The sequence below is a fragment of the Hemiscyllium ocellatum genome, chromosome 4 (assembly GCF_020745735.1).
Source record: "Hemiscyllium ocellatum isolate sHemOce1 chromosome 4, sHemOce1.pat.X.cur, whole genome shotgun sequence".
NCBI lineage: Eukaryota > Metazoa > Chordata > Chondrichthyes > Orectolobiformes > Hemiscylliidae > Hemiscyllium > Hemiscyllium ocellatum.
Window position 1 is genome coordinate 9,120,505 of NC_083404.1, and position 240,947 is coordinate 9,361,451.

Here is a 240,947-nt window from a genome sequence, read left to right on the forward strand (position 1 = left end):
TTTCAATGCAGATAAAATTTGCTATCTATTCGCAATATTCTTTGTTTTTATGTTTCATCTGCAATTTTTAAAAATTTTTCTTTTATTTTACTCAACCATTTCTAAAGGTTTTCACTGTCGGGTTATCCTGGCTGTACCAACTGTTGCCACCCGAGTGCTAGAGTTTATAACATTAACGTCTTAATGTGAGTCCAGGTCCTCCTGCTCAGAAGTGGGTCATTATACCACCATCTACTGAACTCCCAAAGGGATAAAACTAGTAAGACTTGGCATTTAACTTTCTGCCCACCCTGCAAAGGCACTAGACATGTCAACATTATAAATATCGAAAACGAAAACAGAAAATATTGTGAACACAGGACAAGACTGTCAAACTCTGAATTTCTTTTCAATTGCTAGCAACTTCTGTTTTAGCTTTACAAGGTTTTACAATATGACGTCTTGCAAAATATTTCTCAGGATTTTAAATAATCGCCTTAATTATTGCACACAATTTATTAGTCAGGAATTGTGGTAGGTTTTCAACACGCCAATTGAATAACACTGGTCACAACTTATGGAATCACGATGGAGTTGACAGGCAGCTAGTTTCTGATATGACCTGCTCGCCTTAATGGTAGTTTATGCCCCAGCACCATATTCCCAGTGGAAGCTGCAATAACGGACAGTTTGAACAAACAAAAGATTTTTAACACATCACCTCGAACAGATCAAAATAACATTTAATCAAAAATTATGTGGAAGCTTCTCGAAGCAAAAATGTCTCACGCTGATTCTATTTTAACTTCCCTCCATGTTCACCAATTGTCTCTGTTCCTTATTCCTCCAAAAACCGACGTAAAATTGACTCAGAGCATGAGTGCAAATGATCACTCCGTAAGGTTAAAAAGATACAAGGTATCTGAGACTCTTAATTTTGTTGAGGTATCTGGCCCTTCAGCCTACTGTGGTTGGTTTATCTGGTTGGTGTATGTCACCATTTCAAACTAAAAAAAAAGGCACCGGTTCTGTGGCTTACCTGGAGAAACTTCCCAAAGGGTGTTTTTTTTTTGTCAAAGAACTAAAGTTCAAAACCACCATCAGTATTTGTGTTTGACAACTTAGCGCCCAAGGTGGCTCAAGTTTGAATTCAATCAATATTGAACTGTAATGTCATCTCGTGTGTTCTTGGCTTTGAAATTTCCTGCCTCCTGGAGTGTCCCAGGAAATGTCTGTGCTACCCGCTGGACTGGTCCAGACTCTGTTCGATATTCATTGTCTTCAGCCCTTGTTTGAAAGGTAGGACATGACCGAGTCTGTGCATAGTTGTGCTGGGTCCCTGGGTTACTGATCAGCTCACTGACAGTGCTTATGTGTGAGGCTGTACGTCGCCACCTTTGCAAGTTGTCTTCTTTATGCTTGATTGAGTACCAGGCTACAAAGATGAAAATAAAGCCGACAAACTTGAGACCAGCTGCCAGTCCAAAGTAGACAAATCTAAATGACGTGACGTCATATTCCCAGCAGGAGCCAATCACACCACACTCCTGTTGCCAAAGCATGCAGGTCGTATCGATCACAGCCCCGAAGTAGATTGGAGTCGGAATGTAAGCTGGAAGGCACAGAAGAGGTTATGTTCCAATCAGGAAAGTTGTGTGTTGTGCAATTTATTTAACAACTTAACAACAAGTTATTTAACAAATTATTTAAAACTAATTAATGGCAGAAAAGTTGGACAATACCCAAGTCACAAAGGAGTTTAGAGTCTAACTTGGACTGTTTGGATAAATATAATTAGACAAAAATTATGTATAGGTATCCCCTGTTTTTCGAAAGTTCACTTTACGCCACTTCACTTTTTCACACCTGTTTTCGCGAACCGAAAGAAATCCGAAGAGGATTTTCGCTTTTACGAGATTGGGCGAAAGTTTTCCACATAAGTTAATGCTTCTTCGCTTTATGCCATTTTGGTTTGCGAAAGGTTTCAGAGAAATGCTCTACTTTGGGATAGCAGGGGATACCTGTAACAGGAGCACTGTCCATTGACAAACTGCAAGCGACCTGTGTAGAAACCAACAGGATGCCATTTCACTGAATTTAAAGGGGGCGGAATCACTCTTCACAAAACTCCCAATAACTTACTTTGTGCAATGTAGAACAATTCCTTGCTATGAAATAATTTACTGACATAATTATTATTTATTTATTGTTATTATGAGTGCTGACAGTTCCAAAGTGGCCTTGTGCAATATTGGTGGAATCTTCCGTCGGGAATACAGAAGTGAGTGATGCTGCTGCGGTTTACATGTTATTCCATGTCATGTAGCACAATTAGATGTTCTGATGAGGCAGGTATCTTGGAGTTTATCATAGAACATAGAACATAGAAAAATACAGCACAGTACAGGCCCTTCGGCCCTCGATGTTGCACCGACCAAAGTCTACCTAACCTACACTAGCCCAATAACCTCCATATGCTTATCCAATGCCCGCTTAAATGACCATAAAGAGGAAGAGTTCACCACTGCTACTGGCAGGGCATTCCATGAACTCACAACCCGCTGAGTAAATCCACAGCACTATTTACAAAGCTACAATATCACAAACATATGCACATTGTTTGAGTTCTATGCTTACTCATGTTGTCATGATGCTTGTCTTCCAATACAGTTGTTGAAACTGTGTGATTGCTTGACATCAACATTGTCATTGAGAACATCGAAGATGACAATCTGATCGTTTTATTACCCTTCTCATCTCCCAGCTCATCCTCATCCTGCCATCTGTGGTAAATTACAGCTGGTACATTTCAAACCACCCTCCTTTCTGTTACCCTGGTTTCCTGATTCCTGCCACCCAACACCTAAGCTGTAGCAGCTGCAGCAGGAAGAGACAGAGAAAACAACAACACAGCAGCAATCAGGACACACTGTCCCCCAATCTGACACTGGCTAAAAAGCCACCATTTGTGATATTACCCTTCTCAGTATGAGCTGCTTCTTGGGGTGCCCGAGGAGCTACATTCAATTTGATCTGATTTGACTTATTATTGTCCCATGTACCAAGATACAGCGAAAAGTATTGCTTTGCTTGCTAACCAGGCTGATCAGACCTGTACATCAGGGTAATAGAACAGAATGCAGAATATAGTGTTACAGAGAAGGCGCAGAGAAAGACCAACTCTCATATATGAGAGGTGTTCTTAGTCTTATAACAGTGGGGAAGAAGCTGTTTTTGAATCTGATGGTGCATGTTTTCAAACTTTTGTATCTTCTACCCGACTGAAGAGGGTGGAAGACACTATAACCAGGGAGGAAGTGGTCTTTGATTGTGCTGGCTGCTTTCCCGAGGTGGCAGGAAGTGTGGATGGAGCCAATGGATGGAAGGCTGGTTTGCATGATGGACTGGGCTGTGTTCACAACGCTCCATAATTTCTTGCGACAGAGCAGTTGCCATACCACATTGTGATTGGTCTGGATAGGATGCTTTCTATGGTGCATCTTTGTCAGCATGCTGAACTTCCTTAGCCTCCTGAGGATGTGGAGACACTAGTGTGTTTCTTGACTATATCACCAATGTGAATGGATCAAGACAGATTGTTGGTGATCATCACTCCCAGGAACTAGATGCTCTCGACCATCTCCGCCTCAGCCCCATTGATACAGAGAGGGGTGTGTCCACTTCCTGAAGTCAATGACCAGCTTCTACATTTTGCTGACATTGAGGGAGAGATAGTTGTCTTTAAACTATACCGCTCAGTTGTCTTTCTCCTTTAGACACTGCCCTCTCCACTTGGAGGGCTTGCTGCTTCTGTAGACAGCAACTCTACAGTCTGAATTCCAAGCTGTATCTATCTTCTAAAACTTTAAACATTTTAAAAAAATGCTATACATTTGACTGCGATCCGATCATCTAAATTTTCAAAGCTTTACATTTTGGTGTATGTGTAATTCATGATCGCACTTTAGGATAATTAAGTGCAAACTTCAGTTAAAGAAGCTGGAAGCCATACCTAAAATTGCACTTTTATTATCACAGAATGTGACATTAAAGCCTTTTAACCAGCTGTAGCTTCAGAGAAACAACTGCTGACCACTCCACTCAAAGCGATTCTTCCACAAATAATCACAGATTCCCTACAGTGCAAAGAAAGGCCATTCAGCCCATCAAGTCTGCGCTGAACCTCTGAAGAACATCGCATTCAGACTTACCCTCACCCTATCCCCATAATCCTGCATTTCCCACAGCCAATCCATCTAACTTGCGCAACTTTGGACCATGTGAGGAAACCAGAGCACCCAGAGGAAACCCACAGAGAATGTGCAAACTCCACACAGTCACCTGCAGGTGGAATTCAACTCCAGGTCCCTGGCACTTTAAGGCAATGATGCTAACCACTGAGCCACCATGCCATTGTGAAAAGTAGGAGTAAAACTCTCCATGCTTTTGTGTCAAATGTAGCACTAAGGAAGATGTTGCTTATAGCTGGATGGCTATCATCTCAGCACTAAAACATTGAATTGGGATTTCCTGATCCACCACCTCAAACATTTGCTCCTTCCACAGTCTGGCTTCAATGTGTGTAATCTACACTGCAACAACTCCTCAAGGCTTCCTCGACAGCACCTCCCTGGGACCTTCACCTCCCAGAGAGACAAGGCCAGCAGATGTATAGGACACTGTCTCTGTAAGCTGTCGTCAAAGTCACACAGCACTATTCACACATTTTCACTGGGTCAAAACCTGGACCATCCCAGGTACCAGGTATTGTAGAGTACTTCACTATAAAGACCGTAATGGCTCAAGAAGGTGACCAGCCAGCACCTTTTCTCCATTAATTGAGGGGGATGTAAGTGCCACTGGCTAGGCCTGCATTTATTATCCATCCCTAAGTGTGACTCCAGACTAACAGCAATGTTGCTGACTCCTAACTGCCCTCTGAAATGGCTCAAGAACACCAGTCAGTTCAGGTGAAAAACAGGGATGGGAAATAGATGCCTGGCCCAGCCTGCAAAATCCCTGGCCCATGAAGGAAGTAGTCAGTCAGCCACATTAATACTGGTCTGGAGTTACAGGTAGACCAGACCAAGTAAGGATGACAGATTTTCTCCATGACAGGGCATTAGTTACCCAGATGACTATTTACAACAATCAATGGTTGGGTAAAGATGGGCAGTGACCGAGACTGTCCTGGAGTCAATGCATGAATCAATCCATGTGTAAATTGGAATACAATGTACAATATAAAGGAGCTGTCTATAAGATCTAGATTTAGATTTTATTGTCACATGTACTCAAGTGCAGTGGAAAGTGTATAATGTTGCCATGCATGGTGCTAAGTTCAGGAAATGCTTGCATTTCAGGTCATTAGAACTACACCAGCGTATGGGATCATGTTCAAAAATCAAGGACCCCTTGCAGTTGCCACTAGATTAGTTGCCTCTTTTTTTTTTGTATTCAAGCATCATATTTTTCCACAGAGAGATTTGACCCCTAGAGTGTGAGCTTCTGGATTACTAGGCCAGGGGCATCACTGGTGTACCACCACCACCCTCTCCATATCAACCTGAGCTGGGCCAGAACACAGTCACCAATACTCCGGAATGAAATCAGTAAAACTTCGATTCATAGGGTGCAGTACAAGGTGTTGACAGATGGTGGCATAATTGTGGTACCCAAACACACGGCTAATACGTATCTGTAGTTTCTTCCACTCAGCAGCTTGTCGGATTATAAAAGCCTTGGCCACAATTATGTACCACTCAAAAACACAAACATCATGCCATTTGCTGGATTACGTCTGTTCCATCGAGCCAACACTCTTTTCAATGACTGTGTAACTCAAAAAAGGGCCCACGCATGTGCACACAACCACCACACAGGCTGGAGCTCCTAAAATATAGCTACAACCTGACTGGAGAAAATTCTGGGACTGGTTGCAGCCAAAGAAACACTGAACTTTGTCACCATGAGGGAGGAAGCCTGTTCAAAACCACGATGGTGATGTTCTGGTTGCAAGTGACAGGAACAGAGGTTCCCGACCTGTACGGGACCAAAAAGCTTCCCACAGAAACTTTACAGAAGCAGAAAGTGGCTGTAGTTCCTGTCATAAGCGTAATCCTGAAGACCTGGTTTGGAAGGGAATGTGTAAGGAAAGCGAATGCATCTTCCAATGCCATTAACAGCACCAGGAATTTCATTCAATCACTTTCAATCACCATTATCAATCACAATTCATACCTAAACTTCATAGCTTCACCTCACAATAAGCACTGCTGTAAGTCTCACACCCACACCTGACAGACTGTGCATGCAGTCAGCTCTTCAATGATAACATCACACAACACTTCCTACTATACTTTCCTTTCTCTTGAAAGAGGAGGTGATGAACAGCTGGAGAAAGCAGTATCTAACAGGGAAGGGACAGGTGTGAATGCATATCCTCTACCCAATGGAGCAGATACTGCTTGAAAGCACTGGAACTCTCATCACTGAGCCAGTGGCAGAGCTGAATCCATCATCCTCCTCACATCCCACTGACCCAGCCCCACACGCGTATACACACACACACACATTCATACATTCACACACACGCTTACATATTCACACACACATGCACAATTGCACATGCACACACATGCACACACACACGTGCATACACACAGATGCAGACACATACATGTGTGCACACACACACAGAGCCAGACACACACATGCATGCATGCGCGCACACATATACACATACGTGCACGCACACACACTGGTACATACACACACAATTTGCAAGCTGCAGATGGTGTAAACATGCATTTCATTCTTTCTACAAACCCCTCCCCTTGGCCTTCCTCCTTTGAGTTACCTGAGTTCCAGGGTTAGATGCTGTCGGAAAGATAGAAGAAGAAGGTGCAATAGAGGAAGGGGATGTGTAAGGAAAGCATTACAGCTGTACCTAGAGAGGGGAGTTCTGAGGGATTGCTCAGTGAAGCTACGTGTGGAACTCAGAAATAAGAAGGGGATGATCGATTTAATGGGATTATACAATAGACCCCACAATAAGTCAACAGGAAATTGAGAAGCAAATATGTAAGGACATCGCAGATACTTGTAAGAATAATACAGTTGTAATTGTAGGGGATTTTAACTTTCCAAATATAGTGTGGGACTGTCACAATATCTAGGGCTTGGATGGTAGGGAATATGACAGGAATACAAGAAACTAGTCACTTACCAAGGGTTCGTAACAGAACAAATTGCATTCCCAGAGCAAAAGGTCTCTCTTGATCTTCTACAGACCTAAAACAGGAAAGTATTTAATTTAGTTTGTGTTATTACATCATGAACAATGAAACGTGTGTTGAAGGCACAGAGATCTAATTTTCTAAGCCCTGGTTTGAATCCTCATGTTCCCACAGGATGCCATATTGTGGGGTTAACGTCCAGCCTGCAAAGGCCATTATAAATTACACGCCACATCTTTCTTCACCACTTTTTAAAATTTCATTCCTTTCCTGCAATTTTCAGCCATAAAGAAATGTCAATGGCTTACTCCTAGCTCTCCATGTTCTCTGTTCTACAGCTGAGGAAGGGATGGGGAGGGAATGTTTCCTCCCTCCTTGGGTGGTGCATCATCAATGATTTAATTCTCTCACTGGAAAAACAGAACAAGGAACAGTGTGTTGCTAATGTCGTGGACATGTCAAATGTAAAGGCAGACAGATGTATGGGCAAAATAGAGTTTTGTAAAAATGTCACTTGTCAAAAGCTAGATAACCCCAGGACTGCAATGAGATGCATTACCCTGTATGCATAAACAGGAAAGCACATGACTTTCTCACTGTAAACTTACGCAAATGTGTCCAAACATTGACTCCTGAGGCGTGTATCCTAGTTTCAGATTGTAATGTGGCAAGCAGTACACTGTAAATTAGACATCTAAAAATCACATGCTTGAAATGGGCATCACAACACTAGTACAAGTATTACAGTCACCATAGTCATCCCAGACCATATTGAGTTTGAGAGAGAGAGACAGAGAGAGTGAGTGCATGCTAACTGGAGGTGGTTTAACCTGAAGGTCACCATATCTCAGGCAAGGGGAACGGTTGAGATGGAGAGTCCTTCGTGGTAACGTTGGCTCGTGTAGGAACTGAACTCACACGGTTGGCATTACTCTGCATCGTTCACCAGCTGTCTAGCCAACTGAACTAACTGAACCCCTGGTATTTTACAGCGCTTCGTGGCCCGTGGCTGAGGAGTGGCAGATGGTTGTTAATTCAGATAAATGCGAGGTGTTGCATTTTGGGAAAGCAAATCTTAGCAGGACTTATACACTTAATGGTGAGGTCCTAGGGAGAGTTGCTGAACAAAGAGACCTTGGAGTGCAAGTTCATAGCTCCTTGAAAGTGGAGTCGCAGATAGATAGGATAGTGAAGAAGGTGTTTGGCATGCTTTCCTTTATTGGTCAGAGTATTGAGTACAGGAGTTGGAAGATCATGCTGCAGCTGTACAGGACATTGGTTAGGAATATATAGGACACGTTTGGAATATTATACGCACTTCAAATCTCCTTCCTATTAGAAGAATGTTGTGAAACTTGAAGGGGTTCAGAAAAGATTTACAAGGATGTTGCTAGGGTGGGAGGATTTGAGCTATAGGGAGAGGTTGAATAGGCTGGGGTCTGTTTTCCCTGGAGCGTCGGAGGCTGAGGGGTGACTTTATAGAGGTTTATAAAATCATGAGGGGCATGGATAGGGTAAATAGACAAAGTCTCTTCCCTGGGGTGTGGGATTCCACAACTAGAGGGCATTGGTTAAGGGTCAAAAGGGAAACATATGAAAGAGACCTAAGGAGCAACTTTTTAAGCAGATGGTGGTACGTGTATGGAATGAGCTGCCAGAGGATGTGGTGGAGGCAGGTACAATTGCAACATTTAAAAGGTGTTTGGATGGGTATATGGATAGGAAGGGTTTGGAGGGATATGGGCCAAGTGCTGCCAAATGGGACTGGATTAGGTTGGGATATCTGGTTGGCCAAGTTGGACTGAAGGGTCGATTTCTGTGCTGTACATCTCTATGACTTTAGGTCAAATGAAAGATATTCAAAATAGTATTTTTTAAAATGTCCGTTCTCAGTTTCAGACTCTTTCTGGGAAAACCACTTCTCGATGGCCTGATGGACATCCTTTCACAATTCCTGATTAAGAGCTCATGCTTGAAACGTCGATTCTCCTGCTCCTCGGATACTGCCTGATTGGCTGCGCTTTTCCAGCACCACACGTTGACTCTGGTCTCCAGCATCTGCAGTCCTCACTTTCTCCTGATTGTTTCACAGCAGTTATGCATTCCTGAAGAAGGGCTCATGCCCAAAACGTTGATTCTCCTTTTCCTTGGATGCTGCCTGACCTGCTGCGCTTTTTCAGCAACACATTTTCAGCTCTAATCTCCAGCATCTGCAGTCCTCACTTTCTCCTCACAGCAGTTATGTCCAAACTGAGTCTGTCGTGAGGTCTGGGAAGAGCTACGTTGGTGCGTATGGCATCACATGGAGGTCAGATCGGACAAAGAGGAGAAAATGCCTTCCCAGAAAAGCACAAATGAATCAGTTGGGTTTTTACAGCAGTCTGACTCATCCGTGGTCTCGCTTTTTTAAACTGATAACAGCTGCTTATTTCTATATTTTCTGAACTAAATTCAGAACATCAAATTGCCATTGTGGGATCTGAATTCACATTCTCAAGATTACTCGTTCAGTAACGTAACCAGCATGTGACCAACTGGACGACCAAGCATGTTGAGAATTCTCACTGCCAGCTGATATCGGGAAGTAATAAATGGCTTGCGGGTAATTTCATAATAGAGGTGTTCAGGTGGAATGAAGACAAGCAAGGTTCGTGAATGTCACTGCAGATCCAAAACAACTTCCTTCTCAGCTGTTAGTAATGTCCCATACCAAATCACTTCTGCTTGCAGTCACTATGCTGCATCTGGAAGCTGTGGAAAATTCAGGAACTCGTTATATCTCAGCTACCTCAGTCACTTTTTTTAAGCTTGTGCCTCTGTGCTGTTAATAGTGACAAACTTTTTTGGCTCCTCAACATGAGATTCCCATGGCTTTGTTTGCTTTTGCTACACTTACATGATTAAGAAACCAGAAATTACTGGAAAAGCTCAACAGATCTGGCAGTATCCGTGTAGAGAAATTAGGCTTAATGTTTTGGGTTGAATGACCCTTCCTCAGAACATTGAGGGTCCCGAGGAAGGGTCACTGGACCTGAAACGTTCCCTCTGATTTCTCTCCACATTTCTCTCTGCTGCCAGACCTGCTGAGCTTTTCCAGCAACTTCTGTCTTCATTTCTGATTTGGATTTTATTGCTTATTTAGTTAAATTGTTTCATAATTCAGTTGCAGGTTAAGTGGTAAATAGTTGAGAGTAAAAAAGACAGTCATTTTAAAGGAAAAGTAAATGGGCATATTGAAGTCATTCATGGTTCTAAGGAAGGGTCACTGGATCTGAAACGTTCACTCTGTTTTCTCTCCACAGATGCTGCCAGACCTGCTGAGCTTCTCCAGCGATTTTTGTTCGTGTTTCTGATTTGCAGCATCCGCAATTCTTTCGGTTTTTATTATCCTGAAAGATTGTCCATTCAACGAAGACTGGCTGCAGTTTTTCCATTTTCTTTTGGAATGTTTTGTTGAGTGAGGTTTATCTTGCGTGGTCCACCATGGCTCTGAATGATCTTGTTCACATAATCTGCTGCTTTCACCTCATCAGCAATAACTGGGCTATATTGGCCGCCTTTCTCAAGAGATTCCACAGAGGTACTGACCATTGGTGGGATGTTTCATTCTTCACACAGGTACCTCTGTGCCTCAGCGCCCACTACATCCAGGGTCAGACACTGTGAGCCAGAAACTGCCCCTCACACTGCGCTGTTTGACAGTCATCCCCAAGCGCACTCTCCAGGACAGGGAGCTGGAGGTGCCAGAGACGAAGAGAAGACAGAGTCTCGTTTCCCATGGATCTCCCCAGAAAGGTCACACCTTCAGACCAAACCAGCCATGGCACAAACCAAAGTTAAGGTCCTTGCCGTTGCCCAAGGGGAATCAGAATGCCCAGCCGCGTGAGAAGAAAGGTCAAGGATCTTCTGTGTTTCTCTCCGATACCTCATACTCAGGCCCAAAGACCATAAGATATAGGAGCAGAGGCCATTCTACCCATCCAGTCTGCTCCACCATTCAATCATGACTGATATGTTTCTCAATCCCCTTCTTCTGCCTTCCCCATAACCCTTGATCCCCTTACTAATCAAGAACCCATCTACCTCTGTCTTAAATACATTCGATAACTTGGTCTCCACAGCCTTCTGTGGCAATGAGTTCCACAGATTCAACACCCTCTGACTGAAGAAATTCTTCTTCATCTCAGTTCTAAAGGGTCATCCCTTCACCCTGAGGCTGTGCCCTGAGGTCTTGCGCCTCTCCTACTGGTGGAAACATCTTCTCCATGTCCACTCTATCCAGGCCTCTCAGTATTCTGTAAAAGTTTCAATCAGATCTCCCCCTCATCCTCCTAAACTCCAGTGAGTACAGACCCAAACTCCTCAACTGTTCCTCATATGACAAGCCCTTCATCCCCAGGATCATTCTTGTAAACCTCTTCTAGACTCCCTCCATCATCAGGTAGGCGGAGGTGGGTACTGCAAATGCTGAAGTTTCGAGTCAAGATTAGAGTGGTGCTGGAAAAGCTCAGCAGGTCAGGCAACATCTGAAGAGTGGGAAAATTGACATGTCAGGCAAAAGCCCTTCATCGTTCCTGATGAAGGGCTTTTCCCCAAAACTCAATTTTCCTGTTCCTCGGATGCTGCCTGACCTGCTGTGCTTTTCCAGTACCACTCTAATCCTGACTCCCTCCAATATCAGCATATTGCTCCTTAGATATGAGACCTGAAACTGCTCATACTACTCCAAATGCAATCTGACCAGAGACCACAAGGTTGCCTCTCACTCTACAAACACCTTTCACCAATGTGCATAAACTACAGCTCTGACTAATGTAGGTTCCATGTCCACTCAACAACTCCCACCCATTTCATCTTTTCAAACTTCTAACCCTGCCTGCCCTCTGCACTTTCTCCTCACTCACTGAGGATACATAATCATCTTTGCTGCTCATGCAGCACCACTAACTGTTCCTCCATCCACTTTCATCATCCTCAGTTCTTTCCAATGTCTCACTGCAGGAAACATTGGCCCATCAGGCCCCTCACTCCCCATGAGGAGACAATCCTTCATTTTTCCCAAAAGGAGCATTACTGCTCATGGAGGTAATGGGAGACCTCCACACCCAACTTACCCAGTTAAATCTTATTTGGTTGTTGAAATAATTCCACAGACGCCAAGATCCCATCACAAGGCACCTTTTATTTATACGTGGAGAGTCCTTGAGACTGATCCGGATTCCTCAGAGCCAGCTATCAGAGTGAACAGAACCTCTGACATTCCTGTTTATATCTGTCAGCCAGGGCTCCCTGATAGGAGCAGACCAATAGCCCCAATCAGGGAATCCATACTCTATGAGGTTCACTGGCTGGTCTTGTTTGTAGCTCCTCTTGCGGCGTTTTAGCACAGAGTCAGGGTCCTCCAACACTGCATCTGACACAGGTGGTGTTTAATGCACAGTAGCCCACCTCTTGCACTTGGAGCATATTGGGAGAAATTCACTCTCATCTTCAGGTGGCAAAGGCATCGAGTCTGTGATATCCGCTGTGTCAATCTCAGATTCAGAAGTATTTCCAATGCTTTACAGAGAGGGAGAACCCACAAGTTCCAGACCAGTCAGAAAGGCTGTCAAGGAGCCGGGCACATTTTGTTCCCTCACTGTTTCAGAGTTTGCAGCTTTCATTTGTTCCATGTGTTTGTTCAGGACCATCGCACCTACTCTAACTGTGTGTGTCACCGGACCCAATCTCATGTTGACCATGCCTCTTACCCATGCAGGGCCATTCCCATGATTCCTACACTAAACTTTATCCCATGAAGTAAACTGTCTCTCTTGCTTGGCAGATATTGTCTGTGGCATTGTCAGTCCTGATGCCATTTCACTCTCACCCCCAGTTCCAGGAAGATCAGATTTAACCTGATGTGGAGTCTTCTCCCCATTAGCAACTCTGCTGGAGCCATCCCTGGAGCTGCATGTGGGGTGGTCCTTTTACCAAATAGGAACCGGGATAGTCTGGTATCTAATGAAGCTGTAGGGGGTTTCTTCAAGCCTGCCTTCAAAGTTCAGGCTGCTCTTTCTGCCAGATTAATGGATGATGGATAGTATGGAGCTGTCCTTATATATCGAGTACCTTTCGACTAGGAAATACTGAAAAACCCTGCTGGAAAACAATGGCCTGTTATCTGTGATCAACACTTCCAGGAGCCCGTGTATTGCAAAAGTTGTGTGTAGTTTTTCTAACGTTGACCCTGTGTTTGACGAATGAACTCTGTGTACAATCAGCCACTTTGAGTGGGCATCCACAATGACTAAGAACATGGACCCCATCATGAAAGGACCAACATAGTTGATGTCTAACCAAGTCTAGGGTTTACTTGGCCATTCCCCCGAATGTGGAGGAGCTGCTGGAGGCAGTTTTTATCCTTTTTGGCTGTCTGGGCACAGCCCTATCAATGTGGCTATGTCTGCATCCAATCCTAGCCACCAGACATTACTTCTCACCAACATCTTCATTCTGAAAACCCCTGGATGACCCTGGTGGAGTTCAGCCAGTATCTGGCCTTTCCTTGGGACAATCCTGCTCCTCATAATAATATGCCGTCCTCTACTGTGATCTGGTCTCTCTGGGTCCAGAGTTGGGATGACCCTTCAGTTTCCCCCATCACCACCAGCTGTTTCAGTTTTGCCTGGATCGGATCTTTCTGCATCCAAAGTCTGATATAGTCAGCGGTGACCAGAAGGATGCCTCCCCCAGAGAATATAAAACCAGAATGGATTCATCCAGTGGGAGGTGGCTCAAGGCAATTTGTCACTTGGCCTCTCAGATGGTGTTCCAACTTGTAATTGTACAAAATCAGAATAAGAACCAACAACTGGATTCTACCTGAAGCTGTGGGCAGCACGGCCCTGTCCTCTTTAATTAACCCTAACAGGAGCTTATAGTCTGTTATTATTACAAATTTATGTCCATAAAGGTACTGCTGAAACTTTCTCACAGCAAAGATGACCACCAAACCTTCCTTCTATATCTGGGTGTATCTTCCTTTGATCGCCCTCACTTTATCTTCCAATTGGTGTTGGATTTGTCAACTCTGCAACCCAAGTGGGTCACTTCTCCTGGTCCACTGGAAAAAGGGCACAGGTTGATGTTACCCCAAAAGGTAGTCTTGTATATTGGTACAAACCTCGATGGGTATTCACTGTAGCATACTCTGGGAATCCTCATCTAATCACAATTGCATGTACGCATGGCTCATGTACAACCTCATGAAGGACAGTCCGTCATCTGACCAACACCACGTATAACCCCAATATTACCACCTTGCTCTTATACTGTGAGTCACTACTAACAAAAGCAAGTGTTCCTTATGCCTTCTTAACCATCCTATTCAGGTTCTCTGCCAACTTCAGGGATCCATGAATAATTACCCCAAGACCCCCCCTGCTCCTCTAACCTACCCATTGTCCTGCCATTCATTAAACATTCGTCCACCCTGTTCTTCTTCCAAAGTCCATCACCTCGCACCTAACACGGTCAAATACCATCTATCACTGGTCTGCCCAGCTGACCAACCCATCGATATGCTCCTGTCACCTACAATCATCTTCCTCGCTACTAATCACTCCATCAAGCTTGGTGTCGTCTGTAAATTTTCTTAACATTCCCCTACATTTTCATCGGTATCACTCATGTATATAACAAACCAGCCATTACAAGTGGAATTTAATACCTTTCCTGAGGCAGGTTTGGAGATGGGACAGCATTCAGTTGTGTCAGAGGTTACAGACTAGGGACCCAACCTTCCTGCTTCTCACCCACCTTTTAGTCCTGAGTGGGAAGGCTCATGGATGGACATCTTGCCCTGACGCCAACTAAAGCTCTTTAGTGAGGAATTATTGCCAACATAAGGACCACAATCCATTTCCACTGGTATTCAATCAGCAGCAGGATATCACATTGTCACCTGATACTACCGCTCTCCTGGTGGTACTAATGGCTTCAAGGAACTGACAGTGTCTGACTGACAGGCAACTCTTAAGCTAGGGATCCCAGGATAGATCCACCAATAATCAATTAATATCCTGATTGGCCCTCGATTCAGCCAGCCTTTCCCAATGAAGGTGATGTGAGGGTCTCCCTGATTACCACTGAAGAAGCAATGGCATGTAGATTATAGTCAGCTTACTGTTAGACAAGGACGAGAATTGGGAAATGCCTAAGTCCTGGCCAATCATTGACTTCTTATAAAGAATTAAGAATGAAATGTCAGTGACAGCAATCACCATGGATACATTGAGTGGTACACAATAGTACACTTGCTCTTAAGTTCTTGCTTCACGACAGTATTGTCAGCAGCAGGTACAGGGAGATGTGATCGACCTGGACAGAGAGAGACACACATGGTGTGGTCATTCCATTTCAAAGGCAGCTTGGAAAGTTTACCCCAGGAGGTGCCTAAATGGATGCTGACTGATTCATGTGACAGAAAGGATTAATCAACTTTACATCACTTGATCTACACCAAAACCTTCACCAGGACATCATATGACAATTAATGAAATGTGTTGATGAGTATATTCTGTGATGATGCTGTGGTTATAAGAGGTTATTTTGTCCTTTTTTTTGGAAGAGAGGTTGTAAAGGAGAGGCACTAAGCAGGCTACCAAAACCACAGAGTAAACAACTTGTGAAGCCTTGGGTTTTTTTTTAGAAATTGGAACAAATTAGCGGGTATTTGAGAACACCAGCCAATCCCTCTGCAAGTTCCCCTCCAAGCCAATCCCCACCCCCGACTTGGAAAAGTGACGCCATTCCCACACGGTGACTGGCCCAGAATTCTGGAATTCCCTCTTTCCGGCATTGTGGGACATCCCACAGCAAGGAGACTGGTGCGATTCTAGAAGGCAGCTCACCCTCACCTTCTCGGGGGCAATTAGGAACAGGCTACCCAGCCCAAGTCCCACAGAAAAAGCTCTGAATGACAGACCCATCTTGGTGCGCGACCCTGGATACGCAAACAAGTGTCATCACGTACTGAGGTTCAATCCGTCTCCCTGGGGTTGTGTGGGATGGGACTGGCACCCTCCTTGTTGAGTATTCAGACCGTTCCGTATCACCCGGTCCCTCGTAAAGCAAAGCACCTTTGGTCCAGCAGTCCATCAGGCAGCGGTCAGCACGAGGCGTTACCTCGAGACCCTCCCCCCCTCCCCGTGGAATAGGGAGAGAGGCTGTATCGTGTTGGCATGTCCCTGAGCAGACTGTCCGAACGCCTCACCGCTCTCCAACGAGCATCAGCACTGGTGCTGGCAAACGGCACTGGATTGGGGTCAGGGAGATCTGGGTCGAATGGGACCGAAGGGTCTGTTTCCATGCTGTACGTCTCTATCACTCTCTGACATCGGTGTTGAGGAGGGCACCTCAGTCTAACCTTTCAGAGTAGCTGACCTTATCAAAGGCCGAACTGAGATCCATACAGACTACATCTACCACCCTGCCCTCGCCAACCATCCTGGTCACTTTATCAAAGCACTCGAACAAGTTTGTGAGGCATGATCTCCCATGCACAAAGCATGCTGACTACTCCTAATCAAACTCTGCCTTTCCAAATGCAAGTACGTCTTATCTCTCAGAATCCTCTAAGACAGAGAGTGGTATTGGAGGGTTGTTTTTCAGACTGGCGGTCTGTAACCAGTGGAGTGCCACAAGGAGTGGTGCTGGGTCCTCTACTTTTTGTGATTTACATAAATGATTTGGATGCGAGCATAAGCGGTACAGTTAGTAAGTTTGCAGATGACACCAAAATTGGAGGTGTAGTGGACAGCGAAGAGGGTTACCTCAGATTACAACAGGATCTTGACCAGATGGGTCAATGGGCTGAGAAGTGGCAGATGGAGTTTAATTCAGATAAATGTGAGGTGCTGCATTTTGGGAAAGCAAATCTTAGCAGGACTTATACATTTAATGGTAAGGTCCAAGGGAGTGTTGATGAACAAAGAGACCTTGGAGCGCAGGTTCATAGCTCCTCGAAAGTGAAGTCGCAGGTAGATAGGATAGTGAAGGCGGCATTTAGTATGCTTACCTTTATTGGTCAGAGTATTGAGTACAGGAGTTGGGAGGTCATGTTGCAGCTGTACAGGACATTGGTTAGGCCACTGTAGGAATATTGCATGCAATTCTGGTCTCCTTCCCATCGGAAAGATGTTGTGAAACTTGAAAGGGTTAAGAAAAGATTTACAAGGATGTTGCCAGGGTTGGAGGATCTGAGCTACAGGGAGAGGCTGAACAGGCTGGGGCTATTTTCCCTGGAGCGTCAGAGGCTGAGGGGTGACCTTATAGACGTTTACAAAATTATGAGGGGTATGGATAGGATAAATAGGCAAAGTCTTTTCCCTGGGATCCGGGAGTCCAGAACTAGAGGACATAGGTTTATGGTGAGAGGGGAAAGATGTAAAAGAGACCTAAGGAGCAACATTTTCACACAGAGGGTGGTATGTGTATGGAATGAGCTACCAGAGGAAGTGGTGGAGGCTGGTACAATTGCAACATTTAAGAGGCATTTGGATGGGTATATGAATAGGAAGGGTTTGGAGGAATATGGGCTGGGTATTGGCAGGTGGAACTAGAGTGGGTTGAGATATCTGGTCAGCATGAACGGGTTGGACCGAAGGGTCTGTTTCCGTGCTGTACATCTCTATGACTCTATAATAGAAGCAGCCTGAATGGGTGTGGTCAAGCTTTCACAGATCAAAGATCAGCTTTAATCAGTTGCTGTTGTGGCCTTGAAGAAGTGGAAGCTATTTTTCCCTCTCTCCATTACAGCCTAAAGCTGGGAGTTCTCTTCCTGGGCTGCTGGATGGAATGGGAGACAAAATCTGAATTTGCTGTTTTGCCAAAGGTTGTGTTTATGGGATGTTACAATACTGGAGCAGTTAATTAGTAACAGTTACTGTATCTATTATTCTGTTAAGTTTTCCAATAGAATGAAGTTATTCTAAATTCCTCTTTCTTTGCTAATATTTTAAGACAGTGTTTAATTAAACTGTGTTTTGCTTAATGTCGAGTAGTTTGACTGATTGGATTATATCTGGGACATGGCACTTTACATTTGCCTTGAAAAGGTTAGGGTCTAGGCTATCTTCTTAAAATATTTTGAGGGAGTCTCATCTGGTCCACAACAATTCTGATACAATCTTTTGCATTCGCACACCTAGTTGACTTCAGTCTAATGGTTACAGGATCTTACCTGAGTGTTACTATGATTACTGATGGTTGTGCACAAGCTGTGATGAGCGTGACGATGAAAAGGAATATCAGGAAAGGGATTAGTGTGTTGCACGTCCGTTCACACTTGCCAGACACAGCATAGCCATTTTCATTCAAATAAGTTTTCACAATGACCAATCGGAGCTGATTTCTCTGACCGACTGTAGGGGGCGTTATCACCTGCCGGCTTTGAACACAGGCACAGTCAGTGTAGTTCTTCATCTGTAAAAACATATTTGAGACTCAGGAAGAGGAGCACTCTTTTAATTTAATTAGTCTTCTTTCAGTCACTGCAGGAATTCTCGAGACAGCTACTGCACAAAGTGGTACCACTCCTATGCAGCTGTTCTGTAACATAATTCAATCATTTTCCTGCTAAACACAGACATGTCAATAAAACAATTCCTTAAGAAAATAGCAGGAACTTATTGATATATGGAAGAAAAGTTCAATTACTGGAAGGACGTCCACTATTTCACTACCTCAGATATTGCTTATTCTCCATTAGTCGTTATCCTTTTACACTACATTATAGTTATCCCTCCTTTACATACAAATTGCCCTTTTTAATCATAAATCCCCCAAGATTTCTTTCAGGAAATGTTAGAAAAAATACTTATTTAAAGTTGTGGTTTCTCTCCCTCACCTTTCTTAAAAAAGTCAAAGTTGGAGCTGCAATTATATCCTGCAGCATTGTTTTCACTTTTGTGTTACAGAGATTAATATTGGAATTATTCCACCTGCCTTTTATTATAGCAATGTCCTGAACTCTGTATTTATTGAGTGAATGGCTTAAACTTTTCCTCAAATTTTATTTAAATAGTTTAGTGATACTTAGTGACATTAATGTTGATTTTATCTTCATTGACTTCAACGGAAATTAAAGTCTCCAATTTTACACTCATGCATAAAATCAAACTCACCCCCAATGCATCCTCACTGTGTGTGTCAGACAGCTATAGAGGAACGTTATTTTGACATTCACAGCCGTGTGGTAGCAGTTACTCACCCCTGTGCTTTCATTGACAACATTTGAACAACCAGCCAAGCATGGACTGAAGTACGTGATTCCATCTGATCCACAGACAGGCTCGTACTCATGGGTTCTGCACGCACAATTCACATTGCAGCCCCCTGTTAGATTTCTGTGAGCCATTGTGAGTGAAGGGCTGAAAGGAAAATACAAAGAGCTGTTTGTAATGCCATTCCCTCTATTAACAAAAAGTACTGAGCACGCTATTTCATTATGCCTTTCAAATAGAACGATAGCCATCAAGATTTCTTTTTGCTGACAGTAGATAGGTTTAGGCAGACATTGAAAATGTCCTTCTGAATCTATGTCCCCAGTCACTAATTAGTGGCTAACAACTCTGCAGGTCATATAATGGTCAAAGCAGGTCAGTATATTTCAATAATTTCTGAACCATCTTTCTTTTTTTTCTCTTTTTCTATGTCAGTTGATATAAACTTCCTTTGCTCCCGTATCTTCAGGAGAGATTTAGGAGCACAAGGACTCATGTTCATCCCTCAAGCCTGATCCAGTATTTAGTGAGGCCAATGCTGATTGGCAACTCAATTCCTTTGGTCCAACTTTGAATTTTTTTTCTGAGAAACCCCCAACAATAAAGTAAAACACTATTAAACAATCCATAATTAAACTGTAGTATATATTTATAAATAACTATTATGCATTGTAAAATGCTCACGTATAATAATTATTTTAGTTTAGCTTTTGTTCTCGTCCTAAGAACAAAAACTATTCTGTACTTGGTACAATTTCCAAATGACAATGGAATATTCATGTAAACTCTAAGCTTCTGAGGAACACTGATTGAAAAACACTGGTGTAAATGTTGAAATGTGGTATATTTCTTCTACAAATTGAGAAAAGGTCTTAAAACATTCAGAACCGTTGAAAGATATGCTGGCAAAACTCTTCTGTCATGTTGTCGTCTATTATGAACACACGGCTGACTTTCAAATAAGTGCTAAACAACTTATCTCAGCATTGGGGCTGTATTCATATTTTAATGGACAGTTTTAAGAGATTATTAACAGGTTATCTGGCTTTGATGTGGATGATGCTTTATTATTTATTTTGCACTTACTATTTGAAGGCATTTAATTTTTAGAAATGGGTTTTATGAATTGAGAGGCTTTTTTTCCCCAGCATGAATTGTTTTTGAAGATGTCAGCGCTGTTACATTATTACAACCAGGAGAGACAATGGCCCCTCGTGGTATTACTGCTGGAATGTCAGCACAGTTAATGTTCTGAGGATCTGGGTTTGAATCCTGTCATGGAAGATGGTGGAACTTAAATTCAATTTTAAAAAACCTGGAGTTAAGAGTCTAATGATGTCTGAATCTAATTAATGGGTGGAAAAATCCATTTGGTTCATTGATGTACTTTAGGAAAGGAAATTGCCATCCTGAATTGGTCTGGCCTACATGTGACTCCAGACTCACAGCAATCACTCTTAAGTACCCTCTGGGATGGACAGTAAATACAAGCCTAGTCAATGATGTCCTCATGCTGGGAATAAATTGAAAAAGAATTAGAAGTTTATTCTTTTAATGCCCATTCCAAAAATATCCTAAGGTCTGTTCATAGTCAGTGTCTTGGAGGATACATGGGGTGAATGGAGAGAATACAAAATGGCTGTGGAGACATGAGGGGAACGGGGAAAGTTATAGTTTCACAATAATAGAAACAGGAGTAGGCTATTTAGCCCGTCAAGCTTGCTCAGTCATTCATTAAGATCATGGCTGATCTATCCATCATCTCAGCTCCTTCTACCTGCATTATTCCCATCACCCTTAATTCCCCTTCCATGCAAAAGCCCATCCAACTGTGTCTTTAATATATTTAATGAAGCTGCCTCTACTGCTTCCTTGGGCAGAGAATTCCACAGATTTGTTACTCTTTGAGAAAAGCAGTTCCTCCTCATCTCTGTCCTAAATCTACTCCACCCTAATCTTGAGGCCATGTCCCCTACTCCATCTCACCCACCAGTGGAAACAACTCTATCATCTATTTCTTTCATAATTTTATATGTTTCTATAAGATCCCCACTCATTCTTCGAAATTCTAGCAAGTACAGTCCCAGGAGGCTCAACCTCTCCTCATAGCATAACCTCGTCATCTTCAGAATCAACCTGGTGAACCTCCTCTGCACAGCCTCCAAAACCAGTATATCCTTCCTTAACTGTGCACAGTACTCCAGGTGTGGCCTTGCCAACACCTTGTACAATTGCAGCAGAACGTCCCTGCTATTAAATTCAATTCCTCTAGCAGTGAAAGCCAACATTCCATTTGTCTTTCTGATTACCTGTTGCATTTGCAAAACATTTTTCAGCAGTTCACATATGAACACTCCTAAGTCCCTCTGCACAACAGCATGCTGCAATCTTTCACCATTTAAGTAACACTCCGACCTACTATTTTTATTATGGGCTTAAAAACAGTTTTACAGAGATCTCCCAGTGAATTCTAACAGGACCCATCCCAGAGGACATGCTCCTGTCAAGTTCCTCAGTGACTCGAGAAACCTGCACACTGCCCGGTCATGTCTCCGAGAAATTAAAGCCTGAGCAGAGTTGGTGGCCTGGTGGTATTGCCACTGGACTAGTATTCCAGGAAAATGTGCTGGTGACATGGGTTTGAGTAGTACTTGCTGAATGGCCTTTCTACAAAACAGCACACCCATGTAACTCCTATTAAACTCTTCAAGTGCCATTAAATTATGGTGCCTTTAAGATAATGGTGTGAATTGGCTCATTGTAGTGATTGGAGCGAGGGCCAGGTGGATCTCATTGACTATGAGATTCTTGATTGGGATTGGTAACTTGGGGCCATCAGGAAGCCCTGGCTGACAGATATAAACAGGAGATTAAATAGAGTCTCCACATTCTAGGGACTACGTCTGAACTGGCTAGTTGGAGCCCATGTACTGGGCTCATGTGAATATAAAGGGCTTCTTGCTGACAGGATACCAGCCTCTGAGCAGTTATTTCAATCAGGGAACTCATATTCTATGAGATCCACCTGGTTGACCTCATTACAGTCACCATAGCCTCAGAGCCTATCAAGCTGAACTAATTCTTGAAGCTCTTAGACATTTGGATATGTACATGAATAAGAAAGGTTTGGAGGGATATGGACCAGGAGCAGGCAGATGGGACTTGTTTAGTTTGGAATTACATTCAGCATGGGCTGGTTGGACCGAAGGGTCTGTATCCGTGCTGTATGACTCTATGACTCTTATTACTTCTCCTGCACTGTTTACAATGTCTGAAGTGAAGGTTTTAGCCCGGAGTGCTGTTTCTGCCGCCTTGTTTCTTTGCTAAGTTCTGCTGACTGCTTGTTTGTTCAAGTGCTTGCAGCTGGTGATTGACTGAATATTCTTACCGTGGTAAAATATTTAAGAGTGGAAAATTTACTTGCCTTCTGAAATATTTTTGTCCTAGGTCTAATGGATTTTTTCCACGATTGTTGCTATTTCAGCAATGATGTTGACTGCTGATTACCATGTTGTATATGCTGCAGAACCAATCACTAACAGCTAATGGTTGGGGTAATGCACTTTACCAACCTTCCTTTCAATGTGTTATAATATACTTCTGGCTTGGGTGGGATTTGAAGCCAGAACGTCTAGGTACTCTACAACTGCACAATAAGAGTCTCCCACAATCTCCCTTTCAATACTGAACTTCAGAGTCCATTTGGTTATTTGTGATAAAGGATGAACCACGAGTGTATCTTAACATGAAGAGGCAGTGACCTCAACAAAATGTCATTTATTACACAATAGCAGTAGGTGCAAGTCACATCGGCTAGTTAGGTTCAATACCTTCGACAATGACTGTATACCTATTTCTATTGGGATCTCGAGTAACTCCGCATTTCTCTATCCAAAACTATATGCTGTCATCAAATTGAGTGGAGCTTCATGCCATCTCCAACACTGACCCTTTTCTAAACATCACATGACCCACCAATAAGGATTCAACATTGCCAGAGTTTGAAGTCTGTCATCAGTTGGTGTCATTTTGCAGAATGAGCTGTGCACTGATCATGACACCCATGGCACTGAATATCAAGCAATACTTCATAGAGGAACTCTAAAATTCTACACATGACAGACTGGAGTTTGCTAGCACCATCACTGACTGTATTTTAGCCTGAATGGTTTGTACAGAAATTGCTTAAATGTTGAAATGTAAAGATCATAGCGTAAATGAGATTAGTCAGATAGTTCCTTCATTCTTAATTACTCCTTCACTTTAATCATTTGTCCTCTTGCTACCACTTCTAAATTAAACCTGAACGTCTCTCTAAGTTATACATAATCTTGACAATTTTCAACATTACACCACTGCAATTTGACAAAAATATTCCTGTTTAATCAGACTCTATGATTATAAATGTGAAAACACTTTGCATATATCAGACTGTATGACCAACATGACATGACTGGTTTTGTGTAAATAGAGATATTTTCCAACAGTGATTTAGCAGCTTGTTTCACACCATGCCCACTTTATGTTTGTTTGAAGTCAACGGAAAAGAAAGTCACTTGCAATGTGGAACGGGCTGTCAATTTGCTATCATTGAGTTTGCACTACTGCTGAAGACCAATTTCACCGTCACAAGCAATGCAAAATTCAAATTACAGAACGGAAGTGCAAAATGTAAAGGAAGATCACTCTTACCCTGTGGTGTATGGTATATTAATACCCCCAAGGTTAATGCTTTCACAGCCAACAATGAAGAGTGTAGAGAAACACAATAAAGACACCCCACTGCAGATCATAGCAAGTTTTGCTGATTCTCGTGCACCAAGTTTGAGCTTTTTAATTATGTAGCCCCCAAGGATAATGCCAACTCCAGCACTGGGAACAATGATCACACCTGGAAGTAAAGCAGAGCATTAGCTTACAAATCATATACTGAACAGAAAGCTATACTTCATACAGGAACTCTAAAACTCTACACATGACAGACTGGAGTTTGCTAGCACCATCACTGACTATTTTAGCTTGAATGGTTTGTACAGAAATTGCTTAAATGTTGAAATATAAAGATCATAGTGTAAATGGGATTAGTCAGATAGTTCTTGCATTCTTAACTACTTCACTTTAATCACTTGTCCTCTTGCTACCACTTCTAAATTAAACTTGAACATCTCTTTAAGTTATACATTTTGTTACAACTTTCCCACTCAATTTTGTATCATCTGCACTCGAGGGAAGTAACTCTTTCGCAGCCCAGACATTAAGGTATAAGGGTCCGGTTACAGTTTCTCAGTTAATGCCCCCTGTTTCATGTCTATGTAACCAATACATTATCAATTCAAATTTCCCCATTGTTTTAATTTCTACAACAAATTGTATGTGAAAAAAAATGAACATTTATTAAATCTACTCTCAAAGACCCAACTTTCCATTGGGTCTTTCCATTTTTGAATGAATTTATCTCATTTTTTTCCATGCTGTTTCTAAATTTCAGTTAAAAAATTCCTAGGAATGCCACCCTAAAAATTTGAAAAGTATTAGCAATTTTTTAACTTTTCATTCTGCTTCTGCAAGTGCCTTCTGAATCAAATTGAGAATCATGCTGTTTCAATTTATATAGCACTATTTTAGTTAGTAAAATGGCAAAGCTAATGCTTAACGGAGAAGTTTAGGAAAATGGACATTGATTCTGGAAGAAAAAAATTTAAGAGCCACGACTGAAAGATTGGCCTTTCAATCCTCTAGATTAAATATTCAGCAGGAACTGGCAAGAGGCCTCAGTAGACACAAGCTATTACAAAAGTTCCAGTTCTCAGGAGTTTGACTTAGTTTCCAATTAAAATCAATTTATTTTGATTATTCATAAAATCCCTGATGCTGTGGCATATGGCTCTGACTGAGTTTTTCTTAAGAAATATGAGTGCCGGCAAACGGAGATAACTTTGTAGAGTGACAAAGAAGTCAAAACAGGTTAGAAACATCTCAAAAATTTAAAAAAACACTGAAGTGAGGAAAATGTAAACATTTTAGACTAAATATTAAATGTAGCGGAATTCATTTTTCTGAGAAATCCTGAACAATTATTCGTGACTGGATTCCGTAATACAATTTATCCAAATAAAAAGCTTAATTCTACAGCACCGTGCATGAACTCTGGCCTTTCGAAACTGTTTAACTAGCCATTTGTGATGAGGGCAAACTAGTATCGACAGCAATTTAGCCTGAACAGATCATTTGGAGACACCTTGGTTTGTATCCTGAGATATTTGAATTCTGTCTCCTCGTTCAGTTCGTTGAAGCTGCTTCAGCGAGCAATGGAACTCTAGATAGGAAGTTCCTTCCAGTACAACTCCAAGTGGGTGTCAAGATAGGCTGGATCAAAGAGAAGTAACAATAAGCCTACAAACTGGTCCATGAATTGGACAGCTTCAGTCTCAAATGGAAAGAAATTGGATTCAGCAACACTGTGGTGCTAAAGGAGAGAGAGAAAATTCCCTGAAAATTGTTATATCTTTCTAAATACTGCTTTGGGAATAATTATACTGCCCAAAACTTCTTCATTATGCAGACAAAATGAAGACGTTGATTTAAACTGTTGTCTTTTATCACAATTAGTTCAAGCAGACTGGGACTTATTGTTAAAACTTGGTTTCAGTATGAGCTCATGCCGGGTTCAGATCTGTGTAATCAGACAGAATGTTATCAAGTCATTTCAACTGAAGACAGATGCATTACATGGCCTGAGGACACCCTGCTTTTTTCTCTTACACCTTGGAAAGACACAAGGGGGGATTCTAAATGAAATAAAGGGAAGGCACGTTTGGACCAGATGGGAGGTGGAAATCAGTCGAAGTTTCTTTTTGGCCTAAGCTTTCCCCCAGGCTCCCCATTGCCAGCTTTTAATGGTAAGTGGGTTAGCAATTAGCCCAATTAAGGAAGTGGGTTGAACATGGAATATGAAAATGAGACCACAATTTTTAATCACCATACTATTAATGCCATCTACTGGATGAATATATGAGGCATGTGTTCAAACCCCACCAGGGCAGATGGTGAAAATTTTAAGTTCAATTAAAATCCAAAATGAAAAGCTAATGGCTACCATGAAATCATTGTCAATGGTTATAAAAACCCTTTGGTTCATTAAATCTGCCACTCTTGCCTCAGCAATGTACCTCAAAGGGCAATTAAGGATGAAAAATAAATGCTGAACCCAGGTGTGATATCCACATCATTCAATAAATTAAATAACTTTACCGCTACTGGTTGGGCTTTCTGAATCATCAGGGAAATCAGCAACTTCCTCAAAGGAAGGACTTGGTGGGTTCAGGAAGTCATTGCCTTTACACTTACTTCATGGATTCAGGAGAGTCTGTGGTCAAGGCGTCTGCATGCCCTCTCTCCTTGAACCTCCCACCTACTGTGTCACCAGTTCCCTCCCATTTGAACCTTGACTGTGCTGTGGTGATGAACATTCCACTCCCTGCCCCACTGAAAGAAGTCTCATGACACCAGGTTATAGTCCAACAGGCTTGTTTGAAACCACAAGCTTTCAGCGCTCTCCTTTGTCAGGTGAAGTGACTTCACCTGATGAAGGAGCAGCGCTCTGAAAGTTTGTTATTTCAAATAAACCTGTTGGACTATAACCTGATATCATGTGAATTCTGACTTTGACAACCCCTGTCCAATATTGGCACCTCCACATCGCTATTGAAAAAAAAGCAGGGTACCTGAGTGTGGAATGGATCCCTGATATCACTGACATTCTGCAAATGTGTTGCTGGTCAAAGCACAGCAGGTTAGGCAGCATCTCAGGAATAGAGAATTCGACGTTTCGAGCATAAGCCCTTCCTGATGAAGGGCTTATGCTCGAAACGTCGAATTCTCTATTCCTGAGATGCTGCCTAACCTGCTGTGCTTTGACCAGCAACACATTTGCAGCTGTGATCTCCAGCATCTGCAGACCTCATTTTTTAATCACTGACATTCTATGGAGTTAACTATCGACAGTGTGGAGGTGAATTCAGAATGATGAGTTTCTGCTTGCCAATCAGTCAAAATTCCACTTCTATTGTAACTTAACACAATAGGAGGCCATTTGGTAATGGGAAGCTCCTTGAAAGGCCACTTCAAATTAGTTCCATATCCTAACCTTGTGTCTATAACTCTTCAAGTGTCCATTCTCCATTTTGCGTATGAGTAATATCACAAGCAAAGTTTCCCAAGCTGGAACTATTAGCTTCTCTAATCAAAGGTATTTTGGAAATGGGCAAGCGTGTATCATATTCTTTGACAGGGTAAAACATAAAGTCATTTTAAGCATTTGAGGTTATGCAAGAGTACATCACCATTTGGGAAGGTTTGGTTACTATTAGACAGTCACCTCCTTTGATTTTGATTATGACACTCTAGTATAGGAGTTAGCAGATTAGTTTAGTTATAATACAGGATCAAAGGATCTAAATGCGCTTAAGTTTAACATCTGTTAGTGTGTGATTAGTTTGGAACTATACAATCATTTCTGACTTTTATCTTTTCTGATGGTACCAACTGAATGTGTAAGAATATTTGACCTTGCCCACCCTGTAAAGGGTGACATTTGTTAGCCACTTATACATATTTTTAATGTATTTTTTTAAGTTATTACTCACTGTGTAATCCTCTGTATTATTTTGATGTTGTTCTGTTTAAAGTTATAAATAATTTTCAATCTGTTGTTAAATGTAAAGCTGTTCTTCAAGATGCAACAACGACAGTAAAACAATATTGCCCAGCAGGATCCATTGAAAAAGCAGACAGTCAATTGATTTTTTACATCTAGAAGTGCTCTTACACACAACTGAGAAGTTTTTACTCCTGATCACAAATTAATCTAATAACCACCACCAGTAAATCACCCATGTTCTCCAACTGATTAATTTATATGCAAAGTCCATTAATGACATTGCAGATCATTAAAGGTAAAGACAATGAATTAAAAATGATTGATTTAATCAACAACTCTCACAGATGCAGTAAGGTGTGACTGACTTAATTTGGAATTCACATGAGGCAATGTGTTCATCATGGTTCCTAGCCTGATGGTCACCATGCACTGTATGTGCTTCACCCAACCAATTAGAATCAAATCATGCACTGCCTGATCCAGGGTTCAGGCATACATGAGTTAGGTTGTGATTTGGAAAGGTTTAAAAAGGCCTGCTTTTCACTGGTTTATTGTGCAGAAAGCAGCAAGAATACAAAAGAAGAATGAACCCCAGCCAACAGAGGACACGCTCCACTTTAAATTAGTGGAATTCACTGCCTCATTAAGAGTCATTTCTGCTGTGATAGTTCTGATTCCAAGGCAATTTGTGAACCTTGTCTAGATCCACTCATGCCTGGAGCGGTTTTGCCTTTGGTCAAACCCTGAACCTTACAATTAATATTAAACTGAATTTCAGAGTCCTGTACTAGGATGTGATCAGCCGGTTATGGTTATGGTTATCCAGCACTTTGCGTATGTGCTTCTTGTGACACCTTTTAATCTTTAGCCTGGAGATGTTCAGCACTGAAGCACAGTTTCTGGTCAGAATTTCCAATTGCTTTGATGTACATTTGTGGGCATGCTGTGTCAGGACTTTATAACCAAGGAACATAGATTTTGCATAATTGAGGTTTATAAAATCATGACGGGGGTAATGGATAGAATAAATTGACAAAGTCTTTTCCCTGGGGTGGTGTGGTCCAGAACTAGAGGACTAGTTTTGGGTGAGAGGGGTAAGATGTAAAAGTGACCTCTAAGAGGCAACTTTTTCACACAGAGGGTGGTACGTGTATGGAATGAGCTGCCAGAGGAAGTGGTGGAGACTGGTACAATTACATCATTTAAAGGGCGTCTGAATATATATGAATTGTTAGAGTTTAAAGTGATTTGGGCCAAGCACTAGTAAATGGGACTAGATTAGGTTAGGCTATCTGGTCGGCATGGACAATTTGGACCAAAGGGTCTGGTTCAGTGCTGTACATCTCTATGGCTCTATGACTCCAAGTGCAGCACACTTTCCCTCCAGCTACTTCCATTATATCCCACATGAAGGGTGCTTGGAGGCTGTGCATGTGCCAGAAGCCTTCCACTGGTGGAAGAATGTCAGGCAGTCATATTCTGGCTCATTTGATGCAACAGGTTTAGGTTACAACTGAACAACTCAACATCTGTGTTTGTACTCCTGCGAGGAAAGAGCTGTGAATTCTAATCGCTAACAGTGGCAGCTGACATTACAAATCTAGTCATCATGTAGGAAAGATACTGCTTCTAGATTTTTAAAACGAAATAAAATGTGTTCAACTTGTACATAAGTAGTAAACCCCAGAGACTGAAATGTTCATCAACATGGATTAGGAACTGAGGAATAGAATGTGTTCATTGGTCAGGTTTTTCGCCTGATGCATCTGAGATGGTTTTGCTTGACATGCATCAAGTGTTTATGATCTGATTATTTTGATAAGGAGGAAAGATGAAACTTAGATGGCATGACTTATATGTCCAAATTAATATTCATTTATATTCCTTTCTGTTAACTTCGGTTAAATGTTTTTGGCTGTTTTCTTTGCTAATAGATACTTTTCCTTCAGTTGTAGAAAACAAGTAAAAAGTCTCATTGTTTCAATTTTGAAATAGATTTTAGAAGCTATTTGAATAAATACATGAATGGGAAAGGTTTAGAGAGATGTGGGCCAAACACAGGCAGATGAGACTAGTTTAGTTTGGGAAACTTGGTCGGCGTGGATGCGTTGGATTGAAGGGTCTGTTTCCGTGCTGTATGACTCTATGACTCTAATTATGTTCAATGTATTTGCCCCTCACTCACCAGAAAACATGCTTTCAGCTGCAAGACGGTGCCACCACTAATATTATTTAAAGGGTTAGAAACCCAATTTACACTGTGACTTATACTCACTTCTGCTGCTGTAAAGTCTTTGGACGTACTGTGAAATGGTTTTTGGCAGGTGTTTGGTGAGTCTGGCAGGCAGAGGGAACAGAAGTAAGCGACTGCCAACAGAAACTGCTGCAGCAGATAAGGAGACATCAGTGACAATTCCAACGGTCCTGCAACATGACAGGGAGGTAGCACAGAGGGAGGGGAAGATCTACACGATGTTCTCTGATGGCTTGGAGTTGGGTTCCTCCCAGCTCACTGACAGTGCCAGGTGACTCTGCGTGTGTGCCATGCTCACCTCATCCATGCCAACCAGGTAACCTAAACTGATCTGATTCCATTTTACTGTATTTGGCCCATAACCCTCTAAACCTTTCCTAACCTGTCTAGATGTCTTTATTAAATTATGAGAGGCATAGATAAGGTAGATAGCCAACAGTCTTTCCCCAGTGTAGGGGAGTCTAAAACTAGAGAGTCTGGGTTTTAGGTGAGAGGGGACAGATATAAAAGAGTTCAGAGGGGCAATTTTTTTCACACTGAGGGTGGTGAATCTTTAGAACGGACTGCCAGAGGTAGTGGTGACAGTGAGTACAGTGTTGTAATTTAAGAAACATTTGGACAGGTACATGGATGGGATAGGTATGGAGGGAGATGGAGCTAATGCAGGCAAATAGGATCGAAATTAATTGTGAAAAGTGGGACTGCGTGGACAAGTTGGGCCGAAGGGCCTGTTTCTAGGCTGTTAACCTCTATGATAACAGTGGTTAATGAACACTGCAGATCAATTTTTTTAATTATTAAGTCTATCTATAAATATATAGATGCATAAATAGTCATGAATAATTCAGAGATGTGTTTCAGCCATTAATAGATCAAGACATCCTTAGAAGATGCCTCTCCATTTACTTTCCTGGTGAGTTTTCCAAATGAGAATTTCCTTCCCAGTTTATTTCTTGTGTTACCCTTGGCAACATCCCCTGGCAACTGTTGTTGCTGTTGAGCTCTATAATATATCGGATGACAAGAACAAGGAATTTGTTTTATTTGGCATGGTTCATGCGATGCAGCTAAGAATGGTGCAGTGGCAGGGTCTAGAACTTTGGTATTGCATCTGCCAAAAATATTCCACTATGGGTATGCATAGCTCATGGCCAACAAAATTATTATTTTTATTAAGCATTCTTACCAGTTCAAGTATCTAAAATGGTCTCTGTGCTCTCCAGGGACTTAAAAACAATTTTCTCTTGCAAGTTAGGATGGGAGCCAACTCCACACTGAGTTCAATTTCACACTGATGTTATAACAGCAACTAATTTATATTTTTATAACTCCTTTAATGTTGCTAAATATCTCCAGGCACTTCATAAAACTAGGTGAAAGTGAGACCAAAAGAAAAAATGCTGGAAAATCTCAGCAGGTCTGGCAGCATCTGTAAGGAGAGAAAAGAGCTGACATTTCGAGTCAAGGGTCAGTTACACCCGAAACATCAGCTCTTTTCTCTCCTTACAGATGCTGCCAGATCTGCTGAGATTTTCCAGCATTTTCTCTTTTGGTTTCAGATTCCAGCATCCGCAGTAATTAGGTGAAAGTGAGGACTGCAGATGCTGGAGATCAGATTCAAGATTAGAGTGGTGCTGGAAAAGCACAGCAGGTCAGGCAGCATCTGAGGAGCAGGAAAATCGACATTTCGGGCAAAAGCCCTTCATCAGGAATGACCTGCTGTGCCTTTCTGACTTCACCAAACTAGACAGGTAGTAAGTGGATTGAACAGTATTGTGCTGGAAAAGCAAAGCCGGTCTGGTAGCATCCGAGGAGCAGGGGAGTCAACGTTTATACCCGAAACATCGATTCTCCTGCTCCTCAGATGATGCCTGACCTGCTGCGCTTTTCCAGCACCACACTCTTCGACTCTGACCTCCAGCATCTGCAGAGCTCACTTTCCCCAGGTAGTAAGTGGATGAGTGATGTCTAAAAGTTTAATAAAATGGAGATATTTTAAGGAGGCAAAAGTGGAAGGACTGAGCTTTAGGGAAGAATTTCAGAATTTGAAACCTGGACGACTTAAAACATTACAACCAATAATGAGCCAACTAGATTGAGGAATTCACAATAGACCAAAGATGAAGGTATGGAAAGTTGTCAGAGAGTTGTCGGACGGGAGGAGCAACAATAAAACAATCAGAGCAGAGTGTGAATCCAACAGTTAATCTTTATCGGTTTAACAGGGTGATGGGTGAGAGGAAGTAAATGGGGGATGCAATACATGAAGTTTATGGAGAGTGCAGGTTGAGGACGTGCAGAGCATTGGAATATTTGGGTCTCGAATTAACAAAAATATGGATGAAGGTTTTCAGAACTGAGGCAAAAAACATAACTGTGATCTAAATAAGATGGTTTTAATAATGGAGATAATGTGGCATTAGAAGTTCAGTTTAAGAACAAATAAGATGTTGAGGATACAGTCTGCTTAACTCTGAGATAGTGGCCAGCAAAGATCACAAGGGAAATGTAACCAAATGTGTAAACACATGTTTATATTAACATGTATTAAAATGCCTGAAAACATAGAGCTGACTTTATTGTCTTTACCAAATGAGAGTTATCTTCACATCCAACCTGGCCAATTACTTCTGGTGGCTATGACCACCTAGCCTCTCTGTGGCAACACCTCCTGACTCCTCAAAGCCTGACCACTATCTATAAGACACAAGTCAGGGGTATGACAAATAGTCTCCACTTGCCTGGATGAGTGCAGCTCCAATAATGTTCAAGAGGATGGAAACCATCCAGGACAAAGTCCCTGCTTGATTGGCACCCCATCACCACCATCAACATTGGGTCCATTTGCCACTGATGCGCAATGACAGCAGTGTGTACCATCTGCAAGATGTACTGCAGTAACTCACCAAAGATCCTCTGACAGAACCTTCCAAACCTGCAACTTCTACCACATACAAGGGCAGCAGACACATTGGAACATCATTACCTGCAAGTTTCCCTCCAAGCCACACACCACCCTGACTTGGAACTAAACTGGCATTCCTTCATTGGTGCTAAGTTAAAATGCTGGAATTCCCTCCCTAGCAGCACTGTGGGTGTACCTGTAATGACTGCAGGTTCAAGGAGGCAACTCACCACCTCCTTCTCAAGAACCAAGACAACTTATAAATGCATAAGCAGTGAAGCCGACAAATAGTTTATTTTAAAAACTGCCATTCATGAAAGTCAACAGAATACAAAGGTTGATGAACAAATTATATTAACACAATGTACATTATTGCACTGAAGAACTTGATCAATGTATGGGACAGACATAGCACACTATTGCATTATAATACATTGATTATATCAAATAGTGATTGATGACTATGGTTTATGCAGTAAGCTATAATGATTATATCTACACTAACTTCAATAAAATTTAGTTGGACAGTAAGCATTTAGCAGAGCAATCTCTCCACAAATGCATTCTAGACACTGTTACATTATTTTAAATTTGTAGTTCTGCTATAACTGAAGGTTAATTTGTTAAAACCTCTTTTGTAAATGTCATGAAAATTCTTTTTACAATATTAGGTAAATTTATCAGCCAAAGTTAATCAATGCTTTTTTTAAAAAGCATAAATTCCAGGAAATGCTAGCAATTTGTCTCCCTATCTTTGCAAATTACTTTACAGAGTTTCCACATTTAGCATCTGCTGGCACATCCACAAACATTGCAGGTGACACATCTTCTCTAGATCCGTTGCCGAACCAAGGGATAAGTGGACCACTTAATACGAGACTGATCATGGTGGTGCTATATTTGGTGTCAATGACCCTGGACTGAGACAGAGGGGAAAGAAAACATCAGATGTTCTTGCTCCTGATGGCTATCAAGCTTGAGAGTGCATTTTGCCAGATGTCAAGTGAGGTCAGATTCGGCCTCAGAAATGAGGTCTGACTTGATCAAATTGCTGACTGGCATTCACATTCTAGTCTGCTTATCGTTGAGAAATTGCTCAACAGCTAGCTCCTGGGTAACTGCATCCCTTCAGGGTAAAGGAGAAATAATATCTGATCACTCATCAGGCAAATTTCAGAATGGAAATCTTTCATTTGTATAGCCCTTCTGCTGTAAACATCCCAGTACGTGACAAGATGTATCACATCAGTTAATATGGACAAGTCTGATCAGAGACCTTTGGAAATTAACCGGTATCTCTAAGTATTTAGTCTAATGTTCTAATATTAAAAACACCTATGTTAAATTTCTAAAATTATTCCTAAACTATTGGGATGACTTTTCTGCCTCGGTACAGCCTATGGAAAGAATATGTTCATGAAGCATCCCAAAGATGTTATATACATAATTAGATGGAACACTGCTCACATTTGCTTATTGTCATACAAACCTCTACACCTGATCAAATATACTAGGCACAGGCATGAGACAATCTGATCCATTTGGTCATATGTGAAATAGGAGTCTATAATTCAGGCATTATAACCTGATCTATGGTCCAAGAAAATCTATATTTCTACTGCTAACAGTAACTTTGCAACCCAAAATGTTAATGTACACATCTTACCAGTGTAAATGCTTGCATTAGATGCTGGGATGCCAAACTGAGATTCAATGAACTTGGGAATGAAGGTAATAAAAGCGGTGACGATGGCACTTTCTGCTGTGTATGACAAACTCACAAACAGGAATGTCATGTTGCTCAAGATCCTGACAGCAGCTTTGGGAATGTCTATAAAAATGACAAGAGAAACACTTTCACCGTGAATGAAACACAATGGAGAGGAACACCTATGGACAGCTAATGTAAAATATAGCCCATTCGCACTTTGTAAATGGCAATGTCTGAATTTATCGTTCAGAGAGATGGATAATGAACAAGGCAATGTGTGCACAGTTCTTGGAACACGTAGAACATTTGTACCTTTGTACAAATTGTTTGTACTCAGAACATGTAGAACATTTGTAAGATAGAGATATCAAACAGGGAGCACAGAAAGTGCATTTAATTAACAATTCCAATGATGTTATTGTGTTTGAAATGCCACCTGTTTTTCTTTCTCCACAGTTGCAAACCGACCTGCTGGTATGTACGGCACTTTCTGTTTTTTGTTACATTTAATAGCAGATTGACTCATTCAGGTAAACTCAAGTAGAAAATCACCAGATAGCTATTTTGGCCAAATCCACATTGTCCAAATAATGACAGTACTATGGATATTAAAAAACGAGTGGCCAAAGTTAGAATTTAAAACAAATGAGTGGCCAAAGTTAGAATTTAAAACAAATGAAAAGTAATAAAATCAGCAAAAATATCTGATGTGGAGGTGTTGGCATTGGACTGGGGTGGATAAAGTTAAAAATCAATGACACCAGGTTATAGTCCAACAGGTTTATTTGAAATCACACAAGTTTTCAGAGCTCAGCCCCTTTGGCAGGTAGCTAGTGGGGCAGGTTACATAGGACAGAGAATTTCCAAGGAAAAGATCCAAGTGTCATACAAATGACACAATGTATTAGACAAACCTAGATTGTTGTTAAGTCTGTAATCACTTAGAATGGTGATGCAGGTTTTGATTGATTAATATGCAAATCCCAAAATCTACTGCCCCAAGATAACTTAAAGTTTTAACAGTATATAAAAAAAGGCAAAATTTTACCAAGGGTCAATATGACATAATGCCCACCAGTGCATAACAGTCAATAACTGGATTATAGTCACAGGTGTGAGTTAATAATGTGAAACAACAATCCTAATTTAACAATTTCAATCTGCTTTTCTTTGATGACAATGTAGCAGCTACTGCAAATTATGATATTGGTATGAATTTTAGAAGAGCACAGATACATTAAGAATACGTACTGAAGATAAACATTCCATCTATGAGGTCACTCCTCAGCTTCCGATGCTCCAGCGAAAACAGTCCCAGCCTGTTCAGCCTCTCCCTGTAGCTCAAATCCTCCAACCCTGGCAACATCCTTGTAAATCTTTTCTGAACTCTTTCAAGTTTCACAACATCCTTCCAATAGCAATATTCTAAACATGGCCTACCCAGCCGCAACAAGACCTTCCAACGGAGGAAAGATCACAGGAGGCTCCCAAGCACTGAGGATGTCACCTAGACAGGGGACGAAACGTCTGCAACACAAATTCCCAGCTCAGTGAACAGAACCACAACCTCTTAAGTATACTCCTACTGCATTATTACTCTTGTAAGGATTCTCTGGATCTCTCCTGGCTACACCTGATATTTTTCTTAACCAAACCCTCAATTTCTTTAGTCATCTAGCATTCCCTACACCTACCAGCCTTTCTTTTCACCCTCATAGGAATATACTCTCTCTGGATTCTTGTTATCTCATTTCTGAAGGCTTCCCATTTTCCAGCCGTCCCTTTACCTGCGAAAATCTGCCCCCAATCTGCTTTTGAAAGTTCTTGCCTAATGCTGCCAAAATTGGCCTTCCTCCAAGTTAGAACTTCAACTTTTAGATCTAGTCTATCCTTTTCCATCACTATTTTAAAATGAATAGAATTATGGTCGCTGGCCCCAAAGTGCGCCCCCACTGACACCTCAGTCACCTGCCCTGCCTTATTTCCCAAGAGTAGATCAAGTTTTGCACCTTCTCTAGTAGGTACATACACATACTGAATCAGAAAGTGTTCTTGTACTCACTTAACAAATTCCTCTCCATCTAAACCCTTAACGCTATAGCAATCCCACTCTACGTTTGGAACGTTAAAATCCCCGACCATAACCACCCTATTATTCTTACAGATAACTGAGATCACCTTACATATTTGCTACTCAATTTCCCGCTGACTATTAGGGGATCTATAATGCAATCCCAATGAGGTGCTCATCCCTTTCTTATTTCTCAGTTCCATCCAAATAACTTCCCTAGATATATTTCCGAGCATATCCTCCCTCAGTACAGCTGTAATGCTATCCCTCTTCAAAAATGCCACTTGCCCTCCTCTCTTGCCTCCCTTTCTATCTTTCCTGTAGCAATTGTATCCTGGAACACTAAGCTGCCAGTCCTATCCTTTCCTGAGCCATGTTTCTGTAATTGCTATGATATCCCAGTCCCATGTTCCTAACTATGCCCCTTCCTTGTTAGGCCCCTTGCATTGAAATAAATGCAGTTTAATTTATCAGTCCTATCTTGTTCTCTGCTTGCTCCCTGCCTGGCCTGACTGTTTGACTTGCTTCTCTTCTCAACTGTACCAGTCTCAGAATGATCTCTTTCCTCACTACCTCCCGAGTCCTACCCTTCCACCTTACTAGTTTAAATCCTCCTGAGCAGCTCGAGCAAATCTCCCTGCCAGCACATTAGTCCCTTTCCAATTCAGGTCAAATCCGTCCTTCTTGTACAGGTCACTTCTACCCCAGAAGAGATTCCAATGATCCAAAAATGTGAATCCTTCTCCCATATACCAGCTTCACAGCCATGCGTTCATCTGCTCTATCCTTCTATTCCTAACCTCACTACCGGGCGTAATCCAGATATTACTATTCTCGAGGACCTCCTTTTTAAATTCCTGCCTGACTTACTGTAATCTCCCCTCAGAATCTCATCCTTTTCCCTTCCTATGTCATTGGTTCCAATGAGTACAATGACCTCCTGCTGGTCCCTCTCCCCTTGGGAAAATTCTATACCTTCTTGGAGACATCCAATCCTGGCACCAGCAAGGCAACACACCATTCTCATTTTTCGCTGCTGGCCACAGAAATATCTGTCTGTGCCTCGAACGAGCGAGTCCCCTAACACAATCAATCTCTTGGAACCCGATGTACCCCTCATTACACTAGAGCCAGTCTTGATACCAGACACTTGGCTGTTCGTGCTACATTCCCCTGAGAATCCATCATCCCCTACATTTTGAGATGGGGATAGCCACAGGAGACTCCTGCACAGCCTGTCTACCCCCCTACCTTTCCTGGAGTTAACCCATCTATCTGACTATCTACAACTTTTCCCCCTTCCTATAACTGCATCATCACACCCCTTGCTCTTGTAAATTCCTCATCGCCTCTAACTGTCTCTCCAACTGATCCATTCAATCTGATGGGATTTGCAAGCAATGGAATTTATTGCAGGTATAATCCTCAGTAACCCGTAAACTCTCCCTAAACTCCCACATCCAACAAGAAGAGCATATCACTCTACTAAGGGCCAATTTTGTTTCTTCCAATCTGCAGACCCAGAAAACATCACCATCTTATTCCTCTATAAAACACTGCTCCAGGCTAACTTAATATTTATGGCTTATATTTTAAAGTTTAATCAAGAGACATATCTCAATAAAACATGGAATCAAGAAGAACCCACTCTATTCACTATTGCAGACTTACAGCAAGGCCACACTTAAAACTATTCACTTATCTGTTTCTGTGCTGTGACCTCTCCAAGATTAGTTGAGAATTTCACAGTTTGTTAATTTTCCCAGAATCACTTTGATGTCCAGAGATACATGAATTCAACAGCAAAGGCAGTAACTGCACAGGTTCATTGCTGTGTCAGTTAGCAGTGTGGGTTTCTCTCTCTCTCTCTCTGTCTCCTGCACTGACATGACCATGTGCTGCCTTTGTCTGTTCCTCTCCCTTTTGAAATTGCCATTGTTTTGATTTATTTTTCTCCAAAGTTGCAAAAAATGTAACAGCATATAAAACAGTAATTGCTGCTCTTGGAATTCGTGGGAATCACCTCCAACACCTTAATACTTCAAAAAAGGAGCAGCCTGTTACAGCCAGAAATGTTTCCCATCCTCTAGGCATAGGGTTAGGGCCAAAAGGGAAAGATGTAAAAGAGACCTAAGGGGCAACATTTTCACGCAGAGGGTGTATGGAATGAGCTGCCAGAGGAAGTGGTGGGGGCTGGTACAATTGCAACATTTAAAGGGAATCTGGATGGGTATATGAATAGGAAGGGTTTGGACGGACATGGGCTGGGTGCTGGCAGGTGGGAGTAGATCGGGTTGGAATATTGTGGTTGGCATGGATGAGTTGGACCGAAGGGCCTGTTTCTGTGCTGTACATCTTTATGACTATATATGTGTTATTCTTGTTGAAAAAGGCATATGCTGAAAATTTTCATCTTGTATTCGTCAGGATAGAATTATAACAATACCAAGTCTCAAAGGAAACAGCAATTTACACAGCCTGGTGAGAGACTCCTGATCAGCTGGTATGTAGGCAGTCCACTTACTAACCAATCAGTATCCTCATTTCATGTGCTGTAAACTGCTGGTCCCTTTGAGGTTTGCTGTTCCTGAGATTTTGTACTGATAAGTACATTACAAAAACTTTCAACCTTTGGTTCCAGCAATACTCATGCTCTGTACCATCAAATGATTATGTTAGGACCCCTATTTCACCAAATGGAATCCATCTGCAAAAATAATCTATGATGGGCTGAATGATACAATTCATGGTGTAAATTAAAATGTTATTTAATGATAGATTGCTTTTTACATTAACTATATGAGGTTTAATATCTCACGCAACTTGTCCACCAGCAGTGGAATAAATCCCATTTCAACATTATTGATAACATAAATCAAAATCCTGAATTTGTTGACCTGGTTTCCTTTGAACCTGGGACTCTTTCACAATTAAAAGGGAAATAATTCACGTTTACAAATAACATGCAATGCTCCTTGAACAAAAATATTCTCTTCAGATCACAGGTACAGAGGCAATTGACCTACAAAGAAGGGAAAGGCAATATCTGCCCTATGAAGAGATGTTATATCTACATTACAATTTCTTTCTTGTGCTGCACATTTTGTGTCCCAAGTGACCATTGACTGCTCTTTGCATAATTTAAGTGAGCGACTCATAGCTGTACACACCCAAATTTAATCCAATCAGGGACAACTAAGTGAATATTTAGAGGGAGGGAGTCTTGTGTCACTGTGGTAGTGTCCCTACCTTTGAATCAGGAGGCCTCGATTCAAGTTCAGGCTCCAGAGGTGTGTAATGACATCCCAGAACACAATGTCTAAAAAACATTTTAAAAAGCATGAATCTTGTTCATCCAAAGAGCTACTAGTATATTTCACCATAACCTTCATGAGGGCAGGGCTGATGTTATCCTGCCAGAAACCGGAGGAAACGGTGGCTGATGGTAATGTTGTTGGAACAGCGGTTTCCAGCTTAATGTTCAGTGATGTGGGTTCAATTCCCATGGTGATGGTGGGGGAATTTGAATTCAGTTAATAAATCTGGGAAAATCAAGCTAGTGGATTAATGCTGACCTTGAAATGACCATCTTTTGTTTAAAATGACACCCTTTTGGTCTACATGTGACTCCAGACCCACAGCAATCCAGATGCATTTAACTCTTAACTACCCACTGAAACAGTCTAGTAAGCCTCTTACTCCCAATAAATGCAAGCCTGGCCACAGACTCCAAAATCCTTTGAAAGAATAGAAAAAGTAAAAAACATGAATTGCAATGTTAAATCACTTTTTTCTTTTAGAAAAGAGGTATTGTAGCTACTGACTGGAGAGGTGGAAAACTTCACTAACATCGGGTAACTGGGAGTTTGATTTAATATTAGTTGTTAGTGCACAGGTTTGCTCTGAGTTAGGAATCTCCAGAGTGAAGGGGAGGCAGACAAGTGTTGCTGAGTCCACAAGGGTGGTGGACCTTCTAGTAGCCCTTACCGTCCAAGAAGAGCAAGCTCACACTGTTCAAGAAAGCCTTTGGCCTCCCTTCTGTCCATCACACACTCCTTTCCCCCAAAAATCTTCAATCGATGACCTCGTCCTGACCAGGTGTGACTTGCGCTCTTCCACAGCTTTCCCTCATTGGTCAATCTCATTGCCATGGAGACACTGAATTTAAACATCCTTATTTTGAGAACATTTGTGGAAGTAGTCTAAATGCTGCCCAATACTGACACCAAATGAGACTCTTTTTCTTACCATGCACCGTTCCCAAAAAACTCACAATTCAGCAGATAGCTGCTCTGTTTTTTTTAGTTACCGACTTTGTATTTGCCAACTTTGCAAATGTTATATCTTCCCTGCTATCCCAAAGGTGGTGATTCCTTGCTAATATTTAATGGGTGCTTGTTCCTCTCAGATACATCACTCAGTTACTCATGTGTGTGTATTGACAGTGAGCATTGGTCCATTACTCAATATGGTGGCTCAGTGGTTAGCACTGCTGCCTCACAGCACCAGGGATCCAGGTTCAACTCCGGCCTCGGGCGACTGTCTGTGTGGAGTTTGCACATTCTCCCCGTGTCTGCGTGGGTTTCCTCCGGGTGCTCTGGTTTCCTCCCACAGTCCAAAGATGTGCCGGTCAGGTGAATTGGCCATGCTAAATTTCCCATAGTGTTAGGTGCATTAGTCAGAGTGAAACGGGTCTGGGTGGGTTACCCTTCAGACTTGTTGGGCCAAAGGGCCCGTTTCCACACTGTAGGTAATGTAATCTAATCTAATCTAATCTGCACCATCTTTGAAAGGCCGTTGCACACCTGGAGAAGTGCTGGCATCTGGGAGCTAACCTGCTCAGCTTTGGATACTGAGGGGAGAGCTGGAGAAGAGGGAGTTGGCCCCACTTGAGGTCCTGATGGACGAGGTGGTCCAGAGGAGAGCAGCATTCTTCCTGGATGGCTGGCAGAGGAGGTCACAAGACCATACAATGCCAGCCTGGTCCAGGATTGCTATTGCCTTCATCATTGCCCACTGTTCAGCTGGTTGTGTGCACAGGAGGGTATATCTCAGAGAGCTTCCCAGCTTTGATAATGCCAGGCAGGTGCAACACATAGAGAGAGCCAATGGCCAGGGAGTAGGGACCATAGATGTCTGCACGGCCAACATAAAGATAAAGACAATGTCGCCAAGGTCCCTGAGGGCTGCTCTCTCATCAGAGAGTTGACTGGTGGTAGAGGGTTTAACCTGAGGGTCACTACATCTCAGTTGAGGAGAGAGATTGAGAAGGAGAGTTCTGAATGGTGACACTGACACAACACACTGACCAACAACAAGATGTATGTGCCCTTGAGGAAGGACTGAGACACAGCACGGCCACTGTCTGGGTGTCTGATTGTGCCAATTGCTGCTGTGAGCGATAAAGAGAGGTGTATATGCCACACCTGTGCCTCTCCTTCCTTAGGGGACGAAGGAAAATTCGACACGTCCATAATGACTCTTACCAATTTTTTATAGATCCACTATAGAAAGCATCCTACCCAGATAAATCACAGCTTGGTATGGCAACTGCACCCTCCAAGACCGCAAGAAACTACCGAGAGTTGTGAACACAGAGCAGTCTATCACAAAACCTAGCTTTCCATCATTGACTCCATCTATACTTCCCCTCAGGAAAGCAGCCAACATAATCAAAGGACCCTTCCATCCTAGTTATACTCTCTTCCACTCTCTTCCATCAGGCCAAAGGTACAAATGTTTGAAACCCGTACCATCAGATTCAAGAACAGCTTCTTCCCCACTGTTATCAGACTTAGGAACTGACGTCTCACATATTAGAGTTGATCTTTCTCTGCACATTCTGATTGGCCGTAACATTATATTCTGCATTCTGTTCTATTACCCTAATGTACTTATGCAAGATGTGATTTGTCTGATTAGCGCAGAATACAACACTTCTCACTGTATCTCAGCGCACGTGACAATAATAAACAAAATCAAATTAAATTAAATTACATCAAAATGTCAGTAGGTACTGGGTGAATGTGAGACTCCAAGTGAAGCAGCCTGATCCATACGTTGGACTGGGTGTCGATCCCTGGGTGGTAACTGTACCTCATACAGCCATACACTGCTCATTGTCACCTTTCCCGACTGGCAAGTCTGGTTTGCAGAGAAATGCCCGGATGGTGGCAATGCCTCCTTGAATGTTGGGTGACAGTGCCCGTGGTGGTAAAGTTATGTGTGGTTGCTGCTCGGAGATCATGCCTAGCCCTGCAGTTTAGCCAAGGGCCAATGGGCACTCATTCCTAACTGAGCATCCTCCCATTCTTTCTAAGCTAAATCTTTCACTATAACCTCTGTTACCTTCTGCCACATATGGTTCTCTTGTTTGCCTTTATGCATGTTCACTATTAACTTCAACCACTCCCTGTGGTAGCGAGTTCCACACTCTCTTCAGACTTTAGCCAGAGGTTTCTACTAAGTTCCCTATTTGATTTCTCAGTCACTGTCTTGCATTCTTTGACAGCTGCTCATGTTCCTCACCACAAGAGGAAATATTCTCTGCATTCAATCTATCAAAATCTTTGATGATTGTAAAGATTTCTATTAGAACCCACCTCTGCCTTCTATTTTTCCAAGAGCAAGGGCCTCAGACTCTCAATCGTTTCATGTTATGTACACCCACACATTTTTGGTATCATCCTCATAAATCTTCTCTCTGCACCCTCTCCAGTATCTCCATATTCTTTTTATAATGAGGTGACATTATAATACGACAATAGTATGTACTACATGCTGTGGCCTAACTTAGGGATCAATACAGGTTAGCACAACGTCCCCCCTTCTCAATTCTACCTCTCTTGTAGTAAAGCCTAGGGGTTGGTTTGTCTTTTTTTGTGTGTGTATGGCAAAACCAACCTATGTCACAATTTGTCTTGTGGACACACTGGTTACAAAGGCCCAACGTCTTCTTCCTCAGGCAGCTGAGGAAATTTGGCATGACGGCGAATATCCTTGCAAATTTTTATAGGTGCGCCATCAAGAGCATTCTGTCTGAATGTATCACTACCTGGTATGTACCATTCAAGATTGGAGACGGTTACAGAGAATGGTGAATTTGGCCCGACAATCACAAAAGCCAACCTCCCATCTATAGAATCCATCTCCCAGGCCCACTGTCAACGAAAGGCCGCCAGTATCTCAAAGATCCATCCCACCCTGAAAATGTTTTTCTACAACCTCTACCATCAGCGAGAAGGTACGGAAGCCTGAACACACGCACCAGCCAGTTTCGCAACAGTTTCTACCCTACTGTTGTTAGAATATTAATGGACTCAAACTGTTAACATTCGCCTGTACCTGTGTTTTTGTTTTTGCCACTGTTTACCTGTTATTTACTATCAATGCTACTTAACTATGTGATCTGCCTGTATTGTTCGCAAGACAAAACTTTTCACTGTGCTTCGATACACGTGACAATAAATTCAATTCATGTTGGATATAATTGTACTCTTAAGATCCCTTTGCTGCTCTTCCCCACTTTACCTTAAAGCTAATAAGTAACCTCCCAATTCTTTCTTCCAAAATGTACTACCACCTTAGGTGAGGTGATGGTTTGGTATTATCACTAGTCTATAAATCAGAGACCCAGGTAATATTCTGGGGACCTGGTCTCAAATCCTGCCATAGTAGATGGTGGACTTTGAATCTAATAAAAACCTTGCAATAAGAGGTTATTGATCATATGATCATCAGAAACCATTGTTGGAAATACCCATCTGGTTCACCTCTACCATTTACAGAGGGAAATGGCCATCCTTACCTGGTCTGGCCTACATATGACTCCAGACCCACAGCAATATGGTTGACTCCTATCAGCCCTCTGGCCAATAAATATTGGTCTAGCCAGCAACGCCCACATCCCATGAATGAATAAAATAAAATTTCCTGTCCTCCATAACATCGTCTTTCCTTCATACCTTTATCCAAACATTTAGTAAATGGTTTTCTGGTTGTAAAGTTCAATTTGTTAATGTTAAACACTGAGGAACTAAAATCTCCCACTCTCTGCTACTCTTTACTCTCACTCTCTGCTTTTTAGTTTTATTTATTCACTCACACTCATGAAGTGGACATTGCGAGCAAAGTCAATTTTTTTTTGCCCATATCCAATTGCTCATGTAAAGGTAATGGTAAGCTGTATCCTTGGGTTATCACAGTCTATGTAGTGAGGAGATACACCCATATAACGAGATCCAGAATCTTAGCACAGCATTGGCCCAGAAATGGCCATTCACATTCTAAGTCAGGCTGTTGGTGTGTGGTTAAAGGAAAATTTACAGGTGGTAGTGTTTCTATGTTTCTCCAGGATGGTAGAGATTACAGGTTTGGGAGGTGATTTGATGAAATGTTGGTGAGTTGCTGCATTCTGTCTGTGGATTGTACAAATTGCAGCCACGTTGTAGTAATGGTAGAGGGAGTGCAGGTTTAAAGTGGTGAATGAGTGTCAATCAAGTGCTGCATAAAGTTGGTATGGAATAATTGCTTCGTGGTAGGGTGCAGAAACAGTGTCCTACCTGTGAGCTAGGAGGCCCAGATTGAATCACACCTGTTTCAGAAGTGTGTCATAACATGCTTGACCAAGCTGATAAATAAATAAATCAATTTTGTGGCTTAATTTAAGATAGTGAGGATGCTTTGAGGGCCATGCCAGCAGAACATTATGGTATGGAACAGTTCATCAGTAGGGATCTGGGTGTCTGATGCACTCACTGACTGTTCATTTGGGTCATGGACATTTCTGCGTCTTCTCTTCCTCATCCATTTCAGTTGCTTCTCCAAGTGTCTGCAGACAAGAGCCATACCCTCATGCTGCTGGCTTGTGGGGAGATTACGGATTACCATGGATGTGGCTCAGCCGAACTGGGCCCCAAGAACGACTGAGAAAGTGACACTGTTAATTTTGCACCCCTAATGATCTGCTCAATTACATTCCTTGTGACAACAAGCCCCTCATTATACTGGCATTGGTCACATCTGGCAGAATCACAGAAGGAAATCATTAGTAGGTCAGTTATTGCTCAGCAGCACCTCCCTCTGGTTCAACACAATGGCTAAAGGATGCAAGAACAGCAGGCTGGCAAGGGATGAATCTATCAAGACTGCTATCAGGATAATGGACATTCACCAGCATGCTTTGTTGCCTGTAATTGCAAAGCAATTGCTCTCTGACTGAGTGTCAGCTTCATCTCTCTCACAATTCAGATGCTTGAGTTCAGTCACTTGAGTTGTCAACAGCACCCCAGGAAGTTAGTTATCTTGATAAAGTCGAGTGCATTTCCAACCTGCCTCTCCCTGTTAATGAAGAAGACAATTCATTCCTTCTGTTGGCATTCAGAGCCCTGTGTCACTACAACAAAGGTCAATGAACTGATGGATATTAGATACGTTACCCTTTGCTTGCTAAAGAATTGAGGACAAAGGTCACCTTTGTAGTTACGGTCAGTGCTGTTCTCATCCTGCTTTGAGGATGTAGGACTGATACTGAAAGGTGATGCTATTCCATCACCTCCTTCCTGGTGAACAGCAACCCCTGATCACACTGCTCACGGCTTGATTGGAAGTAGCAGTGCAGATGGAAGACCTTAAATGGGTAAGACCACCAACTTGAAACTCACCTCCCCTTTGCCAGTAAAAAAAAACAAGGTGCTTTTCAGGCTTCGTTTTTAAAGTTCCATTTAACAAATAGAACAGGTTCAGATTTCCCAGCTGCTTCAATAGTTCCCTCTGGATCGTGTTTAGCTAGGAGTTTTCATCAAATGTCTAGGAAACTGCACTCAAACAGAACCCAACAGGATTTGAGGTATTGTGGATATTTTTGACCACACACCATTGCCAGAAATGAAAGCAATATTTTGCAGCATGTAAAGGAGGAGTTTTCAAGAAGGTGCATGTTAAAGGGCAGTCATGATTTGGAGATGGCCGGTGTTGGACTGGGGTGTACAAAGTTAAAAAAATGACACAACACCAGGTTATAGTCCAACAGGTTTAATTGGAAGCACACTGGCTTTCGGAATGACGCTCCGTCATCAGGTGATTGTGGAGGGATCGATCGTAACCCAGAATTTATAGCAAAAATTCACTTTTTGCTATAAATTCTGTGTTATGATCGAACCCTCCACAATCACCTGATGAAGGAGCGTCACTCCGAAAGCTAGTGTGCTTCCAATTAAACCTGTTGGACTATAACCTGGTGTTGTGTGATTTTTTAACCATGTTAAAGGAAGATGTGAACTTAAATTGGATAATGCATGAGCACTGGATGTTCACATCTGGAAGTGAAAGTGGAAATTACAAAGGTATTGACCAACATTTTCTATTTTTCCCTAACCTCAGGAGTTTTATCAGAGGATGGCAGTGTTGTAAATGTTATACACTTGTAGAAACAAAAGGATATAAATTATAATTATAGGCTATCCAGTTTAATCACCATGGTAGAGAAACGTTTACAATAAATTAGAACAAAATTTAGTCACTTGGGTAAATGTGGGTTAATTAAGGAATGAGAGTGTGAATTTGTTAAGGGAGGATGGCACTGCCTGAGTTTTCTGATGAGGTAACAATGAGAGTTGATGAGGGTAATATATTCGATGCTGTATACGTAGACATCACAAAGGTATTTGGTAAAGTGCTGAACGGACTTCTGAGAACGGTTAGGGATAGTGTTAGTGTGAAATGATTGGTTGGAAGAGACAGTTTTAAATTAAAGGGTACAATTTAAAAGGGGTGCAGGAGCAAAGGGGCCTCAGATATGTGTATACATCATTGAAAACTGTAGGACTGACTGATAGTGGTTAATAATGCAAATGACACCCTGACTAAATAAGTGTACAAAAACAAGGAAGTTATATTAAACCTGTAAAATATTAGTCCAGATTTAACTGGAGTACTGAAAGGATATCTGGGCATCATACCATTCAAATGATGTGCAGGCATTAGAGAGGGCACCAGAAGGATTTTTACTCACACATCCATGATAACTTCACATCTCAGAGATGAAAAATTTCCTGTGGAGTGTTCAATGTCCAGACTCAGGAATGTACAAATTGATTTTGATAAACAGTTACTTTTACAGCAGCAAAGAGAGAGAAAGCATCATGGACTGAACAAGACAGGGTCTTGTCTCTCTCCCTCTCTCTCTTACCCAAGCTCAGAAACCAGCAGATGAAAAGCATCTTGGAACAACAGCAATGGTTTCACTGAGAACACTAGGCATCTGCAGCTTTGGAAACAAAAACAACAGTTAACCAGTTGGACTCAAGTGTTTTCATTCTCACAACTTCTAAACAATGTAGAGTGCAGCAGACTATTTTCCTAATACCCTTGCCCATTCTCTCTGACTTGTAGCTCAGGTACTACTTGACGTTGTTGTGGGTATGTTGGCCGAACTGGGACGGTGATTTGCAGATGTTTCATCCCCTGACTCAGTGACATCTCTAGTGATTTGGAACATCCTGTGAAGTGCTGCTGTACTGCGTGTTCCAGAATTTATTTGGTTCTATTCCTGCTACTTCCCGTTGCTCGTTGTAGTGGCCGATATATTGGGTCAAAGTTTATGTGCTTGTTGATGGAGTCCGTGGATGAGTGCCATACTTCTAGAAATTCTCTGGCTGTCCTCTGTTTAGCTTGTCCTAATGATCGTTGCGTTGTCCCAGTCGAATCTGTGGCTGTTGTCATCTGTGTGTATCGCTACTGGGGACAGCCACACACACAAATGACAGGGACCATAAATTCAACTGGGACAACACAATGATCATAGGTCAAGCTAAACAGAGGACAGCCAGAGAACCTCTAGACGTATGGCACTCATCCATGGACTCTATCAACAAGCACATAGATCTAGACCCAATATACCAGCCACTACAACGAGCAACCGGAAGCAGCAGGAACAGAACCAAATAAATTCCAGAAGAGACAGTACAGCAACACTTCACAGGAAGCTCCAAAGCACTAGAGATGTCACCCAGACACGGGACAAAGCATCTGCAAATCACCGTCCCAGCTCAGCGAACATACCTACAATGATGACATCTCCACTCCTTCACTCAAAAAATCCCTGGAATTAGCTCTTCCACCTTTTTGATGTGTTTAACTAAGTTTACTCAAAGTGTAATAGGCACATGCTAAAAAAAAACAAATTTAAAGTACATTCGGTGTGACTGACTGAGAGGGAGTTAAAAAGAGTGGAGCCATGGCCCCGCCTCCCTTGATTACTGCTGGCCAGGAAGAGGTTAACATCTTCGAGGAGAAAGTGAGGACGGCAGATGCTGGAGATCAGAGCTGAAAATGTGTTGCTGGAAAAGCGCAGCAGGTCAGGCAGCATCCAAGGAACAGGAGAATTGACGTTTCGGGCATAAGCCCGTCTTTAGGAAAGAAGAAGGGCTTATGCCCGAAACGTCGATTCTCCTGTTCCTTGGATGCTGCCTGACCTGCTGCGCTTTTCCAGCAACACATTTTCAGTAAGAGGTTAACTCTGACTGACTGCTATCCTCCATACAGTAGCTCCGTTTCATGTGAAAGCTGAAGATCTTGCCTGGCCTTTGTTGTTAACTGGATGCTTATGCCTTGTTGTCACATTCATCCTCAGCTTCAGTCAGATGTAAGTCCACAAGCTGAATATTACGTGCTGCACTCACCTCACCAGCACACATCAAGTCTTTAATCCTCTTTTGACACTGTAGCCATGTAAGCAAGGCCAACCCCTCCTCCAATCCTGAGGGAACAGGACTTCCCTTTGAGCTGATTTCACAAATCCAGATGGGCTCTGACATAATGTTCCAATCTGGATAGATATTTGTATCATGATCTGATAATGGAACAGCAATGTTTTCTTTGTTTAAAACTGATCAAGTTCCAGATCCTAGGTACTTGCTTGATGAATAAAGCCATTTGGATGCCTTGGTTTTGAACAAACAAACTTAACCTTACCATATAAGTTTAGAAACGTTTACAATCTACAATGTATATTCCAACATTTAAGAACTAACGTGAGGTAAATATGTGTTAACAGACAAATTGTTGCCTAATACCTAAAAGAGCACATCTACTAGCAGATGCTGAAGATCTGAAGAATTTATCAGCAACATATCCAGTCAAAAATGGCATTGTGAACCCCATTAAGCTTTGTCTCTTTTACAAAGGATTCCAACTGTTCATTTGCAAAAATCTAGCTTTGAAATTTCCTGGAAAGATGGTTCCATCATACACTGCTTGATTGATGACTGATGAAATGGGGGTTCAAATGTGTTCTCTCTAAAACTGAATTCCACTTGATTCCTGAGTATGCACTCCAACATCTACATGACAGCACGCAACATCTTTCACAGACAGCTAGGTTCACAAAGCTGGCACTGCCCTAAGCTTACTCTGAAGTCCTATCTTTCTCAGCTGTAACCAAGCAAACGCTGCTTGTCGGCTGAACTGCTATCTCCTCCAGCAGGTAGCTTCCTTACAGCTCCACTGGGCTTAGCCATTTCTCAGGGCTTCTGTGTTAACGGTAGGATACTCTCAGCAGCATGGTGTGGTCTGGGAAGGCCAGAGCAGGACACTCTCAGCGGTGGGGTGTGGTCCGGGAAGGCCGGAGTGGGACACTGTCAGTGGTCGGACAGGTCTGGGAAGACCGGAGTGGGACTCTGGCTGTGGCATACCATAGCAGCACAGAAGGAGAAGTTGGACTCTCTTTAAGTTTCTTAAAAATTTTATTCTAAGTTAATGTAAATATTGCCTATGTATGGGCCACAGTGCACACCTTTCACTGTCTTTAATATTGAATTCACGTGGCAAGAAAGCATATTCTGTATGTTGTAAAGCAGCGAGCCATCAACTCTTAAACTGTTCTGATTGACCCATCAAAACTGTGCAAGGGGGTCCTTCCAGGATACGAGTCAAACACTTTGCTCTTAAATGCTACAATCTTTGCACATTGCCAACTGGTGCAGCATGAATGGATAGAAAAAATACTGGACTTTATCATATTGTATACTGTATGTATGGATTAAAGAGGCTAATTTCTGCAGATACTGAGCAGCTCATATGCAGCAAGATTCTGCTGTAGCTCCTGGTGAGTATGTTTCTTTAAACTATAAACCAGCACAGGCTCCAGTTTGAACAACCCCAGCATCTAACAATTCCACTGCACAATATTCATTCTTTACAAAGAACAAAAATAGTGTGAATAGGTACTACACGGTGTGTGCTCACCCAGAGCCAGAAATCCATTGTATACTATTCTGGTTTCCTTTCTCATCCAGGAGTAACAATCAGCACATTGCATCATTCTGCCCCTTTGCCAAACTGCAGCATCATGCCATACATGTTCTCAGTTTTATCAAGGCCCTTCTTCAGGAATGGAGGAAGAGAGCTTCTTCAAGGAAGGCATCCTTGCAAGAGGATTCGAAGTAGGCTAAAATCTTCAAGGAGAAAGTGAGGACTGCAGATGCTGGAGATCAGAGCTGAAAATGTGTTGCTGGAAAAGTGCAGCAGGTCAGGCAGCATCCAAAGAGCAGGAGAATCGACTTTTCAGGCCCTTCTTCAGGAATCATGCCCGAAACGTCGATTCTCCTGCTCCTTGGATGCTGCCTGACCTGCTGCGCTTTTCCAGCAACACATTTTCAGCTCTGATCTCCAGCATCTGCAGTCCTCACTTTCTCCTCAGTTTTATCAAACCTATAACAGCCAAACTGGCAGACCTGGTAGGGGTGGCAGTCACCAAAAACATCAATAAGAAGTGCACTTCCTGGTTCCTCATTAGGACTCCTTGCCACAGTCGGATGTGATTCTGTTTGCCTGGGCCTCAGTTCATTCAGATCCTCTTCCCACACACTCAGTTAATGCTGCAACTCCACACTTGGAAAGAACTGACAAGGATAACACACCCATCATTTGCTTGGTTCTAATAAAACATACAGTAAGTTATTGTACAATGAGTTCTTGCTGAAAATTAGGACAAGTGTCAGAGAGTGGCTTGTGTGTGGAATGAACTGCCAGAGAAATGGTGGATGCAGGTACAGTTACAATGGTTCAATGACTTTTGGATGGATTCATGAATAGGAAATGTTTGGAAGACTAAGGGCCAAGTCAAGACAGGTGGGACGAGTTTAGTTTGGGAACGCGGTCAACATGGACCGAAGGGTCTGTTTCTGTGTTGCATGACTCAATGACTCTGTGTAGAGTCAGGGGAAAGATAACTAGATGCGTCAAAAATCAGTTCAATTTAGAAAGCAGGAAGTAGTGCCAAAGGGTAGATGATTCATATTGGAGGAAGGAGAAAACAATATTCCACAAAGGTCAGTGCGAACAGAGACCATTGTTATTCATAATTGACATCAATAGTTTGGACTTCACCAATCAAACTGGGAATGGACCTAACACTGAACAATGGACAAAACACATGCCATTACATAGGACATGCAGAACAGGAAAAGGCCATTCAGCAAACATGTCCACGATGATGTTTATGCTCCAATCAAACGTCCTCTCATCTTTACTGATCAAGATCTACCAAGTAACTCTCTATTCCCTTCTTCATCATTAGTTTGTCTACTATCTTCTGAAATCCGTCTACACTAGTCACTGCAGTCACTCAATGGTAGCTGTTCCCACTGCTCTTGAGGTAAAGACGTTTCTTCTGAACTCCCTATTGGAGTTCTTGGTGATGATTGTATATTCACAGCCTCTAGTTATGCTCTCCTCCACAATAGTTAACCTTTTCTGTGTCCAACCTATCGAAACCTCTCCTAATTTTAAAGATTTTAATTAGTCGATGCCTCAGCCTGTTTTTTTTCAAAGAAAAGGCAGTCCATCCATGATGTGTATCCATGAACATCTCATCACCTGGAAGACATTTAAAAACCTGCAAACTAAACTTGTACATGAAAAATAAACTTTGGTGGGAAAATAGGCAAATTGCCCACAAGTTAGAAAACAAGAAACCGAATTGGATGGAAGCATAAAGGAGGGCAATGGTGGTAAATGAGACAATTGATAAGATTGAGATTTAAATGTACACATATAGCTTAGAATTGACAGATGTAACTCTGAGTGTAGTGATTGTAACAAGGTTGGTGGGCTGGACCGATTAGAAAATGAGTTCTCTGGGTGGGGCTGTTAATCTGGTCCAATCAGGGAGCCCTGGCTGACAGGTAAAAAAGGGGAGTGTCAGAGATACTGACAACCTGAGAGCTGACTCTGTACGAGGCAATACTAAATGCAAGACCTGTTCATGTGTAAATACAGAGTGACTTGCTGACGGGATACTGGCCTCTGTGGAGTTATTTCAACAGTCACTTTCTTGGAGCCAATACTATAGGAATGATGGGATGTAATTCCCCTCCTGTGAGAACCAAGCTACTGGTAAGTTGTAAAATGCGATGACCTTTATAAGGATGAGTAACACGCTGAGGTGACAAACAAGCAGTCAGGAGAGGAGTGCAGTGCTACAGTTAAAGCAGGGTTAATGCGAACATGAAAAGGACATCTGAATGACTGGAATAATTTGGTTTATTGATAAGGGATTTGATATAAATGCTAAAGAGTTAATGACAAGTGAACTCTAAAACAGTGTAACTATAAGATTTCATGCTGTTTTCCAGGAGGGACCATAGTGACCTTTCACCAGCATATCTCCAAACATCTGCTCGAATAGAATCTGAAATAATCGGACATGAGACTTGGAAGTGGCTCTTTTAAAATCACTGCAACAGTCAGTCGCACAGAGTCTCAGTTGCTGAGTTAACCTTTACATCATGTTGTAGCCTAAAACTATGGAAAGTTATGGTAGAGCAGGAGGCTCCTGACCCTATTTCACAGTTGTGACCCATCAGTGAGAAATGCTAAGAGTTTTGGGGAGAAGGTCAAGACACATGTAAGAGAGGGGTTTGTAAGTGGAATGCTATGGAATGGAGAGGGCTATGGGGAGATTTAATTAATTTCTGAAAGCTTGTAAACATTTAATCACTGCAAGGAGTCAGGCTTCGTGGTTCAGTCAATTAGGGCCACCCCATGGTTTTAAGAAAAGCATGAGGACGTTATGCTGTTGGATCTGCCTGAACTTGAGAGCACCCATTAACGTCTGGGACCTCACAAACCCCACAGCAATGCTCCAGTTTCCTTCCATCACACAGCTGACCAGCATTCTCTCCTACTCTTCCAGTCTGCCACTGATGTTCATGGGAAGGATTTGCAGATGAATAACCACTCAGCTTGGCTGCACGACAAACACACCTCCCTCAGCCATCAATTCTTGGAGCGGAACTTGTGCCTGGAATATCCTGCTCAGACGCAGAGATACTACCCACTCCACAACAAGATGCCAGCAGTACCTATGGAATAAATCGTTAATAGTAGCATTTCAGGTTCGCAAAACCACTAAAACTTCAGGAAAACTCAGAGGCTTATTTCTACAAGCCCTAAATATACAGGGAGTGAACTTATGCTGGAACTGAACGACTCAACCAGCTGAGGCTGTATTCACAGGATAATGCACAGATTCTGCACCACACTATAAACACAGGATAATGCACAGACTGTGCTCCACACTATAAACACAGGGTAATACACAGACTGTGCACCACACTCTAAACACAGGACAATGCACAGACTGTGCTCCACACTATAAACACAGGGTAATGCACAGACTGTGCTCCACACTATAAACACAGGGTAATACACAGACTGTGCACCACACTCTAAACACAGGACAATGCACAGACTGTGCTCCACACTATAAACACAGGGTAATGCACAGACTGTGCTCCACACTATAAACACAGGGTAATGCACAGACTGTGCACCACACTATAAACACAGGATAATGCACAGATTCTGCACCACACTCTAAACACAGGATAATGCACAGACTGTGCTCCACACTATAAACACAGGATAATGCACAGATTGTGCACCACACTATAAACACAGGGTAATACACAGACTGTGCACCATACTCTAAACACAGGATAATGCACAGACTGTGCTCCACACTATAAACACAGGATAATGCACAGACTGTGCACCACACTATAAACACAGGGTAATACACAGACTGTGTACCACACTATAAACACAGGATAATGCACAGACTGTGCACCACACTATAAACACAGGGTAATGCACAGACTGTGCTCCATGCTATAAACACAGGGTAATACACAGACTGTGCACCACACTCTAAACACAGGATAATGCACAGACTATGCACCAGACTATAAACACAGGATAATGCACAGACTGTGCTCCACATTATAAACACAGGATAATGCATAGACTGTGCTCCACACTATAAACACAAGGCAATGCACAGACTGTGCTCCACACTATAAACACAGGGTAATGCATAGACTGTGCACCACACTATAAATACAGGGTAATGCAAAGACTGTGCTCCACACTATAAACACAGGATAATGCACAGAATATGCACCACACTATAAACACACGATTATGCACAGACTGTGCTCCACACTATAAACACAGGATAATGCACAGACTGTGCACCACACTATAAACACAGGATAATGCACAGACTGTGATCCACACTATAAGCACAGGATTATGCACAGACTGTGTTCCACACTATAAACACAGGATAACGCAAAGACTGTGCTCCACATTGTAAACACAGGATAATGCACAAACTGTGCTCCACACTATAATCACAGGGTAATGCACAGACTGTGCTCCACACTATAAACACAGGATTACACACAGATTGTGCTCCACACAATAAACACAGGGTAATGCACAGACTGTGCTCCACACTATAAACACAGGATAATGACCAGACTGTGCACTACACTATAAACACAGGATAATGCACAAACTGTGCTCCACACTATAATCACAGGGTAATGCACAGACTGTGCTCCACACTATAAACACAGGATTACACACAGATTGTGCTCCACACAATAAACACAGGGTAATGCACAGACTGTGCTCCACACTATAAACACAGGATAATGACCAGACTGTGCACTACACTATAAACACGGGATTATGCACAGACTGTGCACCACACTATAAACGCAGGATAATGACCAGACTGTGCACCACACTATAAACACAGGGTAATGCACAGACTGTGCACCACACTATAAACACAGGGTAATGCACAGACTGTCCTCGACACTATAAACACAGGGTAATGAACAGACTGTGCTCCACACTATAAACACAGGAGTACGCACAGACTGTGCTCCACACTATAAACACAGGGTAATGCACAGACTGTGGACCACACGATAAACCCAGGGTAATGCACAGACTGTGCTCCACACTATAAACACAGGGCAATGCACAGACTGTGCTCCACACTATAAACACAGGATTACGCACAGACTGTGCTCCACACTAAAAACACAGGGTAATGCACAGACTGTGCACCACACTATAAACCCAGGGTAATGCACAGACTGTGCACCACACTATAAACACAGGGTAATGCACAGACTGTCCTCGACACTATAAACACAGGATTACACACAGACTGTGCTCCACACTATAAACACAGGGTAATGCACAGACTGTGCACCACACTATAAACACAGGGTAATGCACAGACTGTGCACCACACTATAAACACAGGGTAATGCACAGACTGTCCTCGACACTATAAACACAGGATTACACACAGACTGTGCTCCACACTATAAACACAGGGTAATGCACAGACTGTGCACCACACTATAAACACAGGGTAATGCACAGACTGTGCTCCACACTATAAACACAGGATTACTCACAGACTGTGCTCCATACTATAAACACAGGATAATGCACAGACTGTGCACCACACTATAAACACAGGGTAATGCACAGACTGTGCTCCACACTATAAACACAGGATTATTCACAGACTGTGCTCCATACTATAAACACAGGATAATGCACAGACTGTGCACCACACTATAAACACAGGGTAATGCACAGACTGTGCTCCATACTATAAACACAGGATAATGCACAGACTGTCCTCGACACTATAAACACAGGATTACACACAGACTGTGCTCCACACTATAAACACAGGATTACACACAGACTGTGCTCCACACTATAAACACAGGGTAATGCACAGACTGTGCACCACACTATAAACACAGGGTAATGCACAGACCGCGCTCCACACTATAAACACAGGATTACACACAGACTGTGCTCCACACTATAAACACAGGGTAATGCACAGACTGTGCTCCACACTATAAACCCAGGGTAATGCTCAGACTGTGCTCCACACTATAAACACAGGGTAATGCACAGACTGTGCACCACACTACAAACACAGGGTAATGCACAGACTGTGCTCCACACTATAAACACAGGATTACGCACAGACTGTGATCTACACTATAAACACAGGATAATGACCAGACTGTGCACCACACTATAAACATGGGATTATGCACAGACTGTGCTCCACACTATAAACACAGGAAAATCCACAGACTGTGCACCACGTTATAAACACAGGATACTGACCAGACTGCTCCACACTATAAACACAGGATTACGCACAGACTGTGTTCCACACTATAAACACAGGATAATGACCATACTGTACACCACACTATAAACACGGGATTATGCACAGACTGTGCACCACACTATAAACACAGGATAATGACCAGACTGTGCACCACACTATAAACACAGGGCAATGCACAGACTGTGCTCCACACTATAAACACAGGATTACGCACAGACTGTGCTCCACACTATAAACACAGGATAATGCACAGACTGTGCTCCACACTATAAACCTAGGGTAATGTACAGTCTGTGTTCCACACTATAAACACAGGATAATGACCAGGCTGTACACCACACTATAAACACGAGATTATGCACAGACTGTGCACCACACTATAAACACAGGATAATGACCAGACTGTGCACCACACTATAAACACAGGGCAATGCACAGACTGTGCTCCACACTATAAACACAGGAAAATCCACAGACTGTGCACCACGTTATAAACACAGGATACTGACCAGACTGCTCCACACTATAAACACAGGATTACGCACAGACTGTGTTCCACACTATAAACACAGGATAATGACCAGACTGTGCACCACACTATAAACACGGGATTATACACAGACTGTGCACCACAGTATAAAGACAGGATAATGACCAGACTGTGCACCACACTATAAACACGGGATTATACACAGACTGTGCACCACAGTATAAAGACAGGATAATGACCAGACTGTGCACCACACTATAAACACAGGGTAATGCACAGACTGTGCTCCACACTATGAACACAGGAGTACGCACAGACTGTGCTCCACACTATAAACACAGGGTAATGCACAAACTGTGCACCACACTATAAACCCAGCGTAATGCATAGACTGTGTTACACACTATAAACACAGGATAATGCACAGACTGTGCTCCACATTATAAACACAGGATTATGCACAGACTGTGCTCCACACTATAAACACAGGGTAATGCACAGACTGTGATCCACATTATAAACACAGGATAATGCACAGACTGTGCACCACACTATAAACACAGGATAATGCACAGACTGTGATCCACACTATAAGCACAGGATTACGCACAGACTGTGTTCCACACTATAAACACAGGATAACGCAAAGACTGTGCTCCACATTGTAAACACAGGATAATGCACAAACTGTGTTCCACACTATAATCACAGGGTAATGCACAGACTGTGCTCCACACTATAAACACAGGATTACACACAGATTGTGCTCCACACAATAAACACAGGGTAATGCACAGACCGCGCTCCACACTATAAACACAGGATTACACACAGACTGTGCTCCACACTATAAACACAGGGTAATGCACAGACTGTGCTCCACACTATAATCCCAGGGTAATGCTCAGACTGTGCTCCACACTATAAACACAGGGTAATGCACAGACTGTGCACCACACTACAAACACAGGGTAATGCACAGACTGTGCTCCACACTATAAACACAGGATTACGCACAGACTGTGATCTACACTATAAACACAGGATAATGACCAGACTGTGCACCACACTATAAACATGGGATTATGCACAGACTGTGCTCCACACTATAAACACAGGAAAATCCACAGACTGTGCACCACGTTATAAACACAGGATACTGACCAGACTGCTCCACACTATAAACACAGGATTACGCACAGACTGTGTTCCACACTATAAACACAGGATAATGACCATACTGTACACCACACTATAAACACGGGATTATGCACAGACTGTGCACCACACTATAAACACAGGATAATGACCAGACTGTGCACCACACTATAAACACAGGGCAATGCACAGACTGTGCTCCACACTATAAACACAGGATTACGCACAGACTGTGCTCCACACTATAAACACAGGATAATGCACAGACTGTGCTCCACACTATAAACCCAGGGTAATGTACAGTCTGTGTTCCACACTATAAACACAGGATAATGACCAGGCTGTACACCACACTATAAACACGGGATTATGCACAGACTGTGCACCACACTATAAACACAGGATAATGACCAGACTGTGCACCACACTATAAACACAGGGCAATGCACAGACTGTGCTCCACACTATAAACACAGGAAAATCCACAGACTGTGCACCACGTTATAAACACAGGATACTGACCAGACTGCTCCACACTATAAACACAGGATTACGCACAGACTGTGTTCCACACTATAAACACAGGATAATGACCAGACTGTGCACCACACTATAAACACGGGATTATACACAGACTGTGCACCACAGTATAAAGACAGGATAATGACCAGACTGTGCACCACACTATAAACACAGGGTAATGCACAGACTGTGCTCCACACTATGAACACAGGAGTACGCACAGACTGTGCTCCACACTATAAACACAGGGCAACGCACAGACTGTGTTACACACTATAAACACAGGATAATGCACAGACTGTGCTCCATATTATAAACACAGGATAATGCACAGACTGTGCACCTCACTATAAACACAGGATAATGCACAGACTGTGATCCACACTATAAGCACAGGATTACGCACAGACTGTGTTCCACACTATAAACACAGGATAACGCAAAGACTGTGCTCCACATTGTAAACACAGGATAATGCACAAACTGTGCTCCACACTATAATCACAGGGTAATGCACAGACTTTGCTCCACACTATAAACACAGGATTACACACAGATTGTGCTCCACACAATAAACACAGGGTAATGCACAGACTGTGCTCCACACTATAAACACAGGATTACACACAGATTGTGCTCCACACAATAAACACAGGGTAATGCACAGACTGTGCTCCACACTATAAACACAGGATAATGACCAGACTGTGCACTACACTATAAACACAGGATAATGCACAAACTGTGCTCCACACTATAATCACAGGGTAATGCACAGACTGTGCTCCACACTATAAACACAGGATTACACACAGATTGTGCTCCACACAATAAACACAGGGTAATGCACAGACTGTGCTCCACACTATAAACACAGGATAATGACCAGACTGTGCACTACACTATAAACACGGGATTATGCACAGACTGTGCACCACACTATAAACGCAGGATAATGACCAGACTGTGCACCACACTATAAACACAGGGTAATGCACAGACTGTGCTCCACACTATAAACACAGGGTAACGTACAGACTGTCCTCGACACTATAAACACAGGGTAATGAACAGACTGTGCTCCACACTATAAACACAGGAGTACGCACAGACTGTGCTCCACACTATAAACACAGGGTAATGCACAGACTGTGCACCACACTATAAATCCAGGGTAATGCACAGACTGTGCTCCACACTTTAAACACAGGGCAATGCACAGACTGTGCTCCACACTACAAACACAGGATTACGCACAGACTGTGCTCCACACTAAAAACACAGGGTAATGCACAGACTGTGCACCACACTATAAATCCAGGGTAATGCACAGACTGTGCACCACACTATAAACACAGGGTAATGCACAGACTGTCCTCGACACTATAAACACAGGATTACACACAGACTGTGCTCCACACTATAAACACAGGGTAATGCACAGACTGTGCACCACACTATAAACACAGGGTAATGCACAGACTGTGCTCCACACTATAAACACAGGATTACACACAGACTGTGCTCCACACTATAAACACAGGGTATTGCATAGACTGTGCACCACACTATAAACACAGGGTAATGCACAGACTGTGCACCACACTATAAACACAGGGTAATGCACAGACTGTGCTCCACACTATAAACACAGGGTAATGCACAGACTGTGCACCACACTATAAACACAGGGTAATGCACAGACTGTGCTCCACACTATAAACACAGGGTATTGCATAGACTGTGCACCACACTATAAACACAGGGTAATGCACAGACTGTCCTCGACACTATAAACACAGGATTACACACAGACTGTGCTCCACACTATAAACACAGGGTAATGCACAGACTGTGCTCCACACTATAAACACAGGGTAATGCACAGACCGTGCTCCACACTATAAACACAGGATTACACACAGACTGTGCTCCACACTATAAACACAGGGTAATGCACAGACTGTGCTCCACACTATAAACCCAGGGTAATGCTCAGACTGTGCTCCACACTATAAACACAGGGTAATGCACAGACTGTGCACCACACTACAAACACAGGGTAATGCACAGACTGTGCTCCACACTATAAACACAGGATTACGCACAGACTGTGCTCTACACTATAAACACAGGATAATGACCAGACTGTGCACCACACTATAAACATGGGATTATGCACAGACTGTGCTCTACACTATAAACACAGGAAAATCCACAGACTGTGCACCACGTTATAAACACAGGATACTGACCAGACTGCTCCACACTATAAACACAGGATTACGCACAGACTGTGTTCCACACTATAAACACAGGATAATGACCATACTGTACACCACACTATAAACACGGGATTATGCACAGACTGTGCACCACACTATAAACCCAGGATAATGTACAGTCTGTGCTCCACACTATAAACACAGGAAAATCCACAGACTGTGTTCCACACTATAAACACAGGATAATGACCAGACTGTACACCACACTATAAACACGGGATTATGCACAGACTGTGCACCACACTATAAACACAGGATAATGACCAGACTGTGCACCACACTATAAACACAGGGCAATGCACAGACTGTGCTCCACACTATAAACACAGGAAAATCCACAGACTGTGCACCACGTTATAAACATAGGATACTGACCAGACTGCTCCACACTATAAACACAGGATTACGCACAGACTGTGTTCCACACTATAAACACAGGATAATGACCAGACTGTGCACCACACTATAAACACGGGATTATACACAGACTGTGCACCACAGTATAAAGACAGGATAATGACCAGACTGTGCACCACACTATAAACACAGTGTAATGCACAGACTGTGCTCCACACTATGAACACAGGAGTACGCACAGACTGTGCTCCACACTATAAACACAGGGTAATGCACAAACTGTGCACCACACTATAAACCCAGGGTAATGCATAGACTGTGCTCCACACTATAAACACAGGGCAACGCACAGACTGTGTTACACACTATAAACACAGGATAATGCACAGACTGTGCTCCACATTATAAACACAGGATTATGCACAGACTGTGCTCCACACTATAAACACAGGGTAATGCACAGACTGTGCACCACACTATAAACCCAGGGTAATGCACAGACTGTGCACCACACTATAAACACAGGGTAATGCACAGACTGTCCTCGACACTATAAGCACAGGATTACACACAGACTGTGCCCCACACTATAAACACAGGGTAATGCACAGACTGTGCTCCACACTATAAACACAGGATTACACACATACTGTGCTCCACACTATAAACACAGGGTAATGCACAGACTGTGCTCCACACTATAAACCCAGGGTAATGCTCAGACTGTGCTCCACACTATAAACACAGGGTAATGCACAGACTGTGCTCCACACTATAAACACAGGATTATGCACAGACTGTGCTCCACACTATAAACACAGGATAATGACCAGACTGTGCTCCACACTATAAACACAGGATTATGCACAGACTGTGCTCCACACTATAAACCCAGGGTAATGCTCAGACTGTGCTCCACACTATAAACACAGGATTATGCACAGACTGTGCTCCACACTATAAACACAGGATAATGACCAGACTGTGCACCACACTATAAACACAGGATTATGCAAGAACTGTGCTCCACACTATAAACACAGGATAATGCACAGACTGTCCTCGACACTATAAACATAGGATTACACACAGACTGTGCCCCTCACTGTAAACACTGGAAAATGCACAGACTGTGCACCACATTATAAACACAGGGTAATGCACAGACTGTGCACCACATTATAAACACAGGGTAATGCACAGACGGTGCCCCACAATATAAACTCAGCAATTACACTGCAGTAAATACTGAAAAGTATGAGGATGGCTTCAGAATTGAGAAATTAAAGCTACAGAAAGATATCGAACTGGAAGGGTTTTTTTCTTTACAAAAAGGGCTGAGTCATGACTTGATAGAGGGTTTTAAAATTATGAATGTAATGGGCAGGACAGATATGGAGGGAATGTTTCCATTCATGGAAGGATCCAAAACCATGAACCATGAATACAAGGTAGTTGCCAATAAGTCCCAAGGAAAGCTAAGCAGGTACTCCTTTACTCAGCAAGTGGCTAGAATGTGGAAATTGCCATCGCTGGAAATTTTTGAGGTGAATAGCTGAGATGTTTTCAAAATGCAGTACATGACAGAATGGGAAATAGGAGGTTATGCCAAATCACTGAGGTGAGGTTGGTGGAATGGACGAAGACTCATGTGTAGTATAAACACCAGCAGAGACAGGTTTGGCTATTTCTGTGCTCCATAGTACATACAATGCTAAACCCTTGCCTCCCCATTCTCTCAGAGTTAGTGGTAGATAACCTCCTCCTCACTCAATTAAAAACTGCTGTCAGCTTCCAGATGACCCTCCATTAGTTTTGCCACCCCTTATCCTAAAACTAATGTCCCATTTGAGGAAAGATCCTTTGTTTCTTTCCCGTTACATTTCCTTCTACCTCCCCCAACCCCTCTCTCTCTCTCTCTCTCTCTCTCTCTCCCCCCTTCAGTGCCATCATTCCTTCCCTTCCCTGTGAATACTGTTTATACCTGATTGTTGCTATCAGATGAGACTTTAGCCATTGGTCTGATCAGAAAAGAATTGCTGCTTACTCTCTGCAGCATTGGGATTCACTCCTGTTAGCAACAGGACTGCGATTGGGTTAGGGTTAGTCTGCACAGACTTGTGAATGGTCCTTGAAACAGCCAGTATAAACGCATTATTGAAAAACAGTATACAGAGGAACCTCAATTATCCAAATGACATGGGTGAGGAGTATTTTGTTCGGATAATCGAATGTTTGGATAACACAGTTTAGCCAAGCATCGGGACCTTGCGATCTCGTTCAGATAATCCGAAATTCAGATAATTCACATTCAGCTAATCGAGGCTTCTCTGTATATTTCTGTGATCATAAATAATTTACTTGTTCGCACAGACAAGAGACGTGAAATGTCTCAGTAAATGCTGTTCAATGACAGAATCAGATCAAACGTTGCACAGTTCATTTAGAGATTTGGCTCCAGCAGCCAATCCCACTGTCCAACTAGAGCGGCGTTAGTGGAGCCTTGGAGATGCACAATCTTCTGCTGCTTCCTGAGGATGAGATTTCAGTAAAAACCGTGGAGATAAAATAACTCAAGCCTGCTTTGTGGAGCAGCAGGGATTTTCTAACTCTCATTGCTATTCACTCGCCAGACACTCATTAATTGGAGCTTGAGAATTTTACAATTTACAATTTTGCTGCACAATGGAAATCTCTACAGTAGCAACAAGAATTATTTTGAAAGTAGCCGTACACCTTCCATGTATGATTCCTCACATCGTGGGTTCCCAGTTTCAATCTAATCATCAGGAAATGTGATAAATTGGGCTCCCCATACCAGAAAGGAAGATAACATTAAGAACTGAGTTTTGCCTGCTTGAAAACTATGTGGATAAATGCAAGTACTAATACTGATTGTATTTTATAACAGTTCAATTCTGTTCACCACTTAAGTACAATGGAAAATTGACTTCTTTTCAAACTCACCTGAAATACTTAGACACAGCTTATTACATCTGAACTATTAATTTTCAGATGTCCAACATGTAACATTTCATGAAATATGACTAAAAACGCCACCAGAATACAAAATACAGCAAAGAAAACATTAAATAAATAAGCAGCATTTTGTTTACATGGTATGTTTCTCGCAAACATTTTTCAGCAAAAGGGCACTGAAATGTTGTTCATCAACAATGAAAACAAATCGACAATTTGTTTAAAATGAATGTCAAATCTAAATGTCATCTGTTACAACGGAACAATTTGAAAGTGGGTGCAAGAACAGACCCAGAGGTATCTCACATAAAACTTCTGGAAGTGTTAAGTTGGCAAGTCAATGAACAAAATACATCACGTTGATGGCTTTATAAATAGAAGAAAAGAGTACAATGGAAGGAACAAAAGATTGATTAGCCTTGAATTGGAATATTGTGTTCAATTCTGGGCACCATACATTAGGGAAGGATGTCAAAACCTTAGTGAGGGAGCAATTAAACATGGTATGAGGGGAAAAAAGAAATTAACCCAGCAAGTTTTTGGAATGAAAAGGAAAATCTTGAAAGAACGATGCAATCAAATTCAAACATAAGTTTTAAAGTGAATTGAGCAGATATTGTGAAAAACTAAATTTGTACGCAATGGATCAAAAGTAGGGTAGTGTGATGAATTAGCTAGCTTTAGCAAAGGGTTGTCGAATGAACAAAAGACTGAGTGGCTTCCGTCTGTACCATATGGGAAGGCACAATAGCAATCCGTAATCACAGGCGAACCTTCTATGGCTTTGAATTCCATTTTGGCAGATGCTGAAATTTGAATGAAATAAAAAGCTTGAGTAAAAGCTGACCCAATGGTGACCATGGAGCCACTCTTGATTGTCATTACAAGTCATCCTAGTTCACTAATGTAGAGAATGCAATCTGACTTCCTTACCCGGTGTGGCCTACACGCAACACTATGATTCACAACAATGTGGTTGACTCTTAATTGCCCACAGAGCAAATAGGAACAGGCAATACATGCCTGGCCTGCGTTGACAACATCCCTTGAATAAATAAAGAAAATCATGACTTTTTGATTACTCCGGCAACTTTTTTTTTGCATACCTTGTTGAGGTTATAGACTTATCTATGGATGGAGTAATGCGAGGCCATTATCCCATCTCCAAGTCACTCTTTAGTTACGCGTGCATAGAAATTTACACTAGCCCTGCTTCTTCAGAGCTAGCTCTCAGAGCGAACAGAATCTGTGACACTCCTGTTTATGTCTGTCAGCCAGGACTCCTTGATTGGACCAGCTTAACAGCCCTAATCAGGGACTCATATTCTATGCGGTCCATCTGGCTGACCTCATTATAATCACTGCATAATGTAATATCAGGTAGAAAATATGAACATTTAAATGAAGAAGGAACTAATAAAAATATCTACAAAAAGAAAGACACAAAATGGCTGAAAGAGAATGGAAGTAAAGGAGCATGATCAGATAAACAAACACGAGAATCAAGTGGGTGAGAAGAGAGACAACAGAAACTAAGAAAGGAGGAAGGATTGCAAATAAATAGGAAGAGAGGAAGGAAAGGTAAAAGGAGAGACTGGAAAAGCACAGAAAGAAAAGAAAAATAAATGAACCCTTGGATTTTTGACAATCATTGTGGATATGTAGTAAAGTAAAATGCGTCATAGTCAATTTTGTGAAAAGCTTTCAGAAATTCAATTTGCTGAGTTTGTCAATATATAGAATCCTGGAGGTATTTGCTTCACACATTCAGAAAACTACTCTACCGTTCTAAGGATCATTCAAAAACAATTCATGTCCAAAAAAAAATCATTCTTAGAGCATACTTCACAAGACACAGGCCATTCAAGTCCGCAGTAAAAGTGAAGCATTTATCTTTTTGACATGCTCTCAAAATCTAGTTGTGCTTGTCACAGATGTAACATTTTTCATTTGGACGAAGGGGGTTCATTTTCACTGCCATTTCTTTTGAAAATGATTGTCCAATGCTTAAAAGGTCTCACAATTCTCTACTAATTAGGGGCTCTCTTACTCTCCTATATGAATAACTAATAAGGTGGTGATCATGGAATAAACTGTAGTTTAACAACAGAAGGGTATTAAACAGCTAATTTAAGAAATAACTAGTAATGTCAAATGACAAGTGGATATTAATGAGCTAATATTTATTCACTAATTTCCAATTTAGTTACAGAAAGAACCAAAATTATTGCAATAACTCCTGTTACTACCTGTAATAAGGAGTACACATAATTAATGAACAATTTACATGTGAAAAATACAACTCAATTAAGCTAAACTGGCTGATAACTGCACAAAATAAAGTGTTGAACACACCCACCTTTAATGTCCTTTCCAAAAGCCATTGAGGAAGCGACTGTACTCTTTCTAGGTTCTCTGCTGTCGGATTTCTCTTTCATCATCTCATCATCATTATTTGAATCACCCGAGCCCATTTTCTTTTTCTTCTTCTGTCGAGGTGGTAGTTTTTGGGGGAAAGTGAACATTGGCACTATAACTAAGAGCATGGCAATCGCGCAAAGCAAAAATCCACTCCACCTGCAAGATTATTATAGGGGTGTGGGGAAGACCAGGGAGAGAAATAGAACGTAAACATGTGATGAGAATTTACCTTTGTGTTGCTGTGAGACACAAATCGACTCTATAATAGGTTATGGATCTAGAATTTCATGAATAAGAAAGGGGAAATGTTACTGTCTCAAATCACGTAAAGCTCAAACCTACATGATCTGTACAGAACATGCAAGTTCAAAGAAAGCAATAGGTAGCCTCTGATCAGGCAGTGACACAGTGCAACACAATACTATTTATTTTTAGAAATAACAAGCAATATGCTGAAAACTCTGGCCATGGTAATCATCCCAACTGGAAATCCAAAGGTAACCCACTGCAGCCAGTTCAATATCAATCAGGCAGTTAATGGTCTTTACAATTCGGTCATGATGTGTAATAGCCAGCGTTTAATGCCCAATCCCTAATTCTCCGTGAGAAGATGGCACAAGCTGCCTTTTGTAATTTGCCGAAGACCTCAAGGTATAGGACATCCACAGGTGCTGTTAGGAAGGAGGTTCCAGGATTGGACTGAGCAACAGTGAGGGGACGGATGGGTGAAGCTTTGAGGAACTTGCAGGTGGTGCTGCCATAAAAACTGAAAATAATGGATGTGATTGCTAGGTCAGACACGCCTATGAGGAGGAACAGAGTTAGTAGCTGGAATGAGCCCTCTCAAGATGCCGGAGATAGTGAGGACCGCAGCTGCAGGAGATTAGAGTCAAGATTAGTGTGGTGCTGGAAAAGCACAGCAAAAGGTCAGGCAGCATCCGAGGAGCAGGGAAATCGACATTTCGGACAAAAGCCCTTCATCATTCCTGAAGTGCTTTTGCCCAAAACGTTTATTTCCTGCTCCTCGGATACTGCTTGACCTGTTGTGCTTTTCTAACACCACTCTAATCTCCCCTCCTAATGCTAGGGCTTGTGGTGGGAAGGACTAATCATGGGAGGGATACCTGTTTCTCTTCTTGCCACCTCAATAATTGAGTCAGAAGGCCCATGGCTGATCTTCCTTTCCTACAGGTACTGATGGAGGAACCAGGGAAGCCTGCCTCCAGGTCTATGGGATGGCCGCTGTAGGTGGGCGCACAGAAAAGGCTTTCAGCCAACCCCTCTTCCCTTGCCCCCTGTTACGACATGGGGTAAACCCCTCTGCTAATTTAAACCAGTCACACAGAAAAGATTCACCGCATGCTGTAATCTGTTAAAATTCAAGAGGCAAAGAACTACCCCAGAGGTCACTATTTAAGTCCAACAGAGAATATAAAACCAACAACTATTGAACTCTTAAACCGACCTTTTACCTCCCACTCTACAATACTAGTCCGATTTTTAAAAATCCGATTAAGATTTACAAAAAAAAAATCACTTTCAAAACCAATCAACTTTGCCAATTCTTCTTTGTAGATTCTCCCCAGGTCAGCCTCGAAGTTCTGCTGTGCAATCCCCCACAGACAGGTACCTTTCAGAGAGCTCTTCAGCTAACAGTCTACATTTGCTGGTCCATGGCAGTTCTCTCCCTAACTGTTCAAAATGTCTGGTTTCATACACCAAAACATCGGATTGTTTCATTGGTTTTAATATTATCAAAATATTAAATTCAAATTTGGTTGGATTTTGGTATCTTGGGACATAATTTAAACTGAATTTGAATTTGTTCGTGTTTCATGGCAATCCATCTGCTGCAATTTGTTTTGACCAAGTGTTACATTGTTACCTTGTTCAGGACACCCTGTTCTTTGTCAGTCCTTGCTAGCTTTTCAACTCTCTTAAAGATACAGTACACCTCCATATCTTTATAACACCCCAACCCACAATACCGCAAAAGATGCACTCCCCTTCTCACCAGTCCACACCTTCATGACTGCGCAGTCCAGGCAACCATGTAGATCCCATTATCTGACCACTTCCAATTGGCCAGCAGCTTATGGCAGGCAGGACTTCTCTGGCCAAGTAGCCAATTGGTCACGAAGCGTGCCTGTCAGCTCTAAGGTGACTGATTTGGTTGACACATGGGCTTTCTCACTGATGGAGGTCTGGATAGTTGGTCAACTATAAAGACATCCACTCCCAAATTATTGCAAAAACAATAAATCCCAGCCAAATGTTTCAGGGTCAGAATAAGGCTGGAGCTCTTCATTCCCATCAGCACAACAGGGAGGGGTGGCTATTGTTGGTAATTAGCTGCTGTAGACATGGTATAATTATTGGGAATACACCACCACTGGAATTCATATCCCACATGATTCACTTATCATTTTGGAAGAATATCATTTTGGTTTGATGGCTGTATCCTACTTGTATAGAACAGCACTTGTGTTGCTGTAGCCTGATACTTCAAGGGTTGCTTAAATTTTGGGATCCCTTCTTCTTTAGGGTAGTGAGGTATTCAGTGAGTAACAATCTGATCAGGGCAGCCATTATACTACAGGATGACTCTGATGTGCCTTAGTTTGGCATTCTGTTACATTAAGTAAATGGTGTGAGTCTTTCTTACAGGGTCAACGATAAGGCTGACCATATAGAGCACGGAGCTGTCGGAATCCCAAAGTATTAATTATCCTGCAAAAGAGAGTGGTAGGCAGTATCTACGAGTGGGCCTCTCCCCCAGCTCATCAGGGAAAGGGTTCTTTTCTGACTGGTCCATTTCAAAAGTGAAGTTGAACATAGATGGACCCCATCAGACAGTGTAAGGAAATTTTGTTTGCAGTTGCAGTTTCCAATAAAGCAAACGTGTCATATACACATCAACAATATGCAAGGGGTAGGAGGTTAGGGGTCATTGCATTGAAGACACATTTCTCATGGGAACTAATGTAAAAGTTATTGAAAGCGGGATGGAGAGGGGATGCCTGGCAGTACCATTTATCTGGACGTATATGGTGTCATTAGAACTGATCCCAACTGCATGCTAACCACTGTGCCACCGTGCCGCCTGCATGTGTTGTTAGGTTAGTTAGCTCAGTGTGTGCAGATTCAGTCAATAGTAGCAAATTTAGAACACCACAATACAGTGCTGCGGTGCAAATATCCATGCACTCTTAAGTGCTACATTAGTGAATAAATTAGCAAAGTTGAATATGCACATATACAGGACATTGTAATTGAAATGCAAGTCCTGTACTATCTTTGCACAGGAGTCTCTCACCATGTAAACGGGGAACCTGTGCAGAGCTGATTGTAGCAACTTGCACAATCAGTCAATTCATGCTATGTAGAACAAGTCATAGAAAGACAGGTATAAAGTAACATGTCGTTTGTGTGTCTTAGAGACCATGCAAATGAAGAATATTAGATATTACATCACGCAGCAGCATTACTCCTGCATAAATCCAACTAAAATTAATCTAACTTGCTTTTAATCTAGATTTGGGGCCACGCTCAATGAAGGGATTAATGGAGATTAACCTGGACCCGTCATTAAGAGCAGTGTGCCTTTTCTCAATATTGCCATGCTCATTATGGATGGCTATTCCAGTCTCTCTGTCAGATGTAAGATGTGGGGGAGGTGTGCCACACTATGAAATGGGAACATGAAAGTTAGAGGCCAGTTTTAGTGTGTTTCTGCTTAGAGCTTGAGTAAACCGTAATGGCCACATGTTCAAGGTTGCAGTTAGAATGAGCTCTGGCAGAAGGGAACTTGGTGGAACACTGCAACATCACTGCAGGGAAGCCCAGCACTCAACATGATGTGATTGTCTACAAGCATGTGATCTGGGGTACTATGGTGGTTTCTGTCCAGCTGTGATAGGTTGGATAGCTGTATGATTTAAGAAATGTCCAGCCAAAATAAGCTGAGTAATTGTATAAAAGTGAAACCATGACTCGAGGTGGATGAGAATGGAAAGCTCAGCAGGTGCGTATGTTATGAGGGGGACTTATATCTCGCAAAATAAAGTCTTGTTTGTACTCTGACTGCTTCAGGTTATACATTAATCACCACAAAAAGAGTATGTCTAATTTGACTTTGCGACCTTGTGATGTGACCCCCAGCACAGTTTCATTTTGAAAAAATTGTTGTTCCTCTTGAGATAAACAGTTTTTGCAATGCTGTCCCTATCAGTACAATATCATGTCTTCTCTTCTTCAATTATATTAAAAACAGCTCTTCACGAAAAATTATGTCCTCACTTTTCAAGACTTGTATCTTACAGGTGTCTTCGGGTAAAAAATGAGGACTGCAGATGCTGGAGATCACAGCTGAAAATGTGTTGCTGGTTAAAGCACAGCAGGTTAGGCAGCATCCAAGGAACAGGAAATTCGACGTTTCGGGCATAAGCCCTTCATCAGGAATGAGGAGAGTGTGCCAAGCAGGCTAAGATAAAAGGTAGGGAGGAGGGACTTGGGGGAGGGGCGATAGAGATGTGATAGGTGGAGGAAGGTCAAGGTGAGGGTGATAGGCTGGAGTGGGGTGGGGGCGGAGAGGTCAGGAAGAAGATTGCAGGTTAGGAGGGCGGTGCTGAGTTGAGGGAACTGACTGAGACAAGGTGGGGGGAGGGGAAATGAGGAAACTGGAGAAATCTGAGTTCATTGTCCGCCCCCACCCCACTCCAGCCTATCACCCTCACCTTGACCTCCTTCAACCTATCACATCTCTATCGCCCCTCCCCCAAGTCCCTCCTCCCTATCTTTTATCTTAGCCTGCTTGGCACACTCTCCTCATTCCTGATGAAGGGCTTATGCCCGAAATGTCGAATTTCCTGTTCCTTGGATGCTGCCTAACCGACTGTGCTTTAACCAGCATCACATTTTCAGCTCTTACAGGTGTCTAACTACCATGTCAACCAATAGGATGTTAAACTGGCATCAATGCTTTAACTCCAAACGCCAGCTTGCTAGCATTTCTCAAAGAAAAGCTTTGTTTTCATCCAAACTGAAGGCCGTTAGCATCACCATAAGTAGGTTAGTTAGAAGGTGCGATTCAAGGTCATCAGAACCACAGGTCAGTTCAAGGGTCATGCCAAAAGATGTTAAAGCCAATTACATAATTTGAAAGACAGGTCTGGAGACTGTCAGACCCAGTGCAGCTGCACGCGTGAGGTGGCACGGTGACACATCAGTTAACACTGCAGCCTCACAGCGGCAGGGATCTGGGTTTGAATCCACTCTCCGGGTCTGTGTGGACTTTGCACATTCTCCCCGTGTCTTTAAGGGTTTCCTCTGGTTGCTCCGGGTTAGATGAATTGGCCATGGGAAATGCAGTTTTACAAGGATAGGATAAGGGAATGGGTCTGGATGGGATGCTCTTCAGAGAGTCAATGTGGACTCGATGGGATGAATTGCCTGCTTCTACACTGTAGGGATTCTGAGTATTAATCAGCTGTTATAGCTTCACATTTTACGTAGTATACAACAATTAAAATTACAAAAGTGTTTAATAGTTGCTTCAAAAGCTTTATTTCCTTAAAAGAATCTTCTACAGGGACAGCTTATATTAAAGATATGTTAAGACTGGTTGTTGCTACGGTCCTTCTAATATGAAGGAGAATATTCCCTGGTGTGAAGGCATAAACTGGCTTTCTTGACAAAGTATTTGTGGAATTTCTGAAAAAAGAAATAGGAAGTGAGTTTAGAATGTGATATGCTTCAGTTCAAGTTTATTTCAAAATGGGATTTGGGATAAACGTTATAATTTTATTATAATTTTGCCTATCACTTTAACACCCCACCCTGTTCCCTGGCCAACATCTCTGCCTCAGGCTTGGTGCAGTGCTCAAGCAAAGCTCAGTGCAAACTGGAAGAACAGTCACCTATTTTCCACTTGAGAACTCTGCAGCCTTCTGGATTTGATACTGAGTTCAACAATTGTAGGGGTGGAGCGACCTTCTCATATGTCATTACCTCAATACCCACACACCAGGCCTTGTTATCACATGGTCTGCTATTACACACCATCCATCTTCAGCCACTAATTGTCCAATACTAGCTCTTCATTCTGTTCTGGACCAAGCCAGACCTCTTCAAAACATTTCAAGAAGGTAGACCAGACCCTAATGCTTCTCATTGTTTTAAGCAAGTGTAGACTAGATACTCCAGGAGTGATGCAGCTGGTCAAACCACTCAGTTTTAAACAAAAGAGAATTTATTTACAGACTACTGAATGAAACATGAGCAAAAAAAAAAGCAGAATTTAAACTAAGAACTATTTGAAAACCTGACCGACACAATATCTCCCACAAGTTAACAAACAACATTTGGGATTTCCTGCAATATACCACAAACACACCCCTCGGCAAGAAGGTAAATACAAACAGAGATTGCAGAGAGGATCAGCCGGGGATCATTTGTTGATTACATGGAACCTCTTTTCCCCAGAAGCTTCTCAGAGTCTCCAGCTAAAACTAAACCAAACTAGAAAAATCCCTGAAATGGGAGAACTGACCACTCCCCTTTCATTGTACCAGCATTTTTTTAAAAAACCCTAAAAGCCCTTTTCCCTGATTGTTGCCTCAGGCAGTATCTGTTAGCTGTAATCAAAGTGCCCGAAACCCAGACAAATTGGAACCTCTACCTTTTACAACCCCTTTTGGAAAAAAACCAAGGACAACATAACCTTGTGAAAAGTGCAGCATCATCACTATTCATCTAGACTAATCATGATCCATTCCTTTGCCCATCCAACTATTCTTCACTCTCTTTGGACCCTGTCCCCACCTATCATTTACTCCTTATCCCCACCCCACATTCTACCTTCTGCATAAAAACCAACATTTTCCTCACTACCATCAGTTCTGAGGAAGGGATACCAGAGACTGGTTCAGTGGGACCCCTACTTAATGATCAAGGCAGCATAGCATCTGAGAGTCGAGAGTGTGTTGCTAGAAAAGCACAGCAGGTCAGCCAGCATCTGAGGAGCAGGGAAATCAACGTTTCGTGCATACGCCCTTCATAATGCCTGAGAGGATGTGATAACTGAACGAAGGCAATATTGACTGACCATTCCTTTTTTTGAATATGGGAAGAGAAGGGGTTGTGATATTTGGAGAAAGTGAGGTCTGCAGATGCTGGAGATCAGAGCTGAAAATGTGTTGCTGGAAAAGCGCAGCAGGTCAGGCAGCATCCAAGGAGCAGGAGAGTCGACATTTCGGGCATGAGCCCTTCTTCAGGAATTCTGAAGATTCCTGAAGAAGGGCTCATGCCCGAAACGTCGACGCTTTGTGATATTTGGAAACAATTTACATCCTATATACTTCTGAGGTTTACTGTGTGCAGGTTGAATCAAAGGGGAAGTAATGAGTTTCCCCAAGGCGGTGTATCATTTTGTTTTAATGACTAAGTTTTGAAGTAGTGAAAGATTAAAATGAGATGAGTAAAGCATTGCAGAAATGTTCCCAAGCTGAGCTGCAGATGCCAAATCAATAGAGTTTAATGACCTCAGAGCTCAGCCCCTTGAATTCTCCAATCACTGCACACTGGGAGGCTGCACAGGCCTCAAGAGCTGTTGGAGAATTCCACACGAGACCGACTGTCGACTTGTAACCTGGATCATCAAAGAAATCAGCTTCGTCAGTGGCTGTTACAATTGCTACAGCTCTCTGAGTACAAGCAGCCTCAGGCGACCTCAGTTATAACGGTCTGTCAGCTGTGGTCATTATATCAAGAGGTTGACAGATGCTATGACTAGGCAGGCGTCTCAATTGATTATGTTCTCAAATGGGGGCCACAAAATAAACAGAGCGGCCTGTATCAGAGACAAACAGGATTCCACTGGCACACAGAGCTGTTAATTGTACTCAAGTAGCACTGAACATTCCCTTGAGAACCCTTCAGTTTTAATAACCAGAAGGGGCTCCATTCAGTGAGTTCATTGTATGCAAATGATTAGTGTTGGAAAACACCCAGAAACACCCAGAAACTCAGCAAGGCCTGGCAGTATCTGAGGAGCGAGAGTCTGTGGGTTTCCTCTGGGTGCTCTCATTTCCTCCCACAGTCCAAAGGTGGCCAAGCTAAATGGCCCATAGTGTTCAAGAATGTATAGGTTAAGTGCATTAAATCAGGGGAAATGTACAGTAATAGGGTAGGGGAATGGGTCTAGGTAGGTTACTCTTCGGAGGGTCTTGTTGGGCTGAAATGGCCTGTTTTCAGACTGTCAAGATTCTATGACTAAGCTGATGTATCGTGCTATTCACATGATATTTCACATAAGCGTATGTTCATTGACACTCTGTCCATAAAGCATCCTTCCATTACGCACAGAAACCCTGGTCCAAATCTCTTGTCTCCAGACATATGACACAGGACGCACATAAGGACTCTGCTAAAGACCCAATGTGCTGTCACTGTGGGAACTACCCAGCAGGTTTTAACTTCTGCCAGGTAATTTCTCATCTCCTGCTTTGTCATTCATCCCCTAACTTATCTTGACCAAGTTGGTGAGAAATGTTTTTTGCATGTGCGTGCCAAGTTGAGACTAAGCTACCTAATCATGTCTGTATGATAATTTTCTTCCAGCCATTCCATCTTCCATGTCAGTCAGAATCAGATTGTGCAAAAAGGGCTGAGTAAGACTCAGAGATCTAACTTCAAGAGCATTTCCATGCAGTGAAACCCACCCACACATTAATAATGAGCTCCAAGGATGGCATAAGGCTATTTGCCACCCAAGGCAAAACATTAGCCCATTGCAACACAGCGTCCCATATTCCAGGAGACATTGGAGAAAGTAATGTCACAAAAGCCAGCAAGGAAGTAAAACCAAGATCGAAGAAAAAACAAGTTCTTGGCACCAAAGGATGGCCTTTGGGAGCTGGTTAAGGTGATGATGTATTGGGAATACAAATTCCCGTTGTGGGAATATACCCCAGCAGCAAGTGGATATGGATGAAAGCACTGCTGTTAGAATTCCAGTTGTAGTCTTTATTAAGAATGTTGTGAGTACTTTTGCAGGAAACTTTAAAAAAGCAAATCACTGACCCCATCAGAGGTGAAGTGATTCTATTCCCCACTCCACCCACCAACTGTTCCCTCAAATAAATTTAATCTTCACCAAACCTATTGCAGCCTCCAAATTCACAAGCAATCAGCGTTTTCCTCTCTTTGTTTTTCACTTTAGGAGGTTTGTTTTTGAGTGTAGAATGTTGCTCTGATATCAGCTCACCGTGTGGCAATGCCTTGGTGACAGTCATTGTATTTTCTTTCATCTTGCATACTGATGGGACTGACTTGTTTAAAATGACGGCTTTCAGTTCTAACTCCTTTTATGAGATTCTTTTCTGAACAATCATAACTCTCTTGTCACAATGCCTCCCCCCTCACCCTGCTAGTGAGTGACCGGATTCAAAAGGAGTTAGTGCTGGTCCTGATTGTGCTCCAAGCTTCCCGAGATATTTGGTCTCAGAACTCATCAGCTTTAAACCATCAAAATAGTGAGATTTGGAGACGCCACTATTGGACTGGGGTGAACAAAGTTAAAACTCACACAACACCAGGTTCTAGTAAAAAGTGAGGTCTGCAGATGCTGGAGATCAGAGCTGAAAATGTGTTGCTGGTTAAAGCACAGCAGGTCAGGCAGCATCCAAGGAACAGGAAATTCGACATTTCGGGCCAGAGCCCTTCATCAGGCCCGAAACATCGAATTTCCTGTTCCTTGGATGCTGCCTGACCTGCTGTGCTTTAACCAGCAACACATTTTCAGCTCTGATCTCCAGCATCTGCAGACCTCACTTTTTACTCGAAGATTTTAACCTACTGCGAATCCTCTTGCAAGGATGCCTTCCTTGAAGAAACTCTCTTCCTCCCTCTACAAGGATTCCTGATGAAGGGCTCTGGCCCGAAACGACGAATTTCCTGTTCCTTGGATGCTGCCTGACCTGCTGTGCTTTAACCAGCAATACATTTTCAACACCAGGTTCTAGTCCAACAGGTTTATTTGGAAGCACTAGCTTTCAGAGCGCTGCCCACAACACCTGATGAAGGAGCAGCGCTTCCAAATAAACCTGTTGGACTATTGCCTGGTGTTGTGTGATTTTTAACTTTGATATAGTGAGAGGCAGCATTGGATAAGTCCCTGAAATGAAGGCTGCCACAAGTCTAGAAGGAGCAAAAGGAAGGTAAAAAGAAAATAACTCAGAGTTTTAAAAAAATGAAGAAAAACTGATAGCTACAATCTTTTTACATGAGATCTTCAGATTACAGATGAGGCATGGACCCAAAAGGAAAAAGAGGTTCAGCCAAAGTTGAAGTTCCTTAAAGTTGCCTCCAGTTGAAGCAAAAACTAGAGGGTAAGTTTTAACTTTTCCCACTCAGCAGAAATGAGATAGATTGATGGCAGTTAAAACTGTCACAGTGACTTGCTCTCTCCAGCCCTGCTGTTTTTCCAAACATTTCACCAAGTATTTCCAAACAGCACAGACGTAGTGAGATACAGCCCAAGTGCGGACACAGTTCGGGGATTTTGGAGGCAGTGCAGGAATTTGGTGCAGAGGGGAAGAGGTGTCTTTCATTTGCTTTCTTGGTTCACAGTTTGTAGGGTCTTAATACATGGCTAATTGAAGTCCTGGTTTGGGGGCCTAGCACAAATATAATGGCATTACAAGAAAATCATAAATTCATCGGGTGGTAATAGTGACTCATTTGACTATCTGCTGTAGGTTACCTTTAGAGGAAAGTACCTCATGGAATGTTTACAAGTTTTTTTTTGGAACAGCTTGCGTTAGAGCCCACTAGGGAACAAGCAATTCTGGAGTTGGTGATGTGTAATGAGGCAGACTTGATTAGCAAGCTTAAGGTGAAGGAACTCTGAAGGGCCAGTGATGATAATATTAGAGAATTCACCCTGCAGTTTGAGAGGGAGAAGCTGGAATCAGATGTAACAGTCTCACAATGGAGAAAAGGTAACTATAAAAACATGAGGGAGGAGCTGGCCAGAGCTGATAGGAAGGGGAGCTCAGTAGGGAAGACATTGGAGCAGCAATGGCAGGAGTATCTGGGGGTTATTTGGGAGGCACGGCAGAATTTCATCCCAAGGAAGAAGAAACCTACTAAAAGGATTTTGAGGCAACCCTGACTGACAAGGGAAGGCAGGGACAAGCATAACAGCAAAAGGAAAAGCATACAATATGGTGAAGATTAGTGGGAAGCCTTGGGTTCAGAAAATATTTACAAGGATGTAGTCAGGGTTTGAGGGTTTGAGTTATGGGGAGAGGCTGAACGGGCTGGGGCTGTTTTCTCTGGAGCATCGGAGGCTGAGGGGCGACCTTATAGACGTTTACAAAATCACGAGGGGCATGGTCAGAGTGAATAGACAAGGCTTTTCTCCAGGGTAGGGGTTACCAAAACTAAAGGGCTCAGGGTGAGATGGGAAAGATTTAAAAGGGACCTAAGCAGTGACAATTTCATGCATTTGAGGATGTATTTATGGAATAAGCTGGCAGAGGAAGTGTACAATTACACTAAAAAGGCATGGGTACATGAATAGGGAGGGTTTGGAGGGATACGGGCTTAATGCTGGGATTAGATTAATTTAGGATATCTGGTCAGCATGGATGAGTTGGACCAAAGGGTCTGTTTCCGTGCTGTATGTCTCTGTGACTCTACGAATTTAAATACTAGCAGAGGACAATTTTAAAAAGCAGCAAAGTGGAGGAACACATTACACATCACTAAATCCAGAATTGTCTGTTCCCTAGTGAGTTCTACCATGAACTGCTCCAAAATACCATCTCATAGTCATTCTACAATTTCCTTTTCCTGAGTTCCGACCAATCTAAGGGCAGCACGGTGGCACAGTGGTTAGCACTGCTGCCTCACAGCGCCAGGGACCTGGGTTCAATTCCCGCCTCAGGCGACTGACTGTGTGGAGTTTGCACATTCTCCCCGTGTCTGCGTGGGTTTCCTCCGGGTGCTCCGGTTTCCTCCCACAGTCCAAAGATGTGCGGGTCAGGTGAATTGGCCAAGTTAAATTGTCCGTAGTGTTAGGTAAGGGGTACATGTAGGGGTATGGGTGGGTTGCGCTTCGGCGGGTCGGTGTGGACTTGTTGGGCCGAAGGGCCTGTTTCCACACTGTAAGTAATCTAATCTAATCTAATCTGATTTTCCCAATGACCTGCATATTAAAGTCTCCATGATTATTATAATAGTGCCTTTCTTACATGCCTTGTCTACCTCCTGATTTATTGTCTTCCCCAAATCCTGACCACTGCTATGGAGCCTGCACATAACTCCCATCAGGGTCTTTTTTCCTTTGTCGTTCCTCACAGAGATTCTACACCTTCTGATTCTACATCACTTCTTGCTATCGATTTTAATTCACTTCTAATGAACAAGGCAACCCACCCCCTCTTGACAGGATGTATATCCTCAGATTGTTAGTTCCCAGCCCTCATCCCCTTTGCAGCCACAACTCTTGTGTTACATCCTACCTGCTAATTTCAATCTGCGCTGTAAGCTCATTAACCTTGTTTCGTCTACTGCATGCATTTAAGTACAACACCCTCAGCCCTGAATCGACTGCCCCCATTCTCAAAGATGTCTGCTCATCTAGTGTGCCTGAAGTTAGATGCCTGACCTTTTCCATAATCTCTGTCCTATTAATTGTTCTGGAAACTTGAATATCCTCTGCTGAGTCCTCCCCCTTTAGCTTTTTCCATACAATTGAACTCACCAGCATTCCCCCACCATGACTTCACCTATCCAGGTGATTCATCCAGTCTATCAGAAGAGCTCACACATTCCCCAGTACCGGTGCCAATATTTTATGAATTCAAACTCATTTCTCCCACACCAATCTTTGAGCCACGTATTCACCTGTTTAATCTTGTTCAACCTGTGCCAATTCGGTCATAGCTCAGGTAGTAATTCAGAGCGCGATATGGGTTTGGTTCTGCTTTTTAATTCAGCCCCTTGCTGTTCATATTCTCTCAGCAGCACCTCTTTGGTATCTTTGGTACCTACATGGGCCATGACAACTGGATATTTCCCGTCTCACTCCAAGTTCCTCCGCAGCCCAGGTGAGATATTCGAGGGGAGGACAAGGCAACCCGGGCTGACAAGGGAAGTGGAAAGATTAGTAGGAAGCAAGGGAATTGGGAAGCTTTAAAAACCAGCAGACAATATCAAAAAAATGAATAAGACGGCAGAAGATGAACTATAAGGTAATTTAGCCAGTAATATAAAAGAAGACCGCATGATGTTTTAAAAAAGTTGTACAAAAGTAAGAGAGAGGCATGGAGGCACGTGAGGGTATGAAGAGGCATGTGGGTGGCAATGTGGCTCAGTGGTTAGCACTGCTGTCTCACAGCGGCAGGGACATGGGTTCAATTCCATCCTCGGTCAACATTCTCCCTGTGTCTGCGTGGGTTTCCCACGGGTACTCCGGTTTCCTCCCACAAGCTGAAGTTGTGCAGGTTAGGTGGATTGGCCATGGGAAATTGCCCTTGGTGTCCAGGGATGTGCAAGCTAGATGGTCATCCATGGGAAATGCAGGCTTACAGGGGATGCCCTTTGGTGGGTCAGTGTAAATTCAACGAGTCAAATGGTCTGCTTCCACACTGTAGAGATTCTATGAAAGGCCCACTGGGCATTGGACCACTGGAAAAGTAGTAATGGGGAACAAAGAAATGGCAAAAGAGTTGAGTAGGCAGTTTGCATCAGATTTCACAATAGAAGACAGAATTAGCATACCAGATCTTCAAGCGATTTGGGTCAGAGGTGAGTGTAGTGGCCATCACTGAGGAGAAGGTGCTGCGGAAGCTGAAAGGTCGGAGGTGGGTAAATCTCCCGGATTGGATGGATTACAGCCTAGAGTTCTGAAGGAGTAAGGTGAGGAGATTGTAAAGGCATTGGTGGTAATCTATCTGGTATCACTGAAGTCAGGGAGGGTCTCAGAGGACTGGAAAATGGCTAATGCAACACCCTCGTTTAAGAAGGGAGAGAGGTAGAAGGTGGGAAGTTATAGGCCAGTTACTGTGACCTCGGTCATTGGTAAGATTTTAATGTCCATTATTAAGAATGAGATTGTGAAATACTTGGAGGTGCGTGGTAAATTGGGGCTGAGTCAGCATGGCTTGCCGAGGGGAGGTCAAGCCCGACGCATCTGTTAGAATTTTATGCGGAGATAATAAGCAAGTCAGATAAAGGAAAGCCGATGGATTGATTTATTTGTAATTTCAGAACTTTGACAAGGTGCCACACAGGATGTTGTGAAGTAAGATAAGAGCTCCTGGTATTAGGGGCAAGGTACTGGCATGGATAGAGGATTGGCTGACTGGTAGAAGGCTGAGAATGGGAATAAAGGTGGTAGCTGGTGACTAGTGGAGTTCCACAGGAGTCAGTGATGGAACCATAACTATTCACGTTGTACATGAACAGTCTGAACAAGCAACTGAGGACAGCGTTGTTAAGTTTGCACACAATGCAAACATAGGGCAAGGGACAGGTAGTGGTGAAGCAAGGAAGTTTTAGAAGGACTTGGACAAGCTGGAGAGTTGATTAGTGGCAAATGGAATACAATGTGGGAAAGTGTGAGGTTATGCACTTTGGTAGAAAGAATAGGGGTGTAGACCATTTTCTAAATGGGGGAAGGTTTCAGAAATCTCAAGCAGATGGGGACTTAAGAGTCCTAGTTCAGACTTCTCTGAACATGCAGGTTCAGGTTACATTCTTCTTACTAACTGCCATGTGAATGCTCAGTTCAAGAGGGCTAGAGTATAAGAGCAGAGGTGGACTCATGGTCAGACCGCATTTGGAACACTGTCAGCAGGTTTGGGCCCTGTATCTTGGAAAGGAGTGCTCACATTGGATGGGATACAGACAGGGTTCACAAGAATGGTCCCGGGATGAAGGGCTTGCCATAACAGGAGCGGTTGAGGACTCTGGGTCTGTACACAATGGAGTTTAGAAGGATGAGGGGTAGGGGCTGATCTCATTGATAGTTACAGAATACTGAGAGGCTGGATAGAGTGGATGTGGAGAGACTAGGAGTCTAGAGCACAGCCTTAGGGTGATGGGTGACCCTTTAGAACAGATGAGGAAGAATTTTTTCAGCCAGAGGGTGGTGAATCTGTGGAACTCATTGCTACAGAGAGCAGTGGAGCCCAAGGCATTGAGTGCATTTAAGACAGAGACGGATATCATCTTGATTAGTAAGAGGATCGAGGGTTATGGGAAGAAGGCAGGAAAATGGGGTTGAGAAACACATCAGCTATGATCGAATGGCAGAGCAGACTAGATGGATTCTGCCACTATATCTAACGGCGTTATGGTCTATTTCAATCTTAAACTGTTCTTCTGATTAAGCAAGAGAGGCACAGTCCAGAAGCTAGAAATATCTTTCCTTAATTATACAGACTGGGCTATGAAGAGCAGATTTCCTGGTTACAATGTTCATTGAAGGCTGTGAGCAAAAGTCATTGTGGCTTTCACCAGCCAACCATAGAGCAGCTTTGGAGCTGTCTCTGAATAAATAGCTGCTTCTATTTTGGTATGGCTTTAAAATTTAACCACTTTATATTAAGTCCCTAAATTTAAGCCATTTACTTAAAGTAAAAGTGATAGTGACTGCAACAGTGAGCCCTGAGATGCCCAACACAGGATTGATATAAATCCTTTCACTATTACTTATTGCTCCCTACCTTTCAACCTGCTCCTAAATTTCAAGGCTTACTCTAAATTCCAACCTGAGTTAATTTAATAGTCCTTTGTGTAAAACTTTGCCAAATAGCTTTTGGGAGTTAGGATACTTCATACAGTCATGGTGTCAGAGAGATATACAGCATAGAAACAGACTCTTAAATCCAACTCATCCATGCCAACCATGTTCCCAGACTAAACTGGTACCACCTGCCTGCATTTGGTCCATATCCCTCCAAACCTTTCCTATTCATGTACTTACCCAAATGTCTTTTAAATGTTGTAACTGTACCTGTATCTACCATTTCCTCTAGAAGTTCATTCCACACACAAACCACCCTCTGTGTGAAAGAAGTTGCTCCTTGGGTCCCTTTTAAATCTTTATCCTCTCACCTTAAAACTATGCCCTCTAATTTTGAAAGCTCCTACCCTGGGGAAAAAGCCTTTGCTATTCAGCTTATCTATTCCCCTCATGATTTTATAAACCTCTACAACCCTCAACCTCCAACGCTTCGGGGAAAAATGTCCTAGCCTATCCAGGCTCCACTTATAACTCAAACCCACCAATTCCAGTAACATCCTTATAAATCTTTTCTGCACCCTCTTCAATTTAATAAAATCCTTCGTATAGCAGGGCAACCAGAACTGCACACAGTATTCCTAAAGTGGCCTCACCAATGCCCTGTACAACTACAAAATGATGTCCAAACTCCTATACCCAATGCTCTGGCCAATGAAGGCAAGTGTGCTCAATGCCTTCTTCACCACCCTGTCTACCTCTGACGCAACTTTCAATGAACTATGCACCTGAACTCCTCGATTTCTCTATTCTATAACACTCCCTGGGCCCTACCATTAACTGTACAAATCCTACCCTTGTTCATCTTACAAAAATGCAACACCTTGCATCTATCCCATTCTATTTGGCTTCTCATTTTCTTTCCTTTTCTAAAGTAATATGCATCAGGTCATTTGATGTGCAGATGATTCTCACGTTTACTGCTGAAACTTAAGTCCATATCATGGAATTAAAAAGTAAACTCACCATCGCCTTGCCAGACGTAGGGCTGCTCTCTTAATCATAAGACCATAAGACGCAGGAGTGGAAGTAAGGCCATTCAGCCCTTGATCAAGAGAGAATGTGGTGGGCATTAACTTGAGGGTCACCACACCTCAAGCAAGGGAAGAGGTTATGTTGGAGAGCGCATATTAGCATCAGCTGCTGTGAGAATTTAACATAGACTGCATGTGTCAGTCAGTATTTCAAACTAGCCATCCAGCCAGCCAAGCTAACCAACTCCATCATAGCTAGTTAAGAACAATGAATGATTGATCTTGTGGTGAATATGTACTTATCACCAATCTACTTGGTGGACAGCGTTACACAATGTAGACGAGAAACAGCACATTCAGAGGAATTTATGAAAATCAGAGTTATTCTTACCAATTTCCAATAAAGCGTGGGTCACTCTGGTCAATCTGAACTATGGCCCTGGGGTCTACGTAGAAGCCAATCAATACTCCCCCTAGAAGGTATCCTGCTGCAGGACCTAATGCTCCCATAACGTACATGATAGCTGAAAAGCAGAGATGAAAGCGGCTGAGTAAGACATTCAGCAACATGCACAAACAAAACAAGTGTTAGGTCGAAGTTAATTACAATGTAGAAAGTTATTCATGCCGTAATTCAGATGAGGGTGTATCTTTCACCCTTGATTATAAAATTGCAACAGTAGATTTGACAAGTATGGTACCAAGGCCTCAATGGATAAGCGGCATCAACAGTTGATTGTGCAAAATTTTGTTTCCAATTATTCTGCTATGACTTTGTCCAATACATTGTGGAATTTTTCAGCCATCATTTTGAACACAACTACGTGGTTAGCCTTTCTACTGAAGTCAATGTAAAAGAAAATCAGCATGAATTGTAGCTATAGAATCCATCTACCAGACCCGCTGTCAAGGAAAGGCCGCCAGCATTCTCAAAGATCCATCCCACCCTAACAATGTTTTTCTACAACCTCTACCATCGGGGAGAAGGTACAGAAGCCTGAACACACGCACCAGCTGGTTTTGCAACAGTTTCTACCCTATTGATGTTCGAATACTGAATGAACTCACAAACTCTTAACATTCCCCTGTACCTGTGTTTTTGTTTTTGCTGCTGTTTACCTATTTTTTACTTATCTATGCCACTTAACTCTGTGATCTGCCTGTATTGCTCACAAGACAAAGCTTTCCACTGTGCCTCGGTACATGTGACAATAAATTCAATTCAATTCATTCAATTCATAGGCAGCAAATTCAACATAACATGCTTTACACTCCCACTGTGCTTTAACATTTCAGTTATTAAACTAAGCATTGAGCTGCGCATTCAGGAAAGCATACTTGGCACTATATATAAAAAATAATAAGAATTTTCCAGGTGTTTGACAATGAAAGGGATTATAGAGTCTTTAATGTTATGGTATCTGAGGGTTCTTGCTGTTTATAAATCACCATTTTATCCTACAAGGCAACAGAGGTGACATTTTAAAAGATTAGCTGTAAAAGTGTTTCTCAATATATTGAGGGCATGGAAGAAGCTATGCACATACAGGTTTTACTCTTTCAACTCAGGTTCATTAGCTTTATTGCAAAGCAGCAGGTGAAACAACTATTATACAACAGCTGGCAATTATATTGATGTGACTTTGAGAATGCTGAAAGAGTGGGCAGATTTGATTTCACAGAATGATGGAAAATCTTTGAAAAGCCATCCAATTTGCTCCATTCCCTTGGTACTATCCCTACTGCCATGCATCTATATTCCTTTAGTTGAAAATCACACAATGCCAGGTTCTAGTCCAACAGGTTTATTTAGACGTACAAGGTTTTGGAGCACTGCTCCTTCAAAGCAGCAGCACTACGAAAGCTAGTGCTTCCAAATAAACTTGTTGGAATATTCTCTGGTGTTGTGTGATTTTTAACATTGTCCCCCACCCCAGTCCAACACAGGCAGCTCAGCATCTATATTCCTTGTTAAAGATTTATCTAGTTCTCTGTTGAATGTTACAACTGAATCTTCTTCAAACTGAGGACTTAAGGAAGGAGATTGCCTGGGCCTTGACAGAGATCCCTATATTCTTTTTAACCACATGTGAGGTCCAAGAACACTGGAGAATAGCAAATATTGTTCTTTTGTTTAAGAAGTGCAACAGGGATGATTCAGGAAATTATAGGCAAATGAGTTTCACATCAGTGGTAGGGAATTTATTGAAGAAGATTCTTAGGTATAGGATTTACTCACATTTGGAAAAGAATTGACTTATTAGGGATAGTCAGCATGGCTTTGTGTGGGAAAGGTCTTGTCTCACAAATTTGAATGTGTTGTTTTTGAGGAATTGATAAATGATTGATGAGGGTAAGGCAGTGAATGTTGTCTACATGGACTTTCCTAATGTGTTCGACACGCTCCCTTATGGTAGGCTGATTCAGAAGATTAAGTCTCATGAGAGCCATGGTGCGTTTGTAAATTTTATACAAATTTGGTTGGTCATAGAAGACAGAGAGTAATCATAGAGGGGTGATTTTCTGACTGTAAGTCTGTGACCAGTGGTGTTCGGCAACGATTAGTGCTGGGACCTCTATTGTTTGTCATGCATATAAATGACTTAGATGAAAATGTAAGTGTCTGATTAGAAAGTTTACAGATAACATGAAAATTGCTGGATAGTGAGGAAGGTCATCAAAGGATACATCAGGATATACATCTGTTGGAAAGTCAGGTGGAGAAATGGCAGAGTTTAATCCAGACAAGTGCGAGGTGATGCATTTTGGGAGGTCAAATGCAAGAGGAATGCATACAGCAAATGGCAGGATCCTTAGCAGCATTAACATAGAGAGAGAGCTTGGGGTGCAAGTACATAGCTCCCTGTAAATGGCAACACAAGTGGATAAGATGGTAAAGAAGGTGTACAGTTTGCCTTCATCAGTTGGGGCACTAAGTATAAAAGTTGCCACGTCATGTTACAGCTGTGTAAGACTTTAGTTCAGCCAGATTTGGTGTATCATGCACTGTTTTGGTCGCCACATTACAGCAAGGATGTGGAGGCTTTACAGACATTGCAGAACAGGTTTACCTGGATGTTACTTGGATTGGAGTGTATTAGCTATAGGGAGAGGTTCGATAAACTTGAATTGCTTTCACTAGAGCATTAGAAGGTGGGGGGCAGGGAAACCTTTCGAAGTATACATGTAGTGCTTCTTACTTTTGAGGATTTCAATAATGAATTAAAACTATGGACCATTTCAGTTAATTCTAGCTGACTTAAACAAGAAATATTTTGTTTGTCCTCAGTTCCAGGATGGGCCCAACCAGTTATTCTCAGCAACTGACAACCTGGATGGAATTTCTTCCTAACATGAGCTTTGTATCCTTCTGCTCAGAAAAGTCCAGACCAGCCGTATTAAGAGATCAAACTAATGATGGCACAGTCAATCTCAAAGAAATATGAGCTGCATTTTGACTATTTTTCATGATTAAATTTGCAGCCAGCACTAACATTAAAAAGTACAGTAAACTGTGTACACTGGAACACCAAGGAACAGTGAATGTGAGTGAACTGAACTTTTGTCAGGTGAAGTTCACGGTGAGGATGGCAAGGTCTCTGGTTCTGAGAAAGGTTCTGTTGTAACATTCAACAGAGAACTAGATAAATCTTTAACAAGGAATATAGATGCTGAGCTGCTTGTGCTGGACTGGGGTGGGGGACAAAGTTAAAAATCACACAACACCAGATCATAGTTCAACAAGTTTATTTGGAAGCACTAGCTTTCGTTGTGCTGCTGCTTTGAAGGAGCAGTGCTCCAAAACCTTGTACGTCCAAATAAACCTGTTGGACTCTAACCTGGCATTGTGTGATTTTCAACTAAAGGAATATTGATGCATGGCAGTAGGGATAGTACCAAAGGAATGGAGCTAATTGGATGGCTTTTCAAAGATTTTGCATCATTCTGTGAAAGGACTTGAAGATAAGGGTGCTTAAAAATAAAATTAGAAAGCACTTTTCACACAAAAGGTGGTGAAAACCCAGGCACTGCCACCCCAAATGCTGAGCATGCCAGATCAATTGAAACTTTCAACATCGAAAGCAACAGGTTGCCCTTCTAAAGAAATGAAACAAAGGTAGAATTAACATACAAAAGCAATCACAATCTACTTCAGTGACAGAACAGTCTTGAAGAAATGAAGTAAATATTCCTGTCCCTATATTCCGAAGAAATTTTATTTCTCTGCCTGTAAAATACAATATAGACTGGGGTTAAAATACCAGCCGCTTAAGTTCTGCTCATTTTCTGCCCTGCAGCTATTTTAATACACTGATTTTGTGGATGGCTGAGGTGTCATTCTGAATTAGGCAAAAACTTCATAAGTATAGCCTACCACTTAGTAAGTACCACAACCCCACTTAGCTGTTTGCTAGAGGGATGCCCATCATAAATGTCCAGTGGAAATCCTGAAATGTATGTGCGAGTTGTATCTGCCATTGGGTATTGTATCTGCCATTGTAGTCTGATCATGTAGGTGACTTGTCACTGCAAGAATGGCTAAACAGAGACATGAAAGGAACCACATGGACTGATATCAAAAGCTGGATGGCATCTGTGAAACCCCAATCCAGTACCACTCAACGTTTCAAAATGTGAGTGGAAAAGGAGAAACTGCCCACCTATTTAATAATTTGGTATTATTGTTATGATACACTAAAATGTTAATAATTTTTTGGTGCCTCAACATCACAGCAGATTCTTAAAGTTGCATTGATTTAACTATGGAACTGCAGCTTTGGAGTTGGTGTTGGCAACCTCTCAGTCTCAGATAACAAATGGGAGCAAGAGTCTGACAATGGGTGTAACATCATGTCGGCTCACACTTTAGTCACCGGATGCTAATTATGATTTTTTAATGTGGTTCTTTCTGCTATTATCTGTCTTCCATTATGTCACTTATTCTCATTTCCCCTCCCTCCACATTATCCCAGTCCCAAGCCTCCAACTCGGCACCGCCCTCTTGACCTGTCCATCCCCTTTCCCATCTATCCACTCCACCCTCTTCTCCAACCTAGCACTTTCTCTACCACCTTCATCTACCTATCACATTCTCAGCTACGTTTCCCCCTCTAACCCCCCTCCCCTCCCATATATCTCTCAGCCCCCCAGCCCACAAGCCTCATTTCTGATGAATGACTTATGCCCGAAACATCGACTCTCCTGCTCCTCATATGCTGCCTGACCTGCTGTGCTTTTCCAGCACCACACTCTCAACTCAGATCTCCAGCATCTGCAGTCCTCACTTTCTCCTATTACGTCACTCCTGCAAGGAAAATGAGATGCAGCAGCTTACACATTTACATTGATCTTCTGTCAGATTCAATGAGCAAGCAGCTGGGCATGAAAATGATAAGACACATATTAATTCAATCAAACACCTTTCTTCGTGTTATTAGCAGCCGTGTGAACTGAAAACATTCCGCCATATCCTAGAAATAGAATCATATAGCTCAGAAGGACCTCTTTCACCTATCCTGTCTGTGAGGGCAAAGTTGCCGTCATCTTATGGTAGAGCTGGACTGTCATTGGCGAGAGAGTCAACCAGTGGTGGGTTAACCTAAGAATCATCACACCCTGGGTGATAGGAGAGGTTGAGAAGGAGAATCGTTCATACTAACATCAGCAGCAGTGGGATTTGAACCTACACTGTTAGTGTCATTCTGCATTGCAAACTGGCGATCCAGCTAATCAAGCTAACTGACTCCCCTGTACCAGCTCTATAATAAGTCCATTCAATTAGTATTAATATCCTTACCTTTCCCCATACTCAAAATTATTTCCCCCTTCAAGTATTTATTCAATTCCTGCTTGAAAGATATTATTAAATCAGTTTCCACTCATTTTAAGCAGTAATTCCATATCACGCCTCTTTTGTATTCTTTCATAGGATGGGGGGGGTCACTGGCTAAGTCAGCATTTAAAGTCATAGGGTCATGCAGCAAAAATGTGACAACCAACGAATAAAAAACAACACAAATCCCAGTTACCTGCATTTGGTCCATAGCCTACTATGCCCTAGAAATTTATGTGCTCATCCAGACATTCCTTAATTGTTGTGAGAGTACACTGACTCCACCACCCTCTCAGTTACCACATTTCATTCCATTCTCTGCAGGAAATTTTTTTTCTCTCAGATCTACTCTGAGCCACTTATTCCCCACCTTAAACCAATGCCCTCTGGCCGCAGACTCGTCTGCCATGGGGAAAAAATTCTCATGATCTAGTCAGTCTGTACCTCTCATTATTTTATATGCTTCAATCAGATTCCACACCCCCTCCCACCCCCAATCCCCACGCCCCCTCCTCAGCGTCCTCTGCCATGGTCACTTTGCACATCCACCCTGAAGCCCCACTCTCATCTCTCAGACTGAGAGGACTTCAAGCCTTTTGGAAAATCACAGACACTGAACCTTCTTCCTTTACCTGCCTTGCTCACAATCACACCGTCCTGTCCCTGAATTATCTATCCTAGGTAGTGTGATTGCATCCTCGTACAAAGAACACATTGCAGAATTGATCATTCAGCCTCAAAATCATTATTTGAATTCTGAGTCAAAACTACAGACAGGTTTACCCTAGATCAGAATAGTATCCAGTAGCTCCCACATACTGCAGTCTTGACGCATTACCTGAACTGCCATCCTTGATGTTGTTTGATAATATTACTCACTTGCGATGCCTTTTATATATTTTATTAATATTACCATAATTTATCTACTATGTTAAAATTTATGAATAGAAAAGAATCTAACCAAATGCTAGAGAATCACCAAACAACAAGCTCCTTTCTCAACAATCTAACAAGAACAATTCCAGTGAATCTAGCTGTCTCTGACTGCTGACCAGGAGGTCTTTTTCTCACCTATTGCTTTAGGTGATACTGCCTACCTGCCTCAGGGACCATCTCTCACTTCCTCCTCTGGAGTTAAAAATCACACAACACCAGGTTATGGTCCAACAGGTTTAATTGGAAGCACACTAGCTTTCGGCGCGACGCTCCTTCATCAGGTGATAGTCCTCTGGATAGGATCAACAGAGGCTTACAAATGACATTGGGGCTGGAGCAGTACAGCTTTAACTCACTGTTCCATTATAAATCCTACAGAAATATTAACTTTTCAATCCTAACCTCAATTGCTTCTGACAGATAAACCTGCACTGACAATGCAATCAAATGATGTACGCTGATCTTTTAAATTGTTAAGCACATTTGTACAGTTCAACTTAATTCTAAAAGGAACCAATTAAATATAATGAGTAGCTAGGTCAGTGAACGGTAAGTCTAATGGTGGAATTATTAGAAATGGTATTGGCCTCCCCTTGCTAAACAAAAGAAAATGTCTCAATCTGGATACTATGTTCATATGTGGATGGTCTTTAATGACAAAACCTCACTTGGAAGTACAATGCCACTAGAACTAAAGTACTCACTGCTCAAGTTCACACTGACTGGCAGGTAAGGTACAAAATCTCCATCTGTATCTATGCGACAGTAGCCCATGCAATCTGTCAGGAGGAACGGGGGAGAGGAATGAAAAAGTACACATAATAAGTAAGTAGCAAAATGCACATATATAATTCATATGATGAGGTAGTGCTGTGGCATCTGTCTAGTTAGCTAGTTTCCCAAGGTTATCATCTTTCTCTATGAGTACATAATGGGATCAGCTGCTGAAATGTCAGAACAACAGGAATACACATCACATGCCTCATACACATGATTTAGCAAATTAAAAAATATGTAATCTTTTGTAAACATTACAGATTGAATGGAATTATAAAGGCTGTACTGGGATTACAATGAGATAAAAATGCTCCCATTTCAAGTTTTAATTGTGTATAGTTAAGTATTTATTTGTATTCAGATAATGGTTTTAATTGTATAAAGGTGACAAGAGAAATAATGGTTGTTGTTTAACCTAAGGGTCATCACATCTCAGGCAAGGAGAGAGATTGAGAAGGAGAGTCCTTCATGGATACCTCAGCTGGTGATGGGGATTGAACCTACATGAGTTGCAGTGCTGTGCATTACAAACTAGCCATCCAGCCAACTAAAGCAGCAATGCTTGGACATTAGAGAGGCACGCTATTAGCTGTGGAGATGATGCCACATCAGAAGGAGCAGGCTCCCAGATCTTCTGATAAAGAAAGACTGAATCAGTCAGGGTTATATCCAATGGAGTTTAAAAGAATGAGAGGGATGGGATTGGGGAGAGGGGGTGAATCTCATCGAAAGTTATAAAATTCTAATAGGACTTGACTAGAAGGATGTTCCAAGTGACCTAGTGGTCACAGTGTAAGGATACAGGATAAGGCCATTTAGGACTGAGATGAGGAGAAATGTCTTCACCTAGAGAGTGGTCAACCTATGGAAATACCATCCACAGAAAGCAGTTGAGGCCAAAACATTGAATGTGTTCAAGAAGGCGCTCAGTGTAGCTCATAGGGCTAAAGGGATCAAAAGGTATAGATTGAAATTGGGAATACGGTGCACAGTACGGCAATCAGCCATGATGATATTGAATAGCAGAGCAGGCTTGAAGGGCCAAATGGCCTCCTCCTGTTCCTAGTTTCTGAATCTATGTAAGGTCCTCCTGAAGGAAGTGATCAGGAAAATAACTTTTCTCACAAGTGAACAAGATACTCTCCTGACAAGCACAAAGGACTCTAGATGTGCAGATTCGGTGAACTGGCCGTGTTAAATTGGCCCATTGTATCCAGGGATGTGGAGGCTAGGTGGATGAGCCCTGGGAAATGCAGGGTTACGGGGATAGGGTAGGAGGGTGGGTCTGAGCGGGATGCACTTCGGAGAGTCGGTGTTGGTTCAATGAGACGAATGCCTGGTTCCACATTGTAAGGATTCTATGATACATAAGCAGTACAGCAAGAGATTTAATTATCTAATGTGAGAGTTTATTGTCAATGAAATCATCTTCAACTGCAACATCCTTGCCACTGAACCACAAGCCTAGCCACACTTCGTTCATCTATTTTCCAATGCTCTCCAGTCAACATTCTTTGATCAAGCCTCATGTTGACTTCTTCGCTTTCCCTCACACATTGAGTGCAGCCACAAATCCATACATTCACATTCTACAACTTGTACACAACTGTTAACTATTCAATCAGGAAAAGCACGTCACCCACTTTACACCACACACACAGTGACTCATCACTCACACCTTTTAATAGAGGGCAGAATGCCACAATGCCACTGTTGGCAGCCACCTAAGCTACAGGTCCACATTTCATGGAAGAGACAGTGGTCACCACAAGTCCAGTACCTCCTCCCTGAGGTCACTGTCTGTGGTGGGACTGTGACCACAGAAGAAAATGTGACTGGGGAGAGGAGGTGAATCCAGATTCCCACATTTCATTATGTCTTCAGATATATAAGTTTCAGATAGTCTTAGCATGTAATATTTGCATCCCGTACCCATCCCTTCCCCTTATCAGAAGTCTACCCTTGCAGTTTTCTCCCTCCAGTCAGCCAAGAACTGTTACCTCGCCTAGAGCCGGAAAAACTGGATTGAGTTTAAGGTAAATCCACATCTGATATGTGGAATCTTTTAAAAGCCAGTTGATCAGAATTCAGGACCAACATGTTCCTCTAATGATGAAAGATAACAACTGCAAGATTTGGGAAGCCTGGAAGATGAGAAATGTTCTAACTTAATAAGAGAAAGGAAACGCGTGTACGGTCTAGGAAATTAAATCAAACCATGCTCTTTGGGGGATAAAGGAAGCAAAAAGCATCTTAAAAAAGAAATTAGGAGGGCCAGCAGAGGCCAAGAGATGTCCTTGACAAGTAGGATTACAGAGAATCTCAAGGCATTGCATAGCTATATTAGGAGCAAGAGGGTAACTAGGGAAAGGGTACATCCACACAAGGATAAAGGATGGCATTGGTGGGGAACCAGGGAAAATGAGTGAGGGACTAAATAAATACTTTGCATTGGTATTCACCAAGGACAAAGGCATGGATGACAGTAGGTTTAGAAGTGAGTTTGTTGATTCTCTATGGCATGTCGATATTCAGAATAGCAAGTGTTGGGTATCTTGAAAAACATTGATGTAGCTAATTCCCCAGGGCCTGATGCGACCTATCCCAGGATACTGCAGGAGGCAAGGGAGGAGATTGCTGAGGCATTTGAGAGATCTTTACAACCTCTTTAGCCACAGGCAAAGACCCAGAACACGGGAAAATCCCTGATGTTGTTCTTTTGTTCAAGAAGGGCAACAGGAATAATGCAGAAAATTATAGGCTGGAGAGATGTAGAAGACAGATGGTAATTATGGAGGGGTATTTTTCTGACTGAAAGTCTGTGGCCAGTGGTGTCCTGCAAGGCTCAGTGCTGGGATCTCCATTGTTTGTAATGTATGTAAGTGGTCTGGATGAAAATTTGGTGGTCTGAAGAATAAGTTTGCCAATGACATAAGAATAGTTGGAGTTGTGGATAGTGAGGAAAGGTATCAAGGCATGCAGCAGGATATAGATAAATTGGATCGTTGGTCACAGAAATGGCAGATAGAGTTCATTCCAGCTAAGTATGAGGTGATGCATTTTGGGTGGTCAAATACATGAGTGAAGTTTACAGTAAATGGCAGGATCTTTAGGAACATTGGGGTACAGGCAGATCTTGCAGTCCAAGTCCATAGCTCTCTGTAAAAGCCAACACTAGTGGATAAGCTGGTAAAGAAGGCATATGGCATGCTTGCCTTCATTGGTCGGGTCATTGAGTAGAAAATTTGGTAAGTCATGTTGCAGCTGTATAAGACTTTAGTTAGGCCACATTTGGAGTACTGTGCACAGTTCTGGTCACCACACTACAGGGAGGTTGAGGAGGCTTTGGAGAGGGTGAAAAAGAGGTTTACCATGATGCTATCTGTATTAGCCATCAGGAGAGGAGGGACTAATTTGGATTGTTTTCATTACAGGCTGAGGGGCAACTTGAAAGAAGTACATATAATTATGACAGGCATAAGTAGGGTGGATCATCAGAGCCTTCTTCCCAAGGTGCAAGTGTCAAATATAAGGGGCACAGGTTTAAGGTGAGAGGGGGAAGGTTTAAAGGAGATGAACGAAGAAACTTATTTACACAGAAGGTGGTAGTTGTCTGGAATGAGATGGTAGAAGCAGATATGATAGCAAAGTTTAAGAGGCATTTAGACAGACATGGGAACAGGCAGAGAATAGAGGGATATGGACCATGTGCAGGCAGATGGGATTAGTTTAAGGCACGTTGCATGTGTTTTGTTTGGTACTGGAATGATGGTGGTTTTCTTAAAGCTGGTGGGAACTTCAGCTTCCACTATACACAATACACCAGCTGTGCCCTAACCGACTTCGCGTACAGTTCCTGTCCAATGTTCCTGACTCACATCAATCTATCTACTGTACATATTTCAACATTTGCACTAATGCCTCTCCAAATTCATCAAAGTTCTCTAACACTCATTGCTAGCCAAGCCACTGATGGGTGTATAATAAGCAGACGTTATTTCGATAACAACATGGAACCAAAGCACTACAACTACTGGTGCTACAGGACCCCGTTATACAACCAATATTATTAAACAGAATTAATTCCCATTAATCTACTAAATGTCAAACTCTCACGGTAATTGTTCCTTCATCGAGGATGCAATTAAACACCTAATGAATGAAACATGACAGTTGTCAATGCTAACCACAGGAACCCACAGGCAAAAATAAATTAGTTTTCCCAGGGCTATATGGTGGGATGTCAGTTCATTCTGGAATGTGAATGCAGATTATATGATAAAAAGTTTCACCTCTCTCTAAGAATCTGCAATTCTTCCCTGGAGATCGAGTCTGAAAGCTATAAGCATGTTAGTCACAACTTGACGCAAATTGCTACCTTTATTCAATCCCACTAGACTTATGGACAAAGGTTGAAGGAAAGGTGATAGAAGGGCTTATGCTCGAAACGTCGAATTCTCTATTCCTGAGATGCTGCCTAACCTGCTGTGCTTTGACCAGCAACACATTTGCAGCTGTGATCTCCAGCATCTGCAGACCTCATTTTTTACTCGAAGATATTATGAATAAGGCAGCATAGTCAAGGAGAATTAAGACTCCTGCTCACAGGGAAGATAAATACTGAGACAATTGAAGCAAATGGTATATTTCCATATTATAATTTTAATGCAGTATAATTCACATTGCTGCAGTGTCCGGTGAGTGAAGTAAATAGTGTATTCATCTATAACTATATTTGACCTCAGGGTGTTTTTTTGCTAACAATGGAATAGAAAACAAATCTATTCTTTTTTTTAATGCAGCAATTAAATACCTCAGTTTAAAAAACAAAACTCTGTAAAATATTAATGGGATTTTGTGCATCATAGCACAAACACACCCAGGGCAAAATGATCTGAATATTATCAGGCACCAAGATCTATGTCTTCTGCCCTGCTGCATATATATCCTTGTATGCAGTGACTTTATCGATTGTAATATGCCCGTAGTGTTCAGGGCCTGCACGTTAATCATCATGTTCATTAGATATTGAAAACGAAGCCTATGACTCATCACCTTCACAGCATACAATATTTGCATCACCTGAGAAATATGAGAAGTGTTGTACTTATTGATCTATCTGAAATGCTGTGTCCAGTTCTAGTCAGCCAGTTATTGAAAGGATATTAAGCTGGAGAGGGTTCACAAGAGATTTACAAGGATACTGCTGGGTACAGAAGGTTTGAGTTATAAAGAAAGGCTGCACAGGCTGGGACATTTTTTCACTGGAGCATAGGAGGTTGACAGGCAAGTTTATAAACAAATGAGACATATCAACAGATTTATTGGCATTGCCTTTTCCCTAGGATGGTGAATTTCAAGACTAGGGAGCACATTTTTAAGGAGAGAGGACAGAGATTTAGAAAAGACAAGAGGCAATTTTTTTTTAGACAGAGGGGGATTCGCATGTGGAATGAACTTTCTCAGGAAGTGGTGGACGCGGGTATAATTACAAAGTTTAAAAGTACATGAATAGGACAGGCTTGGAGGGATAGGGGCCAGGAGCGAGCAGGTGGGACTAGTTTAGTTTGAGAATATGTTCGGCATGGACTGGTTAGATTGGAGGGTCTATTTCCGTGTTGTGTGACTCTATGACTCTCTGTCATGTAGCTCACGTCGCCGTTTTTAGCTCATGCTTTATGGTTGTGGCATATAGTTTGTGTTGGTCCAGCAAGTAAGCTAAATACGTGTTTAATTAATTTTATGCTAGTTCATTAGCATTTTTGAGCACCAGTGAAGAGGAGTTAGAGTCAGTACGCTGTGTTCACCATCTGGTTTACACATCAACTAGATCACAATATCAACGTTGTTCAGGTGAAAACACTGAGCTTTAACACAACCAAAATTGAGCAATACCAACACAGTTACCCGTTCATGGGAACAAAGTACTGTACAATAGAACATAACAGTGTGAAGAGAAACACTATAATGTTTATTAGCTACTCTGATCCGGGAACAACAAGCCATCAAGATATTAAAAGACCACTGTATAGCTTGCCATCCATTCATCCAGGAAATTCAAGTTTATTACAACCTGCTGCTGCTGCTGCTTATCTTTGCTTTCATTAACATGCTAGCAAAGTGCAAGCTGTTATCTTTTTATCCTAACAATAACAGTATCAGGATACAAAACAGGAGGATACAGGAATCAGGGGCAAACTTTCCACTGGTTGGAGTCATACCTGGTACATAGGGAGATGGCTGTGGTTGTTGAAGGTCAGTCATCTCAGCTCCGGGATATTTCAGCAGGAGTTCCTCAGGGTAGCGTCCTAGTCCCAACCATCTTCTGCTACTTGATCAATGACTTTCCCCCAACAGGATTTATACACTTAATAGTAAGGTCCTAGGGAGTGTTGCTGAACAAGGAAACCTTGGAGTGCAGCTTCATAGCTCCTTGAAAGTGGAGTCGCAGGTAGATAGGATAGTGAAGATGGCATTTGGTATGCTTTCCTTTATTGGTCAGAGTATTGAGTACTGGAGTTGGGAGGTTATGCTGCGGCTGTACAAGACATTGGTTTGGCCACTGTTGGAATATTGCATTCAATTCTGGTCTCAACATTAGCACCAATCATGTTTTCTGCAGATTTTGAAAGCTGCAAATCTTCAGTTATGTCAAATGAGCTAAAGAAAGTCTGGTATGCAGCAGATTAGATATCTGCCAAATGTATTTCTTTTACCTCATCATCAAGTCATCCTTAATTTACTTGTTTAAAAACCACACAATACCAGGTTATAGTTCAACAGGTTTAGTTGGAAGTACAAGCTTTGAAGCGCTGTTCCTTCATCAGGGAGCGCTCCAAAAGCTTGTGCTTCCAAATAAACCTGTTGGACTATAACCTGGTGGTGTGTGATTTTTAACTTTGTCCACCCTAGTCCAACACCGGCACCTCCACATTATTATTTCACTTGTGCACAGTATGCTGGCTGTGACCAGTCAGCTCAGAGTCAGACCTCAACTGAGGAGATTCTAATCTCCTGTCTTTTTTATTTTCTGCCAAATGTATTCTACATTAGCTCGCAGCTGACTCCAAACAATTTAATCAAATCAATGAGATTGCTTATCAAAATGTTTCACTTTCTGAACCTAATCAAATAAAGCTTATGCAACTTTTGTTTGGTGTAGTTTCATAACTGGGCTTTGCTTTATGGAAACTTGCAATAATTTACAGACAAAATACAGACCGCAGGTTAAAGTTCTGTCTCCCAGGTCTGAGAAATGCAATGGCAGGTTAGCGCATTTCTCTCAAACAATCCATTTAAATGAACAAAGAGCAAAAATTTGATTTTAAAAAACTGCAAGCATCTGACAAACAGAAATCTCTGCAAAATGTTTCCATCTCAGCATTTATAACCGTGCTGAATAAGAAAAGCTATCACACAGAGACAATATCGAACCAAGGTAGACAACCTGCTAGTTTTATTTATTCATTCACAGGATGAGGACAGAGCTAGCTAGGCCAGCGTTTGTCGTCCAGCCCTAATTACCCCAGTGGGCAGTTATGAATCACCCACATTATGGTAGGTCTGGAATTACACGTATGACAGACTAGGGAAGGATGGCAGTTGCCTTCCCTAAAGAACACTACTGAACCAGGTAGATTTTTCTGACAATCAACAATCGCTTCAAAGTCATTAGACTCATAAATCTTGATTATTTTTAAATTCAAATTTTGACATCTGCCATAGTGGGATTTGAATTCAAGTCCCCAGAGCATTAGCTGTGTCTCTGGATTAGCAGTCCACCGATAGGCAATCCTAGTAATGAGTTCAGGCACATCCTGAAAAGGTGGCCCATTCCTTCCTGCCTTCTCTATTTAAGTCTTCTTCCTCAGCAAAAAAAAGATGGTGAGTATGTCTACAAATCTGGAAAAGGAAACACCATCCTGAAACTCAAGGTGTTTAGGGCAAGGGGCAGGAGAAATGGCAGTGGTGGTCTAGATGAATACTCCTGCAAAACAGCGGGAAATCTTCCAATGCGTAAAGTCTGCTGGACAACCTCTGAGTCGAAACACATCAATCACATTGAAAGGTCTTCATTTTGGACTTGGCTTTGCACTGAATGGAAAATACATTTGCATGGGAAAAAAAGGAAATGATACAAAGGAGAAAGTCTCTTGTAATAGTATTGAATTTTCTAATGATGCAAGGCTCTGGGAGAAAATAATGATTGGGCATGGGATGGTATCATTAATTATGTAGGATTATTTAACAAATATATCATTACAAAACTGTATACCCTAACAGAAGAAGAATCTGGAAGTAATCACTGATCCTATTCTGGAAGCACCTGACCAAGGTAAGGCATTAGTAACTGAAATCCAACTGGAGGTCATCAGATTACAACACTGAATGAGTTATGACATTGCACTGATGAATGGTGAGGCCATTTCAATTTTTTATTTATTCATGAGATGCGGATGTCATCGGCTAGGCCAGCATTTCTCGCCAATCCTGACTGCCCTCAAAAACGCAGCGGGTGAGTTGGCTTTCTGAACGGCTGCACTCCACGTGGTGTAGGTACACCAAAGTCACTGTTATGCAGGGAATTCCAACATTGTGACTCAATAACACTGGAGAAGCAGTGATATAGCTCCAAGGCTGGTGGGTGATTTAGCGTTCCCACAGTATTCACATGTATCTACTGCCCTTATCCTTCTACGATCTGGAGGTGCCAGTGTTGGACTGGGGTGGACAATGTCAGAAGTCACCCAACACCAGGTTATAGTCCAACAGGTTTATTTGAAATCACAAGCTTCAAGAGACTTCAACAACTTTACCTGATGAAGGAGCAGTGTTCCGAAAGCTTGTGATTTAAAATAAACCTGTTGGACTATAGATTTGATTAGATTCCCTTCAGTATGGAAACAGGCCATTTGGCCCAACAAGTCCACACTGACCCTCTGAAGAGTAACCCACTCAGACCCATTCCCCACTTTATATTTACCCCTGATTAATGTACATAACACTACGGGCAATTTAGCATGGCCAATTCATCTGACCAGCACATCTTGGGATTGTGAGAGGAAACCCACATAGACACAAGGACAATGTGCAAACTCCACACCGACAGTTGCCCGAGATGGGAATCAAACCCGGATCCCTGGCGCTGTGTGGCAGCAGTGCTAACCACTGAGCCACCCTGCCGCCCCTGGTGTCAGGTGACTTCAGACCTAATCCTTCTCGGTGAGGGACCACAGCATCGAAGTTGGCCCATTTGGCCCATTGTGGCTGAGCCAGTCAACAAACATCAGTCTGCACCAATCCCATTCTCCAGCTCTCAGCCCACAGGCCAGGAGGCTATTGACAATGTGGGTAAATATCTAAATATTGCTTCAAAGAGTCTGTGACTCAACCACCCTTTCAGGCAATGAATTCCAGACTTTCGCCACCAGCTGGGTGAAAAAGAAATTCCTCATTGACTCTCCTCTGAGACTTCTACCTCTTAAATTAAATCTATGCCCGCTGGTTATTGACCACTCCACTAAGGGAAAAGTGCTTTTGTTTCCAACCCTCATACTCTTATAGGCTGTCAGCCCTTCGATCAACCTTTGCTTTTCCAGGGGAAACAATCCCAGTCTCTCCAATCTTTTCCCATGGCTCAGACCCTCTGGCCATGAGGGAGGATGGTCTCAGACTGTTACCCAGTCACAGTGACGGAACGGTGAAGTCAAGAATGAGAGTGGCTTGGAGGGGAACTTGCTAGTGGCAACTATTCCCATGTATCCTTGCCCTTATCCTTGGAGGCAGTAGAGAGTATGTTTTGGGAAGGTGCTGTATAAGGAGCCTTGATGCTTTGGGGCAGTACGTGCTGCAGATGGTGCCACTGTGCATCTTCCTTTGTGCTAGACATGACTCTAAACAATGAGGAATTTCTCCCCTGATCCCCATTAATTATGGTTTTCTTGGGGCTCATTGACGCCACAGTCAGTAAGATGTTGCTTAGATGTTAAAGCTAGTCACCCTCTTTTACCCTGAGTTCTGATCTTTTGTCTATGTTTGGACCAAGGCTGTAATGAGATCAGGAGCTGAGTGGCCCTAGTAGAAGCCAAACAGTTAGGAAGCTGGTCATTCTCTTAATAGCACTGTCGGTGGCACCCTCCAACACTTTGTTGACGATTTCAAGTGGACTGATGGGTCAGTTTGTTGCTGGATTGGATTTGTCCACCTTGTATTGGATAGGACATACCTGGGAAATTTCCCATACTTCCTGGGAAAAGTCAATGCTGTGATTGTACTGGAACAGCTTGGCTAGAAGCACAGCTAGAGCTGAAAATGTGTTGCTGGTTAAAGCACAGCAGGTCAGGCAGCATCCAAGGAACAGGAAATTCGACGTTTCAGGCCAGAGCCCTTCATCAGGATTCCTGATAAGGGCTCTGGCCCGAAACGTCGAATTTCCTGTTCCTTGGATGCTGCCTGACCTGCTGTGCTTTAACCAGCAACACATTTTCAGCTCTGATCTCCAGCATCTGCAGACCTCACTTTTTACTAGAAGCACAGCTAGCTCTGGAGCACAATGTTTTAGTACTATTGCCCCAGTGTTGACAGGGCCCATCGCCTTTGCATCATCCAGTGCCATCAGGTGTTTCTTGATATCAAATGCTGTGAACTGAACTGGCTGAAGATTAGCATCTGTGATGTTGGCGACTTTAGGAGGAGCCAGGATGGATCGTCCACTCAGCGTTTCTGACAACGATGATTACATATTCTTCAGCACTGATGAGCTGGGATTCCTAATCATTGACAATGAGAATATACATGGAGCCACTTCCTCTAGTGAGTTGTTTGATTGCTCACCGACATTTTACAGTTGGATGTGACTACTCTGCAAAGCTGAGATCTGATCCGTTGCGTGTTGAATTCTCTTAGCCCTGTCTATTGCATGCGCCTTAACCTGCTGGCGTGCAGGTAGTCCTACATTGTAACTACAGCAGGTGGAAACCCCATTTTCAGGAATTTTGGTGCTGCTCCCAGTATGCCCTTGTGCACTCTTCATTGAACGAGGGTTGATGCCCTGGCTTTGTAGTGGTCACAGAGTGGGGAATATGTCAGCTGTGAGGTTGCCAATTGGGCTTGAAAACAATTCTGTTTCTGATGTTGGCCAGTGGAACCTGGATGCGGTGAATCGAATTGACAGAGCTGTTCAAAATTTCTTTCAACGAGCATGGTTATAGTGCCATAGCACACAATGAAGCATGACTTTGTTTCCAGAAGGACTGTACTGTGATTACTTTTATTAATCCTGTCGTGGATAGATGTACTCAATTATTCCACTAATTTCTGCAGCCTTCACATCTAACATCTTTTCAGGGGACCAAATGTTTCTGCTCTCTCTCTCTCTTTGTCTCTCCACCAACCTCCCCCCCAATCGAAGCTTCGACACTGGCAACACCTCATGATCAAGCTTTATTTTGTCGCAGGCAGTTTTTCTATGATATTGTAACAGGTGCAGGTACAACCCCTGGACAACAGTAATGGCCAAAGCTTCAAAACTCTATGTGTATACCAAAATGGTTTACATAACCTTCCTCCAAAATAGCAGGCTGTAACTGTTGCTCATATAAGGGTTTTCACCACTTTGCTGAACACCGATACTCAATCCACAGAGATAACCTTCACTTCAGCTGAATGAGGATAATCCTCGACAGGTCCCAATAAACATTTGGCAAATGTGTTCAGTAACAAGTCTCGAAAGTATCTGAATTTAACGACTGTCTCAATGAACAAAGAGCCTTTGTTCTCGCCTCTCAGCACACTTGGAGACTGTGTTTGAATTCAGAAGTGCCCTTTTCATTCAATCCATGCGGCTTAGTAACCCCTTAAGATAAATAAGAACTGTAAAATCAAATAGAGAAGGCAGCTAGCACTAGATTCAGCACTGACATGTCCTTGTGGAAACTGAAATAAGCCTGATGAATCTCAAAAAAAATGGAAAAACGCCTTCGCTTTCTGGAATCTATATGCTTGCAGGGTAGCTGTTTTCACTGGGGGGGATTCACTGATATGGTAGTGCTAATTGGATAAGGCAGTGCTAATTGGATGGGTAACAACACATTTCAATCCACATATGCATGCAACTGTAAAATTCAAGGTAGCAATTTTTGAAACCCTTTTGAAATGAGATGGCAGGATGAATGGTTGGGACATCTCTTGTTTGAACCCAAATTGAGTTCCTGGCTGGGAACTGCCGTAATGAGGTAGTGAACATAATTTTGTTCTGAAGTACTGAGAAAAGACAATGTGGAGTCTATAAAATGCTGTGACAGGTGAACACTGACAAAGTGCCTCAGGTGATTGCTGCATTTTTCATTCATTGGTCTTTCATGAATTCCTCTTTATTATCGGAATTATGCAGTACAACCTTCCAAAGGGATCATCATTCCCAGTACTTCGTCTCAAGCTATTTCAATAAATTCAGACATGAATTATGAAGGTGCAGAGGGATGGGAAATGTGAAACAAGCTAACACATGGTGCAAAATGGACATTTAATATAAATGCAAAACCAAAGGGTACCTTTTTAAAGAGGGTGCAAATCTAAAAGAGTTGACAACAGTTTACATTCTCAAATCTTAGAGAACGGCAGCATGTATCGATAAGGCTGTTAAAAAACATGTACAATTTTATTGAGACACGTAAACATTTTAACTGTAACTCCTGTTCTAGAAAGAGCAGCAGATCCCAACTGCAATCTGCTGTGAATGGACCCATTTCCATTTTTAAACGAAGAAATGTGGATGCTGGAAATCTGACCGAAACAAAATTCTAGAGGAACTCAGCAGCATCTGTGGAGAGAGAAAGCAGAGTCAGTGTTTCTTCAGAACTGGCAGCAGCTTGGAAAAGGTGGTATATAAGCTGAAGACAGGGGCAAGGGGAGAGAGGGGCAGTAAGCTGATAGGCAGAGATGGCACCCATAGAGAAAGCTATAGATAGAGATAGAGAGGACTACAGTCAGGGAGACAAAGGAATGGATGATAATAAGCCAGGGAGAAGTTAAAGCTGATAACGTGGACACAATGAGTAGATGAGGGTGAAAGCATCCTCACCAGGCCTACCTGTCACAGCATTTTATAGACTCCACATTGTCAAGATAGGGCCTGGCGTGTGAGGGTGGGTAAGGGACATGAAGGAAGGTATTCAGACCCTAAAACGATTAAGTCCTGAAGGCTCCCCAGGGAAAATTAAATTCTGGACAGTGAAACATAAAAGGAGGCTTACACTAGAACCAGGTTAAAGGAGCCTTGCCACTATCATGTCAAAAACCGTTCAGTTTCTCCAGGTCTTTTCCACTTGGGGACCATGCAGCTGTCAGGACTCAATATCAAGTTCAATAGTTTTAGGGTCTGATCATGTCCTTTACCTACCCCAACACTTCAAGCCCTGTCAGGACATGGGCTGCTTTCAGCACAGCCAATCCATCCTCACTCATTCACTGTCCCCAGAGTCTGCTTTCATTTCTCCCTGGCTTACCATCATCCACACTTTTGTCGCTCCAACTGCAGTTCTTGAGCTCCATCCTCACTAATCCACTCTCTCTTTATCCCCCACCACACCCTGTCTTCAGCGTCTCTTCCTACCTTTTCCTAGCTGCTATCAATTCTGACGAAGGGTCACTGGACTCTTTCTGTCCACAGATGCTGCCAGACCTGCTGAATTTTTCCACATTTGCAAGTTGTGCAAGTAAAGCAGTCAAGAGAGGTAGATCTGATATAGCATGTTAATGAGAGTCTGGGTAGAGAGGTTTCCCAATGTTCGGGAATCCAACAGCTAAAATAACAAGGGGAAACAGTCCGTTGAAGGTGTTTTATTACATTACAGTCTGTAGGCCCAAAGAAGCATGACCATTATCCTTAATCTTTCAGAAGATCTGCTGCCACACATGGCCAATTTCTGGCCTCTTTCCCCATTCACACTTCCACTCAGTTGCTGGTCTCACTTAACTGCCACAGCTTCAAACCCATGATTCATACAATCCCTACAGTGTGGAATCAGGCCATTCAGCCCATCAAGTCCAAACCAACCATCCAAAGAGCATCCTCACCAGGCCTACCCCTGTAACCCTGCATTTCCCATGGATAATCCACCTAGCCTGCATATCCCTGGACACTACGGGCAAATTCCCATGGTCAACCTGCCTAACCTGCATATCATGGGACCGTGGGAGGAAACTGGAGCACCCGGAGGAAACCCAGGCAGACACGGGGAGAATGTGCAAAATCCACAGAGACAGTGACCCAAGGTTGGAATCAAACCCAGTTCCTTGGCGATGTGAGGTAGCAGTGCTAACAACTGAGCCACCCCCTTGGTGGCAGCCATCCCTTCTTGTTAAAACAGAAAAGATTACGAGTCGATTTAATAAGTGGGCTGCTTAATGGAAGACGTTAATTTGATTGGGGTCAGTTAGCTCAGTTGGCTGGATGGCTGGTGAGTGATAGCAACAACATTGTGAGGTCAATGCCCATAAGGCTGAAATTACCATCTCCTTCTCAATCTCTCCCTTCACACGGGATGGAGTGATCACGTTAAACCACCAGCTCCAATCAGAGAGCAGCCCAATGGCAACTTTACCCAATACTTTTATTTACATTGAATCATACGTTAATACAGTGATATCAAATAAGAGAGAAAATGCTTGTGTAGCACATAAAACTACATGGAGGGGTTCGGTCAGGGCACACGACCTACTGAAAGTGGAAACAGGTGTATTTAGCTCAAAATGATAAGGGGCAGTTTTGACAGAATGGGAGAAACTTTCTCCACTGGTAACTAGTAGGTCAGTTACCAGAAGGCATAGTTGAAGAGAATTGGCAACAGAACTAGAGTTGAGGGGGAATGAGATTTTACACACTGAGCTATGATCTGGAGTGAATTACAAGAACAAAAGCAATTGCAATGGAAAATTGAAAAATAAATTTAATATAAAGTAAAAGAAAAAAATGCACACTACAGGAAAATAATTTTGATATTAAATTAACATTTTTGTTTGTCAGTTCCTCAATCTAATGTCTTTGCCCTCAATTGTTTGCTACTGAGTGAATATTTAAAAATCAGGACCTTCGGTTGTAAACCCAAGTTCTTCTTGCGTAGGTCTTGGACAGCGCAATACTTCCTGTCTCATGAGTACATTGCTGACCCAGTCTCATCTTCAAAGGTCAGGCCACTTCTAATCAGCTCCAGAATCATTTATACTGCCATGGTCATCGCAGCTCAGGGACAGAATTCACTGAGACAAATACTGTAGGTCTTCAGTGCAACCCAACATGTCAAGAAAATGTCAACCCACCTTTAAATATTCAGATTCGCTGTTCCAACGTTTTTACACAGAGAGTGGTTCACGTGTGGAATGAACCTCCTGAGGAAATGGTGGATGCAGATACAGTTACAACATTTAAAAGACAGGTGGACAGATGCATGTTAAAGAACAGTTTAGAGGGATACGGGCCAAGAGCAGACAGATGGGACAAGTTTAGTTTAGGATTATGGTCAGCATGGACTGGTTGGACCAAAGGGTCTTTTTTTTGTGCTGCATTACTCTATATCTGAATATTTTCAGTTGTCTAGGCTTTCAAGATTTCAAACCTTAAAAGCCGAGATAACCGAAAATATTCAGATAAACAGTCATAGAATGGTGAGTGACAAAGATACAGTGTATTTCTTCCTTAAACCAGCCCAAGGTCCTGCTAGAGGGCAAGTGTAACTCCAGGATGTCACCCTCAAATGTGAGGTGGGCGCCAATGTTATTACGCTCTCCATGCTTTGCTCAGTGTAGACACTCTGTGCTAGGACCTCCTGATTGCAGGTTCTCTCTCTCTTAACTTGACTGAAGATTGCCGACAAGTGTGACAAATGTCCTGATTGTGTCTGCCAAGAAGCATGGCAATACAGTAGCACTGTGAGCCTGGCATCTTTGTTTGAGGAGAAAGTGAGGACTGCAGATGCAGGAGATCAGAGTCAAAAAGTGTGGCGATGGAAAAGCGCAGCAGGTCAAGCAGATCCAAAGGAGCAGGAGAGTCTGATGAAGAGCTTATGATTGAAACGTCGACTCCCCTGCTCCTTGGATGCTGCCTGACCAGTTGTACTTTTTTAACACCATACTTTTTGATCTGAAAACAGGCAAGGCAAGACTGGGTTGCTGTGAGCATTCAGGGACACCCAAACAGAGTGAGTGCTGAGAGAGGAAGTAAACAGCCCAGAGATGCAGCCTGGTTTCGCTCAAGTATTGGGTGCATTGCCCTTGCTACATCATTACAAATGATAGGTGCTGTGGCACGACTGGCATGTAGCAGTGAAATGCAAAAATTAATCGGAAAAGTGCCATCAGTGTTCTTATCGGCTGCCACGTCAGGAGCCCGAGTCTATGAATGTGTGCTGTATGTGGCTAGTACCCATGGAATGTGCCTGTTTGATTTATGCCTGGAGAGGGTGTCATAGAGTCATGCAGAAAGCTGTGGGGTCTTGAAAGTCCATTGCTAAGGAGGTCCATGTGTTGTTGCTCTGCAAAGAGTATAAAGGATAATATTCGAGAGGTCTGATAACCCCTGCACTGGAGTTGATTTCTAAAGTCTGGAGATTATTCCCATTACTGCATGGAGTTATGTGTCAATGGGTTTGATGTGACATCTTGAAGACAAGTGGACTCTTCAACTCTTGAAACTGTAACCAATAATTAGAACAGAAATCTAATGCCCCTTACACGACTCCGATCTATGGTGTAAAACAAGACACTAATGATAGAAGCTGCTGGAGCAGCAGAATCAGCACTTAGACAATTAGCCACAAGAATGGGCTAAAAAACTAATTTTCATACTCCTGACCACTATCCAGCAACTCCTACATTTCTGAAATAAGGTACAATGCTCTATTTGAATGGTGGATGCACTCAAAGTGCTGCACTGTTACTTCCTGATCCCTTGTCCCTCAATTGGTATTCTCACAGATCCTGTTCGTTATTGATTTATATTCAGGGATTGTGAATAATTTCCCACTGCAGACGCATGTCTCAATGCCCTTGAACATTGACTGTAAATGAAATTTATTCTCTAAGAAGTTGTAACATAATGAGGTGCAATGTTGAAGGCTTCAGGTTGAATTACCAGGCACAGGAAAGGATCAGAGCACAAGGTTAGCATGATCCTCTTGGAGCCGAGAACAGCAGACATTTGAACTTTGGGAATTGCAGAATTTCATCACAAAATGCTGCTGGCAATTTGCGAACAGATGCTCGGTTCAATGCAAGGCAACATTTGATGCTGAACACATGAGTTGTGAGCAAAGGTAGGCCATTCAGCCCTTCATCTTGCTCCACCATTCAATAACGTCATGGCTGATTTGATTGTTGTTGCAAGTTCGCATTCTCACCTACCACCACTCCCTGTCTCCTAAATGACCATTAGCTCATATGTTCTTCAAGAATCTACCTACTTTGCCTTGCAAGTACTCAATGAGCTTGTCTTCACCACACGCTGGGGAAGAGTCCCAAAGATTCAAAGCAATTCCTCCACATCCCTATTTTTAAACTGCGTCACCTGGTTCTAGTCTCTTCCACATGGGAACAGGATTTTAGTATCTGCCCTATAAACATTTCTCAGGATATTGTGTTTTATAAGATGCACCTTTGAATACTCAGAGTCTTGTAGCCATTCATTATAATAACCAGACCACACATATTCACTCTTATTTGCACTGTCAATTCATCCTTTTTTTTACGAATTCTAAACACATTCAAATTCAGAACTTTTAATTCTGCCTTTTCATTACTTTCCAATTTCCAGTCTGGTCTACTGTCAGACTTTCAGGCTTGCACTCTACCTTCCTTCCCAACATGCTCTGATCATCATTTCCCTTTTTGTACTTCTTTCTTTTCCCTGTCTTCTCTTCTTAATTTGTGAAATCTTCCCAACTTTATACCTCACCCGCACAATTTAGATTAAGCTCTCTCTGCTGTCATAACTATATAACTCGCCAGAACTCTGTTCCTACAGTTCAGGTGAAGACCATTGCAGAACGCAACTTACACTTACCCAGTACAGGTGCCAGTGCCCTAAGAATCATAATCTATTTTGCCAGCACTAACCTTTGAGCTATGCTTTCACCTCTCATCTTATTTACAATGTGCCAATTTGTTCAAGCAAGAATTGGCTTTGCAGTTGATTAGATCATGAGGGGTATGGATAGATTCAATACCAAGGTCTTTTTCCCAGAGTAGGGGAGTCCAAGATTATAGGGCATAGGTTTAAGGTGAGAGGGGAAAGATATAAAAGGGACCTGAGGGACAACGTTTCCACACAGAAGGTGGTGTGCGCATGGACCAAGCTGCCAGAGGAATTGGTGGAGTCTGGTACAATTATATTTAGAAAGCATCTGCTTGGGTATTTTAAGAGGAAGGTTTAGAGGGATATGGGCCAAATACTGGCAAATGGGACAAGATTAATTTAGGATATCTGGTCAGCATGGATGAGTTGGACCAAAGGGTCTGTTTCCATGCTGTACACCCCTATGACTGTATGAAAAGCTAGCTGGCTTTACTTTGACAGTAGCTAATGCTCAAAACTTTTGGGGGGTAGAATTGATCTTACACTGCCAGGTGAGAAATATGCAGAAATTATTAGGTCACTGAAATTAACAGAAAGAAAATTTCTTTATCCACAATATCCCAAGATTGTAAAGAATGTACAATATTTGGTCGAACCAATCTTTGCTGATATTTTTGCTCCATTTGACCCACACCACATCTTTATAATTCCTTGGATATGTTCTGTCCCCCTTCTTAAAAAGAGGAATTACATTAGCTATGCACCAGTCCTCCATTATATCTGTAACAAATTAAATATGAGGAGCAGTGTTTTGACTATCTCTTTCACAGATTCTATTAAAAAGTACTTGTAATCCATCCAGTTCAGAGGTTTTAACCATGTTGGATGTGTTTAGTTTATTCAATACATCCCATTTTGAAATAAATGAATGCACTTTATGGCATTTAATTATCTCAGCATTCAACATCATATTCTATTTCACTAAAGCAAAACAATTGCAACATTTCTGCCATGTTTATATCATTACCTGTGATAGCCACACTGTTGGCATCACTTGCACTGCAATGCAGCCACCTGAGCTAACTAACCTCCTGCACCAGCTCAGGATACCATGAAGAAATCACATTCTCAACGTTGCCCCTCACGTGAGGCTCAGGTTAAACTACCAGCAGTCGTCTATCTCTAAAGAGACAGCAGCCCTATGGTTTGATAAGACTATGATGACTTTGTCTTTAATCTTACCTGTGGTACATCCTAGGCAAAAGTGGACTTCACCAGTTTCCTCATTTCCCCTCCCCCCACCTTACCCCAGTTCCAACCTTCCAGCTCAGCACTGTCCTCATGACCTGTCCATCTCCCTTCCCACCTATCCACTCCACCCTCCCCTCTGACCTATCACCTCCATCCCCATCCCATTCACCCATTGTATTCTTTGCTACCTTCCCCCCAGCCCCACCCCACCCCCATTTATCTCTCCACCCCGGAGGCTCACTGCCTCTATTCCTGATGAAGGGCTTTTGCCCCAAACATTGATTTTCCTGCTCCTCAGATGCTGCCTGACCTGCTGTGCTTTTCAAGCACCACTCTAATCTAAACTGTGGTATATCCTGTCTAACCATTAATGGTGCTAATCTCATCAAAGTTTTCCTTTTGTTAATTGACATGCCGGTAAAATATATTACTTTATGTCGCTTGATCATCTGTTTCTTTTTGCCTATTTTTTGACTTCTCTCCTAATCTTTTTATATTCTCTCTTATCATTGCACTCCTCTACCATCTGAGCTTAATGCATGTCTCTTCAAAAACCCTTAGTTGTTCCCTTATGTCTTTATCCATCCATGGAATCCCACTAGTGTCTAGTTTGTTCTTTTTCTCTAGCAGAGTACATTTGTTCCTGCTCTGTAGAAGTACTCCCTGTGGTGAAGGTTAAAATCTACTCCATGACATCCAAATGCGGTGCCAGTCAAAATAGAGGTACTCAGTTTTGCTAAAAAAATGCTTCTTTTACAATAAGAACTCACCAGTCTCAGTATTTCATTTAAAAAGCGGAGGTCTTATCAGTCAATTTCACACTCTCAGCAACCCATAATTTTGTCTATTAATATCTTGCGTCAATGTTCACAAATGAATGCTCAGTAACAATTTATCTGCTACTTCAGCAGAGGTGTTAACCTATTTAAAATAAACAAATCTAATGCCTCCATTAAAGTAGCAGAAGACAATGGCAAACAAATGTGTTGACTGGTTTACCTGCTAAAATCACCAACATTAACGAACTAATGGACGTCTGTCATTTTAATTGAGGATTTTCACAGCTCCGATGGATGTCAGCATTATCACTACCTCTGACACTTACTAAAACAATCAAAACAGGAGACCTAAATTCTCAGGCAGAAATTTGGGAATTTGCTATGAACTTTGCCTTTAAATGCAGAAGAATTGACCCACTCAACTACAGAATCCTCAACAGTTGAATGACTGAAGAAGGAAAAGAAATATATAACTGCAATAAAGAATATGTGCTTAAAAAAGCACAATAAAATGTCAATTAAAAAATGGTTTAGTCTCAAATATTAAAATGCAATAGTGTTCGTATTTTATAAGTTTTTGTTCACAAAATAACTAAAAATTAACAAAATCCCTCATTAGAGGGATGACTGGTAGGGTTTTAATCTAAGGGTCACCATACCTCAGGTGAGGGAACAGGTTGAGAATGAGAGTTCTTCATGGTAATCTTAGCTAATGCAGGAATTGAACCTGTACTGTTAGTATTACTCCATATTACAAGTTAACTGTTGAGCTAACTAACCTCCACTAATAAAGTTTCAACAGCAGCTAAGCTCCTTAGAGTCTAGTAAAAGAGCCAAAGCCCTACCACACTATAGGCTCCTCTCTGATTAGAGGTGAAAGTGAGAACTGCAGATGCTGGAGATTAGAGTGGTGCTGGAAATGCGTAGAAGGTCAGGCAACATCTGAGGAGCAGGAAAATCGACATTTCAGGCAAAAGCCCTTTATCAGGAATGGAGGCATGGAGCCTCCGGGGTGGAGAGATAAATGGGAGGTGGGTGGGGCTGGGGAGAAGGTATCTTTGTAGAGAGATGGGGAGAACTTCTTCAAGGTAGACATCCTTGCAAGAGGATTCGTAGTAAGGTTAAAAACAACTAGGCGCAAGTGAGGACTGCAGGTGTTGGATATTCTACAAGGTCCACCTGTCTGATCTCATTATAATCACTACAGACAGCAGTTCAATGGTCCCCATTCACAGGGTTTGCTGAAATGATTCTTTCAATTTGGCAGATCCTGCTGCCCTTGGAGTTTCCTTCTCCAGATACTTGCATTTGCTTTGTAGAGGCACAAGGTGACTGGTTCATGTTTATAGGTTAAGATTCACAGCTTACAGTAACTGAGAAAGGGGAAATAGATTGGCTTTCTTCAGGTTTAATGTGTTTTTTTCAATGCAGAGAGAACTACAGCTCTTTCCTGATGGCTTCTGATCCAAACATTCAAAATCACCAGCTGTTCAGTTACCTGAGAGCAAGTCACTGACAAGGCCTTTGACATCAATAACTGGTCACCATTGTCCAGACCAGTCAGCCACTTGTTGCTGGCCAAATCTCCATTCATGCACATGCCTTGCCTCCAACTCATCCGCACCTAGACTCGTCCTCCAACTGCTTGAACATTAGCTATGCAAACAGCTTTTACAACATTAATAACATAATTTTTTTAAAAATCCAGTAATCCTTTCCACAATTGTTTGTTTTCAAACAGTCATTTTGCCATTTCAGTTCAAAATGAAAAGTCTAGAGAAACAAAAATTGCAGTTATTAGAAAATGCCAGAGGATTCTACTGCTTTGAGAATTTACAAGTGAGATGACATTCCCCATCATTTTGACAACTGTAGAGTTTACTTTTTTTTAAGATTCGCTACAGTGTGGAAACGAGCCCTTCAGCCCAACAAGTCCACACCGACCCTCAGAAGAGTAACCCACCCAGACCTATTCCCCTGGCCTGTATTTACCCTTGACTAATACACCTAACACTTCAGGCAATTTAGGATGGCCAATTCACCTAACCTGTACATCTTTGGATTCTAGGAGGAAACCGGAGCACCTGGAGGAAGCCCACACAGAGATGGAGAGAATGTGCAAACTCCACACAGACTAGAATCAAGGCTGGAATCAAACCTGGGTCCCTGGCACTGTGAGATGGCAGTGCTAACCACTTAGCCACCTACTTAATGAAGAAATGTCTGATAAGAGTGTGCTTTGCTATAGATCAGGAGAGTGAAGAGTGTGATATTATAAAATGTCGAGATTTAATAACTGTTCATTGATTGAAATAATCAACAAAATAAACCCTTATACACAAAGGGTTCAGCACTAACGTTGTCTGGAATAAACTGCAATGGGCTAAAGTCAAGCTGTTACATTGGGGTTTGAAAACAACTAGTCACTCCTGGGAAAAGAACGAGTTGAAGCTATGAAAAAAACTGTCTTGACATCTGCTTGATAACTGGCGGCTTTATACCACAAGGACAAATGATCGACCTGCAGTAGAATTTAAGGAGGTAATTGAAAGACAGGCTGGGTCTTCAAATAGACAGATAAGACCAAATGCAGCAAGAACAGAGGAGTTACTTCTGATAAGTAAGCAAGCAGACTCAAGGACTCCAGAAGGGTAATTAATATTTTGGATGAAAGAATCTAAAAAAGATCATCAATCAGTTCACACCTTAGACCTGAAGAATGAGAAACTGTATAAAAATCCAACACCAGAAGTCTTCATCAACAGAACTTTGAAGAACAATGTGACACAAGGATCGAACCCTGGACATCATACACAGAGGCTGTTGACTAGAATCATTGCTAAATTCCACTACTAATCGGGTAATAGCCAAGGTGGATTTTGAGGCTTAACTTGCTTGCTTGAGGGGCCTTATTTTGGTTGCTACATGCAATGCAGTTTAAATCATTGTTCCCAGCACTTGACTATCTTTGAAGTTTCTTAATAAGTAGCCAAAGTAAAGATAGCTTGTGGTGATTTACCCAAGGTCGCCAGTTAAATGCAAGACACTTAATATAGATCTCAAAGCTCATAGGAAAGTTTTTATTTTAATTTCCCTCCACAAAGGACAGATATGAAAAGGAGGCCTAACGTATGGTATTGCTGTACTGACTCAGCTGTACTTTATTTCCTCAACTGAGTCTTGTGTCAGAAGGGCGAGGGAGGTATTTTGAACACATGTAACCCTCTCAACTGTTTAGAATAGGGTCTTCGAAAGCATCATAATAAGTGTAGACAATTAAAAGGTTAATTTTCCTACACTTGGCCTGTATCTGGATACCATTGGGCAATCAATCATCGGCTTCAGTTAACACAGGGTTTCACTGGGAATCCCAATTCCAGAGCATTGAATACCTGGAGTCCCAGGAATACAAGACAAGAAGCAAGGAACACCTCCCAGTTTGTGCCTTCCGTAGGAACAGCTCAACCCATTATTCCCAGGAAGAATTAATTATGACAATTGCCTCTCATTGTGTACAAGTCCAAAAGCACATTTGAATACACTTCAAACTTTAACCTTAAGAACACAATACACAATATGAAGACCTCAAAGCAGTTATGAAGAAATAGATGTGCAGGCTGAGAGGTTCTTGGGACTTGAGATCAGATAACAGGGACGAGAGTGGATCACTCAGCTCCCACAGCCTGGAGGTTCTCATATAGACAACTGTAATGCTTCGTAGACAATGTTGTAAATCACTAGTTAGAGTAAATAGGTGTTGCGTATACATATAGGATAGTTCACTATAAAACAAAGTATACTACAGCACTTACATTGCATGGTTAGATATTAATCCGAATACTATATACGGATTTGGTCGCCTTACTTAATGAGTGATACTGTAGCTTTACAAGGGTACAGAGAATGCTTCCCAGTTTCTTTCCCAATTCACACCTTCTTGGTTCTGAAGGTAGGCCTGAAGAGATAGGGCTTTGCATTTTCGAGAAATGCTGACATTGAAGTGATTGAGCAACACTTATAAAAATGCATAAGGGAATTAACATTCTTCAACTCAACATTTTAAAGAGGAGAAACAGCCACAACTTCATGTGAAGGTAGAAACAGCTTAAATACAAAGAGCTTTCTTTTTCTAATCTACAGTAGGCCTGTAAGAGAGACCAAAAGAGAAAATGCTGGAAGATCTCATCAGACCCTTTAACAAAGGGACAGTTAGACTCGAATCGTCAGCTCTTTTCTCTCCTTACAGATGCTGCCAGACCTGCTGAGATCTTCCAGCATTTTCTCTTTTGATTTCAGATTCCAGCATCCGCAGTAATTTGCTTTAATCCTGTAAGAGAGACCACTGACTCACATGGTGAATGTTAGCACACTTAGAATCATAGAGTCACTGAGATGTTCAGCACGGTAACAGATCCTTCGGTCCAACCCGTCCAAGCCAACCAGATATCCCAACCCAATCTAGTCCCACCTGCCAGCACCTGGCCCATATCCCTCCAAACCCTTCCTATTCACATACCCATCCAAATGCCTTTTAAATGTCGCAATTGTATCAGCCTCCACCACTTCCTCTGGCAGCTCATTCAGTACATGTACCACTCTCTGCATGAAAAAGTTGCCTCTTTGGTCTCTTTTATCTTTCCTCTCTCACCCTAAACTTATGCCCTCTAGTTCTGGACTCCCCCACCCCAGGGAAAATTTTGTAAACCTCTGTACGGTCACCCCTCAGCCCTCAGTGAAAACAGCCCCAGCCTGTTCAGCCTCTCGTTGTAGCTCAAATCCTCCAAACCTGGCAACACCCTTGTAAATCTTTTCTGAACCCTTTCAAGTTTCTTGGACATGATAATAAATTTGACATTGCTGTCATATCTCACTGCTCATTTCAATATGTTTAGCTTATGCCTGCAGAGGATGAGATAAATCATCCAATCAATAGCAAGAGATGGAAAACTTCATGGAAAAGTTGAATTCTTCCAGAAGACAATCAAAACTTTCATGCATCAAAACTTTCCCTGTCTACAAGAATAGTAAAATTGTCTAAATAAAAACCCAAGGAAGTGCGGACACTGGAGGTCAGAAACAAAACAGAAATTGCTGGGAAAACTCAGCAGGTCTGGCAGCATCTGTGGAGAGAAAGCAGAGTTAATGTTTTGGGTCTAATGGCCCTTCCTTAGAACTGTTCAGAGAAAGAATATATCAAAACAGGTTGCGTAAAAGATCGGCAAAGTTCAATTTCAACTTCCTTGGATTGTGTTTAATTTATTGGATTGAGCTAACATTCCACAACGGATTCCCCAAATGACATGCTCAAGTTCCTATCCCAAAGAGGAGGACTGCATACGCTGCAGACCAGAGTCATAAAGTATAGTGCTGGAAAAGCGCAGCCGGTCAGGCAGCATCTGAGGAGCAGGCTTTCGCTTGGAACATCGACTCTCCTGCTCCTCGGATGCTCCCTGACCCGCTGTGCTTTTCCAGTGCTGCACGTTTTGAATTCTATCCTGACTGCTGACCAACGCAGGCACCACTGGCCGTCACACAACTGCTGCTCCAACAAGGACAACCATTCAGGACATCAGCTCCCCCTCCATCTCTAAGGAAGGCTCCAAAGGGCCCTCAGAGGATGCACGAGAAGACTTTCTCCTGCACCCCCCACCAGCTCTGAGACTGTCGTTTCTATGGGTTCTCCATCTAGTTTAGATTCAGGAGTACAACCTGGGAGCACATCACTGGCACAACTCTCTTAAGTTGGTATATCCCAGAGGCCTATGGAGACCAGGCACCTGCTCAGATTCGGGTAGGAGAGGGTCCATTAATGTTGGCCATTAATAACTTCATACAAATGCATGGACCCACAAAGGGATAGCAGGCAGGCTTGTCAGACACTTATTAAATGGGATGGAAGGTCAGAGGGCTGTACCAAAGCCATTAGTACAGTGCTGGCTCCAGCTTCAGTGCATCCAGCCATCTCCATTGGTGTGTTGGTGGCCAAGGAGGAAGGTCAGCTCCAGCAGAATGCAAGTCAGGTCCATCAGTGGCAAGGTGACAGGCACGTGAGGGACCTTGACTGCTTTCCAGACGTCCCATCGTCTTCAGAAGTCAAGATAGTGCCAGCAGACACACACCCCACTCCCAAATGGAGGAGGAGCCATACACCCACCCTCTCAGGGTATCCAATAGGTGACAGGCCCCTCCACCTCCACTCTCCCTGTAAACACCAATCCTGTAAAGGTTGCAGCCGCAGACAGCAAGCCTGCACTTGGGCAGGACACTCCCAGCAAGCCTAGGCCTTCCAGCCGCAAATGCTCCTGGAATTGTCTGCCCAAATCTTCCCAGCCAAAAGGGCCCACCTGCAGCTCAGGTGCAGGCCCCAGGACTGTACCTCAACTCAGTGAAAGGGGAAGGAAGTAATAAAATACTCTGAGGTGACACCTTTGGAAATACACATTCACACACCATTGCGGTTTGGATCAATTATCATTTTAGCTGTTGGACTGGATTAGGTGACCATTATGCCACAGTTAAACAGCATCCTCATATATCTCAAGGACAACAGAAGATACATTGGTGAGAGGCACCCTGGAGAGCAGAAGCTTTAAGGGATCCTTCAACCCCTATATCAACGATTGCAGTCAAGTCTTAGTAATTTAATGAGAAGATCACTGTGTCTAAAGATAATGTGAATGCCTCATAATTGGGCCATGCCTATACACACACTCCACACCTACGCCTACACACGTGTTCCACAATTATGGCCACTTTATGTGTGTCAATCCATAGTCATTCTCTGGAGATAGAGGGTAATTGTACATGTGTGCTTAAGAGGAACACACAATTATTCAGGGATGGGTGATGACCAAAGATCCACCACAATCCAACCCTGGACACCTACTAAAAACATGGCCATCTCATGCACACAGACCCAAACACACACAGAAACATAGACCACCCCTGTCAATGTGTTGGCAGCCAACTGTCCTCATTATTACACAGCTGACCTTTGATTGAAAACAGCCATTCCCATTTCAATGCATTTGTAAACTTAATATCCCCAACTGAAGCTGATGGTAAAGTCTTCATAATCTTACCTGATCATAGGGCTGTTGCTTCATGAGAGAGGGGCAACTGGAAGCTGCTTAACCTGAGGGTCACCATTCCTCAGGCGAGGGAAGAGGTTGAGAAAGAGAACCCTTTATAGTCACCTCAGCCTGTGCAAGAGTTGACCCACACTCTTTAGTGTCATTCTGCATCGCACACCAGCTGTCAGCAGATCTAAGTGATCTACTGACCTCCTACTGAAGCCAACATGAGACTTACAAGATCCCTCCTCATGCTGTACTGAATGCCTTCCATACTGTATCAGATTTTACTCTCATATTTAGAGTTTCCCCCATTTCACTGTGACCATCTGCCTCTGCCTCCCAGCATAATGCAGCTCATTCAGATTTGAGTTCCCTACTTTCCACTGCACTATATGGACTGCTCCCTGAGTAAGCCCCTTTGATGTTTACTACCCAAACCCCCAGGACCCATTTCCCCAAAATGACCTGTGAGCACAACCCCAGCTGAGCATATCCAAACCCCAGACTGATATCTACACAGTTCTCTGAGTGACGTAGCTGTGAGACCCGGAGTGGTTGGACTTGAAATGACTGCGGTCCAATCTCTAGGATCTGTCTTGTTGGACCCTGGTCACATCCGGCATCTACTGAACAGAGCCAACTCTCTGAGATCAGACGATCCCCTTTACTGACTGCGGTACCACCCTCTGACTGGGCATTTGACTCCCTTCACTCCACTAGGGACAGGTCTCCACTGATCTTCAGGGGTGGCCATCTGGTTGAAACAGATATGGTACATCAGCCAGGTAAATTGCTGCATACATAGCATTGATATAACAAGATGCCATTCAGCAACATATCCACCTTGTTGACTGTTCAGTGCTGGAGGACATAACAAACTGCTTGCCTTCTGCTTGCATTAACAGGCAAGACCTGCCCTGAAATGCTCTGAGTGCCTAAGTTTTTTATTGAAGTATTGATGTGCAAAAAGGCAAGGTAAACCATTGATGCTATGGGCTTGCAAATCAATGCAAACTGAGTAAGTATTGAGAAAGAAAGCTGAGAACCACGAAATGCATCTTGTTAAGATGGGCAGGCCATGATTGTTTCCCTCCAGACCCAGCAGTTTAGCAGCTGGATTGAAACGTAAGGTGCCCCCAAGCACCAAAATGCAGTGGTGATGTGCTGAAATGCATGAGGTGTAAGTATGATGTCAACCGTAAAGATGTGCAAATGTTTATCCAATGCTGACTTCCATGGACAGAGGGTGAACGCAGTCCCTGCCCATGAAGCATGCAATGAGATGTTGGTGAATGACCTTCAGATGGAGTTGCAGAGAGGCAAGGCATAGCTGCCAGGTAACAGCTCGGACTTACGCACTGGGAATTGGCGTTGTCTAGCTTCTCAGCAGTGCATGGCAGCATCATGAACAGCATATAAATGAGTCAAAATTAGCTACTAATGAGATGCAAATATATGGAAACAAAGTCTTAGCAACATTCAGAGCTCACCACTGAAACTTTAAAGTTCGAAATGGAAATCTTTCTCTCAACGGGCAAGAGATTCAGAGGGGATTTGGGAAAAGACTCTTTCGCTCAGCAGATGGTGGGAATCCAGAATGCTGTCTGGGAAGGTAGTGGAGCTTGGAAACCTTACAATCTTTAAAAAAATATTTGGACGAGTCCTTCAAACACAGGTCATTCTGTTATAACGTGCATTTCATCAACATGAATCCACTGTAACACGATTGACAAAATGGAGGTCCTCTTTCTACAGCGCAAACGCTTAAAACGTGTGTGCTATAACACGATTACATCGCCAACACTTTAAGCGCTGTTTCTAAAATGCGATTTGTCTATAACACAGGTTTGCACAAGAACACAATTATCACAGTATCGAAGAATTGACAGTATCATAAAATTCAAGGATACGGGACAAGTGCAGGAAATTGGGATGAGCACGTCTTCAGTAGTAGTTACGTTGGTGTATACTCAATGGGTCAAAGGCGGGATGTGCTGCATGAATCTATCAATCAACGTCAAAAATCAGATTTGTCTATTTTTTTTCACACTTTTCCAAATTTCTTGGCCGTTGCCCATGCCACTCAAGGACTGGAAAAATTCCACTCCACGCAACCCTTGTAGATTGTCAAAACCCATCAGGTCCACAAATATCCTTCAGAAAAGCCAGCCCCTACCTGGTCTCACCTCTGTCTAACTCCAGACAAACAGCAATGTGGTTGACAAAACTGCCTTCTTCACAATTAGGGATGAGCAATAAATGCTGACCTGGCCACATCCCATGAACAAATAAAAAAACAGTATGTTGTATAGATTGGTTAAATTGTGGCTTTAGTTCACCGAATAGTGAGGATAGTTTGGAAAGTAAAGGAATATAAGCATTACCTATTTGTTTAGATTTGACAATGACAACATATTGAGTTACTAAAGAGACTTGTAATTCCAAGTTAACAAACAGTAAGCCATTTTACATGCACAGGTATAATCTCAAGTGAGATACCTGTGCTGTTTAATAACAAAGAACAAAGAACAAAGAAAATTTACAGCCCAGGAACAGGCCCTTCAGTCTTCCAAGCCTGAGCCGATCGAAATCCACTGTCTAAACCTATCGCCCAATTCTGAAGGATCTGTCTCCCTCTGCTCCCCACCTACTCATGCATCTGTCCAGATGCATCTGAAATGAATCTACCATGCCTGCATCTACTACCTCTATTGGCAATGTGTTCCAGGCACCTACCACCCGCTGAGTAAAGTACTTTCCGCATGTATCCCCCTTAAACTTTTCTCCTCTCACCTTGAACGTGTGACCTCTCGTTACTGAATCCCTCACCCTGGAAAAAAGCTTATCTTTATCCACTCAATCAGGTCCCCCCTCAATCTCTTCTTCTCTAATGAAAACAATCCTAACCTAATCAACCTCTCTTCTTAGCTAGCATCTTCCATACCAGGCAACATCCTCGTAAACCTCTTCTGTACCCTCTTCAAAGCATCCTTTTGATAATGTGGCAACTAGAACTGGACGCAGTATTTTAAATACAGCAGAACCAAAGTCTTGCACAATTTTAACATAACCTGCCAGGTCTTAAACTCAATACCCCATCTGATGAAGGCAAGCATACCATATGCCTTCTTGATCACTCTATTCACTTGTGCAGCCACCTTCACGGTACAATGGACATGAACTCCCAGATCTCTCTGCTCATCAACTTTTCCAAAGGCTCTTCTGTTTACAGTATAGTTCGCTCTAGAATTAGCCCTCCCAAAATGCCTCACCTCACATTTGTCTGGATTGATCTCCATCTACCACTTTTCCATCCAACTCTCCAGTCTATCTATATTCTCCTGTATTCTTTGACAGTCCCCCCAAGCTTTCTGCTACTCCACCAATCTTCGTGTCATCTGCAAACTTAATGATCAGACAACCAATGTCGTATTCCAGATCACTTATGTATATCATAAACAACAGTTGCCACAGCACTGATCCCTGTGGAACACTACTGGTCACTTTTCTCCATTTCAAGGAACTCCCTTCAACTACTACTCTCTGTCTCCCATTGCTCAACCAGTTCTTTATCCACCTAGCTAGAACACCCTACACATCAGGTGACCTCACTTTCTTCATGGGGAATCTTATCAAATGCCTTACTAAAATCCATGTATATGACAACCGTTCCTTCATCTATCAACTTGGTCACTTCCTCAAAGAACTCTATTAAGTTGCTAAGGCACGGTCTCCATTGCACAAAACCATGTTGCCTATCATTGATAAGCCCATTCTCTTCCAAATATAAACAGATCCTATCCCTCAGTACCTTCTCCATCAACTTTCCCATTACTGATATCAGGCTCACTGGTCTGTAGTTACCCTGAATATCCCTACTACCCTTCTTGTACAGGAGGACAACATTAGCAACTCTCCAGTCCTCCGGCACTTCACCTGTGTTTAAAGATGCTCCAAAAATATCTCTCTTACCTCCCCCAGCAACCTGGGATTGATCCCATCTGGTCCTGGGGATTTGTCCACTGTAATATCCTTTAGCCTACCCAACACATCCTCCTCCTTGTGTCAATGTGATCCAGAGTAAACAAACTTCTATCTCTAATCTCAACATTCATCATGTCTCACTCCTCACTGAACACTGATGCAAAGTAATAATTGAGAATCTCATCCATTTTCTCAGGTTGACACACAACCTTCCTTCCTTATCCTTCAGTGGACCAACCCCTTTCTCTAGTTTAAAAGACCTTGGGATTCTCCTTAATTCTGCTCGCTAAAATTATTTCATGACCCTCTTTAGCCCGCTTAATTCCTCATTTAAGATTGGTCCTACTCTCCCCATATTCCTCCAGGGCCCATGCTGTTCTTAGCTGCCTGGATCTTACGTATGCTTCCCTTTTCCTGTTAGCTAGTCATACGATTTCTCCTGTCATCCACAGTTCACAAATCTTGCCTTTCCTATCCCTTGTTTTCAAAGGGACATGCCTTTCTTGCACTATCTTCAACCTACCTTTGAAAGCCTCCCACATAACAAATGTGGACTTCCCTTCAAATAGCTGCCCCCAATCCACATTTTCCAGCTGCTGGCAAATTTTGATATCATTGGCCTTGGCCCAGTTTAGTACTCTTCCCTTTGGACCACTCTCATCTTTGTCTATGAGTATTCTAAAGCTGATAGGATTGTGGTCACTATTCCTAAAGAAATCCCCCACTGCAACTATTACCACCTGGCCTGGCTCATTCCCCAACACCAGGTCCAGTATGGCCCCTTCCTTAGTTGGACTATTGACATACTGCTCTAGAAAACTTTCCTGGATGCTCCTTACAAGTTCCACCCCATCCAGACCTCTGACACTCTCATCACCACCACCCTGTTGTCTCTATGTCTTACCACTATCTGTTGACCTATTTGTTCTTCTACCTCACGCTCACTATTGGGAGACCTGTAACACAGCCCCAACAATGTAACTGCACACATCTTATTTCTCAGCACTACCCATTATGCCTCACTGCTCGAGTTCTTCATAGTGTCCTCCTTTAGCACAGCCCTGATATCGTCCATCACCAATAATGCAACTCCTCTCCCCCTTTTACTTCTCCCCCTGTCCTGTTTGAAGCATCTATATCCTGGAACATTGAGTTGCCAATCATGCCCTTCCTTCAACCCAGTCTCTGTGATTGCAATAATATCATACTCCCAGGCACCAATCCAAGCCCTAAGTCTGTCTGCCTTACCCACTATATTCCTTGCATTAAAGCAGATGCACTTCAGACTACCAAAGACCCACCAGTCCCTTGGCATGCTCTCTTTAGTAAACCTTCTCCAATAAACTGGATTGCAGTGGTTCAAGAAGACAGCTAACCACCACCCTCACAAGGGCGGCAGACAAGAAATACTTGCCAGCCAGTGACACCCATGTTCCACAAGTCAATTAAAAACGAGACACAAATGAAACTTGATACAGAATAAAGCATAGTGAGCTAATTACTTATAGAAAATTCATTGATCTGCAGTTTACCGGTCAGGACATTAATGTAGCTCCTTAGCAAAGTCTGATATTTCTCATCCAACTGTTCAACAATTAATACAGTTGAATGTAAGAATCAGAAAAGGTGAATATTTTGCTCCCTCTGCTTGTCAAATGTTAAAACTCCTGATAAAAGGTACGAGTGTCAGTGATACAGTAGATGATACTAGCAAAAGTGATGTGACAATTATGGTGCAGAGGTAGTGCCCCCATCTCTGCGACAGCAGGACTAGATTCAAGACCCACCTATTCCAGAGAAACATAAGAACATCTTTGAACAGGTTATTTAATATCTAACAGAAGAGAACAGTGAAACCTGCACAAAGTACTGCAAGATGCAAATCCTTCCTATTGTTAGCCTTCCATTGACACTTGACTTGAACCAGACAATTACCATAGATATGGGCCAATGACAGAAACAAATGTTGGTTATACATTCATGAGACCTGCCCACAAGACGTAATCCTTCTGCATTGATAAATATCATGGGCAAATATGGTCATGGAGAACTGAATAGGGACTGGATTTGGGACAACCGTAAACATTCTGACTGGTAACAAAGGATATCTGCCAATTATTCTTTCAGAGACATGTGCACAAATATAACCATCAGGATCACGAAAAGCACAGTTAAAATTCCATGCAGCAATGAACTCTGTCAAAGGAATCACAGAGCCATTGATTAAATGCTGCGAAAGATTGATCTGACTAACGAGACAGTAAGTTAACAACCACTACAACAAACATGGTTCATGCAAAGAATTCATTCCAGATGGATGAAGGTTACAGTCGCTGTCAATTACTGATTCTGTTGTGCACTGTGTTCTGTTGTGTTGTCTTCCTGCCCTAGAAGTTACCACAAGTACTTCCTTGTTTTCTGCACATGTGCATGTTTTCTATGCAAGGTGACGCCCTTTACTCAAAGCTGGGGCCTTGAATAAAATGCAGGCTCATAGCTCCTTGAAAGTGGATTCACAGTTAGATAGGGTAGTGAAGAAGGAGTTTGGTATGCTTTCTTTTATTGGTCAGAGTATTGAGTACAGAAGCTGGGAGGTCATGTTGCAGCTGTGCAGGACATTGGTTAGGCCACTGTTGGAATATTGCATGCAATTCTGGTCTCCTTCCTATCGAAAAGATGCTGTGAAACTTGAAAAGGTTCAGAAAAGATTTACAAGGATGTTGCCAGGGTTGGAGGATTTGAGCTATAGGGAGAGGTTGAATAGGCTGGGGCTGTTTTCCCTGGAGCATCGGGGGCTTATAGAGGTTTACAAAATTATGAGGGGCATGGATTGAGTCTTTTCCCTGGGGTCAGGAAGTCCAGAACTAGAGGGCATAGGTTTAGGGTGAGAGGAGAAAGATATAAAAGAGACCTAAGGGACAACCTTTTCACACAGAGGGTGGTACGAGTATAGAATGAGCTGCCAGAGGAAGTGGTAGAGGCTGGTACAATTACAACATTTAAGAGGCATTTGGATAGGTATATGAATAGGAAGGGTTTGGAGGGATATGGGCCAGGTGCTGGTAGGTGGGACTAGATTGGGTTGGGATATCTGGTCGGCATGGACGGGTTGGACCGAAGGGTTTGTTTCCATGCTGTTCATCTCTATGACTCTATGACTCTATAACAATGATGGGTTCTATCAGACCATCTAAGACACAGTTAAATTCAGGAGATTTGGTGTACTATAGCAGAGGATCACAGGGATTAGAAAGACCCTGGTAAAATAATAGGTCTTGATCACATGACAGTATTGTCAAACATGCTATCTTACAGAAACATATAAAATTATGAAGGGAATCAATAAAATAGAAATAGATAGGATGTTTCCACTGGTAGGTGAGACTGGGATAAGAGGGCATGGCCTCAAGATTAGAGGAAGCAGGTTCAGAATTGAACCGAGAAGGGACTTCTTTACTCAGAGGGTTGTTAATCTTTGGGATTCCTTGCCCAGGGAAGTAGTTGACACTACTTCAGTAATCGCTTTTAAAGCTAAGGTAGAGACTTCTTTGAAAAATAAAGTAATTAAGGGATATGGTGAGAGCACAGGTAGGTGGAGCTGAGTCCACAAAAAGATTGACCATAGAAAAACTGAAAGGGCTGGATGGTCTACTCCTGCTCTGAGTTCTTATGATTCTATGCTAATTAGGCTGTTAAAGCTGACTCATCACAGGTGATCAGAGTTAATGACAAAAATCTCAGACTCTGAGCAGCTGGTCGAAGTAAATGATCCAGGCAGTCCCCGGGATGTAAACGGGTTCTGTTCTGGAGTCCACTGTCAAGTTGATTTGTACACAATTGGAACAGAATGCAGGATAATATAAAATATCTGTTCATAGGTACAGGAAATGTTTGTACATCAGATCTTTAACACCACACACCTGTATGGGATTGCTTTCACAAGCACAAACATTCATAATTCAGACACTGGCAAATCAGGGACCCCCCTGTACTTTATGCCTCCAGTGTTTACATGTATTCTGCTAAACAGAATGTGATAGATCAAGTGTTGTAACATGGTGATATGTATAACCATAGTGTAAGTGACAGAGCTATCACACCCACAGACCAAAGGCAAAGTGAGTGCTCATGTGTCATATATTCCAAAAGGATATAAGAATGTAGGGATGTGATAATATTTGGACTTGGAACAAAAGTCAGGGAAAACTTTAAAAATATTTTGCATGCTGAGTTTGCTGGCCAGTAAGTGAGGCTAAAGGATTGATATCGTGCTGCAGAGTGAGAAAACCCAGTGCAAGCATCGACAGTCTGGAAGCTTCTCGTTCATCCAGCATCTATCACACAACAGCTTCTGATAGCGCTTGGAGACAACCTCAGGTAAATCCGTCAATCATTAAATACTGAGAAAAAGAAGAATTTCTTCACTCAAAACATAGTGAACCTTTGGAGTTGTCACCCTAGAATGCTATAATTGTTCCATTTTTGAGTACATTTAAGGCTGAGTCTCCCAGAGAATCAAGGCATCCAGGAACATACAGGCAAGTGAAATTAAGGCAGAAGATCAACCATGGTCAAATTGAACATCAGAACTGGATGGTCTACTCCTGCTTCTATTCTTTATGTCCTCAAGAGGGATATCTCACCTATAACTCCTAGCAAACATAAACATGAATTTAAAAGCTGCAGCTAAAATAGATTAGAAAATGAAATAAAGGTCACATAAAAATATATGAACTGGTGCAGGCTTAAGCCAGTCAGCTGCTCAATCCTGCTCCAACATTGAAAAGATCGTGGCTTCTCTGTTTATGGCCTAACTTCCACCCTCCACCCTACCCCAGAAAGCCTCTGACTCCTTTATATTCAAGAATCGACTAACCTATCCCTGCCTTGAAAGTATTCAATGGCACTACCTCCAACTTTCCCTTGAAGAGAGTTCCAAAGACTGGTGCCCTTCTGAGAGTAAAGAAAAGCTCTTCATCGCTGGCTTGAATGGAAGAACCCTTACCTTTAAACTGTGTCCCCTTGGTTCTGACATCTCCCACACGGGGAAATGCCCTTGCAACATACACTTTGTCACGTCCTCTTGGGATTTTATGTGTCACAATATGATCAGCTCTCATTCTACTAAACTCCAGTGGTCACAGGACCAGACTGTCCAACCTCTCCTCAGAAAATAACTTCTCCTTGCCCTCATCCCAAACAAGCAAACCTTCTCTGAACTGCTTTGAATGCAGTCATACCCTTTCTAAAGTAAGGAGATAAAAAGTGTGTATGGAATTCCAGGTTTGATCTCACCCATATCCTGTGCAACTGAAGAAAACATCCCTACTTTTGTATCCCATTCCCCTTTGATTTCCCTTAATCATTTGCTCTGGCTTCACATGACTTTCTGTGATTCATGGGGCACTCAGACCCACCTGAACCTCAGAGTTCTATAATCTTTCTCCATTAAAATAGGATACTTCTCTTCCATTCATCCTGCCAAATTGGACAAGTTTGCAAAATCCAAAGTAATACATCATCTGCCAATATCTTTCCCACTCATTGTCTCATTAAAATCTCTTTGCAGTCTTTATATCCCCTTCACAACTTTCATTCTCACCTATCTTTGGGTCATCAACAAATTTAGGGATTGTACACTTGTTCCTTTATCCAAGTCATTAGCATGAACTGGAAACAGTTGAGGTTCCAGGACTGATCCCTGTGGAGCATCACATCTTGTCAAATGACTTTTGCTCACTCTGTTTCCAATTTGTTTACCAATACTTTATCAGTGTTCATCTGTTACCCAGGCCAAGAGCTCTGAGTTAATATTTTAAAGTCTACTTTGTCAATAATCTTCCAGAAATCTAAAAGCAGCCACACTGTAGTCTGGAAAGAAATAGAGTCATAGAGATGCACTTTCGGTCCAACTTGTCCATGCCGAACAGATATCCTCAATTAATCTGGTCCCATTTGCCAGCATCTGGCTCATATCCCTCTAAACCCTTCCTGTTCATAGACCCATCCACATGCCTTTTAAATGTCAATTGCACCAGCCTCCAACACTTCCTCTGGCAGCTCATTCCATACACGCACCACCCTCTGTGTGAAAAAGTTGTCCTTTAGGTCCTTTTTAAATCTTTCCCCTCTCACCTTAAACCTAGCCCTCGAGTTTTGGACTCCCCTACTAGCCCTCGAGTTTTGGACTCCACTACCCCAGGGAAAAGACCCTTGCTATTCACCCTTTCCATGCACCCCATGATTTTATAAACCTCTAAAAGGCCATCCCTCAGCCTCCAATACTGCAGTAAACAACCTCAGCCTATTCTGCCTCTCTCTGTAGCTCAAATCCTCCAACCCTGGCAGCATCCTTGTAAAGTTTTTTAGAACCCTTTCAAGTTTCTCAACGTTTTTCCTATAGGAGGGAGATCAGAATTGCACATGGTGTTCGACTAACCAATGTCCTGGACAGCCTAACATGGCCTCCCACATGTAAAAGAAGATGTTACAGAACATAGAACATAGAACAGTACAGCACAGAACAGGCCCTTCAGCCCACGATGTTGTGCCGACCATTGATCCCCATGTATGCACCCTCAAATATCTGTGACCATATGCATGACCAGCAGTTTGTTAAATGTCCCCAATGACCTTGCTTCCACAACTGCTGCTGGCAACGCATTCCATGCTCTCACAACTCTCTGTGTAAAGAACCTACCTCTGACATCCCCTCCATACTTTCCTCCAACCAGCTTAAAACTATGACCCCTCATGTTAGCCATGCCTGCCTTGGGAAATAGTCTCTGGCTATCAACTCTATCTATGCCTCTCATTGTCTTGTATACCTCATTTAGGTCCCCTCTCCTCTTCCTTTTCTCCAATGAAAAAGTCCGAGCTCAGTCAACCTCTCTTCATAAGGTAAGCCCTCTAGTCCAGGCAGCACCCTGGTAAACCTCCGCTGAACCTTCTCCAAAGCATCCACATCTTTCCTATAATAGGGCGACCAGACCTGGACACAGTATTCCAAGTGCGGTTCTAACCAAAGTTTTATAGAGCTGCAACAAGATCTCTTAAACTCAATCCCCCTGTTAATGAAAGCCAAAACACCATATGCCTTCTTAACAACCCTGTCCACTTGGGTGGCCATTTTAAGGGATCTATGTACCTGCACACCAAGATCCCTCTGTTCCTCTACACTGCCAAGAATCCTATCCTTAATCCTGTACTCAGCTTTCAAATTCGACCTTCCAAAATGCATTACCTCGCATTTATCCAGGTTGAACTCCATCTGCCACCTCTCAGCCCATCTCTGCATTCTGTCAATGTCCCGCTGCAGCCTACAACAGCCCTTATGTTTCGATAGATGCCAATGAACTTCAGGATAAATTATTAGAAAAGTCAGATAAAAGTTTGGAGTTTATTCTGAGGCACCAGATAATGATTGAGCAACAAAGTTAGTCAGAAATAACACTAAGTCAGCAACCCTGTTTTTAAACAGTTTTACTCCAATCACGGTAAACTGTATTAAATTATCAGAGAAAGATTCTGTTATTTCTAAGGAAGTGACAGAACAAGAGCAATGCTTAAATGATCAGTTGAACTTGTTTTGTGCTCAGATAAGACCACTTTTGATGAGTTGGTATCAAGTACAGCAATGTAATGCCCTCAAATCCAGAATGTTTTGATCATAAATAAAGCGCACAAAAAATTAAAAGCATACTTCAAATTCCCATCCTGAGGTGACTGAAAGAACATGAAGCTAGTCATTATTGACAATACCACACATGCTAAACATCTGGATGCGACTGCTTTCATAATATTTCTTATTGGTGAAAATAGGAAAAGTTGTCCTTTAGCTTGGGAAGCTAACAAGAAAGGATGGGACAAAATCTTATCTGGTGAAATGCTGACTGTAACGGAGTAGTGGATTGCCAAATACTTTAGGTGAGACCATGTACAAGGGACCCAGTGGTGTGGTATACCCACTGAATGTTATGTTGATAATCATTCATCCTGGGATAACATACATGCTCTGAAAAATGTCACTGAGGAGAAGATTACAGGTTCGCATTCTGATCCGAAACAAACACTGGAAAAAGTCTCTGAAATTACATTATTGCATGCAAGTCATCATATTTTTAGCTATTGTTTAAAGAAATGTATGTACTGTTACAACATGGGGTAAATCCTCCTGCTTAATTTAAAACCAGCAACACAGAAATGATTTGTCCCATGCAGAGATCTGTAAAAATCAAGTGGCCAAGAACTATTTAAAGTAAATATAAACAATTTTATTTCTTAAAGTATAACAGAGAATAATTAACTAACCACTATTTACAATTTCTTTCTCTAACCTATTTTCTATAATACTAGTCCAATAAAATTCCCAATTAAAATTTACGAAACAACACTTCTTATCTCAAAACCAGGCAGCTGTAGGTTCTTTTCTTCGGATCTTCCTGTGCCTTTTTTTCCCTTTATTAGGAATTTCTGCATCACAGGTTACTGATCAAAAAGGGACTGATCAGTTAAATCCACGATAACGCGTCTGTGATTACATTCTTCCGACCCACTGCATGTATGATTTTTAAACTAAAAGTCTGTTACATAAGACTACAATGAAATAGTCTCATATTTTTGTCTTTGAAATGTTCTAAGAATGTAAGCAGATTGTGGTCAGTGTACACAACTGTCTCTGACACATTGTTCATGGCATACTCATTAAAATGCTGTAAGGCCAGGACCAAACTCAACAGTTCCTTTTTGATTGTGGAGTATTACCTCTGGTGGATGTTGATCTTCTTTGAAAAGTAACCAACTGGCAGTTCAATCCCACCCTCATCTTCCTGTAGGAACACAGCTCCAACACCAATGTCACTAGTATCGGTAGTGACTTAAAAGGTTTTGAAACGTTTGGTGTATCTGGTTTGGTGGTTAATATCGATTTCAAATGGTCGAATGCCTCCTGGCCTGGTTCTGTCCACTGAAACTTTGTGATCTTCTTCAGCAAATCAGTTAACGGTGCCACGACACCGCTGACGTTTGGAACAAATCTGCTGAGTCCGAAGCACCTCTTTCTTTGAAGTTGGTCATTGAAGTTCCTCGATAGCCTTCATCTTTACGTACCGTGGGGTCAACCTTCCATGACCACTGTTATGACCCAAGAGCATCACATCTGCTTTTGTGAATTCTGTTTTATTTAAGTTTATCACCAGCTTTGCCTTTCGTAGTTATTTAAAAAGCTCTGCCAACTGTTCTGTGTGGTCTTTCCAGGACTAAAAAGATCACTCCATCAACCAAATAGACACCACAGTTTGTTAACCCACCACAACTCTGTTCATGAGTCTTCGGAATGTGGCAGGTGTGTTCTTCATTCCAAAGGGCATCACTTTAAACTGATCTAACCCATCTGGGATTACAAATGTAGAAATCTCTTTCGCCGTCTCTGATAAAGGTACCTGCCAGTAACCACGCATTTAAGCCCCACTTGGTGATGTAAGTGGCTTGTCCAACTTTCTCGATACAGTCCTCCAATCTAGGAGTTGGATTTGAGTCCAATTTTGTAACGGCGGTCACCTTCCGATAATCCACGCAGAATCGTTGAGTCCTGTCCAGTTTGGGAACTAGGATGACTGACGAATTCCACTCGCTCTGGCTTGGTTCGATGGTGTCCTCGTTTGGCATGGCCTCCACCTCCATCTGGACCTGTTTGGCTTTGACAGAATTAAGCTGATAGTGGTGTTGTTTTATCGGAGCAGTATTCCCTACATCTACTTCATGTACAATAGCATTAATCCTCCCCATCTGATTCTTACATATGTCCTTATGCTGCAGTCACAAGTCATTCAAATGCATTCTATTTGATAGATTACTAACCTAACCCACTCCTCAAGGACTTCTTTATTTTTTAATCTATTTTGAGGCACATTAAAATTCACGTTATCTGGATTTGATCCCTCACTCTGTGGGGCAGTAACTAACACCTGCTTCTCCAGTTCTTTCTTTCTAGTGTAATACAGTTTCAACCTGTACACATGATATACTTGATACTTTTTTTTCTATCTGGTATCTTTATCAAATAGTTCACCTGACTCAACTTTTTCTCAATTTGATAGAGACCACTAAACCTGGCTCTGAAGGGATCTCCTGTCATTGTTAACAGCACCAACACGTAGTAAAAAATGAGGTCTGCAGATGCTGGAGATCACAGCTGCAAATGTGTTGCTGGTCAAAGCACAGCAGGCCAGGCAGCATCTCAGGAATAGAGAATTCGACGTTTCGAGCATAAGCCCTTCATCAGGAATAAGAGAGAGAGAGAGCCAAGCAGGCTAAGATAAAGGGTAGGGAGGAGGGACTAGGGGGAGGGGCGATGGAGGTGGGATAGGTGGAAGGAGGTCAAGGTGAGGGTGATAGGCCGGAGTGGGGTGGGGGCGGAGAGGTCAGGAAGAGGATTGCAGGTTAGGAGGGCGGACCGCCCTCCTAACCTGCAATCCTCTTCCTGACCTCTCCGCCCCCACCCCACTCCGGCCTATCACCCTCACCTTGACCTCCTTCCACCTATCCCACCTCCATCGCCCCTCCCCCTAGTCCCTCCTCCCTACCCTTTATCTTAGCCTGCTTGGCTCTCTCTCTCTCTTATTCCTGATGAAGGGCTTATGCTCGAAACGTCGAATTCTCTATTCCTGAGATGCTGCCTGGCCTGCTGTGCTTTGACCAGCAACACATTTGCAGCACCAACACGTTATCCTCTCAGGAAAACAACCAAATCTCAGATCTTTTATCTGACACTTGCTTCATTCTACACTGTGCCCTCTTTAGGTGCTGTTTAACTAATTCACCTACTTGAGTTAGTCTCTCTCTCACCTCCGGTACATAATCTAAGTGTGAGATCTCCGACTTTGGTCCTGTCAATTTTTCTTTAATTAATTTCTAAGAGCCTCTCACTTCATGCGCGAATATTAACTCAAAGGCAGTGAACTGAGTAGATTCATTTGGGGCACCTTTATTGGCAAAACGTATGAATGGGATACCTTTATCCAAATCATTCGGGTAATCCTGACAATATGCTCTAAACACAGTCTTCAAGGTCTGATACCACCTTTCTAAAGCTCCCTGGGATTCAGGATGATATGCACTGGATCTAAAGCGTTATATACCAAAGCTATCCATAACCTCCTTAAACAGCCTAGCAATAAAATTTGACCCTTGGTCTGATTGAATCTCTCTGGGTAGCCCATACCGTGTGACGAAAGCTACTAACTCCTCTACTACGCTTTTTGCCTTGATACTCCATAATGGAATTGCCTCCGGAAATCTGGCAGACACATCCCCTATGGTTAACAAGTACTGGTTCCCACTTTTAGTTCTTGACAGAGGACCTGCACAATCAATTATAACCCGTGTGAAAGGTTCTTCATGTGTGGGAATTGCCAACAAGGGAGCTGGTTTTATTACCGCCTGTGGCTTACCTACAATTCGGCATGTATGACACGTTCGGCAAAAGTTAACACCATTCTTGTGCATTCCAGGACAATACAAATGTTTTTGTACCCTAGCCTGAGTCTTTCGTATCACTAGGTGACCTCCTACAGGTAGTTCATGTGCTACCCATGACACCTCCTGTCTGTATGCTACCAACAACACAATCTGGTGCACTTCGGCCCATTTCTCCTCTGCACGAACCTGCCATGGTCTCCATTTCCATCTGAAGATTCTATCTTTCAGATAATAACCCTCCAGAATATTCTCTGCCTCAATTTGACAGTACACATCCACATATATATATTTTGTCTTGTTGTTGCAAGTTCCTTAGTCTTTCAGGAGTAAACACTTGTGTCTGACCCTCTGCCCCTGTTCAGGTTTTTCCCGCACCATTACGTCAAACAGGGGATCTGCTAACTGAGCTGAAAAATGTGTTGCTGGAAAAGCGCAGCAGGTCAGGCAGCATCCAAGGAGCAGCAGAATCAACGTTTCGGGCATAAGCCCCTCTTCTTCAGGCTTATGCCTGAAACATTGATTCTCCTGCTCGTTGGATGCTGCCTGACCTGCTGCACTTTTCCAGCAACACATTTTCAGCTCTGATCTCCAGCATCTGCAGTCCTCACTTTCTCCTAAAATGCTAACTCCTTCACCTTTTTCTTTACTTTTCAATTTGTACTGTGACTTATGATAGTGGGATCTGATTACCACACAGTCTGGGAAAATACCTGGGTATTTCTGTTTTAACTCCTCAGTTTCTTGGTCTTCCTTGGGCTTCTCCACAACAAGGGGTGTCACTCCCACCTTGGATCCTGCCAACTCATTCCCAAGAACAAACTGAATTCCTGGAACTGACACTCTGTCAATCACTCCCATCGTAACTTCCCCAGTCTTAAGTTGGCATTCCAACCTGATCTTACATTGGGAAACGCTAAATTTCTGTCCATCTGTCCCACAAATTACCACACTCTCGTGTAACAGATCAGAAAGAGTGCCTTTTCACTCATCCCTTACTATCAGCGACTGGTTAGATCCTGCATCTCTCAAAATTATAACTTTTGTCCACCCCCACCGCGGTTCTTTCTGAGTCAACTTTACCAACAGAGCGAATTCTTTGTAGAGATCAGGTACTAACTCCATACCCAGCCCCTGCCTCGGCTGTGCACTCTCCTGCAGCTCCCTGGCTCTTCTTGGGGTCTCCTTTACTCCCTTCACTAATGCCACTGGCTTACCTTCTTTTCCCACATCTTTTCCCACGGTGCCTTTCTTTAACGACCAGCACTGTGTCTTTATGCATCCCACTTTACCACAGTGGAAACATCTGAAGCTTTTCCCTTCCTTTTCACCCTCTTGGGCTTCTTTTTTATCGTGTAGTAAAATCTTACCAGTGTTCTCTACTCTTGGTTTCATGGTGTAGGATCTCCCCTTCTCCCAACTTCTATCCCTCACAGGACAAAATCCGGGCCGGAAGCTTGTCTTATGCACCAACATGTAATCATCTGCTAATCCTGTTGTCCTTCACACTGCCTGAACTTTCTGTTCCTCCACATGAATTCTTACCATCTCTGGAAGTGAGTTTTTAAAGTCCTCCAGCAGAACAATCTCTCTTAGAGCCTCAAATGTCCTATCTATTTTCAAAGCACACACCCATCGATCAAAATGACTTTGTTTTATTTCTTGCGAACTCAACATAAGTCTGACCTTATTGTTCCTGAACCACTGTCTATATGCTTCTGGTACCAATTCATAAGCACCAAAAATAGTCTGTTTAACCTCTTCATAATCTCTTGACTCCTCATCTGACAGTGTGGAAATATTGCACTAGCTCTGCCTATCAGTTTACACTGAACTAGCTTTACCCAGAAATCCTCAGATCACTCCATCTGCCCAGCCAATTTTTCGAATGAAATAAAAAAGGCTTCAACATCTTTCTCATCAAAATGTAGCAGAGTTTTGACATATTTGTATATATCACTACTTTCTCTTTTCATCTCCATCCTGTTAACTTAACTTTGCTGAATAAGTTGCAACTTCTCAAGTTCAAATTCTCTCTCTTTCTCTTTCCCTTTCTTCTCTTTTTTTCAGCTAAGAACCTTCTCTCGCTCACTTTCTCTTTCTCCTCTCTCTTTTCCTTTTTCCCTCCATTTGTTTATCTTCTAACTCCATTTCCCTCAATTGTAATGTACATCTTTCTACCTCTACTGCACTTGTTCTGTTTCTCTGACACACCTAAATGTTTCAGTAACCCTTTTACAATTTCAGCTTTACTCTTGTCCATGGTTAAAATATAACTTATTTGCTAATTCTAAAAGTATGGCCTTTTTCTTTCCTGCTACACCTTCATGGCAAATTTGAGAATCATCTTTAAATCCCAGACCCTCTTTTACAATTTTAAGAGCCATTCTTCTCATTTTAATTTAAAATTAGAAATTTAATTCATTTAAAACAAGTACCAAAATTAAACACATTGTCTCACCTGCATTTTATTTAAAGATCAAGGACACGAACCTGTAATCGTTTAAATCTGCTGGGATTTTCCGTACCCCCAAATCTATTCAAATCTGTCTAAACCAGTACAAATCACAGACCCGTGCCCCAAACTGTTATGACATGCAGTAAACACTCCTGCTTAATTTAAACCAGCAATACAGAAAAGATTTATCCCATGCAGTAATCTGTAAAACTCGAGTGGCAAGAACAATTTAAAATAAAAATTAACAAGTTTATTTCTTAAATTATAACAGAGAATAATTAATTAACCACTATTTCCAATTTCTTTCTCTCACCTATCTGTTACCTTCCCTTCTTTAATACTAGCTGAAAATGTGTTGCTGGAAAAGTGCAGCAGGTCATGCAGCATCCAAAGAGCAGGAGAATCGACATTTCGGGCATGAGCCCTTCTTCAGGAATTGAAGAATTCTTCAGGCTCATGCCCGAAACATCGATTCTCCTGCTCTTTGGATGCTGCCTGACCTGCTGCGCTTTTCCAGCAACACATTTTCAGCTCTGATCCCCAGCATCTGCAGTCCTCACTTCCTTCTATAATACTAGTCTGATAAAACTCCCAATTAAGATTTACGAAACAACACTTCTTATCTCAAAACCAGGTAGATGTAGGTTCTTTTCCTTGGATCGTCCTGTGTCTTCTTTTCTCCTTGGTAAGAATTTCTGCATCACAGGTCATTGATCGAAAAGGAACTTTTCAGAGAGACATTTTTTTCAAGCAGTCTACATGCTAGGACTTGGCAGTTCTCCTCTCAACTGTTCAATGTTCCCCCAGTCTAATACCCCAGAGCACGGACTGTGTCATTGGCTTTTAAGATTGTCAAAATACTTAATTCAAACTTGATTGGAAAATTGGTATCTTTTTCAGGGTATAATTTAAACTGACTGACACAACTATCTCTCCCTCAATGTCAGCAAAATGAAGGAGATTGTCATCAACTTCAGGAAGCAGAGTGGGGGCACAGTCCTGTCGGTATCAATTGTGCTGAGGTAGTTGAAGGCTTCAAGTTCCTAGGAGTAAATATCACCAACAATCTATCCTGGCCCATCCAGATCGATGCACACCAGAGCCTTGATTTCCTCTGAAGGCTAAGGAAATTCAGCTTGTCCACAACGTCTCCTACCAGTTTCTATAGATGCACCACAGAAAACATTCTACCTGGATGCATCAGAGCTTGGTACAGCAACTGCTCTGCCCAAGATCACAAGAAATTACACAGAGTTATGAATGCAGCCCTATCCATCACGAAAACCAGCCTTCCTTCCATTCACTCCATCTATGCATCCCACTGCCTCAGGAAAGCAGACAACATGGCAAAGCCTCTCCCACCCCAGTTATACTCTCTACATCTTCTTTCTTCAGACAGAAAATACAAAAGTTTGAAAACACGTACCAATAGATCTAAGAACAGCTTCTTCCCTGCTGTTATCAGACTAATGAATAGGCCTCTCATATATTACAGTCGATCTTTCTCTGCACCTTCTCTGTAGCTGTAACATTATATTCTGCATTCTGTTCTATTACTGAGCTGAAAATGTGTTGCTGGAAAAGCGCAGCAGGTCAGGCAGCATCCAAGGAACAGGAGATTCGACGTTTCGGGCATGAGCCCTTCTTCAGGAAGGGCTTCTTCCTGAAGAAGGGCTCATGCCCGAAATGTCGATTCTCCTGCTCCTTGGATGCTGCCTGACCTGCTGCGCTTTTCCAGCAACACATTTTCAGCTCTGATCTCCAGCATCTGCAGACCTCACTTTCTCTCCATTCTGTTCTATTACCCTGGTGTATTTATGTAAGGTATGATTTGCCTGGTTTAGCATACAAAACAATACTTTTCATTGTATCTTGGTACATGTGACACTAATAAATCAAATATAAATACAAAAAATGATAATAATGTCTCTCTAATGTAGCAGTCTTTTCTTCAGTTGACGGGGTGCAGACAGCCGAGTCAAAGACTACAACAAATAAATTTGGAGTCTAACTCATGGTTTTCTCTTAATTTAGCTTTTAAATAAATTGGGCGGCACGGTGGCACGGTGGCCAGAGACCCGGGTTCAATTCCCGCCTCAGGCGACTGACTGTGTGGGGTTTGCACATTCTCCCCGTGTCTCCCACAGTCCAAAGATGTGCAGGTCAGGTGAATTGGCCATGCTAAATTGTCCGTAGTGTTATGTGAATGGGTGGGTTGCGCTTTGGCGGGTTGGTGTGGATCTGTTGGGCCGAATGGCCTGTTTCCACACTGTAAGTAATCTAATAAGCGCTGCTCATCAAACTTCCTCTGGATCCATGCTTTGTTTATTTACTTGCTGAATTACAGCTCCCTTTGGTTCTACACACAAGTCACCTTTTTATCGTATAATGTCTCCTGTCTTCTCTTGTGGTCTTTAACTATCCTCTCCCAGTTCACTAGCTTAAAACTTGCTAAATTTTAATGTTCTCATGGTTATAATGAAAAGTAATCACTTAAAAATTTACTTCTGTTCTCTCTCCACAGTTACTACCTGATCTCCTAAGATTTCCAACATCTAAAGTACAGTAGCTTGTTCCGGTTCCTTTCCCAGTGGCAATGACTTAATCAAATAAAAATAATACTAAAAGAACTGCAGATGCTGAAGATCTGGAACAAAAACAGAAATTGCTGGAGAAATTCCGGTGGTCCGGGAACATCTGCGAACAGAAAGCAGAGTTAATGTTTCAAGCCCGATGATCCTTCTTCAGAACTGGGCTCAAAATGTTAAGTTTACTTTCTCTCCACAGATGCTGCCAGACCTGTTGAGTTTTTGCAGCAATTGCTCTTTTTTCCTCAATTAAAGAAAGTTGGCTTTCCAACCAATCAGCATCTTTTTCACCTGCAGTAAAAACTGCTACAATCATTGTAAATTTAACATTCTCACTTTATCCCAAGAAGTGCAAGGTGAAAAGCTTTGTGAAAATGTCTTCATTTTCAATAACATCCAAGTCAAAGCAAAAATTAGAAACTTCTTGAATTTGAACAAAATGTTTTTCAAGTCATGTAGAATCTATAATTTAACTAGTCCTGCATGTGTAATCCCAAGAAAAAGTCATAAACTCAAAATGACATGAAACTACTTTGGTTCAAATGTTATTATAGTCTATTTCCAATTATGTTCGGCTGGCAATTAACAGCTAAATTACATGGTAAGTTCTAGAATATTCTACCTTCTAACTAACTGTCTAATTAATATATCAGATATACCACAAATTGCCAGTTACTTTGACCAGTATAACCAGTATGCCTAAGCCCAATCCTTTATGGTGCCAGTGTGACATACCCACAATAAGACTATTTTGAGTGACAATGCCAGTTGGTATCAAATTAGGGATAATTTTATGCAGTAGCCTCATTAATTTCACACAAGACCCTTGCAGAGAGTAGAAGCTTCTATTTTATTATGAGTTGGCTCTGAGCCTGAGTACCAGAAGGGAAGTGAAAATTTTCTAATCAACTGTGTCATTCCTTTTTTAAGATCTACTGCATTCACGCACAGTATTTTATCGGCCGACATCTTGCTGATAAATTTGATAATTTCATTACCAAAGCAGGATCATATGTAACTTATATCTACATTTATTTAAAAGTAGATTTAACATTCTCAAGGTTAAACCTGTTTATGCTGGTTCATGGAAGGTGTTTGGCAAGACGTCGAAAACAGAAAAAAATCATTGTGTACTCAGTTAGTTAGTATTTAGCATAAACTAGCTGTTATCCACAGTACCCAGTAAAAAAGAATCTATATTTACCATTTCCTTTCTTTAAAGTCAGAGACAATCTGTGACAGATAACTTAGGAAGATCACTATTGTGACTCAGGTATATGAATGATGCAAAGATACAATCTGGAAAACAAAATAATATTTTTCCAGTAAATTTAAAACAGATGTGCAACATTGAGAGAAATGTAAATATCCCGACTGCACAGTCTATATTTTGTACTTCAGGAAACTGAAAGTACCAATCAAGGGCACATGAGTACACAGCCAAGTGCCCCACATAAATACAGACACAGCTGGGAAAGGAGAAAAGACACTATATGAATTACAGAAAAGTCCCAAGGGGATATTGATGAGGCCTATTCTGGAGGACTGTGTCCAATTCTGCTCACCTTACTCTAGGAAGTATATTTGAAAAATGTGGTGCTGGAAAAACACAGCAGGCCTGGCAGCATCTGAGGAGCAGGAGAATCGACGTTTCGGGCATAAGCCCTTCTTCAGGAATGAGGCTGATGTGCCAAGCGGGCTGAGATAAAGAGTAGAGGGGGGAGGGAATTTGGGGGACGGGCACTGGGAATACGATAGGTGGAAGGAGGTGAGGGTGAGGGTGATAGGCCGGAGAGAGGGTGGGGACGGAGGGGTCGGGAAGAAGATTGCAGGTCAAGAGGGCGGTGCTGAATCCGGGGGTTGGGACTGAGATAGGTGGGGGGAGGGGAAATGAGGAAGCTGGAGAAATCTACATTCATCCCATGTGGTTGGAGGGTTCCTAAGCGGAAGATGAGGCGCTCTTCCTCCAGGCGTCATGTGGTCAGGGTCTGGCGATGGAGGAGGCCAAGGACCTGCATAGTAATATAAGAAGCATATTACTAAGCTAGACTGAAAACAAGCGATGCTGGAGATCACAGCGGATCAGGCAACATTCATAGAGAGAAAGCAAGCTAATGTTTTGAATCTACATGACTCTTCATCAGAGCAGCTCTCTCCTTTGATCTCCAGCATCTTTTGTTTTCAGTACAGATTCCAGCATCTGCAGTAATTTGATCCTTCATTATTAATCTGGAGAGGGTTCATAAGAGATTTACCAGGATGTTGCCTGGAATGGAGGGATTGAGTTATAAAGAAAGGCTGGATAGGCTGGGACTCTTTTCACTGGAGTGTAGATAGCTGACAGGTGACTTTATAGAAGCTTCTAAAATCATGAGGGGTATAGATAGGGTTAATGGTCGATGTCTTTTCCCTAGGAGGGGAGATTTCAAGACCCGGGGGCATATCGTTAAGGTGAAAGGAGAGAGATTTTTTAAAAAGGGGCAAATTGCTTACACAAAGAGTGATTCACGTGTGGAATGAACTTCCTGAGGAAGTGGTGGATGTGACAATGTTTACAATTACAATGTTTAAAAGACATTTGGAGAAGTATATGAATAGGAAAGGTCTGAAGGGATATGGGCCAGGAGCAGGCAGGTGGGACTTGTTTAGTTTGGGATTATGTTCTCCATGGAGCCAAAGGGTCTGTTTCCGTGTTTATGACCCTATGACTCTATAAGAGAGAGTACAGAGAAGACAAAAATTGCCAGCAAAATCAGAAGCTAAAAGAAATACAGACAGAAGTCAACAAAAACAGAAATCAGATGGATTGCTGTAGAGGCACAGGGATGAAAAGGTAGCTGCAAACAGTTAAAACAATTTGCAATCTAACTATCATTCAACGCTAAGGAGAGGACAGGAGGAATACAGAATATATTAAAGGGAGCAAAATGCACAATAGTTCTGAGGTGTGACAGAAGAGATAGGCCAACTTAAATTACATGGTCAAGGAGAAGAGAAAATTATTAAACGCTATATCTTTAATTGTAAATCAAAAGATTACACATGACCTTGTCCATAAACATTGTAGCAAAGTTACCGCTACACTCTCAAACAATAGAACGGACTAAATGCAACCCTGAACATTATTCAACAACAATGGAAATTCAGGAAATAATACAATCAAATGGAGCCGTGTATTGTACTTTCTTCATAAATGAGCCTGACGACATTTTGAATAATAAAATGTAGTGAACAGAAAGGTCTGTTTTAACTGATTCTCTAATATACAGAGTGCTTTTATTAGTTAGTATAATCAGAAACATCTCCAGATGCAACATCTGAATCATTTGACCTGTGTCAACTGAGGGCCACTTCAAGCAGATGGCTGTTAACTGTTTTTGTGCAGGAATGCATTTTTGCCATTTTAATGTTTTGTCTCAGTGTGACCTCAGCTTGCATTAGCCAAATTGAAAAGCAAATTCTGCTTGAGTACGCAATGCAGGCAAAAAGTCGTATCAATACTCCCTCTGAGTTAAACATCGATGTTCTTAAATGAGTTCTCACCTGATTACTGAATACATTTTTTGAGTGCAAAATCTTAGTCTTAATTGCAAGTAAAAAATGTTTACCCAAAACTTCAGTTTTATGAGGAAACTGTATTTATTTGAACTTGAAAATGTCATATAGTAAAAAGCTATGTCCATCTTGACTATTAATACAAACAAATAAACTTTCAGGTAAAATTTTAGACTTGGAACATAACATTGATCAAATGCAAAAGATGAAAGACCACTCAGCAAACAATGAAAACACATCTGTGTTCTCGTTTGCAAATTAGCTTTTGAGAGGAAGGCTTACATCTACTTTAAGATCGATTAGTTTTGAAATTGGATCCCATTTTTCGCAGGTGTAAAGACAGTCAGAAGAAAGTTCAATTTCAGTGCCATGTCATACATCCCAAAAGTGCCTTAAATATATCTGAATGTCACATTGACTTAGAAATCCTGAGTGGCTGCTTTGAACTGAGACTATCCGTAGACAAATGAGTGGTCGACAATGACATTCCTTTTCCAACCTAAATGCTACAAGCTGCCAATTGAACCATAACATTTTTATTCTGTGTCATGTTGAGTTGAGGGGTGCTGACCAACAGTGCTGCATTGGAGACCCACAGTGGTATCAACCCATTTATCTCCTGCATCCGCACAGGGCTTTTTGAAGCACTGCTGTTGGTGTGATAACTGAATCAAATTGATCCCAGAAACAAAATACAGCAAGCTAGCTCAGGAGATCACAATTTTAAATGAGCTGCCGGGACCCCCACCATCAGTTGCTCAAACATATCCCCAATTTAAAGAAAATATCACTCCCCTGACCAAACCGCGGGTTGATGCAGAGAGACATTCCCCATCCTTCCCCAGCCTCACCCCCCATCCTTCCCCAGCCTCACTCCCCATCCTTCCCCAGCCTTACCCTCCATCCTTCCCCAGCCTCACCCCCCATCCTTCCCCAGCCTCACCTTCCATCCTTCCCCAGCCTCACCCCCCATCCTTCCCCAGCCTTACCCTCCATCCTTCCCCAGCCTCACTCCCCATCCTTCCCCAGCCTTACCCTCCATCCTTCCCCAGCCTCACCCCCCATCCTTCCCCAGCCTCACCCTCCATCCTTCCCCAGCCTCACCCTCCATCCTTCCCCAGCCTTACCCTCCATCCTTCCCCAGCCTCACTCCCCATCCTTCCCCAGCCTTACCCTCCATCCTTCCCCAGCCTTACCCTCCATCCTTCCCCAGCCTCACCCTCCATCCTTCCCTAGCCTCACCTTCCATCCTTCCCCAGCCTCACTCTCAATCTTTCCCAGCCTCACTCTCCCTCCTTCCCCAACCCATGATTCTGAAAGATTGATATGGGATGGCACAGATGCTCAATAGTCCTATCGCCCTGCTGATCTCCTAAGTTGATTGTGACTACCAAATCCACAACACTGAACAAAGGTGAAAATGTTTTCCAATGCTAAAACCCACCTTCAAGTATGGGGAAGAGTTGGAAGTACATTTACTGAGGCCTGAAGTAAAACACAGCTTTAGTTTCAACTGTTCCTGTTGCTCAGAACATTTTTTAATTTGTAAAATCAAAAGGGAAGTCTCCAAATATTGGAAATCTGAAACAAGGGCGAAACTGTTGAATATACACAGTACGTAAGTCCATGTCTATAAAGCGAAACGTGGTTGTAATATGTATAGCCTTTGACAAAACAATGCAAGGTACATAGCCAAAGTGTCAAACTCTGTCTTTCTTTTCTCAGACCTTCTCTGCCAGTGGACAAATTGGTCACTAGACTAGCATGGCACAATGTGGGGGGTGCAGTTGGCTGAAAAGTAATAGCCAGCTTTTTGAAAGAATCAGAACTCAGACCTGGCATGATAAACAAACCAGCCCCATCATTCATCATCAGTAACCAAGGGAAAAGAAAATGTAACTCCCATCATCCAGTCTTTGTCACACAGTGATAACACATGCAGGTCAGCGAAAATGAGGACTGCAAATGCTGCAGATCAGAGTCAAGACTGTGGTGCTGGAAAAACACAGCAGGTCAGGCAGCATCTGGGGAGCAGGAAAGTCAATGTTTCAGGTAAAAGCCTTTCATCAGGTCTTCATCAGAAAGACCCTCCTGACGAAGGGCTTTTGCCCAAAACATCAACTCTCCTGATCCTTGGATGTTGCCTGACCTGCTCTTCTTTTCCAGCACTACACTCTCGACATACAGCTCAGTGCCAAACCACCAAATTTAATCCTTTCTAAACTGAAATTAAAAGGCAAAATAACCCTGAATGCCTGGGATTTTGTCAGCTGCAATCTGATTGGTGAAGATTGAATTTCTCGAGGATCAGATGGGGAATGGGATCACTTCTGAATGAATCACTGATTTGTGTGGAAACGTTTCCTGCAAATGTATTGCGTGATTCTTATAAATGGCTGTGACTTGAATTCTCACAGGAGCGCTTTCATCCCCACCCCACTGCTGCAACAGGGAGTTTGCATTCCCAACACATCACCCTAACAGCTCCCAAAGCCCATGGCCAGATGCCAAGGACTTGTTTCCTCTTAGGACTAGTCCATGCCTTCCTGTGCTGTGATATCTCTAGGGATGCTGTAGATTCACTTCTATCCTTGAGCTGGCCTTGTTCACATAGACTGACCGAGCTGCTGTACATTCCCACAACTTTCTACTTTACAATTTGTTTCAAAGTCACAATACCCCATAGCTACAGGTTTTATAAAATGTCCTGACAAACAACGACCTAAACTAACGTCGTTGCTGCAATCTGTATAATTCCCTACACGACAGCGGGATGGTCAGGCTGACTAAACACGAGCACACGGTTTACACATTCAGCTTGTTCTTGCACCTAGCGATGTGGTGTTGCCGAAGGTGACAATGTCTATTTGAATTCTGTCGCGGATTAATTCTGCTTTCATTTCAAACACTCACTTTATAAACTGCTGGACTGATAAAAGATGCTGGGGCAAAGCAGGTACGAGGCCAAAAGGAATGGGAGCTCAGCGAGAGAGTGCAGTGGAGCAGGAAGTGTGGGCGCAGGACAGGCAATGGGTCTGGAAGAACCTGGGAGGAGATTGACCAAATGGTGTGAGGTCACGGTTAGTGCTGAGAGGAATGAGTAGCAGACACCAAGGTCAGCATTGAGGGTACAAATTGGGATAAGGATCTAAGGTCAAAAATTGGAACAATCTGGTTTTACAGACATTAGGTTAGATTTTAAAGTTTTACGCCTATCTGTGATAAATGTACTCACCATTCTAATAAATAGAGATCGGTCAGTCTCAGTCTCCTGGATATACAGTGGCTCTACGTTGAAGGATTATGTCATTTCTCATGTACTACATGTACAGAAGGTGTCATCAGAAGCAACTGAAATCACTGCAGGACCTGAGACTGAGAAGTTTACAGATAGCATATTTCTGGAGATGGTCACCATTCAACTGAAAAGTCTGCAGGCAGACACAGAATGAATGACCAGCGGGTAGTCAAACAAGAAGGGGTAACTTGCACAGGAATCCCCAGAGTGCGTGAATTTTAACTCAGAAATCATTATGTTCCAAATGAGTCAAGTTGACATTTGTCATATGGTGTAAGATATTACTATTTATAAACATTCTGCCTGCTTCAAAGTATGTCTTGGGTATTGTTTCAAAGCATTCCTTTATTCACAGGATGTGGTTATCACAAGCTAGGTCAGCATTTAGAATCATAGAATCTCTACAGTGTGGAAGCAGACAATATGGCCCATTGAATCCACATCAACCCCCCACAGAGCATCCCACCCAGATCCACCCCATCTCTGTAAACCTGCATTTTCCGTGGCCAATCCACATAATCTGCTCATCTTTGGACTCTGGGAGGAAACATGAGAAGTTGGAGGAAACCCATGCAGACCTGTGGAGAATGTGCAAACTCCACACAGACAGTCACCCAAAGCTGGAATTGAACCCAGTTCCTGGTGCTGTGAGGCAGTAGTGTTAACCACTGAACCATCATGCCACTCTCTGTTTATCGCCCATCTCCAATCTCCCTTGATGAGGTGGTGATAAGCCATCTTCTTGAATCACTGCAGTCCATGCAATGTAGGTATGCTCACGGTTCTGTTAGGGAGGGAATTCCAGGAGTTTGACCCAGGGACAATGAAGGAATAGCATTATATTTCCAAGTCAGGTATTTTATGGCTGAGAGGGGAACTTGCAGGTGATGAGGCTCCCATGTACCTGCTGCCCTTGTCCTTTTAGATGGTAGAGTTCATATATTTGGAAGATGCTGTTGAAGGAACCTGGGCTAGTTGCAGGGCAGCTTGGGGATGGTACGCATTGCTGCTATTGAGTATTGGTGGTGGATGGAGTGTATGCTGAGGGTGCGGATGGGGTGCCAAACAATTGTTCTAGATGGTGCCAAGGTTCTTGAATGTTGTTTGAGCTTCTCTCATCCAGACAAATGAAGAATATTCCACTGCACTTCTGGCTTGTGGCTTGAGAAGATGGACAAGCATGGAGGAGATGGGAAGTGAGTTAGCCACCACAGAATTCCTAACCTCTAACCTGCTCTTGTAGCCAGAGAATTTATATGTCAGATCCAATTCAGTTTTTCATCAATGGTAACTCCCAAGATGTCCATAATGCGGGATTTAGCTATGGTAATGCTACTGAAATCTTGATTTGATTTGACTTATTGTTGTCACATGTACCTAGATACAGTGAAAAGTTTTGTTTTCCATGCATTACAAGCGAATTATACCATACAAAGTGCATTAAGTTATTAGAACAGAGCGAGGAATACATTATTACAGCTGCAGAGAAGGTGCACAAAGAGATAGATCAACATTAAATTTAAAATTTGAAGTCTATTCAGAAGTCTAATAACAGCAGGGAAGAAACTTTTCTTGAATCTATTCAGATGTACTTATATCTTCTGCTTGACTGAAGAGGTGGAAGAGAGTATTACTGGGGTGGGAGAAGTCTTTGTTGATGTTGGTTGCTTTCCTGAGGCAGCTGGAAGTATAGATGGAGCCAATGGATGGAAGGTTGGTTTTTGTGATGGGCTGGGCTGTGTTCATGACTCCCTGTAGTTTCTTGCACTCTTGGGCACAGCAGTTGCTAAAGCACACTGTGATGTATCCGAATAGAAGCTCTCTACGGTGCACTTACAAAAGTCGGTCAGAGTCATTGCGGACATGCCAAATTTCTGTCACCTCCCGAGGAAATCGAGATGCTGTTGTGCTTTCGTGACCATTGATTCAATTTGGATAGACAAATACAGATAGTTGGTGATCATCACTCCCAGGGACTTGATGCTCTCAACTATCTCCACCTCAGCTCCATTGATGCAGACAGGGGTGCACCCTGCAATCCGCTTCCTGAAGTCAGGAATATCAGGGAATGTGGCTCAACTCTCTTGTTGGTGATTAGCATTGCCTGGCAGTTGATTGACACAAATGGCACTTGCCACCTATCAGATAAACCTGAGTGTTTCCCAGGTCTTACTGAAGCAGAATGTGTTTATATGCAGCATCTGTGGGGTTGTTTATTGTGTTGAATTTTATGCATTCATCAACGAAGATGCCCACTTCTACTCTGAGTGATGAAGCAGCTGAAGATGGCTGAGCCTAGGAAACTAGCCTGGGAAACTTCTACAGAGGCGTCCCAGGCCAAAAATGTTGCAACAACTACTCTCAATTTCTTCCTGATGGGTGTGACACCAACCGTTGGAGAGTTAACTTCCTGATTTCCATTAATTCCAGTTTCACGAGGGCTCTTTGATGTCACACTTGGTCAAATACAGCCTTGATGTCAAGGGCAGTCAACTTCACCTCCCCTTCAGAGCTCAACTCTTTTGTCCTGTTTTGAAACAATATTAAGGTCAGGAGACGAATGGTCCAAGCAGACCCTCTGACCTCATTAGGCATTCGTGAGCAGCTTATTGTTGGGTACAAGCTGCTTTGTAGCACTGTCCCTACCATCTACTATCACTTTTCTGATGATCAAAAATATCCTGACTATGTGGTAATTGAACAGGTTGAATTTGCAATTTTTCCTCACTGTCAGTGTTATAGCTCCACTTTAACCACTGTGAGCAGGCCAGGGTTAGTTCTGGAGCACTTATATTTAGCACAATTTCTTAAATGTTGTCAGGGCCTGTACCCTTTGCAGTAGCTGGTGTCTTCAGCTATTTCTTCATTGTATATGAAATGAATCAAGACTGAACTCAGCGATGTCAAGGAGGAGGATGTTAAGTTGGATCACCCACTCGGCACTTCTGGTTGAAGCTAGTTATAAATGTTTCAGCCGTGTCTTTTATACTGATGCACTGGGATCCCCATTATCTGTGAATGTGGAAGTGCCAGTTTTGGACTGGGGTAGACAACACCAGATTTCACAACACCAGGTTATTGTCCAACAGGTTTATTCAAAGGTAGCAATGTTCTGAAAGCTAGTACTTCCAAATAAACCTGTTGGACTATAAGCTGGTGTTGTGTGATTTCTAATTTTGTCCCCATCATCGAGGAAGGGGGAATATCCTTCTCCAGTCAGTTGTTCATCTGTCCACCACCATTCATGTTTTGACGTTGCAGGACAACAGAGCTTGGAACTGATTCACTGGTTATGGGATCACTGGGCTCTTACCTAATGTATGATTATTAAATTGCGAGGCATGCAAACAATCTAGAGTTGCAGCTTCACCAGGTTGATATCTCATTTTTAAGTATTTTTAGATATTAACGTCCACAATCAGGGATAGTGGACAAAGATGAAGAGAGAGAAGAGAGAACCATGTCTTAAAGTGGAGTTGGGGAGCAGAGCGAGTGAACTGTGTCCCGGCTGTATAAGGACACAGATTATTTCAGTATATCAGACGGGAGAAGGTTCCGTAGAGATTTACCAGGATGTTGCCAGGTATGGAAGGAATGAGTTATAAACAAAGGCTTGATAGGCTGGGATTTTTTCACTGGAGCGTAGGAGAGTGAGAGGCGACCTCATAAAAGGTTATAAAATAATGAGAGGTGTAGAGTAAATGGTAGTTGTCTTTCCTTAGGATGAAGGGTTTCAAGACGAGGGAGCACATTTTTAAGGTGAGAGGACAGCGATTTAAAAAAGGCACGAGGGACAAATGTTTTACACAGAGGGTGGCTCCTGATTGAGCTTCTCAGCAAGTGGTGGATGAGGGCACTGTTACAAAGTTTAAAAGACATTTGGATGGATACATGAGTAGGAAATGTTTGGAGGGATATGGGCCAGGAGCAGACAGGTGGGACTAGCTAAATTTGGGATTGCAGTGGCATGCACTGGTTGGACCGAAGGGTCTGTTTCCGCGCTGTATAATTCTACAACTCTATGACTCTATCTGAGAGTTTACAGCTGGGAATAAATTTTGCAAACACAGCAAACATCCTTATTTTTAATATTGTGATGGAGAGAAGGACAGTGATGAAGCAGCAAAAGATAATTCTAGCAGCCTACCCTTAGCAAGGCCTGTAACAATGTTCAATTTTGATTCATTTATGTAATCTGCATATCAGACATTACAGAATTCAACATATTGTGCATCAAATAAAAGTGGCCATTTTATTCACATTTAAAAACAATCACATTCAAATTTAAGGATCAATCTGTTTTACTTGCATTATTCTTGTATTTTTAATAATGATACATTCTTCCCTCAGTTGCCTACATCTACTTTTACTTTCTCTTTATGATTTACAGACTTGCTTTTGAAAAATCCAAAAACAGCTGATCCAGTCCCCCAGCAGATCAATTGGCTTGTCTGGCACAATAGTGCTTTTATCTCTTGTCTGTCACTGTGCCTTGCACTGCCTGCTGAACAGAAGCGGAATGCCAAGATATGGGAATCCACAGCTGCTGTCTGCCCACACTTACCGTGTTGCCATTGGCAACATAGCAGCACAGACACACAGCTTCAAACATGAAAATATGTTTCGTTTGTACTTGATATATCTTTTCATTCCAATGTTGTTCCTGAGAAATGCATGATGCTGCTGCCTCTGTCAATCTGTATGTCAATAAAAGTGCATCAGATTCTATTTGACAAAGACTATCTCCTTTAAAAGCAGATATATGTTTGCACAAATCTAATGTCCAATCCAAATGATGACTCAGGAAACTTTGCCATGATGTATGCTGATTTTGCATAATGACTGATAGTATGAAGATGAATGAAAAAAGGATGCACTTAAGCATAACAAACTGAAACCACTAACAACTTTAAACATGGTAAATAGTGAATTCATTTTTAAAGCACAATTACAGTAAGACATTGGATATTTGGGAGATCTCCAAGAGATGAATCAACTCAAGCTGAAAAGAGTTCAGTAATTCACTTCCTCTCACGAGATTGTGAGATATGGCATTGTTAAACATTTTAGAGCCTAAGATGTAGTGCTGAGCTAAGAAGCTTTAATTGTTGAATTATCTGTAAGTGCGCATAAATAGGTTTCAAAAAGGTTAAATCAACTTTTAAGAAAAGGATTAATGTCAACAGGAATACAAAGTAAAATAACAATGCAGTTGCCACTGACACATATTGGGAGTAAGTCAAATAAATCTCCACAACAAGCTGACCACAATGGTTGTGACTTTGCAAAAGGAGCATTAAGGACAAGCCTGATCTCTCCCCGACTGAGGACTCATCATCACCAATTTCCACAAATGCCACTCGTTGCACTTACTTTAAAAAATTCACGAAAGAGAGCCAACAGCATTGTCATCAAACGTGATATCTTTAAAATAATATAATTTTAACAAAACGATTAGAAGTTTCAGTATGTGTAGATGTAGTGTTCCTCAATTTTTAACGGAATTGCTATCTTACAATGCTGAAACTCCTTGAAGCTAAATAAGCCAGACCTATCTTTTACACATTTCCTCTTTATGCAGAATATTGATCTTCTCATTTATAAACCCTCTTCAAATAACACCGTTCAACATTATACTTAGATCATGGTCAGATTTCAAACAGAATTTGAGCAGTTCCTTTTTCAATGTGACTCAGGAAAGATAAAATCCCAAAGTATAACCTGCCAAGATAAACTGACCTTGATATTAACACCCTAATGAAGGATAGTGTATAAAAGTGAACAAAAAAAGGGAAATACATCTTTAATGCACTTCTTATGTACCTTTTCACAGCAGCAGATTTCATGACATCCAAGTGTCTCATCATGAAGATGAGGGACAGGTTATTACCATATTTAGCAGATCATACACAATCTCACCATATCTCAAATGTATCCCTCACCATTCCCCAATTCCACAATGACCTCTTAACCCTCCGCACCTTCCCTGAACCTCAAACCCCATAAACTAACCTCCTCACATCGCAATTGTGACCAATTTCCCTTCGCCCCCAACACCAAGCAGCAACCTTCCTCCTTTCAATTGCTGAGAACGGGCTAAGGATCCATGGGTCTGCGTGCTCTGGAGGTAAATACCGCTGGGTTTTCTTTCCACAGACAGCTGGCCAGGGATTCAAGTTGGTTAGCTACAACATTGGAAATAGAAGAGAAACAGGGCACCGAGATCTCACTACGAAATTTGGAAACATCTCCATGTCCTTAGCTTTATCATACTATCAGCCAATTTCCTCCTATACTGCACCCTCCCAATGCTTGTTAAACATTAAATCCTAAGTTTCAAACACGACCTGCACTCTCTATAGAAATGTGCTCCTTTCAGCAGAGAAAGCAAGATGGCAACATGAGATATTAAAAAGTGAAAATAAGAAGAAATTAATTTCCTTCTCTCCCATGTATTTTTATCTTTGCTAAGTCTTCACCAATGAATTCCTGAAAATATTTCCAGTTTCTCCTCCTCCAGGCAAGCTGCTGTCTTGAGCCCACATTTCCATTAGACCATCTGTTATATTCATTCATAGGATGTACACTTACAATTTATTTTTCATACCTCTGTATTCAGGCTACATTCTGAAATGTGGATATTTGTTGAACCTGTATTTGCATATTTAACAAATAAATTGCCAGCATTCAGCATTCCAAACATTTTGCAGGACATTGCCAGCAGCACTTTAACAGATCCAGTGTTGGCGGAACATTATTGCAGATTTCCCATCTCTTGTAAATGGCCTCTAAAGTTTGATACCGCTATTCATTCACGTTATTCGATCCTACATCTCTAGCCTTCCAAAGTTAACTCACACTTCCTAGTATTCACCCACATCAAGTCATCTAGGGGTTGGAGTAATGTGGGGAGCCTTCTTTGATAGCACCTCCCACACAAGGAATGTCCACTACCTGGATGAAAAAGAAAACGGTTCATGGGAATACCTCCAGCAGCAAGTTCTCCTCCAAGCTACATTTTGACTCGGACCTATATCACTGCTCCTTCAGCATCACTGGGTCACATTTCTGGAAGTCCCTGCTGTGTACCTCTGTGGATCGTTGTGCCTCTACACAACATGACTGTAGCACTTCAAGATGGCAGTCTGAGAACTTAATTTAGGAAGAGGCAGAGGACGTCATCTTGAATGTACTCCAGACAGTACTCATATGATAGTACTCATGACTGTGTGGCCAAATTTCATCCTAACTCCATCTACAAGTTCACTGGCAATACAACCGTTCTAGCTGAAAATGTGTTGCTGGAAAAGTGCAGCAGGTCAGGCAGCATCCAAGGAGCAAGAGAATCAATGTTTCGGGCATGAGCCCTTCTTCAAGAATGAGGAAGGTGTGTCCAGCAAGCTAAGATAAAAGATAGGGAGGAGGGACTTGGGGGAGGGCCGTTGGAAATGCGATAGGTGGAAGGAGGTAAAGGTGAGGGTGATAGGCTGGAGTGGGGGGTGGGGGCGGAGAGGTCAGGAAGAAGATTACAGGTTAGGATGGTGCTGCTGAGTTCGAGGGTTGGGACTGAGACAAGGTGGGGGGAGGGGAAATGAGGAAATTGGAGAAATCTGAGTTCATCCCTTGTGGTTGGAGGGTCCAAGGCGGGAGATGAGGCGCTCTTCCTCCAGCAGTCAAGTTGCTATGGTCTGGCAATGGAGGAGTCCACGGACGTGCATGTCCTTGGTGGAGTTGGAGGGGGAGTTGAAGTGTTGAGCCACGAGATGGTTGGGTTGGTTGGTTTGGGTGTCCCAGAGGTGTTCTCTGAAACGTTCCGCAAGTAAGCGGCCCATCTCCCCAATGTGGAGGAGGCCACATTGGGTGCAGTGGATGCAATAAATGATGTGTGTGGAGGTGCAGGTGAATTTGTGGCGGATACGGAAGGATCCCTTGGGGCCTTGGAGGGAAGTAAGGGGGGAGGTGTGGGCGCAAGTTTTGCATTTCTTGCAGTTACAGGGGAAGGTGCCGGGAGTGGAGGTTGGGTTGGTGGGAGGTGTGGACCTGATGAGGGAGTCACGGAGGGAGTGGTCTTTCTGGAATGTTGATTGGGGAGGCGTGGGAAATATATCCCTGGTGGTGGGGTCCGTTTGGAGGTAGCGGAAATGACGACAGATGATACGTTGTATATGGATTTGGTGGGGTAGTAGGTGAGGACCAGTGGGGTTCTGTCCTGGTGGCTATTGGAGGAGCGGGGCTCAAGGGCAGAGGAGCGGGAAGTGGAGGAGATGCGGTGGAGAGCATCGTCGATCACGTCTGGGGGGATATTGTGGTCTTTGAAGAAGGAGGCCATCTGGCTTGTACGGTATTGGAACTGGTCCTCCTGGGAGCAGATGCGGCAGAGACGAAGGAATTGGGAATATGGGATGGCATTTTTACAGGGGGCAGGGTGGGAGGAAGTGTAGTCTAGGTAGCTGTGGGAGTCGGTCGGTTTATAGTAAATGTCTATGTTGATTCGGTCATCCGAGATAGAAATGGAGAGGTCTAGGAAGGGGAGGGAGGAGTCTGAGACGGTCCAGGTAAATTTGAGGTCAGGGTGGAAGGTGTTGGTAAAGTGGATGAACTGTTCAACCTCCTCGTGGGAGCACGAGGCAGCACCGATACAGTCATCGATGTAGCGGAGGAAAAGGTGGGGGGGTGGTGCCAGTGTAGCTGCGGAAGATGGACTGTTCCACATATCCTACGAAGAGGCAGGCATAGCTGAGGCCCATACGGGTGCCCATGGCAACTCCTTTGGGTTGGAGGAAGTGGGAGAATTGGAAAGAAACGTTGTTCTGAGTGAGGACCAGTTCAGTCAGTCGAAGGAGGGTATCAGTGGAAAGGTACTGGTTGCTACGGCGAGAAAGAAAGAAGCGGAGGGCTTTGAGTCCTTCGTGATGGGGGATGGAGGTGTACAGGGACTGGATGTCCATGGTGAAGATAAGGCTTTGGGGACTGGGGAAGCGAAAATCCTGGAGGAGGTGGAGGGCATGGATGGTGTCCCAAACGTAGGTGGGGAGTTCTTGGACTAAAGGGGACAGGACCGTGTCGAGGTATGCAGAGTTGAGTTCGGTGGGGCAGGAGCAGGCTGAGACAATGGGACGGAGGGACAGTCAGTTTTGTGGATTTTGGGCAGGAGGTAGAAACGGGCGGTGCGGGGTTGTGGGACTACGAGGTTGGAGGCGGTGGATGGGAGGTCCCCTGAGGTGATGAGATTATGGATGGTCTGGGAGATGATGGTTTGGTGGTGGGAGGTGAGGTCATGGTCAAGGGGGCAGTAGGAGGAGATGTCTGCGAGCTGGCGTTTAGCCTCAGCAGTGTAAAGGTCGGTGCACCAAACTACTACCGCGCTTCCCTTGTCTGCCGTTTTGATGGTGAGGTTGGGGTTGGAACGGAGGGAGTGCATGTTCCAAGGGTGAGAGGTTGGAGTGGGTGAGAGGGGTGGAGAGGTTGTGGTGGTTAATGTCGCGGCGGCAGTTGGCTATGAAGAGATCGAGGGCAGGTAAGAGGCCAGCACGGGGTGTCCAGGTGGATGGGGTGTGTTGGAGGCGGGAGAAGTGGTTGTCAAAGGCTGGGCGAGAGTCCTGGTTGAAGAAGTAGGCGCGGAGGCGAAGGTGGCGGAAGAATTGTTCGATGTCTCGCCGCATGTTGAACTCGTTAATCTGAGCGCACAGGGGGACAAAGGTGAGGTCTCTGCCGAGGACTGATCTTTCATCCTCAGAGAGGGGAGGATCTGGAGGGATGGTGAAAACACGGCAGGGCTGGGAGCTAGGACCTGCTGTTGGGCTGGAGCTGGGAGTGGGGGCAGAGTTAGGCGTAGGGGCGGGAATGGAGATCGGGCAGGGATGGGGTGGGGGTGGGAATCGGGGCGGGGACGAGAGATCGGGGCAGGGGTGGGATTCAGTTTGGGGACGGAGATTGGTGTGGGGGCGGGGTTAGGCCTGTGGTACAGGCAGGATCTCAAACAATGAAGAGGCAGAATACAGAAAAGAGATAGAGTGCTTAGTGACATGGTGTAACGATAACAATCTTTCTCTCAGCATCAGCAAAATGAAAGAGCTGGTCATTGACTTCTGGAAGCCAGATAGAGGAAACGCCCCTGTCTACATTATCGGAGATAAGGTGGAGTGAGTCGAGAGGGTCAAGTTCCTGGGAGCGACAATCATCAACAATCTATCCTGGACCACCAACATTGAAGCACCGTTCAAGAAAGTATAGCAACGTTTCTACTTCCTAAGGAGGCTAAGGACTTTCGGCATGTCCGTAAAGATTCTTAACAATTTTTATAGATGTATCATAGAAAATATCTCATCCAGATGCATCATGGATTGGTACAGCAACTGCTTTGCTCAGGATTGTAAGAAATTACAGAGAGTTGTGAAGACAGCCCAATCAATCACCTTCCATTCATCCACACTTCTCACTGTCTTGGGAAGGCAGCCAACATAACCAAAATCCCATTCCGGTTATACTCTCCTCCAATCTCTTCCGTCAGACAGTATTTATAAAAGCATAAACACATGTACTGACAGATTCGAGAACAGCTTCTTCCCCGCTGTCATGAGACTTCAGAATGACCTCTTAAATTTGAAGTTTAATGTTGCCCTCACTCTTTGTACACCTTCTCTGCAGTTCTACCATTATATTCCTGCTCTGTTCTATTAGTCTTATGCCCTTCGTATGGTATGATCTGTCTGTACTGCAGGCAAAACAAAACTTTTCACTATACCTAGGTACATGCGGCAATAATAAATCAAATCCAAAGCAAATCAAAAGAAGAACATTACCACAAGATTTGAAGCAGATCTGTCACTTCAGAATGAGAACAAATAGGACAGGTACAAATTTGTTTGAATCGTAATTTTGGATTTCTACTTACAGCCTCAAGGTACAACAGCAAGGCAACTATAGGCTCTGAGAGTAGATGAGAAAAGACCCCTTGATACAATTTTCTGGATTAGCGGTGCTGGAAGAGCACAGAAGTTCAGGCAGTATCCGAGGAGCAGTTAAATCGACATTTCGGGCAAAAGCCCTTCATCAGGAATACAGTATTCCTGATGAAGGGTTTTTGCCCGAAATGTCGATCTTACTGCTCCTCGGATGCTGCCTGAACTGCTGTGCTCTTCCAGCACTATTGATCCAGAATCTGGTTTCCAGAATCTGCAGTCATTGTTGATACAATTGTTAGAATCATATGAAATGAGACAGTGATTCTCCAACCTCAAGTCTGTTTTCTAGTAAAGGAAGGAACTGTTTGACCACAAGCTCAGCAAAAGCATGTGCAATCAATCTGTCACTCATTGGGATTTTAATCTGTTCAGACTGAAAGTTGGATTTGTGATGCAGCAAAAACATAAGGGTATAACCCTGTGAATTCAATGAACTCGAGAGACTCTTTCAAACAAAACAATCACACTGTTCACTGGAATATCCCGCAATGCAAGCACAGTCTTTAAGGCATTATTTTCTCCATAGGAACTCCAACACAGAAGCATCACGAGGTCTTCAACAGTTGTACAAAGAAAACTGTGCGTGCCTGTAAGTTAAATATTTTCTGTTCTCACGTGGAGAAAATTGGTGCATTATTCCCATGAATGACAAGCAACGAGAGGAAACTGTAGACATTCATCTATCACCTCAGCAGGAGGAGGAAGCACTTGGTGTACTGGGATCTAACTCAGCATTCTGACAGAGGAAGGAGATATGGAAGATCCTGCACCCAGTTTGTTTATGCAGACAAAGTGCCAATGTTATTTAATAAAATTAAAGTTTAATTTCTGAAATTCACACAGGGGGGTAATCATGATGGGCTCAAGGGGTAAGGAAACGTACTGCATTTTTCATTGTTTTCCCTTCCTACAATAATTCAGGATAATAGAGACATAAATAAAGAAAGTGACAGAATGGCAGGAAAGGGTAGATTAGTGACAGTTGAAAATGGTCAATAATAACATCATTCAGGAGAAAGTGAGAACTGCAGATGCTGGAGGTCAGAGTCAAAAAGTGCGGTGCTGCAAAAGCACAGCCAGTCAGGTAGCATCCTGATGAAGAGCTCATGCTCGAAACGTCAATTCTCCTGCTCCTCGGAAGCTGTCAGACCGGTTGTGCTTTTCCAGCGCCACGCGTTTTGACAATAACATTGTCCCTCCTCTTAACTTGCATGCAGTCAATGTGGAACAAATTGTTTAGGTAAGGAGTGGGCACTGCATGGTTCAGCAGGAAATCAGTGGAGGCACTGGGATGTCCATAAATGACAATGAAGGAAAAGTGAATACCTCACTGAAGAGCATTCCAAGCAACAAAGGCCAGTGCACAGCCCCAGTAAAAACATGCAGTATAACACAGGACTGATGCCATTTTTATCAGCAATATCAGAGCAGTAGTTATGATCCCCACTGAGCCTTGATAGGTTTGGGAAATCTTCTTGAGTATAGCAATGCTATGGGGAACTTGGATTCAGTGGGACTGCAGTGGTGCAATGGGATTTAATTTATTAAGTGATTTCTGGATGTCTACCAGCAATAATGTGTAGTGGGGTAAGGAGGGGTGGTTCCCAAAGTCTAAGATCACAGCAGAGGGAATTAATAGAATCTGTCAACACGCAGAGTGTAAGATTCCATGAGGGTGGACCGTAAGGAAAGAGAAGAAATCAATGAGAGAGTCAGACTACACCGAGGTGAGGTGACATGTTTTTACAGCAATGTACATGGATACGTACATTGTCTCCAGGAATGCAGGAGCACAGGGAGGGTGATTCCAAGGTCCAGGAGAGAGAAGAAGGCTGATTCGAGACTGGTGGAGCTGGAGGTGGGGCTTATATCTGAGGGAGAAGAATCTGAAGATAATAGGAATTTGGGAGCATTGAAGAATCTGCAATAAAGGAAAGTTGTGTACAACACATGGGGAGAATGACTGAAAAACATAGTCTGACATGCATCCTGAACACCCTTTTCACCTCATATACTACTCTCTGACTAACATTCCATTTGTTTTGGTTCTGTGGGGGCCGTTTCATAATGTCCCAGAATTAACCGGTTTGTAAAGACCTAAGTGCTTTGACACTTTATTCAAGCCTCAGTTAAGAAGCTGCTTAAACAGAGATCAATCTGAAAATGTTTTACTTTAAATTTCAATTTTCTTACCTTTTGCGCTGAAAGCCTTCTGCTAAATAAATGCAGAAATAATCACATATTTCAGATTAAATCCAGCTCATTGGTTGCCTCACTTCTCTGACAATCTCTTTAACTCCCTCTAGCTTATTGCTCCATCCCTTCAGTTAAAAAAAAGTACCACTAACAAGTCTTCTATTGTCCAATCACAATCCATGCCGGGAATGAAGCCTAGTCAATGTTCCCTGAAAATAAATTTGATGAGTTTAGTCAGTTTTGCTATGGACAAATTGTGTGAGTACTTGCAATGCAACTGGATAAATTAACACAAAAGTTGAATATAAGTCAATGTGTACGAAAAGAATCCTTTTCCCACCAACCTTCCCATTTCTTCTGCCTCAGGAAGCCTACCTTGGCATTTTAAAGTAATTATTTGAATGGCAGATAGTCATATAGAGAAGTAAATATATGGGTGTATAGGCAGACAGAGGAAGAGCCAGTCAGTACGATACTCCTGGTTAGTTCATTATACCTTGAAAGTTGCATTTCCTTTTGTTACCAATGGGTTGTCATGGTGCATTCTATCCTTCTAGTGGAAATGTGCACATTAAATAAGTACTCAATTTTACTTAATTACTGAAGGTCTGTCCAGCAACTATCAAGTTATCTAGAAATAAAGGAATCATAAAACTGTAAACTGTAATAAGCCCAGAAGCCCAGATGGTTAAACACTAATTAACTTAATGACCACAAGTATAGGTTTACAGTGAGAAGGGAAATTTCTATACAGAAGCTGATAGATGCCTGGAAGGCGCTGGCAGAGAAGGTGGTAGAAGCAGATACAATAGCAATGTTTAAAAGGCACTTAGACAGACATGTGAACAGATAGGGAATGCAGAGATACAAATCACGTGAAGGCAGATAGGATTGGTTTAGAATGGCATCATGGTCAGCACAGACATGGTATATGGTGGGCAGAAAGGCCTGTTCCTGTGATTTATTGATCTATGCTCTATGTTCCATAAACTCCTGTACTCTATATCCAAATTTCCCCAAGGTAGATTCCGCATGTGTTTACAGGGCAGCACATTAGATTAGATTCCCTACAGTGTGGAAACAGGCCCTTTTGGCCCAACAAGTCCACATTGATCCTCTGAAGAGTAACCCACCCAGACCCATTTACCTCTGACTAATGCACCTAACACTATGGGCAATTTAGTTATGGCCAATTTACCTAACCTGCATATCTTTGGACTGTGGGAGTAAACCGGAGCACCCGGAGGAAACCCACGCAGACACTGGGAGAATATGCAAACTCCACACAGACAGTTGTTATGTGACCTAACCTCACATTTAAAATTCAGCTGATGTTCTTCAAAAGTTAAAACCCTGAATAGTTAATATCCGAAGTAGGCTATCAGTATTCAATGTTGATCACTTTAAAGTATTCCTGACATCTTTGGACAAAGATGGTGTTTAGTATAATTTATAAAATAATGGCAATATTTAGTTTAAATTACAAGAACTTAAAGAGCACCCATTTGATGGGAGAGTGGATTAAAATTTGCCTGCATCATCTGTCTAGAGTTTGAGACAATGAAAAGGCATTAAAAATGCTTTAGTAAACATTTACATATTCCAGTTGAGAAATACAACTCCATAGTACTCAACGCATTTTGAATTCAAAGTAGCATTCATTGCACATGCACGTATGCCTGGTAATGAACATGTGGCTGCTTTAATGCTGAGGGAATTAATGTACAAACAGGGTGTTTACCTAAGTTATGCACAGTAGACAGATCATACATTGAGGCGAAAGTGAGGACTGCAGATGCTGAAGATTAGAGTGGTGCTGGAAAAGCATAGCAGGTCAGGCAGAATCCGAGAAGCAGGAAAATCGCCGATTCGGGCAGGAGACCTTCATCAGGAATAGATCGTATATTGACTTGATATTATCACCAGCATTTTGGAGCTCCATGTTCCAGGTAACACCATCTCCTAACTACACAGGAAAGACCATTGTCATTTAAAGGGATCATCAACTATTTTTGCTGTGATTAAAGGAATGTTTGAAGATGTCCACAGTTGTTTAAAATTGCTAGAGTCTGCGGAGTATGCTAGGATTTTGTCCTGACTTCACAAATCCTACAGAAGGCACTTGCTGCCAGAAATGGATGCAGAAGGTTTCATCCTCTTTAATCTATGGCACAGCAGGAAGACTGTCACAATAGAGCTGTCACAAGAAGGTGTTGGAGAAGTGGAGAAAGAGTTCTCAATGAAAGGTCATTTGCACTCAGGGAGTACCGAACCTCAATGAAGAATGGATCTTCACTAAAAATTTCCTCACTGCAAACTTCCAGCTGCTACCCATAACAGCTTGTGGTATTAATGTACAAACAGGGTGCTTGCCTAAGTTATGCACAGTAGACAGATCATACATTGAGGCAAAAGTGAGGACAGTCAATGCTGGAAAAGCACAGCAGGTCAGGCAGCATCCGAGTAGCAGGATTCCACAAACCTCCATGCCATGATGTTTGTGATACTAACTCAATGGAGCTTGGAGAGTGTTAAATCCATCCAGTAGTCACCCTGCAACATATTTCTGCGATTGTACCAACCCAGAAAAGTGACAGTGACTCCATGGACTACAAACATGTTGTCTCTCTCTTCAGAATGCCAGCAGTCATCTTCCCATCAATGCTACTCCATGGTAGCCTTACTGGTTACCTCTTGACCAGCCAGCTCTGATTGCTGCTAGCAAACTGAGATTGTGCAATCCAAAACCATGTTTTCAAGGACGATAACTACTCATGCTCATCTTACAAGGCTATTTGCAGTCTCAGCGCTGAAAGTCAGCAGACTACTGCCAGCTGAGCTGCAATTAATTGATAAACTACATAGGAACTCTCAGACAAAGGCACATGGAAAACAGGTTGACTTTTAGATGGAATATAGGATGGCTTGGCTGATTGGATTGGTTTGGCATAATTGATTTAGAGTCATAGAGATATACAGCACAGAAACAGACCCTTCGGTCCAACTCGTCCATGCCAACCAGATATCCCAACGCAGCTAAAAGGATACTCTGAAGATTGGTAACAGAAGGAAGGTTAACAATGCTTTCGTTGTTGAATGGAGAACTGGAGTTAAATTCACTGGTCACAGTCTGGCAAAAAAGATAGTCTTTGGCCTTTGGCTACCTTTTTATAAAAACGTTTGTTTTTCTCCTCAAGTTGTTTCCCGTTGACACAAGGCTGAACCCTCATGACCCTGAAGTTGTACAGGATACAGAATGAATATGAGACCTTTGTGTTCTATACAGATTAATGACATACTTGAATTGCACTTAATCACTGAGCAACAGGAAAGTCATTGGGAAAATCTAACCCTCTAATTGTGTATCCCTGAATGATACCGCAGCATCAATAATGAACTAAACTATTCAAGAAAAGTCCCATGGACGCATCTGCACATTTCTACACTTTATTATCATAGAGAAAAATATATCTAAGATGATCCATTTGGTTCTTTGAGGGCTTATATGAATTACATTAAATAGTACATAAATCTAAGTATTAAGAGTTGGATGTAAAACTGGACCAAAGGGTCTGTTTCCATGCTGTACATCTCTATCACTATAACTAAATCCTTTGCTATATCAGTCTTTGTAAAAAAAATCAGATATTTAATCATTATCTGCTCAACCATTCTGCTAATTCTTATTGAATAAAATACAGCCTTTCAGATTATTTCCAACTCTTTTAAAGCTAAGAATTAGAAACAATAAAATAGCAGCAAAGAATTTGTGACTATTCTGTTATAAAGAGTTGGGTCAAATAGCGAGCTGTGTGTAGGTGGTTAGGAGAGTTATAATGTTGCTTCATTATGAAATTTATGAGTTTGTTTATGAGCTGATAAATTGGAACAGTTGGTTCTCAGTAGCCACCTACTACATGACATCTGCTATATCACATGCTACTATCAAAATTCTTGAATTACCCTTTTCATAAAAACAAAGAAAAGTTATATTTGTACATTCAATGACTTAGATAGACCAGGATATGACAGCTCAGTGTTTGAGAACACTTTCTGTCCAACTCTAAATCTAGAGTGCAAATCCACCCCAGAATTACTGTATTAAAGCATTTTCACAACCTTATCAACTTTTTATTACTTTTTATCACTTAATGCAGCACTGAGGTACAGTAACTTAAAGCATTGGGTCAAAATCACTTCTTTCCAAAGAGGACTTCCTCTGCTTTCAGCAGCACTGGGACAAAGTAGAGAGATAAGTTGCTAGCAGAGTCATGTAGTCATAGAATTGTAAAAAGCAGAAACAGACCATTCAGTCCAACTCATCCATGCTGATCAGATGGAGGAAGAAGGTAGGGATCTCAAGAGAAGATGACTTTAGAGCAGGTCTTTAGGTAGCATGTTTATTAAGGGATAGATATCTGGAGCAATTTGATGCCTGGAAATCCTTCTACACATGTCGTGATGTCTGTGGACTCAGCTTCCCTGGCTACGAACTGCGAATTTGTGTCAGATTTCTACTGTACTGCTCTATGGATGTGGAGATGCTGCTCATATTGCATGTTAGCTCAGACACAGGTGTCAAAAATTACATCACGGTTGGTTCCATGGCTGCACTGGTGCAAGTGAACGCCATTCTACGTTGGAAAAAATTAGTTCCGAATCCTGCAAAACGTCCTGTACCAAATTAGTGCTGAATGACTCCTTCTCCAGACAGCCTGACACTGAACATAGGTTTCCTGAGAGACTCTCCTGTGTACCAAGCATTTGAGTGTTTATATCCGTACATTGTCTTCTGTAGCCTGATTCAAAATTATCTTCAGAGTCCTCTAATGATCCTTGGGTAGGTCTTTGTTCTCCACCAAGCTAGTACTTGTGCTTTCTTCAACTCACTATAGGTAATCTAATCTAATCTAATTCCATGCAGCATCTCAGCTGGTGGCTGCTCCTGTGAAGTTAAGTGATGTTGGGTCTTCATCACTGTCCTCTTGCTTATTCTCCACCACTTGACCAGGCTGCAGTTTTTGATACCTAAAACTCCAAAGGGTGCTGTGGGTGGGTTGAGATGAGGGAAGATGAGCAATGAAGAAATACAAAGTTACACTTTTAGATTCATAAGACTATGGGATTAGGAAGAATTGGGACATGAGAAGGAAAACTATGTTTGAAGAAATTACTATCTTCAATGGCTTCAGCCTCTTCGCTGTCCACAGCCTCAGCAATGACCTTTCAATGAATGAACAGTACCATCTCCTCCAGGAGTGGTTTGCAATATGCAGATGCACCTCCACCCACCAGCATGTTCTGTTTCTCCAGCTTTGCATCATCTTCAACTGCAGGAGGGAGAGAGGAAAGTGTGACAGGGAGTTGTATGCCATATGTCTGATTGGTACCGCTTTCATGCCCGAGTAGCTGGCAATATGAGTGTGCTGGGAGTGTGAAGCTTGCAAACAGTGCTAAATGTGTGAGATGAAATGAAGCACATGAATGCCAGGTTTTTGACCTGATAGATAGCGATGTCTTATAGGTCAGTGATGCGGATGTGGTGATTTGAACAGTATGTGAGACTACTGGTCTTGTTCCATCAGATATAGAATTTAAAGAATTAGTTACTGACCTTGCTACCTCATCAGAGATCATAAAACCTCTTGTGTTACCATGTTCAGGTCCCTAGGGCAGGACTCCATTGATCTCTATAGATATCTGTTTCCCACAGTCTTCTCAATGTGTATCTGAAGAGACACCTGTCCTCTGGAGAAAGAGGGAATCTCTCTTTGTTTCCACCTTTTTCACTAAGAACTCCAATGCAAAGCCCACACTCTTCCACGGTCAGCCATTCTTCACTGCAGACTCAACTGCATTGCCAGTTCAGCCACAACACAACTCCAACTCAATAGTTTCCGCTAAACTCTTGAGTACAGCCTGACAATAATGTGAAGGGGGTCCACGCTGACACATTGTCAATGAACACTGCAAGAAGAGCTGGCTGCACGCACAAAACATAATAAATATTGAGCAGGCCACAGGCAGTTGATGTGCTACTTACATTACACTGAACAGGTCAGGACAGAGTGTGCATCACAATCCCCACACCTACTTATAAAGCAATCAAATTTATGTCCCTTTCTTTAAAACCTCTCTGATTGTCTATATGAAATTTCCTACTGTTCTTATCATCGATTTTACTCCATGTAGTAACATCAGATTTATTACGTAAAGGTACTTATATCAATGCTGTTGTTTCAGAAATGTTGTTGAATTATTGTTACTAAGTTGGCGGACAGTGCGTTTGTAGAAATGGTCTCAAATCGACAAATAGAGATGAAATAATTTTCAGTATAGTGCTCCCACTGCACCATTCAGTGAGCCAAGCTAGAAGTCCATTTAATTGGACGGGGGGTTTGGGTTCAGATGTGATATCAAACACACTCACAGGGAACTGGCATTCTATGTCCACCTTAACCTTTCCCAGGACCTTCAAATAATGGACCCCTTAATGCCCTCATTCAGGTTCATCCCCTCCCTCACAACTTTTAGTCACCTAATCAGAGCTCCCTTGTTTACCTCTTCATATGTATGCGATATTGGCTTATTATTTTAGAAAATGCTTTGACCCATTTAATGTTTTAGCTGACTGAATGAAACAAAAGGACTGAAATTCCACACCCACGTAGTTATACTTTTTGTGCCAGTCTTGCCACACCCATAAGAAAGACAGCCTTGTGTTGATTTAATATTGCTGTGCAGTGCCAGCTGCCAGTTGGCAGCTTGAACAGTTTATACACAGACTATAGCACCTGGGTGCACAGGCATTACACTCGAATGTTGACATCCAGTCAGTCAGTAGGAACGTCTCTCCAATAGAATGCAACAACCATGCACCAGCATCGAGCCTGGTTTCAATCCATGAAAGCATAAAAACTGAATGATGACAATCAATTTTATCTTGTAGGCAGAGCAGAGTTCAGCAGTGAGCGGCCACTGTTAAAGCCCAGGCTTCACTTATTCAAGTTGCAGCCTGCCACAGCTCACTGATTCACTGTCAAGTAGCCCAAGAGTGTGAAATAACTCAACAGGAGCTGGTATCTCGTCATCAAGTCATCCTCTACTTACATCCTGGAGATACTGGCCTGGCTCCCTCAGAGCCAGCTCTCTGAGTGAACAGAATCTTCGACACTGTTGATATTTGTCAGCCAGGTCTCCCTGACTGGACCAGATTAACAGCCCCAAACAGGAACTCATATTCATGGGCGGGCATGGTGGCTCAGTGGTTAGCACGGCTGTCTCACAGCACTAGGGACCCGGATTCGAATCCCACCTTGGGTGACTGTCTGTGTGGAGTTTTCACATTCCCCCATGTCTGCATGGATTTCCTTCAGGTGCTCCAGTTTCCTCCCACAATCCAAAGATGTGCAGGTCAAGTGGATTGGCCATGTTAAATTGCCCAGAGTGTTAGGTGCATTAGTCAGGGGTAAATATAGGGTTGGGAAATGGGTCTGGGTGGGTTGCTTTTCGGAGGGTCGGTGTGGACTTGTTGGGCCAAAGGGTCTGTTTCCACACTGTAGGGAATCTAAGCTGTGAGGACCACCAGGCTGACCTTGTTGTAACTGCTACAAAGTGGATATCAAGGCAGGATTAAATTACTGCTGATGCTGGAATCTATATTAAAAACAACAAATGCTGGAGATCACAATCATTCAGGCAGCATCCATGGAGAGAGATCAAGCTAACATTGCAAGTCTATCTGGACTCAGAAACATCAGCTGGATATCAAGGCAGCTTGTGGGGGTGTTGAATTTAGTGTGGATTGAATATAATGGGTACAGCCCTAAATGGTAACAGCCAAGATTATCTCAGAACTTGAATAAAACTCACTGGACTTGAAACATTAACTTTGCTTTCTCTCCACAGATGCTACCAGACGCATTGAGTTTCTCTAGCAATTTCTGTTTTTGCTTCAGATTTCCAGCATTTGCAGTTCTTTGTTTAATTTATTTATCCCAGATTATTTTCCTGTGGGCTCAGAGGTGCATACATATGTACTCTTCACACAAGTAATTTAAAAAAAACTTATCTTTTTGAGGTCTCTTCAGTTCTGGCAAGCTCTAGTTATAGCATAGGCCCATTGGGAACAATGACCCTGACTTCACCACATCTACCCGGTTAGGAAATTGATCAGATCAGGTAGAATGCCAGTTTTATACCAGTTCAATTAGGTCTTCAATGGAAAGTAAAATGAGGCAGAGTCTGATGGTACCATTGCATCTAAATCTATTAGTTTTCCAATGGGCTAACCAGGTTGGAATGTGTTGGAACGATCAAACATCTTAGAAGTCAAAGTAGTTCGTCAACAACTAATGCAAAGACACAGCCTGAAACACACACAGAGTTTTTTCTGGCCCAGAATATGACTTGGTATTCCGAGGCGAAAGTGAGGACTGCAGATGCTGGAGATCAGAGTCAAGATTTGAGTGGTGTTGGGAAAGCACAGCAGGTCAGGCAACATCCGAGGAGCAGGAAAATTGACATTTTGGGCAAAAGCCTTTCATCAGGAAGGTCAAGAATCCTTGGTGTTCCTAGTGCATGTCACAGAAATGTTTACGATAGTGAAGTCCAACTTTCACTTAAAAGCATTTTGGTAGCTCTGCACCCCAGCCCAGAGGAGCCAAAAACCCCCAATGAAAGAAAAATCCTAATGTCTTTCAGGCGCTATGCCTGTGTTTCATAATTCTATTCCCTGAACTACCAGAATGCACAGCTAAATACTCCATGCCAGTGTGTATTCTGAGAGTGGTTAAGCTAATAACAGGTGTCCTGAGTGCCAAGGCAAAAGTCAATTTTGCAATAAATGGCAGTGCTAGAGAATGTGCAGAGAAATATTAAAACAATTACTGTTGGTTTGAACACCAGAATAATTAAGATTATGCAGCTTCCAAGGAGAAATCACAATCCAAAAAGCCACTGCAGTTTATGCTCTGAAATTATGAAAAAGTAACTAAGTATGTTTGATTTTGGCAAGGCTGATATTGCACTGGATTCCATTTCCCCCTCAGATCCTATCCAGGGGGGGAGCGAGGATTGAAGTCATAAGTTTATGATTGTGACTAATAGCATCACAGCAATTAGCATTTTCCGGTTGCCACTATCCTTCCAGGTACAACCCATCATGACTGATCTACCCTGAGGTACTATAACCATTTCATCTGAGAAGATGTTTATCAGTGAGTAAATCTGGTGGGCAGCTGAGCCATATAGGCAAGGAAGAGTGGAGATTTGGCCACAGTCTGAGCATAACTGCGTGAGATTGTAGATGTGCTGCAATGAACCTCCATGCCTATATTAGAGAAAGATAAAAAATGACCCATGGCTCCACCTGGTGCCAGTATGCATGTGCACTGAGTAAGGAAAAGCAGTTGCGATTGCTCACAAGACTGAATTGCCTAACTATCCAGCCACTCTCCAAATATAGCATTTTGTGCTGTTACATTGATTGTGAGGGGCACTGAATGTGGTCAGCAAGAAACATCAATAAAATATCACTATCGGTGGAATTTTACCCTCCTTTTAGTGTGAGTGACTAACGTGTCACCACCACACCCCCACCCCGCACTGAGAAAGCTCAACAAATCGCTTGCCAATCACATCATCAAAAGTTAGCATAAGAAGATGATCAAGTTTCTCATTGAGTTACAGGCCTCCATCAACTCAGAGTCATACAGCATGGAAACAGACCCTTCGGTCCAACTAGTCCATGGCGAACATCATCCCAAACTAATCAAGTCCCACCTACCTGCTCCTGGCCCATATTCCCCCAAACCTTTCCTATCCATCCAAATGTTTTAAGACACTGTAATTGTACCCATATCCACCACTTTCCCAGGAAGTTCATTCCACACACGAACCACCCTCTGTGTAAAAATATTTGCCCCTCATGTCTTTTTTAAATGTCTCCCCTCACACCTTGCAATTCCTCGATCTTATGTGAAAGACAACTACCAACAACTCTATCTATACACCTCATTATATTATAATCTTCTATCCAGCCACCTCTCAATCCCCTACACACTGACATTCAGTAAGGCCAGAAACTCTAACCAATCAAAGGATTCATAATGCTGCTTCTCAGGGATCCAGTGACAACTAGATGATTATTTCCCATACTCTACTTGTTGGGAATGGCTCACGAGGCATAGGGACAGATTGCAGTGGAGTCATAGGCAAGAGCAGGGGAGTGGTCTTCACAGATCCAGAGATGAACCATTGAATGCTACAAGTATTATATTCAGAGGTTGTGTCTTGGCTTCCCATGTCCATAGGAAGGTGTTGGTTCAGTATACTTACAAGTCGTATATTGACATTTGACCCTTGTTAATTGTAAACAATAATGAATAATCATCAGTTTTCATGGGACAGATAATCTGAATTTTGGAAAGCATATTAGATTGTGAGATGTTAGCCTGGGATCCATGAAATTGTATGCAGCTCATCTCCATCTGTTGACACATCTGCGTTGATGTAAAGTCTTTACTTCAACTTGCTGAGTCAGCTGATCAACCTCATTCAACTGCTGTGGAAACCTTCCTAGTGCTTTTTCACAACTCTAGCCATGATACTAAAGAACTGTAGCTCCCTTATCATTTTCTTTGTCTTTGGTACTGAAAATCCTTCTGTGAAATGTTGCTCTTGAACTTGCATTGGTTTACCATCCAGCGAAGTCAAATCATTGTAGCTATTTATCCACTGGACTATTTTACTGTCTGAACGACTTCGGCTGGTGATTTGTCCATGAGCAATGAGGTTTCACTTTTCATTCTTGCTTTCGGTATTTGTTTTTTATGGTTATTCTCCTTCGGTAGGCACTTTGGTGATGTTAGGAATGAAAAATATTTTCACAATTCTTGTAAAGACGCTCGTCGTCATCAGTTGAAGGCTGCAAAGAATATGGTGCAGTTTCTCTGCTCCCGGGAAGTACAGGACGACAAAGGGTACTCTATCAGTCATATTCCATGTCTCTCTTCTGAGGAGGTCATTACTGTTTTTTTGCTGTGGCAGGTCAGAACTGGTGATCCATGAGTTCAGCAACGTGTCGCATTCTTATGAGGGTGTCTTTTAACATCTGTAGGTGTCTATCATGTTCCTTTGCGTCTGAGCAGATCCTGTATATATACAGGGCTTGGCTGTAGGGGATGGCTTCTTTAACATGTTTAGGGTGGAATCAGTTTTATCACTAGCACTATCTCATTTTTGATTGTTTGCAATTATCTCTCTGCCTTAATTCATCAGATTATAGGTCATCCCTGCACTTGCTATTCAGCTGTTGACACTTTACTCACACTGTTTGACACTTCTGATCACCTGCAAAGACTTGTTATTCAGCTTGTTGACATTCCACTCACACCATTTATATCATCTTTTGACACTCTTAAGAATCGAGAATTGTCTTGCAATGATCTTTCCGCCTATATATAGAACAACTTTGACTATCTGAACATCAACTATCCAAAGTTCAGATTATCCAAACAAGATCTCAAGGTCCCATTAAAATCCATTATCTGAACAAACTGTTATCTGAACTCTCAGTTATCAGAACAAAATACTCCGTGCTCATCTCATTTGGACATTCGAGGTTGTTCTGCATTTTGTGCCTGTGTGCTTCCCTCCATTTCACCTGATGAAAGAGAAGAGCTCTCAAAGCTTGTGATTTCAAATACCATCATTGAACTATAATCTGATGTCATGTGACTTCTGGCTTTGATAGGGCATTGACACCCATTAATGTATCATACTTAAGATTTATGAGCTGTCCATTGACATCAGCAAGTTCTATCAAATGCAGGTCAATTGAATCATTAATTTTGGTTAGGAATGTCTCTGGTATCATTTCCCTCGGTGGAGGTTTGATATGATTAACATCTTTGAGTGAGTAAGCTGCTGTGAAAGTGGGTCCTACTTCTGCACATCTTCTGGAAGTGACCTATAGATTTAAAAGTGCAGCATTATTTTATCATAGCTACACACTGTTTGTGCTTGCAAGACTTTTTTTGTTACATAGCGCTGGCAATGATTATTAGTACTGTTATTAAAATTTTAGTGGCTCAGCGTTGGCTGCAGTCTGTTATTTTAAAGTCTCTTTCAATTTTTAAGTTCTGTCTTACAACAACAATATTGTACTCTTCTACAAATAAAACTTTAAATTCTATACTATGGTAATGCCATTATGTTTCCTTTCTTTTAGGCTTTAAAATCTGCTAAAAAGCAATATTGTACCTCTGTACTGCTTGCTGGAGGATTTTCTGCTGATGTTGCAATTAAAATGGCTTTCCACCTATTCTGGGCACAATGCGTTTTTCCAACTTTCAGCTGCCCATCTGGAGTTTTCTAGTTATCTATGGGCAAAATGGAAGTTTACCCACCTTTATCTTTTTTTTAATCCTCTTTTTCTTCGTAGGATGTGGATGTCGATGGTATCGAGGTCAGTCCCAAATTGCTCTCGACACAGACTGCCTTGCTAATCCATTTCAGAGGACAAGTGAGAATCAACCACATTACTGCAAATCTGGAGTCATGTGCAGGCAGACCAGGAAAGGATGAACATTCCCTTTCGTTAAGGACATTTAGTGACCCATTGGGTTTTTACAACAACAGATGACAGTTTCATGGCTGCCTTTACTAAGGCCAACTTTATAATGCAGATTTATTAATTTAAATTCCGTTATTTGCTATTGTGGCATTTGAACTTTTGGAATTGCTAGTGCAAGAACAATACCATTAAACTACCATCTCATGGCCTGAAACACAATGTGTCTTACTCTCCCCAATTTTTCAAATAAACTTCTAAGGCTGCGGCCTTAATAAATCTTTCCACCAACTCGATCATTATGCATCTCCTGATCTTATCACACAGTCTTAAAATTCTTCTAGCCATCTTTTTCTGTCAGACTCTGTCCTCTAAATCTTTTAAATTGTCTTTCTATGACTATAAATCTGCTCAGTGATGTTCTTGATGTTGTGGCCTGATATAAATTAATTTAATTGTCTTTGTTATTGTAACTGTGCCTCATGGGAGTGCAGTTGCTCTGTAGCAGCATCCTTTGTAAAAGGACTCTTTGTGTTCCTTTTCTCTCCATCCTTCCCAACCCAACGTTTGAGCCTTTGTTGAGAGGTTATTCTCCCCTTACCAAAGATAATCTTTTAAACTTGTTTCCGGGATGTCTGAAACGGTTACTGCATAGCCACTCCTTTCATAGGAGTCTTTCACAGAGTCACAGAGTCATAGACTCATACAGAATGGAAACAGACCCTTCGGTCCAACCAGTCTATGCTGACCATCATGCCAAACTAAACTAGTTCCATCTGCCCATACCCTTCCAAATCTTTCCTATTCATGTACTTATCCAAATGTCTTTTAAACATTGTAACAGTGCCCACATCCACCACTTCCTCTGGAAGTTCATTCCACATGCGAACCACCCGCTGTGTAACAAATTTGCCTCTAATGTCTTTTTCAAAGCTTGCTCCTCTCACCTTAAAAATGTGCCTTCTAATCTTAAAATCTCCCATTCTAGAGAAAAGATAATTACCATTAACTCTATCTATACCCCTCATTATTTTATAAACTTCTATCAGGTTGCCTCTCAATCTCCTACGGTCCAGTGAAAATGTCCCAGCCTATCCAGCCTTTCTGTATAACTCAAACTTTCACATCCAGCAGAGATTTTCCTGCACATCCAAACATCTCATCTACTGGGTCCATTGCTCTTGATGTGGTCTCCTCTAATTTGGGGAGACAGGATGTCAACTTGCGGAATATTTCAGAGAACATCTCTGGGAGAAATGCACCAAACAACCCAACCAGCCTGTGGCTGACACTTCAACTCCCCCTCCCACTCCACCAAGGACATACAGGTCCTGGGCCTCCTCCACCGCCAAATCCTAGCCACCCAACACCTGGAGGAATAACGCCTCATCTTCTGCCTTGGTGCTCTCCAACCACACAGGATCAATGTGGTTTCACCAGTTTCCTCATCGCCTCAACCCCATCTTATCCCAGATCCAACCCTCCAACCCGACACCACACTCTTGACCTGCCTTACTTGTCCATCTTCCTTCCCACCTATACATTCCACCCTTCCCTCTGACCTACCAGCATCGCCCCCACCTGCATCTACCTATCACACTCCCAGCTATCTTCCCCCCAGCCTCACCCCCCTCCTATTTATCTCTCAGCCCCCTTGAGCTCCATCCCCCGCAACCCCAATCCTGATGAAGGACTAACGCCCGAAACATCGATTCTCCTGCTCCTCGGATGCTGCCTGACTGCTGTGCTTTTTCAGCACCACACTTTTTGACTGCATAAGTGTCTAGTTTAACAATGGCAGGGAGTGGCCAGTTCTCCCAGGTCTGTTTCTTTTCTAGTTTGTTTTAGCTGTAGCTGTCACAAGATTTGTCAGTCCAGAGGAGTTGCAAGCTTCAGTGAAGGATTCTTCTATTTTTCTACTGAAGTCTCTTTGTGTTTGAATTGACCTCCTTTGCCAAGGGGTGTGTCTAATTGATGTTGTCATATTGAAACAGTTAATTAGTAATAGTTACTGTATCAGGTTGGTTAGGTTTTCCAATAGTTAAGTTGTTCTAAACGCTGCTTTCTTTTGTTTGTGTTTCAATTGTAAATAAATTCTGTTTTGCTTAAAACCAAGTGGTTTCACCAGTTGTGTTACACCGGGAATACCTACCTCACATCTGCATTTAAAATAAGAAAAACTTAGGGTCTAGGCTACTTTCTTTGAATATGCTGAGGAGGTCTAGCCTGCTCCATAACACACTGCTGCAGCTGGTGGAAGTTGAACTGAGGCCTCCTGAGTCAGAGGTAGGGACACTGCCACTATGTTATGAGACCCTCCAATCTTCCTTTGTATACAATGCCGAGACATTTTCTCATCAACTTGTTCAGTGATGTTATTATTACAACCTCTGAAGCTGGTGGAACATGAGCCGGTGGCTCCTGGTCAAGAGATAGGGACACTATCACTGTGACATAAGAGGGCCCCTTGAGGAGCATTGCGCTATAGTTGGGGGGTGTGGATGGAGAGTAGAGTGCTGAACTATCAACATAGTTTCTCCCTCAGCACTCCACACCCTTCGTTTTATACCTTGCTCCTCCTTGCGATACTTTGTGTCCCACCATTCTTCGTGGCTTTCCACCTCAATATCTTCTCATGAAGGTGACTTGGTGGATTGGCTAATTGGCCAAAGCTGTGGAGTGTGCAGTACCTAATGGTGATTCTCAGCAGCTACCCAAAAGCACATTCACATCATTAATCGGTCACTTGAGACCAATTCCTGGATGCAGTGAGAATTTTCCAGTCAACCTTTAGGCCCAGTCAGATGTAGGGCAGTTCTATTCCCTGGATGCAGCCTCCTAGCAACAGGTTGACAGGACAAGAAATCAGGAAGTATATCTCAAATGCAGGAGAGAAGCTAAGGGTGGAATAAGGAAGGTTAAGAGGATTCATGAGAAAAGGATGGGAAATAGTAAGATGTTCTTCAAACATATTAATAGTAAAAGATTAGCAAAGGATAGAGCGTGTTCCATGAGGAACTCGCAGGGTAAGCCACTCAATGAAGCAAAGGGTATGGCAGAGATACTAAATGAGTACTTTGCTTCTGTCTTTAGCAAATTGGAAAATGGTGAAAATGGCCAAGATGAAAATGTGGGAGTTGAGCAACTGAGCACAATAGTGATCCATCAAAACAGAAAGAGGTGTTGTAAAAGCTGGCAGTGTTCCAGGTACCAAAGTCGCAAGGCCCAGATGGGATGCATCCAAGACTACTGAGAGAGGTATGGGAGCAAATTGCGGAGCCATTGACAGAAATTTTCCAAGCCCTGGCCACAAGATTAGTCCCAGAGACTGGAGGAATGCAAATGTAGCACTGCTGTTTCAGAAAGGGGCAAAGGACAACCCAGGAAATGACAGACCTGTCAGCTTGACATCAATACGAAGAAAACTGATAGAGGCCACAATTTGAGATAAGGTAAATATATGGTATATAAAGAAATCTAAATTAAGACGTGACAGTTCATGTAGCTTTGTCAAAGGTAGGTCATGTCTGACATATTTAATTGTGTTCTTTGATGGAGTGACACAGACAGTCGATGAGGATAATGCTGTGGATGTGGTATCCTTGGATATTCAGAGAGCACTTGATCAGGTGCCACATGGCATGCTGCTCAATAAATTAGAAATATTTGAGATTGATAGTTCCTTGGTAGCACTGATTAGAAGCTAGCTAAAAGATAGGAAACAGAGGGTAGATATTGATGGTGTTTCTCAGACAGAAGACACATTGAAAACAGCGGTCCCCAGGGAATGGAGTTGGGACCCTCACCTTTTCCGTTTCATATGAAGGATTTGGAGATGCATGTTGAGGGCAAAATTCTAAACTTGCAGATGATGCTAAGCTAGGGAGAATAGTGAATTGTGAGGATCATGTTGAGCGACTTCAGAGAGATATTGACAAGTTGTCAAATGAGCTGATATCTGGCAGATGAATATCAATACAGAGAAATGTGAGATGATTCATTTTGTTAGAAGAAACACTGAGAGGCAATAAAGGGGGATACAAGAGCAAAGGCACTCTGGGGGTTCACATGCATGATTCTCTGAATGTGGCCAGGCAAGTTGAAACAGTTGTTAAGTAGGTTCATAGGATTTTGCAGCTTCTAAATAGAGGCATAGGGTATACAAGCAAGAAAGTGATGCCTACACCTTGACAAAACATTGGTCAGACCACATCTGCAGTAATGGGGCCAGTTCTTGAAGGATGGATTTGAAAGCCCTAGAGAGAGCGCCAAGGAGCTTTATCAGAATGATACCAGGAATTTCCTGATGAAGGGCTTTTGCCCGAAATGTCGATTTCGCTGCTCGTTGGATGCTGCCTGAACTGCTGTGCTCTTCCAGCACCACTAATCCAGAATGAGGAATTTTAGATACAAGGAAGCATTAGAGAAATTGAGTTTACTCTCCTCGGAGCAGAGAAGGTTATGAGATGACCTATTGAGGTGTTCAAAATTATGAACAATTTTTGAGAGTGTGAAGAAGGATATTCTGGCTCCGCTAGTTGGCATGTCAGTAACTAGGGGGTCACAATTTCAAGACCGTCAACAAGAGAGCTAGGGGTGAAATGAGGAAAAGTTGTTAGTATTTGGAATGCACTGCCTGGAACTGTGGAGGAGGTGGATTCTAAAGGAGGTTACTTCAGAGTGTGGAATCGTACAGGGGCCTGTGAAATGTGTGCTAAAGCAGGAAGTGTGGCAAAATCACATGAGGAGTCCAGTGAGGCCTAACTCTTCTTTCTCGACATTGAGAACAAGTTGCTGTGTCTTTTAACAAAGTTCAGGTAACAAGGTGAGTTTCTGACTGGACAGTTATCTATTAAGGAGGATTATTGCTCATTAACTACTTATTAACTGCAGAACTCACCTTATTAAGATGCAGCTTCCTATCCTGTCACCCACCATAAGCAAATTAGATGCCAAGAATTACCGACATTTGAATCATACCTAGCAACCTCAGCCCACAGATAACTGCATCGATCCTCTGTGTTGGACATAATGCACCTACATCTCAGGGCACACTTCATAGGCGCCAACCACATGCACCTCACATCCACAGACATAGGCATCCGTCAGGTGTTGGTGTCGATGAATACTCATGGGACATCTCTCATCCACTTCCACACTGCCATGCTTCACCAGTAACTATCAATGCAATGCTGCAGTGAGAACATAGTGCAGGGGGAATCACCCAACTCAAGGACTGGACCCAGCTACATCTCCACGCTACTCACTTGCTCTGTTAGCAGCCTTTCACTTTGAGCCAACCTGGATGCCTGCCTTGCCTTTTTGCACCTTACCCTTCAGATACCGGGTTCACAGCACTGATCTTCTGCCTTACAACTTAGTGCAGACACAAAGCCAGGTAGCTTGTCATGGCTGTTAACAGTCTTCAAAGGAGATAGCTTCCAATCAAGGGAGGGTTTCAGCACAGTAGGTCTTTTACCTGTCCAGGACCTTGGACACTGGATGTAGGTTTGCTCGCTGAGCTGGAAGGTTCTTTTCTGACGTTGGCCAAACGGAGACATGCACGAGAATTCCTAGAAGCATGGCATTCCAACCAGAACTCTATCAACAAACACATCGAGTTAGACCCCATCTACTACCCCCTGAGCAGTGCGAGCAAACCCACATCCAGAACCACAACCTGAGCTACAAACCTTCTCAAAACTCGCTAAGACCTTGGACACTGTCAATTAGCTACTCGGGATGTCAGACTCACGATCCGCTCCTCATCATTTTGGATGGAGACTTGAGCAATTTATAAACACCAGTCTTTCTTATTGATTCTTTCTGGCTGGTAAATACAACTACATCTGTCTCTTCTGTTTTTATTTCAAATACTTAAATGGAATTTAATCTGGAAAATACCTGCCAACGCATTTTTCTTTCTCAACATTTCTTATCAAAATCTTTTTTGAGTTGAATACAAGTTCTACATCTGATTGTTGAAGTATTTTCCAGCTTCGTTTCATGTTGGCCCCTCTATCATAGGTCATTCTTTGTAATTTTTTTTTCATTTTAATCAATTCTCCTATTGTTATTGTCATCCTTTGACCTGGATCAGATTGTAAATGCCCATTTCCAGCCTTGCATTCAACAGTAACCAAAAATAGTTTCAGAACCAATGCACTTGATATTGCACATGTGAAAATAATACTGAAGAAAGTATCTACAAATATTGCTCAGTTAGGCATTCGCTGAATCACAGTATACCAATGAATATCAAAAACTCATAAAATTCTTCAACATCCTGATAGTTATCATTCATTTTTCTCTACATTCATGTCCAACAAAGAAGTAGAGACCGCTAACATGCTTTCATACTTCTGTGCTTTATTAACAGTCTAGTTGCAGTGACTACAAAATGCATTCAATGTTTATCTAGGCAGTACAGTTTGCTTCTTGACTGAGTTGTAATCATTATTGCCTATAATGTATGTCTTAATTCCAAAATAAACATAGTTTCTACTGCAAATTCAAACTGTTTTCATGAATGCCTTTTTCTAGGATCTACATTTTGCTAAGTGTTCTGCTAATGTGTAAAAATAATTTCTGTGAATTATTTTACAATTAGTACTGTGAGAGCCATTTCACAGGGGCACTAAGGCAGCTTCAAGGTTGGACAATCTACATTCAAAACAATCTAGGACTCTCTGAGTCATGGTTATTAAATTGAATGACTTTGACCATTCAGGCATAAGACATTTCTCAGCTGTTATGAGCATCAATGTTTCACAAAGACTTACACCTGCAGCTGTTCAGTCTCTCACAGAGAGGAAAGAACGTATTGATGTTTGACAGCTACGAGAAGAATGGTGGGGGGGTTTTCTGTAACGTTGTTAGAAGCAAAGTGGGAAATTATGAAGCAAATTGGGCTGAAATAAAAATAATTGCAGCTTTAGAAAGGGAAATCTGTATTATGGTGTGAACTTCACCTCATTGTGGCTTCACTGTTTCTGCCAACAGCATGAAAATTGTTGATTTATTTCACTGTTATCAAAAGTTACATAGTACAAAACATACAACTCTTGGTTGCATAAGTTCACAAACTGTGAGGAATTAGGTATCTTTAAGAGATAGGGCTTTGCAACTAAGCCATACTACATATACCATATTGAGTTTAACATGACATGTGTTCTTGCTGTGATGTTTGAAAGTCCTACCAGTTGGATTTCCCTGACCTGTATAAGAGGATAATATCTATTTTTGTATTTCCTGTTGGCAGTCTGCATCAAGGACAGAAAGCACTTCACATCAATATAGTCCAGCAACTAAATGTGTTATACCCGTGAAAGGGAAAGCAATTCAACAATCTCCCTGTGAAAATTAACCACAGAATATGGAAGCGATGAAGTTTGAATTTTAAAGAAAGCATCTATTATTAAAAAGATCTCACAAATGGTTTCAACGGGGCTAATGTTACATTTATCACTGATGACACATTTGCTCTGACAAGCAGACAGAATTGAAGGCAATCCTCCACCAGTCTCACAAATTCTTCGCATGGTGTTTGGTAATTAGATCTTTGAAGTTCTGTCTGAGGTAAAGTTATAAGCGGCAATGTTTGAAATGCATGCACTAAAACCATAAATTACTGCCAATCTATTTTCTTTTAATTTTCCCAGTTTTTTTTTAAAAAACTTCTCAAATCACATTTCTTTGTCCATCTAAGAAAGTGGATAGCATCTGTCCCCAAAGCACTTGTGTACTTTATGCCAGATAGTGCACAGGAACAGTTTAGGATGTCCTTCCCCATTCCCATGCACTTGGGTGTTACATGATGAAAGTACTTGGTAAATGAAATGAGTCATTAATAATATCAATGGGCTACCTTCCCGAATTCATTTTTAATTTTCTGCAAACACTAATAGAATACACTGTATCATTCACAAATAAATGTCCCCCAGTGTTACAGTAATTAGGAGAATATAGTTAAAAATCACACAACACCAGGTTATAGTCCGACAGATTTAATTGGAAGCACACTAGCTTTCGGAGCGACGCTCCTTCATCAGGTGATCCTTCACCTGATGAAAGTTAGTGCTTCCAATTAAACCTGTTGGACTATAACCTGGTATTGTGTGATTTTTAACTTTGTACACCCCTGCCCAACACCGGCATCTCCAAATTATGGAGAATATGTTAGCGTGAAGCAAAATCCTATGGCTATTACTGCACAGTCAAGGCCACATTTGTGTTATATATCGGGTAATTGTCAAAACGTCAGAGTCAATAATTATTACGATATTTTTGTTTGAAACTCATTGGCATTGTGTTGGCAAAACTCATTTTGTGTTACAAACTGTAGTTGCTAGTATATTATTTTGGTAATCAAAGAACATCTTTTGAGCTAAACTGCATTTGTGGTAACATTTTCTTAAACCATCCAAATTTCCAGTCTTTGCAGTCATAACAGTGATGCCAACATTTCAAGCCATGATAATACGCACAACTGGAAGCAATTCAAATCATCATTGTAACATTCTAACATCACATAAACGTGTGCAGTTCATCTGACCATGATTAATAATGCACATGGAATACAATTTTTGATCTAATTTCATTCAAGTTATTAAAACATTGAGATACTAGATACAATAAATCTCCACAGCAATGCCAGAAAGCAAAATTTGAGTAGAAGCATCGGAGGTTGAGAGTTTTATTGAATCATGAGGGGCATGGATAGGGTAAATAGTCAAGGTCTTTTTCCCAGGGTAAGGGAGTCCAAAACTAGAGGACATAGGTTAAAGGTGAGAAGGGAAAGATTCAAAAGGGAACTAAAGGGTAATGTTTTCACACAGAGGGTGGTGTGTGTATGGAATGAGCTGCCAGAGGAAGTGGTGTAGGCTGGTAAAATTACAGCATTTAAAAGGCATCTGGATGGGTATATAAATAGGAAGGGTTTAGAGGGATATAGGCCAAATGCTGGCAAATGGGACTAGATTAATTTCGGATATCTGGCCAGCATGGATGATTTGGACTGTAGGGTCAGTTTCAGATGCTGTACATCTTTGTGACTGCCAATGATGTGGAGGTGCCAGGGTTGGATTCGGGTGAATGAGGTCAGAAGTCACATGACATCAGTTTATACTCCAACAGGTTTATGATTTCAAATAAACCTTGGACTATCATCTAGTGTCCTGTCACTTCTGACAAACTGTAAGTTGCTCCTTAAACTCTACCAGTGCTCTGAAACCACCTGATGAAGGATCAGCGCTATGAAAGCTAGTGCTTCCAAATAAACCTGTTGGACTATCGCCTGGTGTGGTGTGGCTTCTGACCAACTCTATGTTGCCCCTTAATATCTACCAGCGCTCTGAAAGTTTGCGATTTCAAATAAACCTGTTGGACTATCACCCGGTATCCCATCACTTCTGACCAACTCCATGCTGACCCTTAAACTCTACCCACCAGGAACTACAACCCAAACTCAGATTTTCTTTTTTGGGAAAATCCAGTTTCGCTCCCAAGTTGAAGGGCAGGTTAGACCCCCAAAGCCCACCCTCCCACAACACATTGAGAGGCCGGACTTACCCAAGTACAGAGAGGCGTTCTCTGTTTTGACATTGTCGTCCAGGTAGGTGGGACCCAGGGTGTAGATGGGGGTCGAGCCCACACCGATGAGGAACTGGGCACAGACGAACAAGGTCACGTAGAGCGAGTGGTGGTGGCTGGAGGAGTCCTTGGTGATACAGCCCTCGGTGGTGTTGTTGTTGTTGTTGGTGGTGGTGGCGCCGCTGCACAGCCCCTGGTTGGAGGAGGAGGTGTTCAGCTCCTGGATCTGGTACTGGGGGGAGATGAAGTGGGGCAGGCTGAAGAGGGCAGCCCCCAGCGCGATCAGGAGTCCGCCGGCGGCCAGCCAGCGGGGTCTGTGACCCCGGCCTCCGAAGTAGCTGATGAAGACCACCACCAGCAGGCTGCCGATGTCGAAGCAGCTGACCAGGAGGCCGGACTCGGAGCTCTTCAGGTTGTACCTCCTCTCCATGGTGGTGATGACACTGCTGAGGTAGCCGGACACCATCAGGGACTGGATGAAGGTCAGCAGGCACATGCACAGCAGGAAGCACCGGGAGTCACCTAGCACCGAGCTGGCCAGGCCCGTGTAGCGGGCACTGGGCACCCGATCCCCGGGTACCACCGCCGCCGCGGAGCCGGAGAAGGCGGCGATGGAGCTGCTCTTGGTCGGACTGAGGTCCGGCTCCCTGCCGCCCAGGCACGAAGCGCTCAGGCTGGGCAAACTTTTGCACTTGCAGTGCTCCCCGTGCCTCTTGTCCCGGCCTCTGTCTTTCAGCAAGGAGTTGGAATCCATCTCCAATCCCAAAGGGTGATGCTGGAGGGAGGGAGGGAGGGGGTGGTGCTGGAATCAGGCAGTGCCCCTGTCTCTGGGCATCTCAGACAGGAGCCCGGCGGCAGGGATGAGGTGCCTGGGTCTCTGAGAGTCCCGGGGACAATGCAGGCACATGGCCCTCTCTCTCTCTGTGTCTGTGTGTGTGTATGTGTGTGAGCTCCTCTCCCTCTCTCAGCCCCTCATCCTCACCGGTTGCCCCCCCTCCAGCTGCTCTCTCTCTCTCTCCCCCCGGGACGGCAGCAGCTACAGGCTGGGGGAGACGGTGAGGCAGCAGACCCTGGCTCCATTCCCCCCCAACTCCTTCCGCGACTAGAACCGCAGCCTGACACACACTCCACACACACACAGAGAGAGAGAGAACCGGTCTCCAGCCTCCCCCAGTCACGGAGGGGTGGAGTTATCCCAACCAGCCTGTAGTTAGAGAGAGGAGGAGGGGGGTTGTTAAAGCTGTCTGGGTGATGCTGGTTGCTGTAGGCAATACTTAGAAGCTGATAAAGAATGGAGCCTGGTCTCTGGTGTTATTCTGTGGTTCTCTCTCTATCGAGCCCATGTCTAAGGTAACAGCGAGGCCATGAACTGCACAGATCCCGGAGCCTTTAGTTATTCCCTCTCCTACACAGCCTTGGCTCTGCCTTTAACATTCTAAGTCCCTCACACACACATACACCTCCACTCAAGGACAACAAAGCTTCAAGCAAAAATGGCCACTCAATAAGCTTGTAGCTTCTTTTAAACAAAGAGAAAATAAACTTCAAAGAATCAACATACAGGCTTGACACGGGGGTGTGGGGGAGCAAGGTTGATTTAAAATATAAACCAACTCACTGTCACTCCGTAAATCTATGGGGAAAAGGCCAGAACTGTGCTTTGAAATCAAGCTGAAAGTAATTCAGGCATCATGACATTGCTTCCCAAAATAACAAGCAGTATTAATGATCCAACACACTGTCCTTCAACTAAAATAAGAGAAGCTTTAAAAACTGCTTTGCCTCCAACTGCCACTTGCGCACTACTTCTCAAGATCCTGTTGTAATCTGAGGTAATCTTCTTCACTGTCCACTACACCTCCAATTTTGTTATCATCTACAAACTTAGTAACTATAGCTCCTGTGTACACATCCAAATAATTTATATAAATGACAAAAAGTAGTGGATCCAGCACCAATCCTTGTAGCACTCCAATGGTCACAGGACTTCAATCTGAAAAGCAACCACCAACCTCTGTCTTCTACCTTCGAGCCAGTTCTGTATCCAAATTGCTAGTTCTCCCTGTATTCCATGATATCTAACCTTGCTAATCAGTCTACCATGAGGAACTTTTTGAAAGCCTTACTGAGGTCCGTATAGATCACATCTACTGCTCTGCCCTCATCAATCCTCTTTGTTACTTCTTCAAAAAACTCAAGCAAGTTTGTGAGACATGATTTCCCATGCACAAAGCCATGTTGACTATCCGTAATCAGTCCTTGCCTTTCTAAATACATGTACATCCCGTCCTGCAGGATTCCCTCCGACAACCTGCCCACCACCGAGGTCAGGGACATGAGTTCGATTCCAGCCTCGGGTGCTCCGGTTTCCTTCCACAGTCCAAAGCTATGCAGGTTAGATGAATTGGTCCCATGCTAAATTGCTCCATAGTGTTCAGCAATGTGTAGGTTAGGGGCATTAGTCAGGGGAAATGTCAAGAAATAGGGGAGGAGAATGGGTCTTGGTGGGTTACTCTTTGGAGGATCGGTGTGGACCAAATGGGCCAAATGGTCTGTTTCCACACTGGTAGGGATTCTACGATTCTATGCTTCAAAGTCCTGAAAGGGGAACTGGGTGGAGTAGGGCTGGAATTCACTCATGAGTAATTGTCCAAACCTCATCCCACACATGAACTATGGATACCACCTGCCTGGACACCTCTAAGGGGCAGGCCAGAGCAGTTTCCTTAACCCGTCGGATAATTTGTGATCAGCACGGGGAAGCAGGCTCAGACCAAAGAACTGTGAAAGGAAAAGGTCAGGATAAGCAGCAACAATTTTAAAATATGTTAAAATTGCTTCCATTAATGCGCAGAACATTAAATCTATTATGTGATGTATTTCAACCTTGGATAACCTGACCAAGGTTAAAATTGACGAGTTGTTTCTGCAAGAATGTGTGATTTTGTACACATGTAGCTCCTCCAGGCTGTGGTCACACTGTGCTCAATGGGCAGTTTCCAGGGATGTACACTAAGATCAGCTGTACCTGGAGGACCATCAACTTGGTGAATTAATCTTTTTGGTCCGCTCAAAGCCCATCACATTCCAAGGCCCAGGAACTATGTGGTGGGAAGACACACTTAAGTTTGGGGCAACCAATGTAAAGTTACAATGAGGCAAAGTCCCAATCCAAGACTTTTCAGCATAGTACACTGAGAGGCTGAAAACTCCACAGTTACATTACAAAGAGTGTCCTATGTGAAGATCAAGAGAATTGAAAATGGATTGAGGCACCTCAACATTTTTATATTGTATATATATACAGTACATAGAGAAAAATGTAAAATTTGTACACTTTCTGTAATTTCAAATTTGAAATGTTTTACCCTCAAGCTGCATAGCTGAGATGGAAAGTATTTTGTAAATATTGTGTAGGACAATGTCAATAAGTTGAATTTTGTTGAAAGTTCTGTAACATTCAAGCTGATGTTTTGTAATGTACTTTTACAAATTTTACAAGTAAAAATGTGCCAAAAACACTAATTGCTGAATTAGCTGACCTCAGTTAAGGTGCTGCAATTTGATTCAACTCCACTGTACTAAGGAAATAAAAAAAGAACAAAAATAAACTCTTCCTGGATAGACTCTATTCCATTCTCCCTGTTCCTGTGACTCTGTTGCATCTGTTCTGATGATACCAACTTCAACAAGGGGGTCTCCAAAATGTCCACCTTCTTCCTCAACCAAAGATACCCCAACACCATCGTTGACCATCGATGGCCCAACCCATCTCCCACTCTTCAGCTCTCACCCTCTCTTTTCCTTCCCGCAACAGTGGTAGAGTCCCCCTTGTCCTCACCTACCATTCCACCATCCACATCCAGAGGATCATTAGCTGACATTTCCGTCACCTCTTGCAGAATGGCACCACCAGACACATATTGCCTCCCTCCCTGCCCCTCCCTGACCCTTCCCTGTCAGACCTCCACAAGGTCTGTTCCCTCTGGGACATATTGGTTCCGTCTTCCTTCACTCCCATACTCTTCCCACAGTCCCCACTTCCCTTCCAACTGCAGAAGGTATAACATACTCTGCCCGTTTACTTCCTCCACATCCAAGGGCCCAAACGCAGCTTCCAGATGAAGCAGCACTTCGCACAATGTAGTCTACCACATTCACTGCTCAAAATCTGGTCTCCTTTACATTGGAGAAATGAAGCAAGAGACCAGGTGATCACTTTGCAAAATACCCATGTTCTCACAGTAAAAAAGAGCATCCAGTTGCCTGCCACTTCAAAACCCCACCCTGTTCCCTGGCCAGCATCTCTGTCCCCTGGCCAGCATCTCTGTCTCAGTCTTGCTGCAGTGTTCCAGCACAAGCTGTAAGTACAGCTTTTCATTTTCCACTTGAGAACTCTGCAGCCTTCTGGACTCAATATTAGGGCATGAAGTACGTTTTCCCATGTCCTTATCCCAATCCACAGACACCAGGGCTTGTTAACACATGGTCTGCTACTATAAACAACTCATTATTAGCCACTAACAGTCCCCATTAGTAGCTATTCATTCTCCTAAACTGACTGTTATCCACTCCTTTGTTATCTAACTGCTCTTCCCTCTCTTTGGGCTCTATCTCCATCTGAGCTGAAAATGTGTTGCTGGAAAAGCGCAGCAGGTCAGGCAGCATCCAAGGAGCAGGAGAATCGACGTTTCGGGCATAAGCCCTTCTTCAGGATTTCTGAAGAAGGGCTTATGCCCGAAATGTCGATTCTCCTGCTCCTTGGATGCTGCCTGACCTGCTGCGCTTTTCCAGCAACACATTTTTCAGTTCTGATCTCCAGCATCTGCAGTCCTCACTTTCTCTTCTATCTCCATCAATCATTTACTCCTTAACCCCACTCCACAGTCTGACATCTGAGTAAAAAAACAACTTTTTCCGAGCTACCACCAGGTTCAGAGGAAGGGTCAATGCCCCCAAAATGTTAAGGATGAAGGGCTTATGCCCGAAACGTTGAATTTCCCATTCCTTGGATGCTGCCTAACCTGCTGCAGGGGTTTAGATGGATATGGGCCAAGTACTGAAAATGGAACTAGATTAGGATGGGATATCTGGTCAGCATGGCCGAGTTGGACCGAAGGGTCTGTTTCCGTCCTGTACATCTCTATGACTATGACTCATAACTGCTAGTTTGTGACTCAGTCTGGAGAATCTCTCTCTGTCAACCTTGGATGTGACCAAAATCACAATCAACCATGCTGTTCTCTAGACCAAAATAGTGAATAGCAATCCACCAGATTGAGACACAAACAGTGGTCATTTTAGTAGTGGACTAGAAACTCAACATCAGCATTTCAGGAGAGATACAGACAATAAAATGGAGAAAAGAAAAGACATATTCTAGGTATCTCCTTTGACATAATGTTTTCATGAACTCAGCAGTTCAAGAGACACACTTTCATGCAGCTGAACATCTCCAGCTGTATTTATCTTTATAAATCCCTTAGCCTCCTTCAAAACCAGGTACTCATTAAGTACTTTAGCACAAGCAGCACTTTTAAAAATAATATTGCTGTTGCTCTTTCTCTAGTGAATAAATTATATTCTTAAATTTTAAACATTCCCAGTTAAACTTGCCAGATTCAATGTGAAACGCTGCTCAATATAAAGTAACACACACTTGGAACAAATTAAAAATCACACAACACCAGGTTATAGTCCAGCAGGTTTATTTGGAAGCACTAGCTTTCCAAGCGCTGCTTCTTCATCAGGTGGTTGTGGAGAATTCTTCCACCTAATGAGGCAGCAGTGCTCCGAAAGCTAGTGCTTCCAAATACACCAGCTGGACTATAACCAGGTGTTGTTGATTTTTTAACTTTATATCTCAGATACACTGGTGGGTTTGTAGTATTTAGCAGATCTGAACCAAAATAATGATGGGGCAATGCAGATGGCCTGGTCTGAACTATCAAGGAAAACACTGAGTCGATGTTTCCATTGGTAGAGGAGACTGGGATCCAAGGGCACAACTTTAGAGTAAAGGGAAGACCTTTCAGAACGGAGATAAGGAGGAACTTCTTCAGCCAGGGAGTGGTGAATCTATGGAATTCGCTGCCACAGAAGGCTGTGGAGGCCAGGTCATTGAGTATATTTAAAACAGAGATAGATAGGTTCTTGATTATCAAGGGGATCGAGGGTGACAGGGCGAAAACGGGAGAATAGGGATGAAAAACTTCGATGGGCTGAATGGCCTAATTTATGCTCCAATGTCTTCAAGGTCTTATCATCTGGGTTTTGAATTCCTGACTATTGTCTCTGTGACACCTACTGGAAAGTATGCAGCATAGATATTGAGATATAGCTGTGACAAGCTGGGATGCCCCCATATTCAATCGTTGAAAAGGTGCAGAAAATATTTACAAAGACGTTGCTGGGATTGAGAGTTTGAACTGTAGAGAGAAGGTAGGCTATATTCCCTGGAGCATCAGAGATTGACGAGTGACCTTATAGAGATTTATAAAATCATGAGGGGCATGAATAGAGTGAATAGCTAAGGTTCTTTTTCCCCCTGGCTAGGGGACTCCAAAACTAGAAGGCATAGATTTTAAGGTGAGAAGGGAAAGATATTAAAGAGACATAAGAGGTAACTTTTTAATGCAGAGTGTGGTACATGTATGGAATGAGCTGCCAGAGGAAGTGGTGGAGGCTGGTACAATTGCAACATTTGAAAGGCATCTGGATGGGTACATGAATAGGAAGGGTTTACAGGGATATGGGCCAAGTGCTGGCAAATGGGACTAGATTAATTTAGGATATCTGGTCGGCATGGATGAATTGGACTGAAGTGTCTAATTCCATGTCGTACAATTCTATGACTCTAAGACAGCCAATGGAGAATGGCCAGTCTAAGGAGGACCACAGGGCAGCTTGCACTAAACTGAACTCATTGCTTCCAGGAGAAATCAGACAAAAGTACAATGGTCTATTGTTGCCTATTGTTTGTGTAAGGGATTTTACCAAACAAGTACAATATAATACAAACATGGAAAAATATGAACAATAGATGCTATTGAACTAATTGCCATAAGTCATTATTAAAGCATTATTCACAAATCAAAGTTAAATACAATTTTTTGAATGATCTGCTAGATTCTGAACAGTGACATGTACTTCAGCATTTCTTCGTGAAATTTCCTTTCATTTGAATTGGGAAGAATCATCACAATCAAGATTTACACATGCACTAATATGATTTTACAGCATTGAATTACATCAAATTATCAATCTTCCTCTCACACCATGTTAATCATTTAACATAGATGGAAAGAATATGTATGGTCCCCCTTGGTAATTAATAGTGTTTGTGGTTGTTTGTTATTTTTAGATATCATCATCATACACTGTGAATAATAGAAACAGATTTTGTGTTTTACCCCATGGTGTAAATAACGAATACACAGAGAAACGTCATGCATGCCTCCTCAATAATAGAGGAGAAAGTGAGGACTGCAGATGCTGGAGTACCAGAGTTGAAAAATGTGGTGCTGGAGAAACACAGCAGGCCAGGCAGCATCTGAGGAGCAGGAGAATTGACATTTCGGGCATAAGCCCTTCTTCAGGAATGATTCCTGAAGAAGGGCTTATGCCTGAAACGTCAATTCTCCTGCTCCTCGGATGCTGCCTGGCCTGCTGTGTTTTGCCAGCACCACATTTTTCAACTCCTAAATAATAGAACCTGGTCAATTTTCCATTTATTTTAATTGATAGACACAAAATCAAGTTGACACGTTTAAATGCAAATAATTTCTTGGCCAGTTTTTTCATATTTCCAAGAGCAGACAGGAAAATTAAAAAAAGAAGAATAAACTCTATCACATATTTCCTATAAGTTCAAAGCATTTCTCACACTTACACAATACTCATATTTAGTCCATTTCAGGCAGTCATTTTTAGTTTTATTTCAGTTAATGTTCTATCAAAAATAGTCAACTGATTAATTCCAAATAAATGTATTAAACATTCATTCCTGGGCTTTGTCAATCAGAAAGTATACCTTTGCTTCAGCAATGTTTACATAAAAAACAATCATGGCACTTGAGAATTTCACTGAATGTTTTGATGTGATTTGTTGTCATATCAATGTAAGCAGCATATTAGAATTTCTCAAGCACAAAGGTTATCTTGAAGGACAGAAGTAGGTTATAAAAGAACTGACTGTACCAATGCAATCAGGAAATAAGCCAAAACAATCTGGGGGGGGAAAGCTGTGGTACTTAAACTGCGGTATATTCACCCACTTCCTAAATTTTGGAGTAGGTTGATCCATTTCTTAATGAAAAAAACACAAATATTGAATGGTGAAGTTCTGACTGATTGTTTCACTCCAAAATCTCATGGTCGTTGGGAAAATATTCCAAACTGCAGAACTGGAAGTGGATAGCGCATCTGTTTATGTGTCAGGTACAATCTCAGTGTAAATATTAAGTTAATGCACTGGCTATATGTCCCACATGCAATAGCGCAGTGGGAGATCACTGTGCAGTCTTCTATCTCAGTAGCTGATGTCAGGATCACAACAAGACTGTAGTGATTAACACGTATAGAAGGTACAATAGTGGCTTGGGTGTTGAGACTTTTCTGTATATAGACATCACATTGTATTTGTTCCCTAATTATTGTGTACATGATATGCATTTGTTGGGACGACCTCCTTTGAGCTGATATGTATGACTTTTCTCTGTGTATTCATTACTTACACCATGGGGTAAAACACAAAATCTGTTTCTATTACTCACAATGTATGATGATAATATCTAAAAATAACAAACAACCGCAAACACTATTAATTACCAGGTGACCATACATATTTTGCCTTGATATGCTTTATATTCAGCTGTTGTTGCTGAATGAAGGGGATTGAGAAACATGTCACCTGCATTAGCAAAAATGTGGTGGTGTATTAGAGGTTAGTCATTATTGCTCGGTAATGTGTATGGTATGTTTTGCATTCCCAAGCTAATGAGACATAACTGTGGATGCAGCATCTACTGGTGTCCCCTTGAAGGAATGACTTCATGACAGTGAGAAATGACGTGATACTTGTGCACTCATGGAGTTGACCATGAAGCTATGGAACAAGAAGCTTGTTGATGATAGCCTCGCTGATTTGACTGTTTGTAAAAAGCCAGTATCCTGGGGCTGGGGAGTGGAGGTACAGGTTTGAGAGTCACCTTTCGTCCTGAGAGAGAACGGTCCACAATTGTTGATGTTCCAGGGAGTAGAAATTGCTCTGAGTGGGGGCTGGCAGACGTGGCAGGGCAATTAGAATAAACAAAGCAAGGACATGATGGTCAGGTGGGTGTGTCAGAAACAAATGAAGATGGCATTGCCCTGATAGCCCAGCTACATCTGGGAGAGCATTCTCCACATACATCCCCATCGCAGCAGTTTAGCTACTTGTCCATGTCCACAATTTGACTATTCTTTCCTCTTTTTACAGCATCATCCTATTGCACATGGATAGCAATGAGTTGAGGGGTGCGTAGTCAAGTTATTATATTTTACATTAGGATTAAACCTCGACACAACATTGTGGGCCTAAGGGCCTGTTCTGTGCTGTACTTTTCTATGTAAGGTACAGCAGATGACAACAATCCTGAGAATCCTGTGTGGCAGCTCTTATGAAGCTCTGATTGGTTATGGCATTGGATGGGCATTTTGAACAGATCGATAGTCTGCTCTCTGAGTGCTCTTGTTGGGCAGTGAGCAGGGTAACACTCCTGACACAGTTTTGGGGCTGATGCACCGGAGTCATTTGCCACATTTGAAGGAGATAACCCTTTGGTAGACAGGATCCAACCTTCCACTTGACCACACAGAGCTGTGGCAGCTGGGACCTCCTTTAGATGCATAACCAATGGGAGTCCCTGAGAAATGAATGCCAACCTGTATAACTTCCCTTCCGGTGATCCTAGACAACTTGAACATGAAAGAGTGAAACTCCTTCTGATTGACAAATGCAGCTGGCAGTTCCCAGATATCCTGAATGGTCACGTGTGTGGAGTTATTTCTGTATCTGTGGGAGTCAGGCACTGACCTTGACGTCCACTTCCCAAGTGGCCAAGCCAGCAGCATCTGTTGTGGTTCTAATGAATTTGTTGCCCACCCCCCTGGCATAGCTCAGCTCCACATGCACCAGTGTGCTACATCCTGGGAAATATCACACATGTTCCCCTTTGGAGACCTGAAATGAGCTACTGGTGAAGAGGTTCAGAGTCACGGATACCCTGTGGATGACTGGCATGGGTTCCCTCCAAGGCCTCAGAGGTACAGGTGAATGACTGCCTCTTCAGAAAGCTGTATTCATGTCCAACATTGCCTCTTGGCCATCTGGAGATAGTTAGTGTGCATTCTGAACATGCACTGGTGCTCCTCTGCTCTGCAGTGATGAAGATTACCTCACTTAGATTTCTACTGACCTCTCTTCTTCCTTGGCTGCTGGCCTTATAGCCTGTGTATCTGTGTGACCAAGCCATCCTCCACTATCCTCCACCAGCCGAACTGCAGAGAGACTGGGTGTAGCGCATGAGACTCATTGCAGATCCACAAAGGGGACTGTGTGGAGGTGGCAGACAATGATGTGTGCACATCTGTGGTCATGGTCTTCATTCCTATAGCACCTGGAGTTAACCAGTGGAATTGCATGACCCTCCCATGGGCCATGTGCAGAACCACAATGGCCTCCTCCCTCATCTCCAGTAATTTGAAGGTTTCTCACCCGATCTCCTGTGAGGTAGCAGGTTCCTATAGATGGGCACAAACACTGATCTGCAGCTTCCCTGCCTGTTGGCCTTCCAAGTGTGGTGGAGCTGTCTCCAATGGACACACAAGACAACACCACTGCAGTGATAAACATCCCCTATGCGATGGAGCCTGGATTCCCTCTGACCTCTTCTCTCTCATCACTTCTAGAAGTGCCACCAGTTTGCTGTGCTGCCTCATGACAATCTGAACAAAAGCTTCACCTTATCAGTAGCCCTTTGCAACCCAAGCATGTACCATACTCTATACAGTACTACCATATTCTATCTGCTGGTCAGAGCATTGAGTACAGGAGTTGGGAGGTCATGTTGCAGTTGTACAGGACAGTGATTAGACCACTTTTGGAATATTGCATGCAATTCTGGTATCCCTCCCATCAGAAGGATGGTGTGAAACTTGAAAGGGTTCAAAAAGGATTTACAAGGCTGTTGCCAGGGTTGGAGGATTTGAGCTATAGGGAGAGGGTGAATAGGCTTGGGCTGTTTTCCCTGGAATGTCAGAGACTGAGGGGTGACCTTATAGAGGTTTATAAAAACATGAGGGGCATGGATAGGATAAATAGACAAGGTCTTTTCGCTGGGGTGGGTGGGCCCAAAACTGGAGGGCATAGGTTTAGGATGCGAGGGGAAAAATTTAAAAGGGACCTAAGGGGCATTTTTTTCACACGGTGGATGTAACGTGTATGGATGAGCTGCCAGAGAAAGTGGTGGAGGCTGGTACAATTACAACATTTAAAAGGCATCTGGATGGGTATATGAATTGGAAGGCTTAAGATGGGATATGGACCAAGTGCTAGCAAATAGTATTAGATTAGGTTAGGAAATCTGGTCTGCATGGATGAGTTGGACCAAAGGGTCTGTTTCTATGCTGTACGTTTCTATCACTCTATGAGTCTATTAGTGCTATGTTTGCATTTGACCCAATTGGATCAGGTACCACTGCATTATTCTGCTGATATTTCACAGTACTGTAAACTTGAATAAGTCTGCTTGTAGATTGTGTGCAGGTGTACCCACACACACAACACACACTGTGTGAAACATAAAATTTGTTATCATTGAAAAGGAGTTGTGAAGGTCTGACTTAGGCTCATCTTAAATTCTTAATTTTAGAATCTCTTAAGCAACAAAGTGATCTGGAAACTTTTGAAGATGGCTGCATATCATTAAGCTATACTTGTGTAAAACTGAAGCACAGTGATCAGGCTGTCTCATTCTCATTTAGTTTTGTATCTGTTTGATTCATTCCAGGACTAGGGAACATTATCTTGATTTATATTTAGAACAGCATTGAGGGAGGCTGTATTGTCAGTGTCATAATTTTTTACAAGCTCGTTATCATATCCACGCTGACAGAACCAAGGTCTAGCTCAGTATCACCTGTCTTGATGCCTCCACTGGTACTAAAATATTAGACTGCATTTCAGATATTCAGTACAGAAACTTCCTCCAAATAAATACTGAGATCAATTCCAGTTCCAAACCCCATTTCCCAGTTACACTATCCCTGACAACAACCAGAAGTAGAAATGAGAAAGTATTGGAGAAACATAGCAGATCTGTCTGCATCCATGGTTAAAAAAGAAGTTAACATTTTGAGTCACTTGACTCTTCCTGGGAATGCAATTGAAGAAGAGTCATTGGATGTGAAACGTTAACTTTGCAGCAGTTGCAACTCTATTTCTTCCCCCACAGATGCTGCCACATTGTCTGAATATCTCCAGGATCATAAACAGAAGTTGGTGGATAAGCTCAGCAGGTCTGGCAGAATCTGTGAAGAGAAATCAGGGTTAACGTTTCGGGTCTGATGACCCTTCCTCAGAATATCTCCAGCATCTGCAGTATTTTGCTTCTATTGGAGATTAAACTAATGTGTTCACGACCTTGGTGTCACATGTGATCTCAAGATATGCCTTCCACCTCACATCCACATTCTCCCATCAATTGTTACTTCTCCTTTTCTGCATCTATGCGTCATTTATTTTTGTAATGCTCCTGTAAATCATCTTTGGAGATTTAGTGATGTTAAAGATACTATATGAATGCAAATTGATGTTTTGGAGTGAATAAATTATGGCTTTTTTGACTTGAGAACATAACTGTGATGAGGCTAATGGCTGAGTGTTACGTGTTGTCTACAGCAAAGCCTTCAGAAACCGAGTTCTCCTTTCCATTATATTGCTTCTTCCTCCTTTCCTCTCTTCAGGGTGCTTTCTTATGATTCAATGAGCCTTGACAGACTTCATGTTACTAATCACTTTCTCATCAAGTGTTGACGTAAGAGCTATAAAAGAACAAATATTCTGATTTTGCCCTCCTTCGTCCAAGTGTGGTGAGACCATTAATAGCATCTGTACTGGTGACCTTACAGCACTACTGTGCCATCTAAGTAAACCTTCCTCCTAGGTAATAGTGGGTACTGCAGATGCTGGAGAATAGAGTCAAGATCAGAGTGATGCTGGAAAAACACAGCAGATCAGGCAGCAACGTAGAAGCAGGAAAATCGACATTTCGGGCAAAAGCCCTTCATCATCCTGATGAAGGGCTTTTACTCGAAATGTCAATTTTCCTGTTCCTCAGATGCTGCTAGACCTACTGTGCTTTTCTAGTACCATTCAAACCTTCCTGCCTGGCATGCTCCAGATATTCACTAGAGCTATCTGAGGAGACTGCAGGCATTTTCCACCCAGGCACCATTTCATTCACAACGTGTGGAAACATGTTTTTGAATCCACAAATTACCAGCTAAATTTTAAAACCACCTCCACATGTTACCATGGAAACTAGACCTTTATTTTCCCTTCTGTTATCTATTCCACTTCTTAAGGATGGATATCACTGGTCATAAATATAGCAATCAAATGATTCTTATTGAAACTGTTACTTTTATTAAAATCAATTCTGTCCTTCCTTCCTGTAGGCTGTCGGAGTATTGATTGTCATATTCCACTAACCCTCAGACAAGTGGGTGAGCCTTGACTGTAAGTATTCTGAGGCAGCTTTATGTGAGGCACTAAAGTAAAGCTCAATACTTTGTTGACAGTGATCAGGAGTCAGAATCCTGACTGTTTTTATGTCCTCTGTAGATTAGAGACCCTGCGGGTAAATCCAGTATCTCTGCACTCACTCCAGCTGAGCTCAGCTAAGCAAAACAAAAAAAAAAATTCAAACCTGGGCTTTCTGATCAGTTCAGGAATAAGGAAAACTGTAAATTGATGTAGTTTGACTTCAGCAGGCATTTGAATGATCAGCTAAATTTATCCCCACAATGACAGTGTGAAGTTGCACATTATCACATTGGCAGCAGTAATTATGTGAATTTTCAATGTAATTACCTCCAAAAAAGAAACCTCTGTCAACTACCAAGAGGAAAATCCAGCCAATAATCTTTAATAATTATTGCCTTTGTTAACAGCTAATTGTTGGCTTTGTACCCTTTTTAATGTTATAAATTTACATCTCTATCTCCACAATGATTGATGGTGTTAATTTTGCTTTTGCAAAATTGCTTTTTCCTTTATCTACTCAGGCAAACAGTGTCAAGATGAAAAGTTGCAAAGGATGTAGATAACTTCACAAGCTGAAAACAAAATCTTGTAGTTTTAGAAATTAATTCACAGGATGTGGGCATTGCTGGCAAGGCTCGCATTTATTGCCCATCCCTAACTGCCCTGGAACGGGCAACTTGGTAGTTCAGCGGTTAGCAATGTTGCCTCATAGCGCTAGGGACCCAGGGTTGATTCCTGCCTCAGGTGACTGTGTATATGGAGTTTGTATATTCCCCCTGTGTCTGTGAGGGTTTCCTCCCACACTCCAAAGACGTGCAGGTCAGCTGAATTGGCCATAGTGTTAGGACCATTAGTCAGAGGGAAATGGGTCTGGGTGGGTTACTCTTCGAAGGGTCGCTGTGGACTTGTTAGGCTGAAAGGCCTGTTCCACACTTTAGGGAATCTAATCTAATCAAAAGCTGCCTTTCTTTTAGGTTTTAGAGACACTATCAGTGCTGTTCAGAAGGAAATTCCAGGGTTTTGTCCCAGTATCAGTGAAGAAACAGGGATCAGCTAGATCAGTGTTTATTTGATGTTTAGATTAGATTACTTACAGTGTGGAAACAGGCCCTTCGGCCCAACAAGTCCACACCGACCCGCCGAAGCGCAACCCACCCATACCCTTACATTTACCCCTTACCTAACACTACGGGCAATTTAGCATGGCCAATTCACCTGACCCGCACATCTTTGGACTGTTCTTGATAATTAATAAATTTGACTGTGATTCATTTAACATTCATGACAATATTCAGTCAGTCTTACTTTATAAAAGCTTAACATGAAAAAGTTCCACTGACAATTACCTAATGCAAATGTGTAAGATTATGGAGTTGATTAGCAACAGCAACAAAGTGCATTTGGATGGCACTGTAACATGGTTAAAACATTCCAAGGCATCTCACAAGAGCATCAGCCTAAGAAGGGGACATTAGAACTGGTGATCTAAATAAAAACTAAAGGAACTACGGATTCTCTAAATCAGAAACAAGAACTGAAATTGTTGTAAAAGCTCAGCAAGTCTGGGAACATCTGTGGAGAGAAATTAGAATTAATATTTCGGGTCGAGATACCCTAGCTCAGAACACTAGTGATCTAAAGCTTGGCAAAGGAGGTAGATTTTAAGCATAACTTTATAGGAGTAAAGGTGGAAAAGTTTAAGAAGTGAAGTTCAGACTTTAGGGCAGGATAGATAAAGATATGGCATCTTTGGTGGGACAGGAACATAGCAATACCAAGGACTGAAGGACTGTAAAGCTCTTAGAGGGTTATAGCCCTGGAGGAGGTTACAGAGACAGAAAGGAATGAGCCCATGCAGCAACATGAAGACAAGGACAAGAGTTTTAAATCAGGACTTAATGAATTACCATCAGTGCAGTGTGTGAACAAGGTAGATTTATGATATAGCCACAGCCTAGCTCACACAGTTTCAGAAACATTGCAGTGCATTTTCATAACATTGACATCCTAAATGCCAGCCAATGAATTGAAGACATTGTTGTAATGTAAGGGATATTGAAACTAGTTTGCACAAAGCAAGGCTCTGCAGTTAACCAAGTAGTACATAGGCACATCATCTACCTGCCAGTGACTTACATGGAGGTATAAACCTTGGCCACGAGACAGAAGTACTCATCTTCGTACTCACCTTCATGTTCGGAAGAAGGGTCACTGGACGCAAAATATTCATTCTGTTTCTCTCTCCACAGCTGCTGCCAGACCTGCTGAGTTTCTCCAACAATTTCCGTTTTTGTTTCAGATTCCCAGTACTTCTTTGGTTTTTTACCTTATGTAATAAACTCGCCTGTTCTTTCTCGTATCTAAAACTCTTATGCTCCATCTTTGTGACGGAGGAGCTGCTGAATCTCCCAATCTGGATGTAAGTCACCGTGGATGCAAAGGGGCACAGCAGACACATCCACAGATGAACTCTCTTAGGATTGCTCAGGCCAATTGCAGAAAGTGCCAAACAGAAAGATTGAGGAAACTCATGAGAAGCGATTTAAAAACCGATCACAGATATTTCTCTCACTATTCTTTGTGGCACAGCAAGAAATATCATTGGTATTACCATCATGTCCATTGTGTCGAGACTTTTTTTTATTCACTCATGGCACATAGTATCGCTGGCTGGGTCAGCATTTATTGTCCATCACTAGTTGCCCTTGAGAAGGTGATGGTGAGCTGCCTTCTTGAACCGCTGCAGTCCATGTGATGTAGGCAGACGCACAATGCTATTAGGAAGGGAATCCCAGGATTTTAACCCAGCAACAGTGAAGGAACGGTGATATAGAGTCATAGAGATGCACAGCATGGAAACGGACCCTTTGGTCCAACCCATTCATGCCGACCAGATATCCCAACCTAGTCTAGTCCCACCTGCCAGCACCCGGCTCATAACCCTCCAAACCCTGCCTATTCATATACCCATCCAGATGCCTTTTAAATGTTGCCATTGTACCAGCCTCCACCACTTCCTCTGGCAGCTCATTCCATACACATAGCACTCTCTATGTGAAAAAGTTGCCCCGAAGGTCTCTTTTATATCTTTCCTCTCTCACCCTAAACCTATGCCCTCTAGTTCTGGACTCCCCAACCTCAGGGAAAAGACTTTGCCTATTTACCCTATCCATGCCCCTCATAATTTTGTAAACCTCTATAAGGTTCCAGGGGGATGGTGCGTGGCTTGGAAGGTAACTTACAAATGGTGGTGTTCCCCAATGTATCTGCTGCCCTTGTCCTTCTAGATGGAAATGGTCATGGATTTGGAAGGTGCTGTTGTAAAGATCTTTGGTGAATTTCTGAAGTGTGTCATGTAGATAGTACATACTGCTGCTATTGAATGTTGGTGGTGGAAGGAGTGGATGTGGTACCAATCAAGTAGGTTGTCTTGTTCTGAATGGCATCAAGTTTCCTGAATATTGTTGGAGTTGCATCCATCCAGGCAAGTGGGGTGTATTCAATCACACTGCTCAGTTGTGCCTTGTAGACAGTGGGCAGGCTTTCATGCAACATTGTTCACTGTAGTATTCCTAGTCTTGGATCTGCTGTTGCAGTCATTGCGTTTATGTTGTGAGTCCAGTTGACTTACTGGTCAACAGTAAACTCCAAAATGTCATGGGGCTGTCTCTCTTATTGGATATGGTTGCTGCATGGTACTTGTGCAGGTTACTCACCACTTGTTAGCTGAAGCCTGGGTACTGTCCAGATTATGTCACATTTGAACATGGACCACTTCCATATACTGTATGAGGAGTCACAAATGGTACAGAATATTTTCTAATTATTTTCCTTATTTTAGTAATTCACTCTTGTAGTTCTCGCCATGTAAGGAGAAAAGAAAATGACCCCAGAGTTTTTTACCCTGATAAGACAGCATGATAGCGATGATCACAAATAGTTTTACTGTACAGCATAATCCTTGGCTCGGTGTCTAAATGGCCTCCTTATCAATGATGGGTTTGTAATTTAATTTTTCAATTCCATCCATTTTCATTGATACAGACTGTAATCTGGAACAATATTGAGTAATATTGTTTTCTATTCAATTGAAACATTTTGGCATTTCACTTTTCAAACAGTACAAGTAACAGTGACACTGTCTGTAACAATCCCAATTATTCTCCTGCACACCACTGTACATCTGCCCTCTGGTGGAGATGGTACACATGTGCCAATAATTTTTCCTGCCATGGAGTAGGAGGAAATATCTCAATAGTTTCCATAAACATGAATTTCTCCCTTTATGAAGCCAGTTACACCTGCCACATCTCTGGAGTCAAGCATGGATGTGGGGGTAGAATTAATGAGTCTCAGGAAATATTTGTGTCCGAAACCATTTACCGCATGGAGATATAATAAATTTTAATTCATCAAATTCACCTCTTTGCAAAGTTATATTGATTAAAATTAATTATAATCCACTGGCTGTACATTTCTGGTCAATTTACTCTTGTCAACTTTGGTCTATATGTGAACAAAAAGTAGTAATTTACAATTAATAAGAATCAACTTTTCTGCAATCATGATGTTTTGCCAACATTTTAAGAACTAACTGGACAACTGTTTAACTTGCGAGAGAACTATAAACGTTACAATTCTACACAACTAAACTATCCCATTGTGAAAGGATCAAAAAGCAGAGAACACCAGTTGAAGAATTTTGCAAAAGAAACAATGGCAACCTGAGCAAACCCCTTCGTACACAGCAAGTGGTTAGATTCTGAAATACTCAGACCCAAGGCAGTTTCAAACATGGCTTTCGAAATTGAATTGAAATCCTGCCTTGAAGAGGAACAGTGGAAAGCTGTAGGGAAAGTTTTTGGGGAGTAACATAAATGAATTGCCAGCACAGGTGTGATAGTTCAAGTAGAACTTTCTGCATTGTAACTATTTTATGATTTCATTCCATAAAGTAACATTGTCCAATATTATTCACTCGCCACAGGTGAACAAATGTGAAATCAGATGTGGCTATTTGCATTTTTAATTAGTAAATAAAAACTAAATAATAGCACGTTGTCTCATTGCTGACATTTTTATTGTATCTGAATGTGTACGAGTGACCTTCTCTGTGCACTCATTTGGAAAACAATAAAGAATATTCAAAACTGAAAGAAACATAAGGACAATGTAAATACAGGGTATCATTGGAGATCAACACAAAACAATATTTCGTGGGACAATATTAGATGAGAACCTTCTGCAAATGCCGTGTTGGTGACCGAATATGTCATTGAGAGGTAGTTTATGGAACAAATTCTTATGTTTCTTGTCCCACTGCTGTTACTACTCAAAGGAAATTCTCACATAATAGGAGAATGTAGCACTGAATCTGGTATCCTCTCAGAAATAACTGCACAGAGGCCGGTATCCCATCACCAAGTCACCCTTTGTTTACACATGCACAGTACACAGGTTCTGACCAGTCAGCTCAGAGCCAGTCCCGAGAGCGAGGAGACTCTCTGCATCTCCTGGGTTTTTTTGTGCTTATTTTTCCCCAGCACCCATGTTGTGTGTGTGCAGGTGTGAGACAAATCTCCTGTTTATATCTGTCAGCCAGGGCTCCTTGATTGGGATTAAGCTCGGTCAATCAAGACTCTCAGAGTCAATGACATCAACTTGGCCCTCATTCCAATCACTACATTCTCCCTACTTTACTTATAAGAAGTAAATGCTCAGATGACAGATGAGCCATTATACTGGAAATGAATGCTGTGGCAGATGAAAACAAAGATCCTTTATGACACCACCTACTGGTAGTTGTCCCCGATCTTTTCCCTTTATTTTTTTAACTCCTGGGCCATCCTTTCCTGCTCCATTGGGAAATAGACACCAGTGCCAAAGACCCGGGTTCAATTCCCGACTCAGGCGACTGACTGTGTGGAGTTTGCACATTCTCCCCATGTCTGCGTGGGTTTCCTGTGGGTGCTCCGGTTTCCTCCCACAGTCCAAAGATGTGCGGGTCAGGTGAATTGGCCATGCTAAATTGCCCGTAGTGTTAGGTAAGGGGTAAATGTAGGGGTATGGGTGGGTTGCGCTTCGGTGGGTTGGAGTGGACTTGTTGGGCCGAAGGGCCTGTTTCCATACTGTAAGTAATCTAATCTAAAAGCATATGGACCAGAAATCCCTCCACACCACATATTACCAGCACTAATGCATTGGGACTTAGAAAACTACACCCCCATTAAATTCTGTTTACTCTGAAACTGAATAAAGTTCTGGAAATGTAAGGTTGAAACACCTTTATAACAGATTTTTTCAGTCCAGTCACTCAAAAGATCTTCAGATAATGAGCTGATTCAGTCATGCAAACTCACTATCAAGTATATAATTGGAAAATCTTTTGATAACACACAATCAGCACAGTCACTTAGTGAGTCAGTAAGAAATACGTTGGAGCTATTTATCTGATATGTTATCTCTGTATAAATGAGAATTTGACATTCCCAGATCTCTCATTACAGGAAAGGAAACATTTCAACAGTTCATTAAGGAACACAAGCCTCATTACAATGCACACACAGTGATATTTTGACTACCCATATTGGGGATTCACACATGACAATACTAAAAAAACAAGCATGTTTTCTCGACTACATCTGGAAATTATTTATCGTCTGCAGACGTTGTGGGACTGAATGAATTGGGACACACAAATCACATTGCTCATAGTGAAAAATACACATTGGGAGGCTCAACCAACATTTCAATTTAAATTGTCAATCCATTATAGCGATCTATCGAAATGATTAGTCTGGCATCATGTGATGAATGAACCTTGAATGAAACTGTATAATAGTTCTGGTGTGGTCATATAAAAACTCAATAAGAACACATTTAGATTTCTAACAGTATGGAAACAGGCCCTTCGGCCCAACAAGTCCACACTGACCCTCCGAAGAGTAACCCATTCCTTTATCCTATATTTATCCCTGACGAATGCATTAACATGATGGGCAATTTAGCATGGCTAATTCACCTGACCTGCACATCTTTGGATTGTGGGAGGAAACTGGAGCAAACCCAGCAGACGGGGAGAGTGTGTGCAAACTCCACATAGTCATGTGAGGCAGGAATTAAACCCAGGTCCTTGGCACTGTGAGGCAGTAGGCCTAACCACTGAGCCACCCTGCTGCCCATCATTCATATGCCTGAAAATAGCAGAAGGAATTTTCAGAAAGACCATTTATGATGCCTAGTTAGTTTTAAAAGTGAGATAGATAGGTTTTTGTTAAGCAAAGGTATTAAAGTACATGGGCCAAAGACAAGTATATGGAGGTCAACCACAATCTCATTAAATGACAGAACCGGCTCAAAGGTCTGAATGGCTTACTCCTGTTCCTGTATTCCAATATTCCCATGTTCGACACTTAATGATCTGATAGTCTCTGTTTCACATGTATATTCTGGATTGGATTCGGATGTCATGTTGCGACTGTACAGGACATTGATTATGTGTGCAATTCTGTCTCCCTGTTGTAAGAAGGATGTTGTGAAACTTGAAAGGGTTTAGGAAGAATTTACAAGGGTTGGAGGGTTTGAGCTATGGGGAGAAGTTGAGTAGACAGGGCTATTTTCCCTGGAGCGTCTGAGGGGTGACCTTAAAGAGGTTTATAAAATCACGAGGGGTATAGGTTTAGAATAAATAGACAAAGTCTTTTCTCTGGGGTGGGGGAGTCCAGAACTAGAGGGCATAGGTTTAGGGTGAAAGGGGAAAGATATAAAAGAGACCTAAGGAGAAACCTTTTCATCTAGCAGGTGGTACGTGTATGGAATGAGCTGCCAGAGGAAGTGGTGGAGGCTAGTACAATGACAACATTTAAAAGGCATCTGGATGGGTATATGAATAGGAAGGGTTTAGAGGTATATGGGCCAAATGCTAGTAAATGGGACAAGATTAATTCATATCTGGTTGGCACGGATGAATTGGACCGAAGGGTCTGTTTCTGTGCTGTGTATCTCTATAACTCTATGACTCCAGAAAATAAAGGTTGTCTAACGGCACTTCAGTAGTTCACTTGGTAAAGTAAGGTTGTAAGTTATAGACAATTATTTATCTGGTGGTTTCATCCCACTTAATGGCCGACTTCCCTGCAGACAATTGGCAAAGTTACAGTGTCATAGGAGGAATATTCCCTATGAAATTTCATGTCAAAATCTTACTCCTGATATCTGTTGGATGCTGCTCTTCAAATGTCTTTTTTGTGCAGTCATTCACATGCTACTTGTTGGAATTCACTCCAGATGCAGGGGGGCTGAAGATTTCCAAACAGCTACCAACCTACAAAATCTCTCTCAGTAATTGTCCTCAACTGAGAAGACCTCTAAGTGGACTTATCCCCCATTAATTATCTTTAAGAAACGAGACGTATTGAACACAATTTCACCTGATCATTATAATTTGCATCAGTCTACATACTGGGAGCAATGCCACAAGAGATCAGCAATTGTATGAAAGACTTACTGAGTGTTTGTACCTGCAATACAGAAAGTGCTTCCAAACAGTGACCAGCAACAAGTGCAGGTTATAAAAGGATGAGGTGAACATGAATATTTACGTTGTTATTGATTTGTTTCTCTTTTATGTACCTTGTGGTTACAATTGAATGTCACTATACAACAATATGTCTCCAGTCTTTTCATAACTATGAACAGATTTAGATTTGATGATGGATTATACCCTCTCCAAACTTTAGGAAATCTAATATAATCTCTGTTGCACATTGATAGATAATGATTCATATGTGCCGTAAATATCATGGAAAAAATATTTCTGCAAATTTTAATAAAATGAGACCAATTTTTCTTGGACTTTATCCTCATATTTATTTTACTATCAAGATATAAATATTAAAATAGTCATATTTATTTTTGAGAACACATATGCAGGCTAATTGCAGTATAAGAAAAAGTTCAAAATTCGAGCTCCCAGGTATGTTTTGTTCTTCATCAAGTTTAAAGCCAGTCTGACAACGTCATGATCCGATGGAGACAGCAATTTTTGGGAACCTAACCTTCAAATTGTCTAAACTTCGGTTTTCCATTCACCAATACATTTCTGTACCAAGGCTCTGTTACACTTGGGGCAGGGGGCAGGTGGTGGTCACAGGAAGGGGTAGCTGGGACGTTGGTGTGACTCCTCATTCTGTTACCACTTATTCCCCCAATGGCAAGTCTCAAGGTTCTCAAATCCTTCCCACATGCTCCTCCTCCACTGTGGACGGTCTTGGGCCAGTAATTCCCAGGTGTCTGTGGGAATACTGCACTTCCCCAGTGAGGCCCTGTGGGTATCACTGAAGCACTTCCTCTGTGCCAATGGGGCTCACCTGCCGTTTCGGAGCTGGGAGGAGCCACCTGCTTGGGGAGTCTTGCGGCGGTCATGGGGATGATGTGTCCAGCCCATCACAGCTGATTGAGGGTGTTGTGTGCCTCGATGCTGAGGGTGTTGGCCTGGTTGAGGACACTGGTATTGGTGCATCTGTCTTCCCAAACTGATTTGCAGAATCTTGCACAAGGAGCATCCTAAAGACTCTATCCTTCTCACTCTAGATTCTCTTGCACCCTTCCCGCCTTTTCCCCTCTGCTGGCATTTGTGCCTTTAGTCATTTAATGCATGTGCTCTAAAGAGCCCCTCTAACCCCTTCAATGCATTGTCATAGTAGTGTGTGTGGTCTGTTGATTATTCATTCATCAGGGATTGATTAAAATCATGGGTTAATTTACTTGAAACAGTAAAACACATTACAAGTTCTGAAGTAGGCATTGCAACAATCCAACTGACTTGTGCGTATCACTTGAAGATCCACAGCAGAATAACAGGCAGGCAGAGCTGCAACGTTACGTACACGTACATGGAGTTTTAAAGACATAAATTCCCTTTCAGACAAGGTACAAACACAACATGTCCCTCCTTTCCAAGACAATGATTAACTGTTCACAACAGCGAGTGAGTCTGCAAGACTTAATAACACACAAGCAATTTGTTCATACTTCCTGATAGTGCTATTGATTGTCAGAGACATCAGTGATGTGATCTGACATATCTGTTTGTGTTGTCAAGTTTCTCTGTCATGGCCTACAGTTGCTGTCCTAGAATTTGCTTTTCCTGATGAACCACAGCCAAGTTTTGTTCCAGATTAGCCACTTGACCTTCAAGCTGTTGACTGGTTTAAACCTTCTTGCCATTTACTGCTATGTCCCTAAGAAGTTTCCAGTTTATTTTAAGCATCTGTTTTTACATCCCAGATTTTTCTAATTCCATCAAAGTTTGAGCCTTCTGTTGTATCACGACCTCCAGCATCTGCAGACCTCACTTTCTCCTGCTGTAATAACTGTCCAGTCTTTGCATATCTTTCTTGCTTTGGTGTTTGTTTGAAGCCTGGAACACTTCCAGTTGTAGTTTTGGTGGTTGCTTGGCTTCCTCAGTGTCCTACTTGAATTCTTTCATGACAGCATCATTGTTACTATTTACTTCTAAAAAGTGAATCACTTGTGTGCACTGTGCAACTCCATCAGGTTTTTGCTGGTCTGTCATTTTTGTTTTGAGCTCAAGCCAATGTTTCTGCATTTGCTTCTTCAAAGCTTGCTCTATTTTAGGTGCGAGTTGTTTCAAATCTTCCTGTAAAGTGGCAAGCTCTTCATTGGATTGATGATGTACAGTCCATCATGTTTCCCTCCTTTACCTTGCTGCTCTTCATTCATCTTTGTGAACTGAGCAGAGTTATTCCCCGAAGACTACATCATCTCAGAAACAGCAATCTCAAGTTCAATTTAACTTGATCTAGCATTTCAACCTTTCCTTGTCAACTTTCAGTTTTCTCTTCATTGCAAAGACCTGAAGTTTTAGGTCCACTAATTCACAAGAAAATGTGAAGTGTTCTATTCCATGTTGTGGAGGTGGATAAAATCAGAAGGCAGGTGAGGAAGGGGATCATGGTCCGAAAGCTTGTGAGCTCAAATAAACTTGTTGGACTATAACTTGGTCTTGTGTGACCTCTGACTTTCTTCTTCAATATTCAGTCTGTAAATGTTTCTTCAGTTATTTGATTCAGTTTCTGTTTTGTCTCTGATTTCTGACTGGTTGCACAGACTGTAACTGGTGTGAGGTTATGGAATGATGATATACCTGTAATTACTGGACTAGCAGTGTGTACAATGTAAACCATCTGTGATGTCCAAGTGGATAGTTTGCACTTGTACTCCAGCCTTACTGATCCTGCACATTGAACTGGTGACCTCAAGCTTAGTATTCCCAGGTTTCATCATGGTTTCCCAGGTCCTTGGGTAAATTCTTTAGTATGCACAGGGCTAATATATTGGCACTCGCCCCCATGTCAATCTTGGTCAGTAATGAATAGTTTTCTGTCAGATACTTTGAATTTTTACATGGAAAGGTTTGATTTCTGTTTTCCATGAGATTAACAGTATGTGTTCACTGCTCTTTTTCTTATTATGTATCTAGTTAGACTCTGCTTTCTCAATCACTTCATAGATATGCCTGTGGAGGGATACCAAACTGTCTTTATGCTGACTTGAATATACTCCTTGTGTAGTGTCTATTCGGATCAGTGCATGGCTCTTTGTAGCTGCATCAGCCTTTGCTCCAATGTCCTGTCACACACCTTGCAAAATTGAGTGAAAATTAAGCAGTTTTTTCATGCATGCAGAAGGCCACACATTGCACATATCCTGATGTGATTGGGTGTTCCAGTGATTGCACCAACTGTCACATTCTACTGACGACCTATACACCTCACCAACCTGTGTAATGGTTTCCTTCTTACATCCACCCTTCAATCATTATTGGTACTGTTAAGTCTTCAGTTTATCCAGCAAATCTTTCATGGAAGTGCTTCCATAAGGATGGATACAATCACTGACTCAACAATTCTGTTTGCCAGCTCTCATCTGAAAAATCTCCAAGCCAGCCCTTTTCTCTGCGCCTACCCACAAACTGGTCTATGGCTTCTGTTTAAATTATATAAATTCTAAAAACAAACGTTTAAATTAACCTGATGTCAATTTGCTTGTCTAATGTAGTCCATATCTTTTGGGAATCTTTTAACTTTTGTATTACATCTGGAAGTGCTACTGAATGACTTTCCCATCACCAAATCATCTTAAATTTTTTTCTTTTTGTTTTTCCCCTTTTTTCGCGAGATATTTCTAATCGATCTTGTTATGGACCAGACCAGACCCTCTCAAAATATTTTAAGAAAGCAGCCTAGACCCTAACTTTTTCTTATTTTTAAGGCAAATATGAAGTTTTAGATGTGATGTGACTGGTCAAACTTCTTGATGTTAAGCAAAACACAATTTGTTTAAACACTGTAGTTAAAATACAATCAATAAAAAGGGGAACTTAGAATAACAACTCTACTGGAAAACTTAACAGAACAATAGATACAGTAATTAACTAATTAACTGACATCTCATAAACACATCCTTTAGCAAAAAAACAAGTTCCGACTCAGAATCTCACATGCAGTTTTCCAATCCAGGAGGGAAAAACACATCAAGAGAGGATTCAGGGAGTGTAGCAGCTAGGAGACATTTACTGAAACATCTAACTCTGTTGAGACCCCAATAGCTTCTGATGTTACTAAAAAATCAAAACCAGAAATCCTCATCTGTGAGAGCATTTAAGCTGTTAAAAAAAACTCAAGACCTTCCAAGTTGTCTACTCACGTGGTCTTTAGTATCCAGCTCTTCACCTCTCATTCAATTTCTCTCTTAAAAGAAATCAGAACAAAATAACTTGTTAAAGCTACAGCTCTATGACACATTTCTGGAGCAGGTAGGGACTTGAACCCAGGCCACCAGACTCAGTGGTGGAGACACTACCAGTGTAGTACAAGACCTGGTGTTTTTTCTATCCCCAGAGATGTTACCACACACGACTGGGCAGATTTCCCACCACCAAATCACTGTGACTTTTTACAAGCACTATTAACCACCACCCGTAATCGCCCATGTAGTGAATTAGATATTTACCACTGTAGACCAGCTTTTAAGTCTTTAGCTGTTAATCCTTATGTGCCAAATCTGTGTGCACCTTCATTCCCAATTGTTAAGCAAGTCTTAATAATTAAATTTTTATTTAACCTATTTTTCTAATCAACTTGTTCAGTGATGGTACTACACATCTCTGGAAGAGGTGGGACTTTACCTTTATTTATTTATTCTTCTCCCTTTATATTCTGTGTTTCAGTTTAATTTCCTGTGTTTTAAGATGACACCAGAGAGTGGTGAGGCTATTCAACACTTTTCACTGAATTTCGTAATAAAGTACAAGTGACAATAAATAAATCAAATCAAATCAAATCCACTTGAATCTGAGCCTCCCAATCCAGGGATGGGGACTCTACCACTGTACCACAAGAGGGCCCCAGTCTGAATTGTTAAGCTTGATTTTCTGAATCTCGAAATCCAAAATATAAATTTAATTTCTGTTAGTAGATCTGCTGACAGCATCCTTGCGGGTGCAGTTATAGTGTCCTCACCTCTGAGTCAGGGGGTCTGTGTTCAAGTCCCACCTGCTCCAAGATGTGTAATAAAATCTTTGAACGGGCTGATTAGCAAATATATGTTAGAGGGTCTGTTGTGTCCAATTTAATGTGTGGACCTCCTGCCCTTCGGTATTCCCCAGACTGTTATCAATCTTGCATCCACCCTGATCACTTGCCTCTTTCAAGTGAGCTAAGCTGGCTTCTCTCTGCAGTGTTTCATCTGTTTACAAGCTTGCTGTGTTTTTAAAGCTGAAACAAACAAACTCCTCAAGGGTTATCTCACACATTTTAGCATGATTTAAGACTGTCAACCATTTGTTTCACCTGTAGATTAACTTGCTGATTGTTCAAGCATGATAGATCTCAACAGCACAAGAGGTTTCCCACAGCAATTCACTACATCATGTTAATGACAGTGAAAATGGCCAAACACTCAGTGTTTGAGTAACTCTGTGGGTTAGTTTATTTCAAAGCTGTGAAGCAGACATTACTGCAAACCAACTCATTACTGTATGTGTTCCCTTGCAGACACACAGTGGACTAACCGCCCAGCAAGGTATCAACATTATTGTACATATAGCAATGGAAATCCCTAAAAGGTTAAACTCTCGTAAAGGCAAGATACACATACTACACCCACTGCCTGTCTGTTCTATCAGAACAACTGTTTAGACACAAAAACAGAAATTGCTGGAGAAACTCAGCAGGTCTGACAGCATCTGGGGAGAGAAAGCAGAGTTAACGTTTCAATGTCAGTGACCCTTCCTCAGAACCTGACTCAAAACATCAACTCAGTTTCTCTCTCAATTTCAGCTATAAAAAAAGTTAGGCCACATTTGGAGTATTGTGTCCAGTTCTGGTCACCACATTATTGGAAGGTTGTGGAGGATTAGGAGAGGGTACAAAAGAGGCTTAGCAGGATTTTGCCTGAATTGGAGTGTATTAGCTGTAAGGAGAGGTTGGGACAAATTTGGATTGTTTCTGTTACAGCATTGGAGGCTCAGGAGGTGACCTGGAAAAAATTATGAGAGGCAGGGGGATAGAGTGGAGAGTCAAAGTCTTTTTCCCAGGTTTGGAAATGTCAAATACTAGGGTTCATAGGTTTAAGGTGAGAGGGGGAAAGATGTGCCAGGCACATTCAATTCACACAGCGGGTGGTAGGTGCCTGAAATGTGCTCCCAGGGGAGATGATGGAAGCAGATACGATATCAACATTTAAGAGATATTTAGACAAGACACATTAACAGGAAGGAAATAGAAGAAAATGGATCATGTGCAGACAGATGGGATTAGTTTAGAATGACAGAAACATGGTGAGCCAAAGAGCTGTTCCTGTGTTGTAATGTTCTATACACTATGTTCTTAACACTTCTTGGCCAAGGAACAAGCAGTGATGTTAAAATCTCTTACATATGGGGATAATTAAATCACCTTAAAATGGCAAAATCCCTCTGGAGTTTCCTGCAGTGCTCGTGCTGTGTTTAGTCAAAGGTGTACTTTATGGTGCCACCACTAGAGGACTCTGTTGTCATTGTTAATGCCTGACTCAAAAATAATTGCTCAGAGCAATAACAACATCTCATTTTCCACTGGGGGACCCTGCAGCCTTCAGGACTCAATATCGGGTTCAATCATTTTAGAGCCTGAACATGTCTCTCTATGTCCCACACCCCTGACCTTGTCATGACATAGAGTCATAGAGTCATTCAACACAGAAGCAGACCCTTCGGTCCAACCGGGGAGAGAGTGAGGACTGCAGATGCTGGAGATCAGAGTCGAGAGTGTGGCGCTGGAAAAGCACAGCGGGTCAGGTAGCATCCGAGGAGCAGGAGAATCGACATTTCGGGCAAGAGCCCTTCATCAGGATTGAGGCTCGAGAGTCGAGGGGGTGGGGCCGGAGGGAAGGTAGCTGAGAGGACGATAGGTTAATGGAGGTGAGGGTAATGGTGATAGGTTGGAGACGAGGGTGGAGCAGATAGGTGGGAAGGAAGATGGACAGGTAGGAGGGTTCAAGAGGGCTGTGCCAAGTTGGAAGAACTGGGATAAAGTCGGGTGTGCGGAAATGAGGAAACTGGTGAAGTTCACATTGATGCCGTGTAGTTGGAGGGTCCCAAGGCGGAAAATGAGGCCTTCTTCCTCCTGGTGGCAGTGGTTAGAGAGTGGCAGTGGAGGAGGCCTGGTACCTGCATGTCCTAGGCGGAATGGGAGCGGGAGTTCAAGTATTCAGCCTGGGCCGGTGAGATTGGTTGGTGCAGGTGTCCCAGAGATGTTCTCTCAAGCGCTCTGCAAATAGGTGTCCAGTCTCCCCGGGGTCTCAACAGATACAATAAATGATATTGGTGGATGTGCAGGTGAAACTCTGATGGATGTGGAAGGCTCCTTTAGGGCCATGGATGGAGGTGAGGGGGGAGGTGTGGGCACAGGTTTTGCAATTCCTGCGGTGACAGGGGAAGGTGCCGTGAGGGGAGGGTGGGTTGTTTGGGGGGCGTGGACCTGACAAGAGAGTCGTGGAGGGAATAGTCTTTATGGAAAGCGGATGGGTTGGGGAGGAAAATATATCTCTGGTGATGGGGTCCATTTGTAGGTGGCTGAAATGGCAGAGAATGATGTGATGCATACGGAGGTTGGTGTGGTGGAAGATGAGGACTGGGGGTTCTGTCCTTGTGGTTGGAGGGATGAGATTTGAGGGCGGAGGTGCGGGAAGTGGATGTGATGCGCTGGAGGGCACTTCCAACCACAGTGGGAGGGGAAATTGCGGTCTTTGAGGAAGGAGGCCACCTGGTGTGTTCTGTGATGGAACTGGTCCCCCGGGAGCAGATGCGGCCCTTCAGTCCAACCAGTCCATGCTAAACATAATCTGAAACGAAACTAGTCCCACCTGCCTTCACCTGGCCCATATCCCTCCAAACCTTTCCTATTCATGTCCTTATCCAAATGCCTTTTAAATATTGTGCCTGCATCCACCACTTCCTCAGGAAGTTCATTCCACATGCACACCACTTTCTGTGTAAAAGAAAATGCCCCTTATGTCTTTTTAAAATCTCTCTCCTCTCACCTTAAAAAAATGCCTTCTCGTCTTGAAATCCCCCATCCTAGGGAAAATACACCTGCCATTAACCCAATCTATACCCCTCACGATTTTATAAATCACTACAATGGTCACCTCTCAACTCCTACTCTCCAGTGAAAAATCTCCCAGGCTATCCAGCCTTCCTTTATTACTCAAACCTTCCATAGCTGGCAACATCCTGGTAAATCTCTTCTGAACCCTCTCTATAGGCTGCACAGACAATTCCTTTTCACCTAAGCATGGTCGCCCCGTTATCAACTCTTCTCTTTCCTAACTTACTGTCAACCTTCTATTATCTACAACCACCTGATGAAGGAGCGTTGCTCCGAAAGCTAGTGCTTCCACATAAACCTATTAGACTATAACCTGGTGTTGTGTGATTTTTAACTTAGTCCACTCCAGTCCAACAGCAGCTCCTGTAAATCAACCCTTCCCTTTGTTTGTCTGAGTTTCTTTCCATTTCGTTTGGCTCCCTCTCCACCTATCCACTCACTCCTTTCCCCATCCATTGTCATCATCAAAAATATTACCTTTTCCTCGCTACTGTTTAGGTCTGGACTCAAAACATTAACTCTGTGTTTTCTCTCCACAGATGCTGCCAGACAGACCTGCTGAGTTTCTTTACCATTATCTGTTTTTGTTTCAGATCTTCAGCATCCATAGTTCTTTGTTTTATTTGAACAGAAGGAAATCAATACTTGGAAAAAAAGATTCCTCTGTTCACCATTTGAATGAAAGTGTTAATCTATTTATGTCATATAATGTGGTTCATATGTTTGCAATGCATTGCAATAACTATTCCTCAAGACTGAACTAATTGTGATATATGCACTATAATGAATGACCTGGCATAGAGTAAAAACAATTTTATGAAGTATGAAATGTTTCTGTCTTGTATAATTGTAAGTGCAAACAGAAGTTGTTATCAGTCACATCATCTTATAAGTAGCTTTACACAATAATGTCAATAAACATTTACAGCTCTATAAATAATAAAATATATAATAATAAATCATGAAGAGCAATTAATTAGTATAAATAAACAGTAACATTACCGCAACCAAAACAGAAATTGCTGGAAAAGCTCAGAAGATCTGCAGCATGCGTGGAGAGAAATCCGAGTTCACATTTCCAATCGAGTGACCCTTCCCCAGACTTAAAACATTAACTCTGATTTCTCTCCACAAATGTTGCCAGACCTACTGAGCATTGTCCAGTAATTTCTATTTTTGTTTCTGATTGACAGTGTCCACAACTCTTTCAGTTTTCATTAAATGTCATGACCATCTTCAGTTGAGTATTCATAGCTTGTGAGGTCATTTAAACATACTTGCTACGTCTTCCAAATTAACCATTCTTTATAAGCGATTTACAAAATGGAAATATTTACAAATTAACTATTGAGTTATTAGGCAACTTGATATAACAGAATGAAGTGTACATTGACAAAAATTATCCTAAATTATCAATGAGATTTTTTTATGCTCATCATCTCTCTACTAGACCTGCATAAAGTTATGGGGCTTTGCGAGGGATGTGCTGTCAGTAGTACATGAAACTATTCAGCCTGTCTTATTGGTGCTCGCTCTCTGTAATGGCCAATCATTTCCACTCTCACCCTTTCCTCATTGCCACACAGGAGTTTTCTGTTCACGTGCCCAATCAATTCCCTTTTGAAAACTCCAATTGAAACTGTCTCCACCAGGCGCAATCATTCCAATCCTAACCACTTGTTGTGTAAAAAAAGCTTTCTCCTCATATCACCATTGGCTTTAGATTGCTTACAGTGTGGAAACAGGCCCTTCGGCCCAACAAGTCCACACCGACCCGCCGAAGCGCAACCCACCCATACCCCTACATATACCCCTTACCTAACACTACGGGCAATTTAGCATGGCCAATTCACCTGACCCGCACATCTTTGGACTGTGGGAGGAAACCGGAGCACCCGGAGGAAACCCACGCAGATTTGGGGAGAACGTGCAAACTCCACACAGTCAGTCGTCTGAGTTGGGAATTGAACCTGGGTCTCAGGCGCTGTGAGGCAGCAGTGCTAGCCACTGTGCCACTGTGCCGCCCTTTCTTCGCCTATTCACCTTAATTTAATGGCCTCTCATTCTTAACATTCCTGATTGTGGGAGCAGTTTCTCTCAATACATTCTGTCCGGACCCCTCATGATTTTGAACATTTCAATCAAATCTCTTCCCAACTTTCACTCATCTGAGAAGAACCGTTCAAGGTTCTGTCCACATAATTAAAATCCCTTATCCTGGAACCAAACACGTGGTCACAGCAGATCAGCCAGGAACATACCAGAACAGGCTTGGGAGGCCAAATGCCTTCTCTTGCTCCTAATTTCTATGTTCCTATTGTAAACCGTTTCCCCACACTCTCTAAAGAATTCACATCCTTTCTAAAGTGTGGCGTTCAGAACAGGACGCAATGTTCCAGTTCAGACTGAACTGGTGTTTTGCAAACATTTCATATTTATTTGCTTTTGTACTCTTTGTTTCTAGTTACAATTCCCAATATTCCATCTGCCTCTTTATTCACTTCTTCAATCTGCCTACCATTTTCAACATTTGTGCATTTATACCCTCAGTTCTCTTTGATTCTGCACCCCTACAGAATTGTACTTTTTAGTTCATATTACCTGCTCATTCCAACTACCAAAGTGATATAGAATATCAGCTGAAACTCTGTAGGTGTACCTTTGCTTCTGAGTTAACATAATATTATGGGATAGACAATACAATGTCACTGGTAATGAAAGCTAGCAGAAATATTAAATAATAATTTTGCTTTAATGATTATCAGAGAGATGGAATACATGACATTAAATGATGAGATGAACAATGTAATGAGGACATTTAAATAAATAAAAGTTGGGTGTATTGAATAAACTGAGACTTAATTAGATTCCTGACAGTCTGGAAACAGGCCCTTCAAGTCCACACCAACCCTCCGAAGAGAAACCCACCCACCCATATTTACCCCTGACTAATCCACCTTACACCACGGGCAATTTAGCATGGCCAATTCACCTAATCTGCACATTTTCGGACTGAGGGAAGAAACTGCACACAGACAGTTGCCTGAGGCAGGAATTGAACCCAGGTCTCTGGTGCTGAGAGGTAGCAGTGCTAACCACTGAGCCACCATGCCAGACTTAAAGAGGATAAAGTCCCTGGTCAGGATGAAGAACATCCAACTATGCTAAAAAAATCTAGGAATGAGGTAACAGATGCTCTATTGCACATATTTATGAATGAATTAGAATAGTGTAGAGTCAGGACTGATGGATGGCCAGTATAATTCTGATATTGGAGGAGGCGAAAAATCATGTCCAGGGATCTAGAGGCCAAACAGTACCAAAACATAATAGAATTCTTACAAAGGAAGACAAGAATAATCTTGAAATATTGTGTGCAATTCTGTTCTTCCTCCCATCGGAGGAATGTTGTGAAACTTGAAAGGGTTCAGAAAAGATTTACAAGGATGTTGCCAGGGTTGGAGGATGTGAGCTATAGACAGAAGCTGAACAGGGCTGGGGCTGATTTCCCTGGAGTGCAGAGGGTCAGGGGTGACCTTATAGAGATTTATAAAATCATGAGAGTCATGGATAGGGTTCAAAGTTTGTGCGAAGATTTGTAGCTCGGGTGCTCGTTGTTGTGGTTCTGTTCGCCGAGCTGGAAGTTTTTGTTGCAAACGTTTCGTCCCCTGGCTAGGCGACATCATCAGTGCTTTGGAGCCTCCTGCGAAGCGCTTCTTTGATGTTTCTTCCGGTATTTATAGTGGTCTGTCCTTGCCGCTTCCGGGTGTCAGTTTCAGCTGTCCGCTGTAGTGGTTGGTATATTGGGTCCAGGTCGATGTGTTTGTTGATGGAGTTTGTGGATGAATGCCATGCCTCTAGGAATTCCCTGTCTGTTTTCTGTCTGGCTTGCCCTATGATAGTAGTGTTTTCCCAGTCGAATTCATGTTGTTTGTTGTCTGTGTGTGTGGCTACTAGGGATAGCTGGTCGTGTCGTTTCGTGGCTAGTTGATGTTCATGTATGCGGATTGTTAGCTGTCTTCCTGTTTGTCCTATATAGTGTTTTGTGCAGTTCTTGCATGGTATTTTGTATACTACATTAGTTTTGCTCATGTTGGGTATCGGGTCCTTCGTTCTAGTAAGTTGTTGTCTGAGCGTGGCTGTTGGTTTGTGTGCCGTTATGAGTCCTAAGGGTCGCAGTAGTCTGGCTGTCAGTTCTGAAACGCTCCTGATGTATGGTAGTGTGGCTAGTCCTTTGGGTTGTGGCATGTCCTTGTTCCGTGGTCTTTCTCTTAGGCATCTGTTGATGAAGTTGCGCGGGTATCCGTTTTTGGCGAATACCTTGTATAGGTGTTCCTCTTCTTTTTGCAGTTCTGGTGTACTGCAGTGTGTTGTGGCCCTTTTGAATAGTGTCCTGATGCAGCTTCGTTTGTGTGTGTTGGGGTGGTTACGTTCATAGTTTAGGACTTGGTCTGTGTGTGTTGCTTTCCTGTATACCCTTGTGGTGAATTCTCCATTCGGTGATCTCTGTACTATCACGTCTAGGAATGGGAGTTGGCTGTCCTTTTCTTCTTCTCTCGTGAATCGGATTCCTGTGAGTGTGGCGTTGATGATCCGGTGTGTTTTTTCTATTTCCGTGTTTTTGATGATTACAAACGTGTCATCGACATATCTGACCCAGAGTTTGGGTTGAATTTGTGGTAGGACTGTTTGTTCTAACCTTTGCATAACTGCCTCTGCTATGAGTCCCGAGATTGGTGATCCCATGGGTGTTCCGTTGATTTGTTCGTATATCTGGTTGTTGAATGTAAAGTGTGCAGTGAGGCACAAGTCCAGTAGTTTAAGTATGCCATCTTTGTTGATAGGTTCCGCGTCCTGTTTTCTGTTCTGTTTGTCCAGTAGGTTGGCTATTGTTTCTCTGGCTAGGGTTTTGTCAATCGAAGTGAACAGTGCCATCACGTCGAATGAGATCATGGTTTCTTCTTTGTCTATGTGTATATTTCTGATGATGTTCAAGAATTCCTGTGTTGATTGTATGGAGTGTTTGGATCCGCTGACCAGGTGCTTCAGTTTCTGTCGTAGTTCTTTGGCCAGTTTGTATGATGGTGTCCCTGGTAGTGATACTATGGGTCTGAGTGGGATGTCTGGTTTGTGTACTTTAGGTAGTCTGTAGAATCTTGGTGTGTTGTTGCTTTCCGGTTTCATTCTTTGTAGGTCAGCTTTGGTTATCTGTCCGTTTTTTTGAAGATTCCTTAGTGTGTTATTTATTCTATTGGTGAGTTGTGGTGTGGGGTCACATTCCTTCATTTGGTAGGTGTTGGTATCTGCGAGTAGTTGTTGTGCTTTTTGGATGTAATCTGATTTATCTAGGATGACCGTCATTCTGCCTTTATCTGCTGGTAGTATGATTATGTTCTTATCGTTTCTTAGTGCTTTCAGTGCTTCCCTCTCCTTGGTGTTGAGGTTATGTGTTTGTCTTTTCCTTATCATCATGGGTACGACAGTTTGTCTCACTGTTTGTTGTGTCTCTTCTGTCAGTCCATTGTTCCTGAGTGTGCATTCCAGTGCTGCTAGGAAGTCTGCTGTCTTGGCATCCCTGTGGTTGTAGTTGAGTCCCTTGGCCAGTATTGTTCTTTCCATGTCTGTGAGCTGTTTGTGGGAGAGGTTTTTAACCCAGGTGTGTGTTGTAGTGTCCTCTTTGTTGCGTGTTAGTTTGGCCATTTTTTCTTTTAGTGCCGTTTTTTTGCGGTATGTTGTCCTGTTCTGTCCTATAGTGACAGTCTGTTCTATGGCCCAGGTCCATTCACGATTAGTGGTTTTTGAAATTAACGACTTTTGGCGCGCAATTTCTTGTTTATATTTGTGGAGTCGGTTGTGAGCGTCTGTGATCATTACCTGGACCATCCTGAATCCGTTCTGCTTGGCTGTTTCCCTGGTTTGTGGGTTGTTGACTGGTAGTCTGTACCTGACACATTGTGGAAGGATTCGATTCTTTCGGCATTCGTGTAGGAACCGGAGTTGTTCGTATGGGTCAGATATGTCGATGACACGTTTGTAATCATCAAAAACACGGAAATAGAAAAAACACACCGGATCATCAATGCCACACTCACAGGAATCCAATTCACGAGAGAAGAAGAAAAGGACAGCCAACTCCCATTCCTAGACGTGATAGTACAGAGAACACCAAACGGAGAATTCACCACAGGGGTACACAGGAAAACAACACACACAGACCAAGTCCTAAACTATGAAAGTAACCACCCCAACACACACAAACGAAGCTGCATCAGGACACTATTCAAAAGGGCCACAACACACTGCAGTACACCAGAACTGCGAAAAGAAGAAGAGGAACACCTATACAAGGTATTCGCCAAAAACGGATACCCGCGCAACTTCATCAACAGATGCCTAAGAGAAAGACCACGGAACGAGGACATGCCACAACCAAAAGGACTAGCCACACTACCATACATCAGGAGTGTTTCAGAACTGACAGCCAGACTACTGCGACCCATAACGGCACACAAACCAACAGCCACGCTCAGACAACAACTTACTAGAATGAAGGACCCGATACCCAACATGAGCAAAACTAATGTAGTATACAAAATACCATGCAAGGACTGCACAAAACACTATATAGGACAAACAGGAAGACAGCTAACAATCCGCATACATGAACATCAACTAGCCACGAAACGACACGACCAGCTATCCCTAGTAGCCACACACACAGACAACAAACAACATGAATTCGACTGGGACAACACTACTATCATAGGGCAAGCCAGACAGAAAACAGCCAGGGAATTCCTAGAGGCATGGCATTCATCCACAAACTCCATCAACAAATGCATCGACCTGGACCCAATATACCAACCACTACAGCGGACAGCTGAAACTGACACCCGGAAGCGGCAAGGACAGACCACTATAAATACCGGAAGAAACATCAAAGAAGCGCTTCGCAGGAGGCTCCAAAGCACTGATGATGTCACCTAGCCAGGGGACGAAACGTTTGCAACAAAAACTTCCAGTTCGGTGAACAGAACCACATCATGGATAGGGTAAATAAGTAATGTCTTTTCTCTGGTGTTGGTTTAGGGTCAGAAGTGAAAACGTTTAAAAGGGACTTCAGGGGCAACTTTTTCATGCAAAGGATGGTGCGTGTATGGAATGAGCTGCCAGAGGAAGTGAGGGAGGTTGGTACAATTACAACAGTTAAAAGGCATCTGGGTGGGTATAAGAATAGTGGGCAGCACAGTGGCACAGTGGTTAGCACTGCTGCCTCACAGCGCCAGAGACCCCGGGTCAATTTGCACGTTCTCCCCGTGTCTGCGTGGCTTTCCTCCGGGTGCTCCGGTTTCCTCCCACAGTCCAAAAATGTGCGGGTTAGGTGAATTGGCCATGCTAAATTGCCCGTAGTGTTAAGTGAAGGGGTAAATGTAGGAGAATGGGTCTGGATGAGTTGCTCTTCGACGGGTCGGTGTTGACTTGTTGGACCGAAGGGCCTGTTTCCACACTGTAAGTAATCTAAAAAAAAAGGAAGAGTTTATAGGGATATGGACCAAAAGCTGGCACATGGGACTAGATTAATTTAGGATATCTGATTGACATGATGAGTTGGATCGAAGGGTCTGTTTCCAAGCTATATATCTCTATGGCTCTATCTGATGAAGCGTAAGCAACATGGAGTCTAGACAGGGAAACTTTCCTTGACCAATTTTAGTTTTTGAGGAGGTAATAAGGAGACTAAACATTGGCAATACAGTAGATGTAGGTAAGTGGTGTTTTCCAAAGGCGTTTGAAAAGGTGCTCCATGGATGAATAAATTAAGTCAGAGAATGTGGAAGTTTGGGACAAGTGCCAGAATGGTTTGCCAGCTTTTACCAAGATCAAAATCAGAGAGTGTGAACTAAGGGAGTTAATCTGTGGCAGAAAATCAAAAGTTGGAAGTGAAAGTGAGGCAGAGGAAGAAAGGGATTTTGGACTACAGTGTTATATTAATCACTAAATATGGTGTCACAGGTTAGCAAGAGCTGTTTTAAAAATCAAAGGAAGCACTAGGTTTTATTTCTGAAGAGATCAAAATTTAACAATAGAGCCAGTTAGCTCATAACCTCAATGATTTCATATGAGGATTAGATTAACACAAACAGCAGAAAAACAGAAATTACTGGAGAAACTCAGCAGGTCTGGCACCACAGTATCTATGGAGAGAAATCAGAGTTAAGATTTCAAGTCCAGTTCTGAAGAAGGCTCACTGGGCCTGAAACATTATATCTGCTTTCTCTCCATGGACGCTGCCAGGCCTGATGAGTTTCTCTGACAATTACTGTTTTGTTTCAGATTTCCAGAATCAGCAGTTCTTTCTTCTTGTTTAACATATAGCACAGAATTCATTCCTCAATCCAACTGACTTGGGGCTGCCTCAGTAAAAAAAGAAACATGGCACGGGGAGGGGTCGGGGGAAATGTGATGGAGATCTACAAAATTATGAGAGGCATAAATAGGGTGATTAATCGGAGTCTTTTTTCCAGGGTCGAAAGGTCAACTACAAGAGGGCACAGGTTCAAGGTGGGAGGGGAAGGTTTAGGGGAGAAATGTGAGGAAATGTTTTTACACAAAGGGTGGTGGGTGCCTAGTGGTAGGTGGTAGAAGCAAGCATGTTAGCAACACTTAAAGTGTACCTTGACAGACACATGAATGGGAGGCAAACAGAGGGGCAGAAACCACATATAAGTAAAAATTAATGGGTTCAAATAATAATTAGGAATTGGTGCGGACTTCCTGGACCGGAGGGTGTGTTGTGTTATGTCGTGTTATTTAGTGTTGAGTTGTGTTATTTTGTGTTGTGTTGTGTTATTTTGTGTTATGTTGTATTATTCGGTGTTGTGTTATTTTATGTTGTGTTATTTTGTGTTGTGTTGTGTTATTTTGTGTTATGTTGTATTATTCAGTATAGTGTTATTTAGTGTTCTGTTGTGTTATTTCGTGTCATGTTATTTAGTGTTGTGTTGTGTTATTTTGTGTTGTGTTGTGTTATTTTGTGTTATGTTGTATTATTCGGTGTTGTGTTATTTTGTGTTGTGTTGTGTTATTTTGTGTTGTGTTGTGCTATTTAGTGTTGTGTTGTGTTATTTTGTGTTGTGCTGTGTTATTTTGTGATGTGTTAGGTTGTGTTGTTTTGTGTTGTGTTGTTATCTTGTGTTGTGTTGTGTTATTTTGTGTTGTGTTGTGTAATTTTGTGTTGTGTTTTTTTTGTTGTGTTGTGTTATTTAGTGTTGTGTTATTTTGTATCGTGTTGTATTATTTAGTGTTGTGTTGTGTTATTTTGTGTTGTGTTGTGTAATTTTGTGTTGTGTTGTGTTGTTTTGTATTATTTAGTGTTGTGTTATTTTGTATTGTGTTGTGTTATTTTGTGTTGTGTTGTGTTATTTTGTGTTGTGTTTGTTGTTTTGTATTATTTAGTGTTGTGTTATTTAGTGTTGTGTTGTGTTATTTTGTATTGTGTTGTGTTATTTAGTGTTGTGTTGTGTTATTTTGTGTTGGGTTTGTTGTGTTGTGTAGTCTCTACTGTTTGTCCTGTTCAGGTCCAAACTCTGCTGGTTTAAAGTTGGTCTGGAGTCCGTGTGGGATGAGTTGGTTGCGGAGGCAGGCACTGAGGAACCAAATGTGGCTGTGGTAGCGAGTTTGTTTCATGACATGGTTGAAGAGGTTCAGGGCAGAGGAAATGACCTGGGAGTTGCAGTGGGAGAGGGACTCCCTGACATTCTTGTAGAGAGAGGAGGAAAACTTCTTCAAGGCAGGCATCCTTGCAAGAGGATTCGCAGTAGGGTTAAAATCAACGAGGTAAAAACAATGACTGCAGATGCTGGAAACCAGATTCTGGATTAGTGGTGCTGGAAGAGCACAGCAGTTCAGGCAGCATCCAACGAGCAGCGAAATCGACATTATGGGCAAAAGCCGTTCATCAAGAACAAAGGCAGAGAGCCTGAAGCATGGAGAGATCAGCTAGAGGGGGGTGGGGTGGGGAGAGAGTAGCATAGAGTACAATGGGTGAGTGGGGGAGGGGATGAAGGTGATAGGTCAGGGAGGAGAGGGTGGAGTGGATAGGTGGAAAAGGAGATAGGCAGGTCGGACAAGTCCAGACAAGTCATGGGGACAGTGCTGAGCTGGAAGTTTGGAACTAGGGTGAGGTGGGGGAAGGGGAAATGAGGAAACTGTTGAAGTCCACATTGATGACCTGGGGTTGAAATGTTCCGAGGCGGAAGATGAGGCATTCTTCCTCCAGGCCTCGGGTGGTGAGGGAGCAGCGGTGAAGGAGGCCCAGGACCTCCATGTCCTCAGCAGAGTGGGAGGGGGAGTTGAAATGTTGGGCCACGGGGTGGTGTGGTTGATTGGTGCGGGTGTCCCAGAGATGTTCCCTAAAGCGCTCTGTTAGGATGTGCCCAGTCTCCCCAATGTAGAGGAGACCGCATCGGGCGCAACGGATACAATAAATGATATTAGTGGATGTGCAGGTAAAACTTTGATGGATGTGGAAGGCTCCTTTAGAGCCTTGGATGGAGATGAGGGAGGAAGTGTGGGCACAGGTTTTACAATTCCTCCGGTGGAATTGTGTTATTTAGCTTTGTGTTATTTTGTGTTGTGTTATGTTGTGTTGTGTTGTGTTATTTAGTGTTGTGTTTGTTGTGTTGTGTTATTTTTTGTTGTGTTATTTTGTGTTGTGTGATGTTGTGTTGTGTTGTGTTATTTGGCGTTGTGTTATTTTGAGTTTTGTTATTTTGTGTTGTGTTGTGTTATTTTGTGTTGTGTTATTTAGCGTTGTGTTATTTTGTGTTGTGTTGTGTTGTGTTATTTAGTGTTGTGTTGTGTTATTTTGTGTTGTGTTATTTAGCGTTGTGTTATTTTGTGTTGTGTTGTGTTGTGTTATTTAGTGTTGTGTTGTGTTATTTTGTGATGTGTTATGTTGTGTTGCGTTATTTAGCCTTGTGTTATTTAGCGTTGTGTTATTTTGTGTTGTGTTGTGTTATTTCGTGTTGTGTTGTGTTATTTAGTGTTGTGTTTGTTGTGTTGTGTTATTTTTTGTTGTGTTATTTTGTGTTGTATGATGTTGTGTTGTGTTTTGTTATCTGGCATTGTGTTATTTTGAGTTGTGTTATTTTGTGTTGTGTTATTTAGAGTTGTGTTATTTTATGTTGTGTTGTGCTGTGTTATTTAGTGTGTGTTGTGTTATTTTGTGATGTGTTATGTTGTGTTGCGTTATTTAGCGTTGTGTTATTTTGTGTTGTGTAATTTTGTGTTGTGTTATTTTATGTTGTGTTATTTTGTGTTGTGTTATTTTGTGTTGTGTTATGTTGTGTTGTGTTGTGTTATTTCATGTTGTGTTGTGTTATTTAGTGTTGTGTTTGTTGTGTTATGTTATTTTTTTGTTGTGTTATTTTGTGTTGTGTGATGTTGCGTTGTGTTGTGTTATCTGGCGTTGTGTTATTTTGAGTTGTGTTATTTTGTGTTGTGTTATTTTATGTTGTGTTATTTTATGTTGTGTTATTTTGTGTTGTGTTATGTTGTGTTGTGTTGTGTTATTTCATGTTGTGTTGTGTTATTTAGCGTTGTGTTTGTTGTGTTGTGTTATTTTGTGTTGTGTGATGTTGTGTTGTGTTGTGTTATCTGGCGTTGTGTTATTTTGAGTTGTGTTATTTTGTGTTGTGTTATTTAGTGTGTGTTGTGTTATTTTATGTTGAGTTGTGTTGTGTTATTTAGTGTGTGTTGTGTTATTTAATGTTGTGTTATGTTGTGTTGCGTTATTTATCCTTGTGTTATTTTGAGTTGTGTTGTTTTGTGTTGTGTTATTTTGTGTTGTGTTATTTAGTGTTGTGTTATTTTATGTTGTGTTGTGTTGTGTTATTTAGTGTGTGTTGTGTTATTTTGTGATGTGTTATGTTGTGCTGCGTTATTTAGCCTTGTGTTATTTAGCGTTGTGTTATTTTGTGTTGTGTTGCGTTATGTTGTGTTGTGTTATTTTGTGTTGTATTATGTTGTGTTGTGTTATGTTATTTTGTGTTGTGCTGTGTTATTTTGTGATATGTTATGTTGTGTTGCATTATTTAGCCTTGTGTTATTTAGCGTTGTGTTATTTTGTGTTGTGTTATGTTGTGTTGTGTTATTTTGTGTTGTGTTATTTTGTGTTGTGTTTTTTTTGTGTTGTGTTATGTTGTCTTGTGTTATGTTGTCTTGTGTTGTGTTATTTTGTGTTGTGTTATGTTGTGTTGTGTTGTGTTATTTCGTGTTGTGTTGTGTTATTTAGTGTTGTGTTTGTTGTGTTGTGTTATTTTGTGTTGTGTGATGTTGTGTTGTGTTGTGTTATCTGGCGTTGTGTTATTTTGAGTTGTGTTATTTTGTGTTGTGTTATTTAGCGTTGTGTTATTTTATGTTGTGTTGTGTTATTTAGTGTGTGTTGTGTTATTTAATGTTGTGTTATGTTGCGTTGTGTTATTTAGCCTTGTGTTATTTAGTGTTGTGTTATGTTGTGTTGTGTTATTTTATGTTGTATTATTTTGTGTTGTGTTATGTTGTGTTGTGTTATGTTATTTCGTGTTGTGTTGTGTTATTTTGTGATGTGTTATATTGTGTTGCATTATTTAGCCTTGTGTTATTTAGCGTTGTGTTATTTTGTGTTGTGTTATGTTGTCTTATGTTATTTTATATTGTGTTATTTTGTGTTGTGTTATGTTGTATTGTATTGTGTTATTTTGTGTTGTGTTGTGTTATTTAGTGTTGTGTTATTTAGTGTTGTGTTGTTTTGTGTTATTTAGTGTTGTGTTGTGTTATTTTGTGATGTGTTATGTTGTGTTGCGTTATTTAGCCTTGTGTTATTTAGCGTTGTGTTATTTTGTGTTGTGTTATTTTATGTTATGTTGTGTTATTTAGCATTGTGTTATTTTGTGTTGTGTTATGTCGTGTTGCGTTATTTAACATTGTGTTATTTAGCGTTGTGTTAATTTGTGTTGTGTTATGTTGTGTTGTGTTATTTTGTGTTGTGTTGTGTTATTTAGTGTTGTGTTTGTTGTGTTATGTTTGTTTTGTTGTGTTGTGTTATGTTGTCTTGTGTTATGTTGTCTTGTGTTGTGTTATTTAGTGTTATGTTGTGTTTTTTTGTGATGTGTTATGTTGTGTTGCGTTATTTAGCCTTGTGTTATTTTGTGTTGTGTTATTTAGTATTGTGTTGTGTTATTTTGTGTTTGTTATTTAGTATTGTGTTGTGTTGTGTTATTTTGTGTTGTGTTGTGTTATTTAGTGTTTTGGTATTTTGTGTTGTGTTATTTAGTGTTGTGTTGTGTTATTTTGTGTTTGTTATTTAGTATTGTGTTGTGTTGTGTTATTTTGTGTTGTGTTGTGTTATTTTGTGTTGTGTTGTGTTATTTTGTGTTATGTTGTGTTATTTTTTGTTGTGTTGTGTTGTGTTGTGTCATTTTGTGTTGTGTTATTTTGTGTTGTGTTGTGTTATTTAGTGTTGTGTTATTTTGTGTTGCATTGTGTTATTTTGTGTTGTGTTGTGTTATTTTGTGTTGTGTTATTTTGCGTTGTGTTTTGTTATTTTGTGTTGTGCTGTGTTGTGTTATTCAGTGTTGCATTGTGTTATTTTGTGTAGTGTTGTGTTATGTTGTGTTGTATTGTGTTATTTTGTGGAGAAAGTGAGGTCTGCAGATGCTGGAGATCAAAGCTGAAAATGTGTTGCTGGAAAAGCGCAGCAGGTCGGGCAGCATCCAAGGAACAGGAAATTCGTCGTTTCCCGCATAAGCCCTGTTCCTTGGATGCTACCTGACCTGCTGCGCTTTTCCAGCAACACATTTTCAGTTGTGTTATTTTGTGTTGTTTTGTTTAGGTTTGTGTTATTTCGCGTTGTGTTATTTAGTGTTGTGTTATTTAGTGTTGTGCTATTTAGCGTTGTGTTATTTTGTGTTGTGTTATTTTGTGTTGTGTTGTGTTGTGTTGTGTTGTGTTGTGTTGTATTGTGTTATTTTGTATTGCGTTGCGCTGTGTTATGTTGCATTGTGTTACATTGCATTGTGCTGTGTTGTGTGCCATGGCTTACTAAGAACCTGCCTTTGGGTACAGGGAAAGAATTCTTAAGTTGTACCAAATCTTAGTTAGACCACATTTACAGTAACTAGTTTTGTTTACCATGTTATACAAAATAATATACAGTCATTGAATCACTGAGTTATGCAGCAATGGAAACTGATTCTTCATTCCAACTCGTCCATGCCGACCAGATATCCTAACCTAATCTAATCCCATTTGCCAGCATTCGGCCCATCTCCCTCCAGACCCTTACTATTTGTATACCCATCCAGATGCCTTTTAAATATTGTAATTATGACTGCCTCCACCACTTCTACTGGTAGCTCATTCCATATACGCACCACCCTCTGTGTGAAAAAGTCATTTCTTAGATCCCTTTTAAGTCTTTCCCCTCTCACCTTAAACCTATGCTCTCTAGTTTTAAACTCTGCTACCCTGGGGAAAAGACCTTGTCTGTTTATCCTATCCATGCTATTCATAATTTTATAAACCTCCATAAGGTCACCCCTCAGCCTCCAACACTCCAGGGAAAATAACCCAGCCTCTTTAGTGTCTGCCTACAACTCAAACCCTCCAACCTTGGCAACATCCTTGTAAATCCTTCTAAACCTTTCAAGTTTCACAACATCCTTCCGATAGGAGGGAGATCAGAATTGCACACAATATTCCAGTTGTGGCCTAACCAATGTCCTGTACAGCCGCAACATGACCTTCCAACTTCGAAACTCAGTGCATTGACCAATAAAGGAAAGCATACCAAATGCCTTCCTCACTATCCCATCTATCTGCAACTCCACTTTCAAAAAGCTATAAACCTGCACTCCAAGGTCTCTTTGTCAGCAACACACCCTGGTCTTTACCATTAAGTGTATAAGATTCTGGATTAGTGGTGCTGGAAGAGCACAGCAGTTCAGGCAGCATCCGAAGAGTAGTAAAATCGAAATTTCGGGCAAAAGCCCTCCATCAGGAATAAGCCCTGCCCTGATTTGCTTTTCCAAAATGCAGCACCTCGTATTTATCTAATTTAAACTCCATCTGATCTTTCCATTACTGTCACTGGGTCAGAAATCTGAAACATCTGACCTAACAGCACCTTAGAATAATCTTCACAACACAGCTGTTTGACAGATTCAACACCAATTCTTAAGGGGTCAAATTTAACAAATATACGGGGTCCCCGGTTTATGAGTGTTCAACTTAGGAACATTTGTATTTACGAATGCAATCCCATGCACAGTTACGGTTGTAAAGCCTCTATATACAAACATTTCCCAAAGCCCCTTCGTCTTGTTACATTCCTCTAAAACCTTCTTCAAAAAGATGCCGATTCGACCAAACCTTTGATCATGTTTCAATATTAGTCAACAGTATTACCCCTCTTCTGTAAAAGGCCTTGCTACATTAATGCCTATCCCTGTCCCATTTGTTGTTGGGGTTGGATAAGCAAAAGAAAGACAAGAAAGGAAGGAAATGATAACCAAGAAGTTTCAAAAGACTGAACAAGTGATTTTAAAAAAACTCAGGAAGGAGCTATTAAAACATAACTTGAGAAATACTTAGATTTTGTTTCAATATCCTAGTTTGTAAATACGCGTTGGTCAATTACTGAATTACTCCTTCACTGTTTGAAATCTGCCAGAACTAGGGGGATGGGGAGTGGCATAACTTTGTAATTAGCTGGTACCTTGGCTCTCAATTTAATGACTGTTTTAATGACCCACCTACTGGTTGCTGTTGTTTCCTGAAAATTCTCTGCAAACCACCAGACATCAGATCAACAAATCAGTCCCACTATCCTTACCAATTAGGAAATGACTCTAGATTAGCCTTTTCAATTAATTCTCTAAAAATGGCTTGACTGTATTGCTTGACTGATAAATCGGTCTCACTTTGTTGTCCATGGAGAGTAAGGAATGCAAACTATTGTGAATGTACATAGCCACAGAGAATATGAGGTTCATTAGATTTATTTAAAATCAGTGGATGTGAAAAGGTGCAATTGGAGAATAGAAAAGTTACACTTTATAATTTTTTTGTGTTTTTATGTACCCGAGCCACGCTACATTTTAATTGGAGAAGGACTTTCTTTTATGTTTCCAATTTGCGTTATTTCCAATGTTTTCTAATTTGCGTTCCTTCAAATTAGACTTTGACTCTGAATGTTTTCTTTGTAGAAATTTCTCAGAGATTTTCCTGCTCAAAGAGGGATGAAAGTTTTGTCTCCACCTGCAGAAAGGTGATATTGATCCCTGAGGAATTTCCTGGCCGGTATTCCATAGAAAGCAATTTGATAATTAAAAATAAAACAGAAGCTGTTCACTCACAGTGAGTGACATGGCCAAATGATTGAACCCGATGCATCCCCCTGTGAATGCTGTTAGCCGCACTAAGCTGGTATAAGCAACACACGATTGCAGCTAACCTGACTGGCACCAAGTCAAGCAACATCTTGATTTTAAAGCACTCACCATTATTTTCAAATCTCCTCCATATCTCAGTAATCTGCTTCAGCTCCATGACTCTGAAAAACCTGCTCTCATCTAATTGCAGCCCCTGAACCATTCCTGATTTTAATTGTTCTATTGTTGGTAGCCACACCTTCTGTTGCCCAGGCTTTAAGCGCTGGAATTCACTTTCTGGCCTCTCAGCGTCTCTACCTCATTTATCCTACTTAGAGTCGTAGAGTCATAGAGATGTACGGTGGGGAAACAGACTCTTCAGTCAAACTCGTCCATGTCGACCAGATATCCGAACCTAACGTAGTCCCATTAGCCAGCACTTGGCCCATATCCCTCTAAACCTTCCTATTCATATACCCATCCAGATGCCTTTTAAATGTTGTATTTGTACCAGCCTCTGCCACTTTCTCTGGCAGTTCATTCCATACACATACCACCCACTGCATGAAAACGTTGCCCCTTTGTTCCTTTTTATATCTTTCCCCTCTCACCCTAAACTTATGCCCTCTAGTTCTGGACTCTCCCACCCCAGGGAAAATACTTTCTCTATTTACCCTATCAATGCCTCTCATGATTTTATAAACTTTTTTAAGGTCACCTCTCATCCTCCGATGCTTTAGGGAAAACAGCCCCAGCCTGTTCAGCCTCTCTCTATAGCTCAAATCCTTCAACCCTGGCAACATCCTTGTAAATCTTTTCTGAACCCTTTCAAGTTTCACAACATCTTTCCAATAGGAAGGAGACCAGAATTGCACGCGATATTCCAACAGTGGCCTAACCAATGTCCTGTACAGCCGCAACATGGCCTCCCAACTCCTGTACTCGATACTCTGACCAATAACGGAAAGCATACCAAATGCCTTCTTCACTATCCTATCTACCTGCGACTCCACTTTCAAGGAGCTATGAACCTGCACTCCAAGGTCTCTTTGTTCCACAACACTCCCCAGAACCTCACGATTAGTATATAACTCCATGCTCTGACTTGCCTTTAGAAAATATAGCACCTCACATTTATCTAAATTGAACTACATCTACCACTCCTCAGCCCATTGCCCCATCTGATTAAGATCCTGTTGTAATCTGAGGTAACCTTCTTCGCTGTCCACTACATCTCCAATTTTGGTGTAATCTGAAAACTTACTAACTATAACTCCTAAGTTCACATCCAAATCATTTACATAAATGATGAAAAGCAGTGGATCCAGCACCGATCCTTGTGGCACTCCGCTGGTCACAGGCCTCCAGTCTGAAAAACAATCCTCCACCACCACTCTCTGACTTCTACCTTTGAGCCAGTTCTGTATCCAAATGGCTAGTTCTCCCTGTATTGAAGTCCATTTAGATTACATCCACCTCTCTGCCTTCACCAACCCTCTTTGTTACTTGTTCAAAAAGCTCAATTAAGTTCGTGATACATGATTACCCACACACAAAAGCCACATTGACTATCCCTAATCAGTCCTTGCCTTTCCAAATACATGTAAATCCTGTCTCTCAGAAATCCCTCCAAAAGCTTGCCCACCACCGATGTCAGACTCACCTGTCTTGTCCTTACCACCCTTCTTAAACAGTGGCACCACTTTAGCCAACCTCCAGTCTTCCGGCACCTCACCTGTGACTATTGATGATACAAGTGTCTCAGCAAGGGGCCCAGCAATCACTTCCCTAGCTTCCCAAGGAGCTCCAGTGTACACCTGATCAGGCTCTGGGCATTTATCTACCTTCATGCGTATTAAGACATCCAACACCTCCGCCTCTGTTAGATGAACATTTTTCAACATGTCACCATCTATTTCTCCACATTCTGTATCTTCCATGTCTTTCTCCACAGTAAACACTAATGAAAAATACTCATTTAATATCTCCCCATCTCCTTAGTTACCCTTTTGTACTTATTTATAGAATCCCTTTGGATTTTCTTTAACTCTATTTTCCAAAGCTATCTCATGTCCCCTTTTTGCCCTCCTGATTTCCCTCTTAAGTATACTCCTACTGCCTTTATACACTGCTAAGGATTCACTCGATCTCTGCTGTCTACACCTGATATATACTTACTTCTTTTTCCTAACCAAACCTCAATTTCTCTCGTCATCCAATGTTCCCTTCAACTATCAGCCTTTCCTTTCACCCTAACAGGGGAAGGTACTCTTTAAAACTTACCTCTTTCACCAAACATTAGTGATTTAATCTATTGTCACCTAATTGAGTTGGTATCATATGTAGTTTAAAAATCCTCCTGTAAAGCACCTTGAAATGTATTTTTACAGTTTAAATGTGTTATATAAATGTATATGTTTTGTTGAGCACCTCTGAACAAGGAAACAGGAAAGATCAGCACCAGATTCATTTTGAATCATTTTTCTGTGATGCTTGTTCAGAATGAACATGTTCACATCAGTTCAGTCTCAATGAAGTACAACTATGAAGCTGTATTTATCTTCTAGGCTTGCACAGATTCTCTTTGATATTAGAATTAGAATCCCTACAATGTGGAAACAGGCCCTTCAACCCAACAAATCCACACTGACTCTCTGACAGCCAGACCCATTCCCCAACACTACACTTATCCCTGACTAATGCCCCTAACCTACCCACCCTGAACACTATGGGCAATGTAGCATGGCCAATTCACCTAACCTGCACATCTGTGGATTGTAGGAGGAAACTGGAGCACCCGGAGGAAACCCACGCAGACACAAGGAGAACGTGCAACCTCCACGTAGACAATCGTTCGAGGCTGGAATTGAACCCAGGCCCTGTGAGGCAGCAGTGCTAACCACTGAGCCACAGTGTCACCCTAAATGCTCATAATAAAACTCAGAATCACTGAATCCCCACAGTGCGGAAAGAAGCAACTCAGCCCATAGAGTCTGCACTGATTCTCCGAAGAGTTTCCCACCCTGACCCATCCTGTCACCCTAACCCTGAAACCAGACATTTCCCATAGCTAATCTACCTAGCCTGCACATCCCTAATCACCATGGCTAATTTACCATGGCCAATTTTTGGACAGTGAGGGGAAACCGCAGCACCCGGAGGAAACCCACACAGGCAAGGTGGAATACGTACAAACTCCACACAGACAGTCACTGAAGGCTGGAATTAAACCCAGTCCCTAGCACTGTGATGCAACAGTGCTAACCAGTGCTAACCACTCAACATCCCAACACTTTAGTAAAAAGATTGCATAACAGTGAGGCACATTGGAGATACTAAGTTAGATAATAAAGATCATGTTAGAAAGTTAGCTTTTCAGAAGTATCTTGAATGAGGAAAGCCAGAGAGAGAGGTTGAAGAGAGGATACTCCAGAGCTTAGAGTCTTGGCAACTGAAGACAAGCCATAAATGGTGGAGCAATTCACCTAGTATTCACCCTGAGCAGACTTCAGGAACCATTCAGATATGAAATAAAGTTCTAACTATCTAATACAGTTTTAACCTGTTCAACTTCATAATAAAAAATTCCATTCATGAGAGCCCATTCAAAGCTATTTAATATCAAACACAAATCTCTTTTAGTGTTATTAAGTCATAGAGATATACAACATGGAAACTGTACATTGGTTCAATATCTCCATGTTGACCAGATATGCGAAATTAATCTAGTCCCATTTACCAGCATTTATCCCTTTTCCCTCTAAACCTTCCTCTTCATATATCCATCTAGACATCTTTCAGTTGTTGCAATTATACCAGCCTCCACCACTTCCTCTGGCAGTTCATTCCATATACATACCACTTTCTGTGTGAAAACGTTGCCCCTTAGGTCCCTTTTGTATGTTTCCCCTGTCACCGTAAACCTATGAGCTCTAGTTTTAGACTCCCCTAAACTGGAGGAGAAAACCCTTACTAAAATAAATACACCTTTATTTGTAATCCAGATCAAAGACAGCAAATTCTTTAATCACTTCTTTAAGTTTTCAATTGTAATCATTTGGAATTGAACTTAGACAATGAATGCAATCCAAGCTTGAAATAATCTTGTTTTTTAGTCTTGGAAATCAGCCATGAAGACCCTGAACTGAAAATGTGTTGCTGGAAAAGCGCAGCAAGTCAGGCAGCATCCAAGGAACAGGAAATTCGACATTTCGGGCATGAGCCCTTCATCAGGAATGATGCCCGAAACGTCGAATTTCCTGTTCCTTGGATGCTGCCTAACCTGCTGCGCTTTAACCAGCAACACATTTTCAGCTCTGATCTCCAGCATCTGCAGACCTCACTTTTTACATGAAGACCCTGAAGGCAATTAACAATAAGTAGCTAGTAAAACTGCTAAACAACAGACCTTTCTCATTCTTACTGATACATACAGACTTTTTAAAAATGTTATGAGACTGGTCATTTAAATAACTTGACTATTATATACATATTATTAGCCTTTTAGAACTTTTATGTCTGCCCACATGAATTCATGATTCCCACACTCTGGATGATAACCCTTAGAATAAAATGGGATTATGTGAACTCAGCGCTGAATTCAAATGGCTTTGCTGAATTCAGGTTTCACGATGAGGTACATCATTCATATATGCCCGCCAGTCCTGGCCAGTTGTGTAGACAGGCTATTTTCCCTGGTGAAGGGCTTATGCCCGAAACGTCGAATTTCCTATTCCTTGGATGCTGCCTGACCTGCTGTGCTTTAACCAGCAACACATTTTCAACTATTTTCCCTGGAGAGCTAGAGGCTGAGGAGTGACATATAGAGGTTTATAGAGTCATGAGAGGCATGGATAGCATAAACAGTCAGGGTCTTTTTTCCAGGGTGGGTGAGTCCAGAACAACAGGGCCTAGGTTTAAGGTGAGAGGGGGAAAGGGGCCTGAGGGGGCAACAGTTTCATGCAGAAGGTGGTATGTGTATGAAACAAGCTACCAGAGGAAGGAGGAAGGTGGATATAACTACAACAATTAAAAGACATTTGGACAAGTACATGGATAGGAAAGGTTTAGAGGGATATGGGCCAAATGTTGGCAAATGGGACTAGTTCAGTTTGGGAAACTTGGCAACAAGTTAGTCCAAAATGGCTGTTTCTGTGCTGTATGGCTCAATGATTCTATGACTTGTAAAAGGCTCAGCATTCTATCTCCACATTTGCTGTTTAAACATCTATTTTCCTAAACAGATTTTTGTACCCTGAATTTACTTAACAGAATACTCTAGTGCTGCTAGAATGCTGAACTGAGCAGACCTTATCCTTAGGAGAAAGTGAGGACTTCAGATGCTGGAGATTAGAGTTGAGAGCATGGTGCTACAAAAGCACAGCTGATCAGGCAGCATCCGGGGAGCAGGAGTGTTGACGTTTTGGGCAAAAGTCTTTCATTCCTGATGTCAATGCTCCTGCTCCTCGGATGCTGCTTGACCTGCTGTGCTTTCCCAGCACCACACTCTCGACTCAGATCTTATCCTTCTCTACCCTGGAATTGTTGGATAAAACAAATAGAAGCCCAGTCTGCTCTTTCAGCTCGACCTTGAAAACCCAATGGCACTGTTTTCATAGAAAGGCAAGTGAGTCATTTTAAATTACCTGGCCAATATTTATCCTTCAATTTACATTATTAAACAGATTATCCTCATCACTTGCTGTGCCTAAATTGGCTGCTGTGTTTTCTAAATTACAATGGTGACAACATTTCAAAGGTACTTCATTAACTGCAAAATGTATTGCACCATCCAAGAACTAAGAAAGATGCTATATAAATGCACATCTGTTTTTCTTTCTTTTTAAGACCCACTTTGTTTCAAGACGTTTCTGTGTTACCATTTGCCATGTGTTTGAGTTTAGTGATCCTAGCACATGTCTGAACTTATACTCTAATTATTCTGGAGCTTTTATTGAACAGTCCATTAAAATGTTCCTGTATACGTATCAAAATAAAAATATACCAAGAGCTATATGAGAACCATGAAATTGTTGCTATTTCCCTAAGTAGTATAAAAATGTAATTAAATAATTGCCAAATTTTGTATGAGTATATCATTCTAAGCTCATTACGTATGAATTACAGCAAAACACTTCGGGACAGCAGGAATTCTGATGTTTGTTCCTTTGGAAAATTTGCTATTACCCATTTCCTTTCCTGTAGGATGCAAGAATCTCTGTTGAGTGCCATCGGTGCAGTGCTTGGAAGAACACAGCAAGCCAGGAGGTGGGGAAGTCAATATTTCAGGTGTAATCCTTCTTCAGGACTGGGGGTGGGTGTGGGGTCAGTTGCAGATAAAGGAGATGGAAGATTACAGGGTGGGGAGGTGGGGGTAGGTGAACGCAGGTAGAGGGTATGACCTATTGTCGATAGGAGGAATGAATCCAATTGGTATCTAGAAGGAAGGGTCAGTCAGAGGAATGGAAGGGAGGGGAAGGTTCTGGAAAAGCACAGCCATTCAGGTAACATCCAAGGAGCAGGAGAGTCAACGTTCCGAGCATAAGCTCTTAATCAGGGAGTCCTGATGAAGAGCTTAAGCTCGAAACATTGACTCTTCTGCTCCTCAGATGCTGCCTGACTGGCTGTGCTTTTCCAGCACCACATGTTTTGACTCAGATCTCCAGCATCTGCAGTCTTCACTTTCTCCTAAGGGAGGGGGAGGGGCTGGGGAGTCAGGGAATGGGGAGGGAGGTTATTTGAAATTGGAGAACCCAATGTTGAGTCCTCTGGGCTGTAGGCTGTCCACGTGGAAGATGAGGTGTTGTTTCTCCAATTTGCGGTTTGGTTTGTTGTGGCAATGGAGGAGGCCAAGGACGGTCATGTCAGAAAGGGAGTGGGAAGGAGAATTAAAATGGGGGGGTGACTGAGATGTCTGGTTAGCCCCTGCAGACCTAGCTGAGATGCTCGGTGAAACGTTCCCTTATTTTGCATTTAGTCTCCCTGATGTAGAGACGACCACATCAGGAGCACCTGAAACAGTAAACTAGGTTGGAGGAGAGACAGGTGAACCTCTCTCTCACCTGGAAGGACTGTCTGGGGCCCTGAAATGGAGGTGAGGGTATGGTGTATGGCAAGTTTTGCATCTTTTCCAATTGCAGGGGCAGGAATCTAGAGGTTCGGGGGGGGTTGGTGGGGAGAGTGGCCCAAACCAAGGATTGTTGAAGGGAACGGTCATTGTGGAAAGCAGACGGGGTGGGGAAGGGAAGATGTTCTTGGTGATGGGGTCAAGTTGAAGTTGGCACAAGTGTTTAAGAATGACATGTTGAATGCAGAGTCTGGTCAGGTGGTAGGTGAGGACAAGGAGGACTCTGTCTTTATTGTGTTTGGGAGGGCTTTCAAGCTGTGGAATATGGAATGGGGTGTGTGGTGCAGAACTGTCTGGATAACAGACAGGAGAGAAGCACACTGTATGAAATAGGTGGACATCTGGAATGCTTGGGAGTGGAATGTCGCCTCGTCCAAGCAGATGAGATGGAGGAATTGAGAGAATGGGATGGAGTTCTTGCAGGATACTGGGCGGAAAGAGGTGTAGTCCAGGTAGCTATGGGAGTCTTTGGGTTCATGTTGAACATTAGTCTGGAGACTGTCACCGGAGATGCAAATGGAGAGGTCAAGAAAGGGCAGGGAGGTGTCCATGATGGACCAAGTGAACTTGATGGTGGGATGGAAGTTGTGAGCACAGTCGATGAACCGCTCCAGTTCAGCCAGGGTGCAGGATGCTGCACCGATGCAGCCATCGATGTAACTGTGGGAGAGTTGGGGTACAATGCCTGTGCAGGAACTGAAGAAAGACTGTTCGACATAGCCAACAAAGAGGCAGGTGCAGCTGGGGCCGATCCGGTGCCAATGGCCACCCCCTGGATTTGGAGGAAATGGGAGAAGTTAAACGAAAGGTTATTAAGGGTGCTCATGCAGAGGGTGATGCATGGATGGAATGAACTGCCAGAGGAAGTGGTGGAGGCTAGTACAATTGCAATATTTAAAAGGCATCTGGATGGGTATATGAATAGAAAGTGTTTAGAGGGATATGGGCCAGGTGCTGGCAAATGGGACTAGATTAGGTTGGGATATCTGGTCGGCATTGATGAGTTGGACCGAAGGGTCTGTTTCTCTGCTGTACATTTGTATGACTCTATGAATAGTTCAGCGAGGCAGAGGAGGGTAGTGGTGGAGGGAACTGGATGGCTCTGTTGGAGAGGAAGAAGCTGAGGGCCTGGAGGCCATCCATGTGGGGTATGGACGTTTACAAGGACTGTACGTCCATAGTGAAGATAAAGCACTGGGGGTAGGGGAAGTGGATGTTACTGAAGATACAGAGGACGTGGTTGGTGTCGCGGATGTAGGTGGGAAGTGGCTGAAGCAAGGGAGAGAGGATGGAGTCAAGATAGGAAGAGATGAGTTCAGTGGGGCAGGAGCATGCAGAGATGATGGGTCGGCTAGGGTAGTTGGGCTTGTGAATCTTGGGGAGCAGGTAGAACCGGGCAGTGGGGGGCTGGGGGACAATGAGATTGGAGGCAATGTGGGGCTGGGGGTCTATGAGATTGGAGGCAGTGTGGGGCTGGGGGTCTATGAGATTAGAGGCAGTGTGGGGCTGGGGGCCTATGAGATTAGAGGCAGTGTGGGGCTGGGGGCCTATGAGATTAGAGGCAGTGTGGGGCTGGGGATCTATGAGATTAGAGGCAGTGTGGGGCTGGGGATCTATGAGATTGGAGGCAGTGTGGGGCTGGGGGCCTATGAGATTGGAGGCAGTGTGGGGCTGGGGGCCTATGAGATTGGAGGCAGTGTGGGGCTGGGGATCTATGAGATTGGAGGTAGTGGAGGGGAGGTCACTGGAGGCAATCAGGGCACGGACAGTGCAAGTGACCTGATGGGGACGTGGGCAAGTGGGAGGCAAGATGTGGTCTCAGAGAGTGCCAATGCTCCCAATGTTGCCTTCTCTACATTGGGGAGACCGAACGCAAACTAAGGGAACATTTCGCCGAGCGTCTCAGCTGGGCCTGCAGGGGCCGACTGGCCCTCCCAGTCACTGCCCATTATAATTCCCCTTCCCACTCCCTTTCCAACATGACCATCCTTGGCCTCCTCCATTGCCACAACTAACCAAACTGTAAATTGGAGAAACAACACCTCATCTTCCACGTGGGCAGCCTACAGACCGGAAGACTCAACATTGAGTTCTGCAATTTTGAAATAACATCCCTTCCCATCCCCCGAATCCCTTCCCAGCCCCTCCCCCTCCTTTCCACTGCTCCCAGCCACCAACCCAATTCATTCCTCCCATTGACCAACCACATTGTACCCTCTACCTGCCTCTTCACCTATCCCCACCTCATCACCCTGCCCCCGACACTCCCTTTATCTGCAGTTTCCCCCATACCCACCCCCAGTCCTGAAGAAGGGTTACACCTGAAACCTCCACCTCCTGACGCTGCCTATTTTGCTGTGTTCATCCAGGCTCCTACTTGTCTACCTTGGATTCCAGCATTTGCAGTTTTTTTTGTCTCTGATCATTGCATTGGTGGGCACCCATATTAACCATCCAGGATGACATTTAGGGTGGCATGGAGGTTAACAATGCTGTCTGACAGAGCCAGGGACCCAGGTTCGATTACAGTCTCAGCTGACTGTCCGTATGGAGCTTGCACATTCTCCCTGTGTCTGTGTGGGTTTCCTCTGGCTGCCCCAGTTTCCTTCCAATACAAAGATGTGCAGATTAGGTGAATTAGCCATGCTGATATGGCCATAGTGTTCAGAGATGTGTAGGTAGGTGGATTAGTCATGGGGAGAAAGTGAGGCCTGCAGATGCTGGAGATCAGAGCTGAAAATGTGTTGCTGGAAACGCGCAGCAGGTCAGGCAGCATCCAAGGAAGAGGAAATTCGACATTTCAGGCATAAGCCCTTCATCAGGAATGAGGGAAGTGTGTCCAGCAGACTAAGATAAAAGGTAGGGAGGAGGGACTTGGGGGAGGGGCGATGGAGATGTGATAGGTGGAAGGAGGTCAAGGTGAGGGTGATAGGGGGAACCCTCCAACCACAAGGGATGAACTCAGATTTCTCCAGTTTCCTCATTTCCCCTCCCCCCACCTTGTCTCAGTTGATTCCCTCGAACTCAGCACCGCCCTCCTAACCTGCAATCTTCTTCCTGACCTCTCCGCCCCCACCCCACTTTGGCCTATCACCCTAACCTTGACATCCTTCCACCTATCACATCTCCATCGCCCCTCCCCCAAGTCCCTCCTCCCTACCTTTTATCTTAGTCTGCTGGACACACTTCCCTCATTCCTGATGAAGGGCTTATGCCCGAAACGTCGAATTTCCTGTTCCTTGGATACTGCCTGACCTGCTGCGCGTTTCCAGCAACAGGATTAGTCATGGGGAAATACAGGGTTACAGGGATAAGATAAGGCATAGGATTGAGTGGGATGGTTATCAGAGGGTCAGTGTGGACTCAATGGGCTGAATTGCCTGCTTCCACACTGTAGGGATTCTCTGCTTCTGTGATCCAGATTTGACTGATTAATTCATCCAGTAAGGCAGCATCCGAGGAGCAGGAGAATCGACATTTCAAGCATAAGCTTTTCATCATGAAGAGCTTATGCTCAAAATGTCGACTCTCCTCCTCCTCAGATGCTGCCTGATTAGTTGTGCTATTCCAGCACCATGTCTTTTGACTCTGATCTCCACCATCTACAGTCCTCGTTTTCCCAGAGTAACTCATCACAGGGTACAATCAGAAAATTGCGTACATGTGGAATGGAGAGAAGATTAAAATAAATAGCTAAACATAACAAACAAAAATGTGGGAACCACTCAGCAATGTAAAATAGACACGTTAATAATTTGGGAATAACTTACACCTCTTCAGATAATAATCTACATCAGAAAAATAATAACCTCTCTATTTCTCTCTCTCCACAGATGTTGGCTGACCAAATGAGCTCTTCCAGCATCTCCTTGATTTATTTCAAGTTTCTGTCTTTGCAATCTTGACCGTATCGCTGTTTCCATTAGAGTAATGTACAAAAATACAAACAATTTCTGACCTTGAAGAGTCAGCAAAATTGTTTAGAGCTGTACACCAGGGAGTAACAAGATAAAACATAAATGAGGAAAAACATGTTTTTCAGTCTAAATTACTGAATCCAGAGTATTTCAGTGTATAAATCAATAAAACTTGTTTATAATAAATGCTTAATATATCCTTAATTCTTTTTCATATTGTATTGTTGCCACTGCTAGACAGGTTTATCTTTTTGAAGGGTGCATTAACACTCCTTTTTCACCAGTTTATGAGACCTTTATCCAAGCTCATCAAGAGATAGTTAGATAAGGAATGCACTTGAAAGAAGAATAGATAATGGCCCAGTCAGGTAAATGCATTACAGTACTGCTGCTGTGTTTTGTATAAAAGCTGTGCTAAGTGCTTCGGCGGTTTGCTGAAATAAAGACCCCACCCCCTCCCGTTGCCCTCCCACCCCCCACCAAATCACAGCCTCTAAGAAACCTAATGTCAAGCAAATGCAAGTCACTCTCAGGAATGTTTAGATTCTTCTAAAATATTAACATCCGACTTCAAACTTAAATACATTATACATTGAACTGAGACATCGATGTCTTTCAGGAGGGAGAAAGTAGGGACTGCAGATGCTGGAGATCAGAGTCGAGAGTGTGGTGCTGGAAAAGCACAGCAGGTCAGGCAGCATCTGAGGAACAGGAGAATCAACGTCCCGGGCATAAGTCCTTCATTCCTGATGAAGGGCTTATGTCCGAAACGTCAATTTTCCTGCTCCTCGGATGCTGCCTGACCTGTTGTGAGTCATAGAGTCATAGATATTTACAACATGGAAACAGACCCTTCAGTCCAACCCGTCCCTGTCGACCAGATATCCCAACCCAATCTAGTCCCACTTGCCAGCACCCGGCCCATATCCCTCCAAACCCTTCCTATTCATATACCCATCCAAATGCCTCTTAAATGTTGCAATTGTACCAGCCTCCA

At 42.4% G+C, this 240,947-nt stretch overlaps 1 protein-coding gene and 1 long non-coding RNA gene across 2 annotated transcripts; one reads left to right on the forward strand and one right to left on the reverse strand.

Moving 5' to 3' along the window:
- Positions 1-401: 401 nt before the first annotated feature.
- LOC132815285 (solute carrier organic anion transporter family member 5A1) lies at positions 402-183,138 on the reverse strand. The gene is made up of 9 exons (XM_060824123.1): positions 181,995-183,138; positions 85,005-85,137; positions 67,764-67,981; positions 34,968-35,132; positions 24,176-24,374; positions 19,471-19,630; positions 18,442-18,683; positions 7,208-7,272; positions 402-1,591 (listed from the first exon to the last, which is right to left on the reverse strand). Exons 1-9 carry the CDS (start codon positions 182,767-182,769, stop codon positions 1,134-1,136), a joined length of 2,415 nt encoding a protein of 804 aa, XP_060680106.1. The 5' UTR covers positions 182,770-183,138; the 3' UTR covers positions 402-1,133.
- A 7,766-nt stretch (positions 183,139-190,904) lies between these two features.
- LOC132815286 (uncharacterized) lies at positions 190,905-235,177 on the forward strand. The gene is made up of 3 exons (XR_009644634.1): positions 190,905-190,959; positions 195,735-195,795; positions 235,112-235,177. It is a non-coding gene; the product is annotated as an uncharacterized LOC132815286 (long non-coding RNA).
- The last annotated feature ends 5,770 nt before the right edge of the window (positions 235,178-240,947 follow it).

Excerpts from the sequence above, each read along its gene's own strand:
- LOC132815285 (XM_060824123.1), bottom strand. The coding sequence starts at position 182,769 with ATGGATTCCAACTCCTTGCTGAAAGACAGAGGCCGGGACAAGAGGCAC. Across the intron at positions 67,982-85,004 it reads CCACGCTTTATTGGAAATTG|GTGGAGTGGATTTTTGCTTT; the intron begins GTAAGAATAACT and ends ATAATCTTGCAG. Across the intron at positions 7,273-18,441 it reads GTAATCATAGTAACACTCAG|GTCTGTAGAAGATCAAGAGA; the intron begins GTAAGATCCTGT and ends TTCCTGTTTTAG.